This window comes from Leptosomus discolor, chromosome 12, assembly GCF_034619465.1.
Source record: "Leptosomus discolor isolate bLepDis1 chromosome 12, bLepDis1.hap2, whole genome shotgun sequence".
Lineage (NCBI taxonomy): Eukaryota > Metazoa > Chordata > Aves > Leptosomiformes > Leptosomidae > Leptosomus > Leptosomus discolor.
In genome coordinates this window covers 11462977-11723361 of record NC_141402.1, presented here as the reverse complement: position 1 = coordinate 11723361, position 260385 = coordinate 11462977, and the positions used below count along the sequence as shown (strand labels likewise).

Sequence of the window (260385 nt, the reverse complement as noted above, 5' to 3'; positions counted from 1 at the left end):
GTAAGTAAACGTAAAATGTTGGGGGGGAGACCAAGGAGATCTTTCCCTCAAGCTGGCAGAAAATCGAGCACTGACAAGCTAAGCTCTTGGCTCTGTTTGTTTTTTATGTCAGTAAATTCATTAAGTAGTTCACACTGATTTCAATTTATGACTTGCTTCTAAATGGGTTTTGTTACAAGAAATGCTCTGCGATTTCTCTCTTCTGCTTAGCCCGCTTAGCATCTCTGTTTGCAGTCTTTAGCACTAGTGCATGATGTGCCAGTGCTTAGTTTGTGGGGACTGTAATGTTTAGCCTCAAAGGCTATACTGGTAACGATGGATTACGTCGATAGCCCCAGTGCAGAGCCCCAGAGCAGCTCTGACAACCCCTTGACTTAAGGAGGTGCTGTGGATCCGATCAGCACCTTCGTGTATGAAGCCGTCGTTCTTTAGCTGTACACATTGGTGCTTTCGTCTCTATAATCCAGAATTTTTATGAACCCAAATGCTCTAACAACCCATCAGTTTAAAAACAAAGCCAAAAAATCGTCTCCCTGCTTTTTGGCTTGCAGTGTTTGTGTCTGTGGAAATACACAGGCTTCAAGGGAGTTTCTTCTAAGGAACTAAGAGGTGCTGGGAATTTGATGAGGGTGTCGTTGGTCACCAGCAGAGACTCAGGAAACAGCTCTGTGCTCCCACTGGTGTTCTTCTTGCCACTTACGGTTGTCACAAAGATAACTGCACTCCTCTGTTTGCATCCACCCTTCCCAGTAATTAATCTCAGTGGGGAATTTATCTGCCCCTGCTGTTTTCAGCAGAATAAATCCTACTGTAATCCACCATTGATTAAAGAACTATTGATCTTCACCTCTCTGATTTAGTGCTGGCATCTCTCAACTTCTCACATTGCAAGTATCCAGCAGGGTTTACTAATCAGGCTTCTTTCTTCCATACCATTAGTGGTAAGATAATTTGCTACGTGAATCCTTGTGTTCAATTAGCTTGAACTTTCTAGTTCATTCAAAAGCAATTTAAAGTCACTTTGGCAATGGTATCTAGAATAGCACAAGAATTAAATGCTGTTACACTGTTTTCTCCACTTTCAGTGGCCCTACAGGACCAGAATGTCTCAGGAAAAAATAGTCTGTAAGAAATGGAAGGGGTTGTGATTTCAAATGGCATCTATTTTTATATTAGCTAGTAGGTAGCTCTCAAAACTGGGTGTGGAGAAGAAAAGAATGTTTCATTTTCGCTTGTTTCCTCTCTAGAAAAGATATATGTAAATTATCATGTTTTTCATAATTTTTTTCTATTCCGTGATGATTCTGTATAAGGTTCGAGATTCCTGTTTGTCTGAGAGTGCAGCTTTGTTAGAAAAAAGTGTCTTTTCCATCCTTAGAGATAGAATGAATACCTGTGTGTCAAAAAGATCAAATTAACCCTTGCTGTATCATGAAAAATAAACACCAGATGAGAAGTACTAAAGATCTAAATCTCCTCTCTTTCAGTTTGAAACCGTTACTCCTCATCCTATCACTACATTCGTATCACTACTACATTCCCTAACAAAGAGATACTAGAGATCAGAGAATTCACAAGGCAGTGTCCCATCAGAGAGCCACCGTGAAAACTGTTTTCTTTTGAAATTTGCACCTCACCGCGTGTATGAAAAGATGGCACCGGGCAGAGATGCTGTAGCCAAGTGGGTTCTGCAGAGCATCTGGTTTTATGACTTTCCCTCAGCCAGGTGGGGGAGACTGAGCAAAGGGCAGAGGTGGGTGGGAGTGCTGGAGTGGCACTGCTGTAAGGACTGTGGCAGGTGACTTTCATTCCCTCATGTAAAAAGAACAGAAAGCACTGGTTTACAATGCAAAGACATGTTTTTCTGTGAAGCGACAAAACCCAAGTGTGTGTTTGTTCTTCCATAGAAGCAAGTACTCCTTGAATGAGGTGCTTGCAGGGCGAGGCCAAAGATACTGGCATTGAGGGTATGACTGGGGAGGAGTAGCTAGTGTTCCTGTTAAAGCAGCTTACATCTAGCGTAGCAGGCGGTGAAATAGAAGTGTGTTCATTTCAACAGAATATTGCATCATTCAGTTTTCTAAGATAATTTAAGGGGAAAAAAAAAAGCTGTGTGCTATAATCGAAAAATTTCTGTATGTTAGAGTAGGTAAGATCTCAGGTGCTAGGAACGTATAGGTAGGCTTTAGGTACCTGCTGGTAAGCAGGGCTTTCTTCCAACTGACCTTGGCTCTTGTGCTTCCCTGTGTGTTACACACAACTTCCACTGCATTCACGGAGATAAAGAAATAGCAGCTGATTTTGTTGCAGCTGGCCTTTAATATGAAGCTGGTATTTTTGTTGTCAGTTATCATCACATGCATCATTTTAATAGTTAGCAAAGGGTTTGTTGTATTTGTATACAACTAGGTGTCTTACTGAGGCAGAAAAGAGGACTTCTCTTATGACTTGCAGGATCACATGCAGCATACTCCTGGGATAACAGCATCATGTCTCATCTCAGGAAATGAGTCTTTTGTGGTAAGTGTACGTGTCTTGAAAACTGGAGCTGCTGTAGAGTCTTCGTAATCAGCAGTTTTAACAGAATTGAGGAGAATAAATTGTTTAGCTTGTCTCATTGTGAGATGCTGCTGCTTCAAGGAAAATTGCTTCAGTACCGTGTTTTATAGTTCCTTTTTATTATCATATGTAGGTGTCAAACTCTGGAATTAACTGTAGCTTCCATGTAGGAAAAGTTGGGAGTGAAAGAGAAGAGGTAAGGTCGACCGAAGGATGACATAGGAGAACAGCTTCTTTAACTACTTCTTAGTTGTAAAGAATTGCTGAGTGAGTTGTAACAATTTAGTGTTGCTTATGGGCTTGGGTGAAAACACAAAATACCTTTTCTGTTCCTACTGATTATTTTTAAGAGTGAGGGTGGTGCTCTGTGCATACTTCTCTGTGGAGGCTGCAAAGCTAATGGGTGTTCGTAGGAACTGTGATCACAGTCTCTCCTGAATTTGGGATGTGTCTTTCAAAGTTTACTGTTTTGATTAATACACAGTGCAGCTGTTTGACTTCACTTGAACAAATGGCAGCACAAAGCAGATGGAGTCTACCTCCACAGCTTGAAGAGGCTGTATGTAGCTCTTTCCTGAAATCCCATTCCCTCAGTGATCTCTTTTTTATGTACTAACTGCAAATTAACTAAGCCTGAATGGGTGTTTGTAGTCTTCCAGATTATCACTTTGATGCTCTGTGTTGGGGAAAAATACATCTTCTCTTTAGAAAAAAAACACCTTTAATATGAAAAATAACTGGAATAGAATTTGATTAACGTTGCTTATTTAAAAAGTTGCAAAAATAGATAATGTCACTTACCTTGTTAGCGTTTGAGATAAAAACCTGAAATATGCCTTTAAATGTATTCTGTTGGAACATTATAACAATATATAATAATGTATTTTGAAAAAAATGTGGATGAATGGAATCTAAGACTCAACATTGAAAACAATCAGTCATTTCATATTCCTACTTGTATCGGTTCCTTTTCTGGATATATTTTAATGTTTGTTTGGTTACAATTTAAATTTAAAAACTATTTTAGAAAAAATACTGTAGAAAAACCTGTACGGTGTTTTCATAGAAACAAAAAAAGTGTTTCTTACAAGCTCTTAAGAAATAAGCTCATACTCGGACATCCAACGCGTTAGACCTAATTCTCCGGTCAACAGCTGAGGACAAAGCAGAGGGGCACTTTCGAGTTGCCTTCACATGGCACGTATTTTGATTCATCCGTTGTGTGGAGTTTAAATAAGGTAAAATTCAGCAACTGTCTAGTGTGGGAAGGCAAAACATAAACTAAAAAGCTGCCTGTGCTCGGTGTATGAATTCTCGGGTGGCTGCCCTGGTGGGAGTGAAACGTAGTCACAGGGCATTCCCTTGCCCACCTGGTTTTTCAAAGAAGGGTAATGAAGCTCATGTGAAAACATTCCGTGTGCATAAGCAGCATATTGACTTTCTAGAGACTTCCTAACACTCCTCATTTCATTTACCAGAAGCCACTAATCACTTCAGACGTGGTGGTAGAAGAGCACAGACCCTCCAGTTCCTAGACTGCATGCCCTGTGATTTTCTTGCTGTCAGGCTTGCAGGACTGTTGCATTTTTCCACAAATCCAGGCACAGTGTCTTGGAGCAGGGCTAGCTGATGTTCCAGCTCTGGCATCTTTCGTGGTGAAGTCCCTGCTCTGTGAATGGCTGCGGCAGGGATTGCCTGAGGAAGCAGCTCACCTTCCTCAAAGGCCAGGGCACTGGGAAGAGAGCTCAGAAGGTGATGGTGTTTCACCGGTTTCCTCCCGTGTGTAAAGTTGTACGTTATGGTCACCTCTGCTGCTCATCCTGTTCAAAAGGTAAGATCGAGTTTTGTTTCCCTTTGTTTGTTGCATGCATTTGCAAGTGTTAAAGCAGCTCAGAAAACCTTACAGACATCACCAGTTTTCACTAAACATTACTTTCCTCTCCTTCCCTATAGTCTGCATTTCTGAATGCCCTAGGTAGGACTTTCGATGTGTTTTAGTGAGTTTTCATCCAGTACGCCAGTGGAGAGCATATACTCCGCTATATGCTGTCTTTGCTTGCAGTTGTGGAAGATGGGACTGTGACTAAAAATAGCCAGCAGGCAGTTACTGCCCCATGTAGGAAATTATTTAGGACTGTGTATAACCATTTTCACCCAATCTTTAATGTTTCTTCTCTGGTTTTCCAGGTGAACTCACATGAGGCAGAGAAGTTAAGTTGCTGTAGATTATTTGACTATTATTACAGTTTTTGCAACCATTTTCCATTTTCCTTTGCTCCTTTTGGGGGCTGAACAAAGCAAATGCTGTGAGCAGACACACTTGTGTGTCTGTGAGTAGATGAAGGCCCAGTAGCAGCAGTGTCAGCATTCTTGTGCTGTGGAAGTTAGTGAGAAGATGCCTGGGAGTGTTGTGTGACCACCTGGAGAGAGAGGAGGAGAGAGTAATTTAGGTCATTTGCAAAGCTGGCTCCCTAGTCCTTGTAGTTAGGGCAGTGATAGCGTGGCAGGGAGGCAAAGCTCAGCTCTGCTCATAGCTGCTGCCTCTGGGCTGGTTCCCCCCATGTGTGTAGGTGCTGTTTCAGTTGCTGTGACGACAGTTTTTGTGTAAAATAAGTGGTCGTGTTACTTTGCTCTGCTATTCCATGTCCTTCTGTGAAAAACCTCTGTGCCAATCAACTTTTTCATTTTGGTCTCATTAAAACAACTGATCGACCTGGCTAAGTGAAAGCTGAAGCGCCTTTGTTTTGCACTAGAGCTAGTGAGGAACCAGATGGAGGTGTTTGGAATAGTTCATGCAGACCAGTGCTGCTAGTGCAGGTAGACACATAGTTTGCTCATAAATGGCAAGGACCCCTCTTCTCAAATATATTGTCTTATGCGTTGTAACTGTCGATAAGATCAGTCAGTTGTTTTTTTTGAGTCCGGGTAGCTCGCTGGTCTCGTTAGCTGGAGTTAACATTAGAAAGTGTTTTATTCAATGGCGCCTTTAGAATCAGCACTGGATGGTTGTCTGCTGTTTCAGGCCTTTGCATGCTGCTTCTGCTTTTTAACTCAGAACTTTCTATTAAAATTAAATTGCTTTTTCTGTTAGCTTGGAATTGTTTTAGATGGATTCTCTGTGTCAAACAGTGGGCCTGGATTTTAAATTCTGTGTAATTCCTCCTTTCTTCATTCACAGCAACTCTGAAATTGTGGTTGACACAAGGAGGCAGTTGCACACAGGAGATTGGCTGAGCTCACGTCTTGAAAGCCTGGTTTAGAAACTTATTGGCTATTTTAAAGCACTGAAGGTTAAATTATACCTTTAGTATTTGCTTTAGGTTTGGGATTACTGCCTTTGATACAAGAGGGAATGGGCAGTAAGTTTACCAGACAATGCTGTATCCTTGGCATATATATTTGTAAAAACTAAGGTTACTGACCTGATGGCTTCTCTCAGTGCTTTTTTGCTAGAGAATTAAGTTATTGAGTGGATTTTGCAGATGCCAACATGAATATTGTAAATACTCATTGCCTTCCCAGGTACGCATATTGGTGTATAATTTGAATTTCAAGAGTATGGAGTATTAAACTCATTTATCATTTATATGAGAAGCCTTTTCCCTCCCCCCTCAGGAGCCCATGGTTGTTAGGGATAACAACTACATTGAAAAAAACAGGTAGGCTTCCCAGAGGAAAGAGTTAGAAGAGGACAGTGTTCCAGAGAGCACACAGCCTTAAACAGACCTGGCAAACAAAAGAGAAAATTTTCAGGGTCAGGCAACAAGTCTGGCACAGAGTCAAACGGGAGCTGAGGTTTCTGACTCTCTCCCATCACCTGCTGGCTGGGCCCCGCTGCTGGGTCAGCAGGAACCACGACAGGCCAGAGCAAAGTGGGGGCCCTTCCTCACTGACACTGCAAGCGGCTTCCCAAAGTCAGCTGCTGCAGAACAACCTATTGGCAACAAGTTGGGGCTGCGGGTGTGCCAAAGGGAACAGAGCGTGCTGCTGGTCTGAGCGGGGCTGGGAGAAGTGGTGAGTCCCTCCTCTCTCCCACAGGGAGAAGAGCTTTGCTTGCACATGTGGAGACAAGTAACTCTACCAAGCATAAATGGAAACGGTAGTTTGCACAGTATGCAATCAGGTGGAGGAGTTAACTACTGCAGGAAATCAGAAAGCCACAGACAGCAGCTGGATCTTTAAAAGGCCTGAATATTTTCCTAGTCATGAAATCGCCGATTGTACACTTTAGAGGAAGAATAATGGTGTTTCAGTTCTCCTGCCATTAGCTAAATTGTTACTCCTGTGAGGCACCTTCTCTACACTCCAACCCCCCAACGTGCCCCCCAGTATTTGAACATTTTTTCCATCACCTTGATACTTGTACTTCTGGATTTTCTGCATGTTACTTGGATAAGCTGGAGGAAAAAAAAGGAGAGAGAGAAGGCTCTGTAGTGGATCACATTTGCATGGCCAGCCTTGTGCTTTTTAATCTTGCTTGCGTACGCACTTCAGGGGATACGTTTCTCTCTCTTGACAGTGACCGGAGTTTGTGTGAGGTCCAGGTCAAGCTGCTCCTCCACTTTGCTTTCCAAGCTGTTTTCTTCGTAAGTGAAAGCATTTTCTTGCGCTGGCATTCAAGCACTGTTGGTGTTCAAGCACCACTGCTGCGTGAAGATTCCACAGGCCCCATTTTGCCATTGACTTGCATGTCTGGGAGCCCATTTGTTTTCTAGGATTTTTGTTGCTGTTTATGATTAAAACAGAGTTTAGCCGTGGAGCTGCAGCTGGCTTGCAGCTCTTTTACCGAATCTCAAATGAAAACATAATCCTGCTTCATCTCCTGCAGTTGTGTTGACTCAGTGAGAGTGGGAGGAATCAGAGGAAGTAATGATGCCTTTCACCCATCCTGCAGAAAATTTGAAACCATTGTTTGGAAAGGCAGAGTAGATGGTGGTTCTGAATGATGGAGAACACTTCTGAGAACAGAGCTATGCTGTGAAGTTGTATAGCTCAGCCAGTTTTTGTTGATAATGCTACTTTGTAATAACGCCCTTTTGCTTTTTAAGTTATTTCCACTGGCAGCATCAAATGGGGCTTTTCTGGAAGTCAACGGTTGCATCTGAAAGAATTGACTTCTAATTTCTAATTTCAGAGCAAACCCCCCAAAAATGAAAGCTTTGCTTAATGAGAAGCATTCTACAGTGCAGGTGTCAGGCACTTAAATTTGGGCAGTTTCTTCATGGAGATGGGGAGATGTCACCCAGACTGACTGCGGCCGCGAACAAAACAGGAGGATAATGGCGTGACTTGCTGCCCAGGGAAATGGTTTTGAATTTCTGACTGTATTGGAGTGGCCTGGAAATGCAGCGCTGAAAGTGAGCAGCAGCTGGTAAGCCCTCCGAGTTCTCTAATGGCATCTCTCTATCCAGCATTTTTCTTACACAGCTTTGCTTTCTGTCAGACAATAAAACTTGGGATGCTCAGCTGAAAGGCAGGATTTCTTAAGTAGCTCCTCGAATGTGCATCGCCCTGAGGAAGGATGTTTGGCTTGGTTTCAAAATTATCCATGTCCTGATAAATGCCTCATCCCTTTGCTATTACTATTGCAATAGCACAGTTCTGGTTGGAGGGGACCTACAGTGATCATCTGGCCCAACAGCCTGAGCACTACTGAAAACGTGCGTCACCAGTTACTTGTGGAAGTGAAGCCAAGGTTAATTATTTGCACAAAATTACAGATCCCTGCAGCGCTGTGTGGAATAGCCTTTGAAGTACCCCTGGTTCTGAGGCTGCATCGTGGGCTGTCCCCTGCATATGGGCTATCTCAGAATGTAAATTAGGTGCTAATCTGTCTGCAGGTCTGAGGGCTGGTAACACTTTGGAGAATAAATCCCTTTTATTTTCAGTATTTGGAACTGGCTGGTAGAATGTGCATTCGTAATAATGGCTGTTCTCCACTTAATTTGAACTACTTCAGCTCATTTCTGTCAATGTTAAATTAAACTTTAAGAATTAAGAAGCATAAGGAAAGAAATTAAATTATGATGAGATAGGTCTGCCAAGCTTTATACTGGGGCACATAGAATTTATGGCAAGGCAAACTTGGCTTACCTATCAAAAGAGGAGATTAGAAAAGAATTTGTGTCGAAAGAAGCTGAAATGCTTATTTCTATTTAATTTCTCATGGATTGTTCTGCACATTATCAGAATAATTACTTCCTGTGCTTATGTAAGTAACACGTTGTTTTTCTTCAAACTATTTGGCACCTCGAGTGTTTTGTCCATTAAAATGATTCCGTGTTTTGTTTCTGTTACTTTGGCATGTATAGCGAGTATTTCTGAAGACTGTTCTTATAAAAATAGGTGTTCAAGTATGGAATAAACCAGTAACAAACTAAGCTAGTGGACACACAAGAAGAACTGCTAAGTGGAAGATGATTTATTACCAAATCTGCAATTGTTTCAAGGACTGGCCTGCAGGTCTTACAACAGAATTTGAATATTGTGTGTTTGTTTTAACCAAGTCACTTGGCAGACCTGCGATTTCCCTGGTACGGTCGTATGGGCTACTAGTGGAAGAAGGACAAAGATCCATAGTTCTGGGTAAATGTAGAAACCGCATTCCCTTGGGCTCCTGTGAAGGGCCGTGCTCTGCAGTAATCCAGGACAGCTTCTGCAATTTAAATCTGAGGTACTGACATTCTTTATTCTCATATAAAAATCTTCCATGAGGGGGAGAAAAAAGAAGGAAAGAGTACACTGCGGGAGTATATCACTGAGTTGAGTTTTGCGTATATAGGAGTTAATACATGGGTTATGTGTGTGAGCGATACCAAATGCTCTGATTGTTGTAATCCCCTGTTAATAAAGGGATTGACTTGCAGTACAAAATGACTTACATAATTCTGCATGCTGTATTATCCTTTCCAAGGGTTTTGAAGCCTTATGTGTTTTCTAGCCCTCAGTACCTCCTCACTTCATTGCTGTACCTGCAGAACTTGTTTCTATGAAATGTTCATCATGGTCCTCAGCCATGAATAGTGGAGTACTTTGTTCCATACTGGTGGGCCTGGAGATGGCCTGGGTCAGGGCAACCTGAGGCTGGACCTCAGCCAGACCTCTAGCCAGACCCATCCAAGGGGTAACTTGGCATGTGGGGATCTGATAACATCACGGACAATTTTTGTGAGTGTATTGGTTTTGCATCTACTCTCTTGCGTCCACGTGTAAATACTAATGGCAGTGGCGGTGCCCACATGCTACCTGTGTCAAGGCAGTGTCTCCACCAGCCGGTGCTGAGGTCCCTGACGTCGGCGTGCTGGGGGAACTGCCGGCAGCTGCTCAGTGTTCTGCTTTGTCGTGTTTTGCCTCAGCACTAAGTCCGGTATTGAAGTTTGATTCATCTCTAGGTTTGCATGTGCATACGCAGACTCTTAAGCTCCTTATTTCTTTCATTTTTTGGCAACATCCAAGTTTTGTCCCTGTGGGTGTAATGCGTATCTGACCATTGTTTGATATTTGAGGCTGTTTAGAGTGTACAAAGGGAAATTCACGTTTATATTTGTGTTTGTGGAGAAGCTGCTGTGCCTCTGACTCCTGGCAGAGGGGTTTCAGCGTGCCAGCCCATGGGAAATGGTGATGCTGCGCAGAGAGGAGCGGATCTGGCTGCAGTAGAAAACTTGGGTTGGAGAGAAGGGCACAGAGAAAGAAGAGAAAAGAATTCTCTAATCTGGGTGATTAGATCTAGTTCCCCAGACAGTGAAGCAAGCCCCCTGAGCTCACAGGGCTGCTTCAGGCGGCAGCAGAACTGCTTGCACTACGGATCTTCTGTCCAAGAGGCAAGTGGGGTTTCAGCACCCTTGTGGGTATCCCCAGCCCCTTTCCACAGGAGCGGTCCCAAACAGGACCCTCATTTGCTGATGACTCTTTTCTTGGTGACCGTCTGTCTTACTGTGGGTCCAGTGGAACGCCTTCACAATATGAAAAGCTGAAAATCTCAGCTAAAAGCTTCCCTGGTTTCCCCTACCCCACCCTGAGATGTGCTCGATCTGAAGTGAACCAGCTGAGATACAAGAGGAAAGCAGTCCATCTGACTGGATGCCCCCTTCCCTGTCAGGTAGAACATGATTTTTCAGAAAATCTTGTATTGGATACTTATGCAGTTTATGCATCTTAGCTTTTGCTTAAAAATCAGCTAACTATCTTGGCTGAGTGCTTTTTAAAATAATGGCAAGTAGCAGAGATCAAATATCAGACTTGCTGCTTGTCCTGCTACCTGTAACCAACTGTTTATCTGTCTGTCTCTTTAACTGTAGTGTTTCCCATCAGCATTATCAGAGTAAAGTGAATCCTGCTGTGAACCTCTTTCTAATTGCTAAACTGGCACTTCAAGGCAGGAGAAAAGTGAACTTTTGTCCTTCAGAGGTAAGCCTGTGAACCATGGGTCTAGGCAGGTGGGGAGAACATGTCTGTGGGGACACACAACCTGCTTTAAAATAAGTGGATTTATTACACAATTCTTCTGCTAGTGTGGGGACATTTGCCTTTATCTAATACCACCATGTGTGTATATACATATATATCTCTATATGTTTTCGGGTTTTAGTGGGAAAATGGTTATCTTCTGTGCACTGTTTAGGATTTCTCAGTCATACAGAAGTACTTAAGATTAAGACCTTAATATTTAATAAGCTCTCTATTGTTAGAGAGCGAGTGAGCCTGCCAGTGTGAGATTGGGCTGGCAGCTCAGTGGATTAATGGAAACATAGAGCTGGATTTAAAAGCCCTGAATGATAATCTTTAAATATGCTTAGGCATTGTGGTTGTGCAGTTTCCCTGGGGAATCATCATATTCTCTGCTTCAAAAATTGCACTGAAGACATCACTGAAACTACAGCACAACCTTGCCTACTGGCAAATCTGCTTTCATTCCCGGGGCTTAAATTGCTTCTGTGTACATCTGTACATTCACAATGTCATTCCTTCTGGGTTTTCAATTATTATTATTTGTGGCCACAGGAGCAACTTCACACAGACCTGAAAAACAAGAGTTACGGAGCTGAGCAACTTTCCTACCTCAACAGAGATCTTGCTTAAGCTTTCAAATAAGCAAATGTTGCTGTTCGAAAATAGTGAAGTGAAAATTAGGTTGAGGCTTGTGATTTGTGCGCTCAATGAGGTAGCCGAGGAAATTTGTAGAAGACTGGCTCGCCTGGCTGCCTGACTCTCTCTTCCTTTTTAATTTTTTTTTTTTTCTTAAACTCCTGTCTGAAACCCTGTCGTGCTTCTGCTTCATGAATCCCACTTCCATAGTACTTAATTCTCTGGCAGAGATCTGAGTAGTCCCGCTGCAATGATAGTGTAGACACAAGGCGATGCATTCTGGGATGTGTTAAGACAAACTGAAAGGCTTGAGAATATTTTCATTGTATAAGATTGCTTTTTCTTATTTATATAGGAACTTACCAGTCTGAAAAGGTGTCTGGACTTAGAGCTGCTTTACTTGTGTACACATTTCTGGGGATTATCTCAATTTCAATTTAATTTGCCACTTCATGCTATAAAGCTCTTGGGGAATCTTTAATTTTCAGTGAGAGCTTGCTAAATTAAAATGAAAATGCAGTAAGCTTGCATCGTCAGCACCGAGAATGGCAGTGCTGTCCCAGGTTCTGCTTGTACTTCACCAGAGCTGCTGGTACAAATAAGGCACCAGGGCACTCTGTTGTTCGGGACTAGGTGTGAGGGTGTAGCTGAACGCCCTTCGTGGATCTCGGTTTTCAGCAATGCTTAAGCTACATATAAATTCACCCCCAGTGCTCTCTGGATTGATCTCCAGTGAGGCTGGAAGTGCTGAATATTGGAGGATATGAGAGAAATAAGCGTCTGTACCCCTTGTAACTGTTTTCATTACAAGAGTATTCGTGTCCTTCAGCAGCTCTGTGAACCTGTAGCCCCCGGGGGGGAGTAGGTGGGATTGCAGCCTGAGAGGACAGGAAAGGAGTTGGGACAGGATGAAAGCAGGATCAAGGAAAAAATAGGTAAACAAAACTGCACTGAACATGGCTGCGGTACCAGGAGGGCATCACAGCTTTTGTCACCCAGATCTGGATCACAGCGTGCTGCAGAGAAGGACTGCTCTAGTCCTGGCACTGAGAGAACCACCACGTACACAAGGCTTAAAAAGCCCAAATCTGCTAAATCATGGGGAGTAGGAAGAACAGTTTACAGAGAAACTTTACACACGCTGCAGCCCTTATTCGGTTCTGGGAGCATCTTTAAAAGAACACCGTGGCTGTTGTGAATGAGCTGACCATGTATTTCATGGGATACTGCTCTGGTTTTGTACCTTACAGAGGGGGAAAACCAGTCTGCTCAGGTGCCAGGTGTTGTCTGCCCAGGCCTCTTGTCTGTTTCCAACCTTCTCCCATATTTTTCATCTATGTTTTTTTCATACCTCTCATTTTTAGTTTCCCTTTTCTTCCTCACCTTTCCTGGTGCAGAAGTCTGGATAAACTAGAGTCCTGTGTCATCCATAGCAAAGATTGCTCGCATTTGAATAGTCTAGTTAAGAACATATATATGTACATAGATTTTTGAATGTACATTAACTCTTGATTCCATCGGGAACAAGAAAGTGTGATTTGGAGCAAGCTTTTAATGGTGTCGGTTTTTCATGTGATAATTCTTCTTTTAAAGCCCTGAGCACTTCCTTCAAAGGACCTTTTGATAATGAAGATGGTGTTATGTCAGGGTAACCAGCTGTGGTGCACAGTTAGGAGTAAGAAGGTGTTTAATAGGGAAGAACTTTAATGCACAAACTTCACAGAAAGGAGATTTAAAACTTCAGTTTTTATTAGCACCAAATATGAAGCAAGTTCCATGACAACAAGCTGTACTTCCAAGCTGGTGAGTTATTTTGTTTAGGGCAAGTGAGTTGGTAATTATGTCACACATCAATTCAGTCTATATACTCTTGTGTTTGCATTTGCAAATCCGCAATTCCTTCAGTTGTGCACAGGTCTGAGTTCACAATTTCCATTCTTCCCCCCAAAGTAGGAGTATTTTCAACCATGCAGTTTCGAGGCATCTCAGTTCTTGAGAGACCAAGTAGCGTAACTGAGCTTCTCACCAATCAAAGCACCTCTGGCTTCTAGGGAGAAAATATCCCTGTTTCTCTTTCTAACACGCTTGTGTGTCTAGTTCCTGCAGCTGAGCTCACAGCGTGAGGCATTCTCCCAAAGAACTTCCGCTGGAGCTCCGTGGAGCTTGCCTGTTCAACTGCTGCCAGCCTGACTTTCCAGTGGAATTAATCTAGGTCAAAGATGGTGGCAACTGGTGGGGAGGGAGGACGCTGTGTGGTGTGCTGAGGGGTATAAAGAAGCTTTTGGTGACTGACTGTCAGAAGCGATCTGGTACAGGCTCTCGAGGCAGCACCATGGTGGAGTGCTCTCTGCTTTTCCCGGCGTACGCATCTGAACTGAATTTGCAAACAGCTGTAACTCCCTTGGGGGAGGGTTCTATTCCTTGAGAAATGTAAGCCTGGAAATGAGAGAATTGTAGAATTGCCTTTTTTTTTTTTTTTTTTTTTTGGTAGAAGCTATCATCTTGGACAGTTAGGCTGCCACAGTACAAACTGTGAGGATGCATATAGTGCTCTGGTCACCTCAGTGGTGTGTGGATACATGTGAGCATTTTGAAAGAGCACTCCTGGCAACATTTCTAGGCTGAGACATTTTTTTAGCTCAATATTTTGGGTGCTTATTATCCAAGCTGAGATATAATATCGGAATCAGTTAATTGCATCTGTGGATGATACAATAACACTGAACAAGTTTCCAAGGTAAATTGGGTTAAAGGAAATAACAAGGAAAAAAAGTAATTGCTGCAGCATTAGTCTCTCTGGAGAAGGCTAAACAACTAGTGACGGTTCTGCTTGGTGACAGTGCTCACCTGGCCATTTCTCACCACTTGCAGGCTTGTATCGGGGAGCTGAGGACATGGGGAGCAATTGAGATCAGTCACATGAGGTCTGTAACGAGGCTGATGTGAATTACCTGGTTACAGGACTCACTGGTCTCTGCTCTGTGGTCTCCTAACTTGATGTCAAACCTGAACCTTGTAAAGCCCTGTAAGATGTCTCTCCTTGGGCACTTAAAAGTTATAAAAGACAAACAACTCTGCATTTGGCAGACTGGGGCCTTGATTAACCAGGTCTCCCTGTGTGTGGGACAGCAGGTTTACATGGTGCAGTAGCGGTGGAAGGGCTGGAGCAGCGATGGGCTTGATCGTTACAGCCAGGGTGTTGTGGAGGAGGGAGATGATGAGGTGCATCTGACGTTCACGAACATCACCAGTTTGTGAACTGGCTCACAAACCAGTTCCTGAAACCGCTTTATTTCTACAGTAATTTTTAGTGTCTTCAGGATCAATGCTTTATACCTGAAACTCTTGTTGCTGTCCATATGGAAAAATATAAGCAATACACATGAACAGTTGTTTTTATGCTGTACTTTGATTGACATCATAGGTTTATTATATAGTTATATATTCTATTTTGTTGGCTGTGATTGGAACCATTTTCTGTAATAGCAGTGCCATTACAGGGGATGTAAGGGGAGGTTTCTAGCGGATGAGGATCCGGCCTCTCAGGTTGTTCCTGTAACCATTAAGTACAGGGAAGGCTCTGTTAAGCAATTCTGTAGTAACAAAATGTTCTGCCTAAACAATTCCTGCATAAAAGATACCAGGGAGTTGTTGGAGAAACTAGTTTAACTGATCAGCCATGTCTTCACTAAAAACCCACACACTGCAGAATGACGTGCAGGCCCTCACAGGTGTAGGGAACGCTCTCTGGCTGCTGGAGGGAGGAGGAGCGTAACCCAAGCTGGTCTTCCAGGTCAGCACAACCCATGACTTGCAGTGAAGAGCGTAACACACAGTATTTCCGTGGGGAAACAGTTGTACTGGGGGGCGGGGGCACAAAGCAAGGCCTGGGATGAAATGACTTACATGGGCAACCGATGGGATTTCAGAAACAGCCTTTCACCTCGCGCTTGCTACGTGAGCTAATAACGATAGATTATTTGTTTGGTTGGGGGTTGACATACGGGAAGGTAAGGAACACCGGGCGCTCTGTTTTGCACTTTTGATGCGTTAAGACAAAACTGTGGATGATGTTTCAGAGGCTGCCCTGAAGTCTCTTTGAAAGTTATCGCCATGCAGACAAAGTCCTTTGTGTTGCACAGCCAGGAGCGTCAGCTAAGCCACATGTTCCTGGGTTGTGTTAAGTGCATTTGCAAAAAATAGCAGGATGTCAGCTGAAATACCAGGCTGATTGTTGATTAAAATAGAACTGTCTATGCCAATGTGTAGTTCAAAAAGCAGAAAGACAACTGAACTGGGACAGCTGCTGGGGGGAGGCACACTGGGCTTCGCTCTTTTGAAGCAATGGGATGTTGAAAATCAATAGTGAACTCTATTGCCCAGGTTTAAACCTTAGTGGAAAGACAAATGAGGCTGTGAAGGTAATACAGCTGCTCTGTGCCCCTGTATTTCTGGAGGAATCATTAAGTTAGCATTCCTGAAGTAGTGAAGCAATGGTGAATAAATGAAATTGAAAGTCCACATGTTAAAATGCATGAAGAGTTCTTTTAAATGCATACGGCATGATGAGACTGTGAAATTCACTGCTACAATTCAAGACTGAAGTGGAAAGTTTCAGATTAAAGATGTGGTTAATGGGACCATCTAGTGGTACACTTAACGGGATGAAGAACATTCCAGTACTCTAAACGTGCTTATTGGATTGAGGGAGGTGTGAGAACCTTCCACCAAAGGGTTGGGTTATCCTTTATGAGGTTTCTTGCAACAACCTCTCAAACCCCCGCTGTCAGGCCACGCCTCCCTTACACTTTCACTGTGTGCCTGTGGCGGTGGGCAGAGGCACCCGAGTTAGCAGCACTGCCCCTTGTGAAGCCGTTGGACCTGGATGGTACAAGAACTTGTGCTGGGAGAGGCCGTGTCAGCCATGACACGGCGGGCATTCCTAGTTGTTCCGTTTAACATAGGCTGGTGTTAATCATTTCTGAAGTTTTTCCAGATAATTTCTGAATCTAAGCAACTACCTCAGAAAAAGACAAGTCCTTTTGTTTCAAAATTATCTGTAACAGACAAGTTCTAACCAGAAAACAATTGGGTTTGGGTCCAAGTATTCTGTCACAGTGCAAACCCGATCTCCCAGTACCTTCTGAATTGTTACCAACTATCACATCAGTTCAGGTTGCCCTTAAGAGGAAAGAGAAGGGGGGCATAAATTTATCTGGAATGGGTAAGGCACTTACTTAATAAAAAGAATCTATAAGGAAGGGCAGGGCAGGGCAGGTCAAATCACAGATAGGTGATGAGAAATGACAAAAAAGAGGTACGCTGTGTATTTGGGTTTTTTCATTGCGTACGCTTGCACTGCAAGCACACACGTCTGGGTATGAGTACACTCCCTGTAGTGCTTGTAGTGTAGCTGATTATAAAGAATACAAAAGACATTCTGTTGTAATCTTTAAAGAATATTTAATAAGTTTTAAAAAATAAAATGTATATTTTAAATTTTGTTCTTTATATGAATGCACAAAAATGTATCATTGTCGTTGCAGTGACCAAACCCAAAGAACGGAGCAGAGCTGCCTGCTGTGGTACGTGGGGACCAGTGACAAGCCAGGGAAATTCACACGGCAATCCAAACAAAATTTCCCGTGGCCAGTCCCGACTTGTTCCCTGACTGTGAATTGTCTGACTTGGTAGCTATGAAGAGCATTCGTGCTTAGCAGGGATCCTTGCGGACAAAGTTAATGGTTTCAAAACCAAGGCCACAGTCAGCAGCTGGTTCCTCTTGCTTACCTGTGCGGCCACGGTGCCAGCACACCAGTGACACTAGGGAGGGGACTGCCCTCCCCTTTGGCTGTGCTGCCCCTGCGGCTGGTGGGAGACAGCCGGGAGCTGTCACCTGGGGAGAAGTGAGGGGGTGGGTGGATTCGCGCAGCAGCCATGCTGCTGATGCAAGGTGAAATATTTTTTTTACAGCTTCTGTGCAGTTTCTGCCTCCATACTATAACTCAAACAATGCTGCATTTGAATGGTAATTATTAAATGGAAGAATAAACCTTTGCGAGTTTTTATTATTTGAGGGGGGGGCAGCAAAGAAGTATTCACAGACCAGAAACTGGAGGGAGGTTCAGTGATTGAGCGCTGTAAGATGTGGAGCTAAATAATGGTTGTACAAGCAATAGATCTGTCTGCTACTGATGGTTACTGTACAGGAAAATAACCCATATCCTATTAAAGATAGATGTATACCTTACTGTAATAGTGAAGATGAAAAGCCAGCAGTATAGCGGATTGCATCTAAAAGCTAAATCCTGATGTTGCTGAATTCAGCAGGCCCGGCCATGCGCCCTGTGCCTTCACAGCTTGTTGGGAAGCAGAAAGAGCAATGAGTAGCAATCAGGAGTGCGCTCCTGCAGTGTCTCTGCTGCCTTCGGCTCTTGTCTTTAATTTAAACGTACCGAGTCCTCCTCCATGTTTAAAGGTAAGAAGTGAAAATAATACAAAAGACTTTACTAAAAGTGACAGACACTAATGGAAGCAAGTGGAATGGCTGCCGAGTTGCTCTGCATACACACGCTATAAGCAGCCTTTCAGTGGGTACTGTGGACTGCAGGGGAGTTACTTAGAATCAACTAGTTCAATGTGAAGGTTTATGCATAATGTGGAACTACATTGGTTTGGTTGGGGTTTGGTTTTGTTTTTTTTTAAAAAAAAAAAAAGTTGCTGTTCCATCCCACAAAAATACTCTGACCTCGTCAGCAGAGAAAGGCCACAATAACATGGCAAGTCTGAGGCTTGTTCGATGCAGTGTGTTCGGAGGTTTGACAGTGGATTGTGCTGGTCATGCTTTAAGCACCGTAACAGCTGTTTGGCCTGTGTGAAGAGTGACTCACATTGACCGTGAGAACAGTCCAGTTCCAATTATAAACAAGGTGCAGCAGCGGCTCCGTTGGCAGTGCAAGGGTGCTGGGTACCAAAGGATCACTAGCAGCAACGTGTGCTCCGGGGTTTTGGTTTTGTTTGTGGGGTTTCTTTCCTGTTGTTGTTGTTGTTTGTTTGTTTGTTTGTTTGTTCTTTTTTAACTCTCGTTCCAGCAGTTAGTGCCGTATGTTTCTGTTGCAGTGACGGGGATTTACAAAGCGAGTGCTGCTTACGCTCCTGTGGAGGTGTGGGTTTGAAAGCCAAGGCAGTTTATCCCATTGTAAAGACACCTAAACTGTGGGAAATGATTAGAGGGAACTACAACGTGTGACTTGTCTCCAGCCTGTGTCACATTTTGTTTCTTCTGTAGGTTGAGCTGAAGTCTAGCAGTCCTTGGCAAGGGCTCAGTGCTTGTTACTGGGAAACTCGCACGATGAGGGTTTGTGATCGCTCTTCTCCCCATAGCGCAATCAGGCAAACTGACGAGCATTGCCCTCCGTGGGAGCACTGCCCTCCGTGGGAGCGCTGCTGCACCACCGTTTGCGCTTATCAACTGAGCCATCATCAGCCTGCTCGCTCTGTGTTAATTTTTAATGGCAGGGATCACTACAAATAGACTTGTCTACCTTTTATCTGTCTTAAAAAAAAAAAAAAAAAACAACCCACCATGTTTTATTAATGTATTCATCACTCTGTTGTGCTGCTTGTCAGTGGAGGAACCTCTGAGCTGTCAGCAGGGAGCACCGGTGTGTACAAACTGTAAACCATGGCAAGAACTAATGGTACATCTAACCTGGGACTGTGTGCAGGTAAGAAAGGAACAGAGTGGGGAGAGGGAAAGAATGAACTTGCACCCTGTTTCCAAGAGCAGGACTGGGCTCAGGAAGCAGAGAGCAATGAGACTGTGGCGATGGTAACGCCATGAGTAAGTCTCTTGCCTGGGGTACAGGGCGCCCCGTGGGGGGGAGCTGCTCAGTCCAACCACTCTCTTGGGTCGAGGTCTGCCACCACGGTTAGCATGGCAGTAAAACCCTTCGGGGGGGGGGGGGGGGGGGGGGGGGGGGGGGTGAGGCTGCTGCGATGGGGAGCAAGTGGGAAGCCACCTAAGATGCACACAAGGACGGCATTGCTTCCAACTTCGCCTGCACAGCTAAAAGCCCCCTGTTTGTTAGAGAGGTTGATGTGTAAAGATGGGGGGTAAGGTTTTGGAAAAATAACTTGTTCTTTCACACACCAGACTGGCCTCAGCACTTCCTCACAACTCATGGAGTAGTTTGGGCCTGAGGGTGAGGAGACTGCCGGAAAAGCAGCAAAGAGGATGAAAAAAAAAAAACAAACCCCACCACAACCTAAGCGGTGTGAGTAGTGTTTGTCTGTGTGTGGGTCCAGCAAAGGGGTGCAGGTGGTGAGGAGACTGTTAAATAGGCTGGGGGGCAAGTCCAGCCTTACTGCTGGGAATTGCCGTTAACTCGGAGCCAGCAGAATGTCTCTCATGGCCGACCCCCGCTGCTGCAAGCAACTCAAGGTAGGGGGTGACTTTTTTTGCCTGAACTTGACGTGTGCGTCTGGTGTCGCGGCAGGAATGGCTGCACTGAGCGCTCTGGGGAAACGGGCATGGGGGTTGTGGCTCTGGTCTGTTGGCAGTGGCTGAGGGGTCCCCGACGGCTGGCTGCAGGGGGCAGGCCAGCTGCCGGGCTGTTTGCCTGGTCCTTGCTGTCTCCTTCTGCAGGGGGGCTTCAGCTTCTCCCCTTCACATGAATGACCTGGGGCTGGTGGGGAGCCCTTTGTCTGGGCAGCGGGAAGCACCTGACTTGTAACCTCGTCCTAGCAGGGAGGTGCAGAAGGGTGGTACCGAGAGTGCTTCCGTTGCCAAGGCAGGGTGAGGAAATCGGATGATGGGTGACTGTTTTCTGGCTAAGGAAAGCTACAGTTTTGATTTCTGCAAATTCCAGAAAGTGGGGGGTGTATTCTAGCCAACAGCCAGGCAGAGGGAGATGGGCCTGAAGAACAGAACTGAGAGGTGACTCCAGTTCCAACAAAGACTGATGTGTCTTGGCTGTTGTAAGCGTGCAGCTGGAAACCAAAATAAAGCTAAGCATGGAAACATCTGAACTCATAATAACTCTCAGAAAAATGAGCAATGTGCAAAAGATTTTTTTTCTTCAGCAAGGCAAACTCCATCATACCTGCAGATGATGATATCCCAAAGTAAATTAACGGAAAGGTGACACACAGGGAAGAAACAGCTGACAGCTTTGTACAGCTCTTCAAGTGTGGAAATGAGTGATATTTTTTTGGCAGACTAACTTGAAACAGCGATGATAAAAAACAAAACCATAGTCGAATGACAGAGAGAGCCCACTCACGAGTTGTTTACTGAAATGAAGATACAGCTGAAAGTAATTACTGGTTTCCCAGAGGTATAAGTGATAGTGCCTCCTACAAGAAATCATATGTGGTTATTTCAGTTGTTGGAATGTAAAATGGGATAGAAAGGTTCCCTCTTCCTAAGGTTAGATGCTGGGTATTCTCACCTCCTTTCAGAACAGTATGTGCATACGAATGTAACATATATTACAGATACAGTCAACCATCGATATGCCACTGGCAATTAGTGAGACAATGTCCAATATTGTTTTCCCTTAACAGCCAGATCTCACTGTACAGATTCTGATTAAAAGCCTGACTTTGCAGCACATGGGATTAAAAATACTCCTTTAAAATAATGTATTACTGAAGATGGTCCTCTCCTGGCTACAAAATCATCTTGAGACACCTCGAGGCAGGGCTGCTTGATCTTGACATCTTAGCTGTGTGCAAACTGTCGTAAGGTTACCGCTGCATTCAGTGCTAGCTACTCTGTGCCTTCTGTCCGTGCTGAAGAATGCTCCTGGTCTATGCCCTCTCCTCCAGACATGACACGTGGGAAGGCGACCTGGCAGGTTTCCGCGAGGCTGCCTCAGCGCCACCTTCTCCCACCGCCGGTTTGCAGAGCAGCCCCGCAGCAGCCGCCTCCTTCGCCTTGCCACAGGCCACGTGGAAGGAGCTGTTGCTCTTCAGAGGTTTTCACCATGTAAAGACAAGGCTGCTTCTTACCTGTGCCAGGTCAAGGACTGACTTTCTTTCCTTCCTCCTTCAGTGAAGTGGGGTGATTCACAAGAGCTTCAGAAAGATAGCATTATACACAGTTCATAGTACAAAGGGGGGAAAAAGTCAGATGAATGAGCATGAAGGAGATTCTCCTGTGTCCTTGGGAGGAGGAGCAGAAAGACTGGGAACGGTATCTATGCGCAGTAGGTGTCTGCCTTGACTACCTGACAATACATGGTCATGGCAAAGGTGAGTCCGAGAATCTAAGAGAAAGAGAGAAACAAACAATTGGTTTTCAGTAAATAAAAAATCCCCTATTTATTGCCACAAAACCAAAAAAAAGGGGGCATACAGCATGCTCACACTGGGTTTATTCACACACAGGACGACACATCACATACTGCTTTGCTTGCCGGTTCGTGTCCTTGTTCTGTTCCTAGTTTCTCTCTGCCTTTTGTCCTTACCTGTGTTGCTGCTGTACAGGCTGAACAGCGAGAGCACAGGAGAGGCGATTTCTCCACGAAAAGCAGCCACCAGATGCTGCGAGGAGGTGTATTGAAAAGAAATGTTTGGATGTCTTTTGCTCAAAAATACTTTCCAGCAGCAACCCTCAGCTGCGGGGCTGTGCGGGCAGCGCTGCTGCTGTGAACGAGTCGGGCTCGTCCCTGCCCCAACGGCGCCGCGGTTCGGGCCGCTGTGCGGCCCTGTTGGAGTGCGTGTGCGCAGGGCCCCGGGGGGGCACCGCTGGGGACTGGCCATGCATTAATCATCACCATCCGTGCCTCATCAACAATGGATGTGTCTTCCCGCTCAGTCTACTCAAGAGAAGCAGCGGGGAGGTGGTGGTTCTTCTCCCAGCCCAGCTGCTGGCCTGCTGTGCCTTGGGTAGCTCACTGCATCAGAAAAGCGGGTGGGGAAGAGTCTTATTTTCCTTCCCGCTGAAGGACTTCCATGAATGTACTAAGTGGTTGTTACTGTTCCTTGTAAAAATTGTCACTGAAATAATAACGCTTTGCCTTTTTTTTTTTGGTATGAATTCTATTTTAAGTACTTAATTTAACCACCTCAAATTTAGGCTCTATGTGAATAGTAGTTCCTGGTAATGAGTATTTTGAAAGAGTACCTGAATAACCCATGTACTGCTTCATAAATAAAGGGGGAGGGGGTGGGGGGAAGGTTATAAAGCTGTTACTGTCTTCACTTCCTGTTCTTCCACAGCAAAATAAACTTGTGAGGCTTTAGTGCGCTGTTCTAGAGTAAGCACCTCCCTGCCGGAGGTACCCCTGAACGCTGCCTTCGCTCCCCAGCGCGGGGGTGCCCCGGGGGCAGCTGCACCCCAAAACCTCGGTGGCCAGATTTGTTTTGTAAGTTCGAGCGTGCCCGACCAAAGGAGATTCTCCTGCCCCGTGTGCTGTATGTCCTTCAGGTGTGTCAGGGGCTTGGGACCCGATCAACACTGTCACAGCAACAACCAAGGGACCCAACTCGTTTTGGGTGGTGGTGGGTCAAAACTCTCATCGTCGATTAGATCCAATCACATAGTGCAGCTGGAAGACAGACTAAAAAATCTTTTCTGTTCTGAGGTGTTTTCTCTGTATTTCACAGCATTTACTAGGAATATTAATTAGCATTTTTAAATTGTCTGAAGCGTTTTCTCCCGTGCAAACTAGCAGTTTCGTTCTGTCAGAAGGCAGCCTTCTCTTCAACATCCTAAACATAATCAAGGTCTATGGGAAGGACTCTGACGGGGGCTGCTGAGTTTTTAATATATCCTTTTCTAAAGACTCCCTAAATGCTGAATAGATGCTCAAAAGCTGTTTTTTAAAACATGGCAATCTATTAACAACAGTCTGACATCGTCTCTCTGCCATGTGATCTTCTTCTTTTTGCCCAAGCATATCTGCTTACCCTACTGGACCCCAAAAGCTCCTGAATTTGGGCACACGAGGAGTTGGGCATTTGCCTTAACAAGCTGCAGAAAGACACAGGCCGTTCTGCCTAATCTGATGGCAGAGGGAATACGAGTGGACTTCTGATCCCGGGCTCGCCGGTGCTGCTGCTAGGGTACACCATGCAAAACTGAGAAAAAAAAATCACCCCATGGGTTAATCTGAGTTACAAGGTATTAATTGATCAGTGTAGCGATGCCATCCTTCCTGCATCCTGCCACCCCCCCCCCCGTGTTGAGTGTGAGAGCGGGTGGAGCTGGAGCCTAAAGCTCCATCTTCACTGCACTCAGGGATGGGCAGCGAAAAGGGGCTGACGTGTAGCTGAAACAGCCCAAGCTACAGCACAGCTCTCAGGTTTGTGCCATTGGGGCCACACAATGGCCACCACCAGGGCAAGCTGGCTTAAAGTCGCCAGTACGCAAGAGGCAGGGTGCTACAGTGACCAAAGCTACGCTGGAAATAGCTGCGGACCACAGATCTGGTAGGCTGTGCCCACCTCACCCATCTCCTTCCTCTGCAGTTTTAAGGTTTTAGTGACAGGGTTGAGGAACCGTAACTACATCCCAACCTGTAACTTACCCTGGGGCTGAGGATGGGGCTGAAGGCTTCAGCTCCCTTTAGGCTGTCTTGAAGTTAGATATTTAGCCTAAGCAGATGGTCCCCTCTGGAGAATTACTGGCCAAACACCCTAAAAGGCAGTTCACCCTACTCTGATCAGGCTGCTGCCTTTGGATGGCCGGGATCATCTCGCCACTGAGTCAGGTCTAAGCCTCCGAGACACCACTGGGTAAAAAGAGGCTGCTCTTTGCACTGCATCACCAAGGAGAAAATGGGCGCAGCATTCCTAGTGCTGTACCTCTTACATAGTATTTTAACTAAATTAAAACACAGAAGGCTTAAATCTTGCAGAGTTTTACCCTAACAGCATGTAAAATGTGGAATTATTAAAACAGGCTTGGGCAAAGTGTATCTGGATCTCTGGTTAATTATTTAGTTATGATTAACTGGGATTTGAAAATTGATATTAAACTGTACCTGCACCATAGCTGTGCACAATCCAAAGATTCCCACTGCTAGTAAGTTTTCCTGGAGCCATATTTTCACCGTTTCGTAGCAAGGCTGAAAAAAAAAAAAACAGAATACTTTATTAGCCATAAGGACACAGCTCTGCTCCCCTGGGAACACAGAGACAGGAACAAGCCAGAGCAGACCAAGCTGCCAGGGTAGCCTGGGTGCTCACTTCAGCACTGGAGCAACGACCGGTTAGTTCTGGGTTGACGCTTGAACACGGAGCACGAATGTCAGCAACACAAAAACATGCCCCTCCAAAACGCTGTGCGAGCGCTGCTCCATCCAAGTTGGGCCAGTAACTAAAACTAAACAAGCCGTGGCTTTGGGGCCTTTTTGCCCTCTAAAACCCACCTAGAAGCAGTCAGACCTTCAGAATGAGCCCTTCATTTTCTCCATGTTTCAGGAAAGCCAATATTTATTATAATACATATATATGTGTCTATCAAACCCAAAAGTTCCAGGGCAAGGTGCTCAGTAGCCACTCCTGCTCCACACAGGCCCCTTGTATACCCTTTTCCACCAGCTCCGGTTGCAGTGTGGGTGCTCCGCTCTTACTTTCTTCCTTAAATCCTGCAGTAGCTGTAACCTCATGTTCCTGACCCAGCTTTGGGGAGGGTGGGATTTGGTGAAGTGAAACCTTTCTTTCAATGATGTGTAAATAATAAATAATGGCCGTGAGACAATCTTGTGCAAGAATTGTGCCCTCTGGCTCGTAAATGTACATGGCCAAGAATCCTTCAGCCTTCAGGTGCGTGTAAAGGCAAAACTATTAATGCCCACCAGCAGACATGGTGTTAACTGCACTGATCTTCTTGGTACCCCAAACAAAACAGGAGAAGAACTTTTAAGCCCTTAAATTCAAAATTTGACTTGGAGCTACTTGACAGGTAGACAGGAGCCATGTTTGGTTGGAACTCAGCTGCTGCCAATCCACATATATGAAATCTCACCAGAAAGTAGCCAAGAGAGCTTTACTCATTGTCTTCACAAACCATTAGACCCAGCAAAACTTCCCTATAGTTCCACTTCGTCAGATAGCCTCGCTCCACACCTCTCCTGGGTAACTGTACTACCTGTAATTAGCAGAAAGAATCGCTGAGCTCAGAGAAGGATTTAGGCTCTGACAATCTTCTCTGGAAAGATCTTGCTGAGGAGAGCATAGGGAAATTATCCCACAGAGTTTTAGATTTGATTACAGGCAAGTGCAGAAACTCGCGGCCAAACCCCGCTGCTGGTGATGCAGGGGAGCAGCTCCCTTCCCCCTTCCCCTCCACCCGCTGTGCAGGGGCAGCCCCGGGCTCCTGGCAGGGCCGAGCACGCCAGGCTCACAGTCCTCTGGCCGCTCGCAGCCTGTGCCACCGTCAGCTGTGGCTGCTGCTCTAGGGCTTGGGCTACGTGCGTGGACGAGCCATTTGCCCTTCTCTACCTGACTGCAGTAGGTGGGGCAGTAAAGGGACAATCCTACCCCCAGCTAGATCGAGCTACTGCGTGCTCCGGTGCTGGAAGGCACCTGTCTGCAATGTGACACAGCAGCTTAGAGCCTGTGGAAAGGCAAGCCCTCAGCTCGTAAAAGTAATTAAACTGGCGGTTTCATTGGAGGTCAAAAGCCACAGCTCAACACAGGCCTTCTGAAACCACCTGACTACAGACCCATAAGGGTACAACGTCCCTAGGCAGCTGTACAGCCCCGTGCAGCAAACACCCAGCAGCCTGGCCTTCTCCTGGGCCACAAGGCAGCCGCTGAGCTGCTGCGGGGGAGCCACTCACCGCTTTCCACCAGGTCCCTGGGGAATGGAGTCCACAGTTCTCACTGAATTCTAAGCAGCAGGAGTCGGGCACCCGGGTTGTGTTGTACACTTCAAACCAGTCAGTGTAGTTGGAGACTCCACAGCATCTGAACTGGAAAAAGAAGAACAGAGATGATTCCGTGAGTATGATCTGTCACCGATTTCTGCTCGTTCTGACTGCTGCCTCCTGCAGCTGGACATTCAGTGCATTTCAATGACACCAGCAGAGGCCTGACATTTTAAAGAAATACAGTATTTCCCCAGCTTTACCCAAATAGAGCCTTTCCCCCACTCTTCGATTATGTTTAAATATGGTCTTGTATGTAGCTGATGCCGATACGAGGAGCAAAGGCACCTGTTTGCAGTGGCAGGACACTGCAGGAGCTGAAACAGGACAACCCCAGCTGAGTACTGAGGTTAAGAGTTGATGGGGCTGAGCAGGATTCGAACATCGTTTGCAGCTTGTTGTCAGGAAAAAATTATTGAAGATACAGATACAGCACCCAGGAGATGAAGCTGCTGGGATCTCTACGGCACACTGCTGCTGAAACCATGATTGAAGTTAACAAGGCAAATTTCTCTCTAAGCTGTTAATTACTGATCACCTCTGAAAGTCTTCGTCAGTCAGTAAAAGAGTTATTTCCTCCTCTCTTCGGTGCAGGCCCGTGATGTCGTCGCTGATGCCGCGCAACAGCGGCGCTCTGAGCGCCTGCAGCCGCCGCGCAGAGCACAGGGGCCACGGCGGGGCCGAACCGGGAGGTGGGCTGGGCTGCGGCAGCGGGTGAGGTGCAGGGAACAGGCCCAACTGCAGGGACCAGCACCGGGACCGGCCGCCCCTGTGGGCACGGCCATATTCCTGTGACACTACGCTACGGCTTGTTGCCATATGGATATGTTCGCCATCTGTCACCCCTGTGCTCACTCAGAAGTGTGAGTGTGTCGGGATTCAGACACTTCACCACTAATGAGTGAAACAAGACAACACCGGGCTGCAGAACTGCTCTCTGCTACTGGCAGTGCTTCACACTTCTCCAAGGCTACGCCAGCCACCTCCTTAGCCCCGAAATAACTTGCCAAGATCTTATTTTTTTAAATGTGATTTTATATAAGCCCATACAGTATTCTTTGCATCCCTATGGAGACCATTCCTCTTGTTTCTGGTAGACTCATAATCATGCAGATGTCTGCATCACCAGGACCAGGGACCTAATTCAGATCCTGGTGTTTACACTGGCCTGAGGGAAAGTTTTCCATACGTATACATATATATGTACGTATATGGGGGTGTGTGTGTATGTGTGTATATATATATACACATATATATAAATATATATATACATACACACACAAAGATCTATGGGCACAGAGGGTCGAGTGTTCAGGGCTTGCTGCACACACACCATCTGCCATCCAAGCCCAACAGAGGGCAGAGGCGTCCCGCGTTGCCTCGCACATCACACCATGCTTCAAGCACTCACAGAAAGGAATCACGATAGAGACATTTCAGTGCACCGGTTTTCTTCTGCCAAGCACAAGTCAGAAGTTTTTCCTGGACTAACAGCTATCCCCCCGAGGCTCTGCTCAGAATTCTGATTTGGTCCGTGGCAGAGATCAATCCGGAGCTTGTGACTGAGTTACAGCCTTCACTTGCTACAAACGGACTTGAAAGCAAAAAAAGTTTGTGACTTTCTTTTTTCCCCTCTATGTTCCTGCACAAGAGGACCTCCATGTGTAGCGGGTCCCAAAGAGCAGGTGAGAGCGGCAGGGAACACATGGCGTGCATTTGAGGAAAGCTGGTTTATCCAGAAATCTGAGGAGGAGGTCTTGCAGGCTGTCATCATTAGAGTCAGGAGGCAGCTCTTTGACAGACAGTGAGAAGTGACAGCTTGTAAATGGCAAGCCTTGAAAATGTGGCTCGTCTGCGATGCAGAGAGTGCAACAGCAAGGGCTGAGGCATCTGAGTGATGTTCTGGCCAAACGCAAGTGACACAAGTTTGCATAAATCGGGACTAGACCCCTTCTCCCTGTAACACTGCACGGCTGAAGGTGTCAAAGTCTGACAGACGAAGGAGATGAAGTGCTGGGTTTGTAGTTAAGGGCTCAGTAACGGGCTGAGGACAGCTGGTGCTGTGGAGCCTGGTAAACAGAAGGTGGCCATGCCACGACCTGGGGTTGGGACTCCAAAGACTAAAACGTCCTGGTGAGGCAGAAGGTGGAAATAGGAGGGGATGCAGCTGCAGAGCCAAGCATTGCCGGCCCACGCAGATCCTCTGGGTACTGTACAAGAGCAGAGGATTAAATATTGATACTTGCCTGCCACTGCTGGCAGACTGGACAGCCCTAGCCTTGGGAGAAAGGGCCAAGAAAAGATTGAAGGTAGAAAAGAACAAAGTAGCACAAGGGTCTGGTCTTGGCATAGAAGAGGTAATGTCTGGAACTGTAACTGGAAGAGATGTCATGGAAGACAAAGGAAGGATGAGCGATGTAATTAAGTAGCAGAGGACGAACACAGAAGAGTACTAACGCCACAGAGGAGCAAGCGAGCGAGTAGCATCCAACGGAGACCAAGTCCGGTGAACGGCACCTCTAGGGAGCAGAGGCACAGACCCACGGCAGCAGGTGAGAGAGGCAAGAATAAGGAAACAGGCAGCAGTGGGACTGAAGGGGTCACCAGTACAGATTCAGCAAAGGGGTCCTGCCAGAAGCCAAAAAGACGGAGTAGCTGAGAGCTCGGTAAATTCAGAGACTTCATTACAGAGGCCCAAGTAGAGAGGAGAGAGTGTGGGAGTGATTTTGGATCATGTGACAAGGGACTGGTTTATCCTTTGTGCGTGAAGCTGAACAGTAAGTAGCCAAATTGTTGAAGGAGTTGAGGGACTATTAGAAGAAAAGGGAATATTGAGGACAAAGAGCAAAATAAGAGGATTTTTTTTTTAGAATCCTCTTAGACTTCTCTTTTTAAGATTTACAAGGTTTCTGGGCAAGGATAGTGGGAGACAGTCCTACACTTGGAGGATGGAGAAAGCTCAGGTCACATGAAGGGTAATTTCTGCCACCAGCAGCTTGGTGTAGCCAGTTACACCAGACTGCACGTTCCTCCGCAAAGGCAGTCAAACTGCCTGACTGCCGTGAAGCAACCGCAGACTGGAGTCGTGCTACAACCACATTCATTTTTTGGTCACATTTACAGTCCTGTCTTGTTCCCTTCACTAGTTAAGTGACAAAATTAGACCAGGTGCCTAACCGGTTAGTTCTGCTCCTAGTTTCCACAGGGAACAAGACACTTACATTTTTCAGAAACAATTACAAACTAATAGTGCTTTATTTTGGGGTGCCCCAACTAACACACTTTCAAAGGGGGTAATCTGTTAAAAATGTCTTGAACAGCAGTAACTTTAAGACACCTTGACTGGGCCAGCCGATTCTAGGGCTTGCGGCGGTGAAGGAGGATGCATCACCAGATGCCACGGTGCCTGCCCATGGCAGTTACAGCGTAAGGTGACAACAGGTAGTAGGTTCTGGGGACACTCGTACGGTGCTTGGCAGACTTGCTCAAACAAGCAAAACCTTGTCAAGTGCCTCTGAGTGTCTCAGCTCCTGCTGCTGAGCGTTCCCGGGAACACTGACGACACGCTGCTGTTTGTTCCACATGTTTCACGTGGGAGGCTCTGTCTCCCGAGATGTCAAAACTCATTTTTTCCCTCCTTTGTTAAAGAGACACAAATTGCTCCCCTGTCGATTCCCCGCGGGGTTCTGAGGCAGCTCGTCGGTTCCCCCGAGCTGAGGACCCGCAGGGGTGGCGCAGCACACCGGAGCAGCCCAAGGCCGTGCTGCGGAGCGCCGCTCCCAGCCACGCAGCACCCGCCGGCCCTGAGGGCTCCCGCTGGATGTAGGGAATGCCACGCTGCCTGCGGCCGGCTCAGCTGTTGTGTTAACCAGTAACTGCTGCTCTAGCACAGGGCATCTGAGGCTGGTAATTAACCACAAAGCTTCTACCTTGGTCAGCAGAACGTCAAGGCGTTGGACTCTCGCATGAACCTTAGCGGCACTCCCGGCACCGAAGGCTGAGCAGGCTCCTCTGCTGCGCCACATTCCTGCAACGTCGGCCAGGCTCGGGTAGGGTTCACAAAACTAAAGACACCGCCAGTCCTTGTTGCAGACAGGTTTTAGCAATTCCTGGTTCTCCAGTTTTGTGAATGTGACAGAGAACTAGGGACAGGGCAGGGTGACTTTTATACACCTTTTTCCTCTATCGCTGTAAAAAGTGGTGAATAAGTTTTATTCTAAAATCCTGTTTAATCCGTGGTTTGGGTTCCTTCAGCAGTAATCCGAAAGTGTGGTCTGATCTAATGGAATCAATGACTGGGGTAGAGGGGATGGGTCAAATTTTGTTCTCAGTTACAGTGCTCTAAATAGACATGAAAGGCGTTACACAGCAGTAAAAGTGAGCTGCATCTGCTCACGGTGGTGAAGCTAATGCATTTCTGCATGCCTCTCGAATTACTGCCTGGTTAGTTAAAAGGAGAAGTCTTCAAATATTGATCAGAGAGACATTTGGGATGAAGCAACATTTTAAAAATTAATGCTGATATCCCATTTCCTAATGATCTCCACCTGTAACTTTACCCAGTCCTGGCTGGTAAGGAGTGTAAGGCAGTTCAGGGGAATGTACATCCTAAACTATTAGAATTTTAGTCATTTTCAAAATCACTTTGTGAGCTTTCGCAGTCTTCAGGTACAGCACACGAAAGTCACCTGCTTGTGTTCCTGATCCTTTTAAGGTCTGAAACGCTATGGAGAAAGGCTGTGAGTTTGGTTAGCTGAAGGTGTTAAAAAGAAATCAATAAAATATTCTAATTTGAAACAGCTCCCTGACCTAGAGGCTTAATACGACTGCAAAATGAGTCTAGTGCTTTTCCTCTCACCCGCGTTGCTCGCCCCAGCTCCTTTATTGGAAATCTGAACAGATCAGTCACGGACCAAAACCACAACTTCCTCTTTCACAACGGGCCTGACCGACCCTTTTGGTCCTTGTTCCCAGTGACTTAGGAACTGTATGGTGCTGTTAGAAAGAGGAAAACCATTTCTCAAGGCACAAAGGCTTCGGAGACGAACCCCCCGCAACAAAGGTGCTCAGTCCTTTCACACTTGAGGAGGAAATCCACTAACCACCACTCAGAAGTCCCTGAGTGCACACTGTATATCTGTACCCCCAGCCAAGCCTCCCCTCTGATTTGTCACCGGCCAGTCCCCCAGAGATCAGATGACATCTAAATGTGGTTCTGCTTCTGGAAAAGCTCTTTTCCCGTTCTTTAAGCAAAAGTTGCCACACACAGTCATACTTGGTGGACTCAGGGTGGGGACCGTCTCTGTCTAAGCTAACAGTAGGAGAAACGAAGAACTGTGCCAGAGCTTAGATCCCTCACATCTGAGCCTGCTACTTTAACCATGGTGCCATCCTTCTGCTCCAGCTCTGAAAAGTCCTTTTGCAAAGAAAGCAGTGAATGCAGAGAGGACAATGGAGAGGGACTCGTTATGATTTCTGTTGCTGCCATGTTTTTTACATGCCGCCTTTTTTTCCAAGGCTGCTGTTTTCCACCCACGTACAGGCAGGCCCACAGCTCACCCAACGACTGAGGTCTCCTGCCTCCAGTAGAAAAGTCAGTGCTGAGACACTGTCCTGCACAGCAACACGGCTGGCTCCGATGTGGGGGGTTTGAGAGCTCTCTCATAGGAGCCAGAATGGAAACCGCGAGCCTGGGCTGGGACTTCCCTTTCAGAAAGTCCCTGTATTGCCCTAATCCTCCTGTCGGTGATTAAGCTCAACTGATGAGGGATGTGAGGGATAATGATTATTACTGAACAGAAGATAATACTTGGCATTTGCATAGCAGTATTCAACTGCAAAGTGCTTTATGTAATTAGCCATGCTGGGATTGCCTTCGCTGCACCCCAGCAAGAGTCTAAATAGTTTTAGAAAAGACACGTGAAAACCAGCGATGCAGGGCGGTATCAATGGGTCTGTGGGAGCTCTTCGCCTTTCCCCACAGCACCCAGCACGGGGAGCGTTGAGACTGTCACACTGTGGTACTGTCAGGACAGCACATAGTAATTCCAGAGTTGCTGTGTTAGAAAAGAGAGTGACTGCACGTGGCTCATGAGATGGCACTTTGCTGTTTGGGGCTCCTAAGACCTACCTAACATGAGTTTCACCTGAAACTTATAAGACACTCTCTAAACTGTAATAGGTTTCAAGGCCAAAGGAACCATTCGGACAACCAAGCACCATCCGTAGCACTACACAGATCAGGGTCTATTGAGTCCTGCCCCAAACCCAAGCTTGTCACTGAACAACACCATTTCCTTTAGACAAAAACCTGGTTTTGACTTCCGAGAGAAAGACTCCACCATCCTGCTGTACAATGACGTCCTACCATCAGCTATCTGTATCTTGAGTTTTTAAGCTCCTGGATCCACTCAAGAGCCCTTTTCTTTCAAAACCTTTCCCCTTCCCGCTCTCTTTTTAAGGGCTGCAATCACATCACTACTTCATCTTTTCCTGTTTCTATAAAGCTTTTAAAGTTTCTCACCATAATGTAAATTTCCGCAATTCTCATTATTCTTTGACATCTTTTCTGGATCCAATCCAACTTGTGAATGTCTTGAAAAAAATGTGACTAGGTGAACTAGACCCGATATATATTGTTACACCTGTTTTACAGAAAGGGAAGGAGAAGCATGGGGTTTATATCCCATACGCCCTCCAAATAATGCTTTTCCCCTCACCTTTGCTATACGCTTTTAACAGTCCTTGGAGTGTCACCAAAACCAGATTAATTTTTACTGCAAACATCTTAATATTAATAATTTTTACTACATTTTCACAAAGCAGAGTTAAGCTAGTGTAAATGAGTAAAACTTCTAATGCTGTTTGATATAAGCAACAACGTTAAAAATTTTATCTGTTTCCCATAGCTTGCTCTTGGGCTAGCACCATAAAATGTATTTCTCTTTTCGGAAATTGGTGCCTTCTCATATTTGATCACAGCCCTGGGAGAGAAAAATATTAACGCTCTTGCAAGATGCTGAGGCCTTTTAGAGGTAACCGAAAGAGCCTTCCACACGCGGTTGTCAGGACGCAGGACTGGAAAGCTTGTTTGCTTCTTAGCTGGACCTGAGCTGTTTATGTCTTTCACCCACAGGACCATTGCCATCCACCTACTGCACTCCATATAGACAGCTCCCGCCGCCCCAGAGATGCACGAGGAGTTTGGCCAACCAGTTCTTTTGTCCTGTAAGTGACCCCAAATTTTCTCAGACCTTTTCTCAGCAGCCTGCCGCTCCTGTTATCCTGTATTGTACTGCAGAGTAGATGTGAATCTCGACACTACCAGACTGAAAGGTGTTCAGGATTTCAGCCCCAGCAGCAACAGAGGAAGCAAAGGGTAAACAAGCAGGTTTATCGTATCAAAAAGCAGTGGGTAGCCCAGCCCTCGTCTTAAACAGCTCATATAACCTCGGAAGCAGTGGGGAAGGTTATCATCTGTGGCTGATTTAAGACATCAGAGGCAAGACTAAAGCCCTGCCTGTCTGTACCACGCTAGCACCTCTCGAGGAGAACTTGAGAAAGCTCTGCAAGATTTTTTGAGTGAAGCCAAGGCAGTACAAGTGCTTCTTCCTAAAGCAGCAGCAAAGTTGGAGCACTTCCCCTCATTCAAGAAGCAGAGAAAATCAAATCAGAAAGATCACCCCAAGAGAACGGACTGAACTGAGTATGAAAAGAGAAGGACAGAGCTAATAAACCTGAACTGTCAGCGATGGTGTCTCCTCAGCAAGCCAGACAAGGACAGAAGGAGGAAGCCAGCTACAGTGTTCACCAGTCCTTACAAGACAAACACTGGCAGAGTGCTGTCACAGAATGAGCAGGATGCAACAGCAGTGGCAACATCGCAAAAAGCGTTCCCAGCCCATCTGTGATGGGAGGATGACTGAATTCTGCTGGGAAAAACACTTTGGCTGAGGAGGAGGTTGTGAACGCCATGGCCAGTTTAGCAATGAAAGGAGACAGGCCAGAAATGAAAAAAGGTCAAAGTGTTTTTTTGTTATTATGCTATTGCTCCTCATTCCAACAGAAGCTGTTCCTTTGACCTTAAAGGGAAGGTACTGTTGTTTCCTGTCTGACCATCTCCTCCACTCTTCACGCAGCACACAACTGTATGATATTTAGGCATCTACGTAATACAAATTTTTAAAAGACAAACTATCCTGGTCAAAGGAGAAATAAATAAAAATTACCATTTGTTACAAAAAGCAAAGACTTTTGTTGCTAATGTGCTGACTGCGTGGGAGGAAGAGACTGGCTTGGGATCTGGAGGTTTAATGAGGTTCACACCCAGACCATGGTGTTACAGAACACGAAGGGTAAAGACGAAGGAAAAAAAAAAATCTCAGACTTACATCTGTTTGAATGATGCTCCATGCATTGGTTAGGCCAATATTTCCATCTGTCCCGTACAAATGAAGCCCTTTCTTCAGGTCCCGCTGAGCATACTTGTCAATCTAAAACGAACAACAGAAGACACAAACGTCAAAATGTGCCGAGTCCCACGTTTCAGAATCAAAGTGCACGGAGCAGGGAGATGCTGGACAACAGCCCCGTGCTGAAATGAATAAGAAGTTAATCGACATCTCCTAAAGCCTTTCTCCAGCAGAGCTGGTATCTGTTACAGGTACCCGCATTTTGTCAGTACATGAGGAGTTCTGAGTTAATGTTCATGTTTTCCATCACAGACCTCCAGAACACCTTTGCCCTTAACCATATAGAGAGACTGGTTTCAGTTTAATCACCCATTCTTTGCAAATGAGGCTTATAGATGAAAACATTCATCTACCCACAGCCTCTCCTTTTAGCTCAGTGGTGACCAAGTACCCCTCAGCATCTTCCACGTGCTTCCCGGGAGATCAGCCACGGCATTAACATTGTCCTGATGCACCGAACTGTGTCCATGACATCAGCCAGGGCACCCCACCTCTTACAGCAGGATGGACATAACTCAGCACAGACAGGATTTGAGAATTTAGGTACTAAATGGAGCTGCTCTTAAATAAATGCCTTTTTGTTGATTCAATGCAAGCACAAAGTTATGTTTTAGAGGCTTTTGCCATTGAAGATGCTGCTTTCTTGTTGAGAGCCTCTGCTGGTAAAGCAGGCTATCATTGGTCACTGCCAGGTACTGTCCAAAATGATTGCAAGGGCAATGGTTTCTGCAGAATCAAGTAAACACGAAAAAGGAAGTAAATAATAAATGGAAATCCACAGTTTAACCGGATTTTTCTGTTGTAAATGAAAAGCACTGATAGTGCTGCTCAAACGCGCCCGTACATTCCCCCCTCCCCTTAGTGGTCTGTTTGACACCAGAGGTACAGCAAGAAGGGCGAGCAGACCTGTCCCATTTTCTTCTCCATCAATCTGCTATAAATCTGACTGCAAAACACAGTGCCACTCTGAGATCTTTCTGCTGTAACACTTGAAAAGAAAACCAAAATTAAATTCACAACCTGCTTCATGGGGACAGTCTGAGTTATACATACTCTCTGCCATACTGGGCAAGAGACAGACCTGGTGTATTCTCCAGTGACTGCCCCTCTGACACCAGCCACTCCAGCTGAGGGGGTCTAAAGGAAGTAACCAATGCTAATGTTGAGTTAACAGAGGGAACAAAGGTGAGCTGCTTCTACCATAGACTTGGATTTTCCTTTTGCTTTGTTCAGTCAGAACTGTTTTCTGGGGAAAAAAAAAAAAAAAGTGGATGCGAAGCATCTTCCACAGCGTAAAAGAGGAATTTTCAACCCACTACATCATAATCATTATGGGGTAAAAGTCACTCAACCATATGACTCCATAAAAAACTATGACCTCCAAAGCTCATTATGTCTAAGAGATCTCTGCTGTATGTGCAAAGGGTTGTGCTTGGTCTCTCCACTTGTTTTGTTTCCTTCCCAAAGGTTTACCAGCATCAAGCTGAGCCAATAACAGAATAGCTTTGGGACAGTACGAGAAAGATGTACAACTTAATCCCAGCACCTGAACTATCACGCAAGCACTTTCTCGTGGATGACTATCTTGAACAGTAGGTGCTGCGCTCCCACTGTAATTATCATGTAAGCTGATAATTTTGACTTTACGCAGGGATTATACATAGTCACTGGTACGTTAATTAGAAGAGAAAACCAAAGCTGAAAGCTATCATTAAATTTGGAATTAGTTGAGAAAATTACAGGCAATAAATGATAAACTTGTATGTGTGTGGGATCCCTAGCATTCATTTAAGAATTAGATTGAACTGGGTTTCAGCTCTTCACTTATCCTCAGCTCCCTGTGTCTCAACTGGACCTGCTGTGGTCTCATGCAGAGCCATCAATTAGGATGGAAGGGCACAGTCGTGTTGCTAGTCCAGGAGAGGCTTTGAAATTGAGGGTCCTACAGAGGTAGTGAGGTAAACTGATCGTTGAAAAACTAATTCTTACTCAGAAAGGGACAGAGGTGAAGAGGAACAACATAGCTGAGGGCAGAGGGGGACAGAAATCTAGCTAGTAGATCTGTTGCCTTAAGACCAAAGAGAAAGGTCTGGTTGGAATATTAATTTATCACACCTGAGAAAACCTGCCCTGTAAAGTGAGCGAGCTACGCATCAGCCTGCAGTTCGTATCACCACTAATCTGGAACTGGGGAGATAAGGTCAAATGAAACAGTGATTCTTATCTGAAGGGCAAATCCTGTGCTACCAAAAGGATGCAAAATGCAAAGGCTGCATTTCCTCATCAAATTTTGCTTTGCAAACCAATGCAGCGGCTCAGCATGATAATCCCTTTTCCCAGGGCTCACAGGCTGCCCCTGTTAATGCAGTCCTCATGTCCTGTTTGAGATTAATAATAACAACAACTACAACAATTTAATAATAATTTAATAAGTACTTCAACGTTTAGGAACAACATTTTCTAAGTCCACGTGTGCTTTAACTCAGTCTCAGGAGGTTGCCTCACAAAGCACTCCTCTTCCTTTTACCTGGGGAAGATGCCCTAGCAAGCAACTTGCTGAGGCAAAATGGAAGCAAGCCCTCTCTTCCTCATAAAACTAACCATTTTTCCCTGCACAAAGAGTGAAAGACCTTCATACTTGGAACACAACTGGCAACAGATTTCCGTCTTTCAGAAACCGAGCAAACAGCAGAGCACTCCTCAGGAGCACAGGCACTGTGACCACTTCTCTCACTGCTATTTCAAAAAGCCTCCACGCCAAGTCATGCACATTGTATGACCCGTTACTACTTGTTTTGAAAAGAAAGTGCCTGTTTGAATCTTGCTTGGAAGAAGATATGAGCTTTTTATAATCCCACACCACATGTGTGTCTCACTCCCTTCTCTCTCACCTCTTATGCAGGTCACAGCTTTGAAAGAGGCACATGCACGCTGTGAAACACTACCTCCAGATTTCTTTTTTATTTCATGTCCCCTGACATGGGAAGGTATCTGGAAATCTCACGCAGTTTTACAAATATACATACACACACACACACAGAGAGCTTTATATTTATTTGAGTGACTGTAAATGTAAGATTTTACATAGTTCTCCTTTACTGAAGTTTCTACCTGACCCTCTAACCGAGCGTGCTGTAAACACACCAGAGTGCTATTCTCTGAACAGCAGGTGATTTAAAACTCCTTTTTCACAGAGCTACTCCTTAAAGCATTCACGCTCTCCTGTTTGCTCACGGCTGGGTCAGAAAGCTCTTCATCATCACCTAGACATAACCCTGTAGAGCACAACTGTGCGCCTGGGGCCCTCGGGCACCAGGAGAAAGGGGAAGCAGGCATCGGCCTTTGCTCTCCTCTCACCTGTACCTGCAGCTGAGGTACCGGCACGAAGCTCCGCCCGCCTGTGTCTCCCCTGGTTCTAGCCATGTACGTAGAGCCTTTTTTATTCATGCCTTAACTTGCACGAATTAATCAGCCTTGACACAGAAGTAGCTGTGGACTGTGAAGAGCGCAGACACTAAACAGGACCACTTCCCTCATTCAGGCTGTGAGGTGTTCAGTGTCTACGTGCAGTCCTATTAAAAGCACATCGATCTCTGCTTGAACAACTTGTGTACAAGGTTACGAGATGGGTATTTTTTCCCCTAATTGAAGCACTGCTTGAAGCTCTAGCATACAATTCCTACTGGCTTTGACCAGAGAGGGGCAAGTAAAACTCAGCACCTATTTGTGACAAATGCTCTTCCAGGTCATTCTGTTTCCTGCTAACCTCAATTTTGTTTCTTCCTCAAAATATTTTTAGAATAGCAGGAACTTTTCGATATGCCTTTATTCTAATTGTATATTTGATTTAAATGAAAACTCACAAAACACCCCCAGCTGTCTCTTCTGCCTTCAACTCGAGTTTTTCAGAAAATGATCTTTCTGAAAATGAAATGCTGCACCACAGTGATTCACCGCGTCTCCTGACAAATGATCCCACCCAGCACTCGCCAATCTGTCAGCTTCTCTTGTTTGTCTCTGAGCTACCAGTCCTCAGCCAGGCAAAATGTCTATCACAGAGCAGGGACTCTAAGTACTACATTAAATATTCTGCCATTTGAATCTGCTGTGTTCTCCCATATGCAAGCCAGGCTCTTCACCAAGCACAACCCTAGTGAAGGGGCGCAATGAAGCCTAACAAAAACTCTCAGCAGGCAAACCGTTACTCTAAGTGAGATGCTTATTTTTAGTCATGTGGAATACCAGAGATTTCCTCAGAAGGAAGAGCTTCTGAAAGGTTAGGCAGTGAGAACCTTTTCTCAACCTGCAAGTGAAGCAGAGAAAAATTCTTTTCCTCCTTGGGATGCAGATGAGAGATGCAAGCTTCACGCTAGCGCCACATCCATGTCAATTCCTATGACTTCTGGCTTCAGACACACTGGAGGCTTGCTCATGTTTATCAGCACCATCAGATTTCAGTGGTGTTTCTACTAGCACATGTTAAACGTGTCCTGTTGCTTAGCATGGTAATCCACTACAATCCACGACTGCAAAAGAACCACTTCTTAGAGTGGGGCGTGCATGTTACTAGCACTCTATCTAAGGGAAGATCCCGTTCCCACAAACACTTCCTCATTGACTTCCATTAGGCCTTAAGTTGACTCTTAAATGTCTCATTGTCCTATTAAAAAGACTTTACAAAAATATACACTACTCTAAGGTAGGCAAGTCATGTGCACAGAGTTTCAGGCAATGAAAGAAACTCAGCATTTGAACTAAAGAAGAGAAAGCTATGAGAGAGGCAGCAGGACTGGAGAGAAATTGCCACAGGCGTCAGGAAAAGCGGGTGGAAGCAGCTGAAGCGGTGAGAGAGAACAGGCAGGGATCTATCTGAGCCTCATCTAAACTACAGCTGTGACAAAACATCCCTTAAAATATCTTACTTAAGCTTGTGTATAAATTCAGGTCAAATTAAAAAGTGGTTCCTTCTTAATCTGTATTCCCTCAAGACAGCTATTTACGCTGTAGCAATTTACATGCAAGGCTTGTTTTACTGTCAGCTTTGTCCCCTCCTTGCTTCAGAAATCCGGAGCCTCCGAGCAGAATTGCGGCTGGCTGGCTGACAAGCCCAGCTGCAGAAGCCAGCATCCTTCAAGAGGACCAAGAGCTGTCAGACGCCACCTTGCCTCCTTGAATAAGACAACCTAGGAATAATTGAGGCTGAGATAAAAACTGTGTAACAGCCGCAAGAACAAAACCCCTGCTTAGCACAGACACAGACACCCTGAAAGCACTACATAAACATTCTGCGTGGCAAAAACCCAGCGAGGCTCATAATTATTTCCATCTCTGTATTACAGATGGTGGATTGCAGTGGCCTTCTCAGTTCCTGGGGATGGTGTGACAGATCTCTCACTCTCTGTCTAAATGAAAGGCTTTGGAGTTTATGTACTTACTGTTAAAGCATGAAAGAGAAGACAAGTGCTGCTTCCAGAGAAGCCCAGTCCTGTAATTTTGCTGCTGATAAGGAGGAGGAAGTACTTTGGAGCAAAACTTTTCGGGCAAACAAGAAAGTTGTACCGGTGCAGAACACAGGCACTATCAATATTTACAGCTAATACGATGCAAGACTGTGATTAAACTGAAGCTACACCAATACTGAAGAGACAAAGTCCTTCCACTGTCCCTGAGAAGGAAGGTGGCTTTGCTGTAATCCTCTCTGGAAGAAAGGCCAAAAGAAGACTTTTGGGGAGATACTTAACAACTCCTTCTTGACTTGCTGACCGTGTGAGATGTCACTTAGATTCTGGCATAGCCTTCAGGCAAAGGCCAGAGGATGCCAGCAGTGTCCCCAGCTTTCTAACCAGCAGGTAAATGGAGACTTTTAATTTCAAGCCTCAGTGCTTCCCTACCACATCATGAACAAAAATTCCACCCAAGAAGCCCCCTAAACTGGACAAAGCCTCTCAGCAGTGTTTCAATATAGGTAAGTAAATACTCCTGACATTTCTGGTGATTGCTTCCCCTCCACCAGAACAGGAGAGGCAGTAAGGAAATGACAAAATATCCAATAGTTTCCCACCAGGCAAAACTTGTAATTTAATGCCTTGATAATCGTTCTCTACAAATAGCAGGCCGTGGGAAATCGAATGTAAACAGAAAGTGCCTAATCTATAAGGTTTTTTATTTGTGGGAGCCCTCTTGCCTGCTAAGAAGAGACGAGATTGATTGTACCAACAGGTAAGGCTTGTTTTAAATGAGATGGCCCCAAGCCTGTCTATAAGAGCTGAGTGCTCTCCTCACTACTGAAATCCTCCTTACACCATCTGCCTATGAAGAGAAATCATGCAAGGTTTTAGTAAGCAAGAGACATTGTGTGAGTTTTGCTGATGTTTGGCAGGTAAGGGACAATACACCAATTGCTTGTCAGTGTCATCAGTGTTACACAGCATCTCCAGGACACTTTGCTCAGCTCTTCCTCACTTCCTGCCCAAATGTGAAACAATTCCAGGACTTAACTTTTTTTTTATGTGTAATTGCTTCCTTAAACACAGCAAACCACTTGTTTAGCGAATTCTCTTTTCCTAGTTTGACTGCAAAATCCCACATGAGGAGTCAAACATTTTATGGATCTTCCAGTCTCCAGCAAGTTAGTTGAAATGCTTATTGGCTCTAGCAGTGTTTGATACAGAGAGAGATGCACTGGCTGTGTAACTTCAGAGGAAAAGCGGAGAACACAGAAGATTGTAGGAAACTGCCTGGGAGTGGGAAGAAGGATGAACATTCCTGAAACACGCTGACTTGGGTCAACTGAGGTGAGACCTTTCAGCTGTGCCACAGGCTTCCTACGCAGCCTTGAAAAAATCACTGTTCCTCTTCTGTTTCAGTTCTCTATTTGCAAAACAGGAATAACCTGTCTCCACTCATGCCATTAAATTAATAATGCCATTTGGAGTAGGTATGTGAATACCAAAACCAACCTGGGACATGAAGCCCTGTACAGAATCTGAGACAAGGAATGGAGTTACTAAACCGAGAGGGTCAGTAACCCTCCTGGCACTTAGAGGGTAAAACTGAGGTTCATCAGGAAGCAAAAGGAAGAACAAATACATCTTGCGTTGGCCTGGAGCAGGCAGCTGGTGAAGCGGTAAGAGAAAGAGCCTCCCGCTGCGCGCTCTGACAAAAACCAAGAAGTTGCAAGTTTTTATAACACAAAGCTAATAACAAAGTCAGAGAACTTGGGTTTTCCAAATCCGTTTTTCCTGGGTCCGTGGTTTGTGCATACAATTAATTGCAGTTTCAGTCACTGTCTTCTGCCCACAAGCACCTGCTCGTGCTCAAAGCTAGCATCAGGGCACCTGCCGTGGTACACAGCTGAGGCTACAAGAAAGGAGCCACTGAAATATTCCTGCACTATCCATACCATTAAAATGCCGATGCTTCCCACCAGCAGCTTTAGCACCGCTTTGCTTTAAACAAGAGATCACACGTGACAAGTCACTAGGCTCTGCAACTCACCGTTCTTCATGCAAGAGCAAACTCAAACGTTTTCAGCGAACGGCACCTGATTTTGTCCAAATGATTCCTTTAAAGTCCAAGGGAGAGACAGGCATTTCATCATTGTTCCACAGAAAGTGAACGTTTAGCTTCCTGTCACTGCTGGTACAAGGGGAAAGCACGCTTCTCTGTAGCCAGGGAGGCCGCTGCCATCTAAACTGGTCTTATGCACAGCAACAGCTGAATAACTTGTGCATCAAGTCCCCAGGCTTGTTTAAATAAAGTACCTCATAACTAGCTCAGAGAAGCAGGCTCAAAATGTTAAGGTGCAGCTATGCACATCCCTTCCTTGCATGCAGAATGAAGCCAGCAGTACAGCTGACTGCTCATTTACGATGATGCATACAACCAGCTCTCTGCTGTGTGGCACTCTGTGCACGGGCACTTCCCAACAGATAATCCTAGACCTCCTTAAAAAACCCAAATCTTGTTTCTTTTTACTGAACCTAGGAATAAAAACTTTCAACGTGAATTCTTGGCTTGCTGCTTCTTGTTTCAAAGGAGTTTGCAGGCTGCAGCAAACATGGGGAAAGGGCTGGATAAAACCAGGCAGGTAAATCAAATCAATTACATACACAAAAGGCTGACACTGCAAATTAATTACCGCAATATTAAGTCAATTATTCTTGGCATTATGTGTTTTGAGTGACAAAAGCCTCACCAGCACATTGAAGGAATTTCGGGTGACTGAACACTGAAGTGCATGGGCTTTGTGACATACCTAATTATTTATACAGCATTCAGGATACATCTTATGCTGATTCTGTAGAAGGGACCTTTTGTTTCCATATAAATAAACTCTTCAGATTATTAAGCTGGTTGGGAAAAAATTATACTAATGTCCACAACAGCAGTGACACCAGCAAAGCTGGGTGCTATCATGACCTAATGTTTCCATTTCGTTTCCAGAATGAAACGCCCCTTGTAGTAGGTTTTCTCCATATACCTGCTCTAAAGATGACTGACAGAAAAGAGCTTCTATCCCCTTTCTCCAGTTACGTATCCCACCACCGGCAACGCTCCTCTGCCTTCACACATCAGCCTCCTGTCCCCCAGATCTCACAACCTATCCTCAAAGCCCTCGTCCCTTTCCTGTGCCACACCGCTCCTACTCACTCGAATCAGATCTTCCCCCAGACACGGTCCTGTAAGAGTAATTCTTTTCCTGCATGTCCCAGTAAACAGTAATTTTGCTCAGATCTCTAGTGGCTCCAGGACCACACCTGCGGCAGGGTGTGAGGGCTCCTCTGAGCTATGCTGATGTACTGAAAGCCCACACCGAATCCAGGCCACAGGAAAGGGAAATGCCCATTCATTCTTTCAAAACCTATGCTCACATTCATTTGTCCTCAACAACCACCAGCATAACCTCAGATAAGTAAATTGGGAAGGATGCTAATTAACATGATACATGCTGTCGAGCCTTTATTTGCAGAGAGACATGAAAGGTGGGTTGCCTTTGTATTTCAAGTGCTAACAACCTGTTATCTCCATCTATACAGACCGAAAAAAAGAGCAAAAAAAAACCCCAACCACCTAGGGATGCACATGTCAATAGAGCTTGAGATCCAATTAGCTGCCACAAAGGCTTCAGGAGGAGCAGAGGCAAGGCAGAGCAGGGAGGCAGGCCACTTTCCTTGCAGGAACTAATGACCATTGTGTGATTATGTGTTGGGCGGAACAGTGACATTGGACACAGACTCCTTCACAGATGCTGTGAGCTGGGCAAGGGGAAGCCAGCAGTTTGCTCCCAGAGATGAAGGACTTGGCCATTTGCCCACTAAGCCATTTGCTGCAGCCATCCCACAGGATCCACCTTTATTTCAATTATTTACAATACTCATTTACTTAGTTGAAAGCTCTCTCCTTCACCTTTACAACAAGTGAGAGCACTATTAAAATATCAGGGGAGATGAGACAGCAAAGGCAAACCGTTCCCTACGCTCCCACTGTGGTGGGAGAAGGTGAATGATCCCACAAACCAGGTGTGGGCTATCTGCAAATCCGTTTATCCAAGTAACTTAAGTTCATTTGCTCTTAAATTCATGATTTCGGTAGGAAAATACAAACCAAAATACAGAATTTGTCCACTGCTGTAAGGTAAACACATCTCTGCAGAAGTCAAACCAATTACAGCCTAACTAGGTCAGGCCTCTGGTGGCACCTGAGCCTTGCTGGGGGCCCTGGGAAAGGCAGGCAAGCTCCCCATGGTTCAGCACAGGCACTGGCAGTGCCACCTCTTGGTGGCAGGGCTGCTCTGCTGAGCAGTTACTATCAACTCCACTGGCAACCAGTAACAAGTAGGGTAAGCTGTAAAGCAAGTGGGGGAGAGGGCTGGTTAAATCGTGTCCTCAGGGAAAGAAATTTTCCTGATTCCTTGGAACAAGGGGAACAAAAGTCTGCTGATAAGCCACCTTTCTCCGTGCTGCAACTAAAACATCCACTGAAAATCAAACCAAACCAGCCCACTGAAGGATTAAAATCTGTTACTCTGCCTGGAGAAACTTGTCTGGAAAGAGCGGTTCTGTGGAAAGAGATTGAAGCAGCTGTGTCTTCCTAGGTCCAGGGAATGTTAATCCTTAGAGGAAAGTGAGATTTGCACACAGCCTGCTTTGTTATTCTTAAGACATGCTTTCACTGAAGTTAACTCATTTTAAATAAATAATGCTGTGAGGAGAACTACCATTGTCCTTGGAGGGAAGGGACCAACAGGCAAAGTCGGACTCTCTACAGCAAGCTTTCTGCCTACCGCGGGATGATCTCTGCTCAGCCTGGAAGTGGGAGAAGTGCAGAATGCACCCTCAGAGAGTGAGGGCAGCACAAATCGAAGATCCAGGGAAGAAACAGACAGCTTTGGAGGAACATCTGGCTACTTCGCAGAAACTCAGCAAGACCATTGGAGGAGTCGCCTGGCTTTATTCTGAAGAAAACAGAATAGGATCTCAATATCCTCCTAGCTAAACACCAGAGAAGATAATTAATTATCTCCTTACCTATATTTTTTTCCTTAAAAATATGTGATGTTCTTCCAATCACAGGGACGCGTATACTTGCAAGAATCACAGGTTACGCTAAATGCCAGCTCCTCAGGTAGCAGCAATCTGCCTGGCTCCGCTAAAATCAATGGAGTTGCCCACATTTCCAGCAATCTGGCATCCTCACGTGGTGTCTCCAGTGGCTCAAAACCATGCTTCTATTAGGCTACAGGCAAGCTTGTAAACCATTCCCTCTCCAAAACATCAACTCTGGCACCGTGGGAGTTCTGACCTTCAGCAACTGGAATTACTGTTTTTAATCCTCAGGTAAGCTTTTCAGTGGAGATATTATAAACTGGTAAATAAAAAGTCTTGGAAAGCTAGCAGATAACAAAAGCAACAGAAGTGAATAACTGCTATTAAACGTCTGCCTTGTTTTAATGAAACAAACAACTGCAGCTCTTCACTGCCCTTCATCGAAAACAGGTATTGTCATGAATGGAATGACTGGGACTCAGTCACTACAGATGAATAAACTACACGGAGATTGCTTTCCTTAATAACAGAAAACAAGCAAATAAACAAACTGCCGGTCACACTTGTATGGCATAAAATGCAAGTTTCCAACACCCTTTCTACTTCCAATAATGTCAGAAAAAAGGCATGTTTCTCATTGGAAGTCACGCTGGTTGAATGGAGAAGGAAACATGCTTGTTTCCCCCATTGTTAAACAGAGATAAATGACAGTACCTTCAGTGAGCGAGGTGCTGGAAGACTGCAATATTTCCATACAGAACAGAATTACAAATCTGTTTTTTCACATAAAAAGTGGCATTTACCAAATGAACAGCAGACACGCTGCTAAATGGCAGCAAAGATGGATGAGAGGAAAAACAGGAAACGTTGAAGAAAGGTTGACCTCAAACTGCTGCTACCTGGGGAGCCCTCCTTTACCCCAGAGCATGATACACCCGCATCCCAGCTGCCAAAGCCAGCTGCAAATTGGCAAGAGACCTGGCTCCCCTCCCAGACCCCGCCAGGGTAAGCAGTGGAGGACAGCTGCAGCACCTCACCTCTGTGGCAGATGCAGGGTTCCAAACCCCCAGGTCACAGGCCAACTTCTTTTGTAATTGCATCATCATGTAAACGTGACACACAGCCTGTGCATCTGGCTATCAGCGGCCATCCATGGCAGTGGTGTCAGGAGAAACGAAGAAGTCTCGGTTCCTCAGCTACCTGCTGGTCCCAAGTGGAGGGAAAGGAAGGACACTCACAGGTGCCAACTGGAAAAGTCAACAAAGGCCAGCACAAAAAAAATGCACACACTGTTCACGTGAGCAGCAGGGGACTCAGAGATTACGATTTGAGCCCCCCTCACCTAACCCTACAAAACCCCACATACTAGTAGGCATCTGAAGATCACATACTACATGTTGCTGGACTAGAGGTAAGCACATTGCCCAATGAAAGGAGATGTCCACGTCGTGACAGAGAGAAGTCCCATTCCAAACCCAAAGGAGCCACCGTTTAGGACAAAAGGAAGGAAATTTGCAGATGTAGTCCCTCTCAGCCTGCCCCCCTTGCAAGAACTGAACAAGGTCACATCTAAAAGTGTCTGGAGTGTATGTCTACAACAATCCAGACTCAATCAAGTAACTGCTGGCCACACCACCACCTCCTTCAGATGACAATCACTTTTAGTCGGTTCTAAGCACAAGCTGCATCTTAATCAAGACCTTTAAAGTGCTTATCTCCAATGGTTAATTTCCCCTTGACTTAACTGACTGCCAGTCACCTACAGGTCACGGACACATTTGTAAAGGTTACTCTGGACAATCTCCAAACACCTCTGGTTTGCCTCTGAGATCAAAGTACAGTAACATTAGCTTGGCTCAAATGTATAGCTAGTGTCCAGAATTGCCTTTAAAAATGTGCAAATCGTCTGAAGTTTACTGTCAATCAAATACAGCTCAACCCCCCTAGTCAGTACAAGCCTACAGTACAGCCTGTATCCTGTTACCAACCTGCTATACTAACCCATCTCCTTTCTCTCCCTTCCACAAAGCCTTAAGTCTTAAAAGCTTTCTGTCAGGAACAAAACCACTGCTTTTTTGCGTGCCCCCGCCCTTTTTTTTTTTTTTTTTTTTTTGGTTGTCGTTTACAGCTACTCTGCTTTCCTGTGATTGACTTTACCAAATATACAAGCCTTCCAGCAGAGGCACTGTAGTTCCAAAAAGGCAGCGTTTGAGCTAAGGACCTGAAACAAGTTTCTGCTCTATGCAAGCACCCCTTCTAGAAAGGGCATCAAGGTCCTGGAAGTCATCCAGGCAGCCTGAGCAATTGCCAGTGCTGATCTAGTTTATTCAGAAACAGTCTCTGTCAGAAGGGTGAATTATCCCTTGGAGAGGAGCAGAAACCAAAGGGAAAGGTTAAATGTGCAACATATGACAAAGGTCTCAAGAACACCTCTGAACACCAGCTGCTTCTGGCTTGTTTTGTAGTTATTGCTCGTGCTTCTACCCTTCAAAATGAGCCCCTCTTTCCTAATTAAGAGATCAACTTTTTGCCAAAGAGAAGCATTGATCCCAAGTCTCTTCTTAAAGCTAGAAACTGACTCCTGCTCATCCCCCTTGGATTGTCTGGTGTCTAATAATACTGATTGAGCTAGCTCTGAGACCTTTTCCCCATGGGGCATTCAGCTGGGTCTCCATCTATCTAAACTTACTGCTTTTGACACCCCTGAAGAGCTCAAATTTGACTGAAATTTGCTATCAGGTTCAAGGTTTATGGGGCATAAGAGAAAGAAAAGCCAGTGCAGGCACCCTGAATGCATTTTAAAAAGTAAAATTAACAAATAAGGAACATTATTAAAAACAGGGGATTCATTCAGTGGGGTTTTTAGTGGGTTCTTGACCCAAAGTTATTTGGCATTTTTCTCATTGCTAGGGAAGGAATTATAAAAATCACTGCTAATGAAATTTTGTAGATAAGACACGAAACTTGCTGTGCATTAAGTAATCTGCTGATATCACTTGGCCTGCTTGGTTACAGAGCCTCGCAGCTTATCAAGCCAAATACCAGAACAGATGTTTAGGAACAATGAGCAGTTGCACTACAAGAGTGGAAACCCTAATCTGGAAAGCAGGACATCTGTGGAAGGACTGAGGAAATGGAGATGGACGTGCTCCGAGGGCAACACTTCCAAATTACAGTCATGGGTATATTCAACATAAGATGTATGAAGGTTGAGTTGTTTCATTATCTCTACACTGCAGAATTGATATCTGTGTTTTCAGAAAACTACTGAAAATTTGAAAAGATTTTAGAGAAGACCTACAAGAAAAAGCCAGCCACTGAGAAGCACGCTTTACTTTGTGTCCTGGATATATACTAATACTCTTGGATAAACTAAATAGAGTGACAAGGTTAAAAAGCAGCCTAACTGTAGTCTTCAGGTACCTACATGGAGAAGCAATTCTCAACAGCAGACAGCACTTTAATCTACCAGAAAAAGACATAATGAGAGTTAATGGTTAGAAGTTTAAGCTAGACAAATACAAGACAGAAACAAGGCACAATTTTAACTGTGAAGAAACAAAAATCCTTGGAACAAATTATTGAGGAATGAGGTGCAGCCAATGATGCTTTTAAATCAAGGCTGAAGAACTTTGTGGTTATAACTGAGATGTAATTAGTTTGATGACAAGAATACTGATTGAAATGCTATGGACCATAGGTGACCTTAACTGTTTCATCTGGTCTTAAAATTTATAAATCTTTCCAGGAGGCTACAAGGTTTTCCAAGGATAGGGACTTTGCTAATCATGCCACACTATGTCACCTATGCCCTGCACCTTGAACTTGGCTTCAAATCCACCCTGAAAGCAAAGCTGACATAAAACACTGGTCTGTTTAGCACATCCCATCTTGGAGACTCAGGCACTGCTCCTTTTAAACTAGCACTGGTGATTTTGGGGCACAAATTCTCCTAGATCACAGCCCAAGTTGTCTGAATGAGTTTCCTGTCTGCCAAATCACATCTTGCCCATGTCAACGCTCAGAAGTGCTGGTCCCGGTATTGCACAGGCTGCTGGTGACTGTGTTACAGAGCAGGGGTCCGCTGGGAAACGTGTCACCCAGGTTACTGGGGCCAGCTGCTCTGCAGTCCCTACCACATGCAGGCTCATTTTCCCTGGAGCACATTCACCTTAGAGGCTGCTGTCGCCTGGCTTCCCACAGAGTGGTGGGCAGCCTGCAGGCAGCCAGCACCCAGTGCTGCGGCTGCACGGAGAGGCCAAGCCTAAGGAGTCACAGAGGAGCAGCTCCGAGCTGCGCTGCCTCACCTCCCTTGGCACAGGCACACACGTTTTATTCCCTCGGACATAAAGTCAGGACTCCTAGATAAACAGCAAAAAGTGCCTTCAATATAATTTTCAGTAATCAATGCTACATGATTATTTTGTCAGTCCAAACAGTTGGGTCCTTTTGGTTCCTTTAATTTCGTTAGCAGTAACACCGCCTCTGTCCCTTACCTGTCCTCCCAGACACTGCCCTGAGATACACAGCACTGACTCGGCAGCCTGCGGCACCCCCAGGTCCATCTCCAGTCAAAACCCCATTAATACTCATCAAGTCAGAGCATCTGGCTGGAGTCCCAAGCCCAGCCTACAGAGGGGGGCCTGTGCTGAACACAGAGCGCAGCAGCACAGGACGCTTACAGCTGCAGACCCCCTGTGTTCACTGCAGGCACTCGTTATCGGTGCCTTAGTTTTGCACTATCTTTCTTCTCAAGAAGGACCCTCTGTGCAGCCCTGCTAGTCCTGCTTTTTTATTTGAAAAACTGCCATCATCTAAACTGCAACCATTTCAGAAAACATTGCACCACGGTTAGCTGCAGCGACACTACCTGCCATTCACAACCCAAAACACGGTCAAAGCTCACATTCACTCAGATGTGACTGTGACATGCTTTCATCTTCATTTCAAAACTCGATATAGACAGACGTGGATCAACAGCAACAGATCTCCTATGGGATTCAAAGATGTTTGGAGCTGGGATCACAATTTTTCTTACCTGATCTACAGGCCTAAAAACAACAGTGGAGGTCCCCAGGTGTTACTGTAACGAAAATAAAATGTATACACACAGAGGTGCGAAGTGCATGGTTTTGTGCCCTGTGAAGGTTTTTGGAGGTACTGAAGGCTGTGAGGAGTTCACAGCAATGTTTATAAATTATATACTGCCCTTTCCAAGGCAGTTTCAGAAAGAATGAAAATCTGTCTGAGACTTGTCCTGCTCTTCATTGATTATTCACCACTGATCACTTTTCTTTAATACGTTTTCCTCATTCTGTCAAGGGAATTCAAAACACCCTATTTGGCCAGGACAACAAACTGCACAACCTAGATATTAAAGAGTCAGAGAATGATTTTTGAAAAACCTGTAGGTAACAAAAAACCCCCAACCCCCCCAAATTAAACCAGCAGCATTAAAGAAATTGCAGGCTGGGATTAGCCTGCACAGGAGTCACTAATCCCAAGGAGCAACCTTGTACTTTTACCAATATTGCCAGCTTTTGGGATACCTTGAGAAGTCAGATATACTTGCATGGGGGTTTGTCTAATCGTCTAGCTACTGAATCTAGCAGCTATAGCTGACAATTTTGGCTTTTATGAAAAAAGAGGTTATCATAAAATATTGAGGCCTCATGTTTTATGGTAAAAGTTTGAAGATACTACAAAGGAAAAGGCAACCCCCTCTTCCCCTAGCTTGGTAAGAAGCAAGAGTTGTGCTGGTCATCATTCTGCCTCGCCACCGATGTTACCTTGCAGGAGTTCATACACTGAATGCCGGCAGCTCCGCAGCTCTGGGAAAGCCCTGGCACAGCTCCACAGGCTGATGGTACGACTACTGAACAGATGCCATAGCTATTTACACTATTTATCCGAGTTCAGAACCTAACAAAACAACCAGTACTGGATACACTGTGCCTTCACCTGTGCATCAAAAGGCACTTATAAATAATTACTAAAGACCATTTCCTTCTTATGATATACCTGTGATACTTTTTCCCCCAATCAGATCCTGCTTAAATCTCATTTTTCTACAAAGCACGACCACTTGTACCAGAGGCAGCGACTACATCCTCTCAGTTGTGTGCCTCTGTGACCAGCAGCAGCCAGCTCTCCAGTGGCCACGCAAGAACTGCTTGCCTACACAGCACAGTCTGACAACAACAGCTGGGGAAGTCTTTGCTTTGCCACCTTGCACCTTTCTTGGGTTTGAATGCTCAAAAATACAATAATAGAACAAATGATTAGGGTCTCTCTATCTGTGACAAAGCTTCTTTATCTGTGATGTCTTTTCCAAAACAGCAAAGGAAAGGACAATATCAGGTTTTTTCCCCACTACTAAACTTCTTGACATCATGTTGCTGAAATTTTTGCCATCACGTATGTGAAGACAAATAGAGCAGAAAGAGAAGCCAGTGGCTCCACTTACCTCTCTAAGTAACACAGAAAACATGTTGACTACGTAATTTCAGAAGACCCCATCCAATCTAGTATTGCTTTGGGACATAAATACATGAAATACTCTCCTGAGTGCTACTCAGGTCAGTGGTCAGCCCGTATCTCCAGATTTTCTAAGATTTGGAAGCCATCAAGAGAACTAACCATGGTGAACACAGCCAGTATCACTGGAAGCACTGCAGGGTATTATCAACAACAACAAAAAAAGCTACAACTCTCAAACTGTGTTGGTCAAAAGAGGAAGGCAGCAACAACCCTCACACAGGGAGACAGAATCTGGGACGTAAATACCACAGGAGCCAGAGGGTACTCAAAGGACAAAAGGCTTTGACAAACTGGCTATGTGACTACCACATGCAAAACGCTGCACTGAAGGAGAAATGTGACAGTGCTCTCTGCTGTCAACACAGCCCAGGCTCCTTAAGAGCCCACAAGCACCACCACAATTTGCACAGCTAAAATGACGCGGACTACAACAGCGCTACAGAAAGTCTTGAGACAGGGACTGGATTCCAGTTGTTCTGAAACTGCAAAGGTCACATCCCCGTGAAGAGATTTTACTGAGCAGCAATGATTTCTTTGCTAACCTCACGTTAGTGGTAACAACTGACCTTGCAGCAAACCCAAATCCGAGTCTGTAAGAGAAGCATTCAGTCAAGAATCACAACTGCTGTAAGCTGCAGGCTGAGCAACAAAGAACAGTATCCATCTTGCAAACGGCCACGTCTCATCACGTAGACAAACAACTTGTTGACAGACAGATAAATGTGCCACTGACAATCTAATCCTGGAAATAGAGTTGAAACCATGCAAATCAAAAGCAACAGATACTCAGGTTTTGCATAAAGCAGCTTTGCAGATGAAAAATGACACCCAGCATACACGGAGCAAATGAGTCCTGGCAGCCTTATCTAAGAGGACTGAAACATGTTTCAATTACTAAACCCACTGCACTCACCTCTTTCTACAACACAAACAGGACCACAGAAATGGTTCAACCAATCAGCCAGGGCTGAATTTCCTCCCACCAAGACAGCTTATGCAGACACACAGGGGAAAAAAAAAAAATCATTTAACAAATCAGAAAAAAATAGCGGGAAATTGGGAAAGCTGGGTATTCAGTGGATGACTGTTTCACCAAAACCATGTGAGGGCTTCAAAACCCCCACAATTTCTGAAACAGTCAAAGTGAATGTTAATAATGGAAAAGATGCACCAATAGTTGGATGACAAAAGGGTTCATTTGCAGGGTCAATTCAAAGACAATTAAGGAGGAGAAGAATTAAGAGAGAAGAAGAATTTGTATTATCTATTTATGCCACATCTAAATGATGCATATCACTCCTGTTTGTTTCTTAGCTGTACTAGAAAGCTTTTTATTTTAAATCTGTAAAACTGTAACTCTCATCACCAAATGGGAGACTGATAGCATTCAGAAACATGCTGACTACCACCCTGCTGCCATGGAGCTCAGAGAAAATCACCAAATTAAATAAAGTCTATAGACACAATTATTAAAGCATTACAAGTACTCTCTGCTGGCCCCCTCCCCCCCCCCCCCCCTTTCTGGGAGGGGAAGGTTGAAATGGTTTTGACTACGCTTATCAACTTGGATTTGGGGGAAAAGAAATACAGGAGAGAATCAATAGGATAACTACAGTTCTTCTGGTTATTTCAGAGAGATTTACAACCACTTCCAAACTGCATTAAATATTCTGAATTTAGGACAGGAAACTTCTCATTATCTTTCACAAATCTAATTAACTAAATGAATATGCTCCAAGCAACAGCAAATTCCCCACGTGCCCTTTTGAGTAAAGGGATTCCCTTCCTCATGAAACTGCCAACCAGCATCAGGCATCTTCTCCTAAGCAGGCAAAGTGGTTGCCAAAAGGGACAGTTTAAACCTGCAAAGAACACTGGGGGTTATAAAAATATAACCCCATTTAGAAACACAATGGCCAAGAGCCTCAGGGTATTATTTTTGTCCACAGCAGACAACGGGTCTGAGCAGTCTAGTAATGAGGGCACAGGATGAGGAAGTGGGATTAGAAACCAATGGAAAATACAGCTCAGAGCAAGCTGGTGCTCCCAACGGCTAGTTGCAGCAGAGCCGAGGGTTCTTTCTGCAGCAGCACGCCACCCACCCTGCTATACACCACTGAGAGAAAACTGCAAGCAAGAGACAAATTGCAATTTGCTTTAAAAAATAATAATTCCTACAGAACCACCTCTGTTTTGACCCAATACATAATTTAGAGAGGGGAAAACACCACCCTTGAAACTACTTTGGCCCTGTAGTTTTTAACTGTCAGAGACAATTTCTTTGAAATCTAATTCATCATTTGCAGGCTTCATTAAGTTTTCGCAAGTAATTTTAAACTTAAATCACCTTGGCAAATCCATCATTTATTGATAGAAACATTAGGACTCTAATGGAGTGTGACTTGTGATGAAACAAGATAGGAAGGGATGAAGATGGAAGAAGGCTCCCTTCTGCCACAAAAGACCACTTTGTCAGGTGAAAAAAAAAAAAAAAAAAGGATGGGAAAAAATTAGTTCTTCTTTCCCCATGACTGCCAATTTCGGAAGAGATTTTGAAGTTGTTAGAATTGTCGTCTTGGGAAAGAAGATACAAGCTAAGCTCAAGAACAAGTGTAAGTAATAAGTTTTCTTTTTTCTTCTTTTTTACAGAGATATTTTAGGGATGGAGTGCAGTAAAACTCCATCCTCTGTAAGAGAAGGGAATAAACAAAAGCATGCCAAAGCAAGTAAAATACAACCGAGAAGCTCAGATACTTGCTATCAATTTAATCCCTCACCATGCTGAATCCCGAGACTCTGGCTGAGGGCATGCTGGAACAGTAGAAAGATGATGATTATAGTTTGATTTACATTTGACGATTTAGCATATAGTTAGGCCAAACTTTACCAAGTAGATAGTTTTCAGACAAACGACATACAAGCACACTTCTCCGAGGCCCGTTATATATACAGAGGCCTGTAAGTACCTGATCCTACCAAGAAAAATCTCCTATGTGCTTCATAGCCATCTCCCTTCCACGCAACTTGCCAGGCAGTCGGGAACATATTTCTTGTTATATTCCAGAGAGCAGTTTTATTTACTGTGCTTTATTTATCATACCATCATTCCCATCACCCAGCAATTATGATTTCTGGTCACTCATTTTGAATAGATGCGATAAAAAAAATACATTTCACATATCAAGTGACTTCAATGCAACTCCCAAAGAAAACACAACTCCTAATGCAAGGAAAGCACTGCTGTCATGGAAAGGTGGGTGATGCACAAGCAGAAGCCCCTGCATCCTACCTAAGGCAGAGTGAGGCTGTGCCACAGCAAGAGTTAATGCTGCAAAGTCTGTAAGTACATGGCAAAGGAGCCTCCACTGCAATTAGATATAAGCATGCTGCAATCCACAAGCTGACTGACACTGCCCAGAAGAAAGGGTAAGAAGAAGCAGCATGAAAAGGAACCACAACTCCCCACAGCGCTGGCAGCATGAAAAATCAGGAACATTTGGTGCAACTTAAAAAGAGAGGATAAAGGGGTTGCTCTGTCTCGGAGACGCTCTCTGGCTTCAGTGAAGTTATTTCTATGTTCACTCCAGCAGAGTCCATGAACGACTGGCTGGTGGTTAAGCCAGATTCTACCTATTTCAGAACAACTACCCTCATCACCTTGAGCTGCGTGGGTATTTCTGCGACTATCTCATTTATTTTTTATATATACATAATGAATAAGAATATATGAGAATAAGACTATTAAATACGCCGAATGTAATGCATTTTAAATAAACCTGCTACTTCTTTTTTTAGATCTAAATTAAATGCAAAGTAAGCACCTCTTGAACGCTTGTGGCTAAATTTACCACTGGGAACTTAATCGGTGTGCTGATGAAACATTTACATGCACCTGTTTTGGCCATAAAGAGAGAAAATTTGCACATCCAATACATCCAGCTTTACATCCAACTTCTCTGCAATATGATTGCCCGCTTAATATGTACAAATAAAAGATTAAATGGGAAAAACTGGCAAGCTTTGAAGTCTAGATACTTCAGACAGTATACAGGGCACCATGTACAAGCCGAGATTTATAAAGTTCTGCCATTGACATTTCAGTTCTGTTCCAATAAATGCCATTATGAAGTTTTCAGACTAGTAATAAAAAAGCTATTAATGTGTTTTCTCCATGTTAATCAACTCAATATGGGGATTGGGATGTTAACACTACTTTACATTACTGCCTTCATCACTTCTCATTCTTACAATATATAAAATAAACAAAGGGGTTTTGGATCCCTTTTAGATTCATTTTTATCTCAAAGTGAAAGCTGTGCAAGATTTGTGGCTTCAGACTCATAGTTGGTGATAAGCTTCTCTTTCCTTCCTCTTCCCAAACTAAACATATAAAGAGACGTTAACAAAATTAATTGCAGTATTCAGCGTCCATGAATTTCTATGCTCATGTAATTCATTTCCTTGCAGATATCAAAGCAAAAGGAGGTTGGTTCTCTCGCTGACAAGGTTACAGGATTCATGAGCAAGCCTGGCCAGGTCTAATGGGGAGTTAAGTAATCTCCTTCATCACTCCTTTCACTGTGGGGCAGCTTTTAATCGCATTAAATTGCTCCTGCCGTTGGACTGCATTCCTTGGGACAGAGGGACAGCTGGAGAACAAGTGCTACTCGGAGAAGTCTGAACAGCCATTTCTGCCACAATTTGTGTAATGTTTAGTAATAAACATTGCCCCACCTGGGGGGCCAATCATTCATATTCACCTCTGGCAGAGAGTACAGCCCCTCACTCAATTCCTTCAGCAGCAGCTCCAATCTTCAATCCAGGCATGATGGGGGAAGGTGAGGCAGCCTGTGCTTCCCCAGAGAAAGGCAGTGGCACAAATCCTTTGCTTTCCCTACCTAATCCTGCTGCCCAGAGCTCATCCCTGAGAAGGACCATGAAGGAAGCCCCTGTGGGCGAGGTGAAGCTGCAGGGCACTATGGGATCAGTCGAGGTGTTTCTTCTCTTGTTGCAAATCAACAAATTCACTTTCAGGTGCCACACATACTTCTTACAAGAAATAGCTTTACATGCAGGAAAAGACCCACTGAGTCACCCTTCCCAAATCCTAAAGTGCTTCCTGTACGTTCCGAGACAGCCCAGACCTGGGAAGGGATATTGGTACATCCAGAAAGCAAGGAACATTCCCTGCCTTTTCCTGGATTTTTGAGTTAAAGGGTGGAAGGAGAATTTAATTTCCTGCTTTATAAAACACAATTCATCTTTCAACCCCCACTCACTTTTACAAAAATCTGCTGAGATAAAAGACCTGTTTAATTTATTCTTCCATTTCAGCTTGAAATGGAGGACCAGGTGAGCTGCTAGTTCCTGCTAAACCAAAGGAAGTGATCCAAATCTATATGCTTAGTAATATGAATGCACCTTTACTCTCCACGCACAGCCATGTTCCAAAGGGAGTAAGAGAGGCCCAGCACTGTGGTCACAGGACACAAAAAAAGAGAACGTTAAGATTCATTCTTACCCAAGGAATTCTTCCCTTGTAACGTGTGTCACTGCGGTAGGCACTGCACTGAGCTGCGTCCCACCACTGTACTGCTGTTCAGCGTCACTCTACCTCAGAGATGACCTGCAGACATGAGAGGGGATTCGGGGCATCCCACTTCACATCCCAGCAGGTCTAATTTTAATGAAGTGTCAAAATTCAAGCCTCTTTAAATCATCTCAAAGTGGGTCAACAAGGGAGAGACACACAAGTCACTCTCAGCTTAAAAATACATTTTTATTACGCAGGATGTAGTTAACTGCCTGTTAAATCTCATTTGCCTTTAGCATTAATTTTTCTCTTTACCAGATTCCACCACTAGCACTTAGAAGAGCACCTAGAAGTTGTGTAAGACCAACCTCTGTATCAAATTCTTGCCTACTTAACTCCACTTAACTCTGTTCAATCAGAACATAAGGTGTCTGTGTGCAACTTAAAATTCCCACTGGATAACTGTTTCAAGGACAGAAGGTGAAGTGTTCAGCAAGTCACAGCTGACATGGGGATATCTCAACGTCCTCTTCTCTTGGAAGGTTAGAGCAAGCAGGGTATTGCAAGCTTTCAGAGATCAGAAACTTGATCCTCTTAATTTACACTATTTAAATTGTGGATTCATGATGCTAAGATGAATGTTAAGCAAACAGTCTTTGAGTAGAAAGAGAATAGTTGTGTGACTGAAGAAACGTTTCAAGTAGCGCATTTTACGCCCTCATCAGCTTTGTTTCTCAGTCCCCAAATGTGCCATTTTTCACAAAAATCTATACAGAACAGGACTCCTTAACCCTTCTCCAATAAATCAATCTCCTCTAGAAAGGTTCACATGGAAAAATCTTGAGAAAGGATGATACTGGAACACTTGAATGTAATATGCTATTAAAAAAAAAAAGAGAGACTAATGAGATAAATCAACTTGAAACATAAAAGCTGCGGAATAGATAAGGACTTACTAAGTGACCCTTACAGGCTGTAACTCTGCATGGCATCCTACTGAGACCATAAACAAACACACAGTCTGCAAAACAGTGATTGAAAATACCATGGTCTCATTTGCATTGACATTGTTTCATAGGGGCACATGGAAAGGGTTCATTTGTCCCTCTCAACCTGGCTGTTAGCATCTACCAGCTAAACAGGACACAGCAGGGGTCACATACAGGCAAATTCACACCAGGACATGCCACGAGTCTCTCCGCAGCGTTGCCCCAGCCTCACAGGGAAGACTATAGCTCTTCCAGGCACAGAGCCAACAGGTTTACTCCAGACAGTCAGATACTCCAGCAGAACATTGCTCAATACATGTCTGGAATGGGTGGAGGAAGGCCTTTCGATCAGAAAAGTGCCTTTATATTTCCTAGATCAAGCAGGAGAGTAGTTTTGCATCTCAGAGCCTGCTCTAATCTCCTCAAAGAGCTACACAGTAATGTTGACAGTTCTGTGGTGTCTAAGGAGCATGCTAGGAGCTGCCCCTGGGTCAGAAGCAAGGAGCCCAAGGAGTCCAGAATCCAACTCCTGTGGAATCTGGACGGCCCCACCAAAGATTTGAAGCAAAAAGCCACATTCTCCATGTTACCATGCATAACATTGGCCAATCCTTACGGGATGAATACAAAAATATAACCACATCCAATCACAAAAATCTAATAAACAAGCATGTGGAAAAGGGACATACTAAATCCTCAAAAAGTCTAGCTCAATATGGAATGAGATCTCTCCCTGCTGCCCCCTTGGCAGTTTGATATCAAGTATATTCCAGGAATTCAAAGTAAGTATTCAGAAAAAGTAATTTCATATAAATGACATTGAAAACCTAATTGGAAAAGCACTCATTCCAATAAGTATCACTGAGGAAAAGCTTTAAATAGCGTATTTGCCTTTAACTCACATATTCTCTTTTCATTTAATCACTGCAATCCTATGGCATGCACCGGTGGGAGCATTTTGTCATTGGAAAGTTCTTGCCATTATATGCCTTCAACAAATAATTATAAAGCAAAAAAAAAATGAAGTCAAATGGTTGGTAGACACACAGATTTCAGATACACTCAACTTGCATAATTTTTGTGAAAACTGGTGACTAGCTGCAGCAGATATTAGTACCCAGAATGAGAAAAAAAGGCTGAAATGGCAGTGAGACAGATACACGTCATCTGCTCTAAAATACATAGTGCCCTGCCAGTCAGTACTTGGGCTGGTTTTTTTGCCAGTGCAGTGGCTGAAAGTACTGGAGAAGAAATGGCAATACCAAACAAGACAATGAGGACTGTCTCACTAGAGGAGGAAAAGAAGGTCTTGAACACTGGCAGAGAGCAAATACATCTCCCATCTTCAACACAGGCAACAGGGAAGATCCAGGAACTACAGGCCTGTCATTCTCACCTCAATCCCTGGGAAGGTGACGGAGCAACTAATCCAGGAAACCATCTCCAAACACATGAAGGACAAGAAGATGATTGGGAGTAGTCAGAATGGATTTTTGAAGGGGAAATCATGCTGAACTAACATGGTAGGTTTCCACAATACAGTAACTAGCTCTATGGATGAGGGGAGAGCAGTGGATGTTTTTTACCTTGCCTTTAGCATGGATTCTGACACCCATAGCTCTGCAGAGAAAGACTCTGGGGTCCTGGTGGACATTAAGCTGACCATGAGCCAGACATACACTCTGGCAGCAAAGAAGGCCAACAGTATCCTGGAATGTATTTGGAGAAGCACTGCTAGCATGTCACAGGGCGAGATCCTTCCTCTCTGCTCAGCACTGGTGAGCCCACATCTGTGTCCAGTTCTGGGCTCCCCAGTACAAGAAAGAAATGGACTTACTGGGGCGAGTCCTGCACAGGGCTATAAAGCTAATTTGACTCGAGCACCTTTTATACAAGGAGAGACCAAGAGAGATGGGACTGCTCAGCCTTGGAGAAAAGACGACAGAGGGGTTCTTACCAATGTGCACAAATAACTGACGGGAAGGAATGAAAAAGCGTGAGTCAGACTCTTCTCAGTAGTGCCCACTGAGCTTGCAAGAGGCAATGGGCACAAACTAAAAAAGTACATTCAATCTGAACATATGAAAACACTATTTTACTGTGACAGTGGTCAAACACTGCAACAGGTTGTCCAGAGAGATTGTGGAGTCTCCATCTGTGGAGATATTGAAAACTCAACTGGACACAGTCCTGGGCAGCCTGCTCCAGCTGCTCCTGATTGAAGAGGGGGTTGGGACTACCTGATCTCAAGAGGTCCCTTTTAACAAACAATTCTGCGATTCTGTACCATAGCAAGGGTGCTGGACAGTCACTGAGCACATGGACGGCAAAGCCCAGTTACCACAGCAGAGATTAGGAAAAAAATACCCACAGGAATCTACATTTCATTAATTTCATTTCTCTTGGAAACGTGTGATTCCTCTGCAGCCAAAGTTCAACCAGTTCCTCAGCAGGCAGCAGCATCCGATGCATTCTGCAGTGCAAGACTGCAAGCATCATTTGCATCATCATGTGGGGAAGCAGGAAGGAGATTTCAAAAATCCTCAAATTAAGGATAATAGCTTGGTTCCATGGAAGACAACACGCGGCTCCCCCTGACTTCACCGGGGCCAGGATTTTACCATACAGAAAGCGGTAACTTGTGTACTCCTTCTGTGCTGACACCTGATACTGTACCATGTAACTAAACCCCTAAATGGCTTCAAATGGATCCCACAAAACTGTGACACCCAGCAGCAGAGCCATTCCAGCATCCTAGTCGTGCTCAGCTAATCGTCTGTCGCCAGCGCTCTTACCTGAAAACTGACACTTACATGGACAGAGCTGAAAGACAGAAAACTTACGACAGGCAATCAGAAAAGCAATCCCCATTGCCGAGCGCACTTCTGCAGTAACAAGTCATTCTGAAAGAGCTGCCTCTGCCATTTGTACACAAACCAGCGTCTAAGACAGCACGAACCAGGTTTCCATTGAGAACACCCAGCTATGGGAAGCCCCACCTGGCCACTGAACAGCCGCCAGCAGCGGTGGTGGCAGTAAGGGCACATCGCTGACGTTTACTTAAATACCAGTCCAATCCCAACACGCTTCAAGGTACGTAACAAATTCTCCTCCTGCTTTCTTCAGAGTCCCCCAAAGAAAATAAATTTCTTTTTTTTCCCTCAAGTTACCTGACCTTGAAAAAAACATTGCTCCTCTTTGTCTGAAGATATTCAGCTGCTTTTCTGCCAACGACAATACATTCACTATTAATCGAGAAAACGGTGGACCCGAAAGAAAGCTGCAGGATGTTTTCTTGTGTGTGCATGTTGTATAGAGAGTAATGTTGATTCTCTCCACAGCTTTTCAATATCCCGTCAACAATTTTGATTAATTCAAATCTTATTGCAACTCCTTTGGTCCTGAATTTTCAAAAGAAAAACTAAATGTCTTGTGTGATAAATCTAACAAACATCTGGTTTTGAATCAATTTTTTTTCTCTTACATGCTTCATGACTGTCCACTTTCATTATTCCCTAGAGAAAGACTTTTTAGTTGTTTTCTTAAATACCTTCAAATGATCTTTTGAATCTTTTCCATTTTGCTTCATTTACATAATTTACCAATTTTTAATAAACAATTCAGTTTGCACTTCAATATGCCCTTCAAGGTGACCTCTAAAAAGGCCTCCTAAATGCTGAGGTTAGGGCTTTGTCACCAGGGGCAACATCAGCACCGCTGAAGATGATGACACGTATTGTTCTGCTTTCCTGGGGTTCAGAGTGGCAAGATACAGATGGCAAAAACGTCTGGCAGAGCAACAACATCCTTGGCTTATGGCAGTAAAGTGCACAATGGAGCAAGCAAGAAAATCAAAACATATATTGTTGTATAATAATTCAACATCACAGAAAAAAGACTCATTAAGAAATTGCATCAAAGACAATTAGTAGCAGGAGGGGGAGCATACGCAGATAGATGGGTTTCAGGAAGACAGAACTGAATCTATACGAGAATTCTCTGTTCTCAAGGATGTCTTGCCTGCAATTTAAAGGCATAGAAGAGGGTACACAAAACAACAACTGCAGTACAGCAAAATGAATTAAGCCTGTGCTATGGTTAAAACAGCCTTTGTACACGCCCCATTCACTGCTAGTGCCAGCACTCTGTAGCAAAACTGCGTTGTACCACCATCCTCCAAATCATCCCAGGCACCAAAAGCATCAGTCAGGAAACGTGTGCACTCAGAAATTGTGAAATGGAGTTCTCTCTCTGCCTCCTGTTAAGATATATCCCTTTACACAAAACCCACTTCCCTGTCTTCCAGCTCAGTCATTTCCTGTCATCAAGTCAATTCACTGATTTTGGTACTCATTTGTAAAAAGAATTAGGGAGTCCAAGATCTCAAATTATTAGAAGTAATTAGTCTGCATTAAAGATGATTACAGATATACCTGGGTGCTGTTCTACTGGCACGGACAGTACACCAGCAAGCAGTACTGATCACCATTGACTGGTGATCACCATTGATTATTATAGGTTTGGGAGTACATCTCAAAAGGTACCACAGCTGGTGCCTAGAGCACTTGCTGAACCTCCTTCCTACACCCGAACTTCACAGCAAGGATTCAACCCACAACTACCAGCCAGAGGGACAACCCCGTCTTGCAGCGCAGCGGTATTTCCGATGAGAAGTTATGCAATACAGTGGATGCCTTGCACCTGTCATGGAGTTTGGGTCATATAAAGCACCTGAACGTGATTTGTGGCCTTAAAGTCAACACACTCCACGCTAAGAGCACCCAGAACTAGCAATGGTTTAGAGCTGCTGATCAACAGATCTGTCTGTCCTCATTTCAGCTAGGACTCGTTCTGTGTGCACCACTGCCGAGTTAAATTAAAAGGAGGACTTGAAAGAACTCCAGCTGCAAATTATACCTAATAAAGCGGCCTACCCATCGCACCACTCTTCAACTGCAGCTGACAAATCCAAGACAAGGACTGTACGCTATTGGCCTGCTTACAGCCTGGTAACACAGAAAGTCCTCTTCCCTTCTCTTTCTGTATATGTAAAAAACGTTAAACGTTTAGTTTACTGTCATTTTCTAATGTTGTCTGAAATACATTCTGACACATCAAAAACGTTCAGAGAATGAATAAAAAATGTGCTGTCTGTTTCAATATACTACCTCAGTCATTCCTCTGCATTTGATGTTGTATTTAAATGTCTAAAGCTGCCTTAAATATTTATTCTACTGCTTTTCTAAAACATTCTTTACTCTTTCTGCTGTTCATCCCTTTTTCAAAAAAATTGTACAAAATGCATACCAGCAGGTAGAACAAATGCAAAACTGGGGGCCAGTCACCAGCTAAAACCAGTGTTGACCAGGTGTATGTACACCAGTGCTGTCCACTTGATTCTATCAGCACTGAATACCAGCACGCATTCAGTTCCTGATCCATCCAGATGTTGAAATGGCTTTTTATTTGACCACGGATGAGTCACGTAAAAGCTCGTCCCCTGGCACAGTAAGGTCCCATTACATTCATTCAGACATGACAGCACGAAGTACTTCCCAGGAGACACTGCACCTTCAGGATTCAGCCTTCAACACCACTTCTCCCAGTCGCCAAAAGTGGAGCTGAACTACTTACTCACCACTTGTAACATGCTTTAAGATGCCCAGACAAAAAGCGTGCAGTTGTACAATGCATTTAATAACTGCCATTACTGTATTCTAGATTTTTCCTTCAGAGAGGCTGGCTGGAGACCTGCACCACTCCTATTTTGTCTACTACAAAACCTGAAACACAGGCATGGGAAACAAATCATCACCAAGTGCTCCACAACAAAGATACACTCTGATGGGCTCCTGAGATTATGAGTTAACCTCTAATTAGAGATTACAAACCAGCAAGAAGGAAGCCCTGATACATCTCTTTGTTGTACACTGAGACATTGCCAAATGTTTATCAGGTGACCCTCAGATGTATTTAGCGATGTCAGGAAATAAAAGACAGATCTGGCTGGCTTTAAGCCAGGCATAATGGCAGCAGCAGCAGCTGTGTTCGATTCATCTCACAGATCTGGGAATTAATCTCCCAGTCAGCCAGGCTGGAGGTCAAAACTGGATTTCTCCTGAGAAAAAGCACTATTCCAAACTGTGCAGCAGGACAATATGAAAAATATTGTACTCATGGCAATATGAACAAAAATCCATACTGACTAGGATGAGACACTTACATTCATCTTCATTTCTGAACCCAGCCAAAATAGGAAGATACACGGCATAAAGAGCTGACAGGCTACTGCATTATCTAATCTTTACAAAGAGTATTTGTGTTAGCCATACAGCTTAATTTAGGAAAGTTTGATTTTCCTTTACCCACACCCATTCCCCTGCTAACACTTTATTCAAGGAATCAATTAGGCCTTGATCAACCATTGATCAAGAGTTCCCAGTGGGGAGCCCTAATGCATTTTATCTGCAGTTATCGTTCCTAAGTAACACCTATTTCTGAGCATGCACTTAATTCTTTCCATCAATACTGTGCTATCCTTCAACAGCCCATTAATAGCATTTTGGAGGTGCACTTTCAATGAAATCCTCCTTTGACAAATGAATTAGTGAAACTATCGGGATTTCCTTTGGTGTATTTTCTTTTTTCAGCCACACAGGCAAATTAATTCCATCCCCCTCAAGTCCTCCTGCCTTAGAAAAGGTTAAAGTGATGTGTTGGAGTTCAAGATACTAAATGGAAAGCTGTTCAGAACAAATAGAAAGAGATAACCAATAATGCTTTAAAGCAAACATTCATTATTTTTCACTAAATTCCCTATGGAGTGAAAGATGTGATGCATCTTCACAATCTCCAGCATTTTTCACTGTCATTAGCATTTCCCTAGCAATATTTCTTTCAAAGGAAAGACACAAAAGGTGCATATCAACTTTGACAAGACTTCAGTACATGATTAAGTCAGTCATATGGATTTAAGCATGCACTTAAGTTATCTGCCGAATAGGGACAGATTTAAACCTATGCCTGAATGCGTTGCTGAAAAGAAGCCCAAACGAATTGGTTATAATTAAATTCTTTTGATGAAATTTCTGCAACTCCCTCTTGTGTGGCACCAGTACTGAAATGCTAATAAACTAGTTAAAATTAAGCTTATTACCAAGTAAAATAAACCATAGGGACATTTCTGACTTTTCTTATTTTATATCACTGTTTATATAACATTATTTTGCATTAGAGGAATAAAATACTTGACGAGGCTAACGCATCAGCCTCACAGAGCAGTACCTGCAGTGCATCTCCCACCCAGGAGACAATCTATAGATTCCTCCACACCCACCTGCCACGCTACTCCTCTTTACTTGAGAAATAGCTTTTAGCTGTGTCAGCACTTCCGCAACCCCCAGCTCCAGAACACTGCCAGAGAGATCCTACATGGCAGAAACTGCTTCATGTCTGGAGAGCTCTTTGAACAAAACACACGGAACTCTAACTGAAAACCAAAGCATTAACAGACAGGCTGCTCAGGAACCACTGCACACACCCCCCAGGACTTGCATGCTCTGAAGCACGTCATGTTAACGCAGCACATCGCCCAGAAATACCACGGAGCGTTAAAAATGCCTTGTCCTCTTGAGAGACTCCTGCCTGCCGACCAGCGCAGACTCTGCCCACACAGCTATTGTTCTGAAAGCCTCCCAGCCTCGCGCTGCGGCGCGAACAGCTATGTTCACTGGGCCAAAGGAGGTAAGGGACCCAATGTTTCTATCACCACTCCAAAATTCCAACAGTAAGGAGTTTTAAAGCGTATGACAGCAGGACAGCGTAGGCAAAGCCGAACGCCAATGAAGAAGCATGGGTGGAAAAGGCAGGCCACGGACTGAAGAGTGGTGCAGAGTGACCACCCTGGCAGTTCTGCAGGACCTTCCAAAGTCTGTTGTTTACCACCTGTGAACTGCATACAGTTTGGATGATCTTGTCCCTTCACTTCAGCCTCCATTTCTACATTTTCAAAAAGATGAACATCCGTGTGTGGGCCTCAGACAGCGCCACACGCCAGGCTGCCTAGGAGCACGGGGATTGTGTTACCTGAGCAGACAGCCTGCTCTGCTGAAGCTCCATCAGAGACATTTCTGGGAGCAAGGGCTCTTGAGTGCAGCAGGTGGAAGAGATTCAGTTTTTCCACTTTGTCTTTAAAGTCAAATGTGAAAGAGGTTGTGAAAACTGAGCTGTACTCAAAGTGATACCCACTACATTCCAGTCTGCTGCCTCTAATCTGTATGGGACCAGGCAAAATATCAATCAGGAATCACAATAATTTGTAAAATGTTTTGAGAAACAAAGCAAGAAATGCATCAATCTACAGACCATATTTTTTATAAGCTAGCAGTAAAAGTTATAGAGGAACTCATTACAATTTACTGCGACACGGAAAACAAGAGCATTTTCACACATCGCATGAAAAACAAAAGTAGCCATTATTTTTCAATCCTCTACCATTCTGAAGGACATTTTCAACACAGCTAAGCAGGCATGGAATTTAGGCTGTAATTTTCACAGGGATCCCAAGTGAGTTAATGGCCCAGTCTTTATTGAAAATTCTGGTCTTAACGTTGAGTTGCCAATAGCAGTAACTGCTCCCATAATCAAGTATCAGTCAGTGATCCTTCAGTGCTTTCGTTCCTTAAACCGGCTTGTGTTACTCAGTTTGACAATTCAAAAATAAGAGGAAAAAAAACCCTGCATTATGGTGGTTTACTTATATTCTTCCATTTGTGGGCATTAAACAGCAGCACCATAGCTCTGCCCATAAATCAGAAAAAATGCAGACATCTGAACAAACAAACCTAGGGAAAAAATGATGTATAACAGCTGCAGAAAAGTAAATACGGATATTTTTTTTCTGTGCCTCCAGGAGAATCATCATAAAAATAAATACAGATGCTAAAACCAGAAGGATTATACAAGTTAGAACTGGTACAAGACTATGCATTTTATTAGCATAATTTATATTCTAACTGGGTCCAATCTGGTGTTGAGAAATAGAAGGAGTATCCAGCTTCTGACAGGATAGGGCCCTGCTGCCTTCTCTTTATCACAATAAAATTAAAGTTAACCCTGTCAGTACTCCACAATCTCATGTCTGTACATGTACAATTCTTCCCAGGATAAAATGGGGACTTATAGAGCCCCACACAGAAATGATCAACTTACACAACTGTCAAATGCTGCCCTGTATTAATGGAATCAAAATAAAACTTATAAAAGAGAATATTCAAGCTATAGACGGGTGGCCATTCACATAACCATTCACATGATTCCAGCGATGTCACTGGAGTTTGGACTGCTTCAAATGGGAGGCACAAATTTAGCCTGAAAAAATAGTGCTGTCACAGTGATAACAACCCACCTTAGTTCTCATGATCACACAAACTCCATTCAGTACCACATCTCTCGGGCTGATATTTCTGCCCTCAAAAAAATAAAAAGCTACACTTTGGGAACTTGCATGTGAACATGCGCAAACACCAGCAGGAGCTTCCAAGTCCCTTGGGTGCCCACTTTGAGCTGAAGACAGCCTACGAACCAGTCACTCTGCTGCTTTGAGAACAGCCAGGACAAAATAAGAGTGCTATATATTTCCCCTGACAACCATCCTGTAGGAATGCACTTCCTCATCCTATTCCCCCAGAGCCCACATTTTGCTTCTGCAGAAGTCAAGGGATTCGTATCTTGCACTGTAACCAGCCAGGACAGTTGGAGGAACAGTGAACAAGGTGTGAGCTCAGGCCCTGCCAAAGACACCCACAGTGCAGCTCCAAGAAGCGAGCCATTACCCCTTTTCCTTCGTATACTACGTACTCCTGAGCTTTCTCCAAGCCCTTCTCTCGTTATAACATCTTACCAAAGAGCCAGTTCGCAGAAAGAGTTGTAAAGTCCAGGGCAGCTGTCTCATGAGATCAAGACAAACATTTCTCCACCAAGAGAAGGGAAGACAACATTCTATTCTAGGGCATGGGATCAAGCTGGCTGTTTAAAAGCTCAGTGAGGCTGCTGTCAAATCACTAGAACTAGAAACAGAGGCAATTTTGGGGCTTCTCCCAAGCTGATGAATGAGAAGGGGTCAGTCTAGGCTGCCCTAAGTCCCAGAAGCCTGTCCTGTCCACCTCCACAGCTGCATGCTCTTCTGCAGCAAAAGAATAAAAGTGCTGTGCCAAAAACCTATCTGTGAAACGTCTGTGAAGAACTTTTGCCTTGATGCTTTCTAATAACTAACATGCTACTAAAGCAACAGCCCCAGCAATGGACACAGAGAGAATGCTTCACAGCTTGGGAGCCCGTGTGCCACGTCCACATGCACCTGGATGCACACCCACCCTGTGGCTGACACCGTGCTGCCAGCACCAGCTTGCTACTGCACCCGCGGCACAGCAGAAGGAACCAAGTGGTCATCGTTCACCGGACAAGTGCCCTGAAGTCAGCTGCAACACTCAGCCCTGCTGTCGGCACGGCTCAGACTCTCGTGTCCCTTGCAATCAACCAAAACACCGAGAGCCCTAAATTTAGGATCGGCCCCAGCTGCCCGCAGTCTTGGGCACTCTCACCTCCTGCTGTGCCACGTAAATAGGGCAAAATCACTGCCCTGCTTCATGGAGAGCGTTCATTAAACTTGGTAGCAGGTGACAAAGTGTCCACTCCAAAGTCCTTCCACTTGACAAAACAGGAGTGAACAAAAACTACAAGGGAATCCATTATTCAACTTCTTCTCAGGACAGAAACAGGAAACAATGATTGGTTCCCATTTTACCCTGGGAAGAACTTTACATGTACAGACACTCCTAATGAACAGAAGGCTGCCAAGTACTTGAAAAAACTGCTGATTTCACATATATACATACATAAACATATATAGATGAATGATACAGGAGCCCTCAAAGTCTTACTCTGCAGAGTCCTTTTCTGCTTTTGCACACAAAATTCATGTTACTTTCTTCTGATGTGCAAGCGTTAGTGCAGATTGTTCCTTCACGGATATTCCAAGGAACTGCATTAACTGTATTACTGTGGTGGACTCGTCTGGATTAGCTACTTCCCACACCAGTGTGCACGGCAATACTGCTCTTTGCATCAGGAAAGCCAGCAGCCAAATACCAAGCGTGCTGTATGAAAACTTTAGTTTTAGGCTGTTCCTGTTTTATTTATTCTGTAGGCAGGACTGTAAGTGCAACAGAGATAAACTATTGATTTCCTCAGTACAACATCATGGATTTAAAGTCATACAGAAACATTAAAAGCCTCAAATTTGATCATCCACAGTACACTGAATACAGAAATTTCTTAACTCAGTAAAACTGCACTTGAACTGGAGCCCATCTTCTAGACTCTGTTTTGATCTTACAGACAACTGTAGTCTACCTCCTGCACCAACCTACAGTATGTGACACAGAGGAAAGTCAAATTTCCTAATTTCTTTAAGAGCAAATAAAAACCACTGCAAACCAACAGGCTGAAGGAGGGAGAGAATCCTTCCCGACACTTTTTCACTATTTTTACCTCTGAAGAGTGAGGACCAACATTCTCTGTGACACACTTGTCAATGAAGCAGCGCTGACTGCTTTGCAAATAAAAAAGTTTCATTGCTTTTTATTTTCCTCCTTACCCACACATTTATTGAACTAGCAGCTTCAATAACAGCCAACAACAGGGAATTCTACAAGATGACATGGAGCATAAGAAACATTTAGCTTTTAAACCTTCTCCTTAATATTTTCAAGTGTTTCTTCTGTGTTCAGGACAGGTCTTCAGTACGTCATTATTTTAGAAATTGCTATAATGTCTTTTCTTAAGATCTCTTAAGCAGAGGATCTCTCCTTTCCCAAGCTGAATTAGGGTACTCTCCATAATCCCTCTTCATGACTGCTCTCCCACCTTTCTAGTGCTTCTAATCGTTTTTGTAACCAAAACTCAATATTAAATTCACAGCGAGGGGAGTCTGTCAATTTATACAATGACATGATAGTATTTTCTAACTGATTCTCTTTCTAAATATAGCCAAGTGTTGTATTTGGGATTTGGAGGCCCATTGCATATTAAGTAGATGCCTTTATTAAGCTGCCACGTATGACGAGTAGATCTTTCTCCCAAGAGGTTACAAGTAATTCAGAATCCAATAATGCACACAAGTAATTTTAAATTGCCCCTTCTACTTTAATTACCTTGCAAGTTAATTCCATGTTCCAGCTACAGCATGCTGTTCAGCAACCCAGCTCTCTTCAGTCCTTCAGAAGTGCACCTGACAATCACTCACAGTGTTCATTAACCAATTCAGAGCCTTTCTAGAAAGTAATATTGACATCTTATCCACTCCTGGTTATTGCTAAACATACTGAATATAACTAGGCCTACTGTTAATCTTCATTTTATTTTGATACTTCACGTAGTTATTTTTTATTTTTATTTATGTTTTGCTATTTCGTCTTTTCATTCCAGAGGCAGCTGTTTATTGGTCACATACCTGATGACTGTTAATTCATGGCAAAATTTTGCCACCTACCCTGCGATTTGCAAGCTTCCTTAGTCTTCAGTTGAAAAGAGACTTTGACAATTTTGATTGAATAGGCAGGTTACGCACAATTATGCCCTTGTTTTGGGTTTATTCACGTAAGATTAATTTTTTTCCCAAGAAAAATTGTTTTAAGGATAAAGATAATTCCAACAGGCAATCTTGCCCTCACAACAGAAATACAAAGTAAGCACAGGAACAAAGGCCAGACATAACTAAAATCTGAAACCACAAACAAAAGCTTTGTGTATTAAACTCTTACACACTCACCTTGGCTTTCCACTCGGATCTGAGTACACGTGCGCTGCAAGGAGCAACTTGGAAAGACAACAACTGGTGTGCCTTTGCCTGTGCTACAGACACCTCCCTTGTAACAACATTAACGTGGCTATTAAATTGTAACCGTGTGTTTTAAACGTTCCGATGGGTGTCTCTTCCTACATATTCCTAGGAAGGCTTGTTGGCTTCTTCGCTTTTTTTTTTTTTGGGGGGGGGGGTTCTGGTGTTTTGACTTTTTTTTTTTTAATGGCAGATACACTTGGCAATATCTGCGACCTTGAGTTGTACACACAAGCAAGCAAGAGCCCTGTCCTGCAAGGCTGTTTATGCATTCTGAGAGAGCTCCTTCTGAGAGGGGTGTCTCAAGGAAGACAGGAGCATGATGTGCATACCAAGCCAAGTGCTTCATGATTTATTTATAGGGAAAAGGGGCATAAAAATCTGCTGAAGAGGAAAGAAAAATGAAGAATCTGACTCACCTTGTCGGTGTAGACGAAGAACAGAATCACAACAGTGAGCTCCAACAGAAATATAATTAACAGCATGATAAAAAACTGTCAAGAGAAGAAGGGACAGGGGGAAAAAACAAAAAGCGAAACCCATCAATATCTATTTCAGCTTTCTGGATGCACAGTAAGTACATTCAGCAGATCATGCAGAACGGGGAGTGGGAGTCACACAGGCAGCATGACGCGAAGCTGCTGTGTGAGAGCAGAACAGAAGGCACGCAACATGCAGCAACTGAAAAAGCAGGTGAAGGACTAGTCAGGAAACACAACGATATCTGGGCATCCGTATGGCTCATTTATATCACTGATTTCAGTGGAACAGCATAAAACCCCCCAAAGACCTGCCCCCCCAGCAGGCCAGTGCCCAGTTTAACAGTGGCCCGACTCTTCCCGGGCCGGGTTTTCTTTATTTTTTTCCCCCTCAGATCTTTCCAACTAACAAGATACCAGTGAAACCCACAGCTTAGACTTCCCAATGCAAGAGAAGGTAGCCTGGTCCATAAACCATGAAGCCACAGCTCCTTTCAAGCAGAATTGTGGGAACAGCGAAAGGTACACCGAAGAGCTTGTATACCAACCAAGTCAGCTTTACGAGTGGTTTCAGGTAGCTACAAAAATCACCCATGGGTTTCCACTGAAAGGGACTGATTTGTACTGAAGACATCAAAGAAAAGTCAATTCATCTCTTTTTCTCCTGACAAGCCACGAACTGTCTAAAACCCAATAGTCAAAAGCTCAAAGGAGTGGATAAAAAACTTTTAACACAGGGATTTCAGGTAGATTCTCTAAAGCCCTCAGCTCTGATCGACTTCAGCAAGAGGAACTGTTGGCAATGCCCAGTACTTCTGCAAAACCACGTCTCCTGCTTTTTGTTAAGATGCTGGATAGGTCTGCAGCAGCGTCATCACAGCGGCTGCACGGACTTTACAACAAGCGCTATCACAGCATTAAATGAAACTGAGTTTTGCAAAGATGGGTAAAGGAAAGAGTGATTTTTGGAAACTTTTCAGGCTCAGGCAAGGTCCTACTGCCTGTAACACAAACACCATATACTCAGCAACCTGCAAGGCTGGAATTCTAACACTGAGCAACACTGACTTAATTGAAATCCTATCCCCAAGAGAAAAAAAACAGCTACCGTCCCTTTAGCTTCAACCACAAGGCTGCAAACCTATGAAAGTTTAATAGCTACAAAACCTTATCAAAGCTTCATCACTGCCTGGCAAGTCAAAACCAAACCTCTGAACCTACGGATTTCTGTGACTGAATGGAGGGCAATAGGTCAAGAAGGGGAAAATATCTTTCTCCACTAGTACAATTACACTGTCTGCAGAACTCATGACATCTTGCCCTGCGAGTCTTAAATTAAAGTTTATTTTCGAATCTTCATCACTAGTATCTTCACACCTGCCTGACGCTAATACTGGATCCTATTACTGCCCAGTTTTGAATCATAGAACTCATTCACACTCATGATCCAAGCTGATTTCCATATCATTACCATCCAACACTGACCTTCTGTATGGCTTTGCAAAACTGCCTTGGAGCAGCTTTTTTTTCACATTTACAATTTCAGCCTGCTGCACAGCATTAAACAAAACTGGACAAAGCGTATCACTCTCTGCAAAGATGCACAGACCCTTCACTGTATTTTGTTTGGCTGTGGGGTACTTTTTTGCTCATCCATTAAGTATAGCTTTTCAAAAACGTGCATGTGAACACCGCTGTCTCCCTGTCAAATTCACTGGCATAGCCTGAATTGCATTAGGCAATTTCTATAATAAAGGGAGGACTTGTACCCATCATAAACAGTGATCAGCATTTCCAAGCATAGGACCCCATTTTCATCAGCTTATGATTTTGCCAAATCTTAATTGTCTATGCTTATATATTCTGAGCTTGTTTCTGTCTAAAGGATAAAAGCTTTTGGAAGAACTTCAAAAATAGCACTTCAATTACTTCTAAGAATGAAGCAGGGCAAAGTATGTTATTCCGCCCAGGTTACATTTCTGGTGGCTTCATTTGAAATCCTCTCACACTCTGGTGTTTCAAGGATCCGAAACAAAGCCTGGCTCCATTTGAGGCACGTGCCTTTTGTCCTACCCAACTATGAGTGGATTTTTGTGGAGAAGTTATTAGCCTTCAAAAAACTGCATTTCACACCTCCAGTAAAGGTGAGAGGGCTCAGCAGCTAAAACCTTCAAAGTCTACAACCACAAAAAGCCTACTCACACCTTTCCTGCAGCTTATGTGTGACCAGACAACTAGCACACCGGCCCACAAAGCACCTTCACCGCTCCTGTGGCACCCACACACACCCACAATGCCCTTCTGCCGTCCCCTCAGAGTTGATGGCCTCCAGTCCCACTTCACAGGACATGACCTGGAGCAGTGGGTCCGACAAGGAACCGGAGTAAAATTCAGGGACCTGTTATTCCTGTCCTCTCAAGAAAGCTTTTCCTGCCTTCTCTGCACTCATGTGAAGCCAGTACAGATGAAGCCAGGGAATGATTTTGCAGAATAAACAGGAGCCTGAGGAAGGAAGGTTTTAACAGCAAATGGGAAATGGTTTGGTTTAGGATACGGTAATGGGTCTGCCTGAGATGCAGCCCTTATCGCGCTGCGCAGTGGTAGCTGGATAACACACCAGTGTTTTGACTGCTGCTGAGCAGGGCTCACACAGCACCAAGGCTGCTTCCCCAATATTTCCCCAGTAGGCTGGGGGTGGGTAAAAACTTGGGAGGGGCTAGAGCCAGGACAGCTGACCCGGACTGTCCAAAGGGATATTCCATCCCACATGACGTCTGCTCAGCAATATAAGCTGGGGAAGAAGGGGGGGACATTCATTTCGTGTTTGTCATCTGGAGCAAGCACTACGCGTACCGGATCCCTGCTTCCCAGGAAGTGGCTGGACATCATCTGCTGATGGGAAGTAGAGAATAAGATCCTTTGTTTTGCCTTTGCTTCCACGTGCGGCTTTTGCTTCATTAAACTGTCTTTACCTGACTCACGTGCCTGTTGTTATGTTTTCTCTCCCCTGTCCAGCTGAGGGGGTGAGAGTGATAAGAGTGGCTTTGGTGGGTACCTGGCATGTGGCCAGGGCCAAAGCACCAGAGATATGATCTGGCTACCAGTTTTAGAGAAACTGGACCTCCTGGCAGTAGCTGATTGGGGCAGGAGACAACAGAGAAAAAAACAAGGCCTGCGCAGCGGCAGGGGACGCATATGGATACCCAGGAGGGGCTGTGCCTTTGAGAGGATGACAGCTTGTGGAAGACCCTGTGCTGGAGTCGTGGGAAAAAAAGAGACAAAAGTGGCAGAGAAAGGAAAGCACCCCACACTGACGGCCATGACTGAGATGTGCGGGGAGCAGGCTGGAGAGTGGCAAGGGGGCACGAAGGGGTCTGGAGGGAAGCTGAGGTGTTTTCTCAACTGGGTAATTGTCATTATTTCTCAACATCAGAACCAGTAATTCAAAGTTTATCTTAACTGGAATAAATTAAGTGAAATTTCATGACTCGAGAGTGTTTTGCCCTGCAACACCAAGTCATACAACTCTGTTAAACCCCTCCCTTAGGGCTGGAGCAGGCAGCTGCTGTTGCCAGCTGTGCCGCTGTGTCCAGCAGCAGAAGGCTGCGGGTGGATCTTCTGGCGAGACCATGATGGTGATCCTGCCTTCTTCAGTTCGTTCTACAGAAATAAGTATGACGTTGCCATCATAAGAGATACCAAAATTGTGTAGTCAAGCACTCAGAATTTAGGACATCTCAGAATAAGAGTCCTCTCAGTGGTGGTTATGTACATGTGTCTTTCCCTACAACAGGCTCAGAGGTTCCTCCAAGCTATTACTGGTGGGAATCTGGTTTCATGTACTGCAGATTTTGGAAGTCATACAGTGAACCAAAATTCATGTACACTGTTCAGAAAGTCAAAACCTAGATAAGTAGGATTATGCTTTTTCCTCATAGAAAAATGGGTTTGTTTTTAAATAAAATCTCTAGTTTTCTCTTTCTTACTATTTGCATTCATTGACAAAAAGTACACTGTTATATCACAGATAACTAACACATATTAGTAATCCCACCGTGTGCAGACAGCAGAGACACCCGCTGTACCTTTCATCGCAAAGGTAAATTAGGTGAGGTAAACCTCAAGGTGGAGGGTTCAAATTCACCACCTAGTAAAAGGTACAAGCACTTACAGGTCAGCACATTTATCATCCCCCTCTAAAGGAGAACCCTATCTGAACCCAAACCAACATGTCAGAAAGTAAAAATGGAGGGTTCAGGCTGAGCTGGCTGCAAAGCACAGCCTGCACACTTCAGCATATTTTCTGATCCACTAAAGCGTGTGCATGGACGCATGCACAACCTGCTCCTCTATTCCCATAGCACTTTCCAACAAAAGTTCACTTTCAGTTCCATCCTCAGTATCATCCGAAAGGGAATGATGCCCAGTCTGGGGCCAGAACCAGCTTGGCATATCCCGTTCAAATTGAAAAGGAAGAAACATGAGCCCGCTGAAGGCTGCCAGCACCTAAACCTCCACCACACCTGCTGCAAACTCTCACAGCTCCTTTTCAAATGAGTTCTCTCACTGTGGTGATAAATACATAGAAGAATAAAAATGTGTTTTGCTTTGGTTCACTGGGGCTGCAGGCTGTTGGTATAATGAAGATTTATGCATGGAGAAACAACAATCCCGAAGCAAAGCATTCATGTAAAACTCCATAAAAAAAAGATTAATCGGACCTTGTACAGAGAGAGGCTTTACCATACTACTTGTCAATAGTGGGATGAAACCCAGTAGAGGTTCACTGGACAGGTACCTACTGCACAGCTTTCCATAAATTACACCTGAAATAACCCCACAGAAGTTTTGATGAGAAGGGAGGTAAGGTGACGCCTTTCCGTCTAGCTACCACTGCTGATTTCCAACCCTTACAAAAACGAAGGCCAGTTTCTCAGCAGTTACCTGCATATTCTACAAAGCCCTTGACTTTCCCACAGGTTCCCATTTAGGAAGTAGAGAAAAGGAAGTGTGCAATTGCTATCAAGCCTACTTCATAGCTACACATCACCCTCCTGATGTCAGAGAGAGAAAAATCTATTGGAGAAGAGGTCCCAGCTTCCAACTCCATCCCCATTGGAGCCGTACTAGGCTTTTGACCCACTAGTTCCAGTTCCCTTCATCCAGCCTCTTACTATCAGTAGGAGAATCAAGAACTGTTCCCTATGGACATCATTTAATGCATGTCTCCATCACAGCTCACAAAGGCACAGAGCAACAAGTTAATTATATTTTCTTCCCAAACCAACAAGATTCTCTGGTTTCTCAAATGTTACAGACACTTGCCTCTCTGCATGATGGCTGAGCATCACACACTAATACAAAGGATTGGGTCTTTCACTTCCCCACTGCCTCTCCTTCCCAAATATTCTCAGTACTTCTAAAATGTTGCTCAAAATACCCATCTCTCCACGTCAGGAGTAGCTGATCTTCTCATAGTCTCTCAAAGACAAAAGTGACCAAGTACAATGAAAACCAATCCGCGACCGTGTTGTTAGTCTCCTAACATTTTGCCATGAGACTCAATACGCTATAACTGATAGCAAAATCAAGAATGCTGTGTTGAGACTGATCCTTGGAGTAACGCTTTTAGTTTGATGGGAGTCCATCTCAGAAGGAAACAGTAAGATCTCAGTGTGCCAGACCCTAAACTTACCTAATGACAGCAGACAGAAGTTTCTTGCAAAGTATTATTCAAATCCTCTTCAATAAACAGCAAGAAAGTAGTAGGAAGACCCAAAAGCCAGCAGTCTCTTTGGAATAGTGACACATTCCAAAACAGTTTGTCAGGGTTTAATCCCAGCCAGGAACTAAGCACCACTCAGCCGCTCGCTCACTCCTCCTCCCCCCCCACCATCCACCATGGGATGGGGAGGAGAACTAAAAACAAGTAAAACTCATAGGTTGAGATGAGAACAGTTTAATAATTGAAATAAGAATAAAATACAATAGTAAGAAGAATAATTGTAATGCAAAGGAAGATAACAAAAAGAGAGTGAAATAAAACCCAAGCAAAGACAAGTGAGCACAATGCTCACCACCTACTGACAGCCAGTCCCCAAGCAGCAATCTGCCTCTTCTGGCCAACTCCCCCCAGTTTATACACTGGGCATGATGTCATATGGTCTGGGATATCCCTTTGGTCAGTTGGGGTCAGCTGTCCCGGCTGTGTCCCCTCCGAACTCCTTGTACCCCTCCAGCCTGCTTGCTGGCAGGGCATGAGAAGCTGAAAAATCTTTGACTTAGTATAAACACTACTTAGCAACACCTAAAACATCAGTGTGTTATCAGCATTATTCTCACAGCAGATCTAAAACACAGCACTGAAACAGCTACTAGAAAGAAAATCAACTGTATTCCAGTCAAAACCAGGACACAGTTTTAAAGTTCATGGCTTAGCAAACAATTTGCTTTGACCAAACAGCCTACAAATTAGCATAACCTACCTAAGAAACTGGGCAAATAACTTCAATAGTCAGCCTTTGCTGTGTTCTATCACATAGTGCCTACACTGTTAATCTGCCTGCAAGGGGGACAGTTAGCTTCTCTTCTCACAGAAACAATACAAAATACAGCCCATGAGCCGGTGGGATGCTCCTGGGAGAGTGCTCCAGCAAGTTGACTGCTCTTGGCCTCCAGCAGCTTCCAGGAAAAAGAGAAAAAGAACAGAAGATTTACAGGGATTCTTTCCTCTGCAACATCAACTGCAAGTTTGATACAGTCAAGCACTTTGCCTTTTAGTTAGGCTGGATCACCAAGTCCTCACTGATCAGCTTTAATTTCAGGATTACATTCCACTTCCTAATTAATAAGTACCTCAGGTAGAAGAAATTGCAGAGAATTCACTGGGCTAAAATTCTTGGTCTTCCAAGAGAGCTCTAACTTCACAGCCTGTCTGCCTGGTCCTAACACATACATATATAACTTTGGTCTTCAAGAATAGTCCAGCTCTCGCTGCTAGAGGACAGAGTTTCTCAGGATCACAGAAACGCACAGGTTGGCAATGACCTCTGGGGATCATCCAGTCCAGCCCCTTGCTTAAAAGCACACTAGATGAAGCTGTGCCCAGTCACCTTCTGAGCATCTCCAAGGATGGACAGCCATCCACAGCCTCATGGGACACCTTTTTCCAATACTTGACTATCTTCATGATAATAAAAATATTCCATCACTCTAACCGGAATTTGCCTTGTTGTAACTTGTGGCTGTTACCTCTTGTCCAATCCCTCTGAATTCTCCCAAAAGCTGTGTTTTTCTTTAGACTCTACCACAAGGTAGTTGGAGATAGGAATAAAATCTCCTCCTTGCTTTAATTTCTTAAGACAGAACAAATCCAGCTCTCTGTCCTTACACATCACGTGCCCCATAACTGTTGTGGTGGCCCTCCACTGGGCTCCTCCTGCTCTGGTATGTACATGTCTCTTCTACTGGGGAGCCCCAAATAGGGCTAAGCGCTCCAGATACAGCCTTATCTTATTCTGGAAGAAGGTGTCATTCATATTAAACTGCAGGCTCTCTACACATTTGAAAGATCTCTGCTAGTTCTGAAAAAAAAAGGAGAAGTCCTTTATTTTTGAGTTAAAAGGAAGATTACCAGACTCTGTTACTGTGCTTTAGGCCTAAACTATCTGCCAAAAGGCATTTGTTTTTGTTGATTTTTAAATTATAATTTGACATGAACAGAAATACTATCAAAAATCACATCACATCCTGCACATAACCTTCTCTGCAGGGACAGCATCTTATCTTCCACACTGAAGGTGTAAACAGTATCTCTCTTTTTTGAATAAATTAAGTTAAACCTTTACCTACAAATTCAAGGAGCTCCATTAAAGTCAAAAGAACTTAATGGATTTTATGGCAGTCACACTTTACAGAGTTGCCTGAAAACAAAGAACTTCCCTTGAATTTAATACGCTTTGTAATTTTCCTGTTCTCATAAATTATATTATTTATATTGAAATAATATCTACTAGACGGAGTGGAGATGCCTCATGACTACGGTTGGCATTGTCAAAACCTCGTTATCTCCCCTGCGGAAGTGTGGCACCCCCATGCCTAACCAAAGCAAAACGGATGCATGAACCAAAACCAAACAGATGCACAAAGTCCAGCACCAAAAAGGGGTAATGCTGTCAGAGGTCCTGAATGCTATCAACTATTGCCAAATTTACTACATATTCCACATCTTGGAAAAAATGAAGCCACCTATGGCACAAATGGCAAAATCAATGCAAGAATTCCCAGTGAGGTATTGGAAAACTGAATTCCAGGTACTGGAGAACCGCCCGTGCTTTACAGGGGTCCTGTGCCTGCTTTCAGGTACCAATGCCTGCCAGTGTCGGCTCTGGTTTTCGAAGCACAGCAATAGGAAGATAATCCCCAAGGATTTCAAAAGATTTCCCAGAATAGCTTTTTTATTACATACCGGTCTGCGGCTTCCACAGAATAAAAACTGATATGGTACAGATTTTATCAGCACTTGAAAAAGAAAAAAAAAAAACCAGCAAATTTCTTCCACTTATGAAAGCAAAAGTGTTTAATGTATCACTAGTTCTCACTAGAAGTTTGATTTAACAGAATTCCCCAAGGGGATTTTGATCCGATATATTAATAGGGAGTAGGAACATTATGAAAGGCTCGCTTAGTTTTTAAGAATTTTCTTTGATTTTCTTTTCCAAGGAACTGAGCAAGGAGAGGAGAACAGAAGAGAAAGTGCAATGGGAATTGTACTTGCATCTTAGAAATGACTTCTGCTGCAGCCTGGAAGACTTTTACAGAAAGAGACAGAGCAACGAATGAGAAACGACAGGATAGTGTCCAGACAGTAACAATAACTGAAATTACAGTCAATCAAATCCCAGTGTATTGATCTACCACACGAACTTCACAATAGAAGGAAAAGGGCAGCATGCTTCCACCCATTTCCATCATAGTGGATTCTGATTCTACATCTCGGTACCAAGGTTTTCACTGACACTTGGTTTGAATACTCCTTTTGTTAGTTCCATATCACTGCTCCTGTGTACCACCCTCTGTAGCACCATGAGCGCTTCCTTCTGCCCACAGTATTTAGACTCCTCGAATATTTGTAGCCTTTTGTCCCATCTGAGCCCTCTCTCTGCCATGCTGTGCTTATTTAGCTCTTTTAGTACTTCCTTAGATATAAATCTCTTTAGCCTCCTCATATTTCTCCACACCCCCCAGCATAAAAATGATAAGTTTGCTCATAAACTGTAAAAAGGCAGTAATATATATGAGCAAACTTATGAACAGAAACTCCATTATGAAAACTGCATGTATTTAAATTTGGTTCATCAGCTATTACTCTCTAAAAGCCTTAATAGTTAATTCATTGCGACTGTGACAAAGTCGTGCATGCTTTATGCCTGCTGGATATATAGTAGAGCTCTGTTTATGTTTCCACTATATTTTTTATGAATGTGCAAAAACTCCTGCTGATCAATAAGGCTCAAAGAAATCTGCAGTAATTATTTCTGGGAAGATATACAACATATGCAGTTTTAACACATTAACAGTGTTTCACTTTAGTCTCATTACTGCTTGCAGTTGGAATCATTCAGTCTTACTGTATTAGTAAGCAAGAGCTGAGAGTCTTGACATTCCCATACTATGTATCACAGGATTTTCACTGGCATTTTGTGGCCTTTCTAGTAATTTTCCATCTTCTCTAAAAACTGACTCAAAATTAATGAAGAGTCATCAAATATTAGCCAGGTATCACTCTCACATCACAACAGTAGGTGGGTATAGGCCTATTTAACTGATCACAGATTGTTATTCCTTAGCATAAATAAAGGTCTCACTGGTCTTTGACTCTCTCTAAGGTTGCTTCATCTCTTCTCCAAACATAATGCAAAGGTGTGACGTGTTCTGGTGTCAGCCTTCATCCTAGTCAAGACAGAAACTCATCCTACTTGTGAAGTAGGACGTGGCTGAAGTACGACTAAAACATTAGACCAGCTCTTACAAGTCCCCGTGCCCTCCGTTAATAACAAAGCAGTTGCCCGAGTCCACCGAACAGCTAATGGAAACAGGAAACACAGCTAAAAGGCCCTGGCTTGGGGTTAACCCAGTGTGCTCCATCTAGGCACAGACATGCAAAGTTAATTAGTGTCTAAACTTACACCTTTTACTCAGACTTTAACACTTTAAATGGAGCTTCTTCCCCGAATCTACCATCCCCAGGATATTTCTTGTCATCTGGAGCTCCAACACGAAATGCGATCAGACAGCTTGGTGCCCCGAGAGGAGGAGGGGAGCAGCAGCGAGTGGTCCCCACACCCGCTGCTTGGGGAGTGAGTCAGTTAGCAGGGCTGGCTTCACACTCATGTTCACATCAAACATCTGGCTGACCCCAAGTGCTGAGTAAACTGACAGGAGCTCCCTCAAGATCATAAGGGCAGATGACTTGTGATGAGTTGAAGGGGAAAAAAATTACTCTGAAATTCTGCAGTTCTCCTTTTACACGTATTTGCAAACCCCAAGCTAAGCTTGCAACGGGACCTCACCTGCTAATTACAATAGAAAATTTCTCTTATTTCTATGAGTCTCAAAACAGCATCTAGAAACTGCGCTGCATGTATAAGTGAAGGAAACAGTGAGGAGCAGATGATCAAGAAGAAAGGACAAGGTGGAGTATTAAATTCTACTGCTGGTTTTCTCCCCAGTTCACTGTTCCCAAATGTGCTACACAGGGGCTGCTGCATCAGATGTATATGGGTCAGTCTTGCAGTAGCTTGAAAACGAACAGCAAGTCAGTCTGGTTTACCTAATTCTGCCTTTTAGCTGGTAATATTCTCCTACTGGGGAACTGAAATGTCTACAGCATCAAATCAGCCCTGGCTACACCTTGTGGAGGCATCACCGATGTACACAAACTAGTCTTCACTTCTCACCTCCAGTTAGATTTTCCGAGGTTCAGGTAATACTTACAGAAAAAAGCCAATATTGGTCTTTAATTTAAGAAGTAGTGTTAAGGTGGCTAAAATAGCAAATGAGCGATTGGGAATATAAACACATACACTGCCTTGGTAGGCCTGTGGCTTTCTATACGAGGAGATGATTTTATTGTTAGGAAAAAAATTATCAAATGTTATGCTCAAAAGTAACATGAATATCTGGGCTGGCAAGGAGCACACAGGTTACCTGTCCTTTACTTTTTGAATGGGAGCAATTTTGCCTAACAGATCTTGCAGGTGACCCTCGGTCTGGAGCAAAAGTCCATCAAAATCATCAGAGGTCAGTCTTACAGATCAGACAATGAACATCCCTGCCCAGAGACTGCAAGCTCTGACAGAAAACAGGATTCCTTGAAAGTGTTTTCCTGACCATCATGTAGTTTTATGCTCTACTCTTCCACTGTGAGGTTCACTGGATTACTTAATTGCCCTGGTAACTGGAAGTGCAGTGAGGTACCTGTAACCCACCTCGCATCCTTACTGACAGCAGCAGGGCAAGATGGGGCTTGGTTTCTGGGTCCCCTTTTGAAATGGCTCAGAGACAGGTTTCTTTTCAAGAAACTCTGGCACGTGAGAGCTGGTTGAATGCTGAGACCAAAGGTGGGGTGAGAGAGGCTTTCTAAATGACAGGGGATCCTGAGCCTGCACAGGCTGTCAGAGAAGCTGATGTTGCTAATACACAGCTAACAACTACTAGTTAGTAGATTAATCAACCAGGAGTCAGGAACTTGGAGACACTATCGGCCACTGGGACAAACAGATTAAGCCTTCAACTGATAGAAATTAGCACAGCTCCACCGACTCCCACACATGGTGCTGTCACAATGTAAAGCAGCATCTTGGCAACACAAAAAGGAATGGGGACATCAGAAAAAGGTTCCTCACTGAGAGGGTGGTGGGTCACTGGAACCAGCTCCCCAGGGAAGCAGTCAGGGCACCAAGCCTGTCGGAGTTCAAGGAGCATCTGGACAACACTCTTAGTCGTATCATTTGGGTTTAGGTAGCTCTGTGAGGAGCAGGGAGTTGGACTTGATGATCCTTACAGGCCTCTTCCAACTTGATACATTCTGTGATCCCATGATTCAAAGCATATCAAGGACTAGTGGTATTGCGTCAGTCTATATTAGAAAAACAAACGCTACCCTACGAGGTAATCCCTTCCTATGCATTGAGTCTAGGCTCAGGTCTAAAACCGGGAGAGAAGGAAAACAGCTTTATTCTTTCTCTCCTCTGTTCCCAGGTCCTTTGATTAACTGCTACCAGAGCCGAAGAAAAGAAAGGAGGAAGGGGAGGACTCGGACAGGTCCCATCCATGCCTGAGTTTCAGTATCAGACAAGCGGAAGGACCTAAAAACTGAAAGGCAATGAGGAGCAGATTCTTAATAATAAAGGAGAGGCAACAAAACCAGGGGAGTTTGGTGCCCAGTACTTACAGCCCAAACAGGTAGCAAGTTAAGGCTTTCATGGGCCACACAGCACCACACAGAGAAGTGCTACACATGATGGGCAATGCTCTCGGGCCATGTGTATGGTATCTTCTTGGTCTTTGCACCAGTTGCTGCTGTGGCTGTAGCCCAAATTTCCCTGATTTTCTACATGGATTGCTAAAAGAACGCAAGCTCATGTGCTAAGCTGGAATGAGAACATACTGTTTGGTCTGTAGCATTAAATTACTGAGATGAAGTTATTCACAGGCTATTTCTTTCTCATTTAGTTGCTTTGAAATAAATTCCCTGTCACCAAAGGAGTTTCAGCTGTCAGCTCTCTGATTGGATCCAGTGACACTATCGAAGATAGTAGGGATTTTTATTCTCCTTTTCTTCCCACTGATTAACTTTTTCCTCATTTTCTTTATTCTATGATTCTATTGCTGTTTCAGTTACAGATGAGCTGTCTGAAGTTCAGAAAACTCTCAACGGCACAGTACAAAACATCATGGGCACTCATTTTGCCCTTGGACTATTCCATAAATAAGAACCTTTTGATGTCTGGATAGTCATTCAGATACGCATATAGTATCAGCTCTTTCCACAGCTGGTCCTGACCTAGTATCAAGGTTTAATTCTGATCATATTCATTCTAGCAACTGTGATAAACTGTTCACTTAGTAACATGAGATTTCTCACTTAAACTTAGCTGAACACATAGATCTGTTTATTAATTATTATTTTCTTTCCCCTTCTCATTAATTTCAGATTTTCTATGAAGGAAAAAAAACAACCAGGCTTATCCACAAATCAGGCATGAGGGGAAAGAGGGAGTATCTAAGTCATCTTCTTACTTACCTAATCCTTGATCCGATGGAACACACCAAACCTTGGTGCTTCGCAAAAAGGCAGCTGGCTTTGGGTAATCAGAGAGGAAGCAGCATTTTGTCTGCTTCAAGCCTCTTCCCCTTTCCAATACATTCCTGTATGGGCAACACATGGTGAAGAAGCCTCTACGTCAACTCAAGGCCTTCTTAGGCCTTAAGGTCTACACAAGCAAGACTCATCCTTTACCTCTTTTAACTCGACTATTGGCCATGTTGCACATCCCAAGCAGGAACAGAAGAACATGTACTTTGTACCAAATCATTGGAGGAAAAAAAAGCTTCACAAAATCAGAGGGTGAAATAAAGAACTGCCTATGGATCTTACGTCCTCCTAGGACATGACTTAAGTCACAAGTGTCTGGAAACATGGTATCTATACATGTGTGCCATAACAACCAAACAGACACAAAAATCCTTCCTTCACAAAGGGCCCGATCCTGGGTTTCGCCAGTGATTATGATTTCCTGAACCAAAAGTGAGTTCCTATTTGCAAAAAAATTTGCATTAGACCACGTTCACACGCCCTTTCTGGCAGCTTCTCTGAATGTCCTGTTTCCCATTTAACTGAAGGTAACATTGCAATCAGGCACTTTCAACACAATAAAAATTGAGAACTAACTTTGCTTTGGGATATTTATTTATCATTTGGACATAATACATATGATGAAAGAAATCACTACGGAAACATGGACTAAATACTTCTGAAAGGTCACTGTAGCACCCAGGACAGCTAGACATGTTCTGCTGTTATCAGAGAATGATAACAAAGGCACTGAGTTGAGATTTAGACAATTTGGGTTTGCTTCGTAGCTGTCCCACAGTCTCCCACTGCAACCTACGGAAGGCACTCGGCTTCACTTTGTTGCAGCTCCCCATCTGTCTAATGAGGATAATAACACTTTCCATTTGTCTTATCTATTTATTTAGATGGTAAGCTCTACTGGTCAGGGACCTCCTTTCTCCAGGAATTTTATACAGAACGAGCACCCTGATCTCATGAGCTGCCTGCAGGGGATACTGCAATACAGATAATAACTAACTTAATCCCAATCTAGATTTAATGTCTAGAGCTAAGATTTTTAACCTGGACTATCTGTGGAATAACGACCTTTTTCAGCGCAAGCATACAAATACAGATCTCTGCTAAACACGTACGAAAGGCAGAGAACTCGGGCAATTTAGCTTCTCAAACACAGATCGCAAGCAATTAACCTAAAACACAATGTTTACACAGACACTTAAGGATCAGATAGGTCAACATTTGAGCATGAAAGAGAAAAAAGTACTTAATCAGGCATTAAATTCTTTAGCACAGAGCAACAGCATGTGCACATGTACACACAGCACCCGCCTCGAGTCAGTGCTATGATCAAGTCATCACAACTGATCGTGCTGGCACAGTGCAGCAAGCTGGTGCCTCAGTCGCTGCAAGGACCTGCCCTCTGCCGAAAAGCACATCGACTGCAATGGAGTTAAGAGCACTCGAGCCAAAAGTTTTGCTAAAATTCACGAAGACAGTGGATTCAGCTAATAATGCTGAAGGACATTAGAACTATAACACATTTGCAAAGGGGAAGAGAGCAAAAATAGATTCTTAACTTTGTTTCAGGATAGCCTATAGAGATCTGGAGTACAGCTAGATGATCCTATAATGCAGGATCAAACACCTATGGAAAAAAAAAATAAAATCAATGGAAGTCCATAAACTAACTTTCTCAGGTCAGACTCTTAGTTTATTACCTCTGACACCTGTTCAGGACAGTGACCCAACCCACTAGAACAAAGCTGCCATTTCCTAATCACAGCTCAGCTTGTGGCAGAGGGACCTCTGTTATACAACCTCGAGCAACAAGGACAGCAGAAATGTCAAAGGAATCTTTCCGAAGCAAGAAAGCATTGTTTGCCTGCTTCGCTCATCAGTTTGCATCTACACACAGATGCAAGATTATATACACCAGGTTGTACACTTATTTCAAGAAATGCTAGTTGCTCTGATTTCCCTAGGGAAATCTAATGATGGAAAAGTTTCTCTTTCACATTGTAGCTGGAGCAAATAAGAATCACTGCAAATATCCGTTCTTTGTTCACCGACATCTTAGAATGACAGCTGCACAGCTCATCCCACCTGCATATTTTTGCAGAACGCATTGGATGGTTGAGGTTTCCTTTTATTTTTTTTTTTTTATATTCTATTTTAGATTTTCATACTATTCTACTCCTCTGAATGCAGAGAAATAGGCACGGGCCTGTTTCTTAAGAGATTACTGAGGCATTGTCCTGGCTATACGCTGCCAGCTCCTTAGTTGGTGGCCACCAGGTAAGTCCTTTCAAGTCAGTAAAACTGTGAAGCTCTCAGCTACCTAAACACTCTATTCAGAGAGTTAACGTGGATCATTCCTGACTACGCACACAGCTATGCAAAAATCTCATTTACAAATTAAACTTTACTTATGTTTTCGATCTCCTTTCTCCATCTGTCCTCTGCTGCTTAAAACACTTTGTCTGTCCTTTCTTTCAAAAGTCGTTGGCAAATGCCAGAGGTAAGCAATTATTATCATTTGCACCTAACATCACAGCAGCCTAATACCAAAGAGCTTACAGGTTTGCTCTGACAACCCAATACAAATGTCATCTGTGGAGAACACAAAGATACAGGATCAGAGTCTCATCTGCTCTGCAGCCCAGCGTAAATCTAAATAGGTTGAAATGTCTCTTTGATACTGCTCATTTCTCACTCACTCAAGTAGACCTCTTAGGAAACCTCATCCCTTATCCCATCATCAAACAGCAGCACTACTCATACGGCAAGATCGTACACAAACACTCTGCTGAGTCTAACACCACATAAAATGCTGCTCCTCCAACACAGGTGGGTTGAGCTAGCAGTTCTTCACGCCCTGCTCCCTCCCAGTACATTTTAGGATCTCAGTAGTGCTCCATGTCTCCTGCAGTATCTCTGATGTCTCCTGCAAACCACCCACCCCAATAACAGCAGCACACCCTCCCAACAACATCCTTCCCCAACGTGCAACTGCCACATTCTTTCCTCTTTCTTCTGCTTTTAGGAAACAAAACAGGAGGTGCTCATGTTGCATGGGAAATTTGTCTTTCCAGTCCTTGCCAGTCTAAAGGCTACCACCAACCTATCATTAGGACAGGGCGCACTACAGGAGGTAACAGCAAGCGGAGGTCCACGTTGTTATTGGTTAAACCAGGCACATCCATGCGGTCTGTACACTTATAATGCCTTAAGCGTCTTCAAGGGCATGATTTCAGAGCAGGAGACAAGGTAAATCCAGTACAGGAAAAGCATCTGGAGAACCAGATAACATTCATATTGCCTTTGTTACTGTCTATGGTGATACTTAACATCCCAGACTTTCTCTCACACTGCACCGAGCAGAGGAAAGCGGGAGGTTAGTGAAACCTGCTACTCACTCAGAGATACACAGCGATGCTCGTCTCAGTGGAGCAGTGTTTGATCTCATATATGTAGGTTATAACTCGAGTATCTGCCATCCCACCACAACAGCATCCCTGGGTACTCCTCCAGCTTGATTTATTTCACTTCCTTTTCTTTTTGTCCACTCCAAGCCTCGCTTCATCAGACTATTGCATACACATTACTGACACAGGCACGGGACACAACATCCCAGGCTTCACTTCTTGCAAAACGGATTTTAGCACTCCATCAATAGCTTTTCATTGCTTTTAAGCACATCACAAACCTGTTTCAACTACCTGCAGACCTTGTCTAACTCCTGTCCATCCCAGTTCCCTAAGTTTGTTTAGCACTTGCCTCTTTATTGGTCTAGCACTGGGGCTGGCCAAATACCAGGAGGAGAGAGCAAATTAAGAGAATCAAATACACTGTCCAGCAAATAGTGCAACAGAATATACTACCATATAATCAAATAGCCTCCATCAGCCCATCTTCAAACACCTGTGCAGCCAGACTCCAGTTTGTCTGTCTGTACTATCACAGCTCCTATTTCCAAGAAGAAGAAAAAATCCAGAAAGTCATCTAAACCACATGCTGCACAAGAATCACAGAATGGTTTGGGCTGGAAGGGACCTCAAAGATCATGTAGTTCCAACCCCCTGCCATGGCAGGGACACCTCCCACCAGACCAGGTTGCTGAAGGCTCCATCCAGTCTGGCCTTGAGCACTGCCAGGGATGGAGCAGCCACAGGTTCCTTAGGCAACCTGTGCCAGTGTCTCACCACCCTCAGGGTGAAGAACTTCTTCCTTGGATCTAGCCTAAACCTGCCCTCTCCCAGCTTCCCACCACTACCCCTCGTCCTGTCACTGCAGGCCCTCCCCAGCCTTCTTGTAGGCCCCTGCAAGTACTGGGAGGCCACTATAAGGTCTCCCCGGAGCCTTCTCTTTCCCAGGCTGAACAAGAAGATATGGTAATGACAACACATATGAGCAAGACAGCTTATTCCATAAGTTGCTGTCACATTTGTGGTAGTCTCTTCTGGAGACATAAATTACAGGAATTCAGTTCAAAAAGCAATCTTAGCTACTACCAGAAACAAAGTCAAGATGTTAAGTGGTGGCCTGGGAGATACAGAAAGGAGTGTAAGGACTCAGTTGTGCAGTGACTGTTAAACAGTGTGTGTCATGTAACACAATGCTGTCAGTGCTTAGTAGCTTTCCGTTTCCCTTTAGATGGTAAATCCTATCACATCCCACCTGCAACAAAACAGTCCTCTTAAAAAGCAGTAGAGAAGGGGCATTCTAAGGGACGTTTAACAAAAAGCAGGGAATTTTTGGGAAGAGATTATTTTCATTTTGGCAGAACACAGTTTTGGGAACACCTGTGAAATTCAAAAAGGGATGAAGAGATGTAGCAACCACAGAACAGCTTGCTTTGACATTCAGCAAGTTCTTTTATTCAAGCTTTTATTTTGCTACCTACATTACCTAGAAAAACAGGAGCTGGCAAAAACCAAATGCCCTGGCCCTGCACTTAAAAGCACTATTTCAAACACTAGTCAAACAGAACCAGCAACCTGTGGAAAGGAAGATTAAGAACAAACCTACATTATAAGGCTTTGCTCCCAGAAACAGATGCTCCTACCACCATCCACTTCCTTTCCAAACAGACAGATTCAACAGAAGAATTCACAAGAGCTCAAAAATCTCAAAAAAGAGGGTAAGTACCTATGCACATCGTGGAAAGTTACTCTAGACTAAACAAGAAGTGAATTCAACATAGACTAATGAAACTGTATTTCAACCCACTATAGTTGGGCTTATTCACAATTAAAGTAGCTGTAATCAGCTCTAACATAACTCAATTTTGAAGAAAATTGAGTAAAATTTTCAATTTTTCAGAGATCATGCTGAATAGCTATGGTACATGAAGGTAAGGACAGGCAGAGTGAAATGCTGGTACCAAATCAGACCAAGCTTCCCAATTCTCCCATGCAAAGAGCTCCTAAATGAATATGGTTTCCTTTGCATTACTTCACTTGATCCATCACGTACAGACCCTACCTCACGCACTGAAGGGCCTTACATTAGTCCTTACAGCACCACTGAAGGCATCAGACCCCGAGCACCGTGCAGCGTGTGTTAGGAGGAGTAGCACTCACAAACATTTGCATCTCCCTAAAAGGATGTCTAGCTAGGGGTTGTCTGAGTACATTCACCCCAGCTGCAGCAGTGACAGCTGATCAAGGGAGACTTTGCCCTTGCCAAAAGGAGTGATGAGGGCCAACAGCCACAGAGATCAAAGGCTGAAACACTTGCAGTACCAAGGACTGACTGCCAGATCCTGACCTGATCCTGACACATAAGACGACGACGCTTGTTGCTGTTCACACCTGAGCTAGGACTTTAATCAAAAAGAGCACAAAACGGGTGATTAATTTTGCACATGTAAGTTATACCATTAGACTCAGCACCCTGTGGACTCCTGCCACGTTGGCACTGAAGCTGTAATCTAGTAATCACATCCGGCTGGCCAGATACTTCCTCTACCAAGTGGGTATTTGTAAGACTGCCAAAACTGTCAAGGACTTTCAGCCTCAGATTTTGACTTCAGCCTTCGCAGTGTAAATTTCCACTCACAAAATTTCCACTCACAAAATTGCCTTAATAGCAATTTATGTTGTTCATTTTAGTTTCAAACCACCTACCTGTCACATAAATAGCCCTTACTAGCATATACTGACTAGTCCTGACTTTTAATGGTTAGAAATCAGCAGAAACAACTGATTAAGGCAAGGGTCTGGAAAGAGTCCTCTATCGAGGCTTGGAATCTCACAGTCACTTAGAGATTTTTACAGGCGAATTTTCTTGGGGGCTGTGTGCCTCGACTCATTCTGTGGTTCTCAGGGGAGCAAAATAAGTATGTGAAGCACAGCGAGGAACAGCCTTTTACAAAGGAATCACCAGCTCGCCAAACTAAACCCCAGCTTCACTTCACTCTGAGGTTTGCCAAACCTCACGGTGAAGTCCTGGATTTGATCAGCAAAATCACTTCAATTCCTGGTCTTCAGCTGAATAGGACCCAGAGTATACACTAACACCAACTACAGCAGGCACTTACTACTCGTAAAGTCCAGCTTTCAGTAGCATCAAATTACATTTTGATGAAATACACTGAGGATGTGGCCCAAACCTCTGTTAAATCACAGACAGCTGGCACCTTATTAGTCTTTGATTTCACAGCAGTCTCCTTGTGCTGGCACCTTTGCTTCCCGACATCTCAGCCTTTTGAGAGTTAATGATTGTCAGCACCAGCAGTGCCAAATGTGAAGGACTTAATTTCTAGTTTGAACCAAAATCAACCTCTTCACAATGTTTCCTGCCTACATTGATCTTTCTGCTCAGGACTTCAGATTATCAGTCCTGCCAGGGCAGACATTTGTAGTAGATAGCTACCAAAGCCGAGTAAAAAATGATTCACGGACACACTGCAAAACACGTCTTCGCAAATCTCTCCCTCTTCTCTGAAGAGTTCAAGGAAACTCAAACTACAGGAACTAATTGTTCCCTGCTCACAGATCTCACCTTCCAAGGACAGGTTAAAAGCATGGTCAGGAATGATCTAGCAGCAACTTGGAGCTACCAAAGACTGCTTCAAACCTGATTCACATCTCATCCATGTCAAGTGGACAACTTCTGTTGACACTGTAACATGCATTGGAACAGCACCAGCACTGTAAAGACAACAAGCACTGCAATGGCATAGCGGCTTGATACTCACACTCAGCAGGAGGCACTTGTTTTCTTTGATGGCACCTATGCAGCCCACGAAGCCAATGATCATGACAAATGTCCCTGTGACGATCAGCAGGTTGGCAGCTGACAGGGACGGGAAAGAAGAGGAGAGGGTGGCAAAGTTCCCTTGGGTGACAGCCAGCCAGATGCCTACTCCAAGGATTCCACAGCCTCCCAACTGGGAAAATAAAGAGAAATAAAGAAACTCAGTTATCTTATCCAAGCAACCCCAGATGTTAATCCATATCAATACGGCAGCGGCAGAACACATAAACCAGAAGTTACACCTGATATGAAATGATCTCTCCCTATGGCCCTTTCAGTAGAGAAAACAAGACAATGGAGAAAGAAAAAAAAATTATAAAGGAGGAACTCATCAGTAACATGCAACACTGAAAAAAAAGACCCAGATTTCCTAAATCCAATACACAACTTCAAATATCAGGTCTCTTCATCTCCAGTGGAAAAGCAGACATCGAGTAAAGGATTGAAAAAATCCATATCCTATTCAGGTACCTCAGAGAGCTGCCCAGAATGGGTGAAGCACTTCCAATTCCCTATTCCTCCCATCCCAATGCACCATCTCCCATCCCTGGCACACACCATAAACAAATCCTGCCAGAGCACCCCCTGGTAGGACACTTCACACCTCTTCTTGGTTAGTTCCAGTCAAGGGCCTAGCCTCCTTTGGAAGCCAGGGAGCATTTTAAAGTGTGAAGAGACCAAAGAAGGAGGGGGAATCCTCCTGTAATGTTAAAAAGACCCAAACAGCTGTTTACTCCTAAGGTGGCCACTGGTTTGGTAATTCACTCCTCAGAAGAGGACCTGGCTGGTTTAGGGAGCGTTTGAGAGGGGAACAGTAGCACAGGCTCCCCAGGCATGTGTGCAAGGAGAAGGGAGGTTGCCAGAGCAGGCAGCAGCCACCAGACAAACATAAAATTTACAATTATTATATACACAAGGAACTTTTAAAAAATGCAAACATTTATAAGCATGCTGCTTATAATAGCAAGAAAGCCTGCAGAATTGTAACAATCTGAGTAAAGCTGAGCAATTAAATAGAATTAAACCAAAGGGGATTTTGCATTATTATACAGTCACACAGCAGAGCATCACTAAGGTTTCTTTCTTTCCTGCTCTCCCTTCAAAATAACCAATTTTTATTGAGTTTTATAATTGCACTTTATTATCCAAATCAATTAAAGGCTAGGGAAGAAATTGTATTCATAGAGTAGTAAGCCAGACATAGGAGCATATCAATTAAATGTCCGCATGAAGTGGATGAACATAAGGCAGCTCATGAACCAGGGAAGGAAAAGAAGAGGTAATCCTGGGCCAGAGCTAATCCTCAGAAATGAAACACAGAAGAGAAACACAAAAGCCAAAGCAATTTCTTATACTAATTGCTCAGGTTGCCTCTGCACGCCACTGAATTCCCCCTCAACAAGGGACAATAAAGGCGGCTGTGTCCCAAGGCAGGACTCCTCCCCGCAGTTGCAAACCGGTCTATTTTGGTCAAAAATAAGGAGCCAAACTACACCTCACTGTGATGTACCTCAGCTGCCTCAAACCTGCATATCTGCACTGAGAGATGGCAGACTCCAAGCCACAGGGACTCCAATCACCTCATTCAGCAGCCTCTTCATACACAGGCATCCCGTATCACCATACTCACCCTTTCACAAAGTACCCTCTGGAAGAGTGAGAACCAGGGGAAAGGAGAGGGGAAGAATAGTTAAAGATGATAACTCGTAGCAAAGCATTTAGGGTAACTGAGGGGATATAAACAAAAGCTATCAACATGGCCCAAGGAAAAAAATGGGGAAAAAATTAGGAATAAATTCTCTAAAAATTGGAATAAAACTCTGAAGCTCTACTGGACTACAGAACAGCATCAAGGGAGAGGTGGCAGACACTCAAGTTAAAACAGAACTGGTCAGAGCGCTGAAATACAGTCAGGAATAGCACTAAACTGGTCGAGGAATGAGATGGAAAGCACAACCGTGCTTCTGCCTCTGCAACCTGGTGGAAGTTCTGCCTCAAAATCAGCCTCGGAGCCGCAGGCACAGTGAGGCCGCACAAATGGCCCAATTAAGCCTAACGAAGGCAGATGCCCAGCAGCAGTGGAGGCAGCACCTTGCAATACATTTAGCTATGATTTTCGGTACTTTGTTCTGAAGCAATTCAACAGCACCAACAAGAGGCAGCTGATTTCATCACCTTTCGCGCCCTCCGTGTCGCTACACCGCTTCGAGCCATACTGACACCTACAACTACCACCTGCATTACGGGAGGTGGGTCTTGCTGAGGACGCTGCTGTGTTTGGGAAAGGCCAGGCTTCTGTTGCCCACTGAATTCTTTATGATGTACAATGCATAATGCTGGAGACATCATTGCCCTTAGGACATTTGATTCCAGCATCTTCTCCCTGCAAAGTCATTCTCATCTGCAGTAACTGGGTATTCACCAGGGGCACAAAACATCACAAAACCAGGAGATGACTCATGCTGCCACTGTGGCTGTACCCGTTTAGATCAGGACTGAATCTTGCAGGTCAGTCGGTCAGCAGGAGTATCTCACTGCATTGCCCTTGATTCAGAGATACTCTAATATACATCAGGCTCTCCAGCAGCTCATTATCTTCCTATTTTTGAAGAGATAATGCACAGCTCTTCCTTAGGTTGATTAACCTGAAATGCACAAAGGGATCCTTCGAGCATTAAACCATCTGGCTCAAACTGGATTTCACGAAGCGCTGCTTAGGAAACGCCAGCACACACTACTGAGGGCTGCTCCACCTCAGTTCAGCCCTTTTCCTTTTCTCACACCAGAACATACCCTCACGGTCCTTGAATAAAGTCACTAAGCCATCACAGCAGGCCCTGGGAAACAGAGGCTGCCCTTAACTCTAGTCTAAACTGCTCTTTAAAGCCCCCTTTCCACCAAGGAGTGAAGCACAACTGTAAGTCTCCATCCAATGATCATAACAACACTCAAGCACCTGGTTAAGGAAATGCTTAAGGAAACGAAGGCCCACCAAGACAGCCACAAGAGCCTTTCCAACGATAGCAGAATATTTTCTGTTCCCAAACATTCAAAAAGCTCACTCCCACCTGCCCCTTTCTGAACTGAATAGCAGCATAATTCCCAGCCTACAATCCAGGGATCAGAGGGATCACTTTTATTTATTCTGGATCAGAGGAAAGAGAAAACAGTTGTAGTTGGTTCTGTGCTGCCCGTCTGTTTTGATTTCTTTGTCTCAGTATTTAAGGAGCTGTTAAGTTACAGATAATTTTACTTAGTTATTTATGATGCTCCCTTTCCTCCACTTTTTCTCTCCCTACCCCATCCCCACCCCCAGCCCTTGTTTGTGCCAAACAGTCAGAAGCAGAGTGATAAGATGATAAGTCTTGACAGCTTTCAGGGCTTGCCGAGATGTGAAATTAAACAAACTCAAAACCATTAACAGGGCTACTCCTGACAACTTGAGGGCTTCCATGCAAACAGCGAAGCTGTCACGGTTAAAAGAGAAAACAGTAAAACAAAAAGATCAGCAACAAGTCTACAGCTTGAACCTGATCTATTGGCAGCCAAGTACGAGTCTGTATTGACTGCATGTGGTAAGCGCAGGGCTGACTTTAAAAAAAAACCAACCAAATCCTCCTCAAAGATGTCAGGCTACTGACAAAAACTTTTTTTTTTTTTTTTCCCATTCCCTTGTGATATGTTTAACACATTATTTGCTTAATCGTTCATGATAATCCACTCTGCAAGCAAGGCAGCTCATAGCAAAATCTGAAACAAAACACAGCTTTCTCCAACATTTTTTCTCCCCAAGAAATGTTGCTTTTTTTTTTTGCAAAATCTTCTATCCTAAGGCCAAAACAGTAGCACCTCAGAAGGAACAATGCCATAGCCCTCAGATTAGGAGATTTGGGTTAAGTGTCTGTTGCAGGACAGAACTCAGCGTAAATGCTGGTTAGTGTGTCTGTGCCTCAGCTGCAAAACTGCGAGTACAGGGACACGAGTAGTGGGCTCTTTGCAAGCCCTGGACTTTGCAAGTGGTGGCGAACGGAGCGGTTTATTCTGCTCAAGACAACTTGCTCATAGGCATTTATACAGCAGAGTCGAGCAGTAAAGCGGGTGGCCTACTCTGAAAGCACAGATTCAGCGAGTCTCCTCTTCCCCAAGAGACACGCAGACACGTGTGCACTCGCCCTCTCGGCAGAAAAGCTGCCTACGGGCTTAGATCCTCCAAATTGTTCTATGGGCTAGAAAATAAATTAATCAGACTTCAGCGCAAACGTTTAGAATTGATCTTACAGGATGGTAAACAAAGTAATCCCAAACAGACCCAAATACATGCGTGTTGTTGGAGAAAATTCTTCTGAAGTTACAGCTATGCACTTAAAATACTGCAGGAGAAATTGCCTCATTGTTCATGATAATGGTGTTGTGTCTTTAATTGGCATTTTTATTTGTTTTATTACATGAAAAATGCATCTAATCAAGGCTTCTCATAGTGTATCTGGTTAGGATCTACCCACCAAACTTCCTCCTTTAAATAAAAAAAATCCTCCTGTATTAAAAAATACCCTGATAACAGAATCCAAGTGGAAGGTATGGCCAGTCATTTTGTAGTTAAAACTAACTCACTTGGAGGGTTTTTCTCCCCCAGTCTCCACATATTTAAACTGGAAGGGCTTTCTCAATCCCTTGCTATCCAATTACTCGCGTGAATATGCTTCCCTCTCTCACTACGGAGTAAGAGTGTACAATGGAAAAATCAACATCAGAGTATTAATAGCAGTGACGTGAGCATTACCCAGCAAATGTTCCTGTAATGCAAGGCGTACTTAAATCACTGTTCCTTTCAACTAGACACATAGAGGAGGTGGAAGTGGAACACATATGCACATCAACAGGATCAAATTAATTAAGAATCTTGCATGGAAAAAGCAGAAGCATGCGTACTAACACAGAGACCATGTCCATCTATACAAGCACATGCAAACAAACTGTTGGTGTAGCTGCTGCCTATCTTGAAGGAAGGAGCAGCCGCTTCTCAAAAACACCTTCAAACACACTGGCCACTTCTGAAAAACACCTTCCAAGCCAACAGTTCATGGCCATTAGACTCCTGAGGACCTTGTAGACACCCATCTGCACCACACCACCACCACTACCGGCTGCCAGCACCAGGATGACTTAGTTTGCAGGTGGTGTTCCACCACACAGATGGACACTTTAGCAGAACCCGTGTTGACATATACTAGTAGTATCACCTCAATGTGGCACGAGCTGCATTTCTTTCACTAGTCAGAGGTCTGAAGTGTAACAAATATGGGATGGTATACGGAAATTTAACAAATAAAGGATGGTATAAAATTTAATCCCTTTGCGCCTCTGATTTTCGAAAGTTAAACGGAGTAGTAAATGGGGAACTGAAGCACATGTCTACCCACAGTGCATTGAGGCTCTAAAGCTCCGCAGCGCAGAACTGAACGGTATGCATAAACCCCATCCAAAATGGCCATGATCTGAGCTGTGCCCTTTAAATTTAAAAAGAACTCAGAAAAAATACTTGAAAAAAGACCAGTTAGTAGGGACGACATTTCTGGAAGTGAAGAGATTGGAAGAGTAGCAGCCCATAAATGCCAACACAGGATGTGAAAGTAGAGGATGACTATTCGCTTCTCTTGAGATAAAGAAACCTAGAGGTTATTTGGTCTGCAGGTTGAGAGCAAATAAAAGCAAGTAATTTTTCACAAAACATTTAATTAAATTCTGGAATTCATTGCCACAGAGTTTTGTGGATGTCAAAATTTAAGCAGGTTAAAAAGGGACTACACAAATCAAAGGAGGGCAAGGTTTTCTAGCATTTATGAAAAATGGTATTTTGCATACAGCCTTGCAGAGGAAGACCTTAAACCATTAATTGGAGCAGCTGGTAAACATGGCCTCTGCTATCTCTCCTTCTTTCTCATGTTCTCTCTAAGCATCCCCGAGCAACCATGACCAAAAATAGGGTACTCAGCTAGCTGAAATTTTTTCAACATTATGGGCATTTCTGTGTTCTCCTTACTTCACCGTCTTCCCCTCCCTAGTTTTAATGTTCACTTACAGTTAGAATTTTTTTAAATTTTTTTTTACTTGCTTGCTTTTGCTTGGCATCAGCCTGTTTTCAGAGACAAAGTCATAGACAGAGACAACAATCAGAGAGTTAAGTCCCTGTCTCTCCTTACCTACATATCATACTACTGGTTTTCTATCAAAGAAAGCACAGTTTATTTCAACCCAAAATTTAAAAGTCTGTTCATTCATCAAATCAATCAAAATTAGAAACTAATTCAAAAATCTCTTTCCCTCGAATCCTTTCGACCTACAAAAGCTGTATTTCTTTTCCAGTGGGCATATGGATCCTATCCAGACTGTTCTCTCTGAGCCTTAGCAAATCTAAATTAAGACCTGCTAACCTCTACACCCCCAGTCCACTAGATTTTTTGCAGTTTGATATACCATAATTGCAGGGAAATCCTAGACCTCATGCCCACACGTAACAGACTGCTGTGTTGGTCTGTTAATAGCTAAACTAGAAACACCACAGTGCTTACGCTATAGTATGTCTAAAAAAAAGAAAAAAAAAGGAAAGGATGAAAATTACCTAACTGCATTTCTGAAGCAGAATAAGGGTACCTCCGCTTCAGGTCTTTGCACACATGCTGTCCTCCTCCTCTGTAGTGCTGCCTTCAGCTTTTGCAGCCATGGTGCGGGTTTTCAGTATTGCTTATGGAATTTGGGCAGCCGCCAGCAAATTCTCAGCTACCATCACTCCAGAGCACTTGAGCTGTCTCATCATTTGCATCAAAAAAATCAACGAGAACTGGGCTTATGGATCCTCTACATCATGTAAAAAGTCTCCTGGATCCCCCACTGTAAGGACTACGCAGCCTTTGAAAGCTTGGCTGAATGCAAGTGTCCCTTCCACTCCATACTGCATCCACACGTCTTTAGCACCTCGATTGTCAGGCTGGCTGAGGCAGCACAGTCCTCTGAATTAGTCCTTTCAGAGAAGCATAAGTAAGTGCAGAAAAGTCTCCAATCTATTGAGTCTTGGGATAGAACTCAAAAGTCTGTTGAGACTTGGGATTTCAACAGTAGGACATCACCATGAAGTTTGTGCAGAAGGACAAAGAAAAAAAAAAAACAAAACCCCAAGCGTGCAGTGTGCAAAGCCCCTCTGTAAAAGGGAAAACTCAGGAAACCCTTTCCTCATCTAATTCAGATGGGCCCTCAGTTGTGTTGCTCCTCAGACAGACACGTCTCATCTCAACTCCCAAGGAGTGCGAGCTCCACTCAGTAGACAGACATTATCCCACGCAAATACGCATCACAGAGAGATGCTGCCCCACTCCCAGACTCGACTCTTTTAGAACAACATCTACTCACTGCGGTACATTCTCCCAAGCCAAAATTTTATTTTGTTCTGGTGTCATTTAATTCCACTTCTGAACTCTTTCACGAATATCTCTATGACTTACAGGAAGATGCTTTAAAAGAGCACAACTGAGCAACCACAAAGTATTTCAAATGCCAATCTCTTCAGCTCTGCGTATGAGCAGTTAATAAAAGCTCTATGAAACTGGCTGTTTGGCCTTGCCATCCCATATCCTTTTCATTTGGCTTAAAACCCAGTTTCAAATACAAATATCTCATCTTGTGATACGGGCCGTTATATGCATGAGCCACAGGCAAACATCTCCAAGAGCTGCAGGCTGATCTTCCCCACCGGCGACCACCAGCATGACTGATCAGTCACCACCCTGACCAACAGCGGCCGAGAATCCAGCCTGAAAGTCATCCCAGACTTTTTCTTGCGGACTGATTAACATGCTGACTGCCTCTCCTTCACAAGGCCCTGTCCTGGCAGTGGTGCAACACAGTGTACAGCGCTCAACGTGACTTCAAAGTAGACGTGATGTACCATCTTCCACAGGCCTGAACTTCATATCCTGCATGACAGGCAAGCAACCGTGGCACGCACAAGGCAGCCGAGGGCTACAATCCTAACCCGTTGTCTGCCTGCAAGCACGACATCCTGGGATTCATGCCCTCACTGGCCTCTAACTGCACTGGATCTTGTCAGAGGTTCGAAGAAACACGCTTCAATAGCTCACGTTGTTGCTTTCCTTCCTTTTAGACACTTCACTCCTACAAACAGGCTTTGTTTTAGGATATTCCACCCAGTGCGTGAGCCTGGCAAATACCAAGAGCATTTTTATCAAGCCCAGAGAGTCTACAAACAGGACTTTGGAGCTCTATGTGGGCAAACAAACATCACAAGAAGGGCATTCATTTTCATAGTGTCAGTAATGGAAACATATAAAATGCTGCTTCTTCAGCTACCCTGGAGAGGATTAAGCCTCTAGAGCCTAAACCTTAAGAAATTCAGTATTCTTCTCCAGTTGAATTCCACCACTAAACTTCAGTCTCATACAACTAGAGCAAATCTGGGGACAATTGAAGATGTCAAAAGACAGAATATCATGCTGACACCCCACTAATGGAAAAGTGAATAAAAAGTCTTTCAGTTAATCCCTGCTGTTTTATAAGTAGCATTCTCCTATGCACTTGCTCCTCCAAATCACAGTTATCTATCAACTACAGTTACAAAAGAACAGAACTACAACATTTATGAGTTAATACACCCAATCTAGAAGTGATGTTTTCCTTTCATGGGCTCAAAATTCATTAAAACACTTAAATGTGTGCTCAATCACATCCTTATCCAGCACAGCATTTAATGCATGTGCTTAATTGCCACTGACTTTAATTAGTCACTTCTGTAGTGCACTTAATTGCCCCACACTGCAAAGTCATATCACTGAGGATGCAAAAACTTGCAGAAACAGAACAGTTGAGGATGACCTATTAAGGCAGCATTGCTGATAAAAGATTAAACATGATCACAGAATATTTAAAAAATGGTGATTAACAATGGCACAAGCACCTCATCTGCAAACCTGCCTAAACTCTAATTCAAATTAAAGATTATGAGTAAAGCACCGAGTTAATTCAACTCACTGAAACACTGAGCAAATGCATGAGTTAGAACAGGGAAAGGGATGAGCAACAACCACGAAAAGAATATGTCTCTTTTCACATTCTAGTTTTAACTGCTGCCAAATTGAGTGTTAAAGCTTTTTCATCTGCTTCTCAAATGTAATTTCTAACTCCACCTGGGATGACTGTAATGAAATCGATACAGTTGTAAAGAGGAATACATGCATGAGGTCTGGAATCAGAATCCATTACACGAAGTTAAATCTTTTAAAAAGAAGCAGAAATGGAAGAAAACTGGGTGTGCTCTAGAGTCCCTGTTTTGTCCCATCTGTAAAGTAATACACAACTTTTTAAATGACTTTGTAGCATAAACTGGCAAAAGATCAGATCTGGAGCTCTAGATGCAATTTTAGTCAACTGTTGTCACATGCACAGCACTAAATCCTGACTACAACAGCAGCAAATAAAATGGTAAAGTTTGGTCTTTCATACCACACAAAAACTGTGATTTCTGTAAAGGAGATTGCTGACAGAATTTTACCTACGCCATTTGGTGAAAGAAACTGAGGATAATGAGCTTCAAATAATGACTCCAGAGGCCACAGCTCATTTCCATGGTTTACCACAGATTTCTTGCATTGGATAAAATCCAGATTATTTGGTGTCTTCCGTGCTTTTCTCTCCCCTAGAGGCACTGGAGGGTTTAGAGTAAGAGGTAGTGAAATAATATGATAGGGGCCATATAAAAAAGCAAAGATAAATACAAAGGTTTCTTAAGGAGTACAAGGATGACAGAGATGGTCTTTCTATTTCATATTACTCTAAAAGTTTTTAAAGCGTGTGCTAACAGGCACAGTCTGCAGAAAAATAAAATGAAAAACATTTTTATATTGCATGTTTAATCCATCCATAGAGGTATGTAGATAGCACAAGGCTGGTTGCTATAGAAACATCCATACTGAATATAGATACCATAGTTGAAATGCAAAATTAGTTGTGGATCCAAAAAAGAAAATTGCTGATACTGTGAAAAAAAATGACGACAGCTAAAGCTGATATCCTCCCTCACAAAAGCTTTCAAAAAATAAGAGTCTTGACTGTATAAACCAGTATTTGATTAAGTAGCCTGAACACAGGATCTCCTGCACTGCACCCTGGCAGAAGCTGAACTGGGCTCTGGAAGCTGAGGCAGATCCCCAAACGAGTCTCCGCTTCCAGGCCCGGAGCGGGGGGCGGATGGCTTTCACTAATGCATTCTGCTCTTTACATCTCGAGCCCTATTTTAAGGGCATCCTTCCCCCCAGGTCCCGAACCACGCTGATGTGCTCCACTGTGGTTACAGTTACTTTTCCTGATGAAGACCTTTTCAGGGAGAAACTGGTTTTCTTTGTAAACATACGGTCTACACGATAGGACCAGTCTTCTCCAGTTCCTCCAGTAGCAATGCCGCTATGCCACGTTCCCCCCTCCCATTCACCTTTCTGAAGCTCACTCAGCAGCTGGTAACAGTGTCAACAAGGATACAGAGGGTCACCAACAAATACTGCTCTTAAACCTCCCAGCTGACAGCAGCGGGCTGGAGGTGCGGGGCAGCGGGAACACCAGCAATACCCTGCCCTCGGTCCCATCTCTCCGAGCAGGTGCTGGCAACACCCGAGGACAGAGCAATCTTCTGGATGGCAGCAAGTCCCTTCCCACTACTCTCCAAGTGGCTCCCCAAAGAGCACAGAACTCTCGGGCTGATTCCTGGCATGCCCAGCTGTCTCCTGGAGAAGCTCAAGCCCTGCTCGGGAATCGAGCCCATGCCCAACAGGGACAGGAAGGTTTGGGGAAGCAGTAGGACTTCTACACAGTATCTCAGCTCCTAGTAAGCTGTGGGACATGACTCCAGCACAACCCTCCTATCTGAACGAGTCACAGGCATGAGAACCTTCTAATTGCTGTTTATTAAGAGGCTTCTTCATATTCACGGTTCTAGTAACACTATTCTAGTAACACTAAAGACACATTCCAGCCCCAAGCATAACACTACAGCATCACTCAGTGGAAGTAACACAAGGTGTGAGGTTAGCGCTGGGAATAAAACGAACTAGAAAACAGCTGGAGTACAAGCTGGGGGTGCTGAGGCCTCACGAATAAAAGTTGTGCAATGCAAGATGGGTCTAGATCACTCCAACACAATTTCCCCCCCTCTCCTTGTATCTTCATTTTCCCTCCCCACCACATTTTGCAGTGAAAACTCATTACTCTCTAGGATGCAACTTAACCCCTTTGACTGCCAGAAGAGCTCACATGCAAAACGAACGCTCACCATCTTAATATTCCTTCCCGTGTTAAAACAAACCTACAATCACCAAAACCGACTGGGGTACCCAAGCTACAAAAGCAAACACAGCTCCGTGGAGGACAGCTGAGCACACCAGCAACGGCAACACTGACGACAAAACGTGAATTACATTAAGATGCAGTGAGACCTTCCTTTTCTGAGGTTTAGCTTTCCACGGAGCTGGGGGGAAAGACCAAACTTGTACACCACAACCGGCTTCTTCTTTTTTAAACAAATAGTCCCATCAATAAGCGGCTCACACGGTCATAAGAAGAGTTTCCACCACATTCAGTATCGAACCCCTGATCAATAACAGACCTGTGAGCAATAATCACACCTAATAGCAAGGAGCCTCACATCACAAAGCTCATCTTCTTTCACTGAACGCCACCAGAAAGCCGAGCAAAACGCATTCTGAATCTTTTATGGATTCTTTTTAATGGATTGTTAATAATATTTGTCCAGGCAAACAAAGTATTTACTGCCATAGCAATTGCCTAACGATACCACGTAAGTAGTCCCTTGTAACTAAACCAGCTTTCTGCCTGGAATAGCATCTCTCACTTCAATAGTTCAAATGCCTTGTCAAGAAAACTATTCTAATTGGGTGGGAGTACAAGAGAAAGCAAAGATTATTCCCTTGTTTTATGTTAGCAATTTTTAATGATTGTTTATTTATATTAGGCTTTGCTATGCAATAGCACATCTGAGGCTTTTCTGCACTCTTACTGGTTCTATTTATATACAATTGCCTGTATCCCAAGCCACTTCCAAGCATGGGCAGTATGCCATCAGTAATGAATGCCACCTCAACTAATCTTTTTTTTTCTGCAGTAGTTATCCCCGAAGGAAATACTACAGTCCTTTCTTATCACCAACCAAATATCTGATATGGAAGCATTTCAGATGCTTTTGAATAAACACATTTAGTTAAACAGATCTGTGATCAGCAGCTTCATTGCAATGTACAGCTGGAAGAGCCCACAGAACCCCTTGCTTTCACATTTTATTTTGCTTTTTCTGTTTCAGGGATCTCTGGAAATGAGTGCCAAGACTATGAAGTAAAAACGAGTATAAACAATCGCACTGGGACTGTCCAAACAACAAGCTTACACTAAGGGCTACCCACAAGTACCCCTCTGGTCATGTAAGTACTGTAGAAACTTCCAAACTGCAGAGTTGTGAACTAAACTCCATCTTCTTTCGTCAAATGCTACAGGATACAACACAGAAAGACTGCAAATATTTCTTTTAAGTTCAGGTCTATACGATCACCTTTTAGACATCTAGGGTGGGATCCAGGTCACCTGACTTTAGATGTCAATGCTATTAGTGGGGTTTAGAAATCAATGTGGCTTATCATAGTCCAAGCCTGCCTTTGGTCGGCTGAATAGCTCCCTAGACACCACTAACGGCATTGCTCTGAATTTCCCTGACCGCAGCAGTAGCCCAGATGTCTAGAGTCAGAGCAACCCGGATCCCAGCTCAAAACCATCTGCCCAGACTCTCCTTCCTTTGTCACTGGAAAGAAACATCCAAAGGCATCTCCAAAGGCCACTCCAGCCTGTCCTAGAATAGGCATCCAGGCCAAACCACCCTTCAAACCTACTCTACACAGTGACTGTAGGGTAGCCGGTGCTAACAGCATGGTCTTGAACAGAAAATGCCTCCCTCGCCCTGAAAAGATGATTCTCTCTCCAAATGTCAGGTCATGAAACTTCACAATCCTCCCTGAGGTAATCTGGAAATTAACTCATCTACTCTTATTAATTAAAATTACATATTGCTTTTTTTTCTTCTTTATGATAAAAACATGCTATCACATAGGTACTAAAACCCCAGGTGTGTGCAAATACACACAATGAGCACGAAGAATCAAATTATCCCAATTTAGTAAGTCCCTTCCAGTCAGTGCTCGTGGAAAGGATTCAGCACTCGCATGCTTGCACCGCCCATTACGTGTGTTGTTTAGTAGCTCTTAATAAACGAGTATGACTGACATGAATTTATAGCTTATTACTTTGCCCCCTCATGTTATAAATTCATGAAACAGCTGTAGTTCATTGCATTTTTATATTTGTCAGTTTTATTTACACACTCTCTCTTGCCATTAGAGGGGAAAAAGCTTTTGGGTTTCTGCAGATCCTCAATCATTCTGTGCTGGGGCCTGAAATGAGATGGAAACAAGGACTTCTGGCTCATCTAAAAATAAACCGTCATCACAAACACTTTCTCAGCGCAACCTTGCATCATAAAGCACTGCTACATAAATATGGTTTTATAAATTATATATCTTAAGTCTTTGCATGCTCACAGCAGTTTACCAATAAATGTTCCGCAATACCTGCTAAAAAAACCCAGACATAAAATCATTGCCAATGATGATAAATGATTACAGCTTAATAACAGTCAAGCTGACAAAGCTGAAATGTCCACAGGGTGTACTGCAATTCAAATGCCACGGGTGGAAAAATAAAAAGCTTTCAAACACAAATGTTACAGCCTTTGGCAAAGAGAGGAAATCTAGAGAACAGCTTCATGATACCAAGCCATATACTAATTCTAGGATGTCTTCCAAAACAAAATGATGGAATTTAAAGCCAATTTAATAGGCAAGATAATAAAGGAGCTTCAGGGCAGAGACTGTTGCAATGTGTCTGTGCTGGGTGGGACAGATCCGACTAGAGAATAGAACCAGAGAGAGACATGAGAGTGTGACAGAAAAGGAAGTCAAACATTGGGAAGCCTAACTTTATCTGGACAAGAACAAGAGGATATTTTGGATAGTGAACCATATTCTTGGGTTAACTACAAAATTAGCTTCTCTGGATAGGAAGGGAGAAAGCAGCAACAGGACTGACCTGCAGTATGAAATCTCTCAGTTAAGTTCAAGCTAAAGATCATATTTGTGAATCAAGGGAAAAGTCCTATTTAATAACTCATCATGAGGCCACTCACAGTCTGCAGCTGTACTGTAGAGAACCTGCTCATAATTAATGACCCATAGCCACTTAAAGCTAAATGACTGATTTCAAATAGCAGCTCAGTAACAAGAAAACATCTCAAGATGATTTCAGCAGTCTCCATTCCCATTCCATTGACCATTTAGCAGGGACAGAAGTATCTCATTGTTGGAGCCTGCCTTTAACAGCTCATCTACAGACAACGAAGTGCATTCCCAGGAGGCATTCACCTCGATATTTCTTCTGGCATTTCAGTCCCAGCATGGTCTCTCACTCTCCCATGGGGGAGTGAGCTTTGCCTATCAGCAATGCCTGGTGGTTAGTCTAGAACGATGAGATCTTACCTGGCATGTGACACACCTCAAGAACCATTCTAATGCAACAGACTTTTGCCAGGACAAAAACAACAACAAAAAGAGCATCCCATTTCCAGGTCACTTCCCCTCTTTCCCAAGGCAAGAGTGTGACTGGTCATTAAGAAGATGCTCTCTCACAAAAGAGAAAGACCTGTATCAAAAGTACACGGCTGAAATATTGCAAGGGAGGAAACCACAGCAGGATGAATGAGAGTCCTCAAACCAAAGTGGAAAAATAAAGCAGAGAAACATGAAGGAAAATCATTCGAGTAAATAGCCGCCTCTCCTTAACTAGTTCCATCCAGACTCACTGATCTGGATGAAAGTTCCCTCTCCATCCTTGACCTTCATCCTGCGATAAGCTATCTCAGCAATTTCTGTTATTCTATAGGAGCTCTACATTCATCCCTAATTTGAAGACTCTCTGTGTTCACTGAACCAAATCTCCTTTCTGCTCTATGACTGCGGTCTCCAATTCGCTTATGGAGGTAGAATGAAAGGATTGATGGGGGAAGGGCATACCAACAGGATTGCAGTAGGTAAGCTAAGGGTTGGCATGCCATTGCCAGAGGGTGGCAATCCTAGCGGGAACATTTACACTGCTCCTGGGAGCACAAGGGTCTCAGGAGTATATCTGAAATGCTTGTATACCAACACACACAGTATGAGAAAAAAAAAAGGATGAACTGGAAGTTCTGGTCAGATCACAGAGCTACAATATCATTGGCATTACTAAGACTTGGTGGAATGAGTCCCACAACTGGAGCGCAGGGATGGAGGGCTACAGGCTGTTGAGGAGGGATAGGCAGGGCAGGGGAGGTGGAGGTGTCACACTGTATGTAAGGGAGAGATTTGATTGCACAGCCCTTATGGTTAGCGGTGATGTGGTTGAGAGCCTCTGGTGAAGATAAGGAGGGCGGACAACAAAGGAGATGTTGTAGTGGGTCTCAACTACTGATCGCCCAGCCAGGAGGCAAGCACCCATGAGGTATATACAGGCAACTAGGAGAAATTTCTGGATTGGCAACCCTGGTCCTTATGGGAGATTTCAACTTCCCAGATGTCACCTGGGAACATCATACTGCTGTGACAAGCACGCCTTGGAAATTCTTGAAGTTCGTAGGAGGTAACTTCTTGTCACAGGTACTCAATCAGCCAACTAGGAAAGATACCCTCCTAGGCTTGCTGCTCCTGAACAGAAGGACTCGTGGGGGCTGTGATGGTAGGTGCCTGTCTGGGCCACAGCGCTCATGAAATGCTTGAGTTTCAAGTTTTCAATGTTATAAGAAATAAGGACAGCAGAGTTACTACCCTGGGCTTCAGGAGGGCAAACTTTAAGCTATTCAGGGAGCTATTTTGCTGGGCTGAGGAGTCCACGAGTGCTGGTCAGTCCCTAAGAAGCCCCTTTGGGAAGCACAGGAGCAGGCAACTCTGCTGTGTCATAAGTCAAGCAAGCGGGGCAGAAGACCAGCTTGGCTGAGCAGGGAGCTCCTCATGGAGCTCCAGAGGAAAAAGAAACTGTACAGTCCTTGGAGACAAGGTCGGTCTTCTCAGGAAGATACAGCACTGTGGCTCATACATGCGGGGAGAAGACCCAAAAGGCCAAGGCTCAATCAGAGCGAAACTGACCAGTGCTGTTTCAGGTAACAAGAAGGACTTTTTTACAGCAAGAGGAGGTCTAAAGAAAACACAGGACTGACACTTGTTGAAGACTGTCATCTGACTCATAGGGATGAAGAAAAAGCGGAGGCATTCAGTGCATTTTCTGCCTCAGCCTTTAATAACACTGAGAGACCTTGGGCTGCGCGGTCCCACGAGTTGGAGGACCACGAGTGCGGGAACAGCGACTTCCCATTTGTGGGCACTGAAATGGTGAGGGACCAGCTGGACCAGCTGAAGGGTTGCAAGACCACAGCGCCTGATGGGATTCACTCCAGAGTTCTGAAGGAGCTGGCAGATGTTATGGCAGGACCCCTCTCCGTCACCTGCCAAAGGTTTTGGTTGAGTCTGGGGAGGTCCCTGTTGACTGGAAGCCAGCCAACGTTCTTCCAGTTTACAAGATGGGCGTGAGGGAAGACCCAAGGAGCTACAGATCCGTTAAACTAACCTCGGTTCATGGAAAGGTTGTGGAGAAGGTTGTACTGGGTACTGTTGAAAGGCATTTAAAGAATAACACAATCATCAGGCACAGTCAACACGGGTTCAGAAAGGGAAAGTCCTGTTTAACTACTCTGACAGCCTCCTATGACAAGGTCACCCGCCCGGTGGATGCAGTTTTTCTGGATTTTAGTAAGGCTTTTGATACTGTCCCTCACCATCATCCTTCTGGACAAGTTGTCCAGCTGTGGGATGAGCAGGTTCACGGTGTGCTGGGTGAAGAGCCGGCTGAAGGGCAGAGCTCAAAGGGTTGTAGTGAACAGGGCTACATGTGGGTGGGGACTGGTCACCAGTGGTGCTCCTCAGGGTTCAGTGCTAGGGCCAGTGCTGGTCCATACATTTATCAACAATCTGGATGCAAGAGTTGAATGCACCCTTAGCCAGTTTGCTGATGATACCAGACTGGGAGGTGCTGTTGAATCTCTGGAGGGACCAGAGGCCTTGCAGAGGGATCCAGATAGATGGGAGCATTGGGCAATGATTAATGGGATGAAATTTAGCAAATCCAAACGCTGGATCCTGCACATGGGCCAGAGTAACGCTGGGCACAGGAACAAACTGGGAGAGGAGTGGCTGGAGAGCAGCCCTGCAGAAAGGGACCTGGGGGTGCTGGTCAGCAGCAGGCTCAGGAGGAACCAGCAGTGGGCCCCGGCAGCCAAGAGGGCAAACCACGTCCTGGGGGGCATCAAACACAGGACAAACAGCCGGTCAAGAGCGGGGATTCTCCCGCCATATTCAGCGTTGGTGCGGCCTTGCCTCGTGTGCTCTGTGCAGCTCTGGGCCTCATAACTTAAGAAGGATGTGAAGGTACTTGAATGGGTCCAGAGGAGGGCAACAAAGCTGATGAAAGGGCTGGAGGGAATGTCCTCTGAGGAGTGGCTGAGGAGCTTGGGCTTGTCTAGTTTGGACAAAAGGAGGCTGAGGGGTGACCTCATGGCTCTCCACAGCTTCCTTAGGAGGGGACATGGAGAGGGAGGTGCTGAGCTCTTCTCCCTGGTATCCAGTGACAGGACACATGGCAGTGGTTCAAAGCTGCAGCAGGGAAGGTTTAGGCCGGACATTAGGAAGCATTTCTTTACTGAGAGGGTGGTCAAACACTGGAACAGGATTCCTGCAGAGGTGTCTGATGCCTCAAGCCTGTCAGTGTTTAAGAGGCATTTGGACAATGCCCTTAACAACATGCTTTAACTTTTGGTCAGCCCTGAATCAGTCAGGCAGTTGGATCATTGTAGGTCCCTTCCAACTGAAATAGTCTATCTAAACTCAAAGAAAACATTTGCAGACACTTGGTAGAGGAAACCAACAGAAATGTATCCCCCTCCCCTTAAACAAGAAAGCTCCAAAGCTTCCAGACTAGTTAAAGGAACATGAGACTAGAAGGCTTTTCCCACTTACACTCTGCGGGCTTTTGCCATCCAAGCTACTGGACACTACACATCCAACAGTACGCTATGAAGAGATCTGGAATCCATCCTTCCACTTTACTTGCACAGCCTCCAAGACAAAGAGCCCTGCTAACAGCCTTCTTACCTATCTCTCCACATCACCACTGTTTGTGAAAATATGCTCTCTACACAGTTGCTGACATGCTGCTGCTCTCTCCTCAGTTTCAGGTATGTTAACTCTGAATGACCATACATGGGATGCATGGTCTCATTTTTCATCAAGTACCTCTCTTCCCATCACAAAACTCTTCCCTCGGATGCCACTTGCATCATCTATATCCTATGTCTGCACTGTTCTATGCTGGATCTCCACATATGACAGAGCAGGAAACAAAGTGAAAGTGTCAGCGCAGATGAATTTGCCCAAAGCAGCATGAAATTTAAGAGAATGTCTTCCTGTTGTTCTGGTACAAGATGGCAGGGAAGAAAGAGTGTTCAAGGCAGAAGGACATACAGTCACAGAGAAAGCAGAGGTTTCAAAGGAGAAAAGTCAGAGGAAAACTCTGGAGGAAGAGGCAGCTTTCTCAGACCTAGCCTCTGCCTTCCCTTCACTGCAGCAGCATAGGGAGAGCTGATGAAAATATGATGTCATTGTGCCCCTTTATTTTAAGGGAGAAAGTTGCTATTGGCAAGCTGCTGTCTGGGTAATTGCTTCCTTCTTGGTCTGATGAATCTGAGATTTGTTGTCAGCCTTCCAGGGGCACTGAAAAGCTCATCCATTTTCTCCATTTTATCTGGATGAAATGGCCATGGGATTTGCTCAGTTGGGCAGCATTAGTGTGAATGATTATGAGGAAGCGCTAAAGCACCACCAAGACATGCATGGCGCTACCAGGGCTGTGTATTAGTCCTCTCTAATAAAAACTAGTTCTTACAAAGAATAATTACCCTCTGTCATAATCTTTAATAGCTATGGCTGGTGCAAGCAGCTAGAGCTCTTTTCTGAAATACTTAAATAAATACTCCTGTCAGGACCTCCAAGAAACCACGGTCAAAGTACAACACCGTTTTCAGTGAGCTCAATGCTGCATCAAAGTCAGGTCTCTTCAGGTTTTCTATGTAAAATATCATCCTGCTCTCCCAAGCCCAAGGAAAGCAGAGTCAAGCTTACCCCGACAGCTTTGTAAGCACAATTATGCATGTGTGACATGCCTGCACAAACTCACACATTAGATGAGGCAGAGTAGAAGAGATTTTAGAGAGACAGCAGAAACGGCTTGCCCTGCAGTGAGACCCTCTTCTTCAGAAGTGACTTCCCAGCCACTGCTGCCACTGAAAGAAGTTCTCATTTGGTAGAGGTCCGATTCAGTCACACTTGCTTTCACTCAGTACAAAAGTCCAGCAGAGGCTTCCAGGCAATATAACATTTTTCAGACTGAAGAGGAAAACCCACGGCTCAGGCAGGAAGCCCACTGCTTTGTTTTTACTCTAAATAGATTCAAAGTCAGGTCCTTTCTCTTCAAACCAATACAATCCAGGGCAAAGTATGCAGTTGAGCCTGTAACGGCTGCAAGTAGCTACAACATCCCCAAACTCCAGGGATGCTGGTAGCACAACAGCACTTGGCACATGGCATACTGAACACACTACAGGGCTTTCCCCTAAAAGGGACTTTGACAAGCAGAACTTCCGGCTGCCCTCACTATTAAGTTGACAAAACAAGCATACCATTACCTTAAAGCCAGCTAGAAATGGGAAATTAACTCTGACAAAGGGGACGAGAGGCTCACAGTGAAACTTTCATGTCTCCTACCCAAGAGCGGCTCTCAGAAAGCCAGGCTTATTACAGACACAATCGACTCACAATAAAACATTGCTACAGGGCAAGAAAACCAACAACAGAGAAATAATTTCTCTCTGCAAAGCATCTGCTTGCTGACTTTATTGCTGTTGCCAACTCAAACTGCAGAATTAAATAGCGGCAATATTGGTACAAAAAGGAGAAATGGCGAGCCCTGCCAATGAGAAATGGTTCTCCTCTCTTTACATCACCCCCTATTGCTCTCTTTTGTAAAATGGACGCTCTGAGGCTCTAGCAGGAAAAGAGAGTCCAACATTTCTCCAGGTGCCTCTCAATGTATCAACACATACAACAGCTCTGCACAGAAGCTAAGGCAGAAACATTTGGATATGGGGTTAAACACGTGCCAAACCCTTTTGCAAACCCCAGGCATTATCCTTCACAAAGCAATGGCCACAGGGAAGCAGAAGGCTGTCCCAGCTCTGCAGCTGGAGTGCCGACCAAAGAGCGCTTCTTGCCTCTCCCCAGGCCCTAAGGTTATTATCCCCGAGCTGCTTTGAGGCCATTACAGCACTGTTCTGCTACATCCTGGGCAATATCCAGCCCCAACCATTAAATTGTACCTCCACCAATGCTTATTGCAATCTGTTCCTGATGGCACTGGCTATAGGAGAGCTCATGCCTGGGGGCCACAATGGCTTACCACCAAACAGGTTGATGCAAGGGCAGCCAAAGTCTTTCTGGCATAGACTGGGAGAAAAATACCAGTCAGGCAGCAGAGAGAGGGAGTCTGCAGCAATTCCAGCCTCATCTGGCCCATCTGAGACACTTCAACAGGTTCAGCTCTGAGGTGGTGATTTCCATGCCATGCTGGATAGGCACAGCAAGAGGGAAGAGCCACTTACACATCATGCCCTGCACCAAGACATGCCATCTACCTTCCTGAAGTCAGAAATTTTTAACAAGTGTGCTATTCACAGCTAAATTCCGCATACATGTCGCTCATGCCTTCCAGCCCCATGGTGTCTTCTCTGGATCAACTGCAGATGAGTCTTTGGGAAAGACTTTTTGCATCCACACACTCTATTCGCTGCTTAGATTTAGCAAAAAGCTGTCAATGTGGTGGCATTTATACATACAGACAGACCACAAGGCTTAGAGCTCGCTAGGTAGACTTTGATCAATTAAATACCTCTTCCCTGGGTCTGCAGCTGCTTTATAATGGGTATGTGACAGGATTTGAACATGCCCAGGAAAGTTTATCCCATCCTCATCTGCTACCAATGGTCTCTGCTGTCTGTGTTATAGCTGGGCAAACCTGCAGTCAGGCAGAGCAGATGAGAAAGAAAGAAATAAACCAGTTTAAGTCTGTCTGGGCTGCAGAACTCATCAGATAAAGCCACATGTGATGCAACAGGAGTTAAGGGAAAGGAAGAATTGCTACAGTAACAATAAAAAAAGAACAAGCTGCATGCCCTTATACATGCTTATTCACATGAACATGACACAAACTCCTAATGGGGTATTCACTGGCCAAAACCCTGATGTAATTTAAAGTATTTCAGTTGTTTAAAAGCATGAGTCACACAACGCAGCCAAACCCGTCTCCTACAAAACAGCACAGACCCACAGACTTCTTTCTAAGCAGCTATGCAAACAAGTATGGTACAGCTCCACCTTCCAGCTCCTGCATAGGGAACACAGTGGCTAGTAACACAGAAAAGCAAAATACAGACCCCTTAACTGTCTTCAGTTCAAAGAACTATTGGTAATCCCACACACCTCGCTAACTTCCTGCGCTCCCGCCAAAACAAGTCAGCAGAGCGTTTGCAGAGAGATCAGTGGTTTGGAAAATTTGGTCAACTCATACAATGGCACTCTGTAAATGAGAAGAGTCTGAAATGGGAAGAGAGTCTCTCCAGTGCTCTCCAGGGGGAGGAGCAGCAGCAGCAGCATGAAGTGTAATGAAGCTAAAATAATTGAATCACTTTTTTGTTTTTAAATTCCACTTTCTGAGTCTGTTCATGAAGAATATCAACCCAAAACAGAGGCCAAATTCACAATGCTGAGCGTAAAAGCGACAGTGAGGATGGCTCTTGATAAAGTTCTGTCTTTTGAAAGAATCCTGCTTGGATTAGCCCCAGCCGTTGTATAAAAGGAAAGAATACGACAGTTTTCTCTCTTTTCTCACATTATCCTCCCTCGCTGTTTTCAAAGCAGGTGTGAAAATCTGACACACATACAAATGGCATATCTGAGCGGCAAGTACCTTTTGGGGCTTTTCACCAATCGTGCCTCTAACCGAATTACTGAGTTACAAAGTGAGGAAGGCAGGAAAAGGCAACATTGCCACTTCCAGGTCTCTTTTGTATCATGCTGCAAAACCTTGTAGCACAGGCCTTGGCTTTGACTGGCATGGCACCAGTGACACACTTACAGAAATTCTGATTGTAAAATTTTATTACTGAGATTAAATACATGGTTTTTAAAGAGGGATGCTAAAAGTATACTTTTCTGTGTGCGTGTCATCCTTACCCAGTGCCATACTCTCTGCTCTCTTTATGGCCATGAGCCATTCCTGAACTTCCTCTGATTTCAAAGAGTTCTGGTTCAGGTTCCCAGTCATTTAACCTTAGCAATGCTTTATGGTCCTAACACCACTATGTAGTATTTTCAAAGCAACCTTTTAAAAAATAAAAGGGTGACACTGAAGACAAATTCCTTAATGCTGAAGAAATTCCCTAGTTCTAAAGAAACCTGCTTGAAGGCTTTTCTTTCTCCCCCCCTGCCATTGCAAACATTTTCAGCTGGCAGGGCTGGTTTCTCAGTTATAGAAACATCTCCAGATAACTGAACAGTCAGGGTCCTCTGAAGTTTTTCACAATCTGTACTCCCATCATCATTTACATTCCTGTCATTTTTGAGTACAGAACCTACTCACACACAAATATGCCGCGTTCAAGCACTTTATGACTATTTACAGGTTGCTATAAAAGTGGACGGGCCCAGAATGCTGCCATGCCTCCCCAGAGCAGGGCAGAGTCTGTTCAGCATTGGTTCACCTTTTTGTTAATAGAGAGAGAAAGAAGGAAACAATCATGTGGTTTTATTCCTAGCTTGTATTTTCGCTATTGTTGATTCTGCTTCTATTACTTATTTTATTTCCCTTCTAGAAAAAGTACAACTCAGAAAGGAAGGGCAGGAGGGCTCTTCATTTTGTTGCCACAACAATGGCATTTAAAAAAATAAAAAAAACAACTGACAAAACTGGCAGCTCACAGAATATTACATGAAAATAAAACAGCAACAGAATTCACCAAAATTAGAGCTGAGGTGCAGCTTTTCTCTGCACACTCAAGTTTTGCAACCTAGTATTTATAAAGACGGACACCAGTGTCACTGAGCTGTGAACTCCAAAGTATGCGGCTTTACACGAACAAAGCTGTAACAGTTGAGCAAGCCAAAGGTCCTCTCACAGTCTTGGAAAAGCTCTCTGCCGTTCAGCAAATGCCACGCTCTCAAAAAACTCCGATGAAATATTATGGAAATCAGCAAGCCTGAAATAACAGCGATATCCTTCAACACTTAACAACATACGAATATAGAAAAAAAAATCCAACTGAAGGGGGACAAGCAAGAGAAAACCTGTATGACATCAAAAACACAAACCTGAACTTCATGTGTGTGCAAACAAGCAAAAGAAAAAAGATATACATAACAGGTGAGATCTCCCACCGGGACGAATCACGCAGTTCCATGGACTTCACCAAATTTAGGTCTGGCACTGCTGTTTATCAGTTCCCCATCACTAAAAGTTTCTATTCCAGGGCGACGATTTTTCCCTTGTCCATTTACATGAGCAGCTCCCAGCTGTATAAATGAGCTTTCCCTGTCATCTCCTGGGCTGTTTCCCTACCCTCTGCAAATACAACTGTTGCCTCTTGGCTGTTCCGCATTCTGTCTGACTCTTTCATCCTACCTGCATCTTCCTGCTCAGCTCCCCCTCCTCTGTTAGGAAAGGAGGAAAAAAAAAAAAAAGAGAAGTTCGGAAAAAAAAAAATCCAAACCCTTGCATCACATTTAATTGCCTTACTCACGAAAAGTCACATTCACTCTTCCTCTTTCTTAAAACTCTGATTACACCCTGCATATGAATTGCCTTCTCAAAGGATTTTAACAATGGTCCTCCACAGAGGGATGTGTACTTGTCCTTATTCTTCTTAAAATCTCTTTGTCCCAGTATGTGACAGAGTCTTCACCAAGTAATCCTCTGTGTCATACATTTAGGGAACATTGTCTGTCAAAATTCCACAGGAAGCCAATCGAAGCTGACAGCATATCTTCTCCTAAAAAACTCCAGCATTTGTTATCAACCAAACCGGAAAGCCAAAAGGTTGCCAAGCAAATGCACAAGGTGAAATGCTGCTCTTCATGGTGATCAGATATGATGCAAGGGAATGCTATCCCTGAAACAGTCCTTTCTGGGAATTCAGAGCCATCAGCCCGCTGTAGCTGGCCAATGGCAGATTGTGATAAAGCACTTCTCTACAGACTCCCTTGCTCTGCCCAGAGGCCATTTGCAGACAACTGCATAACTCAACAGATCACAGCAGAGATGTTCTACCGACAGTCTGGCAGCGCTATATAACTTGCTGTTTTTGCATTTGATGGGCGAGTGTGCTCATGATGAAAATCCTCAGATCCTTCTTTTCTTGCTCTGCAAGTTTCTCTACTTCTAACTGTTTCATCTGTCTGAATTTATCTGGAAGAAAACCCTTACACAGGAAGGTCAGGAGAGCAAAGAGGTAAATCAATCTAAGCCTGAACGGTCAACACATCCACACCTTTCTGTGTGCTGTGCCCTTCTTGATCCGTGCTACAACTCCAGCTTATATAACTGAAAACCAGATGACCTTACTTCTATCAAAGCTCCTTTTCTGTGAATCATTCACCTGTCTAAATTAGAAGTTACTCTGCTCATACAGTAGAGAAATCACACGTGTTATAACACCACCTCCTGCTAAACTAATAACTCACTGACAAAGCGGGCATCTGCCATTTGGCTACGAGATACTTGATTGCTTGGGATAAGCCCAGGAGGTTAAAAAAATGCTGGCTACAGGTGCTTGTCTCTTCCAAAGCTTGTGTCTCAGGCCTTGGAACAATATCCACTAGCTGACATGATTACAGTGGATGCAAAGGTTAACCCCAGGCCTGCCTGAAGACCTCAGTATCGCAAGACCTGACATCTCCAGGAAAGGACAATTGTGGCTGCGTTATTCTAGTGAAAGTCTAAAGTAACTGCAGCGCATGATGGGACAAGGGAGCAACGAAGATGTGTCATCAAGGCTGTTGGCACAATACAATAATAACTAGACGAGTAAAGGGACAGAGAACGCTGCAGAATTAGAAGCAATTTCCCTTATCAGCTTTTTCTAGTAAGATTCCCTCAGGGACTTGCAGAAATTAAAAACTGTGATTGTGCTTTCTGAAAAACAGAGGTAAGCACACAGATAGCCTGGCTGACATTTGCAATATCCAACCTATTGCCTTTCGGAAGGGTTCAATCCTGGGTCCCTTTCTCAGGCAAGAAGCTAACAGCACAAGCTGTCTCAGTAAGGGTTTCAGAACGTAAACAAGAAACACAGATTTGCAAACAACAGTACCATAGCAGAGCAGGAAGTCCAAATGTATTTTGACACTAAATGGAAAGATAGCAGGGAAGGAAAGTCTCAGACCCACTGCTCCAATAATATTTCTACTACAGACCACAAAGGGCCCTCCAAGTCATTTTGTGAAAATGAAATACCACTGTTGTCTTGTGGGCTGTTTGTTTGGTTGGTTTTAAAAACCATAATGTTTATGAAATGTTTTTGAATTGTTATTGCTCGTTGTGGGATGACTGCATCTTCCTGCAGAGCAGTAGGAGATGTGTTTAATCAGGAGAGGCGCAGGGTACTCACACTGCTGTACAGTGAGACATCACGGCCATTACCCACCCAAGCTCCCTGTCCCTACGCTACAGACACTGGCGGTAACTCTGGCTGAGGGCCACGAAGCCTGACGTAGGGCTATGAATGTGTAAGGGTACCACAGTATAGAAAGACATCTCACTCTTGAGTCTTTCAACAGGTCAGCAACAGAAAGCAGGAATTTTAATGTCGTGACCCTGTTTTAAGTCTGCAGCTCTCATGGAGGCAACGCTGCAGTCACAGTCAGCACTGCACCAGAACCACTGCAATAGCAGGATACCTCTAACAGCATAAGAAAACTAAGGGAAGAAGCGTACCTTCCACAGAAATCACATTGTTAACCAGAAGGAATCCATGTTTAGCTCTGAAGTTTCAAAGACACTTGCTAAACAATCAGATGAAGCTTTGTGTGATGACATTTCCTCAGGAGACCAGACTCCTCACTGTAACAGCAGCCCCAGGTTTTCATTGGAGGACAATGGCAGAATATTACCAACGTGCCAGCACTACTCCAAATGTCCAGTGACTACAACCATCAGTCTATTTTTATGACCTTTGTAATCACCAACACTTAAAAAGCTTCCCAAGAACAAACGAACCAAAATAAGCCCCATATACCACATGCATGATTTGTATTATGGCAGCCATTTGGGTCAGGGAAAAGATAGAAAGGTAAAGTAGAAGCGCTAGAAATGAGCACTCCGCTCTCTTGGCTCTGCTCTGGTATCTCGTCTACAAGGCTGTTCTGCTCTCAAAAAGCTTTAGCTACAGGCTTGTTCAGCATGAAACAGGCTGTCTCCATCACACCCTTAGCTGGGTAAAGATCTGCACAATACAAACTTAAGGGAGTAAGTTCAACCTCTAAAATCCTTTTGTCAATGAAGATTGTGTAAGCCTAAGATAACATTATGCTGCAGTTTTTTGCCAGCTATCAGCTGGCTGGGAGCTGAATGGGAAGGAAGCTAGTTAAACTGACAGAGATGATGCCTAACATTGATTTTTTCAATTGATTTCACTAAATTGTTGTCCACACAAACCCCAGTGTGGACATTCCTGAATTGGTTTAAAATTGACTTATAATGATTCAGCTTATGTTGACTCTTTATTCACTCAGGTTGTGGCCACAGGAGGGAGCAAAAAAAAATAAAAAATAAAGGCATCCTTTGTCTCAGAACACAGCAACGTGTCCTGTGAAACACCCTAACAAGAACAAGAAGGTTGTCCAACATAGGTTCTTATCAACATCAAGGTTTACGGATTTGTCAAAGACAAGACGTAAATCCAAGGGGATGCTCATGTAATTGTCAAAGATTCATAGATTGTATTTTATAGAATATAACCCACTTCATCTGGAAGTTACTTCTCCTCAGCTGAGGCAGGAAAGCCAAACACATGCACTGTCAGCCCCAGCTGTTTGCTTTGGTTTGTCCATTTTATTCTGTATTTACTGGACAGTCAGTGTTTGTGCTGGCAGCTACCACACTCAGGCGGAGGACAGGCACTTCTTAGAATACCCTGCTCTGATGTTTCCAAGTGTGAAGCCACCAGGAGATGCTTACGCTGACTCAATGGGCTTTGAACGGCAGCCACCCTGTAACACATGGAAGTGCGGTTGTACCATAACACACCACCAAAGCCAACTTCCAGAGTAAGGCCAGTGGCCAGGAAAGACCTGTTGGCTCATGTCAGGCCTTGCAGCGACCTCAGTGCCAATGCCAGGCTCCAACAACAGTGCGGCATGGGAATGGCACCTTGACTGCCTGCTAGTGGAAGGTGGCTCAAGAGTCACAGCTCTACCGTTGAGTCCTACAGCAACACAAGCCATTTTCCTAACAGTTGTGGAGTGTCAGAAGAGGGCTGCACATCACTGTAAGCTTGCTTAAGCAGAACCCCACCTTCACCGACATCAGGGCATGTCTGGAGCTGCAACATCCGCACTCCTGGTGGGAAGACTTAGCAGCAGGTGGTTGTGGATCAATGCGAGTTTATTAACTGACAGACGGGCTCTATATGCCAACAATTATCCTGAAAGAAAGAAAAACAGGCACTTGCCTTTGGACGGTGGTAAAACCGTTATACCCAGCTCTTGACACAGGCCCAACCATTTGAGTTTGCTCATTTCTTGTCGACTTTGAAATGCCCTCTATACAGAGGTATTTGCCTTCGTAATTGCAGATGCAAAATTAAAATCTTCTTCCCGCTCCCTGGACAATAATTTTTTTCCTCTCTGCACAGTTTACAGGAGTTCACTCTCTGATATTTTTTTTAATAACTTGTGTTGTGTCTGGCACTTTGGGGAGTGCCTATGACAGAAAGCCCTTTATTACTTCTCTGTTTGAGTTCACTGCAGAGTGCTCACCAGGCCCTATCACCAAAAGGATGAATCTAGGCAGCAATTTAATCAAGCAGTGATTGAAAAATTAAAGGTGGTTATGATTAATTTGGATTTAGGACTTCTTTCGTTTGAATGGGTTTTAGCTAGAGAACATGGCAGTTGGGGTTTTTTTTCTTCCCCTCAGAGAGAGGAGGGTGAGAGGGGGAACACAAAGGAAAACTCTTTAGGCAAATCATTTCTTTCTTCTTAGTATTCAAATAAAAGCCAAGGGAAGAGGTTACACACAGTGCTATTATTATCCTTAGGTAAACACCCATCTGTAATTTCAGCAATCACAAGCACACCTCTGTGTATAAGCAAAGATGCAGCCATAGAAACTAGACTAGATCAGCACCAGAAGGCAAAAATTCTGCCCAAGACCTGAACAAATTTTTAGATTGAATCATCAGCCCAGCTTATGAAGAAATAGATATTTTTTTAATAACCACAAATAGACACCTATTAATAACCGGGAGCATACTGTAAACATACATGGAGTAGGGGTGTTTTACATTTAAACCAGAGGAACTAAGATCTTTGAAAGCTGGTAAGAAGCAATGAAGGAGTAACCTGCTAGACAGCCACACAAAATGAATCTAAAGATCCAGCACAGAAGCAGTGTCCATGTCTCTGTTGAGTTAAAGGAGAAGGGCTTTCTATAGACACAGATATATATATATACACACACACACACACACACACATATACCTCCCTTGTAGAAAATTGGGTATGCATCCACTGTTCCCTTGTACGTTCTGCAGCCATTTACAACGGGAAAGGAGGCGGAACATACCACCGTGGTTTGGACCAGATTTCAAACCAAGTCTGCATGGTAAAACGTCTGCACCAGTCAACTTAGCTGAGGTTATACAGACACCAGAACTTTTGTCACACCTTTTTGTTTTGCCCCCATTTATAAGTTACTATTATAAAGTAAATTCATACTAAAGATGGCTTGAAGTTATTCTGTTTAACTTACTGTAAACACCTTTGTGCATGCACTTACTTCAATTTAAACAGTTTATAGTCCTTTAGATCATCTGAGAAACAGGGACAAGCCAGAATAAGGATGACCAAGCAAAATTTACTTCTGCTTCATTATGAATACTTTAAAAAAAAAAATAATCTAAGCCAAACCGAAACAAGTTGCAGATGATACATACTGGCCTTCATTTCTTCCCCAGCCACGAGTAGCTCCTGCCTAGGCATCTTTGCAAAAACATCAGACACACCTCATCTTCCATAAAGTGTTGAAAACATTAAAAGAAAACACAAAAAAGCATAGGCAAACAAAGAAGATTATTTGTGGAATATTAACAAAAGCCTTGTCTGAATAAGGATTACCAGAGCTTGCACTTCAGCTAACAGGATTATTTTTCCCAAAAGACTTATTTTTCCCTTTTCCTTTTTTTCATGCTTGGTCAGAATAGGTGATTCACATTCTCCCCAGATGTCTCCTGTCCTAGCATGCAGAACAACACCTTGCTAAGAACTCACTTGAGCAGAAATCTAAAGCCCATATTCACAGCACTTAGATTAATAAAAAGAAAAGTTACGTACAAAACGGCTCTGGCGAGAAGTGTGTTTGTACGCAACTTCAGATGATTTTTGCTAACACTTACGTAATTCCCTGGTTCCCAAAGGATTCATATAATTTAAGTACAGGGTGTTTGAAAGAGGAAATGCTGGAAGGCGGATACCCGGTAATTCAATCCCACATGCCCCTGAGCATAAACATAATTGTATTATAAAGTAGCTCTGCCAAAAATGAAAATAATTAAAGCACAATACATATTTTACTGCTTACAGTTAAGAAGGCTGGTTTCATTTCTCACGCATACCCACACCAGTGAACACAAAACAGAACAATTCAATGAACACTGCTCGGAAATACAGTAACACGATGCTGCAGCGTCATGTTTGTACCAGAGACACCACGCAGTCAGAATCAAAGCTTTGACAATTCATTGGCAAGAAAGCTCTAATTTGATCAGTGTTCTTTAACCATTTTGTTAAAGAACACTAACCATTTGTTAAATGGTTAACCAACATTTTTAACAGTGGGGATGGCTGTGAATTGAATTTCTGCAGGAACCTAGACAAGGGCAAAAAGGGTTTGCTGGGGTTCCTCCTCTCTTCCGCCACTGAGCGTCCTATGAGGGGCTGAAGTAAAACAAAATCTGTTTGTGCTGCTTATGGTTGAGGTTAGAACAACGACTCCAAAATGCAAGACTCAAACATGCAACTTCACCACATAAAGAGACTGGGAAGACAGTTGCCATCTAAAGAATAAGAAGTATAAAGAACTATCTATGGTAGGGAAGCAGAGAAGTAGGAATTGCAGCAATGCTCAGGATTCCCATTAAGCCCTTTAGCCTACAGAAGTCTCTTAGGCCAATGTTTTTCAGAGTAGCCTCAGATTTTGTCCAGTATGAAATGCTTTTCAGTTTCCCAAACGTCAAGCACTTTAGTTGATACCCAGAGAGGCTCCAAATGATCAGCATTTCTGAAAATCTTGGGAAACGTCTGCCTCCTAATACAGAACACTTTTGAAAATGCTGTACTTCTCTGTGTCAGTCTCTCCATTTGCAAACTGAGCATGAAAATATTCCTCATCACGAAGGAAAGGCATACAGCTTCCTTGCTGTTTGCAAAGCTCTTCGGAAAGCGGAGAATAACCAACACTACAAAAAGAAAAATAATCACTATTACTATGCAGACACCTCACAGCAATATAGCCCACTTTCAACACCTCTAGGGACTGCCTCTTCCTAATAAAAGGTTCAAAACCATGAATGGCCAAAAGAGAAACCTAAAGAGAGCAATGGAAGACGCAGGTCTTCCCAAGAGAGAACCACAAACAACTACAAGGAAACCCAAGTTCCTACTACTGCCACAACCAAAGAAGCAGCTGCCTGACAAATATGTGGTGGCAACTTGCCAGCAAGTGTAGAAATTCCTTTTTGCTGCTGAATCACAAAGCCTTGGAGAACTTCTAGGGCACTTCATTTCCTGGCAGATCGCCCGAACCAGTTACCTACGGAGCATTACCTCCACAGCCTCTGACACGCAGTAACCCTGCAAGTCTGCTGTCATGCACAGCAACAGACCTCATGTTAAAGCACTGCAGAGCATTATCCCTTCATTTTCCTGCAGCCAACTTCTACCCTTAAAAGATTTTATTAACCACTGCTTCCTCTTTCTCCTTCCACCTTTGCTTCGCAGGCAGCGAGCCCAGGCAGCATAGACAGCCCGACAGGATGCTTCCAGTGTCACTCTTACTGCCCCATTACATGGCAGAGTTTAACGGGCACACACTGGGTCTGTCAACCCAGCAGAGCCTCCACCGCTCTTCAGTGCAGCTCTGCCGAGCAGCTTGTGGAGCTGATGTGCCCCCCCACCCCCCGCCTTCTCTTCCCTTTCTCTGGGCTTTGCTCAAAACAGGTCTTCTGCTCCCCGCCATCAAATAACCTTTCTGAGCCCCCAGGGGCTCAAAGGAGGGGCCACATTGGTGGTTCTCAGCCCCAGCAGCCTGCATTACTGCTTCAGTATGAAAAACTCCAGCTAGTCTGTGGCGTAAATTGTTACTATCACTCCCTTCCTCTCATAAAGCAGGCACTGCCGATACCAGACTGCTGTGCTTCATGCATAATTCATCAGGTTCCTTAATGTGCAAAGCTCTCCTCTGCAGCTCTTCTCTCTGCATTAAAGTTATCTGTGGGGAAAAAAAGTGTTCGTCCAGACCCTGCCTGAAATATTAAGACACACCTGAGTTGTAAAATGTCTGTTGGCTTCTTTAATTTACCATAAAAACAAAAGCCTCAGCAGAGTCTCCATGACCACAAGGTCCAGGATGGGACAGAACCACAGGTCACAGGGATACAAGACTGAGCTCTGCCATAGGAAATACAGCTGTAGCTGTGCTGCCTGGCACTTAATTCTGTTAAAAAACATATCCTTCATGAAAGCCTTCACCGTCAAGATACACAGAGCAAAGCAGAGCAATGCACTGCTGGCAGCAAGCTCTGTGTTTTTCGAAAAGCTCTAATGGAACAATATTGTCATGCAGAGTTGCTGCATGACAGTCCTGGGGATATAAAGACCCCCATGAACTTCTATTTTTAGCCTTTGGTGGAGTCTCAGATTGCTTTTGGACACTGGCTAACCATCTGTGCAGCCAACTGACAATTTCTAACCCCTTCCTTCTCCTCGCCTGTTCCACCCCAGCCAAAGAGCACACGATCTTTGTGCGTACCCTCACATTCACGCAGTCTTCCCATTGCCTCCACCAGCAAAAGCCTGGAGCTTCCTTCTGTCCTTCATCAAACACCTCTTCCCTTTCTTCAAATACCTTTCCTCCAAAAGCCCTAAATATTCTGTCTCTCTCCTCCCAGTTGCTGCAGAGAATCTGTGGTTGTGGGGTGAAGAGGAAGGGACAGCTTTTTAAGTCCTCTCTACTCCCTACCCCACACCTTTAAATTTCCACCACTCCAGGATCAGCGCATCATATATTGAACTACTTTGTATTCTACTGTTTTCCCTGAATATTACTGCACATGACTTACCAGCACTGCAGTTGGGGCTCCTTGCCGAAAACCATTCCTGGCTGGGTTCTACAGGCTCTGGTACGCAGCTGGACAGACTGGCTGCTAACACCAGTCTCTTTCAGCCACTAAAAACTAGTAGCATTGACACCACTCTGCCAACACGAGACTCACACCCACCCGCTGACACTGCCTTCTTACGCCACCCTGTTGCAGAGGCAGGGCCAGCAGTCACAGAACACTCCTGCTAGAGATCCGTGGATCAGAAACCACTAGCAATTGAGAAAGTAAAGGTGTAAACAGAGTAAAGGACCCCACAAAACATCCCAGGGCTTCCTTTCCTCCCTGATTCAACCAGTAATGACTAGAAGCAGGTGTGCTCTCAGCTGCACCAAACTACTACTTCTCCAGCCTCTTAACCTGCCCTGGTTCAACCTCCTCCACCCCTTTGTAATCGTAAAACAGGGTCATTTTGGCTCACACCTGAGTTTATTATTGATGGGTTTGCTGATGTCAGCTGAGGGCAAGAAGCAAGGCTCTTCCAAAGCTAAGGTAATTTCTCAGGTTTTGCCTACTGTTATACAATCCTTTTCACATTTTCCCTGCAGCAAATAACTATAAGAAATGTTCACACGACAACAGGGTGTGAAAAAACCCCACACGAAAATGAAAAAGTAACATGACATCTATTTCTACAGTCATGAAACTACTGACATGAAACATCATTAACTAATAAGAACAAAATAAATCAAACAGGACACAAGCACAAGGAAACATTTTCTAATAAACCTTCCTGCTCGCTGAAGTGGCAAAGAGATGGGTGGCTATTTCCCTTTGGAAGGGTACAGCAGGCTGTAAAAGAGTTCACTGGTTTCTGAGGTTTTGCTCTTGTCCTGATGCTTCTAATTCAGGCTATTGCTGCAGTTTACTTCTATGTCCAGAAGTGGGTTGATCACAAGAGCTTACTGCCTCTCACCTCCACACCAACCCAAGAAATTCCAGTGGGAGAGGGCAGACAAAAGCCTAACAGAGAGCTGAGATCTCTTCCCCTTAGAGGGTCAGAGGGGACCTCCAGCTGCTTAACAAGCTGTGATGGGACACAGCTGCCCCAAGGCAGAGAAGATCCACAGGGCTGTGCTACTTCTGAGAGGAGTTTTTACTTATTATCTTTGCTTAAACTATATTGGTACCAAGAAGGGAACCTCAAGTGAAAACCCCACTTGACAAGAGACTTCAGAAACACTGAGGTGGTGCGGTCACCCCAAGACAGACGATAGAGAGTGCCCACTGTGCCCGCTAACACAATATATCCCCTGCACACAGTTACAGGGTGCAATTCAGCAAAGCTCACTTTCAGTGAGACAATACAGGCATAGGAAGCTTGCTACACATTGGTACAGCATTCAGTCAGGCTAACATAGCCAGGTTTTTAGGAAAGTAAAGCTACCCAGAGGAAGTATTTTACTACCACAGCCATACTACTCCCTGTGCCTCAGTCTTGGAGAAACCTGAGCATTACCTAGGCAGACATGACCTTTCTGCCTGGCTACACCAGGGTCTATTCCTTTTCCAAACAACAAAATCTCATACCATATAAACCAGCACTAGACTTTTCCCTTTCCTGCTGCTTATTTGCCTCCAGAGCTGCTTCCTCTCCTTCTGCAGGGAATGGGAAGCCCAGACCCTCCTCTGGCCTCCAGCCCAGCAACCACACGTTAAGCACCAATGGTCCTACCCATCCCTCATGAATCTTCCTAGCTGGTTTTACTTCTCCCCTTCTTAGATTTTTCCTTGCACAGTTCCTCTCAGTCTGTAGCTCCAAAACCTGCACCTCCACCTTTCTCCTGGCACTCACCTCCTCCTTGGTAGTTTGCAGCCCCTAGTTCTCATCAGCTAACTCATTCCAGCTTGAGAGGTAGCAAGGCCCATCCTTGACCATTTCTGGTACACCACACTGTCCGTTCAATAAGCCCAGCAGAGAAAACAACACTGTGATTTGCTTCATCTTATTACAAACACAGGAAAGGGAACCTTCAGAGACCTGGATCATACTTACACAGTCACAACCCATCACCAACCTAAAGTCCACACGAAACAGCGCGGTACTGTTTTAAGCTGACAAGAAGGGTTTAGAGAGCAAGTCATAAGAGGAGCAGCCAAGGGAATTGGGGTTGTTCTGCCTGGAGAGGAGGAGGCTGAGGGGAGACCTTATCGCTCTCTGCAACTGCCTGAAAGGGGGTTGTAGCCAGGTGGGGGTTGGTCTCTTCTCCCAAATAACAAGTGACAGGACGAGAGGAAACTGCCTCAAATTACACCAGGGGAGGTTTAGATTGAACATTAGGAACATTGAAAGGATTGTCAAGCCCTGGAACAGGCTGCCCAGGGAAGTGGTGGGGTCTCCATCCCTGGAGGTGTTTAAAAGACATGTAGATGTGGCACTTAGGGGCAGGGTTTAGTGGTGAGCTTGGCAGTGCTGGGTTAACGGTTGGACTCGATGATCTTAAGGGTCTTTTCCAACCTAAATGATTCTGTGAAGGTCATATACCCTTGCATGAGGTGCAGCAATATCGGAGAGGCTGGCCCTACTGCAGAGCTGTGCTAGGCTTGGGAACGAGCACACAGAATCACAGAATGTCAGGGGTTGGAAGGGACCCCGAAAGATCATTCAGTCCAACCCCCCTGCCAGAGCAGGTCCACCCAGAGCAGGTCACACAGGAACACGTCCAGGCGGGTTTTGAATGTCTCCAGAGAAGGACACTCCACAGCCTCTCTGGGCAGCCTGTTCCAGGGCTCTGCCACCCTCACAGGGAAAAAGTTTTTCCTTATGTTCATGTGGAACCTCCATGCTCCAGCTTGCACCCGTTGCCCCTTGTCCTGTCATGGGCCATCACCGAGAAGAGCCCGGCTCCATCCTCCTGACACTTGCCCTTTAGGTATTTATAACCATTGATGAGGCCACCCCTCAGTCTCCTCTTCCCCAAGCTCAAGAGACCCACCTCCCTCAGCCTCTCATTCTAGGGGAGATGTTCCACCCCCTTCATCACCTTTGCGGCTCTGCGCTGGACTCTTTCCAGCAGCTCCCTGTCCTTGAACTGAGGGGCCCAGAACTGAGCAGGTAGGAGGAGCATGACCCTTTGGACCCACGGAGCTTTGCTCAGTTAGTGAGCATGCAGAAAAGCTGATTTCTTTTGCTGCCAGCTATCCTGCACCCGAAGGATGGGGATGCCACCTAGAAAGGTCTGCAGGAGAGAATATATACTGCTTTACAGGCAGACTGGGTCTGGGCTGACCATATGGTCCCCATACAGGAACTGCCTAGAGGGAGGAAGGTGACTTAAGCCGGAACGAGAAAGCTGCAATGCCACTGAGTGATTTTGTGCCCTGTGGAGGTAGAGTTCATTTTAGGCAATTATCTCATATGCTCCCTACCAACTGCTCTCCTCAATGACGATGGGCTGCAGTCCATGCTAATAAAGACAATGAAAGTGATCTGGACACTGGAGTGATTCCAGAAATAAATTCCCACCTCCTCAAAGGCTGGAACAATCTAGCAAAGAAGGGCATCATGCAGCACATATGGCATGCCAGGAGGGGAGAGCTGGAGCCAATCTATTTCATCACCTATGCAGGGAAAAGGAGATTTGAGCAAGAAAAAGGAACAAACAGCTTGTTAGAAAGATGCAAGACAACATTTCATGTTGTTTAGGATGACCTATTGGGCAGCGCAGGCATGACGCAAGCAGTGTCTTTGTGTCCCCCCTTTCCCCTAAAAAACCAGCCAATTTTGGACACTAAGAAAAGTTACCTGTTCCGCAAGTCTGACCAGTTGCTTCAAGTGTAGACTGAAATAGAGACACTCGGCAGATTCTTAGGAGGGGTTGTGTTTCTATTGCTAATGGATGCTAAGTTACATTCATTGCCTCCCTATTCAAATCAGAACCGATGAAGTCAGATAAGGTTCCAGATCTCTATAGCTCTTTTTGCCTCCATCAGACTTTAAGAAAGTTACACCAACATGAACCACATGAGCATGTGGCTCTGCCTGAGCATATATGTGCGTGTGAAAACGAAGGGAGAAGGTACATTTGAACTAGTAGATGTGTGACAGAAGATGTATTAACTTGCTTTGTGGCAAATTGGCTCATCTCCTTTTCCACCATGTCTGATCTCTGTAATGCCAAGAGAGCAGCGAGAGCACACAGATCACACCAGGCTTAGATGCAGGAGGAAATCAATATCCATCTCTGCCCTGGCCAGCCACGGGGAGCTGGGAGGGGCGATGCGGCAGTCAGTGGGTGAGTGTCTGCAGGGGTCCGGAATCGGTGCTCTCCTTGGACCGGAGCTCCCTTTCACCAGCTGTGATACAATCACAGGACAGCGTGCTTAGATTTGCTTTCCTGAGCCATTCCGTGCCCTTACATGGCCAGTCTTCAGAACTTAATTCTCACCATAATTCTCTTCTACTTGTATATACCTAGCTCTCATTCCTACAGCCCCACAACCACATGGGAAACACGGCTTTTGACCCGAGTTTTATCTAAATTTAACCTATTCTAAACAGGGGCCTTGAAGGTTTGTTTCATTGTTTCCCTTTGCATTTCCAGGATTCCATAAAGGTGCCTCAATGGAAAACCACATCAAGCTCTCTATTTCTAAACTGTAACATATAAAATTCAGTGCTTCTTAACGTGCCTTTTTCCCCATAGCCCCCAGTCTCAGTGCTGTATTTTCAAAAAACCCTGTCATGGAAAAGGAATACTTTTAGCTGGATTGTGCCTAGTTCTGTGAGGTTAGTACCAAGTGCTAAGGGAGAATAGCTTGTTCATTTTTTTGCCAAGTGTAAGTTACAGTAAATATGCCGGACGTGTGCAGGTTTCAGCTAAGATGCCTCTGTAAAACTGAAATTCATTTGTCTTTTAAATGGCTGGAAATGTTCATGAAGCATAGATCATCCCCGTTCCTCACTCACCCCACAAACTTCATATATAATATAAACATATGGATATTAAAATTACATGGAACTTTTAAAGTAAGTGGTATCTGCCTTTGAGACATCGGGCAGGTAAATTATAGCCTCAGAGACTAAGGAAAAGATTTGGGGACCATTAGATATATGGTGCTATGAACATCAAAAGCAGAATAAATTAAAGCTGAGGTAATTTCAAAAGTTGGATACTCTCCAGTTCCTCTGCAAGAAAGTCAAATGGAACAAGGGCACTGGAACAGAGTGTCCCAGTGGGAACTAAAAGCAGAAGAGGCTTGGACACAGAATCTGTATTTAGTTTATTATTTTGTCAGTACTTAAACTGTCGATCTAACTTGGCTTTCTGCCTCCTCAAATTAAAACAGCACAACTTTACAACCCTAGTGCTTTGCCCTGTCTCTAGGGATCTCTTGCAAATATTCACACTCTTCCGAGATCTAACAGAACACAGAAACACGGGGCCTGCAGCTTTTTGAGGTGACACAGATAACAGAAAAGGAAAACGCAATGCTTTGGTAATACTGATCCTGTGTTTTGTTAAACTCTCTCTTAACATTTCCAAACAACTGCGGAAACTAACTGAATGGATTTAACACGTAATGTGTTTGCAGCTAGAGGTACATCCCTACACAATCTCGGGCGCACCCGGGGCTGTGTGCAGGGTGCTGAGCTTCCACGCACCAAACAGGATGGCATTTAAACCCGAGCGCTGCCCAGCAGGCAGGCAGCCCTCCCGCAAGGCCCGCTGCAGGCGATGCCTGACTGGCCCCACTGCCAGTGGCACAGGCACTGCCGAGCAGTAACTGGTCCTCGAGCACTGAACACCATTTTGAATTTCTCAGTCCTCCCACGATCTGCTTGATACTCAGCCCTGCGCACCCCTGACAGCTTTGCTGATTTTTGTGGTTTGAGTTGCAGTCCATGTGCTCAGGGGAACTACTGAGCATAAGGTCAAAGTCATTCTGCTTTTCACAGCATAAGGACCTTTATCCCTTCCCACCTTGCCCTTTAGTACTTCCCACGTGGCAGAAGGCAGGGATGGACATAAGGCTTAACTTATATTTAATGTGCTAAAAGATCCAAAGCCTTCTCTTTACAGACAGCTCTGCAAAAAAAAAGACCAAAGGGCTTTTAAACAAAAAAAGGCAGCCTTTGCTAAAGTATAAAAAAGAATAGTTAACATTTAAATTAAAGAAGAAAAAATAAAAAAAAAAAAGATTATTGCAGAGAGAAGAGAAATGAAAATGGGTTATAACCACTGTCTCCTTGCAAGCAGCTCCTTTTCCCCAAGCTTTATTCCTGCCATCAGGCACTTTCTGCAGCAAACTGTGCCCACTTCTTAAGAAGTCCTTAAGGAACATTGTCCTTAAGAAGTTTTCTCTGTCCCCTGAGTGGCTGCTCTCAGCTCCACACAGTGACTCTCCCACCTCCCACACTCAATGTCTCTGCAAGTCCCTTATCTTGTTCCTTCTCAGCTGCTGTCCAGGGAAGGTGTGATCTCCCTCCTGTGCCCGAGGGCTTCCCCTGACTCAACCGGTCCATTTACAGGAACATGAGCAAAATAGCTGAGACTGCATGGGTCAAACACACAGCCTGTCACCAAGCATGATCACCGGGCTGTTATCCCGGGAAATTAATGGGAAGTCTTGACTGCTTCTTTCAAACAACTGTCAAAAGTCTGCTGTGCAGCAGGCAGCGTTCAGGGGTCCTTTTCTGCAAACAGAAATACAGTGAAAATTCAAAGAAATGCAACCTGTGGGATCTGAATATGTTGTCATCCGATGTCTTCATTTTTAATGATGTGGCATAGCCTATGACAACTTTATTCCCCAACGAGCACTGCTTGGGCTCCATCACCACGACCCTCTCCACCAGTTTAACGGCTCTGCAATTTACAGCAGTAATAGATTGTGCTGCTGGCAACCAACGTGGAAACCTGTAACTAACACCTGCAGAGCACATACGGATACAGGGAAACTGCAGCCACAGCACAAAAAGACCAAAGCACTTTTGAGCCCCCTTAGCTGGACTGCAGGCCTGTTGGGGACGCGCGTGTTTCAGGCTTGGGAAATCTCACATTTTCTGTGGCTCCATTATCTGGTTCCTAGAAAACAGGAGCCCAGTGCTGTGCCCTACTACCAGTTATCCTGCACCAGTGCTGCTGACAGGCTCAGCTGACTAGCTATGTCCAGCACAAGGTGGCCACCACACAGAACGTGATGGCTGCAGCCAGGTACAGCTTCTTGGGACTCCAAATGCAACCTCACATTGAAACCTTCCTCTTCCCACGGGGCCAAGGAGCAGAAGAGTCAATTGTCTTTGTTGTGTGTCTCAGCATCCAAGAAGCCTTACATGGGGCAATAAAAAAAGCCGAGAAGCCTCTTCTGTGAAAATGATGATGTTGCTGCAATGCGATTGGTTTTGCGAGCCACATGGCACCTCTGACGCCAGAAAGCATTTCAGCAGGGGCACGGGTCTGAACAGAAGTGATAAGAGAACAGGCGAGAATGCTTAAACCACAGCAGTATCTTAATTCTGCATTGCCAGGGGAGGAAAAGGAGGACTTTCAAGCACAGTGCTAGGCTCAGTGACACAAGGAAACCCTACTGTCTGACCAGGTGAGAAATCTGTTGACTTTAGTTATGATATTTTCTCAGTGGTAGATTGGCATGTAATACTCTGAGCAGGTTAGCATATATAATCCAAAATCACTTTTCTCCCCATCTGCAAATTCAGTGAAGCTTGTAAAGGATTCCATAGAAGTAATTTTAAATATTCATGCAGTGCTCATCAACCATGTGTCCCAGTAAACCTACAAGGACAACCTGGGCTTTCCAGGCAATTCCTCTTCAAAAACAGTGCTCTTGCACGCAAACGTTTGCCTGTGTGCTGCCATGACAGCATATGCTGCCGCTTGCAGCATTAACTGTTATTCAAAGCAATAGTGTTCATGCTATTAACACAAGAGCACACACCCTGTGAAATGCCTTATCCCCTCTCCTAGAGCCAAGTGGAACACAGAGCTCTGTTATCCCCTTCCCCGAAGTCTCTCGTCAAACAGCATCATTCTAACACTGTCTCCCGCTTTTGCTCATCGCAGCCAAAGAATGACCTGCAAACACATTCCCTGACTCCTAAAAAGACCTCTTTTGTCAGCTCTTCGTCTTCTGCTGAGAGCTGGAGATGTCAGCATTGTCCTGCATCTTCTCCTCTGTGCCTTGCTGTAGAGGGAAAAGCATCTCCCTTATGGACAGCATTACACAGCCTCAGCCTGACAATAACAGATACCAATGTACTGCATTGAGTAAATTACACCAACTTGGACTAGACCAGGGATATATCTTAAAATACGAAAAAAGGCAGCCACATCTTTAGGTTTATTTTTCAAAAAACATTTTCCCCACATCACAGTGGGAACACCCTGAATGCAAACACAAACGACTGCAACAGGGCACCAACTACAAACTGTAATTTGGACCTTCTGCTTTGCATAGGACCTGCTACTCAACAGTAGCTATGCAAAAACTATTTCAGCCCAAAGAGTTCACAGACATGCATGTTTGGGGTTCTTTAATTTTCATTTTATTTTGATGTGTCTTCACTATTTTGTTGTCATTTCTTTTCCATCAGGTCTGGTCACTCTCTGTGGCCCAATCTGAAGCCCACTGAAGTCTGTCTCATGATAATAGAAGACTCTGTTACTCAGTGATTTATGCAGGGGGGAGAAAACAGCCCATGCAATATAATACATGGAAACATTTTACCAAACTGTCTGTTTGTCCACACAATACAAAAAAAAAAAAAAATCTAGCAGCCTGTTTCATATACTTCACCCTCTTCAACTATGTAAGAATTAATTCTTCTCAATTTCTACTGTTAGTATCAGCTAATTCCAAAGTTATTTATAAAGATTACCTAATAAAACCACTAACTTACCAGAAAAATAAGCATTTAGAACAAGAAACATTTTAAATTGAGAGAGATCACTACCAGCAAGAAGACTTCAGACAGCTGACTACCTCTTTTTGTCTCAGCCTCTATTCTTCTACCCTCCTTGCCAAATGAGATTTAAAAGTGCATTTGGTATTAACTGCTCTTTGAGGTCTTATCTGCAGATGAAAATCTGCTCTTGAGACAGACATTACTCACTGTTGAGGAAAAGGATCCACGTGCTTTGTGAATCTTGGAAAGTATGTGCATACTTTCATAGTCTCACTTCCAACAGGTCAAGTTACAAACAGTAACAGCGCACAGTTTGCTCTGCATCTACAAAAATACTTTTCTTGTACAAGCACAGAAAATAATGCCCTTCCGCTCCTCACTAGCCTCATACTAGGAGAAGAACAGAGAAAAAGACTAATGATAGTATTTTTTAAAAATGAGCATTTACTCATTCAATCAGAATTAATAAGTAGGCTCCATATGAACAGGAGCATTAATGACAAGGGCTATTTTGTCTAAATATTCTGCTAATAGAAGTACACTTGATTTAATAAGCACTCCTTCAAAACTAGGGACCGCCAGGGTCAGCCAAGCACACTCCTGAGCAAACTATAAATGCTCTGGATAAATGACATTGAAGTTTACTCTTAAAGCAAGCAAAAGAAATAAGTCACCAGCACTGTCCAACTCGATTCAATCTTCCATCAAGTATAAAGAACTTCATTTCAGGCACAGGACGTTTTTGAGCACTTGAAGATGGTTTTCAATTATTGAAAAATATGCTACTTCAGAGTTTTCAGCCTGGTTATAATAGCAGTTGTTCCAATGACCAGAAACTTCAGTTCATTTATTTGCTAATAACCCCGTCCCTGTCAGTGTGACATACTGGGCCTGGTACTCATCTCTAATACATTACTGAACTTGATGTGGCAAAAAAACCAAAGGTAGTAATTAAAGTTTAGGAAAGGAAAAAACCCACATGCTTCACTTTTTTTATTCCTCCCCAAAACAGAATTTGAAAATCTGACTGCTTTGCTTTATGCCCTCATCGCTGATGACTCTGGGCCTGCACAGACCTGGCAGTCACGCTAATGAATCACCAGTCTATGCCTACACCAAACTGGAGCTGAGGTGGGGATGCAGAGACATAAACTATAGCTGTTCTGGAATATTTGCAGTAATACAGTATTGTGGCAGCAATGAACAGTTCTGTGAAATGTAACAGGCTGTCATCACTGACTTACCAAGGAAAGACTTTCAGAGACAAACTGCAATGATTCTTTTGCAAACTCCAGCAACTGCCAATCCAAGTCCCTAAGATTTGTGATAAGCTGTTTGTGCCTGCGGCTATATGAAAGGTTCCCAAACTATGGGCCACAAACAAGAATCAGGATGACCATCTTTTTCTCTTGAGAAGGCTGGGTATTGCCCAAACAACTAGCCATCTGCCTCTGCACATGGCCTGACATGGAGTCAAAACCTATTTGCAGCCACTACTGCTGTCTCTGCCACATGGTACCCCATAATCTCTGCTTTTGGGATCTCAGCAAGCCTAGTATGCAAAACCCCCAGGCTACACTTGTTAGTACAGTGGGATGGAATAAGAGGATATCAAAGATCATGAAAGGATATTGCAGCAGCAGCTCTTGACCACCAAAAGGCAGAATTAGGTATGAGGAGACATTTGGTTATGCTGACCGGTAACACAGCAGAATAGAGCTGGAGCTACTGCGTGCTGCCCAGGCAAAAACACGCCTTGTGATACAGAAAAATGAGCGTGAGGTGCACAGACACCACCTGAATAGCAAAAGTCCCAGAACTGACAGATAAACCAGCTGATTCTCCTGGTGTTCTGCAAGGAGTGTTTGTTCTTTCTCTAGCATCAGGAGGAGAAGCCCGCAGCTGTGTGAAGTAGGATGGTGGTGGCCTCTGGAAGCTGACTCACCCAGACTCTTACTCATCTACAATTAACCAGCTTAGCAGTAGCAAGCCATCACCTATAGTTCATAACAATAGGTTTACAAGACAATGGATCGTGAGTTTTCATCCAACAGTACTAAGCAGAGCTAACCCAATGCAGTACCTTGTTTAAGACTGCTGAGGTTTTACATTCTCTTAGTTTGCCAACAAGGACACTGCGTTGAGATCACTAGCAAAGACGGCACTCTTTGCAACACAAACCAAACACTCTGGCTCCAGAATCTGCAATTCCCTCCCCACAAACAACCAAAACCAAGAACGTGTATTCTGGGTATTTGAAAAAGTACTCTGTACCATAGCGTAAATTCCATAGCTACAGGAAAACAAACAAAAATACCATCCCTCCCACTCTTGCCTCTCAGGACTGCTGTGGAAAGTTCTCCAAGAGCATATACTTATCATACAACTGAATGTATAACGTCAGGTAATGACCTCTCCCGTTGTGAGTTATTTATATGTAAAGCTGCCACAGTAAAGCACCACGTTAGTTCTGCTCTACTTCAGCATTCACTAACTAATGCAGAGGTGACAGCATCAGAACAAATATCTGAAAAGTGCAGGACAGAGGGAAGCCAAGTTCATTTCATGACTCGCTGTTTTGAGGAGAATCCTTGCCTCCGCCAAAGTACAAGTGATCCAGGGCTGAATCCTGACACTGGGTACAAATTGTTTGAAATGAAATGGTTCTGCCACAAATATGTGCTCGGTCAGATGATTTCAGGCTTTGAAGGGGTGTTGGTACATGGGAACATAACCGTCAATCCATTTGGGGAAAAGGGGAGGTATTATAGGCTGAAACGGCAAGAACAATAATACAGACCCTGTGGGCTGAAAGGAGTTTTCAGGGAACACTTGCATACAACTTAGTTATATTCACGTCCTGCAGAAATACACCATTCAACTTGGAAACCTTCTCTCTAAGCAATGCCTGTTACCACTGATAAAGGGGGATATATTCACTGCCCTTTAAATAAAAAAGGCATTTTATTTTACCCTTCTTGATTGCTTTTCCTCTATTGCCATTACAATGAGAAAGCACAACAGCTTTCCTACTGTAAAGCCACTCACTATTGTCTGCATCTCGTCAAGGAAAGAGAGAACTGATACAAACATCCAGTAAATACACAGTAAACCTCATCTCGGGCTCCTGCAGAGCTACTAGGCACATACTGGTATGAGATAATCCTAAATGGGAGTGCTTAATAAAAGGTGATGTAATAGTAGCAGACTAAATACAGGAATTGCTTATAAAATCTGCATTTTTTTTTTCTCTCCTGTTAAAGAAATATTGCATTGTCTCAAAACACAGCTCTTCCAAACTGAAACTGCCACCACAGAATGCCCCTTTTTAAAAGGATTTTTCCCCAGCAAGCTTTTCTGATGGGTGCCCTTGAAATTTTGCAGAGGCAAACAACTGCAGCAGTAAAATGATCGTTTGGCAGCTTGCTGTTGTTTGCTGAACCTCTCTCTGAGCCAGCTCCTGTTTTGTTTTCTTCTCCCGCTCACACTGATCTCACACAGGGTGGTTATTGCAGTGACGGGGGCGTGAAACCGCAGTTCCAAGGGTTTCTTCCCCCAAGACAAAGAGAGGTCTTTGCTTGAGATGAACTTAAATACTCCAACTTAACTCCACTGCAGTTCAGGTGTGAAAGCAAGCGCACCTCCATATCAGAGGGTTAGAAAACTCCATCTTTGTTTCAGACTAGAGCAAAGTCTACAATCCAAATGCTCCAGGAATCTGAATCTGATGTTGTCTCCTCACCAATTTGCCCTGCACAAGCTCTGATACCGTAAAGCAAGAGGAGCAAATCACTTGTCTTCTTTAAATGAAACAACCACAAAAGCTTTTGCTTCATTTCCTTTACAGTAGCTAAGGTTAGGCCTTATAGAAAACTGGTCACTCTTACTGCTTATGGGTATTTATCAGGAACCATTTTTGCCCCTTCAAAGACGTTTATCTGCTTCTGCCGTTTATCTGCTCACTGAATTTACACTGAGCTTTCAAAAAAAGTAAAATCTCGTTGTCTCTCTGCAATTCAACTCCGTAAGTAATAACTAACCAAGCCAAAACACTGCTGAAAAATCTATCAAATATCATAATTTGTGTCTTTTCTACCTGCCTAGTTCCATCCTCCTACTGGGTAACAGAAAGTACTTCACTTCTCAGAAACCAGCCAGCCACATCTGCAGCGTCCAACCTCACCCTCATACCAAATATACTAATCCTTACCATTTACTTCCAGGTGCGTGGGTAGCAAAGAGAACAGGGAACCCCCACCAGTGCCTGCCTCCGGTTTTTACCAGTGGAGGTGGTCAGCTCTGCAGGACAGCCCACAGGGGAAGCTGTCAGGACCATTAGACCCATTTCTTGTGTCTCCACTGCTGAAGAGATAACGCAGATACGAAACCAGAAGTGGTGGCCCTGAGGTGTGTTCTGAATACATGCTAGCGATATAAAAGTTTTATTGGCACTTGTTAGGGATGACATACATCACTTTAGCCAAAACTTGTGCCCATAAACTTTTGCTAATAAAAACTTCTGTGCTATATCATCAAATATTTTCTCTTTCTCTATTATACAGAATATAGTAATATGGTGAACAGGTAGATACAGACACCGGGCCAGTATGAGATGCTTCTATCTGCAGTAAATCACAAGATATAAACCTGACCACACCTGACTGGCAGTAAGTTAGGAAGTTTTAAATATTATCATGGCCAACAGATCCATAAATATCACACAGGCGCTGCTGCTCGATGTGTAACTAGTCTGTTCTCACCAAGCGAGCCCATGGCTCACAGGCATTTTGAAACGGCACAAAACACCCTGGAGAAGGACGACTACTGCTGGTGGAAAAGCACTCTCCATTGCAACGTGCAGGCCAGGAGAGCTCCGTGAGCCCTCTGTGCAGAGCCCAATGCCTTCAGAGCTGAAGAACCTGGTTTACATCCTGCTGCCTCCACTTGGTGCTTTATGTGCACAGCTGGCTAATGACCATGTTGTATTATGTATAAAACCATTTACTGTGATAATCTCGCATTGTTAATATGCTGTAGAGTATTTTTGCTGTGTTTAAGGGGCAACTCTGGGAAACATTAATGCTGGATGGTATGAAAACAAGGGCAATTCCAGTCCAGACGGCAAGAAGAAATCCACAAAGTGGCCAAACATTTCCATCTGCTCAGTTAACAAAGAGACTTTCGTGCCTCAATTTATGCCTTCTGCTGCAAGCTGCCATCAAAGTGAGCAAGGAATCCTCCCTGCAGTCGTAGAAGCCACGTTGCTGAATGTTGCTAGCAATGCTTCCCCTGGGTGGCCTCCACACTCCCTGTCCCTCAGTCTGTGCATGAGGCTTTCAGGCTGTTTTGATCAGTCCCAGCCCCTTTGCAACTTCCCCCAGAGAAGATGTTGATTACAAGGAATCCTCTGCTACACCAAAAGAAACCAATGGTCTGAAGGGATGAACTAGGTTTTGAGAGTTTGGTGCTGATAATTGCACTCTCTTTCCAAACCACCAAATTATAACACGCTTCTTGAAAGTGTAAAACAGCACAGAAACCTTTGCTTCAGTTTGTCCTGCACAGTTAAATAATCTCTGGAGTCTTCTTATCCTTAAGAGGCCCTTGTCTGCTCAACAGAAAAGCAATGATGTTCAGAAAGTAATGTAAGTCTGTTACCTTCTCACTACAACTTGTAACTTCAACCAACTTTTTCCCCCTTTCTTTACTGGTTTTGTACTTTCACTGGTGCACCTCCAGAGTATTTGGCTTAATGAGCCTACTAGAGACTTCAAAATATTGCAAAGCACCATAAAGGCACTTAGAGAAAGCCCCTAGTGACCTTATTCCTTCCAAAAAATTATGGTTGGTACTTCAGATGTGCGGATCCATTAATGTCTCTGCCAGCACACAGATGCAGTACACAGTTCTGCTGCTCACAGTTCACATCAGAGTGGGAGTTCCAGGTCATTACGCTGTTAGTATCAAGCAGCATAGAATGAACCGCACTTGGTAAAATTTCCCAGCTATTTCCTCGCCTCCCCCTTTTCCATCTTCTTACTGAGCAGGACTGTTTTCCAGAATGAGCATAATAAGAGTGATGGAGGAGCTCTGGCTCCCTGGGGCGGCCAATCTGCCATCTCACTGATGCTACAAAGATGACTCAGCTCACCTCACGGTTTTCTACCTCATCAGAGAACGCCCACAGCGTCTCTAGTCTCCTCCCACGCTTTGCCTCTCTGCTGGTGCCGAGAGCTGCTGAAACTTGCACCAAACTATGGAAATGAAATGTTGCATTTGGTCACTGACACCGAGGCTTAGTTTATGCGAAATGCTCAAGTCCCTTAGTCCATTTTAACGAACAAATAGTGTTTCCTGAGACACTCAGGCGCCCCAGTACTCCCTAGCAGCCTTGTCACCCTTTGCTGCATGGCATCCTCGACACCGTTTGTTCGCAGCATCACCAAGACCCATGACTGACCGCAGGAATCATTGCAATGTGCTGCACATGAAGGCCATGCAACAAGTTCAGCTCATGCAGAGGGAAGCCACCTGTTAATGTTTCTGCAGAGTCTCCATTACACCTTCAGATCCCTGGATCTGCGCTGCCTTCCAGATAACTGTGCTCTGCTTAGATTAATTCATTCAATAATTCTTCTGCTGGCTTGGACTGCTGATACATCAGCCTTGTTCAGGAAAACTTTAAAGATGACTCTCCCCTGCTATAGTTCTGCACCAGTGTGAACGGGTTTATGGGTCGACTCCCAGATAATGCAGGGGAAGATACAGCATGCTGTAGCCTGAATCAGTGTTTTACAGGTTTGCCACAAAAACTGTTTTCTCAGGCAGCTGTGAACAGAGAAAGAATGCCTGGCATGTGTTAATCCTTATCAGGGGAAGACAGACTTAACTGTGTTTGTTTATAACAGTACTAAAGTTTGCTAATATATTTTAATAAGTAGGCAAAAAGCAGATGCTCTCAAAAAAAATCTAGTTTTCCTTTGATGGGAAGAGGAGGAGAGAATCTAAATTAAAATAGGCACGTTTTCCTGTACAGAAAATAACACAGTGTGAAGAGTTGTGATATTTTTCTACGAATAACACCCATAGAAGCAGGCTACGCTTTATGATGTTATTCTTGCTCTCAGGGTAGTAATCATTTTGTGTGATGGTGTGAGGAGTATTCCTGTGGAGTTTTCTCACTCACTGATCCTAACCTATGTAAAAATCACTATGAGGTTACAGTCTTCATCAGGACGCAAATAACATTAATAGGCAAAAGAAGTTAATACACGATAGGTAAAATCTGGACAGCGTATGGAACATCTGTTTGTGACACACGTTTTCCATCTCTCATGATACTTATACACACTGGTGCAATAATGGCATTCATGCTTACATATACTTTTAGGCTGTGACAATCCATCCCTAAATAAACGAATGTCAATGCTTCAGTTAAAAGTAAACTCTATTACAAGATCTGTCAGGAGAGTCTAAAGCCATTGTTCTTTGCAACATTTTATTTATGGAAGCGTTCTGGTGATGCACAGTGATTTTTTTGGCTCCATATTTTAGTATCTCACCTGTCTGGAAACAAAGATTGGTAGTACATTGATTAATGAATTGAAAGTTTCTCTAGTTACGCTGCTGCTTCACTAAGCACTTCTCTTTATTCCCTACTGATAACCCCCAAAGGTCCCCTCAAGGAATCACAAACAGCGTTCCTACACCGACATTGCCTTCACAGGACTCTTCCTTCTCTGTCTTCCACCAACGATTAAGACATGCCAATTGTAAAGTCTACATGCAAGCCAGAATCCAGGCTAGGTCCAACTTCTGCAGGACACCAGACTGAAGCAAAAGCTTGTCTAGAAACAACATTGGGGACTACCAAGTGCTAGAATAAGTAACTGACAAAGCACAAAACTGTTGATTCCAGTATTTGGAGCTTTATGTTAAATTGCAACCATAAAGACAATCACCATAAAATTTATTGGGGCAGTTACCAGCCATTTGGTTTTCTATGTACACGTTGTACGTTCAGAATGGTTTTGACAGAGATGTCTGTTTCTGCCTGAGGGACACCACAAGCACCAGGATTATGACACTCTGTAATGCCCAATGCCGATTATCGCACAAGTGAGACAGCTTTTTTACCATGCATGAAATGTTTTATACAGCCACGGCTGGAAAAGTTACTTTATATTCTGCTATAAATATAAGGAAAATATCACTTGGAGAATCTTCTAAGATAAAGCTGCATGAGCTGAAGCAGCCATTTTGGAAGAGCCATGCATAAACAGAGGCTGTGACTGACTTGGCTGGTACACGACCACTTGATCTTCCAAGCAGGCTATTGCAAGAGCGGATTAGAACTAAAGGAAGAACAGGCAGTGTATAAAATACATCAATGTTATGGCAGATGTTATTCTACGAGTCCCTTGAAGACACTATCATCTCATATGAGCAATCATATTATTTTATTGTACTTGACATGATACTGCTGCTGAAGAGTTTTCCGAAGTAAAGAATATTTGTAATTTAGGATGCTCCCTAAGTAGGACTTTGTGCAAACAACGAACTAGGTCAGGTCATCAGATTCAGACTGAACGACATGCTTAATGTACTGTTTGTCCTATTCTTTTCAGATTAAATAAATATTTAACTGAAGGATGACAGAGATTTTCTTTGCTTTGATCTTATTTGGAACATAGCGAATGCATACAGGGAAGACACGATGAAGGGATGACACAGCAAATTAGTATATCCCGAAACATTAAAATATGTGCCCTTAAAATTTGATTTTTACAAGGCAAATAGATTTTGCCCTCTCCCTCTGTACATTTTATTTACATAGGATAACTAGCATTTATTTTCAGCAAAACACTCTGTGCTAACATCAAGTTAGTTATAGTATAGCGCGTGTGTACATATGTATATGTATGTGTAGTATACCTTCACTCTGGAATAATTCAATCATGCTGAGATCCATTGCAGCAGGCATCCAAGCTAATAAGAAGCATGTTAGGTACCTATCAGCTATAACACATTGTTTCTGTAATGTAAAACCAGCCTTAGCCAACAGGCATATATTCAAGATAACTCTTGAATTAGAGTCCTGAGCAGCTGATAAGTGAATTATTTTATTTTATTTTTTAAAGTACACCATTTCACTGAATTCAGTATGGCTGTGGACAACTTTTTCAGTACAGAACTGAAATGACTGAGGTTCATCTAAGGTTTAACTTCACTATATTGAGAACCAAGAGTGTGAACCAGCAGTTAACAAGTTAAATTTACATCAGTTTCAGCAGGGACTGAAATAAAAGGTTTGAGATAGGAAGTTCTGGTATCTCATACTTAGAAGAATTCTGATATGGTCTCTTCTCCTTTGACCCCTACACTATTTAGGTACTGCAGGCAGCTCCCCTTCTCCATCAGTGACCCAGAAAACTAGAGAAACAGGTCACACATCTGGAAATGCTGGAGGAACTAACAGTTTAGAAAAGAGATGACTCACGGGGAACACGATCACAGTCTATAAATATCTTCAAGGCAGTAACATAAATGTATAAATGAAAGATGGGAATTACTCGGTCCCAGTTGGTAGGTAAGTTGGCAGTATAAGTTAAGGAAAAGAGTAACTGGTAAGTGAATAGTGTCTCCAGGGAAATTGGCTAGGAACCATTACTCTAAATATTCAAGAACAGGTAAAATCAGATACTAGTAGAGAAGACACCTCAAGCAGACCTGCAAGATCCCTGGAGCTAGACTAGATGTTTCTAAGGTGTCCTTTCTGGTGCTACCTTTGCTGTCCATGACATTAGGATAAGCCCTAGACACGGAAAAGATCACATTCACCAGACTAAATGTGGCTGCTTAAATGACAATTAGCTGTAAGCAGGTGTTTCATTGACTCAGCACCTGCCATCTACTTCCGAACAGCGATAGCTTCCATGACGTGCTAATGCAGAAGGTACTACACGACATCGACACAAATTCATAGTTGCTAATTATACTGTTACTAACATTCAACCTATCTGCTGCTAACCTTACTGATATAAATAGTATTCTTAATTCTGTCGGGCGTCAGCAGTGATGTTGAATGACACTGTGTACAGTAATCTCCCTGGATGACTCGTTAGGCTCACAGAGAAATATGACCTCCTTACACAGCTGCACCTGGCCTGCCTGAGGCATTAATGGCTCAGCTGTCTGTCATTCCTGTCAAACAAATAGCTAGTGAAGTGCAGTGATGTATTTTTATTAAATTAAAACAAGCCAGAAAACCCTCCAGCACACAAAAGCTTCAATGGCAGAGCCAGACAGTAGGAGGTTGCCTGTCGTACTTCAGGTCTCTCCCCAGTGCTCGTGCCATGGGACACCCTGCCAAAAACCATGTTTCCGTAGGAATTATGGCTCATTCGGTGACTCTGTAGTTACTCGGTATTTCTTCTCAACTTCCACATTCAGTATGTTGTACCACATCTTATTTCTGTACACCCAGAAACCCTGTACCAATTGCATCACACTTCCAGGCCTTCCTGTTACACTAACTAGTATCAGGAAGTTTCTCATTTTGCCTTGACATCCCTACAACATTTGGCATTATTACAACCATTTTGGCAGACATGAAACTAAAGCTAGCTGTGAGCAAAGACGAAGCAGCTAAAATTCTACATTTAAGGAACAAACTTGAGCTCCTCGGAGTGTGATTTTCCAAAGTACTGATCATTTTTATGGCACCCCCCACACACAGAGCACAGATCCAAGTGGTCACGCTTGCAGCTGGGAACACTCAGTATTGATGCAAATCTGGCCTCACCATACACCCTACCAAGTACCCGCACAATTAAGAAAGTGGAAACTGCAGCTCAGAGTATTTTGGCATCGCACAGGTTTATCCATTGCCTGTCAGCAACCCCTGGCCATATTCCCTGCACAGTTTCCAAACAAGGTAAGGGCTCTACAAAGACCAAACTTGTTCCCTGCATAACCTTGCAAGTTTCCCAAGTGTCCTGTATGAGGAAGGCACTCTGTGGAACAAAAGAGTATGGGAGCACCGAATTAAAGAACATATCATAGTGCAAGCACACAAAGAGGGGGAGTTAAGACTGCAAAGACAACCCACCAGAATTCCTGCGTCTACTACACAGGAGGGCTTCACCTATTAACTTCTTCAATTATTGTCATTTTTGAAAAAAAGGAAAATAAGCATATTTTCCTAAGCAATAATTGACAAAACATCCTCGCTAGCTTTACAAAAGCACTATCCTACAGTTTCCTCAAATCCTTTAGACACCCGCCAACGCTGGATGGCATGGTAAACACAGGAGGCTTCGCAATAACCATATAGTGCCTCCTGTTCCCTATTTAAAAATTCAGAGATGAGTACGAACTAGCTCAGCCAGCCAGAGCTTTACTCCAGACCTGCGACCGTTCTCTCTCACTATCACATAATGAAGAGATCAAACAATTCCTAGCACAGAATTTTTTTGCTCAATGTTTGTATTAAATCTGTCAAGCTACATCTCTGCTTTATCACCAATTCCAACCATGTGTTATCATTGCATAAATGATGCTTACAGTTTGGGGTAAGTCAATTTGAGCAATGCTTAGTTTTCCTATCTGCTAAACCTGTAAATATTTGATTTGCAAATGGATATGACTTTTCATCCCAACTATTTCATCCCCACTATTTCACCTATTTTTTACTAAGTTATACACATCTTCTGGAAGACAGCCTTAACAAGCATCACGCAAGTGCAGTTTTTCTTTCTGTCTATGGACTTAAGATGCGCGTTGCTTTGTATTTCTATCCTTACTACACTTTATTCCCTACGTTTGTCCTGGAAGAACCACAAAACAACCAGTTAAAGTGTCACCTGAGCCAGCTGCTAGGGAGCCCTGCTGTAGGCACAGAGGAAAGCAGACAGCTCTCCCAGCCTTGCTCCTCGTGAGGTTTTCTGTTTCTCCATGCTTCCCTTCGCTCTCAAGCTCAGCACAGGCCTTGGGGCAGTAATTTTACCCCAAGACCACCAAGAGCCTTGAGTTGGCCCTAACCTAAATAAATAGTAGCTATTCAAAATGACTGAAGTGAACACCCTCTCAGGAAGATTGTGCATACGGGAACAACAAGTACAACTACACCTGTATCATGAGAGACCGTCTGCAGAAAGAGTAACTAAGCAAAGAACTCGGTGGTTTTAATAGACAATTCTTAGACAACAACCTGTGAGAACAGCACACTTACAAAAAGGGCAACTTCAGCCCTAAAGAAGGTAAGACCCAGGGAAGCATTGGAAAAGATCATTATTATGACTGGTGTGTGCAGTTCTGATCTACAGGGACCAAGGTGGCTGTGGGCATCTTCAAGTGCGTGCAAAGGATGATCACAGAAGTGTCCCTGGAACTGACAAATTCATCCTGACAATGTGAGGACTAAGAAGCTTCTGATGTATTTAGGATATTGAAGAGTAAACCTAGAGGTGATGTGAACACAGAGAAACACTGTTTTCACAGAAAAAGAGATCAGATAGCGGAGCCTTTCTAATCCTGCTGATAATAGCAGAGCAAGATCCACTGACTGGAAGCTAAAGTGAGACAGATTTAACCTTGAAATAAGGCAAAATTTCTTAGGGAAAGTGTAATTAAGTATTAAAACTGGTTACCAGGACAGGCGATAGGCTTGATCGATCTGGAGACTTTAAAACATATATTTTAATGCTGCTGCTAGGAGAAATGTTACGGCCTAGACAGCTGGGAAAGAAGAGAAGGAAATTGGCCTAAAGGTTCCAGGAGAATCCTCCTGACCTCTATAAATCCTCTCCCAAAAGTGGGCCAAGTTTACTTCCGCTGTCCTCATCTTGTAGCTCTGTATTGCAGCATGGGTAAAGTCAAAGCTCACTTGTACAGCCTTGGGTGCTCTGTGGCCGCAATCAGGAAGGATTTTTCCACTGACACATGCTTGAGCCGGCACACTGTGGCTTTCCCTTGTCTGAGTACTTCTCCCTCCTCCGAGGCACTAGAGCAGCTGCAGGGAGAGCTGCGGGCACTGGATGGACAGCTACTGCTTTGCTAGACGTACAAGAAAATCCTTTTTCTTGAGGGCTGGCTGGTGAGTGTTACTTGGATGCTCGAGAGCAAGCAGATCACTTGACGTGTTGTTGAAAAGGAATTTTCTGAGGGCCTCAGGGGACTTTTTTTGCCTGTCTCCCTTGCATAGTGCATAGCCTGCCTGCGAGGATCACGTGGACATGTTTCAATTAATACACTTCTCATCTCTGCTGCACTCTGCCAGAAGCATAGTTTAATGTCCTGAGAAACGCAACTCCTCAGACTACCTGGTCTTTGGGCTTAATATAGGGAACCCTGATTGAGCATCTGAGTACAAACTTATTTACCATAATATTTATCGTCTCTTTTTCCTTTACTCTTGAGCACATAAATAAAAGTCAATTTACTATACAGACAGCATGAAAAACAGCGAACAGACTGGGCTGAGTAGAATCAGTGTTTTACAATTCAATTCATCCACCTCCTTTTGGGTATTTTGTTTGTTCTCTGCATTAACAAAGTGTGTCAGAAGAGCAAGAAGCACTTCCTCAGATCTGATGTACCAATCGCACAAGTCCAGAAGGTGTATCTGTTTCTGGGGGCTGACAGTCCCTTTTTTCTCCTAAGTCATACTCAGGGTCTACAGACCAAAACACTGTGACCTCTCAGGTCTACCTGTGCGGGTGTCCCCACTGCCTGGCTTTATGCATCCAAGTGCTGAAGTCTCGTAATGATGTACATCCACCAGGATTAACTCCGGTCTGCCTGTATAAAATCATCTCACATTAATTAGTGTGTGCACACACACACATATGTTTGCGCCTATGCCTAATATATGCACATGAGCTTTGGGCTCTTGGTTGCAGTGTCATAGTTCCCACCAAGCCAAATGATAACCTCAAAGCTATCACAGACAGGTTAAGTGCAGCAAAAACAAGGCCGTACAAATTAAGGGTTCAATGTTTATTTTTCATTCAGGGTCTCAGTGTCTCTTTCATACAGACTTTCCGGAGCTGCCAAGCTTTCCTGATGTGAGTTCTTATCAGGAGACTATCCTGTGTCATTATTTCTCATGTGACTGGCTGGCAGCATTTCCCCTAAGAAGCGCGGCAGCATCAGGAACGCCCCCACCTGCAGCGACCCCAGAGAGCTGCCTTTGCAAAGCTGGCACTTCCCACGTGGAAGAGCAGGCTGCGCTATCGCTGGCACAGAGCAGGGACCAAAAAAGAAAAGACAAACAGCTTTTTGGGGAATCCTGGCTCAAAAGATGCAAATCCTGGTCAATAAAAAATAAATCTGGGAGGAAAAAACACAAGGTGTGGATGATGGCAAAGATAAAGTAGAATGCTAAAGAGCTTAAGTATGCAGGGTCACCTCCAGCCACTAAAGACATTGTATTGTTTCATTTTTAAAGTACATCAGTAGATACAAGAGGCAGAACCCAGGAGATACAAGTAAGGCTTGATTCTGATTTCCGTATTTGGAGGCCTTCACTCAGCCTTTTCACCTGGGACGGCCTCTCTCCTGCAAGCACAGGACCTGGAATATTTTTCCTTTTTCAAGTCTTTGAGTACTTTCAATGGATTCTTGCTACCCGAGATGCTCAAAGGCTCTCTCCAGTCCCATTGCTCTATGCACACTTTAAAGCATCCCTTTTCATGCCTGCCCATGACCTGCTAAACTTCACCTCTTCATTCCCACTATTGATGTTCATGCCATTTATACCGCCCCTGCTGGCTCATAGGGGAGGCTCAGTCCAGCCCTTCCATGCACACCAGAAGAGCTTTGATGATGTAGTTCACTTACAATTAGAACAAGGACAGACTTACCGGGAGAGCATTTCAATGGACAACAGAATACTCTAGCCCCCAAATACTGCCAAACACATCATGTAACAACACAAACTGAAAAAAGGGCATCTTTAAAATCCCCATGCTATGAGACAGCAGTAGCAAGTTGTCAGTCAGGCAGTTTTGTTAGTCAAGTTGCAGAGCAGAAGCTGTGTTTTGCACAGCACCAACAGGTCAGTTCACCCACATCTCTCGTTTCAGAAAAGAGTTTTACCTCCATTCTACCAAAACATTAAGTTAGGGAGAAAACTTGTTCTAACCCACTTGTGTCTTCCCTTTCCAGAGGAAAGGAGCACGACCATAGATGATTATCAGCACTTCTCCAAAGATCGACCACATCCCCTGGGGTTCAGTTTTCTGAGACCCAATACCTGGTGTGCTGCAGGACAGCCATGAGAATTTGGCTCAGCTTTATTGTAAAAAAATGGTTATTGAGTTGTGAGACAATCTGTAAGCTAAAGCCAAGCAAGACAGACATGTAGACAGAAATGAAACTGTTGAGATAATACCAGTCAGTGACTCAAGAGAAAAACACTGACACGAGAAGCTATAAAGCCCTAAGGAAAAAAAATGGAGAATCACAGACAGCAATTCAACATGAATGGTCAAGGATCAGCTTGAGTGAAGGAGCAGGAGAGGCCAACCCACTTCCACTTGACTGATGACTAACTAACCCACCACCCATTAGGTCTCTGCATCCACAACGGAGAACAGACTAGTGTTCTGCTAGCCTGTGGCACTTCTGTCCTAGCTGACTACTACATGCATTAGTCAGTAAATTATCACTGTGTACTCTTAAATTGCATATATTCTGCTTGCACAGTCTCTCTGCATGCAGTCAGACGCTCAAGCAGAAGGGACCCACTAGAGGGAGGGTTACAGAGAGTCTCTCAGTCTGGAGAAGCAATTTCCCAGCACATTCAAATGATAAGCATCACAGCCAGACACTTCCATGTGGCTGCAAAGAACCAGAGAACAACACCCCTTATTTTGTCCAGGGCTTGACAAGACAGAGGCAGACAACGTGCCGATACAGACACATAGAGGCAAGCGCATTGGTGCATTCTACCTTTTTGAACAGCATGCCAACAGCAGTATACTCTTTCTCTGAATATCCAGTATGTATCTCAAAATGATATCCCAAAAGCACAGTAAAAGAAGCTCAAGGAGAGAAGATTGAGTGACAGTGTTGCTGCTGCTACTGCCATTGCCGCTGCTCCCTCTGAGTGCTGATAGGAAAAGAAAAAGTGCACGTGGATGACAGCTGCTTCAGAGCCAAGACCACCACATCAGCTCTCTGCTTCCCACAAAGCAGCAATACATGTACATTTCTGTGCCCCAGAACGGGCACCTAAGAGAGCACTTCCCAAAACCTCCGCTAGTACCTTGTCAATTCTTCGGTACCTCTTCAGGTCGTGACCTACAAAGCTCACCTGTACCTAGCAGGATCAGACCGCAAGCACAATCAGCAGTACTAACGCAACTACTTCAAGATGCAGGCAACCTGACTGCCCAGTTGTCTTCTTTACAGAGCCTGCACCTTTTCATTTCCCCTGTGTCACAAGAACTTAAGTTTTAAAAGAACATAAAGCTTGTGCACCTGTCTATAGTACCAGAATATGGACAAAGTACAAGTCCACATACTGTGTTTTTTTACCCGGGTTTTGAAAGGAAGGATGGATGGAAATAACACAACATAATAGGTAGCTATTAAGCAAGAGAGTTGATAAAGGGAACCGGAGCAAACACTGTGAGCACACCTAAATTAAAACTGATCGTGAAATCCTGTGACACTACTGGGACTTTTACACCAGCTGAAATGGGGTGCAGGTGAAACTGTATTGCAATTCTGAAGAAATCACAGCAAACAGCAATGTTACCTTTAGAGATGATTGCAAAAGGAGGAATAAAATGAAATGAAAATTATTTCTTCTATTTTTCTCCTGTGTTGAAAATCTGTACCAAAATTGCAAGTGCATCCTCCCTCATTTGGGTAGGCAAAGAGTGAAGGATCTTTAGCACTCACCCTCAGTGGACTTTGTGCTTTTGCACATCACATTCTGACAATGTGATGCTCACTGGGACTGAATATGTCAAAGCCATTAACAAAAGCAGAACAAAACACTGCATTGCTTAAAAATCTGTAAACAATTTTTGTATAGGAACAAAAATATCCCCGTTAACGGGATGTCCATACCTGAGGACAGAACTCAGCACTATGTATCCCTGAATCCCTAACATGCACTGCATCACTTATATGAGAAAACAGAAATTACTTGAGTTTCTCTCGGTCTCAAGTACCCATTCCTATATGTCCACACTTCTCTGTAACAGCTGAAAGGAAAAAAGATTTTAACTTCATAATATATTTATTACTGGATGTAAATAATCGTACTGTATGCATGAATTAGAACCAGCCTCCTTTTGGATAGGATTCACGTCCGTCTCCTCCCCTGTACTCTGGTGTTTACTGATATTTGCTCCTTTCTGCATCTTCTCTCTAGCCCTAGACAAATGAGACTCAAGACCCAGTTCACCTGTCCCTCAGTTTCAGACCTTAGCAATTACTGGTCTCACTCACCTCAGGTTCCTTCTTCTACTCACTCCACCTGTGCTGCTTCATCACTTTTCTTCCCTTTTCAAGACCAAAGCCCAGCTTCCTGGGGCCTCCACTCCTAATACTTATCTCCCTCTTCTAGCTCCAATGTAGTTATAACCCAAATGGAACAATAACCAGGGAAATATGGAAAAACCATCAGGTCAGGAGGAGCCGAAGCATGAGAAAGCAAGCAACTGGAAGGACTGAGCTGTCTCAAGTGCTTTCAGATTGGATAACCAGAAGAGACAAAAAGTGGGGACAGGGACAGCACATGGAAGCCCAGAGATTACATCAGGTCTATACTGTTGTTTCAATGTAATGGAAACATTTCTTCTTGAATTTTTGGTGCTGCTTCCACTTGATAGTGTGTCATATACAGTCATTAAAAGCTGAGTGGATTTTTATAGCTGCTATTAGAATTGAATTTTACCTTCCTCCAAAAAGATTCCCTGTTTAATAAATCAAATTTCAAAGGCAAAAATAATCACTCACTGCCATGTACATTCCCCTATTTTCACTATAAAATAAATTAAATAAAAAGAAAGTTTTCATCAGATAATCAATATCCATCAAATTCTGAAATTCAGCTTCAAGCCAAAGGCTAATAATAATATTTGGATTAGTGACACACAGCAACACGTCCCTGTTCTCCCTGAGTCCCAGGGCCTAAGCATTTGCATGAATTACTAATGCACTGAACTGCTGATCCAGATCAACAAAGCTTTCAAATGCACTGTCTTGTTGATAACCTCTATAAAACACAAGCATAGCTCAGAAATGCTGATCCACACTAATGCACTCACTTCCCAGTACTTCGCCATACAGTCCAATAAAAACATTAATGTACTAGAAGTGCTGATGCAGCCCCATTAGAGCAAGATTTCCTCACTGTAGACGCATCCTGGTTTTCTTCCCTGTGAGCTATGCTTTCCGTAAATGTTAGGCTGGAGCATCCTAAGGAGGAGAAAATATTAAGCAGTTCTGTCCTCATCAGTCAGACAAGGTTATGGTGATTCAGAGATGATGATGTACTTCTTGCCAAAGAGGCAGGGTGAGAGAAACAGGGAAAAAAGTATCCTGGCAGATGAAGGAGAGAAGGGACAGATGTTGTTGTAACTATGCTGTAGGACAGAAACAATTTTCTTCTGCTTTAATTTGGTTGCACGTGTCAGGTTGTAGGTCCTACAGGTCTAGAAATAAGCGATTCTTCAGGTGTGTCAGGAAGGATTTCGGTGGTTTGGGGAAGATGGTGAACTACTACCATGGACCTCGACTGGTGTGACACACATTGGCACACCCACCCCTCTCCTCTCACAAAAGTTGCATAGACTTGGGAACAGAATTTTCTTATCCTGTCATCTACAGCACTGTTTTAACCACCAGTGGGGAACCAGACCCAGCCACAAGATGCTAAACTACAAACACAGCTCTTACAAGATGGCCTTCATATAGCTTCACATTAGGAAAAGCACCCCAGAAGGACATTATGTCCTGTTGTGATGACATGATGTGAGGGAAGAATGGCTGGTTGTAACCTGATCAGCTTTTCTAAAGTCTAAAACTCCATCGGAAGAGTGACTTGAAATAGGCAATTCCACTGTTTCCACTTCCAAAGACACTGTTTATTCATCACCTTGAGAGGTGATGTCAAAGCCAAATGCAATTGTCAACGTCCTAGTTCTGTTTAATGGTATACTCGTGACCTCTGGATGTATACATTTGCAAATAAAAGATATTTTATTAATCAAATAAACATGAGGGTTAATCTAAACAAGTAAATTGCTTCTAGAAAGTATCATTAAGGTAAGTAAATCAGACACACTGAAGTAGTCATCTCTAAAGATTTCATATATTCTAACCAAGATCTGTACTACACAAAAGGCAAAGGATATCTGAAAGAAGCTCAAGAAGTTAAAGCAGCTCTTTGTGGTTTAAAATACACCAGCAGAAACTGGGTTGTACGAATTTCTATACAACGGCAAAAATGAATGTAAAATATTGTTTTAGACTAAACAGGTAGATACCCAAGAGGAGGCTCAACACAACAGCACAACGTAACCTACGGCCAGAATAAAGTCGTGTTTTGTACATTTACAAGATGTCAAAACTGCCAGGTGAAAATCCTTCAGGTCTGGAGATGAAAATCATTTGATTTACAAAACAGTTTGTAATTAAATTACCACAGTTTAGTCAACTTGGTTTCCAAAGAAGATGAGGCTGACACAGTGACCACACTACCTACCTGTCCGTCCGTGTATCTCTTTGTTCCTCCTTCCCAGCAATTTCTAAATCCATTCACTTTCTGGGCTTTCTGCCTGTCAAATTCAGACAGTGAGTGCAGATATTTCTAAGACAATAAAGCTCCTGTAAGTTTTGTAACTACCCACAGCTGTGAAGAGGAGAGAAAGTCATACCTGTGGTGACACTGAAGGAAAGGAAGGAACACCAGCCATTAGTCAAACTTTTTGGCAGCAGCTGATCAGTATGTGCATATAATGTGCACACCCGACAGCCAAAAAGCACGCATTTAGCTCTGAATTTTATCAGGTGAGGTCTCTTGAGACTGGCAGAGCCTTCTGCTGCCCTCCAGCCTGGCGCTCTCACATGCACAACCCACCCACTCGACAGGCGGGCAGGCACTCTATGGAGGTTTACTTGGCGTATATAAAATCACTCCAAAATTTCCTTTGCTAAATCACCAATGCTCAGAAATCACATAAATGCAGATGGTATAAAACATCAGTTCTTGGTTGTATGGAATAAATGACTGGGGTCCTGAATGTTTTAAGTTTTCAGACCCATTTTCACAAAGTCACCTGCATGGGTACTGGGTGTCCCTGGGGAGGCGCTGGCAGTGGGGGGGGGGGTGCGGAGAGGCCGCTGTGAGGAGAGGCCAGGGCTGCTCCGTGACAGACATGGCCAGCTCCAGCCAGCTCCACAACAGACCCACCGTAGGGCACCGCTGAGCCCCTCATAAACACACACATGGTTATTTACTGCGCCCTTTCTTTTTCTTTACAACACTAACAAGGCACTTCTAAAGGAATTCAGAAGAATCACCACAAAATTTGCAAGCCACCAAAGTCCCAAATTATACTGGGTTTTAAGCATGCAAGGCAAACACAGACCTCAGTTTGGCCTTCCACCTAAGGGTGCCAATTAAAGTCATCGGACTGGATTCACAAAAATCATGAAGACAGTTTTCAATTTTAGAGACCTCTAGAAGAAGTAAGAGTTCTTTTTCCTCCAGATTTGATGAGAGATAACTAGTGTAACACTTCACCAAGAATTACCACATTGCCACATCAGCACTAGAGAACACTGGATCAAAAATGATCTAACTACCAACATGTCCTAATATCCAACTTGGGCTTCTTAGACGTTAACAAAATTTACTAGATGACTCCCACTCTACTTCACCTTCTAATGCACAGGTTTTTGTTGCTACCACTATACACATTTGCACATCACTTTTCAGCACGTCTGTACCTGCTGTCCAAGGTCAAAACCCTCTCCTGAAAAGAGAAAAAACGAGTCCTGCACAGAGTTAATGCCTTACATTTAGGAAAAGCTACGAAAGGCACAGCTGAGAAAAGCATGTAGCAGAGTAAACAGTAAGGCCACCACAGCAGGCACAACTTACGGGTAAACTTCTATGAATCCTTTCCGCCTGTGGAACACAACTGAATTTGATTTTACTTAACAGTGATCCACTGAAACTTCAGTGATGCATTTCAAAATGTATTTATGGAACAAATGAAGTATCTTTTTAGCTGTTTATACAAATTCTTTTCCTATACAGCTTATCACTGAACAGATAAATTTGGGGGCAGATCTGTAATTACTATAAAGAAGTATATTATATTCAGCTGAATTAAATGGAGTTTCTACTGAAACCGATTTGTTGACATTACAATTTGTTTCACTGACTGCATAAAGACTGGCAGGATCACACCTATACTGTTATTTTATTTTTTTGATGCTCCACAAAATGTTAAAAACACAACTACATAATCAGAGATGGGCAGAAGAAAACTCTCATGTCACTCTTTACTCTTGGGTAGCAATGCTACAGGGATACACACAGGATTCTCTTAGGAAGACAGGAATGAAAATGGACTGTGCTCCTAGAGTACACTCATCATTAAAACTTTCTTCTTCTGAATGCTTATGGATCACAAGCACAGCTCCTCACTTACAGTCCAGTAGTTCCTTTCAAAGGAAAGCCTCAGAGTATTTTATAAGAAAAAATAAATTTTGTAGCTCACATATGAGAATCAGTACTGATACGATAAAAAACTCCAACCCTAAAAATCCTAAGCTAAAAATAGCATTGTCAGTTTCTAAGCCAGAAGAATTTCCAGAATCCAAGCAAATGGTAAAGCTGAAGAATTCAGACATGGAAGAGAACGTCTGAAAAATAAACATGAGGCAATGCCTAAAAAAGGAGGTAGAAGAAACACAGGTAAGGATGATGGAAACAAGAAATTATTTCCAAATAGTTGTAAGTGGCCTTTCTCTAACTTAGAGCTCCTTCATCTCCTCACACCTGTTGGTTTCACTGTGAATTGCATACCCTGGTCCGGAAGCTGCTTTTTAATTTCAGACTATCTGCTTACGCCTTCTGCAAGACCTCTGGTCTGTCAAGCAAGCAATAAATGTCCCCAGGAATAGAGAACCAATAAAGGCCAAAATGATAGTTTTCTGTAAAAGGCCAATGTGATATTTAGCCTTACACATTTAGAAAGGTATACAGAGGCATGAGTAACAACTTTAACTAAACAAAATTTGCTTTCTTAAACTACGTCTGCCCTATCAAGTTGACTTCTGACAATGTCAGCAGCAGCAAGCTCAGAGGAACTGATACTGAAAGGTTTGAAAAGGCTGGCCTGCACAGGACAGGACTGTTTCTAGCACCAAAGCAGAAAACATTCAAATCCCAGAGACTTTAACATACTAGGAGCATGCCTCTAGCTATGCCATTTTGGAAAATTTCAGTCTCAACATTTCAGACATTTCCCAGAAGGAGGTTAGAGAAAAATACACTGTTCTGCTCATGTTGAAAAACAAAAGAAAAAAATATTTTCTTCAACAAGCTCTAGATGTGCAGAGTGCAAGCGCAACTTGGCAAGGAAATAGCGTTCCAAGAATAACAACTCACAAGCCATTAGAAAAACTGGAGTCAAGTCCTCCTTAGCAAAGATATTCAAGTTTGTTACAGCTGACTTTGCTGAAGACTCCGTTCACCCAGGGCAGGCTGCAGCCAGAGCTGCAGGAGGCGAGCCAAGGTTCTTCTACAAATGCAGATTTCCCCTCTCAGCCTCAGCATCAAAAGCACATAAACACTTTCTTGTTTCTTCCCAGGCTCTGGCAGGGTGGAGAAAAACCCGTACAGTGTAAGGTGTAAATAATGGCACAAGAAGGTGGTCAGCGTGGAAAGCAGAGAAGCATCCACATTTACGAAGATGAGATGAGGAAACATTTTTACATGCTAAAAAAGGCCCTGGACCTCCAAAGCCTGGAACGCAATCTAAAATCTGAACCTCAACGTTTCAGAAATACCCTTCCTGTCAGTAAATAGCTATGTAACAGATTTGGAAACGTATGTCTTATTCCTGCTTCCATGCAAAACCCTGATCTACCATTATTGCAGTTACTCAATTAACTAAATTGGTAGAAAACTGGTGGGTGAACGTGAAGCATCTTCCTCACTGATACGTGATAGGATTGCCATTATTATAGGATAGAAGTACTAAATCTTTACCGTAAGTCATTTAACACAGAAATGCCAAACTAATGCTACACAGGTCCCTCCAATTCTGGTGTTTCCTAATTTTAAAGCACTTTGCAGTTTTATTAACATTCTTTTGGGAAATTTTTTTGGCACATAGACTTGGATATCGCTGGTATTTATGCACAGGTTTATGACGATAACGAAAGCATCCCGTTTGCCTTTATTCTGAGACAGGAAATATTCACACAAAAATTGTGTCATTCCAACTCAAAAGGGAGGAAATGAACCAACTAAAGGATTGAAGTGTAACCCAGTGGTCAAACCAAAACTATGGGACCCAGAAGATCCTACTGTTTTTCCTCAAGTATTTACAAAATGGGAAAACTGGCTGCCTCTGTGTTATCTCCCACTCAGCTGCTGATGTCTGGCACCCAATGCCTCAAGCGTGCCAGCCACATGTACTCAGGCATTTACAGTTTTTACACCTAGAGCTAATGTGAAAGACACAGCTGCTGAAAGCTTTAAGAGCAGGAGGTGTGAAACAATAACAATGTCATATTCAGAAACTGCCGTTTATGCATTAGTTTTTAAAAAATGATATAATCAATTCACTAACTTTCAGGGAAACCTGAAGTGCAAGTTCCCCCTAACATGCTTCCAATCTTGAGGCAGCTCTTAGCAGTTCTAAGTACTTTTACGATTCCACATGTGTATATGAACACTTGCAAGTACATGACCATTCAGCGCTTGAAGGTACCGACACAGCTACTGACTAATATTTTAATAATGGAGACATTGCTTATTTTGAAACACAGAGGCTGAGTGAAGTGTTGTTCCCATCTTAGGTGTTCAAACAAGCATGCTTTAACAAAGATCTTCAAAACAGAGTACGTCATATTCAAAGGAATATAAAAGATTAAAGTGGTTCTGTTACAAACATGTTTTTGAAAACACTTACCTCGTGTGCTCAAGTTATGCTCTTGCAGTGTCTGCATTGGTATATAAATACAGCTGAGTTGGTTTTCAAATGGAATCAACATCCAAAAGCTCACACCAAAACCTCTGGTCTTACAGCAGATTTACTATGGAAAGACACCTACGGTTGACTAACAGCCAGGTTTCTGAGAAGATACATTATTTCATATCAAAGGACAGGAGAGATTTCCCCTGTATTTTGGTGCCCCCCAATGAACAACATTAACCAGGACAAATTTGGGAACTGAGTCAGTTGTGGTTTGATCCAGAGAGCTTGAGATCACAACTGGAACCACGAAGAGACACCTGAGCGGTAGGGAGGCAGACAGTAAAGCAGTGCGTTCACTGCCAATCCAGTTAGGTAGTTGGTTGAAAACGCATGGACAAACCCTACCTCTCCTGCAAACAGTCCTCTACCCTGAAACGTGGGTATCTGCAAGCATGGAAAAAGCCATGTGACTCTCCCCCTATATATGCAGTGAGTTTAAAGAGAAGACAGACAACAGTCCTTTGCCATAAATAGCTGTCATCAGAAGGGACAAGGGTCTTCACTGTATTGTCAAGAAGACCTTAACCGCTGCCCTGCATATACAGCAATTTTGGTAAAAGCAAAACTACGTTCCAGATGTCAAATCAGATTGTACTTTGGTCACTTTTATACTATGATAGTAAACTTGTTCAGACAAGAGGGATCCTTAAAATTACTAATGAGGAAACCTAGAGCTGTAAGACAAGTCTAGACTAACCTCACTGGTCCTGTCGTCTTCCCTCCATCCCTTCAAACAACAGATTTATTAAGGCACGGCCCAGCAGTCTAGGTCAATTACTGGGAAAAGGCCAGGGCACAATATATCAATAGAATGACTTTCTACCTCATTAAAGGTGAAAATAAAAGGGATTTGAGCAACAGCAGCCTCTTGTGCACCTGCTGATGGGATCTGAGATTTGCTATTGATTTTCCAAGTGGAGGCACTTAGTTCTCCTTACTTCACTGAAAGGACATTTTGTCATTAAAATGAATGACACAAAAACCCCACCCTAACACACCTCAGCCACAGTTGAAGTTTTGGGGATAGGTAGTTACCTGGCATTAACACTCCTCCCTTATTGACTACTGCTTTTACAGGGCCTTCCTTAGCAGTTTTGCTTTTATTGATATGGAAAAATTAGGCAGAGCACAAGGCCCATGTGACTTCCAAGCTGGAAGGTACTTCAAAGTTCAAGTAAACCAAAGAAAGTTCTAAAACTGGTGTTCTAGTATCCTAATTCCTGACCTGCCCCAATTAAGTATTGGATAATGAACATGAAATATAACCCCATTAATTGAATTAAGTTAGAGCCCATATGCTGAAATGAACAAACACGTAGGTGGAAACATGCATGTTAGAAACACCCAGAGGTAGCCCTAAAGCAGACACAGGCAAGTAAATGAGAATTTGAGGAAGAAAAGGCAGAAAGATCTGGAAACTCCTGTTTCCCTGGCCAGAAGAACTGGGCCTTATACACCCTCCTCTCTGGCTCAGACATACAATTGCTCTAACAAAGTTCGCTCTGAAAAACAGAGATAGAATTTTTGTCTTTGTGATCTCGGTTTGCGTAATACCAAGCTCTTTTCTTTCAAAGCGGCTTCCTGCAATTCAGGACCTGCCGAAGAAAATGGCAGAAGTGCACAGCGTGGTACCGTCAGTCCTGACTGCCCATCAGCCCGCCCGCCAAACTGCTGGGCTGAACTGCTGCTCCAAGCTGTTCATCAGGAGTCCTTGAAAACCTCTACAGAGCAAAACCTCACTCTGCTGCAACATCCTGAAGCATTTTTCATCTGTATTTATTTTTAGTTTCCTGTTAATTAATTTAAAATAATAATTTTGCTCTGTTTCTATTCAATTAATTAGATTACAAAGTTTCTGGCACAAAACAGCATGCTCAAATGCGAGCTTAGTAACAGATAAAATAGCACTCTTTCAGGCACTGCTTTGTTGCAGACCTAATTAATGAAGACAAATCCAAACAACATCTAAACTTTGTTTTTTAAATGGCTAAGACAATTATGATCTTGAAAGAAAACATAATGTGAAAAGCAACCACTGAGCAGAAACATGCCTGGCTCAACAGGACCCGTCAGCTCTCTTGGGCAGAAACAGGAAGCTTCCTTGGAGCCCCTGGCACTCTCAGGAACACCACATGCATTTTTCTGGCTTGGCTTCCTTTGTCACTACCGAGCTAATTGTAAAAAGAGGTCAAACGATTTTTGTGGTATTTCAAATTCAGAGCAAAAGCTAGTACATGTCGTTAATCACGGAAATTGCTAATGCCTCATTCTGAAAAGTAAATTGCTGAAGTTATATATCTTCTTCTGTAGGTCTGGTTAAGGACACAGAAGACAAATGGGTTTTCAGCATTTAAAAAAACGAAAAAAAATGTATTTTTCATAATTCATGTGCGGCACTAGGAGGGTGGGTTGGATTCTTGGGTGCTCTTCAAAAGGTCGTGCACAGAAGGGCATGCACCTAATCTGCTACCCTATAAGCTATCCTAATTCTGAAGTTCAGTTTACAGCTAATGTAGCTCACACAATGCACAATTATCTGAATCCCTACGAATAAAAGCCCCAACCAAAATCCACAGAGGCATTAATTGTTGAAACACTCTTCAAAGCCAAGTGTAGAAGACTTGGCAAAATGCCTTTGCATTCGACCAAGATTTCCAAAGTGGATGAAGGGAACTAAGTGTCCAAGTGTTACTGATATTCTTCTAGGATCTGCACACTTTTCATTTTCTTGAGATTAGTCAACAAGGCTGGATATAAACCAACAGCATAGGAGAAAGCCACGTTTTTTAACGTGCAAGATAGCTAAGATACTAAGATAACTGAAGGGTGGAAATTTTCTCATTTATCCTTACACTAAACTGTGTTTCTTGATCATGGACATGCTTTACTCTTTCCCAGACATACATCACAGCAACAATAGCAAATTCGACTCCAACATATTTTGATTTACTATTCTAAAACGGCTGCTGGAGGCTCCTTGCCTTGAGTGACCCAGAGCATTGAAGGAAACCAGTCAGTCTTATCCAATTTTAAACAGCGTTTACACATTTTCAGATCTAATTTAGAATCACAGAACCCCTTCAACTTTCTCCCAGAGGATACCTGTACATAGCAACTTATTCAAGCAAAGATGTAACACAGACCCACCACTTTGTATACAGAGAATTCCACTTCATCTGCAACTAGAAAGGTAAAATGTAAACGTGCTTGCACAAACAGTTCGACAAAATGGGTAACCCAGTCTGCATCTGAAGAGCTAAATGGATTTGAAGAGTTTACTGCACTTTCAAATGGAAAGAAGCTGAGCAAGAAAGCTCTCCTTTCCCCTTGTGTCAGACTTCAGTAAACAGAGATATCTGTGAGACCAACATCCTCTCTCTCCAGAGGCTGGGTCTTGCAGCAGCCTTTCCTGCCGCGTAAGTGCAATGGGATAGTGCACCTTCTCCAAAACAGCCGAGGTTTCTGCAGAATTAGCCAAGAGCAGGTGCTGAGCGGTGTATGAGCTATTGCTACCCCCAACGCTAGTGAAGTCCACAGGCTAACGGTACAAGTAAATGTCTAGACATCATTTTCTTGGATAATTTAACCTTTATGTCAGCCTCCTCGCTTCCTTCTCTCTGTTCCTTTGCTCATCGGCTGCCTCCTCTCCCATACCTTGTAAGTACACCATCAAAATAACAAGGCATGGGCTCCATGACCATTCCCAATGCTTTGCTTTCAAGCCTGTTCCATCTCCGGACCATCTGTCTCTGCAGAAAGTGAACTCTATCGATAGCATCTGGCACAAAAGCACCAGCAACTGATGGGAATGTTAGTTGCTATCAAACACTTGTAAAGTGATGGAGAAAGAAACGAAGGCCAGCGTAAATATATGATCCTCATTGCTCCTGATGGGTCTTACAGCAAGCTGAAGGAAGCATGTCCCAAGTACAACGCAACTTCATAGGCTACGATATAATAAAATAAGTCTTAAAATGTGTCAGTTTGCAAGCCTCTTTGGGTACACTTGCACTACAAACCCATGTCTGTCCAGCATTTGCAGCCTGACGTGACGCTATCTGCAGATCTCCAGCCACTAACACCACAAAAATAAGTAATTACAGTAATAATGCAGAGGTTTTTGGAACAGCAGGGAGGGAATAAGCTGTGATAGATGTGCAGGAAGAGCACTAGAAAGTTCTGCAGCAAAAACTCAACCACCTGCTGACTGCATAACAGAGACACCTCTTAAGAGGCAAATATACAGTCAGAAAGCCTGTAAGTGCCTGTCCAGTTTCCTGCCTTCTACAGACCTGTAAATATCGCTTTCATTACTACCCTAACCACTACCTACACACACAGGCAGGAATCTTTTAATTCACAAACATGTGCAAGAGACAGTGCATAAAATCTAATAGGAACATATGTTCAGACCTTGAAATAGCCTGAGCAGTTCCTCTTCATGACAGCAGTGATAGTCACTTCCAACTAACAGCTTCCCTACTGCTAAGGACATCGGTCCCCATCACTGTCAGAGCCAAATCAAATCCAAGCAGATTACAGAGGAGCTGCTTAGCTTCTGCGGATGCACAGAGGCCCAGCTCAGTTTCCATCTCAGACTCTATAAGCAAGGAAAAAAACTATCAGTAATAAGAGAAAGGGAAGGACTGAAAGAAGACAACGAATGGAGCAGAGGAGGGAGGGAGAGATGGACGCCACATTCACAGGTTTTATATGGAGTTAATGCTGCCCTTAGCTGGCTTACGGCAGCAGCCACACCTGAGCCTTGCTTCCCTCCTCACAAGACAGTGCTTCAAGGTGTCCAGAAATATTTGTCAGGTACCAGAGATGAGATGGATTTTATGGAGCTTTGAAGGGAGGTTGAGAAGGCAGAAGGAAATGAGGTGCTAATGCTGATCATAACAAAAACCGCTGGAGCCAGCCGTAATGGGACAGCGGGAGCGTGTCTGAAGTGAAAATGAGGGCATTTAAGGATGTACCACACTACATCAGTGTCAGAGACTGCCTGATGCCTCTGAGCACCTCAGAAATAGAAACATGGCCCCGCTGCCCATGCACGGCTCTGTGGTTATGGCAGCTATCTGCACCCTCTCCAAAGTTATAAAGCAAAATCTTTCATATTAATGAGACAACTGTGCGGCAAGGTTGTGGGAAGTGCAGTCAAAAGACAGAGATGCATTTTGTAACAACAGCATTCTCCTACTTATCAACTTTGTTTCCCATTTTCGCTTAATATATTCTAATTGGAGGGAACGCAGCTAATGAAAAGGTTAGGAGCTTTTCCCAAGCCTCAAATGCCTCGGCCCTCTTCAGCAATACAGAACCAAGATGTACACCCTCCTCTCTCCCACCACTTGCTTGGGCAGTGATTATTCTTCACTAAGTAACTTTAATTTCTGTTTAGACTAGCCTGCCATTTTTATTATCCTGAACTGATTAAGGGGGCAAAACCTGACTTGTGTCCTGTCTGCCAGTCAATACAGGATCTGACCTGACAGATCTGCACCAGACCGAGCCCCTCCGCACTTCTGAAAAATTTTTTGAGCTATACCTTGTTGTGCTTCGAAGGGAACACAAGATCTCTCAATCTATGCAGTTTTGCTTTGCCCTCTCCAGCAAGCGTGTATAACTCCTTACAAGCCGATATACCATTGACAGGAGCCCAATCTTTCTTCACTCAGATGGTACAGTGTACCTAGATGGTACCCATAACTGCTTTTAAGGGACTAGGTGTTGTATCAAAATGAAACTATTTCGTCTCATTACCAGGTTTTTGTACTTGGTGGGGTAGAGTAGACAAACACACAAGGTAATTCTTGTGTGAGAAATATGTTTTCTCATGTGTGTATACACAGCATATCCCATTACCTGACCACACAGTCCTCATGGACACTGGTTCTCAGGCATGTGTCCGCTTGCAGAGCCCACACCCCAGTTTTTGCCCACCCACTTACCATGACACCTAACCACCTCACAATGGGACTAAACACCAAGTAGAAAGGACACAACTTGGTCAATGAGAAAGGATGAGCACAGCTGAAACGCTGTTCCTCACTAGGAACAGGAGGCTTTAACTTGCAGGGAGGTAACTAGCACCCTGGTACCCTAAGGAGGAGTTTCTACCAGCCCTTTCTCGTAAAACACAGCACACCACAGCACCGGAACTGGCACATCCAAAGCCCGTGAGATTCAGGGGAGAACTGAACTTCAGCACCCTGGGCAGGAGCTGTGGCCGTGAGCCCTTGGGTGAAGGGGCTGCAGAGGCACTACCAGCAGCGAGTGGTGGTGGACTTCTCTGATGGCTGTGCTCCCGGAACGCCTGCCAGCTGCAGTTTGAGATGTGCCTAGACTACAGGTTTTGGTAAGTGTAAGCTATGAAGTATAAAATATTGCTTTCATCTCTGTACTTCTAATATATGTTTCATCATTAAACCAACCTTTTATTCCCTTCGTGAACTGCCCTTAATTTAATAAACTGAGCTTTAAACATTTGTCCAGGTAGATACAGTAGCTTACTGATTAATGACACTTGTACAACTGGTGGCATGTGGGATCTAAATGAAGTCTGGAAATGATTATTTTGCTAATTCTAAGGTGAAGAATTAGTTAAATAGGTCTTTTTTTCAGGACTACACATTTCCATGCATTAAGATGACTTTAATGCAATTGTCAGGCTCAGCCTTTGTAGTCACTGAGAGTTACACTTGTTTACTGTGTCTGAATAAATTTGACACAAGAGTGCTCTCAGGCACTGCCGTAAGGTTTATGTATGCTTGGGTGGCACGCTCTGCATTTCTATATTTTGAAATATTTAGGCTCATCAATAAAGCTAAAGGGCAGTGAATTAAAAATCAATACAAAGGCAGACTTCTTAAGGCAACACAGAGGGAGTTCATGGAATACATAATTGCTAGAATTCATTAAAGACAGGTGCAGGCAATGAATTTTAAGAAGGATCCAATGTTATCATTATGCAACCTCACACAAAATGGGTAGTAAAAAAATCACACTTTTGAGTATGAACTGACAGATACAAAGGTCATGAAGTAACTCCTCTGCCTTTTCAACCTTAAGTAAATTACTGCACAGTTGATTAAATAAATTACTGAAAGGAGCTGCGGGTCACCTTGATACAGCTCCATCGCTGTTACAGGCGGTGTGCTGATACGCCACAGGAGGTAATGAGCTAATTCAATATGGCAGTCTGCATTAACAGAGTATTGTTTCCTGCTATGTTCCTAACATAGGGAAGCTTGCAAAGCATCCTTCACCCTTCCCAAAGCACAGAGAGGGAAACAGTAAGTTTTTGCTTCTCTTGTGAGAGCAGTGACCTTGGACAACCTTCAGAAAAAGTACCTACGTACAAGCACAAGCATACCTGTGCCATAATGGTGATGAAAGAATTTCCTCAGACTTATGCTTTCAGAAGACAGGAAAAAAACGGAACAAGAAGGAAATCCTCTGCCAACACAGGCAGTGACAACCACATTTCATTTCAAATTAAAGCCCTCTTTTAATCTCATCTGAAAACCGGTGTCAGCACAACACTCAAAGACAACTTTAAACAGAAAATACTGGACTGCAGCTAGTTAAGGGAAATCTCATCCTAATTACTTATGGCACTCTGAAAAGCTGTTAGGATTTTTTTATCCACCATCCCCTGCATGTGTGTCAGCCAGTGCCTTGTTTAAAGAAAAAACTCAAAAGCAGCATCTACAAAAGTAGTACAAAAATTTTTAGAGAAATCCCCAAACAGTTCCCACGATACATTCGCAGGACTGACTATACTAACACCTAAGCTAAGCCGCCTAGCAAGGCTAACATGAAGGAGATAACACCAGATACCTGACCAGGTGGTAGCTCTTGTCTCCAGCCTTTGCCCTAACCAAGCTGACTCTGGGCACTCAGTACTTTAAAACCCTGTCCAGTGCAGGGATGGAGGATGAGGACTGCCCTCACTATCCCAGCACCCTGTTCAGCAGGTTTTTTAGATTTCTTCTTTCTTGATTTGACAATTACAAAACAAAACGTTGTTGAATCTCAGTGACCTGTAAATCTCGGAAGGCAATGGGAAACTGTGCTTACAGAAGCTTTAGAACACAGTTTCATAGGGTCTCACTGGTATATTGTACAGTCATCAGCAGAAGGAAGACCTCAGTCACTGAATAAAACCTGTAGAAATACAAATTTTAGAAATACTAGAGCTTGCTAATGCAATATGCAACTCCACAAACCCACTATTTTCCACTGGAAAACTGATTTGCCGAAAAATACTAAATACTAATACTATCACATCTAAGAAAAATTTAGCTGAAGTATCTCCTTACAGAGTTTCTTGCCCTAAGGGCGTTCATAGGGGTTTTTTAGTGTGAACTAACCCAAAATTTTTCCTTGAACTTGGATTAAGAAAACACTAAACTGCATTTCCTTAACAGCATGTTGATATCGTAAACTGAAGTATGGGCCCACATTTTCTAACATAAACCGAACGGCCCAGAAGATTACATTTCCTATAATGCAATGCAGATCTTCCTCTGAGGGATCTGTATGACATATTATAGAAACTGCATAATTCTGAATAATCCCTCGAGATGTAGTCCAGAAAAGCAGGCCAACCCAAAAGGGAGAATGGAAAACACATCATGTGTCTTAACTGCAATCCCCATCTTGTATGAAGCTTAAATACTGAACAGGCTTAAAATGAAATACTGCAGAGCCAACCAATAATAGAAATTAAGCATCTTCAACCTGAAAAGTGTTAAAATATTTCATTTTGACTAGAGAAAAGTCAAATGGAGTGTTTCAGAATTCCCACTATGTTAAAATGTCCTACTTCACATTTTAGTACCAACCTGGAACACACTCAAATGCAGGCATTCCCACTGTGATGGAAACTTTAAATTTTGCCCAGCTCTAATCACAGTTAATTCCCTTCTTAAATTTCAAAGGCCACACTGAAGTCATGTGCAAGGAGTAATTTGCCCTTTTCCTATGGTTTTATTTTTTTTCCTTTAAAAAAGTCAATTTTCTGAAATGTGAATGCCTCCAGTGAAGCCTGGAGAGGCACTATTTAGATGCTAATCAAATGTATGTGGACACATCAAGGCACCTGGCTCAGACAGAAGTCAGCAGGTCATCTGTAGAAGATCAAACCACATTAACGAGTCATATCAATAGTGATCCTTGTAAACAAATACTAACAGTTACATGGAAAAATTATGATCAGATAGTTCCCCTGGACTGCAGAAGACAACAAAGACAAATCTCAGCAAAACTACGACACCCAAATCCTCCTCTTCTGAACTGTCCATGCCTGACCTCTCATTGAGACTTGCTTTTCTGTCTGCATTAGGTAGATCCTTCCCTTCTTGCCCCGTGCACGTACACAAATTTCCCTCAGGTACCAACTGACTTGGTATGTACAAGCCTGCAACAGCGACAGGCAGTCCCGTTCACGCAGCTAGGGAGCCAGCAGCAGCTGTAGGCAGCTACCACGTGTGCGACAAGCTGGGGTGATCCTCACAAAACATCCAAGTGCTGATTTCAGGGAGGAAAATAACACCACATATTTCTCATGGGCAAGCAGAGAGAGATGCCAGCTCCCCAGGCCAGCAACGTATCTTTTCCACTCCCCACACTGCTCATAGCACAAGATCTTTCAGCATTAAATAGAAGTTCACAAAAGCTAACCAGACTCCACCAGGTCCAGAGGCAGTCTATGATTACTCTTACATGGTGAGACCAGAGACCTTCTGCTAGTCTCTCTTTCATGATGATGCTCCTAAATTTTATATTAAACCCTCTTTCCTGATCCCTGTTAGTTCTCACAAGTGTTTAAAGGTATTAACCTTGACGCCACATTGACTAAAATACAAAGCTGTAATTTTCATATCACAGAGAAAAGCTCTAAAACTTCCAGCTGCCCAGTGTTTAGTCCCATGTTCTATAAAGCCGTCTATCCTTAGAAAGCCGTGGCTTACTTGAAAGTGCTACCCAGGCAGGCTTTGGAGGTGATGTGGCATTTTAAGCCCCCCTTGGTAGGTACAGAAAAGGGATATGAAAAGGATGAAGGGTAACTGTTGGCATCATAGCCCACTCCACAATACCATCACAGGGGCACTCCAGGCCCATTCAGTTCTGCATGGTTAAGTTACCTATATAAGTGTTCGTAAATTTGGCAAGTTGAACAGAATTTGCCATTTTTTTGTGTATTTGGGCTGAAAACAAAGCAGGATCACGCTAAAGAATCAAGCCTCGCATCTGTTACCTGTTACGTGTACGAGCCCCAGTCATCCTTATTCCTGCATCCTTATCCCTGCCCACGCTAGTGGCAGCGTGCTGAGTGTGTTGCACTACCTGATGTCAAACAGTCCTGTGTAACACTAACCTGGGTGGGCAAGTTCGGCTGGATCCTAGCTGTTAATCAGATTATGCCCTGAAATATTTATTGTGCTAAGGTTTGCACTTTTATACCTGCTTGCATCATCAGGGGACAGTGCCATTAATAGCCTGTCACACACTCAGCATCTTAGGGAAAATTTTTCTTCTGGCAGAAGGAAGTTTCCCCTTTGGGATTTTAACGGCTGTGTGGCAGGTTCCTCGTTGCACATTTCTGCTGACAGGCCGTGCTCAGGAAGCGCCACAAGAACGAGCACTGCTCCCCTACCTCCATGTACTCATATATTATAAGCTAGCCGTGCTGCACTGACCACACTTACCTTTTGCGGAAAAACATCCAACACAGAATGGTATCACGTGAACCATGAGAAGCTCATGAAGAAGGAGAAGGCTCATGAGAGGACTGGAAAAGCAACGAACTGAAATTGGAGGCAGTCAATTAGCAAGAGCCAAAGTGGCTCTTACTTTTTCTCTACCTTTTTGAAAAGCCTGGGGGAAAGGAATGAATCAGGCTGATAAAACCAGGAGCCACCCACCTTCGGGTTATCAGTTCAAACTAAATCCCGAGTCTAAAGCAGCAGAAAATCTCTGTTACCCCATGAAGGTTATTTGGTAGTTCATAAGAAACTTCCTAGAAATGAGTCATACTGCATGGAGCATTTATTTACTGCCAACTAAACGCCCATGCACAAGCAGCACTAATGCAAGGACAAAGCACACAGGACCACCACATCATCATGGTCCAGCTATACCAAAGCTATCTCACCAGCAGAACAAGCAAATAAACCAACCTCCTTCTGAAGGAGGTGGCATTATCATAGTAAACCTTAAGGGCTGCTAAAAGTTCCCTTTTTTTTTCTTTTTACAAGTCTGACTTACAGCAGCTCCTGTTTAGCTACTTTCTCACAGAAATACTTCTATTTTACAACACCCTTTCTCCTGCACAACTTTACTCTGATGTATTTGTAGCCCCCACTCCTCAATACGCGGTCATCGGACTTTCCTGGCAACTGGGTGGAAAAATGCATCTCCTGAAAACAACCATGCCTTTATTGCATAGCAGGCAGTACAGATAAACATCAGGACAGCCACAGAGGGAGGCTGTCAGCGATAAGCACTTCTGAGGCTGTAAGAGCAATGCTAATTACTGACAGGCACCTGAGGCAACACCTGAACACAACAGCTATCCCCCATATTGGGAGATCACGGAAAGGTCAGAGCCTCAGGGGTACAAATACACACACGCACCCATGGACAGGAACCCCCGCCAAACTGTACTCTCACCTGGTTCTCGAGTATGACATTTACTGAGCACAAGGAAGGAGGTTTGTGGTGCGACCGCTACAGCAGGGTGCTGTGCAACACAAGCTGGCAGCGGCCAGGAGACCCAGGCAGCTTGACTGGAGCCAGACACAGCCCTCAGCCCCATCCCACAGCATCCCAGTGGGGTGGGCAGAGCGGGCTGGGGTCTCCAGCAGGTGCCATGGGCTCTTCCCAGCGATGTGAGGTGATGAGAGAAGCTTGGGGTCAGCTCAGGGAGTCCAGTCAGGACCTGAAGCAGATGGGCTAAAGACAGAGCACCCCATCAGGCTACGCTGAAGCCAGGCCTGGGGGATTGCTGCCAACAGCGCCTGTACAGGAAAACCAGTTTCCCGATACGAAGCCAGTCGGTCAGCTGGGTCCTGGGCTGGACACTGGCCTCCCTGTGGGGCAGCCCCAGCCAAAATGGGGCCGGGTGGCTGGGCAGGGCCAGCAGGGCCTCCTCGTGCCCTCCGTGCCCACCTGAATGCCTTGTGCTCAGGTCTAGCAGCTTTGGTCTCAAAACGTACACACAGCACGTGACAGCAAGTTCCTTTAAATGCCCCCCTCCACGCTCTGCCCACAGACAGGGGTGTGCTGTGGTTTTGAGCCTTCTGCTCAGAGCAGGCAGCAAGTGCAGCCACGGGACCAGAACTGACGTTACTGATCAGCTGCTCAGTAATTCTTACTGCCTTCAGCCGCGTCGGAACAACCTTGTCTGCTTTTCTGAAAATGGTGATACGTTTGCAGGGCACCAGGCCTTGGCCGCTGCTTGCTGTGCCACCCTGCAAGGAACCCACACTGCACCTCAGCCTCCAGCCGGGCCGTGCCCAAGAGGGGCTCTGCAAGCCTTCCCTGGGCACCAGGCTGGCCAAGGTACATACTCGTGAGAACATCATTCTCACCTTGTCTTCCAAGCAGACCCATTTCAAACATCTTTTTCTCCCCCAAATACTTAGTAAGAAGAAATCTGTAATAATCGGTTGCTGGCAATGGAGGGTTTTTTGCATCCAGACTTTTAAGCGGGTTCCCAGCCAGGCTGCTCACCCCTGCTGGCAGAGCACACCTCCGCAAAAGCCGTTCACAGCCCTTTCTTTCCAACCTTTCCTCCCCTCCTTTTACCCATCAGGATTACACACAATATTTATGATCATAATTACTCTGTCTCTTAAGAGAGTAGCCATCTGTGAAAACCATAGAACACTGATTCTATATTTCACATTAATAGGTCTCATAAATAAACCTGACTTAATTTACAATAACTGCTTTCTCAGAAAGATGAAACTTTCAGTCCAGTTTATGATTCCTTGCTGGTTGTTTAAAACATTGGGCTGTTTTTTCATACTACTGCATATATTTTATAGCTACTGCTGCTTCGTACTGTAAAAAAAAAAAAAAGTGGAAAAAAGGTTTGATTTCCCCCCCAATTCAGTAGTAATGAGTTGAAAGAAATGTAAAGTAACAGCAGTGAATTTACACTTGCTTGGAAAATTATTCTTGCTCCCATTATGCTTTCACAGGCATATTAAAAAAAGTCTTAGAGGGTTCATTCTTACTCATGCTATAATGTGCTACACAAGAATAATTTCTAATATTGTCTATCTGGTATAAAACTAGCTATGGTGACATTAACAATATTTTGTGGTTAGAGAACTGGCCTGGGGACTCAGAAAATTAAAACTAGGGCTCAGTATTTGACTGTTATGGATTTCCTGTGCTTTGTTGGATACAGAATTTCATCCATCACTCTAATTAGTTATCTTCTACCTAATTCTGCTTTCATCCTTACTGAGCAGCCATGTAGCTTTTATATATATATATATATATATATATATATATATATATATATATATATGACTGCTAACTGCACTATCTCCTGAATCACACTATCTCCCCACCTCCACAGAAGACCTCACCTACAAAATGAAAATGCAGGGAAATGGGTTCATGTTTCTGCCAACTGCACGTTCCTGGCGCTGGCTCACCTGGGTCAAACAGCCCGGGCATGGCTGCTCGGCCTTCCTGAAAGCCAGCCTGGTACACGGCCCCTCGCTGGCAACCCGTTTGGCACAAGCGTGTTTCTACAGCAGTTCCCAGCTCTTAACGCCCTTGGAATCATAACTTCAACGCTACTTTCATAAATGTTAAGTAACCGGGATCATTTCAAACAGCAAGGATTTTCCAACGTTAGCTACAGTTGAGGAGACATGGAGAAAAAACAGTTTTCAAGATCTCTGTACGTCTAGCTGTACGCTGGGTGTGACTGCAGTGTGCATTTGCACGCAGACCTCCTGTGGTTTCCCACTAAGTAGGCATTTGCAGAAGGTTTTCTAAAGTGTAAGGGGTACATAGTGCAGAATCACCATGTGTGATCCAGATAGTAAGTTTGTTCTACACCAACACAATAATCTATTGATTACTATTTAGAACAGATTTATATGCACTCGATTCAGTGCATTGTATGCCAAGAACCTCTAAGAGAGCACATTCTGGCGATGTATTATTACATTTCAGTCTTTCATACTTCCTCCTATTTGAAATAACTCTCAGTGCAGCATTTTATCTCATTTACACTAGTTTGCTTATGCCTGTGAGATTATTTCAGATTTTTTTTTTTTTCAGAAGACAGTTAAATAGCCATCTCTGCTATTCAGGCACAGCTCTGGAGCACCACATGCAAACCTTTCATATGCCAACAGCACCTGAACATGGAAGGGCAGGGGTCTGAACGGATGTCTTATTCACATGCCCCATTATGTTCCTGCATCCAAACAAGAGCAATTTCAATTACGCACAGAAATACAGATTCAGACTCTCTCAGGTACAGATGACATCACTAGCAGAAAACAGCGGAACAGCAACACAATCAGTTATTAGAAAGTCACTCCAATGCAAAGGGATCCACAGACGATACAGGGCTGGCACAGCACCATCTGTGTAAAAATACAAATTCCCCGTTTCTAATAACTTATAAAACAAGTACTTGCAGCTTATCAACATCGACAATCTGTGTAGCGTTCTCCTCACAGTTCCAGCTCCTGCAACCCTGGATAACACCAGAGTCTCAGCAAACCACAAAAACTACTTGTGGTCATAGTTTCAAAGAATAGCTAGAAAATACGAGACTTTTAAGACATAAAAAAGTAAGACGGGAACGAAAGCATTCAGATCTCTGTTGAAAATCTCAAAATTTTCTAGGTGGAGACTAGAATGTTTGGCTCCCCAAACAAGTTGAGCCTTTGTTCATTGCCATACGTTAAAGAAACTGCAATGCAAGCTTGTGACCAGCCTTGTTGAAAGGTAAATTTCATCAAGCAGAGAAGTATAAAAGGACTTAAAGTACCACTTGCTGTATATTCGGGTCTCAACACACACTGTAAGTTTTAAGCTGCAACTGGAACTTAAGAGAAGTGCTACTAAAGTTCCTATAACTAGAAACATTAACATTTTTTCCTCGAGACAAGAATACAGTTTTTTCAAAATACAGCCTGTCTGTTTCCCGAACTCCAAATAAATTGCACTGTGCCAACCTAGTGAGACACACAAATTGTAACTGACCCACTAGGTTTTATTATCTTAGACCGAGAAAAGTGCAGAAAGCAAAGCGGCAGAGCAACTTTTTTAAAAATTGTTTTTTCCAGTATATCTTCATGATGGTGAGTAACGCAGTCATTCTAAAACTTAAATACAGAATAACTATCACACATAGGTTTTAATATAAGACCTTTCATTTAAACCATAAAAGCTCCACCTAAAATTTAAAGAAACAAAGACAAGAGCACAGTGACATGCAACCGTTAGTTTTCTCCCTTGATTCCTTCCCCGGGTCCATCTGCACTTTCCATAGAGATGCTGAAATAGCAAGGGCAACAGTTAGGTACTAATTATGTGCCTTACCAGAGGCAGTAAACACTGGAACACAGTGAGAAGATACAAAATGAGCTGGGAGATACAAAAATCAGCCGCTGACTATAGTCCCGTGCTGTAAAGACAGTATCATCTTCAAAACTATTTCTGCATGTTGAATTTAAGAGAGGTGAACAGTCCCCCTGACTTCCCTAGTGCTTCTTAAAGGTGCACTTGACTGCCAGGGCTCTGCTGAAATGCAAGACTGACGCTCAAATGGAGGCACAGTACCCCAAAGACCTGATCCTGATCTCACAGCAAACCCTGTAACACAAGCCATCTCTCTGAAGTCAGCGGGTACAAATCTCAGCCCCTGTGAATTAAGCAGTAATACTCCCATGCAGTTTAGACAGATCAAATGCCACTCAACTGAAGTAAAAAAAGCAAGGGAGAACAGACGTAGACTTGAAAAATACAAGCTGTTGGTGAATGAGGTAGCAGACAAACTGGAAATGAGCTTTCAAGGTTTCTCCCTAATTAGCCAAAGCAAATATGGGAAAGATAAATCAGTCAAGGTCAAAATTAAAAGAGAAAAGTCAATACTAGCCCTCCCTTACATGATTTAGTACTTTCTTCTGGTGAGCTGGAAGGTAAGCATTTCTGAATAAATTACCCTTTTTAAGTCTTGATTCATGCTTCAGTACTTTTTTTGAACATGTGCTTAAGTTCTGTTGACAGGGAAACTTATTTAATCACCTGCTAAAGTACTTTTCTAAATCGAGACCTAAATCAGCATCTATAAAAGCTTCATTCAAATCAATGGGAATCTTTTTATAGACTTTACTAAGAGCTCTATCAGTCACTAAGTGAAAGGAGACTGAACCAAGAAGTGGAAAAACCCAAGCTGCTTCTCCTCGAAGAGTAAGCTCCAAAACCTCTGTACTTAGTAATAACTTTCTTTCATCCTCTAATATTAAATGACAGCACTAATAATATGCAATATCAAGTTATTAAGCATCTAGTCCCGAGCCATCCAATTAGTCTGCTGCAATGTAATTAAAACAAAAACAACATTAACTCAAAAGTGAAATTCACTGCAGTTGAGATGAGCAAAGCCAAAGAATAGAAGTTCATTAGAACTAGATGAAATTCATATCCAGATTGGTCTAAATTCTGGGTAATTAGCTTGAAACAGCTTGGCATTTTCCAAGGAGGATATGGATAATTGGGTTCAACATCCCTGAAGATCTGCTATGTTTCTTGTGACAATAAACCACTTGTGCTTTGAAGCTGCTGCCCAGTTTTCTCAATCAGCGTCATCTGACAAGGGCTATTGACCTGATAATTTACTTGTCAAAACTTGTTAGTCAAGGCAGGACAAAAGCAACAAGGCATGTGGTAATCCAAGGGATTAATTTGTTGTAATGACTTTCAGGAATCCTAATCATTGTAGTGGAGATCAAACATACCTCTCAAACAGTTTGGTCTAGGCTAGGGATCATCTGGTAGAAGAAAATAAACAGGCCAAGAATTATTATACTATTTTGAGCGAGGTGGCTAGAGAAAGATAAAGTCAGGTGTAAAACACACACCCAGCGAAGCACTTGATCACTTCAGACCCAGGTGCAATGCAGCCCTCTACTTGAAACACTTATGTATGCTTAAGTTCAGTGTCAAGCAAGGGCCTCCTTGAATTTATTGTCTCCTGTCTCAAACCACCACCATGTCTGAGAAAGGTTATAGCTGAAGAAGGAACTGATCACTAAACTCTATGGGGATTTTTGAGCTTGCTACTGTGTCGTGAAATACGATGTGGCAAAACTGACACCATGTGCCCCCCATTTGTCTCAACTTCTCTTAATTGAGAAAACAGTTTGCAATCTATTCCAGAAGATGGGACATTTTCTCCTCCAAGGTTTAAGAAGAAAAAGCACCTTCCAATCATCCTCCACACTATCAGTCATGTAGCTGACCCAAAGCAATCGTAACAGAGCCCTGACAACTTCCCATTATAACCAAAATGATCTCTGGGCAACCCCACTACCTCCCACGGTTTCATCTGATTTATAGTTGACTGAGGTTGAGTCAGCTCACTGTATTTCTTAAAACAGTGTGTTGTAGATACCAGAGGAATAAAATCCAGCTCAGTTTAATACTGTTAATCTTATGCATACAGAAATCAGGAATCAAACTCCTGAAACTGTGAAGCTGGATTAAAATGCAGGATGCATTTCTTTTGTTAAATGTTGGGAGTCTGAATCTTCCAGAACATTTGAGTGACTGGAAAGTGTGACATTTGAGTGACACCTTTTCCTCTGGAAAATGGAAGTTACAAATGTGCTCACAGAAAACTGAAAACTAACATTCTGAAGTATTAACGTGAACATGAAAGTTGGGATTTTAGGCAAAATAGCCAATATTGTAAGTGCCACAAGAAAATTCCATGAGGACAATGCTGTCATTTCCCTACACTGGTCTTGTAAGAATAACAAGGGTAAAAAGTAAAGAATGTCTCTTTGTATTCAGCACCTCAAATTGTGATGCCACAAGCAATATAGTCCAAAAAGTACGGCCATGCACCTTCCACACAGCTATTTTCCAGAACAGAAATACAATTCCAAAACCCTGTATGAGTTAGAGAACACATTTGGTTTTATCAGCTATGCCATCTCCTCCAGCACTACCCTTGGCAGCAGAGAGGGGAAGGGACTCCAGAACTGGCAATCACCTGGGGTGTCAGTTCGCGGGGCTACAGGATAGTCAGTTTTTAGCATGCAGAATTCAATCCCACTCCATGTCACAAACTCCCTCAAGCAGGCTCTCTTCCACCTCTTTTCCACCTCTCTTTCAGCTCTGCATCTGAAAGTCTGACATTCGCAGAGGAAAAGCACCAGGGAAAACAAAAAATAGCAAACCAAATATGCAAAGCCTTTCACATCCTACTGATGAGCAGATATCACCAGCTATAGCAATAAAAATGTTCTCTTTCCTGCATGCACATGGGAGAAGGAAGCAAAATTTAATTCCAAATGTAAATTTCAGGGAAAAAAAAAATCTTGCAAAAGAGTAAGGGCAGTAGGGAAATCCTAGAAACAAAATAAAGAGAAAGCATATTTGGAATCAGAGATAATAGCTCAAGGATTTTTGCTTGGTTGGTTTTGTTATGCGTTTTCATTAGAGAGCCTTCATTTTTTCTGTTCACACAGTTCATTTTCCCCCTTCCATCAGCCACCAAGAAATCTGGCCCCTAAAGGTTATTTTTGAGTATTGATAAGGTCCATCATCAGTTTTTCCATCTCTCGATTCTGGTTATGGGTTTCTAGTCTCTGTCTTATGGGAGCGTTGACTATGCTGCATAGGATCACACATAAAATCAACACTGGATCCTTCTCCATGATAACGCAGGCTTATTGTCAGTTCCGACAAAAAACCACATGCTAATAAAGTTGCTGTACATGAGACAAAAAAATAACAGTAGTTCCATAAGCTAAAGATACTCTTAATCGGGCTTAATGGGTAATATAATTAAACAGGTTTGCAAGGAGATCTATTTTAAGTTGTGTGAAAAGAAAGGTCATTTTATGTAAAATGGAGGTGTAAGGGAAAGCCAGAGACTTCAGGATTTGCCTGACATTCTCCAAAGGAAGGGGAAAGCAAGTTGTTGAAATGGCTAAACGAGAACCCCCTGTTCCCGGGGCCACTGAGGAACCGAAAACACAGGACTCCTAGAAGGCCTCCCACCATGTGGCCTAAGGCACTTCACAGCTAATTTACAGAAGTGCAAGCTCAAAGCCAGGCTACTTTGGTGAAAGCCTTCAAGGTTGGGTACACAGCAGGTCAGACAGATGATCCACTGTTCATTCTTTTTACTTCGGTAGATATGAAGCCATCAACGATTACTTCAAATGTGCTCCAAGCAGGGTGACATCCATGAAAAACTGAAGACATCAAAAGTTAAGTGATTTGCCCATAATCATGGGTTCTCACAGCATAAAGAAGAGAATAGTCTTCTTCTGCTCATTCTGTCTCATTGGTACAAGCTGCAAGAGCTTTCTCCCCCTTTTAACCACATAAGTGATTCTGTAGAATGGATGGGAAAATAATATATTGACTATAAAAATCCTCCAAGCCCTTTTCTTGACTCTTCCAAGACAATTTTGCAGCAATGATTAGTGAAGACACTGTGAATATTGTGGCATTTCCCACTGCCTCATACCCAGCTTGTAACTACTTGTTTCTAACAGGGAATGATGAGAGCAAGAAAAGCCATTCTGTTCTCATTAGATTTTCAGATGTCTCAGACCGAGCTTTTCCATTGCATCACTCTTTTGGTAGGCATGTATTCACTGAATAGAGACAGAAATGAACATGTTTGAGAGTGGCCAGCCACTGGAAGAGGTCCACAGAGAGACTGAGGAGTCTCCATCCTTGAAGATACTCAAAACTTGACTGGACAAGCACATGAACCACCTGATCTAATGAGACCTGCTTTCAGCTGCCCTATATAATCACCAAAGATCCTTCTGAACCCAAATTATTCTGATTCTGCTGATTATCTTACATGGCTCTTCTACAGTCCAAGGCAGCTGAGAGCACTTCTTCCTCAAGCAATCAGGTTCTGAGTGGCAGTGCAGCTACTTCAGCAGGGGAATGCAGCTGTCATTTGTGTTGATGGAGGCCCTGAGGTTGCCTCCATTCTTAAGTGGAATTCTACTGAAGTCATTCAATGCCCCATATAGAATTCAGTTGGACCCAGCTCTGGTTTCCTGAATAGGAAAGACTACGAAATCTGCTGGTACTGAACATAAAAAAAACATTGATAACAATTGGATGGACAAATCAAAACCACAAAAATCTGAAGATCTCATAATACAGAACAAAGCCTAACATGTGAAATGAAAGAATTTATATGTAGTGCCTGAATTATGGAGTGCCTGAATTTCGACTCCAAACTTCTTACATAGACTTTTTGGCTGACAAAGCAAAAAACACAGGATTCTGAACCTTCTGCATGTGCAAAAATCTTTATGCTAAATATTATAAACTGGAAATGTGAATGCAGAAACCATAACAAACAGGTGGTAAATTCTCTTAGCTCCTTTCACATTCATTCTGAACAACACTAATCAAAGAATGTGGAGGAAGAGTTTACCTGAACCATCTTCTGGTTTTATCAAAAAGTATTTATATTTCTAGTAGAGTGACACTTCCTAGACATTTTTCAGTGCATGAAAACTCATCAGAACCCAGGACAAACACAAGTGCTAATGGGATGTTTTTAACACAGCAGCGAATACCTCTTTGGAGTTTGTGGAGACGGAGAAATGTTCTCAGACTGGGACAGCACTAAAATGCATGTAATAAGCTGGGAGTTATTTTAAGTTACCAGATCTATAGAAGGTAGGTCACAGCATTCCAGAGTCAGAAATGATCTGCAATTATTTTTGCCTCTTCATGGAAAGGCAAGACCCAGTGCCCTCAAGTCAAAGTCAGAAACAAAGACTCAATTCAGAACTAACTCTTATATGTAGATACCAAGGTACACATCTTGGATTTGTTTATTCTTCTCTAAGCCTTGACTACTGCTTTCATTTTGAACTTTACTGTTGAACTCACTTTGTGCAAGCTATTTAATTCACCCTAAGTGACTTCTCAGCCACTGCAGCATCGTTAAGTACACTTCACCTCCTAGTCATACAGCTTTGTGTTACCACGGTGGCACCATCAAGACTTTCACAGATGAAAAGGAGATTTTTTTCCCCCAGTAACTTGTCCTTTCTAAAACTCATTCGTTTACTGTTACAGAATTCCTCTTCCTCTTCTCTCCTTTTACCCTCCATGTTATCATACTTGTTTCCCTCCACTATATTCTGCCAGATTTTTAAACCATGCTGCTCACAATTACCACCATGCTTTCTTCTTACCCTCCCATAATTTTACATACACTATCTGAACCCTCAAAGGTATCAGAAGATTCAGAATCAGATTTGATAAATCTTACTTGAAAGGCAGGTAAAGGAGAAGCTGTCACCTCTTTGTTATAGGACATAATTTATCCAACTTCTGAAATTACTTGTTTCCTTCAAACACCAGTACAAAATCTTTTATCGGACATATTTGCTTAACTTCTACCATGATGAATTTAATTTTCATTCCTACCCCTATTCAGCTTTTCAAGTTTCTTTAAAACATTTCTTTACCTTCCTCACTATTCAGGGGATCTCACAACTTCTGACTTCCTTATCAGTTCTTCCAGATAGTTAATGGAACTTACAAATAATACTCTTCCAGACAGCAAATAACATAAATTACTTATTAAGAAAACAGGAAAACTGCATGGAAGACAACAGACCTAAGTTGTACCAAGCTTCTGCCTATCAGCACTTACCTACATTCCTCTCAACAAGTTCTAACCCAACTAATACCAACATAGTGAGTCGTCTGGTCCAAAATATTCTGCCAGCTGTTCCACTACAATACAAATACATTTACCGGGGGGGAGTTCCCCCCAGTGCCATCCAACACGCAATACAGAGTTAAAAAGACCTAAAAGGAAGACACTGTTTTTGCCATCATGACCTCACTGAAATCAACCAAGCTGTGGCAGTTTAACCAAGCCCAGAATATGGTCCTATTTATTTTTGTTAAAGGTTCACTTTTCCCTACAGTACATTAGTAGTCTAACCAACTGACAACTACACATTTTGCTTCAGCTGAAATTGCTGGTCACAAGCACCATTAACTACCTGAGTACAACCATCCTAAAGCAAGGCAAGGCATTCTGTTAACTCTATCCTTGAACCATACAGCCTCTTGGGAGTTTCAAGAAGCCCTAAAAATCCAGGGAACTTTAGAGACTGAATCACAGAAACCACAGTTTATCATGGCCAGTGGAAATTGTTATCTATCAGCTCATAACTCCATACTTTTAAAAGCCCAGAAGAAACTCGGCCCTGTGCTACAGAAATTAAATATGGGGGTGGGGGTGCAGAATTTAAAAAGATAAAACATCAGATCTAATTAAAAGAAAAAAGACAGCTGATGGCAAGAGGTGGAAGCAGGGCACAGCGTCAGATGAACCAAGGCAGTCTGGCTCACTACAGTCTATTTATAGCTGAGTAGTTTTTAATAACGTCTCAACCAGAGGCAGCAACAACCATAGCTTGTTTCAAATAAACTGGGGGGAAATGCCAAGAGAGAAACACACACCTTCACCCTGCTTCCAGCTGAGGCCATGACCCACCTTGAACAGTCTGGTGCTCTAAGACCAAGCTGAGCACGGCCCCAGCGATGCTGCCCCCCGACTTCACCGTAGTTCCCTAGATCAGGGGGCTGGCCAGGAATCAGGGTTTACACAGACCTGCAGAAGCGTTGGTGGGCACCCCGCAGGTATCCAGCCCAACGTCATTCTCCAGGAAGGATTACTGCCAACACCGGATCTGCTCAGCCAAGGTTTGATCTACCTTAGTCTTGAAAACGTCCAAGGATGACACACATAGTCTCCAGGTACCTTATTACAGAGCTGCAGTACCAAACAAATTAAACAGCTCTTCTTAAGTAGTTTGAAGCTTCCAAGCCGTAACTTCTGGACACAGTACCCTTGACACCACCTGCAATTACTGGGAAGGGTTTGCTCTGTCATTTTTGTTACTTCCTTCAAGTAGTGGTAGGTTGTTAGTAGATGGCCCCTTTGCTTCCCCCCACCAGAGTATACAAACCCATTTCTCTCAAACTCTGCCCATAATTCACCTGTTCAGCCCCTGGCCATCCGAGCGTGTCTTTGCAGGACCCGCTTCAGTTTCTTGCTGGTGAAGTGGGAGACCCAAAACTAGACCCAGCATACCAGACAAAGCTCACCTGTCTCAAATAGATAGGCATGAATTCCCCACAATCTGCTAGCCACAGTCTTGTAAATGCAGCCCAGCGTGTAGTTCACCTGACTCGCACACAGAGTGGGCTGTTGGTCAATCCTCAGGCACAAGGCCCTCCCAGCAGGATGGCTTCTCAGCCACTTGGTCCCCATCCTGTACAGATACACAGGGTTATGCTGCTGCCAGAGGAGAATTTTGCACTTCTTGTTAAGGGGTCTCCCTTGGACCATCTTCAGGCTTATCAAGACGCCCCTGGGCTGAAGCTCTTCCCTCTGGCATGCCATCAACAGAAGCACATAGTTTTCATCGCTCAGGCTTTGCAATCGGAACTGGTCACAGCTATAGCTTACCCTTTTTCTTTTCCTTAAAAAAAATGGTTCAACATGCCAAAGAAAATAACAGAGCAGCTCCAGCAGCATAACTGCCATTCCCAAATAGGTGGTGTTAAGTGCCTCAAGCACCCTTCTCAGGTGCAAATGTTTGAAGAGAAAGTTATTTTCCCAAGGGATGGTAATAGTGCTGCTGAGTAAAAGGCAGAGAAACATTCCCATACATCTAGCCAAAGATGCAGCATCCAATTCAAATAACACATGCTATAAAGCAGGAAAAGCCACACAGCAGCTGCTATCTAAAACACGGTTTGGAGTGCCTCTGAAGCATTAAAGAACCTCTCCCAAAAGATACTGTATTTCTGCTGAGAAGCACTAGCTTTCCTTTCCAAAAAAGCAGAGACCTGCCTATTGGATTCTGTACCACTGTCACTTTCCACAAGTACAGGGTATCCTCCACATTGCTGGACCGAGTAGCACCTCCTTCTGAAACCACCCCAACCATGTTCTGCGTAAATAATTTTAACGGAACCGCATGTTTTAGAAACTGAAAGACATTACTGCCTAACCCTTTGCATTTCAGGATACCCAGTCATATCCCAAGAACTTTTACTGCCTTACTGACTAGGTGAAGCAAAAGGTACTCCACTTGGGATTTTCTTCTGAGGTAATCAACAAAACAAAACAGTGCTGATTCCACTTTCGTTCACAGAGACATACTTTTCTCATGGTGGTCTGCAAAGACACAGAGTTTGCCTGCCATCCTGAATCAGGCCATTTAAGCCCAACAGGCACGCAACAGTTAACTGTTTAAAAGAACTAACTGATGATAAAATCACTGGATGACAGCAGAATTATTCAGTTAAACCGAGTGATTTCAAGACCCCAAAGGAATAGGGGTGATGCAAGTTCTTATTCAACGTCATCCCTCTTTAACAGATGCTTTATTTAAAATTGTAGCTATGGAAAGAGAGGGGGTTTTAGCTCTTTAATCCCAATGAATAGCTGAATTAGACTTGGAATAGAGATTCTTATGGCTAACGCAATCTGACCTGTGACTGTACCTGTAACATGACTGCACTGCCAAACATTATTTGCTGTCAGGCTAGAGCTAACACAAGGTAGACTTTGTTGCACACTTACTTTAACAAAAAACACCTGTAAAACACAAGAAAACATCTTTCAGATCCACTCATGGACCCCTCCCAGTATCCTTCTCCCTCTCTGCATTAGATGTCAGCAGATGCTTGTCTATGGATTACCTCCCCCCTTCTTGAATTCTTGGCAGATGAAGCATTACTCTGTTTTCAGCTTCCGCCACCAGGCTCAGTCAGCCCACCAACTACTGTGTGAGATGAATAGTGGTTCAGGTCACATTTCTGGCTCACAAGTCTCTACATTTAAGAAAGAAAAAAAAAAAAAAGTTATTTGCTTTGGTAACCCTGAGGTTCAGTAAAAGGCACAGGCAACGGGCTACCACTTTCCCTAAGCTCCTCTTTTTGCCCACTGCCCCTTGAATCCCATCCAGAAAAACACTGAAGGCAGATGAGATTTGTTGGGGACCCCTGAAAGAGTAACATTTTCAGAATGAAGAACAGTGAATATAGTCCAGCCACGGGTTTGTAGGGAGCAGACAAAGGATGTTTCCGCTGACTGACTTTTTCAAGGTCATCCATCTGCCTGTAGTTTGCTTCCCTTCACCTGAGGCTTGTAAAACCTGTGCAGACAGCTCCTGAGCAATGCACAACAAAATGCAAGTCGGCATTTCAGCCTTGAGAAAGGGCAATATGTCTCTGTGCTACAGAAACAGTGTGGTATAGCCCCTGTCTCCTCATGCCCCTCCAAGATTCTTTGAAAAAATTATGCAAAAGCAGCTACTCTCTGCAAGGGAATCAAGCAATTTATAGCTGATTTATCTTTGCCACACACCACTTATCTGGAGTGCATGTTTCCCCTTTCTTGAGAGACTGAACAGGATGAGGATATTGAATGGCTCTAAAAAAAAAACTCAGGCTAAAGCCATCAGCCCTCAGAGCCAGCCAAAATAGTCATCAGCATCTAAAGCAGCATGGAACTACTGGAGATCCCCAGCCAGGCTGCACACACACACACTTCCATTCAGCCCACTACCTTCCCCCAGAGCAAACCACAGAAACGCTGCTTCGGCTGCTAGCACAGAGCCTGAAATCCTCCTGCATTTGAGGGAGGGATAAATGGAAATGGAGGAACAACTTCAACTCCAGCATGTGAAGGCACTCCAAAGCTAAGCTCAAACACCAACTGGCTGGACAAGAGCTCTGTCAGTCCCACTATCCCGGCTGTTGCAAGAAAAGAGATTGGAAGGTGATTTGTTGTCGGGGGTTTTTTCCTATGAAAGAAGTTGCAGTTTACTTTGTCTCAGTTTCCAGTTGACAATGTGAGGCCCATCACAGCCAGCACAGCTCTTCCAATGCCCTGATGTGGCCAGCCCATAGTCTATGTAAGGGAATGATCTCCTCCCCAATCCAAAAGTAGCATTTGTCTCTCATCTACACCACCGTGGAGTTTGTACCAACCACAAAGGCCCCCCACTTTGCTTTGAACATTTCTTCTTCCCCTGACAGTGAGGTAAAGAGCAGGTGAAACCCAGCTTTTCCAACACAAAACCTAAGTTCAAGGCCAAGGTTGGAGTCACCCTGACTGCCCTGGGACCTCCCCCCACCCCCTCTGCCCGAGGGGCTTGCTCTCAGCTCAGCCCTGAGCCTTCAGTCCCTGCCTCAGCTGCTGCAGAGACATACCTGCCTCCAGCTCCAGCCCTGCCCATGCCTGGCAGTAGACTTGGTGGATCAGGACCTGCTCTGCGTACTGACTTCCCAGCTCGACCTCAGACCTGCCTCACTCACCACTACAGACCTGCCCGGTGTCTCTGGATGTGCTCTAACCCTGACTTGCGTTCTCAGCTTGACTTTGGACCAGCCTCATTACCACGGACGTGTCTAACGATCCGGACTCTCAGCTGACCCCAACTGCCAACCCCAGCCTGGCCCTGCTTGCCTCGCTGGGGTGAAGTGGAGATAGCCTGGCCAGCCAGACCTCTGACCTGCCCCTGTGTTACTGTCCTCAGGTGCCGTACCCTCATCTCTTAAGGGGCACAGCCAGCCTGCCCTGCACCCCAACATGCATGTCAGAGCCAACATATCCTGGATTCACCTATGACATGAACAAAACAAGCCCAAGCTGTGTGCTAAAAAGAACTGGATAAAACAGACATTCACATGGCAGAAGGTGAGAAAGAAAACCTCTAGTATGCTTCAGATGTGATCTTTGCACTAGAAGGAAACTCTCAAATGACTCTGTCCTGTGAAGTTTCTGTGCTGCATCTCTCCTGTAACGCTTCCTCCTCTCTGGCTTGCAGGAGTCGGTACGGAGGCAGTCAGCTACCTGAAGCCAAGACACAGTCTACTGCAAGAGAACAGAAGACTACTCATGCCTTGGAGACAATGGAGCTTCCTTAGAGAACTCCTGTTGTCTCTAAGACTTTGCTGAACCTCAGAAAACATTCCTTTTTGTGAAGAGCGGTAGCTTAGCAGCTGACAGAGGCTCCAACTGTGCAGGTCTCTGTTATAACAACTGCAGGAGCTGGGACTCATTAGCCAGCTGTACAAAAATAGAGAGCCTCCCCTCTTTCAGAAAATGCTCTTCCAGCACACAGCTACAAGCTGCACATTTTGCATAGCCAAGGAAACCGGGGAGCCGATCTTCAGAGACTCTAACCCAGCACAGGTCAACTTCACTTCGAAGGAACTCAGGTCAACTTAAAACCTGAATGCAGGAACTTGGGATTTCCGGGCTCAGGCTTTTCTGGGTCCACAGCAGAGCATACAGACATAAGGAAACACAGCCATATATACCGAAGGGAGTATCAATGTACTTTCATTTTCTCCCTAAAAATGTGTCCTCTTAGTTTGTTACTACTATGTATTTCTCCCTGGAGGAAATCATGACAGACCTTCAACTTATCAGCACTGCGAGAACCTGCTCTGGTTATTCAAGTAGTCAAATGGGGCTTTCCAAGTTCTGTTTGATTGACATGTTTAACACGCTTCCCTCCACCAGAGCCTATTACCTGACTTCATAAACTTCAGTGCCATCTGTCCTGCTGTCTGTGGAGTAAAGAGCACGCTTTGACTGCAGTTGCTTCCATGCCTGGCCTCATTTACTGGACAGACTTCCCTTCTTGGACCTGCTGCCTTCTGAGAAGAAAATCACCCTGGCAGATCATGCCGCCAAACGTGACCGCGAAAGGCGGGCTGCATTCAGAGTAGGCAGCATTCATCTCTGGATCACTCTAGGTATTTCACTCCTCTCCCAATGGTAACAGGCTCTTCATATGTTCACTGACACCGACTTATAAGTAGGCAAAATATACAGAAATTGAAACATAAGCTTCAAAAGAATGTCTGAAATCATCCTGGGAACTGCCTTCCACAAGCCCAGAGCACCCACGGTTCTGGCTACAGCTTCCACCAAACTGGGAATCTGGCAGCCCAAGGCAACATGCCCAAGCACTGAAGTTCCCCCACCTGTAAAGTAGGAAGGGGCTTTAGAAATACACACACTCCTGCACTCAGACAGGGAACAACTCAATCAAAACAACTCAACTCAAAACAACAGCAGGGAACAACTAAATCACTTTCAGGCAGAAAATAAGAAATTCACCACCCAGCAGTTTCTTACTTGGGTGTAATTACTGAGCATTACAATAACCTTACTGCGTTACTTATTATGCTAATCTTAATTGGCTTGCTGTTTCTTTGCACACCTTCCCATCTGTTTGTCATTTTTGTCGGTTATCTCTCCTCTGACACTTTTGACTGCAAACTCTTTTGAGTTAAGGACTGATTTTCTGTTAAAGGTGTAGAACATCTGGTCTGAGGTGGTCTTGGTCTCTGACTGGAGTTTTCAGAAACTGTCAAAACACTCACAAATTAGTTGGCATCAAACATATCTCAGGTTATTTTTGTTTTGCTGTTAAAATAACTTTCACTCTAAAACAAATGGTACTAAACTGAAAAGGAATCTCTATAACTATCAGCAAAAATATATCCATTAATAGCACACAGAGAGTCAAATCTGTAACATTACTTCCCTTGTCTTTAATTCTTTCTCTCCCCTTGCTTTTAAATATTTATTGAGTGATATGATCGAAAATCTGTCTTCTGTTTGATTCCTCTGAAGATCCAACACTTCCTAACAACCAAAGAACCTGTGAGTAGCAGATATATAGGCTGTTAATGATCATGGCAAAATAAACACCCTAAAAGAGAGGCTTCTTTAAAAAACACTGGCTTCTATTTTGGTCTTTCTCCTTTCATAAGTTTGTTGTCTGAATACAGCTCAAATCAGCAAGGTCATTTCCCTGAGCTAGCACTAATGACTACAGGGGACTAAGTGTCAGGCGAATGCTGAGACCTGGAAACCTCCTCTCAGAAAAAGGTTTCTAAATCTCTGTGTCAGGATGCAGTCAGAGTCCCTAAAGGACTAAGTATCTGTTAAATAATGAGCATGCATCTTAGCTCAATGGAACTTCTGTTTCTATAATGTCTGAAGTGGATTTATGTTCATGACCATATAGATGCAAGAGTATCAGGACAGTAAAGTCTATCCACATGAGGAAGCAGCACAATTGTATAGGAGATTTCTTTACTAGTTTGTATCTTAATGCAGCAAAGCACTAAGCCTCAGCCTAAACAAAACATAAAAGCTTCCTTTTCTTAACAAAAACAATCCTTTACTCACACCTTTTCCAAAAAATAAACCATAGGAAAGAAAATGTAATCAGCTGATCTACGCTGAGACTGTTCACAAGAAAAAAAAAACATTCCTGACCAGCTCCAGCAAACACTTCGTAAGAGGGAGTTCAGATGGGGCAAGAGGTATGGATCCTCTCCGTATTCTCTCCAAATGCTGATGAACAAGCTGCCAACCAGCTTCAGAGTTCAGAGTCTAGGGGTAGGTAAAATGAAACCAAAGAGCTCTCTCCACATCCACTCCACAGCATTTTGCCCTAGTTTGCACTTTCAGTTACAGTGTTGAGTTGGTTCAATCCACACCAGGATTCCCAGCCCTGTCTTTACCCATTCTGCCCCGGCAGAATTTTCCAAAGCAGGTTGCTAAATCAGTAGAGAAAAAAAGAAAAAAACAAACTTCTGTTACCAGAGACACGTTAAATGAGTGTTTGTTTTTAGTTTCGGGAAGGTTTGGATCCAAGTTCCCTGCCCACAGGAGACAACTGCCTCCCTGCTCACAGACATGCACAAGGGTCACACCAGGACTCAGACCCAGAAGCCATTTGGACAGCACAGCTGTATCACATCTGTGCAAGACTGAAACAAAACCCTTCATCAAGGGACTCTCAAATTCCTGGGTCTTGAAATCCAGGCTGAAATTCAGATTTTACATTTCAGCTCCACCTCAAAACAGCAATGCAGCAGCTAAGCCTCAGCATGCCTGAGCAGTATGTGGTAGGAGTGAAAAAAAGAGCACAGTATAGTCTCCTGCTCTGCCTACTGTCAGTATAACTGCTGGGCATGGATGCTCACTCTCCAGAAGCACAAGACTCCGTAAGGTGCAGAAAGACCAGGCTCTGTGACAGGAGCAAGAAGATAACGCATGGAGGAAGAAGCAAATTGTTCACCACAGATGCATATTCTATGCACTGCTCTGCTCTGATAAGACGCACCTCTTTGCCTTATCTTCTGATGTGGGCCCATGAGCACCAACAGGCCCACCACCAGAGCAATCAGTTTACAGAGCAGTGCCAGCAGAGAGCCTGCATTCATTCCATTATTGCTCAGTTTACAACTCAGTGATGGGCTTTTTCTCCCCTGACAGTTCAGAAATCTCATTTTGAGATTGGAAAAATCATGCTACGTTTCTCCTGTCTCTAACAGCAGCACAGGTAATAAAGTCTCTGAATTGAGCATTCAGGACTGTGCCTATGCGTTACAGCAGCAGATGCTCTAGGCAGGACAGACTGCAGGCCACTCTTCCATAGTTTTACAAGGTCTGCAGGGAGAAGCAGCATAAAGACTTGTATTTGTCAAAATAATCTTGAAAATACACTAGGGAACCACTCTGGAATAAGGATGGAGTTATTTTTACTTAGTTGCTTCCCTGATCAAAACCCCACTTTAAAATATATATTCTCTGGCTTTAAAGATCTTTGAAATACAGCATGTAACTCAGAGATACCAGCACTGAAGGGAGACTGTACCAATATCTAAATATCTGGGCAGAAAGTCAATACCCACAAATATCAACACAACCCTGCAATTAACAGGAAACAGTGGCAGGTGGGAAAACTGGCAGCAGCCAGTCTGGACCCAGCATGTGTCCCTCCACGGCTGCTTTTTCAGCCATGCTGCCCAGGCAGGGACACAACAGATTGCTGTCACCGCCATCCCACAGTGCAGACCCATGCCTCCAACCTCACTCTGATCCAGGCTGAAGACTAAGAGGCTGCCTCTGCCAGCACCACAGCAACTTCAAAGCTAAATTGTTATTACTAATGATCCCCATTGACTCTATTTACGGATAAGTAGACACTTTTTCTTTTTTTTTATTTGCTTATTTTTCTCTATGGGAATGCATTTAAGTGCTCTGCAAAGTTTGAGGCCAAACAGAGCGGCTGTACCCAGGCAGAGCATGGAGAAGTGTTTGTGCAGGGCTGTAACTACAACCCTGCTGACAGTCCTCAGTGCAGATTCACAACTCTTCTACCACGTCAGGTTCTTCTGAGCAGAGACTGTGAGTCATACCAAACTGTCAAAGGACCTAAGGAAAGTGCAGCAAGATGATGCAAGGAGAGGTGCCAGGCCACGTACTCCTTAGAGACCTTGGGATCAAAGCTGGCGCGTAGATCTCTAATATAAGCGGTTCAGCTGTAGCGAGGTTCCTTTGCCTACACCCAACAGCAAACATGAAACAAGCACTTGCCTTCTCATCACACTCAAATCTTGTACTAAAGCTGTCTTTCTGTCTTTGGAACATGCTCCCTGTTTGACACTTAGGCAAGTTATTTAACCTCACAGGGCTCAGTTCCCTGTGAGGGAAACCCTCTTTCTAATTTTTCTTGCCTTTTTACATTTTTCTGGGCAGAAATTCTCTTCCTAAGTGCTTGTGCTGTACCTTTCACAAAATTGCCCAATTTCAGCTGAGATACCTCAGTGATGCCACGATGCACAAAAAAACCCCAACTCTACACTGATCTGCTCCGTGCGTGGAGTTGGCTTCTAACAGACACAGGTACTGGGCTGCACGGGCAGAACCCTCCTGCGGAGTGCAAGGCCAGCAACCGAACCCCAAGACAAAATGCCCAGGAACACGTGAAACACTTTCTGCTACCCTGCCCTTCCTGAAAAGTGAAATTTGAAAGAACCAGAGACTTGAGCAAGATGTCAGTCCCAGGGTCCATCTCCTGAGCAGGTGCTGCTGGCAGACTGACTCTCCTCAGTATTTCAGCTGCTGGGTGCTACGCAGGGAAAGCTCCACAAGCCCGAGAGCAAACCAGGCTGAACAGAGCTGGGAACTCTCTCAAGAAGAACTAGAGGAACCCTCCCTCTCCTCTTCCCACCTCTCCTTCTTCATGTTGCCTAAAGGTGTGAAGACAAAATAAGTTTGCGCCTTGCATATTTTAAAGGAATTGCTTCTCTATTTCAAAAGATATTCCTGTCATCAGAGAGCACATACATATCACAGCGGGCAATAGCTCCTTCACATTTAAGTCTTCAATCTGATTGTATAAATATGTATACTAGGGAGCAGAAAACACTCTGACAGGTACACAGGAAGCCTGACAGGCTAACCACTCCTCTGCCTACATGCACTAAGCCATCGGGCAAATAACTATTCTCACTGGTGGGCTTTTTCCTTTCTAAATACATTCTATTTACTTGATCGTCTGTAATGACTCCTCTCTGGAATTGTTAAGCTCCATCATGTAGAACCATATTTAGATGGTATTACACTTACAGTCATATCAAGAAATATGATGGCATCACTCACCTAACACTGTCACTTGGCATAAAGTATTCTCTTTTGCTCAAATAACGGCTAAATTCCAATCCTTGTGCCTGCAGCAAATAATACCTTAATCTACAAGCTATCACATTCCTGGGGTCAGGCACAGAGCAAGGTGATATTCTTTACATTCTTTACAATTAGTGGTCTGAAATCTGGCATTTTATGGCCTGAAGTGCAAAGAGGGATTTGAAACCATCTATTTTCTTTTGCCTAAACAGAGACGTTTTTACACAGCCTTTCTCAGGAGGTGAGAGACCAATATTTTAGTCAGGAATGGCTGCACCAAGTCAGAACAAGCTTCCATCCAGAACAGTGGTGAATCTCTAACCATATCCCACAGCAGAGGAAAGAAACAGTGCAAGGACCGAGGCAGCATACAGGAAACCTTCCCCAGAGCCCTGCCTCAGGCTCCCGCTCTTGGGCACTTCTTGACTCTGAAGTGTCTTCCTATTTCATAGCCTTTAATAGGTTTTATTCCCAGTTTTTTTCATTTTTTAACTCATGCTGCTCACCGTATGTCCAGTGGCAACAACATCCACAGGCTTAGCCACGTATCCTTAGAGAAACCATTCTTTCTTCACCCTTTTCCATGCAACCCCTAATTTCACGCTTACAAACTCTGTCAAGTCCATTCTCAGCCACTGTTTCCTAGACTGAAGAGATCTGCTGTATTTAACTACCCCTCACATCTAGAAGCCATTCCCCATCTCTGATCCTCCTGTCTCCCTTCTCAGCATGTTTTACAGTTCTTCTGGGCTTTTTGAGATGAGAGGCCCCAGAACTTGAGGATACAAGTGCCTCATTTTTGAGACATCAGTGTTCTTCAAAGGAGGCTCACGGGTTACGCAGAACAGGAGCATCCAAAAATCACTTCTGTTTTTAAGTCTTGACCTTTAATTCATTTGTATTTCTAGAAAGACACTTCTTTTCACACTGCTAGCTTGACTGGCTTTTTAGATAGGCAAATTTCAAATCAGACCAACAAGTCACAGGGGCAGATGCTTGAGAAAAGGCAAAGTAAATTCTAGAGCGCACAGTGAAATAATATATTCCACATAGAAACCATCTTCCAAACCTTGTAAGTGTTTTAATTCTTAACATATTAAGATTTAAATTTTTATTATGTGTGGTAAACTCGGGCATTGAAGAGACACAAGTACCTAGGTATCCTCAATGCCAAAGTCTTTGGAAAAAGAAGAGGAACACAGGATCCCCAATATCACATTTAGAAATGTTTTTTCTACCTTCATTAAGATAACAAGCACAAGCAGCTTAATTTTCAAGTATCTTCCTTTATCATTGAAAAAGTGAACTTCCACCTTCGCTGGACACCATCTGTTCTTATTTTATGGGAAATGGAAAATCGGAGCACATGAGACTGCATTCATCATTCTGTCCTACACTTCCCACACCTTATTCAACCAAAATATGTTAAGTTCTTTGCATGCCAAAATGTCTTTTGACCTCAATAATCTGCATCACTCATCAATAAAACCCTTTTTGAGCGAGGTGGAAAGGCCAGTTGAACAGGACCAGTGATTCAGCTCCAGTCTCTGTACAGCCAAGTGGCTAGAGACAGCTTTCAAGGAAGATAAACTTCAGGCTTACTCTCACCACTATTTTCAGCAGCTCAATTACAAGTGCTGTTAATAGACAAGAAATTTCGAGTGCCTTTCAGGAATTTCAGCAACTTCAACGCAGTACTGAATTTCACAGACTATCTTGCCTCTTTCTAAAGTAGATTTCTGACTTTGATCATATTTCTTCTGACCTTTCATTATCTAGGAACGTCCTTTGTTCTGATGTCCTGGAAGCTGGCAACGGAGAGAGCCTAATCACTGCATCTTTGCTGGGAGGACTAAGGTATGTGAATACAAACATTATGAAAAATTCACAAGGAAGAGAAAGGCAGCAACAAAAATGAGAGTTATTTAAAATTAATAATAAGGAGAGGGACATATTGGGAGACTTGCAATTTAAAAAGCAATAGCTTGTTAAGCTTGCTTTAATACCAGCTTAGTTCATTACTCATTACAGAGTGACAGGGAAAATAAAGCTGGAGGAATTGCTAATGATGCCAGAAGTCTGTATTATGCATTTTGTAGTTCCTAATCTCTTAAAACTAAAGCAAAAAAAAAAAAAAAAAAAAAAAAGGCAGCTAATCATCTGTTCCTAGTCCCCTGATTTCCTATCAAATTGCCAGCAAACAAATCCACTTAAGGGGAATTTTTTAGTTCCTTTTCTGCAGTAGTTTAATTAGATTCCACCAATAAGTCTCTGAAAGCAACATAATTTCTTGTCTCAGAGCACTTATATGAGGCTGCTCTCTTCATGTAAAAACCGTCTTTGCCATCCTGCTTCCTTCTGCTGAAGTATTAGTCAGTGGTCCCCGCTGCCCTGGCACAACTTTCTTCTTGCTCAGTGCCTTCCAGCATTGTGTATCACCATCACCTTCTACAAGTCAACACTTTTGAACCTGCTATTCCAAAAACTTAAAAAAGGCTTTTTTTCCTCCATTTCTCTTAGGGATGCTCTCTGTGCAGTCACTAAGGTGCAGCAGATCTTGGGCAATCGAACCAGTGCATTCCCTGAGAGTTCTGGTTTCCTTCAGCTGTTTCCCACATCATCTGCAACAGTGTTTTACCCAGCCTGATTAATTTCCAGTACTGGAAATGGTGAGAGTGGAAAACTCTTCCTACAGGACATTACAGCACGACAGCTACTTCACGCAGCCAAAGACTCTGCAAGAGGCAGCAGCGTAGGACTGTGAAGTATATTCCCTCTTACTGATGTCAACCAAACATTTTCTCTCATATTCTTTTTTCTGAGGATCCAGTCAGTGACAACAATTCAAACACACAGAGGTTGCATACACACCCACTACAAGGCCAGCGCATGAAATACTATTTTTCCTCTGATAAAGGCAAAATATTAATGAGAATAGTCAATTTCCTATGAACAACAGAAACTTGCCAGTCTTTGGTTTTGTGCGGAGGATGTTCACTTGGAGATCTGTTTTTCCACTCTCACACCTAGAAAGACACATAGAGTGCTTTTGGAGGATCAAAAAAACTGCTTTACACTGACAGGTAATTTATCGCATGAGCCTCACTGAAAATAACAGGACTTAACTCTTGACAAGAAATTCCATATGCTTGCTCCATGCACTTCTTTGAAGCATCTCTGCTTACTTCATGGATGCAAACCAGTTTTCATTCATTACATGCATTAATGCACAGCTAAATATATTGCTCTCAGAGCAACTAGATCTTCTTTCTGCCCTATAATTTTCTGACAACTCCTTAGCTCAATTCTGACAACAAAGACATTAGGAATACAATTTTGTAAGCAACATTGTCACAGCAGACAAAAATGTCATCCCACTGAAATCATCAAAATGCATACCTTCACCAAGCCTGTAATAATCCTACTCAAAAAAATGCCTGATATTAAAATATAATCTACCTCATTTAAAACAAGACTTTAAGATCTTTAAGAGTTGGTAAAGATCCCTAAATGCCCACTCGTGCCCTTTTTCACTGGTTAGAACTGTACTGTCACAATGGGAGGCACTAAAACCTGTAAGTGATTTCCGAAGTGTTTTGTTTTTCTGAAGGAAAATGGAATCTAAAGGCTACGTGTAATCATGCATCCACTGAAGCATTTGAAAAAAAGATCCTTGAAATCAGTGGTGCAACACTAGGTCCCAAAATAACCTCCCTGAGGCTTCAGTGCAAGAAATAGAATCCTTCCTTCCCGCTGGCAGAGAAGATGCTCTCTCACCAGCCCCAACAGTTCCGGGTTCCATGGAAGCATGCAAGCACAAAACTAGTTTTATTGACTTGCAGGATCAGAACCTTAATGTACTTGTTCCAGCAGCTCTACAATATATGAAAAATCAATTAAATGAAGTAAAACAATTGTCTTTGAAGTATTCACTGTGCACTTGGGAAGGGCCGTGTAAAGGAAGCAGAACATAGTGGTTACATTGCCTTTACTTGCAGGGTTTCAGCAGGGGGAAAAGAAAAGCAAAACATCTCCTGCAAATTTGTGTGTGGTTTGTAAATCCTACTGAAAAAAGGTGGCGATAAGAAAACAGACAGCTGGGACAGGTAGCCACTTGTGAATGGCAGCCAAAACAAAAAAAAGAAGATAGAAAAGAGCAAAGTAACCTGTAAGTGCTTTTCCCTACCACTTCTTATTCAGTAGACAGGCAGACTTGGAGAAGGGCCTGCTGTAAAGCTAATTAAGTCAGCTTCTTTCCAATTGCTTTAACTGGCCTTTGATGAGGCTTAGCTTTTAGATCTTACTATTCCTAATAATCAGGATCATTACAGTAGTGCTTGAGGACCAACCAAGAACGACACCCCACTGCTTTAAGCACGATTCAAACAAACCCAAAAACATTCTATCAAAGCTTTGTGTATAACCAAGAAAGAAAAAAGGCAGGAGGATAATTTACAGCGATCTGCACCCTCTCTGCTGTTTTGCCACCTGAAAGCCAGGCAGGGCCAAAGGAAGAGGAAACGCATTTCTGGTGTAGCTGCCTTACACTATCAAAGAGCTGCTCAGAGACGCTCTGCAATGAATGGTGAGAGGCATAAAGTAAAATATAGTCATTGTGATCTTCCCCATTCCCTGAAACTGCACAGCCAGGCAAAGGATAAGACCCCGTCCTTTTAAACCACACAGTACAGGCCTTTAAAGAGCCAGTGTAATCTGACAGAGCAGTCCCATCTGCTTCCAGCTACTGCAACGCAACATGAAGTACATTCTTTGGTAATATCACATTGGAGAAGTACTTTCAAGGGACTTAAAAATATTTACATGCCAACCTCCCTAACCAACAGGAACAAATCAAAATCTAAGATAGAGCTGATAAAATTTTAGTGAAATTCTAGGTATGTCATGAGACCTTGTGTTGCTTAAATTATGCATTAATATGCATTAAAGAAGCCTCAGGGCATTATTTTTTCCAGCTGAATTACTGGCTCACAGCATGGCAACCACTTGTGAAGACCTCACAGGAAACTACGCTGCATCTCAGGAGGGGAAAAAAAATTTTTAAAAAAAAAAAAAAAAAGGAGTACAAAATTACAGTGTGTCACTGTAGAACAATGCCCCAGTCAGATCTAATCAGAGAACCGGAGAAAAACTGAATAGAGTACCGGAAAAGTTAGAGATTAGATTGATCCCGAAGTCAAGAAAAAAATCTAGGATACAAGAACAAAATCAATCCACACTGCACAGAACAAAGAAATAGTTTGCTAGAGTCCACAAGATCTTATCTGGAGTGGATAACATGCACTCATAGTAGTATTTATTTTCGTACAATAGAACAGGCTAGAAGGTGAAGGAAGGATGGAAAGTTGCCAGTAAACAAAAACACCCCCACCCAACCCAGACTGTAGAATGGAACACAATTAATTTTTATATAGCATGCTCATTGCAAAGTGTTGTAAATCACCCTGCTGCAAGACAGTCAATCACAACCTAAGGGAACAATATAGTTTTACAGCAGGGTAAGTAGAGAGGAAATGGCTTAGAGAGGAGAGAGAAAAAAGTATTGGGGAAAGAAAAGCCAACAATGTCAAACACGATAGGGGGAGATGGAGGAATAAGGAAATTAGTGTGAGAGCTAAAAAAGCAGCAGGCTTGAATGCATCTTCGTGTGGCAATCAAAAGTTCTTCTCCTCCACAACAATAACAAGCATTCAACCAGATGGAAATAATCCAACGGCATCAAAGTACCGATAGAAACAATTCTGTTGGAGGGGAACATTGCTTTCTAGCTCCCTTCCCCTTCTACACTAGCTGACCAGTATCTCAAACAGCTATTTTAGTGAGCACGCATAGATTTATTTCTAAAGGCCAGAAGGGATCATTACAACCACCTAGAACCCGACCTCGTGTGTAACGCCAGGAACAAGCAGTGCTGTGCTCGCCAAGGTTCACATCCCCAGACACCAGGCCAGCTGGCTAAGGGAGCAAGCGCCTCTTGAATTCATTCCAGCGCTTGCCGCAGAATCCCTACCCAAACCCATACCCTCACATACATCTATGCCCCAGAAGACTGATGCCAACTCCTCTGTAACAATTTCTTAAACAAAACATTGAGTCTCACATGCTGGGCGGTTACACATTCAAATCTACATCGCCTTCTTTGTTTAGCCCTTATACCTACCGACACTGAAACCCACAATCCCAACTTCTCATCCCAAATAGCAGCCTTCCCTAAGCTCTTACTTTTCTATCTACATGAATTATAGTCTGTAAACTCTCTTCATATCAAGGGACTTGCTCTCCTCATCTGTATTCACTGCTGCCTTCACCTGAAGAGGGCTGCCGCACGTCACCTATCGATTTCTGTAGGCAGTTTTCTGTCATCAGCACTAAGCAATCGCTTATTAGATGGACAGGGGAAAACTCCAGCATGTGGGCAGTGCTATTTATCATAGAAACTACGAGCCTCACAAGGAGAGGTGAAGCTGGAGAAGAGGAGGAGGAGGAATTCTGCCAGGATTGAAGAATGCCCGCAACCAGGCGAAGCCCAGGGTTCTGGAAGGGCAGGGCAAATCAATTCTTTGCAATGGCTGGATTCCCAGAGAAATCGTCTTGAAGCTTGATCTGTAACCTGAGAGTGAACTTAGCCTTCATGATTGGTGGGTAGCAACAAAGACAGAGAAGCTGCTGGATTAAGTATCTCTTACCCTTTTTGGATTAGGTCAGTGGTACCGTAGAGTGCACTAGAGCTCAGAAAATGACTCTTGCAGAAGAAACGCAGAGCAGTATTGATTTCCCAGCATTGCTGCCAACACTTAAGGTTTGTAATGAAGTTTAATGAATGTAATGAAGCAGAGAACACTGCCCTTCCTCTAGAGAGCTGAGCAGCCCCACACCTTCCAGGTCCATGCAAAACTGCAGTACAAGCAATTTTCTTTCTCCCATCCATGAAGTTTCCAACTGGCATAAAACACCAGGGTGTCTACAGGTGTTCACTGGTTAATTAAGTATTTGGAAGGCATCATACTCCTACATCACCACCTTGAAGAGTCATTTGAGAGTTTGTCACCTTTATAGAAGATCTCCTGTCTTGGAGGTTAGAGCAACTTCCCAGGAACAGCCGTCTGTAGAGAACTGTGTCACAGAAAACTTAGGGGCTACAGTCGTATTCCTGTTCTTCTAGCCTACAATACTTGTGATCCTATCTGCATCCAGATCAGTAGCAGTATTTAATAGCATGACTTTAACAAAATGAAGTGAAGGAAAGGAAACAGAAACACCACCACAAACAGTTAAATAAATTATGTTTGGGCTATCAGGGGAAACATCCTTAGTAAGATTTAGTGAGATGCTTCACATCCCCCTAGGCTGCCTCTCCTCTGCTTTCTTATACACTACCCTATCAAGAAGAATAAATTGGTTCTGATTACATGCTAAAAATAGAAGACATCAATAAAAGTCACTTCCAACTTCTTTAACCACTTCATACTGCAGAAAATGTGCTGTTATAGGAAGAAAGTTTGAGCACACAAGTCCATTTCCACCGCGTGCTCCTCTGCACTCCCGCAGATAACCACTGAAAACACAGGTGGTGTACCCCTCCTGCAATGAGCCTTGATCATTTCCCTCGCGTTGTGCCCAAGAGCCTTCACAACTAATTCAGAGCAGAGCATCACTGCTTTCAAGACCACTACAGCTGTGCATATTGCTAGGGATGTGGCTCCTCATGCTCTTTGTCCGGGTCCGAGGATTTTTTGCCTACTTCTACCACAACAGGGATTTTTTTCTTGCTAATTCCTCACCAGAAAAAAGGAACAGATTTCTATGAAGTCAAAAGTATTACTTAACTCTGTATCACTATAGGATAATACGGATCTTTCAAGAGTAAAAAGCGGTTGCTTACCTGAAAACAATTACGCACCTAAAGATACATGCAGACACGAAGATACCTACTTTATACTTTGGTTCCTTAACACCTCTAAACACCTGGCTTTCCCTCCTTTGGGCATCCAGCAGAAAACCAGCCTCAATCTTCTTTTTTTTTTTTTTTGTTGTTTTTAATCTCTTTTGCAGCAGCAATCTGACATCCTGGTGCCCAGCGGTGATATTAATCATTGAAACACTTCTGCTCCCCCAGCTTCTCTTAACCTGAGAATCTGTTATGTAAAAAGAAAGGAGCTCAGAGAGCAGTTGACAAAACACAGTTCTTATGGCTGCATGAATGCCAGACCGAAATACTGCTACAACCTTCTTCCCCTTGCTGTCCCTGCCCCTCAAAAAACAAAGGTAAAAAGAAAAAAAGAGGATAATAAGCACAAGGCTGCTGGGGAAAAGCATATTTGCCCAGCAGTAGCAGTGCAATTTGGGAAGACAATAATACAACTGGGATGTTTTTACCGAAGCTCCATAAGCGACAGGATCATGGAGTACATCACCTAGCTTCCAAGCCACATCTACTTGCCGTTAGGAGCTTCTTTGAAGCTTTCTGTCCAAGGCTAAGTGTGTTCAGAGGCAGATTTTTCACTGAGAATGTGTATTAACTAAGTGTCTTAGGGCTTTAAGGTAGTAAGACCAAGCAGTTTGAGCAGAACAGGCTGCCCAGGGAGGCTGTGGAGTCTCCTCTGGAGATACTCAAAACCTGCCTGGATGCAATCCTGTGCGACCTGCTGTGGGTGAACCTGCTTCAGCATGGGGTTGGACTAGATGACCTCCAGGGGTCCCTTCCAACCCCAACCAGTCTGTGATTCCATGTTTCAGTGAGTGAGAAGTCTCTGGAAGAACTGCAACCTTAAACACAGCAAATATTTTACTTCCAGAGGAAAAGTGCCATCAGTCTTGAACTCAAAGGCAGGCAGAGAAGAGAAGCCTCTATTACTATCTTCTGTTGGTCAGACCAGATTCTGATGTCTTTTCACAGAGATTAGTAAATGACACTAGAAAAAAAATCACAAAAAATCAACAGGGCCACCCACTGAACATAGCAGTATTCAATGCAGATAAGAAAAATAGTATTTATCCACAGGAATTCAGTCACTAAAAGCCTGACACTGCTCGATTCAGAACACAAAACCCAGCACCTTCGAACTAAGGTCTCAAGCCACAATAAAATTACCTTGGTTTAAATAGTTACTACTTGTCAATTCATCTGCTGTGACACTGCCTGTGTGCTTTCAGCAACGTTCAAGAAATAACGGATTTTTCATGCTGAGTGAAGCTAAGCAGAGTTACCTCAAACACATCATGGATTATAAGTGTATCCATAGACTACCATCAGCACTCAGCTGACACGATAATTTCATCATGCATCAAAGACCTAAATTTTAACCAGAGACAGATGAAAAAATGCCATGATATAAAGGCTGATGCATAGCATCAAACTAACATTGTTGCTGTTAATTCAAGATACCACCTAGGTACAAGACAAATTCCAGGTTTGGGGGGTGTTGTCTCTTAATAGGACCACCATACAGTGACATAAAAATGTGGGTATAAAAGGAATTAGGATTAGCAATGCTGGTGGTGGACTCTGCAATTTAAAGGACGCTTTTCAGTGAACAAAGGGATACAGTCACCAGGTCCAACTCGCTGCTCAAAGCAGGACCAGCTTAGATGCAAAATGGACAACTGGATGCAAAAGAAAGACTGGTAAAAGGAAAGAAGAAAAGGAACAAGAAATTAATGAAGGATGAGGGTGGGGGGAGAGTACACAATAGCGCTGGGGCGTTCTGAATTCACTATATAGACTTCACAGACCACAACTGCTGTTAAAGAGATGCAGAGTGTGGGCAGGGGAACAGATGGATGATGGTGACACAGCTCGATTAATGTTAGGGCAGGGGGGAACAAAAAAAAGGAAGAATAATTGAAAGAGGCAGAGAAAGGAGAACTTTGAATTGGCCTTTATTTTATCCCATAAGTAAACTCGGAATGCAGGAGTATCTCTGGTGATAATTCCCATCTGCCAGCTAATGCCCACCCCTGTCTAGACCTATAGCCAACGTCACATGAACTCTCTTCTAAATGGGTGATAAGGGAAGGGAATCTCAGAAAGTCAACACCAAGGAACTCCACATCACACATTTTCCACTGCCTTCTCCCAATTCTTTGCTCTTGCTTGCTCTGAAAGGGAATGTGCCTACATCTCTGGAATGAGCGAGTGTCCATCTGGCACCTCTACCAAAAAGCAAAGGCAAGGTATTGCAGCATCCGACACCCTGCCAGCTCTGTTACACTTTCTCTGTAGGAGAAGTAAAAGCAAATATTACAGTAAAAGCAAATATATCATTAATAGAAGCTTCCTAACAATTTGCTGAAGGAGGGAAAAGTGCAAGCTTACCTACAGCTGAAACGGTGGAGTCCTGCCTGCACCCATTCCATGGAACAAACACAAAAGGAATGAAAAATTCTGACGTCATTGAAAGACAGAAGGATACTGAAGTGATCAAGCCGTATCGCACACTGAAAATCATCAGGAAACAAGATCATTCTTGTACTAACAGACTGTCCCTTAAGAATCTCTGAAATGTTCTAAGGCTGGTCTTGTATTTCAGATAAAGCCTTCACTTCTAGTGACTTATTTGTTCCCCAGCTCCTGAATGGGACACTTTATAGTGTCTGTCTCGTAAGGAGACCTCTGCTTATGACATTTGATAGTTCCTGACATATCCCTCTCCCCGCCCCCCAAGCTACTCTAAACTAGATTGAATTTGCCGGCCTGAGTAGCAGCAATGGTTCTGCTATTAAGAGAGATTCAGTGAATGTTTCTGCTAACACTGCTTCCACGTAAAGCTCTGAGAGCAACGTTGAGAAAAGCGAGGGCAACTTTTCTCCGTATTCTGGTTATCAAGAAACAAAGCACCAGGCACTGTGGGTTGCTCAGTACACTTCACTTTAAACAGAGGGTTTGCCATCTGTTCTGCCCTCTAATTACAAAATAGAAACCAAATATAACTCACTACCGAATCATAAAAAGGAAGCTATGGGAGATTAAAATTCATGGGGAAAGCTCTTTATTTAATGCAGAAAGCATCTGCAAGGTTTTTCTTACGTCATTTTTCAGGCAGTAATCTAGGGAAAATGAAAGGAGAGTCCTTCTCCAGGATGCCACCAAACATGTTTCTGGTAAACCTGGATGAGTCCCTGGGGGGGGGGAGGGTAGGGGCTTCAGTTTAGGAAAAATATGTTGCAGGGAAACTTCCACACCAATTTATCTACGTATGCAGAAGCAGAGGTATTACTGTAATAAAATGGGATTACAGTCATGCTAGTCTAAGGACATAACTGGGTCAAGAATGTATGAAAAAATATTATTAGACCAATTGATACAGTTGGACAAAAAAATAAAACCCCCACAGATCAGATTTTGGCTATGCAATTTCTTCATGAGGGACTTACATGAAAAAAGGGTTTGTTCATTTTTTCTCCACCTATATCCAATTATAAGACTACAGTATTTCAGTGTGAGTGACAGTCTCACTGTAAATGGGAACACAGATTAAAGGAACCGCTGAAGACAACACCAGGGTTTCTTAGAAGCTGGAATCACTTTTGTGGAAGAGCAGCAAGAAATAAGCAGTCTGGGGCTTCCCCTTTACTCAGCCTGCTGCAGCTACAGGCAGCTCTGTCACCTGGGGTTGTCTGTACTGCAAAATTCTGGAGACCCTTTGTGACACCCCTGTGCACCCTGACACACAGTTTCATTACAGACTGAGATGTGATGAGGACTGGCAGCTGCCATAGAAGAGCGGCCCTCGCGTCTCCCGATGCGACCAGGCGCAAACAGTACCACAGCACCATGCCGCCACGGGCCTGGCAGTCCTTGCGCACCCTGGAACGTCTCAGCCGTGCAGCTTGGTCGGGAGCTCACTGTCTTACCAGATGAATGTGCCCAACGGCTATTTCCTGAACAGACACCTATCAGTGATACTTCGTAAAGGTGAAGAGGTGAAAGGAACCACTTTGAATTTTGCAGAATCAACTACAACCACTGCTGAAACACGTTTTAATACCCAGCATCTTTCACTGTAACTGAGCACGTCTAGTGAAACTGTACCTGTTGATAGCAGGGAAAGTCTGACAATACAAGCCCGCATGGACCAGCTCTCTGACACATAAGGAACTACAAATCACAACCCCTGTCACAAAACCAGGAGCGCTGACCAAGCCAAAAAGCATGTGTTAATCAGACCCACTGCGGACAATCTTCGCTGACCTGACTCTCAGGTGCATCCTGGATCAGACTCCAGAAACACAGAGTTTATGTCAAACCAGGTCTGATTAGCCTGAGGGTGAGGAATGTAGCAACTGATTATACCAACTGAAGGATGCTTTGGATGCTTTCAGGGTATTAGGAGCCTTAAACTAAAAAAAGAAAAAAAAAAATGGAGGGGAGGGGCAAAAGGGCACAAGCCCAGCAACAGAAGCAAAGAGGGCCCCTACAACAATATGGGAAGATCAAGTGCTAAAGCAGACGAGTCAGAATATCTGCCAGTAAAAGAGGGACTTCCTGAGCATGGCAGAGTGACAAAAATCAATGGGATGCCATTCGGGAAGGACAGATCAGGTCACAGCCACTGCGAAGGTTACTCTACTGAAAGATCCCTGTAACCTACCAAGATAATATTCCTGACTGACAGAGGGAACTGTATCTTCACAACTACAGAGCTACAAAGTCTCCGAGCTATAGGAGTTCGTGCCTTCTAGAAACATCACTATCTTAACCTCCAGAGCTGGCACAAATCGCCAACAAAACCCTGATCTTGGAGTCTGTGGAGCTTCTCATACTGGTTTCAACAGAACTGAAACACCATTCTGGGCTTTATATACTTGGTCTTACCATCCCCAGATAGGACAGCCATCAACAATCTGGAATAATTGCCCTTACCGGTTTTTCTGCACCTTCTCCTGAGGTGTCTGGCACAGGATTTAGATTAGACAATGCTTGTCTGATCAAATGCTTGTGTGATGAAAAATGAATGCCAAAAACATAAAAGGAAAAAGGCTGAAGATATAGCTGACACGGACTCAGAACAACCACAGTAACAATGATAAATACCAGTTGCAATAAAAGAATCCAAAGGAAATGTTTAAATCGACTCCTGCAGACAAAGAGAAGGGAGACATTCAGATGGGCAACTGCTTCTGCAAAGGCAAGAGTCAGTACCAAACCTTCTTTAGGATCTTTTCCCTAAAGAAGATAAGGAAAAGCTGACATCGACAGGGAAAATGCTGGGTACAAGACACCGAATCAAGGCAACTCAGATGAGTGAGCAGGCACCCGAGCAGACTGCAGGAGCAGCATGTGTTCTGCTCAAAGATCTGCTGAGAGGAAATCACTGTGCAGGCAGGAGCTGTGATAAGCACTGCTGATGAAAGGTCTGGAAATGATAAATAAGAACGGTGCTTTGTAAGACATACAAACCTAAGTTACACTTTCCAACTGTGAATGACACGTGCAAATTCCCAGCCAGGTCCTCAGTGCGCTTGTGTCCCCTCACTGCCTCAACAAGTATGTCTGCACAGGCACGAGATCTTCCTGCTACTCACAGCTCCTTCAGGCAGCGAGCGATAGCAAAAGGCCTAGCTCCAGCAGCCCAAGCTAGTGACGGGACTTCTCAGTAATCAACAGTTGCATCGCATGTGCAGCTACAACAGCATTCTGTACCCTGAGGGTGCCAGAGCACTGCACAGGCTGCCCAGGGGGGCTGTGGAGTCTCCTTCCCTGGAGATACTCAAAACCCGCCTGGATGCAGTCCTGTGTGACCTGCTCTGGGTGAACCTGCTTCAGCAGGGGGTTGGACTAGATGATCTCCAGAGGGCCCTTCCAACCCCAACCAGTCTGTGGTTCTGGTATCACAGCCCTTTCCATGGCACTTCCAAACCAGTCCTGACATTGCTAAAAGAAGCAGGAAGAATGCTCCACAGGAACTGGCATGTTTAACCCTTTGAAGACAAGACAGATGCCTTTCACAACCGAGTGACCCACAGCTTCTAAAAATTATACAAATCACTCAGGAGTGGGGATGGCAGCAGCCCCAGGCACATCACCAACCACTTTGACTTGCAGGGAAAAAAAAAAAGCGCCTCGCAGTCTATGAACATCAAATGCTGCCAAAAGATCAAAATTAAGCATTTGTTAGAGACCTGTACCAAGTACAACAGTGCTGCTGCCTCTGTCCCTCTGTCTCCAGCCTGCTATTTAACAGGCATGTGCTCCCCTGAAACACTTAATTTGAAGTGGGGGCAGCAACGGCAGAGGTTTCCAAATTTATGCTACATTTTTACATTGTTTCTGTAAAGCTGCTTTCGCATTTTATCAATTTGGTCTAATAACTCATGAGTAAACATTTTTAATAGCTGATTCAGCTCTGCTTGATACCAGAATTAAATTCTCCCAGTTGTACGATCCTTCTGTCAGGCTTACAGGTAGTGGATTAGAAGGAACTGTTAAAAACTTAGGATCAAAGGTAATCAAAAAAGACTGCCATGTATAAACAATATCTAGATCACTGCACAAACCCTCTGGAGTGTCAAGGGCAGCTATAAAGTTCAAGCCAATAATAAAACTTCCTGCTTAATTAATAACATTTTCCAAAGAAGCAGACAGCAAGCTTAGGGCTTCCTTGAAGAGCGCACCTACCAATTACAGAGACAACCAACCAGGGCAGAGTGGAAGACTTAAGAGACAGCTCATTAATAACATTTCCTTGGCGATAAAATCCCCTGGGGGATACACGGGTTCCCTGGTTCAATGGCCCCATGTGCTTCTTCTGAAGAATCAGGAAAGTACAGTCCACACAAATGAAGTAAGAAAGAAGAAAACCAGAAAATCCCTGTCAACACTATCTACACAATTGCAAAATTCATCTGCAGAACGAACCAGTGTGTACCTGCACGGGTGACTTCAGAGACAGAGTAAATTGCCAACAGAGGCAGAAGAGCAAAAACTGAGGCTAGAAAGTCCCAAGCAGGGACTTGCAGAGGGGTGTAGGGATGCCTGCCAGCCCAGCAGCACCCACAGAAGCAGTGACAATGTGCGACTGCTACATCAGAGGTCGTTTTGTAAAACTGCCTATCTATTCTTCTCAGATTACAGAAGTTAACCAAATTATTCAAGCACACGGAGCCCAAACTCCCTGCAGCTGTTTTTTACCCATTGCCTATTTTCTAGTTTTCCAAAACACAATCCCAATATGAGGTGCAGCAGTAGGCACAGAGGTAGGAGCTGAAAACTAAAAGCTTATCACGGCGTTACAAGAAAACTCTTGCTGTGCCATTCTCAGGGCTTTGCTCACTTGGAAGAAGGGACCTGGTCAGCCAACTTAGAAGCATAGCATCTAAGATGACTGAAACTACTTCAGCCACCTGCCTCCAACTTAGAAGCATAGCATCTAAGATGACTGAAACTACTTCAGCCACCTGCCTTTCACAGAAATCCTGGATTATATGACACCACACACAACATGGGTAACGCTTCCGCTCAGTCTTGGCATTTGCTAAGAGAATCACACAAGCCTGGAGTGCAAGAGGCGAGGAGCCGCTTTCTCAGCTCCGTGTCACAGATGCCTCATTCACGGGCAAAGATCCTCCCGTGCTCTGCAGGCAGGGCAGGGGCACGGATTGGAAGAAGCTGTAACTGACTGAGAAGTCTGAAGAGAGGCTTGGAATAAAACTTCAACGGACGTAGATGTTCAGCTGTAATGGAAATTCAACAGGACATGGATGATTAAAGTCCTATCAGTCCTTTTGAACACACCAGGCTCAAAACTGTCACTATGGCAAAATCTCAGTCATTCCCAATCATACAAATCATACAGTAATTAATGACCAAGTAGTGGAATCTTCCTGAAGAAGTTAAGAAACACACAGGCTCTTCAAACACCCCCTTCTTCCCTTCCTCCTGCCATAATATAACTCTACACTCCAAATGTCATTGAACCAAGCACAACTCTTTTGGACTCCCTTCACTTCCAGCTTTAACATTTGACAATGGTAGTTCTCTTCTGGCACACCTATTAACCAACCACCTCACAGCCTGGAACGCCTGCTACCAGATAATTGGGTTTGTAAGATGCTGGTTTCCAAAAGACTAAAACTTCCACTCTGCTGAATACTTTCACATTTTATATATAAAATATTTTTTTTAAATCCTGCCTTCAATTTTAAATAGAAAAGTAATTTAAGAAAAGCCTACGAGTAAAGCCAGTCTAAAATATTACTATATTTCATTTTTATTTAATCCCCCTTCAACTTTTTTAAAAGCAATGTCTGTATTAAACACCACAATTTCACAGTTTCACACCTAATGACATGCAGCCAAGTGATCTGACACAAGCTAAACGTCTCTCCAGCGAGGGAGATAAGCATCGGGTCCTGCAGCACCAGCAAACGCAGTGATGCTGGCTGTGCAGGGGCCTAGGCTGAGTTCACTGTGTTGATTTTAAAGCAACTATATAGGAACAAGGATTTTCTTTGATAATATTGCTCAAGTAGTTTTCTGGGAACAAAAGTATTTTTATTTCCATGTCTCAGGTATCGTTTTTAATTGGATAGCGGAGGGAAATTTCTTATTTCAAATCTTCTGAGTCTTCCCCAGTAATGTTAGAGATAGTATTATATTTTATAAAGAAAATGAGTTTCAAATGTAGTTCCACAGTAAGTAAATAGCCTGGTTTGTGAATTCCTTCCCTAACAGGTAACCTGACAACAAAGTCTCTTAAGACTTTCTATTCCATGATCTATGAATCTTAGTAAATTATTTTGTATTGTATCCCTCTTATATACACGGTGTCTCTTGCAACTCCCATCTCTTATCTTGTACTATCTATTTTAAGGAAATTGATATGATTTTGTCCTAATATCCCTAAGTATTCATACATTTTGATGTATATTTTTCCTCCTAGAACAAAATATGCCTGTCCAATACACCTACTGTTCTCCTGTAGTCTTTATAACTTCCAAACCTGATAGATCTTTAAGTCCCGCAGCTGTCACTTGTTATTCCAAATTCTAAGTGAAATAGGATCTTGTTAGCCAAAACTGAACACCCACTCACAAAAACTCAGTTAACTCACTCTCTCATACACATGCACATTCATGCACGCAGCGACGAAACCGTTCAGAAAACGCCAGTGATTCCACAGTCCACACAAAGCACGAGCGTGTGGGTGAACATCCAGCTATCATTTCCTATAGCTCTTCTTTTTTTTTTTTTAAGCATCTGCTTTTCCAGCTCAGGACAAAGTCAGTAGCAGCACTGAAATGTCCCAATAAGGTTTTTGTAAACCTTCTGGAAGGCTATGGAGATCTCAGAACACGCATCTAAGACTGCGACAACCCCGTAAAAGCTCCTTACTGTGCCTTTTATAAAGCCCAGTTTTACCTTACGAATCCTACTTCCTTGTATACTAGAAAACAGCCTCGTTCCACGATACTTCCATGTACCAGTACGCACCACTACCTTCCCACTAAAACCTCTCAGTGCAGACGCCAATGGTAACATTAGTGCCAAGAGGAGCCAGGCTGTTCTTGGTCCTGCACTCGCAACACCGCAGGGAGGCTCCGTTTCCTTTCCTCCTCGCCATCGCCTGTGAGGAGGCACCAGTATCAACTTGCACAAGGATGCGGCACCAGCCTGAGAGCCACAACACAGACACCACCTTCCACGGCAACGGCACGCGTTCCCACCGCGTTCCTTTGCTCCCCTGGAGGCTGGGGCTGAGCTGAGGGTCCCAGAGCCCCTTCAGCCACGCCGGCACCCCTGCTGCCCCATGACAACCCCTGCACTGGAAACGATAAGGCACCTGCGCCTGGGGCTCTGGACCTACAGGCTGAACAACCCAGCCCAGCACAGCAACAGGCTTTCAAGCACCATCTGAGCCCTCTGGCCCTGCCTGCCGTGTCTTCTCAGGCAGAAGCCACACAAACTTTGCAGCCGAGTCCATGGGTAGCTGAGGCTTAAAGGTTTGCATCTAATTAACATGCCACAGCTATTGGGAAAGCAACTGTGCCCCTGCAGCTTCCCCACTTCATGAGTTTGCTTAGAAAGAATGGACAAAGCATTTGGCAGTCGGGGTGAAAGCCTAATTTGGGCACAGAACAAAGCAGGGTGTAGCTGCAGAGACAAAACCAAAATCAAACTAAAACTACTCTGTGCAGCGCTGGATCTGTGAGCAACCTGCCATGTGGTCAGAAAAAGGGTTAAATTGGACTAGTGTTTGGGGAAAATGGACCTGTTTGGTAATTCAGTGGAAGGTTTGACACCTCTCTTGAGCAACTGAAACAGTACATAATAGCTAATGATATCTGTGATGAGAAAAAGATGGCTGTTTTACTGAGCATAATGGGGACTGAAGCCTATAACTTGCTGTGCAACCTAACAGCTCCTATTATACCAGCAGACAGCAAAGCATGTGCCAAGACTGTGTGAATCTTACAGAGTCCCCAGACCACAGACACCGTGTGGCCACAAAGCATTTTCACTTTTATAGACATGACAAAACAGGGGGAAAAAAACCCCAAACCTCAACATGTGGCTGGAATAAAAAAAATAAACAGAGCGTTGCGAGTTAGGACAAAAGGAGATGATGCACAAAGAGGATTAACTCACAAGCAGTAAGCAATGGGAAGGAATCCAAAACCAGGTGTTGACGGGATCAAATGTGACTAAATGTGATCTAAAGAATCAAGTTCTGGCTCAGATCTCACCAGCAGGATGGAGCATTGGTGCAGCTGCTCGGCCACGTGATGGAGGGCAAGTGCATATGCTACACCAAATGGCATACAGTACGACACCCCTTATTGCTTTCAACTCGCATTTTCTTTCTTCTCCTTAGCAACTTTTCATCCTACATAGATGCCAGGGAGTTGCAATGCCATCACTGAAATATGCCCGCCCTCACATGCACGTTTGTTCAACAAAAGCACGCCAGGGAGAACACAATGCCACGGTGTGCTTTTGGTGTCACAAACCATCCCATAATCCAAACGAGCCCTGGGTGAAAGGCAAATCCCGTGTAGGGACTGTGAAAAATGGCAATGTTCACAGAAGCTGTAAAAACCTCATAAAGCGAAAAGGAAAACCATGTTCTCTTGAAAAGGAATAGTGTGACATGAAAAAGTACAATAGTTTGAAGAAGAACGTGCCAGAGAACTCCAGATTTCTTAGTTGGCCAGTTCCGTTTGGAGTCCATGGAAAATAGCGCACAAGTGCCCAGCACAGGGGACAACACAGTACTGTACAGATATATACAGACATAGATACACGCCTCCAGCTAGTAGGGACAAGATTTAAAGTGAAGGGTCTTCTGCTGTTTTCATAATTTCTCATCAGAATTGCCAAGTTACTAAAACGGATTAAGTTGCAGAAGGGAGCGCTCCAACACATGCACAGGGAAATCCATACCGTTATTACAGAGGAGGTGACATGTAACTGTAAGCAGCTTGTGCTAAAAATACTAAGCTGGGAATTGAATGGGTTGGGTATTATTTTGGAGAGACAAATTTCAGCTGCAGTGACAAAGCATGAAGTACTTCCAAGCTCCAGCCTCAAAATAATAACTCACTGCAACTTTGGGGCAGAGCAAGTGGAAACTTAGAGGAAGGTACCAGCTAAGAAAGCAAAGGAAAACAAAACCTGTGCTTGAAGAAGGACTAATTAATTTTGAAAAGCTTATGGAGTGTTTGCTGAGAAATGAAGGCAGGGAGAAATTCAGTACTTAGAAAATGCCACAATTTTGTCTAAGGTTTTACTAGGGTAAGGAAACATCCCTTTAGTGTCAAAGTGGAAAAAAGCAGGATTGTCCAAGTCTGTGTTTTCCCAGGATTACAGTTTAACCACTACCACCAGTGGAGACATACACTCCTTAGGAACAGGACATTTTTCTCAGTGATTGTTAGCCAATTTTTCTCAGAGAATTATCTAACTAAAACCTATTTACAAATGAAAATTGGGAAGTGAGAAGGGATACATGTTGTAACTAACACACAAGAGCATATTCAAGAAGGCAAACTGATAAAGGGTATGGTAAAAATGTTTCAGGTCCTGGGTGAATTTACCCAAGGAATAAAGATGGAAGTTGTCACAAATTACACAAAGGATTTCAGCGATGCTTATTTCAAATAAATAGAACTCACTACACTGTTCCTTTGCCTCTGACTTGAACCTGAGACCTCCCGGTGGCACTGGAGCAGTAATTTCACCTGCCGGATGCTCCCCCTGAAAGGCCTGTTGTTTTGCTGCCGTGCTCTCAGGCCCTTGCAGGATGCAGCGGTGCTGACATGGAAAAGGGACACAGGAGCTTAGCCTGGAATGTAACAGACACCCCCCGCTTTGGCTGCCAGAAACACTGTGATCATACAAACCTCCAGTTTCAGCCTCCCGTAGTAAGGAGCACCAGGAAGGCAACAGCCTGACTACAAAGAGGAGTGGTAGGCTTGGGTGCTCCACGCTGTGACACCAAGCTCTAACACACCAACCAAGATGCCAACAGAGATCCCTTGTCACATCTGCCACTGGGGGAGGAGGGCAAGGGCACCAAAGCAGCACGAGATGACAGGACAAGAGGGAACGGCCTCAAGCTGCACCAGGGGAGATTTAGATTGGATATCAGGAAAAATTTCTGTACTGAAAGAGTGGTTAAACATTGGAACAGGCTGCCCAGGGCAGTGGTGGAGTCACCATCCCTGGAGGTGTTCAAAACACATACAGATGCGGTGCTTAGGGACACAGTTTAGTGGTGGGCCTGGTAGTGTTAGGGTAATGGTTGGACCTGATGATCTTGAAGGTCTTTTCCAACCAAAATGGTTCTAAGATACAGTGAGCAAGTTCTCCACAGTACAAACTGAATCCCACCACTGACGAAAGATACGGAAACCTGAAAACGAGCTTTTACTGGTCGTAATACATACGGCTACAACGAATGGAGCCATGCACACCCAAATTGTTCCTGGTTTTCTTTGCACTGAAAGAACAGACAAAAAGCTCTCAAGGTTGCCTCCTTTTTCATGCCAGGCTCTTATTGCTACACAGTTTGGGGCTTGTGAACATCAGAAAAGTACTACTACACTATAAAAAGTGAAAAAGTCTCGTGGTTGGAGGCGTGGAGTGACCCATGAATAAACAACAGAACAACGTCTGCTTTGTCGTTCCCAAAGATGCTTCAGGGTATCCTTTGGTAGTGGCAGCAAGTGTATATAGGAAGGATCAGACCATTTCTAGGTTCTTAATTCTAGTTTGCAAAGTCATTCTAAAACAACCAAGTATTCTGCATGGATACAACAAGTACAAAGCAGATGGTGGATGTGTTAAAAACTCTGGCCTTCAAGGATGGGAGATTGTAACAGATTGCAAGTGGCAGTGGAACTCGATTCACATCCAGAGTTCCAGTTGTTTTGTTGAAGAAAATGGTAGCAAATATGTCACCTCAGCTCCTTCCCATGCTGCCACAAACGGATTACTGAAAAGATTTATTCAGACATAAGTAAACAATTTGTGCTACAACCCTGGAAAAATGTCACTTACAAAAGAAGAGTACAAATGTTCAATTGACCAATATGAAGGCAGCCCATTTACAAACATTTACGAACTTGTCAGGAGCAATGTGGTGAATAGGATACAACTTAAGGTCAATTTGTAGAGGGACTCTAGAAAAAAGTAATGTGATAAAATGGCCACAAATAACTGCATCTAAAAGTGTAGTTTCCACCTGGGGGGAGGGGACGTCAAAAAACTGTTATTGAAAGACAACCAGGATGTTTTTTTGAATGCTTAAGTGGTTCACGACAAACTGAGCCCTGGTTTATGTTTTATAAAAGAGCTGTAAGTCCATCTCAGCCAGTACATACCTTTGTAATAGCCAGTAGTGAATACTGAGGGAATAAAGAACGTCAGCAATGTCACAGAAATGCTCTATAGTAAGGTAACCAAGAGAAAAATATAGATGCTCAACAGAACCAAACACGTTCATCTATGGTGCTTCCCAAGACCACCTGTGCCCTTGCTGCTACTACAGGCGACTCCCAGGTTGTCACAGCAACTGCGACAAGACCAGAAATTGCAGGTACCAGTACTGGGAGACCACAGCATGGGAGGGGAAAAACCCCTTAGAAGGTTTGAAGCCCGAAAGATTGTTTCCTATGGAGAAAGCCATCAGATGAGCCTTTCCAAGCATAGCAGCACAAAGAGGTACGTGGTCTTGGGGCTACAGAGAAGGGAATGAACACAATTGCTGAGAAACCAGCTCCTTCTCTGTGCTCTCCCTTCTACATGCTGTGTACACAGCAAGGGCAAAACAACGGGCAGTTAAAGAAGGAAGCCTACAGCCATGACGCAACAACAAATTCTCATTTCCTACAGCCAACATTGGCTTTTTTTCCCTTCACCCAGCTCCATTCTGCCTCTTCAGGTCCAGAGCTGTCCGACAGCAGCACAGAGACAGCATCACTGCTAAAAAAATATAATTGTCAGCATGTTATACCAGGGAAGCCCCTACTGGGGGAGCAACCAATACTAGGAAAAGCACTTTTTTGCCTACGCCAGTCCTCTGAACAAAACAAGCTTTCTTGGCACGAGCACAATTTTGCTGGTGTAACTTCAGTTTACGCAAAGACTTTGTAATCCCACCGTAGGCCTGATACATAGTCATTTGTTAAGTGAATGAGATTTTTGCTCCTAAGTGCTAAGCCTGTTTTAAATAAGAGACTTTAGTTGTTTAATTCCAAGTATTGCACCCGATGCTGGTTGTTTTATCATCAAAGTTGGTCACTGTGAGAAAGAAAAGCCACGTAGGGAACAAGAAAGTGAACTTCATATGGAAAAATAAAGTGCAAACTAACATCTGCACAAAGGGCAGGTGGCTGGTTGGGTTTCCCTTCCTCACAGCATAGTTTTCCTTGTTCTCCAAGTCTCAGGCTAAACCCTGCTAGGTGCAGGGGGAAGACAGCTGTCTATTTGAATGGAGTGGGAGCAGACACTTGGTAGTTTTACCAACAAAACACCTAGTAATGACTACAAGCAGAAGCGGAGAAAACTCACTGCCACTCTAAGCTATATCCAGAGGCCTCTACATCACCAAAGTCCACATCAATAGAGCCAAGAATGATGTACAGTAAAAAGAAGTTCCTCCCTGAACACCTCATGTAAAGAAACGTGTAAGCATGGAGGGTGGAGGGGGAGAAGCATTAAATAAGAGTCAGCAAGGATTAATCGCTCTGTGAACATGTGTAATAAAACCAGCACTAGTAAATCACTATCATCTCATGGTCATCAGACACAGTGTTTACGGGCATCACAGTGGATGACTTCTCAAAAAGGAGCTCACAAAATGCAGCCGGAGGGCAACGGGAAGCTTAGTAACCAGGACTTTCCTGTAAAGGATGGATTGGGGTGAAAACATGAAGATGGTTGTGAGAAGAGCAGGTAATCAAGCATGGCATCACGTGCAGAGCGGAAACAAGAGTAGGAAAGCAATAATATAATAAGCCAGCATGGATCAAGCTGATCTGGATTTAGAGCCACCTCTAAAGCATACAGCTCAGAGGGACTCCAAGAATAAGGTGACACAGAGCAACAGCTGCTGCTGCACTATTTTGAAAGTCCCTGAGAACTAACAAAGGTACTGTGGCCAAGGAAAGAACAAAAACGGCTATATGAGAAATATGGACAAGCAAGTGGGGGGGGGGGAACAAAAAATCTAACAAAACAAACACCTAAAAGTGCGGAAAATCTGTGTGTAAAAACTTATAAGACCAAGTCACTCTGGTCCTCTGTCCTTGTACATCACCACTCTGTTTCATCCAAACTACTATTTCAAATGTACGGCATCTTTAGAACAAGCCCCAGTTGCCTCATGTCAAATGTGCACGCAGAACATTCACACTTGAAACAGGTTGGAGGGTTTTTTTGGAGGGTGTGCGTTTTTCTGTTGAAGACAAATTTAAGATGCATTACAGTATGACAGTCTAATTACAGACTGCAATTTCAATTTCATTTTCTTCTGCTGCATCTTGTGATGGTTTAACATTTCCTGGAGAAACAATTACAGGACACTACTAAGAAATACAATTTACTGTCTCCAATCTGCATGAGTATGCAGAAGTCATTCCATCCAACTCCACATTTCATTTTTGACCTAGCAGTGCTCACTTTATACTATAAATACCAGAGGGAAGTGTCTTTATATATTTTATATAGATACTGTCTATTATTCATATAGTAACTTGTACGAATTTGCTACCTTAGCCAAAAGTTATGTTCTAAATAAATAAATTACATGGCAGTATTAATAGCCACCACATTTGAAACAGCAGTGTATGGAGACAAACTGAGACTGGGATTTCATTCTTCCAGATACTCTGTTGCAAACAATCCCCTGGCCAAAAGGTCCATATTGTAAAATAAAGGCCCAAAGGGGGTGAAAAGGATCAAATACTGGGGCAGAGTGAACTGCGAGGTGATAGCACGTGTTGTGGCAGTTACTCTGACTTTGGTCATAGCCCGCACGATGAGAAATCATTTGTAAGAAAGAGGCAGCGGCTAGCCTTCAAGAATCTTCAAGCCAAGATATGGAGGATGAGGAATAATGATGGAAATGATCTCACCTGCCTTTCGTCTTCTTTTGTGTAGTTCAAAGTACTGGCTGCAATAGATTTAGTATGTGTCCTTGTCCAGAAGAGGGAATAATGTTTGCAGCCATTTCTCTCATCGCTTTAAAAAGGCCAGTTTCTCCACAACCGCCACGTGCCGTACCCTGTGGGTTTACCCACTGATGGGTTTCCTTGTTTTTTTGTACTACAGGTAAGTCTGAATTAGGTAGAGTGCATATACTTGCCAGCTAGACTTGTAAGGCAAGATGCTTAATCCTTGCCAATACTCATGGCCAAAAAGCGTAACAATATGTTAGCAAACCCACCTGACGCGATGAATCCACTCTCTGTCATGAGTGACAGAAGCAGAAACTGGCCCATAGCAAGCAATTAGAAGATGGTATCTATTATATAGTCAACTTTAAGGCAATTTTTTTTCTTCTCTACTAAGAGCCTTCTGAGTCTGGTTTCCTAAGCAAAAGAAGATTACAAAACCGAACCGTGTTGGCCAAGTATCCCACAAATAACTCATGAGTCCATTTGTCACTGTCAGCCTGATTTGACAGCTACGCACCCTTGCAAAGTCATTAACTTCCTATAGGTTTTCAGAAGTTACACATTTAGGTAGCAAATGTAGCCCTCAGCAGTGCTTTCACTGGGAGATAAGACTCCAGCAGGATCCCCAACCCCTATTAGACATCAGAATCCACACAGGAAAGAGACTGTATGAATGGCACTGCTATGCGAAAAGCTCTAATTGGTGCCCATATGAATGAGACATCAGGTAATACAATCATCTCTCTCTCTCGAACTTGATACCAGCCCTCAATAGCTCTGCTTCTCACGGAAATGCCATTTTTTGAAGTCTGTAATTCCCATATCAAATGACTCTCCTTTCTTTAAAAGCGCTGCTCCTTGAAAACACATCCTCAGAGAGGCCTCACAAAGTCAGAGGCAGAGATAAGATGTCAATCAGACCGAGCAGTTTCCAGAGGAGGTAAGTAACAAAGGAGAATCAGATACTTGGAGGCAGTTAGAAAGAATGACATTCTGGGATAAACTTCCCATGTTTTAACTATCTAGAAGCAAAGACTGTATTGCTGTTCAATCAAATTTTTGTTTGTCACAGATTATCCACCTGTTACACCTATGAAAATACACAGCCTGTCTTATTTCTCATCAAACTGTCTCTCAGAGCACGCCCCAACTGGCCGACATGTGGCTGTCCTCCATGCAGCAGCTCCACCTGAGAAGCTCAGTCCCGCAGGCCGAGCGGCAGCCCTTGCCCATCAGAGGAGAACGTGCACAACTAATGATGATGAGATGGTGGGCCTGCTTTTAAAATGGCTTATCGCTCTATTGGTGATTTTTTTTCCACCAACTTAAGACTGCAGCCAAGTGCAACTACAAAATGATTGCTGTCCTCAGCCACTGACAATCTGCAGAGTTTCTGGCTGTTTTAGCCATCAATCTCATTCAGCCGACTGACGGGGAATGCAGATGAAGGACAAGAAACCCAATTCAACAAAATCAGCTCCCTCTCTCACAAAATCCCCCAGCTTTGGGAACGAGTTCAGCTAACAGCTCTCCTCAAGCTAATAAAGTCAGATTGGTTCCCAACGAGGTACAAAGAAACGGAGAGACCCCACTCTGGCCGAATTTGGTCAGGATCACTCCAAGACCATCCAATACCCCACGATGCAAAATCAGGTCAAGCTGTTCCTTTTTCTATCTGCCCTGTGCACTCAGTCTTCCAGGTACTACAAACATTTGCACAGTTCTTACAAGACATACCTCTGCCACCAAACTGGAAGTGCAACGAAGGCAAATTATGCCAGTAATGAGGGATTTCTCATTTTCATTACTTCTCCTCCTTCCTTCCCATTACAGCCAAGTAATAAAGACTGACTTGCTGGCAGCTCACCAGTGCACCAGGCCAGCAGCACTCAGCAATGCAGAGCTTCCCAAACTGCTCCACAAACCATCGACAGCAGCAAAGCCAGAGCAAGGGACTGTAGCCAGTCCCCGGGCTCAGATTAAACGGGCTCTTGGTGTTTTCCCCACAGAGCACTCACCAGTGCTACCCGCCGCTGCCCAGCTCTGTGTGTCCCCCCCACGTCAGACTGGCACGTGGTGTCCCAGAAGCCAAGACACATCTTCCTCAGGGCTGTATCACTGGGAATTTTGTACGGACCAACTGGCGACACAGAGGAAAGGGCCTTGCCCCACCTCTTTGGGCAGGAATGTAGAAAGCAGAGCTCCGCCTGCTCATCCCAGCCACAGCGTGCCCAGCAGGTTGCACCTCCCAAGTTTTCAAGCTACCAGAGAATATTCCCCTGGGTCTCTGGGAGCCCACCTGCTAGAATTAAAGTCTCCACATACCGTTGTGAAGCCTTTGACTTCTCCATAGTGCATACAACTTCAGTATGTTTTAACAGTGGAAAGGAGACACAGGCACAGAAATTATTAATTGTAAGTTTGACAAATAAACTTCTTTGTCTCCTTTCTTTTTGTTGCTGTCTCCTCTCTGTAAGTAGTCTTCTAACAACAGCATTCTGCAAAGTCCTTGCTTTACTGAATTTCTCTGCTGGTTAAAGCATTACCTGAAGAGTCAGATAAAGGTATTCAGTTCTTTGACAGGCAAATTGCTACCAATCCAGCCAGCTTGCTCTAGCACAGGGCCTTTTAAGGAAAGCCCGAGCCACTGGAAACACCAGTACAGTTCTGTCCATTTCCTTCTTTGAGCCTTGGAGGTTTGGGAGTTAGAAGGCAAAGAAAGTGGGAATGCTGGCATAAGCCATGGGGGACTAAGGAGATGACATTTTTCTTTCTATAGCATTCTCTCAGCCCTTAGGATATATCCTACCTTTTTTAACATAAAAAGAGAAGGCAAGCAGAGCCTTGGATCACAAGCACAGAAAGAAAACAGCTCATTTTACTGACTGTCATATAGAAACTCTGGATGTTTGGAGGACAGAACGTGGAAAACGAATGTTCTTTCTTGCGTGTTTCACAGTGAAATACAAGTATTTCATTATGAAATAAAAATACTCTACTCTGCAATCATCCAAGGCGATCTTTAGTCTCGAGGGTTCAGCAATTCAACAAAAGAAAATCGAAGTCTGTAAAAATGAATGAAGTCAGGCAAGTATTATGTATCAGGTGACAAAAGTTATTTCAGGAGCTTACAAACCAGCCAAGTGACACAGTGATGGCTCCTCCGCACCTAGCAACATCCCAGGAGGCGGCCCCTGAATGGCAATTCCCATTAGAGCAGCAGCACTGCTGTCTAATAACATTTTGCCCCTGTTTCAGTACCTTAATACCCCAGAGCAGCTGCAAATGCACCAAGAGCGATTTGTGCAGGACTCTTCACGGAGAAAAGAGCTATTCTAGGACTATCAGGCTTTTTCTCTACAGTAATAGCTGCTGCTCTGCTGTACCAATGGACAGATCCAGCATCAGCGCTGACAAGGCACCTCAGCCTCTGACACCTGTGAGGGAGCTGTGTGTTCCCTTCAACCCTCAGAAAGGGGAGGAGATATTTGCTCTGTTTTCACAGTTACATGACAGCTTTTAACAATTTTAGAGCATGAGTGCAGCACTTAACCCAATAAAGCTTGCCAGGAACATTTAAAATCAAGGTCTCTGAGATTTTGTTTCCTATAAATTCACCAGACTTACAAGAAAAGGGTCTTTTCCTCAGAAATGCAGCACCAATTCCACAGGAGTTGCACAGGGCTAAGAACTATTTTTCTGCCATGCTGTGGGACAGACAGCTGAAAGTACTGGGAAACAGGCTGTAGTGATGCACAAAATGGACTGCAGTTAATGAAAACATGATTTCTGAAGGAAATCAAAGCATTTGCTCAAAACAATAAAAAACAGGAACGACCTATAATAGGCATTTAATTCATTTAATGCAATGACTGCTCTCTGCACATGGAAATAACTGCAGCTTTTATTTGGAGGTCAAAGCATGAAAAAAAACAACTCCTTTTCCTACTTAGTGTTGCCTATCACTAACTAGCTATCTAGAGAAGGGTGAAGGGGAAAGGTGGAGACAGCAGAACTTCTGCATGTCTCAACTACTTGAGCATGTCTGCAAAGAGAAACCCTGTCTTCTTGCAGAGATGCTTCTCCTTTAATTTCACAAAGTAAAACATGACAGATAATTAACAACAACTTGAAAAACAAAACAGCAGTATCATCAACCTGTAATCACACCAAGATTTTTGATCACTAGAAATGGAAATTTTTTTCTGCTTTTCCTGAAGATAGGTCAGCTTAAGCCAGTACTTTTTAAATTCATCTCTTCTTAGTTACTTTCTCCATTGTGAGAAGGTGAAGAGCTGCATCTATTATAACTACACGCTGTGCAAACCTCATTTGGACATGATCATCGTCAATCACTCCTGCTGTGCAGGTAGCATGTGAAAAGGAAACAAAACAAATCGTGCTGCAGTATTCACCACCACCCACTCTCCTGCTCGTGTGCTTTAGTTCACGAAGAGCCCAGTCGGCACAGGGTCATTCTCTCTTTTGGGGACCCCTGTCTTTTTCCTCTCCCTCCAAGCATTTGAGAATAGCTTTGATGGTTTCAGGGGAAAGACAAAAACCTTTCCTCCTCTCTCAAAGGATTAAGGCTTTCCTACTGAAAAGCATGCCAAAGATACATTATTACGTGGCATCTTGCCTTTGTAAATACACGCACGTTACTTGCAGCAGTACCTCTTCTTATCATGTGCATATGCCTCAGTGGAAGATGAATATTGTAAAAGCAATCAGAGTGCAGTGAGTATCCTTTGTGGCAGTGCCATGCACAGTCCCAAAAAGAGCTATTACCGTCAGCATCCTATCGCATTTCTCTAGCACACACTTCAGCTAGCTGTCAGTGCTATAATCTCGACCAGGGACAGTCAGTAGAGGCCCAGGGCTTAACAGAGCAAGAAAGATAGTGTTTGGCTTTTTCAGAAAGGTCTGGAGTAAGCTGAATAAATGTTAGACAATATTTAGGAATGCAGAAGCAACCAGAGTCAGAGTTGAAAGCCAGACTGCAGTCTCACCAACACACTTTCTACCAGCTTACCTAGGGTGTAAAGAGAGCACCCTCCTCGCGGTCATAGCTCTGGTTAGTCCCATACCAATTCACGGGACTTGCACTAGTTTATCGCAGCCTGACTCCTCGGGATGACTCAGGTCAGCAGAAGTTGCCTACACTGTGTGTTTGCAGATGCACCAGCACTGCAGCATGCCTGGTTTCAAACAGCTGTACAGCAGCGCACACTAGAGAACAGCTCTCTGTGTCTCGCTCACAGCCCTCCATGTACCTCCAACAGTTCACGAGAGCACAGACAATCAGCATCATAGACATGCTAACAGCCAGCTGCAAACACGCACCCGCTCCTTAAGTGCCAGGACAGAAGTGGTGTCACTTTGCAATACCCCTTATTTCCCTCAGCATGTTTACAAACCACTCCAGAACGAGGCATTTAAAGGCACCTCCTGAGGACCTCGGAACAGACCCTTCCATGTATGAATCAGGACAGGAGACTCTGAACCAGAAATCACTTCCTCCCCTCCCCCTAGCAATCACACTACTCCTTTTTTTGCAGGACAAACAGCATTTGTAACCTGAACCTCCCACCGAGCTTCTTCAGCCTCTGCCTGCAGCCTGTGCTCCACTTCATGGCAGTGACATGCCCAACCGCCCTGCTGTTGACAGCCCCCTCCGTCACTAAGAAGATGACGCGGAGGTGCATGCCGGTCTGTCCCACCCCGGTGTCCTGCCGACACACGCCTGCCTCGTAGTGAGCTGACAAGCTCTTGCCACAGAGTAGCAGCCCCAGAAGCGAGGAGGGCTCTGGTCTCCCTCCACCCTTCAGTCATGTCCTCAGGAGGGAATGGCAATGCTAGGAGCCCTCGCTGACTGGGGCACGGAACGACCCCCGGGAGATTCCCAATACAGGCTTTAACGGTGCAATGTGCCCAGCATGCCACCTGTGACACAGCACTGGATGTCAGCTTGTGCTCAACCTTAACATCACAGATGGCCTCAGAGATTTCTCTAAGACTACACATGACTTTTGAGGCAAGCACAGGCGGCATGAAAGGTCAGGGCAACAAAAGGAGCGAATGGCTCTCACTGGAACAAAGTGATGAAGGCATTCATGCAACTCGTCTCTATAAACACACTCTTTTGCCTTGTATCATGGCTTTGAAACACAGCTGCAGGCCAGGAAACAAGAGGGCGAAGGAAACCCTCAGCAGGTTGCCCAGAGAGATTAACAAGGCCGCAGAAAGGGTAGCCTACGCACCACTTTGTTCAACTTCCACGTTTCAACTTCTAAGTTTAAAGGCAGCAACAAGTTCACCTTCCATCTCAGTAAGCAGACACAAATGCAACCGTCTCGCAGCTTCAGACAGGTACTCACCCAGAAGAGAAGGTTGAAGACAAACATTAGGTACTTGATACACTGCAGGCAGTTGTGAGCCATGCTGCACCTCTTCAGTTCTAGGAGAAAAATAAACGAGAGATCCAGGTAAAAGACAACGTACTTGTTTCCCTTGGGGGACGTGTACTTAGCCTTGGTGGCCTTAGGGCCTGGGTTGGTGTGGAATCCAAAAAAAGAGTTGCTGGCAGCCCCAAACTGGCCACCATACATGCTGCTGTAGCGACGGAAGGTGCCATTGGGGAAACTGTAATCCTTGCTGTCCAGGGAAGGGCTCCTGTGATAGGTCGACTCATCGGTGCTGGACCTGCGCATGGTGCCTTCGCTCGTCCCGCTGCAACCGCTGCTCTGACAGTCGTCGGGCGCCCACGGCGCAGGTGAAAGGTTGGCGATTCTCTTTCCTCCTCCTCCTCGCTTAGAATCCCCTACTGCTTTGCACCAGCTGTTCTTTTGTCCGCCATCCTGCCGAGGCGTTACACGTGCTGTACGGCAGCAAAGTTGGCGAACTGAAGTCTGCTCAGCCAGGAGTTAGGGAGCAGCGCGCTGTCGCACGGGAGAGACTTCGGCACCAGCGAACATCCCCTCCGCTGTGAGGAGCGGCCCGCCCGGCCCGCCCCGCTCCCAGAGAAGCAGAGGAGAGAGACACACGGTACCCAGAGCCACCAACGCTAGACAGGGGAGCCGCGACCCCGCCCGGACCCACACGCCGCGCAAAGCCCCGCTCCGCGCCCGGACCGCGCAGCGCAGCCGCACCGCGCCCGGGGCGCGGGCGGGAAACACCCGGTCAGCGCGCGGCTGCTCCGCGCCCCCCCCCCCCCCCCCCCCCGCCGCCCCGCCGCTCTGCCCCGCGGCGCGCGGCTCGCTCGAGGAGCCCCGCGCCCCTCACGCGGAGGCACCCGCCAGCCGCCGCGCTCCCCGCGCCCGCGCGCCCGCCACTCCTCCGCGCCTCCGCGCCAATCGCACTCCGCGCCCGGCCCCGCGCCTCCCGCCCCGGCAACAGACGGGGCCGCCGCGCCCTGCGCACCCCGCCCTCCCCGCCCCGCCCCGCCCCGGCCGCGGCCCCGCCGGACCCCCCGCGGTCCGGGCTGCGGCGGGAGGAGCCCCCGCCTTGGGCAGGGCAAGGGCCGGCGGCCGCCTGGCTCTGCCCGCCCGCGGCCCCCCCCCCCCCGGGGGCTCCGGTACCCTCAGCACGGAGACAGAGCCTAAGGCGCAGCGGGCGTTCGAAGGGCTGCCCGCCCGCAGGGGCAGCGCTGCCGCAAGGAGCGGTGATCAGTAACGACTGCCAAGGTGTCTTACGCCTAAGCGTGCGGGATGCTGTGCGGGGAGCGGGGCCAGCACAGGCCGCGCGTCCCTCGGCGGCAGGCTCGGTGGTTCCGCCGCAGCCCCATCCCCAGGGTTCTCCGAAGGCGCTCAGCCCCGCGGAATGCTCGCTCAGCAAGACGCGCGACCAGCTCCTCCGCTTCCACCTCCCCCCGGCCAGGTAACGGACTGGCATCGTGCTCCCTGCGTTGGGGAGCACTTCCCTAAAATCTGGCTACTCCCACTGGCAGTAAAGAGTTGAAAATCTGCCGCACGCAACTTTTTCAGAAAGGAAACATCTGACGGAACCTGTGCTAATTCCAGTAGTAACACTCGGGAAAGCAAGACTCCCTTACCATCTCTGCCCTAAATTCCCTGGGCGAGCAACTCACTTTGCCTCCCTGTGTGCCACCTCCTTAGCTGTCAAACGGAACGGCCTCCCTCTGCCTCCCCTCTCCCTGCCTTATGACTCTGTAAGCTCCTGGAGCTAAGTCAGAAGATGGCTGGCTAGTATTTTTTAAAGGCTCACCCCAGCAGAGAATTAATCAAGATGAAAAGAGGTTTCTTGCATGAAGCATCTTGCCAGTCTCAGCACAAATCAAGAGACGTAGGCACCAATTAATTAAAGAACAAATTAGTAAAAGTAAAATGAGCTGGTTTTGCACATAGCTTGCGCAGTTCACCCTTGCAAACCACCCTCTAATTCTGCTAATTTACAAACTGCAAAGCTAAAGTCTAATTATTTCCCTTCATTTCCTCCGCAAACTATAAATACACTGGGCATACCTGGTGCAAGCTTTGGAGAGAAACAACTTGAGCACAAAACACAAGGGTAGTAACTCCTGCGCCACCTGTTTCAACAGCTCTGGATGACTTACCACTTTTCCACTTTTTAATTTCACCACCTCTCAGAACAGAGGCACCTCACAGCCATGATGGAGCTCACTCTTCTGCTCTTCCTCCCTCCCTTTCCTGCACGGTATAAGCCCTGTCCCCAGAAAGTCCTCCTTTCCTAGGACATAAACATGTTCCCATGCAAGTGGATTTGTTCTCAGTCCGAGTTCCCAATGCACCGATTTTTTTTTCATAAGGCACCAAACAGTTCTGCCTCCAACCTTCCTCCTTCTCCATATGGCAACTAAATCAGTTTGGCGATGGAAACCCAAAGGTCATTCAAACATTTCCTGTGTCCCCTGCCAGCCTACAGAAATGCCTATGCACAAAGCTCCTGATCAAACGGTAAAAATCAAAACCGGGTACAGCTCTGTGCACAGATTATGTTGAAACAGTGTCAAGTCAGATAACTGTTACTTGACAAGGGTGCCCACAGTACTGCAAGCACATAACAGGCCAATTTGGCATATTTACTGTAAACTAGACATCTGAAGGCTCCAAGGCAGCTCGCTTACTGCTATCTGAGCAAGAAAAGGGGTTGAAATCACCTGACTTCACCTTTCCTTAAGGCAAGAAATCAATTCCCATAAGAATCCAGTCCTTAATATGGGTGGAATAATTTATAAAGCCAAGATCTGAAGCAGAAAGGAGCATTTCTAAATGCTGCTTTTAAATTTAAAACAAAACAAAACAAACAAACAAACAAACAAAAACCAACAAACAAACCATGGACATACAGTGGATATATTTCAGACAGATGCAAAAAAACACATGAGGAAGGCAGAGGTCCCACACAACCCTTACAGTAAAAGCTACTTTTACCCCAGCCTCCTTTCACCACCACCCCTTAGCACACCTCAAGGAAACAACAATTTTTCAAAGGCACTTTAGCATAAAATTTAGCTCTCAAGCCATCGCTGTTCTTCTTTCTCACGCCAATATCAACAGCTAATTAGAAACGGAGTTATTTGGTATACAGATATCGTACAGCTCTGGAATCACTCTTTTATTAAATCTTCCAGGCTAGGAAACCCAGTCAGAGTCACTAGCCTGAATGGGAAATCCCCGAGACAGCAACACTGCGCCAGCAGGCTCACTGTGGCTTGCATGATGCGCTTCTATGAAGGAGCGAGACCCTGCATGGGAACTGGGGGAAAGCAACAGAAAGAAAAGGGCTGATGTGCTCTACTTTCGCCCACCCCTGGTGGAAAGTGGGGGCAGGGGGCAGGGATGGGCTGGCACCCATGTCAACATTTCAGCCGTTACAATGAAGTAATACTTACATGAACCGACATGAATAAACCTCAAAGAGTGGTGTCGCTGGGCCATTATGTCCACAGGGATGACTCAAGCGGCAGGCGAATTATAGCCTTCAAAAACTTGCTGTTAACGACTGAGCCTAAAATCACAGCCTGAACATAGGACCTCTGTTCACCTCAGCTTTCCATCTACTTTTTCTCTCCCCAACTACATCTGTGTATTCCCATCCTGTGGCCAATTCATATCGATTCCGCTATACAAGAAAGCAAGCACTGTGCCGTCCAGCCTGCACTGAGGCCAGTGGCACACTACCGCCTGCACTGCTGCAGCTCTGTCCCTGCCGCTCTGAGGGGAGGACGGGTGACCCTCCACGGTCTCCAGCCAAAACCCTGGCCCTCAGAGAGGAGAGGCAGCACGCTAAGGATGCCAGATGAGCTCCAGGCAATAGAAACTAAAAGGTTTGGGCCTCACCAGCAGACCTGTTAACTGCGCCGTCCCTCACACCCTTCCTCAGACACCCTCACCCAAGGCTTCAGCTGTCACTCCGAGGCACATGCCTGCCTGTTCAGCCCGCCCTTCCCACCTGCCACCTCGCCCTGCCCTCGCAGGCACCGCGGGCCCCGCACCGCGCTCGGCCAAGGCTCCTCCAAAGCTCCCCCAAAGCTCCTCCAGCCCCGTCCGTCGGACCCGCGGCTGTTACCGGCCCTCCCGCCCCAGTCCCCGCCACCCGCCCCCGCGAGGCCGGCGGCCATTTCCCGCTGCCCGCCGCCCCGCGCCGCTCCTCGCGCCGAGGGCTCGCGGGCGCCCGGGCCAATCAGGATGAGGCAGGCGGCGCGCGGCGGGGCTGAGGGCGGGTGGCGCTGCGGGCGGGGGTCGGGCCCCGGGGCAGGGGCAGCGGCGCCGCTGAGCCCTCAGCGAGCTTTGTGCGGGTACTCGGGGCTCCAGGGATGGGGCATGTGTCAAAACGCTCTGTTCGGGATCCCCACAGAACCGGCCTGTCCCCACTGTTTGGGGGAGAGCTCTTTTCCGGCCTCTCCGGCCCCCTGCTCGCCTTCAGCTCCTCTTTCGGTGCACCCCGTTTTTCCAGACCCAGCTGCTTCTCTCCCTGTTCCACATGCAGGGCTTCCGCTCCTCATCCCTCACTCTGTGTGATGCCCCTGGACCCAAAGGATCCATCAATGGAAAGCAAAGGGTACTTAGACACCACTTTGGATCGGGCCTTCCTTTTGTCCATCCCAAACACTGCTTTCTCTTCCTGCTCCACGGTGTAACGCTCACCATCACAAACACCAGCCCCTTCAGGTCACACAAAACACCAGCCACTAACTCACCTCCTCATTAACTCGGCCGTCTCATTAGTCCTTTAACGGCTGCACTGGCTTTCCCTCCGCTAACACCTTCAAAACTGCATACCTGCTCCATCCTCCTAATGAAACAACCCATTTCGCATTAATATCAGTAGCCTGTTTGTGAGCATCTCATAAAAACTGTTAAGTGAACCTCAAAATAAAATAAATTTTTAAAAAACCTGCTAGAAGCTATTACTGAAATACACTATATAAATACAGGGTCTGTATGTGACAACTGTTCTGTTCTGCACCGGGGGGTGTGTAAAGGCACGCACATGAGAGGTGATAGTCTTTCCCAGTAGTTTCAGTGAACAAAACGTCTAAGATCAAATATCACTACAAGAGTGTGAGCTTTTTCTGGGTTATTAACCTTGCTCCACACCACAGCATTACAATCAGCTATGGGTGACCAATTGATAAATACGCTCCAAATGGTTAACTCTGTAATTTCACATACACCCAGAGATCACCACATAAAAGCATTAATCATTAATTTGCCACTGTCTGTCCCCTTCTTCAGCAACGTGCCTAGCAAGCAATCCCTTCTCTCCCCCCAGTGCGCTCTTTGCAGCTAGTTTGGTTACGTTTGACTCGGTGACGCAGGCCTTGTAAAAAACATACCTCTTCCAAAGCCTAACAGAAACTTTACCTCTTCTGATTGGAGGGTGAACCAAAGCTCAGGGCCAGGCTGGCGGTTTCGGCTAAGAGAAGAAAAAACTTGTGATGGAGTCCTTGATTCGTTTGCTTTCGTATATTCATTTTGCATGAATATAAATGACTAAAAGCGCAAGGCAAAAGTGAGTGAGAATATGATTTTTAACCTGACAGCCTCACGCTGCTCTAGGTCTGCAGTGTCTGCTCAGCCCTGGCCAGTACAACTGTTTAATATTTTCATCAATAACATGGACAGTGGGATCGAGGGCACCCTCAGCAAGTTCGCAGATGACACCAAGCTGAGTGGTGCAGTTGACACCCCCGAGGGACAGGATGCCATCCAGAGGGGCCTGGACAAGCTCGAGAAGTGGGCCCACGTGAACCTCATGAGGTTCAACAAGGCCAAGTGCAAGGTCCTGCACCCAGGTCAGGGCAGTGCCTGGTGTCAATACAGTCTGGGGGATGAAGGGATTGAGAGCAGCCCTGCCAAGAGGGACTTGGGGGTGCTGGTGGATGAAACCTGGACGTGGGTCGAGTGTGCACTCGCAGCCCAGAAAGCCAACTGCATCCTGGGCTGCATCAGGAGCAGCGTGGCCAGCAGGTCAAGGGAGGGGATTCTGCCCCTCTGCTCTGCCCTTGTGAGACCCCACCTGCAGTTCTGCGTCCAGCTGTGGAGTCCTCAGCACAGGAAAGACATGGACCTGCTGGAGCAGATCTGGAGGAGGGCCACAAAGATGATCAGGGTGCTGGAGCACCTCCCCTGCGAGGACAGGCTGAGAGAGCTGGGGTTGTTCAGCCTGGAGAAGAGAAGACTCTGGGGAGACCTTCTAGCAGCCTTCCAGTGCTGAAAGGGGGCTACAGGAAAGGTGGGGACAGACTTTTTAGTAGCACCTGCTGCAACAGGATAAGGGGTAATGGCTTTAGACTAAAAGACAGGAGATTCAGACTAGATAGAAGGAAGAAATTTTTTAAGATGAGGGTGGGGAGACACTGGCACAGGCTGCCCAGAGAGGTGGTAGCAGCCCCATCCTTGGAAACATTCGAGGTCAGGCTGGACGGGGCTCTGAGCAACCTGATGTAGATAAAGATGTCCCTGCTCATTCCAGGGGGGTTGGACTAAATGGCCTTTAAAGGTCCTTCCCAGCCCAAACCATTCCCTGATTCTATGAACACGACTAGGGGACCAGGTGTTGGGCCAGCGCTGCACAATTACCTCTCTGCATCTCCATCTGCAAGCTAAGCAACAGAGAAATCCAGTGACAGTGTCCCTGCACGTCAACCCCCTTTCTGACAGCCCACACAGAGCAAAGCAGCAACAACCAAAAGTTTCTTCCCTAAATCCTGCTCTCTTCTAAAAAGTCTCGTCGTGCAAAGCTCCTGTGCTGTCACGGGTTATCAAAGGCTTTAAGAGAGGCAGGAGTAGGTCAGACCCAGAGCCATAAAGCCAGTTCCTGAACCAAAAGCAAGACAAGTCAAAGCAGCCCCCTAAGAAAGAGGTAAATCAAACAACCACCAGTCCTAATGAGGGCAACAGCTCCTCTAGCTCAAGGAGCATTATCATGGAGCCATCAGCTGAGGATGTCTCAGGAAGCTTTTATTGTAGAAGGAAATATGATTTTTTTTTTTTTTTATCAAGTCAAGCAGAAGAGGGCATGTTTCACTGTAACCTCAAACTTATTGCATACATAAGAAGATCCCAAACACTCCCTTTACCTTCCAGGGTCCTTGCTCATCCATTAGAAATTTCAGTATCTGCAAAAGGCTGTATTTGCTGGGAAGTGGTTGAGCCCTGGATTGCATGGGAGAAGGAGAAAGTCAGATGTTCTACAGATTTCCTCAGCTGATACAAAGATCTTTTGATATTCACAGTTGTACCTGCAACTCCTTTAAAGATTTACTGATGCCTCCAACAAAACTTTGAAAAAAATATTCCAGTCACAAGCAATTCCACTTATATAGCAGACTTCAGGGCTGTTCTTTTTCCACTTTTTTTTTTTCCTTATAAATAAGGAAATTTGCATGGAAAGAAAAGGATCTTCAATACTTAATAGCTCATCTCCTTCTGCTCACATGCCACCTGAAGTCATGATCTTTGGTTTATGGCATAATTAGTTGCTATGGAAATAACATAATCATAGACACAGAGAAAATATTTTCAGTATGATTTGCAATGCTCTTTATTTAAGCCTGTGCACAAAGTTCCTTTTGCAGAAACCTCCCTGCTTTTTCTGTGCCCTCATCTGCATAACAGTTTTCATCACCTCTGCCCGTGCATTCAGACACATTGCTATCGCTACGTGCACTGCTTGCACTGAAGGCATGTCCTTCACCTGTATTTGAGCATCCACATGTTACAACAGGGATGAAAGTGTACATGCAGACAGAAAAGCTGGTACCAAGTCAGACTAAACAAACAAATCTCCTTAAAAAATGACTTGGGGTTGGGCCCCAAAACCCTGTGCACCACAGAGCTGCTTTGCCATTCGAGCTTTCTGGGCTTTTGTCATCCTGTTCTTTGCTAAAGATTTCTTTTGTCCAATGATAAAAATTTTAAGCAAGGAGATTCCCTGTTTCCCCAGGAAATTCTGCATATTTAAGTCCTGGACAGAAAGGATTGTTGCTGCAGATGAAAGACAAGCAGTGCCAGTCACTGAACTCCTGGAGCAGCAGAACCCCTGTTCCTCTGCCAATGCCCTCAGTAATAAAGAATGAAAGAACAGAAATAAAGAATCCATGTGACGCCCTGTACAAGATGAGTTGTGTCCCAAAGAAAATCTTTGTCAAGACTCAGCTTTGCCGTGTCAGCAGGTCTCAGCAGCACAAATGCAATTTATGTGCTAGTTTTCCTAAAATCAGGTTACTTTCTCTAACCTGAGAAATCAGCTGACGTTCAAAGAAATGCCACTTCAAACACACACGTGGTACTCGGGATCTTTCTGTCAAGTATAAAGCAATCAATCAGACATGAAAATCTTTAAACTACACAGTTCTGATGGTTTGTGAAAGCAGGTATTTTAAAGCAGAAGCAAACAAAACAAAACAATGACTTAGAAAAATTTGAAGACTCATTAATGTTCCCTAACTAGTGTCTGCCTCTTAACATCTTCATGGATTTTTTTCCTTGAAGATTCAAAATGGATTCTCTTCTTCTGTTGTATCTTTAAAAACAGGGCTAGGGTTTTGCAAGCTTATAAGCATGAAGCAAAGTTCATATAACTGTATTTGAGCTCCATTTCCAAAGCAATGAAGGCCCAGCAGTGTTCACTGACCTCACAGGGATCCGAGGACCCAGCGCCTTTGAGAATCAGGTCACGGAGAGCCCATTTCAGTGAGTACTCAACCATCGCCTTCTCTGCATCGAGATATTCATGTTCATGTACTTAAATAGTAAACACACAAATGTTTTTGTGAGCGGGACTGTACGTAAGGATGAGAAATAACACAGCGTTTAAAAGGCTGCGGCTTGAGCTGGACTCTGTATACGGCTGCTGTAGTGGAAGGAATTACTCCCTGAGCACACATCTTGGAGGCTACTGCTTCGCAGATCTACCTGCAGAGCTGGCGGGGAGGTGCCTTCAGCCAAATCAAGCAAAGCTCGTTCAGTGCCTAGTTTGAAACGGGGTAAGGACTCTCCTGCCGGCACCTTGGCCAACAAATGTGAGCAAGCACACCACGGCCCCAGGGCAGGCTGGAGAAGTGATCCCTGCCGCTGCGCTGCTGGCTCTGCGTCTTCCGCTGCACTGCTAAAAGACCTCAATTTGGTCCTTGCTCCCTCAGGCTCCTTCCAAAATCTTAGTGTAAAGGCAAATATACTACTTTTTCCAAAAAAGGACTGAAAATAAAACCCCTAAGGGAGCAATAGATGTTCTTTTCATCTTGAAAGATAACAACTTCTTGGAATAAGCAAACGGACATTATTTTTTATGACACGGAAGTTCTGTCACACCAACTCAATGCATTTCTTACAATGCAAGCTGTGCTGGAGAGAGCTTAAAATTGAAACTGAAGTACTAAAGAGCCTGCAGCAAATTAAAAGAGTATTTGAAAGGGAACAATAAACAAAAACACCAGGTGATGATTAAATATTGATATTAAAATTGAATAGACCTGTACAAAGAAAATGCAACTGGCCATGTATATTTTTATATATTATGTTATCATCTATTATTCCTTTTCTTGATGTTGTAAGGAATCGCAGGACTTGTATCACCCCACATAGTAAAAGTAAACAGCAGTGGATCTCTTATCCCTGACATCTCTGTAACCATTCAAGCAAAAAGAGAGGAGCTTCTGCTATCATTAAAAAAAAAAAAAATCTGAGTTCGAGCACAAGCTTTGGCTTTCTGCTTTGCCATTCTGAGCATTCCTAACAGTGAACAGTCAAAAATAACCTTAGGACTGCTACCAGCAGACACACTTTCAAATATATTTTTTGAACAGGTAGCCCATACAGGTAAACAATTTCAAACCACGGCCTAGGATTTACACGCCTAAAATATGTATTAGCAAGTATAATAATGATAATGCTTGAAATAAAAATGCTCTTTTGGAAGAAAAAGTATCACCTGCACTGGAAACCATGTATCTGTATCTACTTGTTCACATCACCACAATCTGGCGCTTTTAATATTTCACTGTCAAAATCCGTGAATGAGCTTGTCTCTCTAAGGAAGAGTACATCTACACAGCAAGAAGGGGCACCTGTACTTTAAGGCAGCACAGGCGTGATACCCTTTTTGCAAAACATACCCAAACTCAGTTACCAAAGGTCATACAGAGACCCTAATTCAGCAAATCTGAGGTGCCTAAAAAGAAGTGAGAAACTCATCCTATTTGTTGTGGCGCTTAATGCTGTTCAACTTCAATCTGTTTGGATGGAAATAAGGACATAACTTAGAGCTTTAATGATAAAGAATGACAGATGCCGACGTTTTGATGCTTCAATTGAAAAAGTACTCCCAAAGTATCTGTTTAGTCTTTTAAGTCATCACCTGTTTTGCACACCAGCTAGATTCCAGATTTAACCAAACCCAAACTTCTGCCTAAACTTCACCTGAGTGTTTGTGCTCAGTGTTTCCCATGGGTTTGCACTAGGCTTTCAGACAACCCTACTCCATAAGAAACACTTGGCACAGGACCTTTGCAAAACATAATCCTACTAAATCTAAGCCACAGCATACGTTAAACTGCTAAAAACGCAAGGCCAACCTCTTCTGCAGCCTGACCTCCAAGCCGTTTGTTTACTCTGTTGTATGTATTTTTATGAAGGCAGATTTATATACTAAAGAATGATTTCTACATCAGATCACCCAGAAGCCAAGGGAAAAGCGATTAGGAGCATTTTCACAAAAAAAGGATCTCTATTCCATGATGGCTTTCAGAAATGGCAGGGAACGCAGAAAGAAGAACCAGCCCTCCTGATATCTGTATTCTGCATTTCTGCCTTTAGACATGATTTCTTATTTGATGGGGAAAGAGGACCTCCTTAGAAACATCTTTATTCTACACATATTTCCAGGTATCTGAAGATCATATTAAGTTTCTGCATAGGTCTGCTATTGATAATGATGTTTCTCTCAAATAATGCATAATTATGAGCCTATAAAACTGTAATTGAGATGCGTCATAGCCTTTTGTAAGTGTCACCCAAACCTATGCTGTAGGGTAAACTGTACTTTTAATTTCTATTTGTTATGTTTACACTGTGCAAAGAGATTAATTACAGTAAAAGCTATTATTATTTCTTAGAAGACTACACAAATTCCTTGGTCAGTCTGTCTGGATAAAGCAAACAATCATTTTTGTTTGCTTCTATTTCGCTTGGAAATAGAAAAGCTAAACTGTTACACGACTCTACCAATTCCTATAGGGGCCAAACACTACAAAGTCAAAACCGTACCTCTGCTGCTTTCTACCTGCCAAGAATCAAGATGCTCAATCTATTTGCACGAGCAAAAAGTGAAAATACCCCAAAGGTGATTGTACTCACTGCCTGGCCCAAACCGCATGCTGTGTTTGAAGGGTGGTCCACAACACACTGAAATCATTTCAAGGTGCTTTTCCAATCTCAACCCCTCAACAGTCTGACTGCTCTTAGTCCAGGCAAATCTTGGAGCAAGCTTCCGCCCCCACTGATGCCTGGAATTGTTGTGAGCAGGACTGCTATACTTTGGTCACACTCAGACGAGAGCGCATTAAACTTTCTTACACAAGGCAGAGAGGCAGAAGGGTTGAATCCAGGACTCCCTTCGCCACTATGGAATGGGATTTCTCTATTGATCGGTTTAAGACAGGATGGGTCTGATAGGTATGACAGGACAGATGCGACAGGGCATTAAAGCTCCAGGACCTGGGAGGGGCTGCCATCCTCAGCGGAGCCTGCGAGGGCTCCCTGCTGGCCTGCCAGCTCTGTGGGCCAGGCAAGTGGTCCCAAAAGCATTCTGGACGCTGGTTCCTTCAGCCCAGTCTTAGGCCCTGTCCTATAGTGAAACATGCAGCACCTTTCTTGCCTCACAAAATAACCACAGGAAGAATTTAACGGAAATATACCCCTTTCAGACAAATTGTTAAAAATGCAACCCAAAAGAAACCAACAAACATCAGCTTATCAATAAGCACCTGCAACTAGAACACCACGAGCTCTAGCACTGAAACTGCCCTGGCTTGGCACAGCAACGGAACGAGTTCTCTCCTGCGCCCCTTGCAAAGCGGGCAGGACTCCCACCGCTGCAGCACGCTGCATCTGGCAGGCTGAGGGCAGCTCTTGGCCCCGCGATGGGCCAGCATAATCCTGGCCTGGCCTTAGCTGCCGCTCCAACAGCCAACTCTGCTAGAAAGGGAACGAAGCCAAAGTTGGCTTTGGCAAGACAGAGGTGCAAATCTGATTTTCCTTCATGGAGTAAGTTACAGATCCTGCAAACTCGTGCCTCATGCAGCTGGAATCTGACAGCTTCAGATGAGAGGAATTTATCATTATTATTTTAGTATGAGAGCAGCTCACTGATTGCAGCTTGACAACTCGAGTTAATTAGTTGATGAAGGGTCTGCTGCACACAGGCTGGCTCCACATCTGTGGACAATGACACAATCAGCAGAATGAAATCCACACTTAAAAGGTCTTTGGTCTTTTTAATCCTAAACGACGAATCACAAAATCCACATAACAAAACCTGCAGATCAGAGGAATTACACAAGAGGTTCCCCTTTCCCTGGCCCTCGGGACAGTCTGGTCTTTGCTGCTTACTGAAGCTCATAAACAGACAGACTTGACTTCAAAAGCATGCTCTTCTCTTCCTGGAGTCCCAGTGGTTCTCAATAATAAGATAACTGGTTTGAGCTCAACCTGGCAATGCTCCCTTACGGCTGCTTTCCCCAGCAGGGAAATACCAACTTGCAGGTTTTCCTCTGCTCCTGCCAAACAGCAGGTGGGATTTACTCACCTTGTCAAAGAGATTATGTCAGATCATCTGGCCCCACCTACCAGATCAATGCACAGCACCCACGTGCTATTTTGCATTCAAGTTTGCAAAATAGTTAAGGTTCTTACTCAACAGTCAGCTAAAATAGTATGTGAGGCCGTAATGCCCCAAGCTCCTGGGAAGTGGTGGAGCCACAAATGGCAGGGAAAGCTGGCTGGGAAGTGACCTATGTGGGGCTGGAGCCACTGAAAGCTACCAAGCAGTGAGGGACAGGGGAGGCACACTGGCTGTTGGGAACGGGAACAGGCCATTGCTGGCAGACCAGGAGCCTTGTATCAGTGGGAGCTACTGCAGAAATTCAGCCAGCCCTCTGCCAGACTCCACCTGTAATTATACAGCACAGCTGTAAATCTCTCTGTGGCCGTAGTGCTTAGCACAGAGAAAAGCATTTTTTTCCTCTGCCTTTCATATCCACATTTTGCACTTTTCAGGGCACAGCCTGCTTCCATCTCCCTTTTTACTTATCACTGAGGAAGACGAACTGCACCTCTAGATGCTCTCTTAAATCAAAAGCAAAAAAGGAAAATCCAAGTCACCGGGCGTGTCTGAAATGTGATCAGTCAGAGGTTGCTGGAGAGCAATCAAGAGAAAGGAGGTCATGTCCTTTAGATGAAGTCGATGAAATTTCAAGACAAGCAGCTCTGGTCACCAGAAGTGATGAGCGGAGTATGTAACTTAGCAGCCATCTCACCTGGGCCTCCTGAGTCCTGAAAGGGGCTTCAGAGACGGGCACGCAGCTCTGGGCACAGGAGCCAGTGCTTAGCGTGCGAGATGTGCACGACAAGCAGAAATGGCCGGGTTCAGAAGGCACTGCAAAGCTTTACTAGTTTAATTCTGGCCTGTTTTAATCTTGTGTTACTCATCCGCACAAGGACTCTGTTGACGGCGTCTGCATTCGTCTAACAGAAACATCTCAGTCCTGGGTCCCTGCTTGTTTACACTTCTTGAAGTACCATAAAAGCAGAGGAAGATTTTTTTTGGTGTGTTATAGCACTATTTTCTCCCAGTTTGAGAGCAGCTCAAAGGAACTGGCTTCAACAACTTTGCCATGATTTAAGTTTATTTTTTGACCATGCTGAGCTCTGACAGAAGAGAAGCTCCAGTGAGAGCCATGCTTTATTCTGCCTCCACTAGGATGCTATTGAAAAACTTGGGATGAATCAGGACAGCACACGCACTGCACACCGAGTTTAAAAGCAAAATATTCTGCTGCAATAATGTTTGAGCATTTAGGGAACCTCAAAGATGATTTTTTGTTATTACCCTCTAAACAAAAAAAACACTTTCCACATTGACATTAATTTCTATAACACAGCTTTAAAAACAAAACAACCCCCAAATTCAATAGACTGCACCCAGGATGGCAATGCCTCAAAATTAGATGCAGCATGTTGGCATTTTTCCCAGAAAAAAAAATATATACGTGTGTGTATACGCACAGACACTTTTTATTTTTCGCAAGATCAATGAAGCTCCGCTCTTGGGGTTGTTCCCACCTCACTCAGCCAGGGGCAGGGACAGGCTGGTCTTTGCAGTGCATGACACAAGGAGGAGTCTGTTTTCCCAGACAACTGTGTGCATCAGAAGCAGTGAGCAGCATGGCTCTTGAATCCGTGATGCTGAAGCCTTGCTCTTCCTATCCAAGACAGAGACCTTAACTTGAGGACTGCTCGTCTCATCTCAGAGCTTCCAGGAAAGAGTTATTAGGCTGTAATAAACACGCTCCTAACAGCAGGCTCACGAGACTAAAAAAATCCCCTCGGTCATCCCCAGCTAGCTGTGGACAAGTCCTGCACTAGCAGCAAAGTTAGCCAGGAAATTTCTGTGGGGTCTGGTGACGGAAGCTCCTAATCCTAAATCCTCCACCAAACCTACTGTGCTGATGTCTGCAGCTCTGTTTGAACCAGCAAGTGAGACAGGGCAGAAGAGATGCAGTTCCACATATACCCTTATGCACTCTTGAAGAAGCATCTGAATGCTGTCCAAAAGTTAATTACACGGCATGACAAGCTCTGACAATTAGCTAACTAGGCTGCTTGATGGCTAGGATTTTAAATAAGGATCTTTCAAGGGGGAAACTCTGGAGCAGGCAGCGGTACTGTCCTAACAGTCTGAGCCATCAGGAAAGCACAGCACCAACAAGACAGCCCTATGGGCTTCACAGCTGAGACTGCAAAGGGAAGATCCTGGGGGGAAAGGACCCATTTCACTGCACCTCACAGCCATCATCAGGATACCTCCCCTTCCAACAGGGCTGGAACAGAGGAGGACGTGGGGCTTCTCCAGACTACAGCTGCCGCCATGAAGCAGCAAGGGAAGCCAGGACCACAACCTGCTCTCACCGGGGCTGGCAGAGGTGCTCTCTGTCACACCACGTCAGGCGGAGGTCACAGGCAGGCTGCAAATACAGCCAGTCCCTGTACAGGGTGACACCAGGCCCAGCACCCTTGACACTGGCTAGACCCAAAACCGCACTGTCTCCAAAATCCCCCGCATATCCACTCCAAGCAGCCCTGAGGGTTGCTGCTCCCCCGCCTCCCCGCCGAAGGGGAGCTCTGCCAAAGGGCTTCTGCTGCCGCACACTGTCGGTGCGGATTTCTCTGATGGCCGCTCGCGGAAATCAGGGCTTCCCTCGCACAGCCCTCGCCTCTTTTGGGTAAGAAAACAACGCTCCCACTTTCTCAGTTTTCTCCCTTTGTATGCAAAGGGAAGGGATGAAGAGGCAAGGATTTCAGGATAGTAAATAACCAGAGTGACTTGACAGCAAGTAAATCAGCACTTTGTAGTGTTCAAGGCAACAGCTTTTGGCATTGCAGGAGAAGAAACAATTCATTACACAACAAATAAACTATGATCTTGTATTTACAAGGCAGCTTTCAATGCAGCCAATTACTGTACACATAGTGGTGACTAAAAGTCTTACATTTACCATTTACAGATCATCTATGAGATGACTGGGTTTTATCAGTATATCATGTTTTATGAAAAAGGATCAGGGAATGTATTAAATAGGGAAGATGGGTTTGAGTGGAAGCTGGGTGCCTGTTTCCCTTCTATACATGTGAAAATCTTCTGTCTCTTCACAAGTCTGTTGCAAACATATTTCAGTCACAAAAAATGTTGTTTCAAGTATCTGCTTCACAATTTGCTATTCTTCTCTGATATGATTACCTACGTTAGTTGGCGGTTTCTTTTCCCTGACTGTATTACTCCCTGGGCCTTTAGGTTTCAGGTTGGTTCCGGTACGTACACTTAGACACTTTCACAGAAAATCAGAATCTTAAGAACTTCACTGATACCCTGAAAAATGGATAATTTAATGGTTTTTATGTTTATTTTAAAACTTTTTATTCTTGGGTTGGACTTTGTCAGGGTTGAGCTGCAACCTGCCAGCTCATCTTTCTTCTTGAGAATCAAGGATCAGATCGCTGTCTAGCTAGGTGCATTGAAGCGCTCTTCACTTAAACTAGATCTGCTTTTAACACCATATGCTAATTAACCATCCAGTTTTCATACGAACCCCTCAGAGGCTCACGCTCCTCAGTGGTGATTCAGATGTATAAGCAAGATTCTCAGCTGCTGCAAAACAACTTAACTACAAGGAAATCCAAAGCACTGGATGGGTTTACACCAATTGAGAACCCAGCCAAGCATCTTAAAATTGCAGAGGCTTCCGCTCAGGCAAGCGCCACCGCCACAGTATTTCTCCCCCATGTACCTGCAGCCTTTCTCCTTCCCATTGCTGCTGTGGAAAATACCTGCAGCGGCATTTCTGAACTGCATCCTGGGGTTTGCTTACACTTCCCCCTGTCTTTGGGTAGTGGCTCTGTTCTCCTGATCCAGTTGAGCTCTGTGTGCCGGGGCTCGACTGCATAGTTGATGCTGCCGGGGCATCGGTGAGGTGTCCTTCCCTCAAGCTGTCACCAGCCTCACGGGAGAACCAGCTGCCAGCTGGGCCTCAGCACCTACAGAGGAGCCTCATGCGCGGTGATGTCAGGCTCCCTCTGGCTCCTCCATCTGGGAGCATGGATGGCTCCTTTCTCTCTCAAGGCAAGCAGCCAGAAAGGGCCAGAAGTCACTTCACACTGTCATTTGGTACCTGCCAATCCACATACCCCAGCCAGCTTCGTTTGAGAATCTGGCTTGTAGATTTATTTTCCCTCCCAGGCAAAACGGTAGCAGGACACTGCTGCCGAATACGTGTTTTGTTACAGCCTCCCACTGCTGCTGAACGCCATAGTTTATTCTGTATCAGGCTGTTCATCATAGCCCTGGTTTATGCCTTTCAGTGTTTTTGGATGATGCGTGGTCTGAATGAAGACTGCCCAGGACGGAGGCACAGTGCAATACTGCAGGGAAATTTCCCTAAAGCAGATGAGAGGAGCTGAGAAGGCAGAATGGCTCCCTGGGGTAGGGACCCACGCAGCCATGGCAATGAGAAAGCTATTGGGATTTATCAGCCTAGCTACTGTTTATTCCAAAATTCAAATGTTCTTTTCCTTCTCCCTGTGTGGGCCGATCCAGCGCCCGCTGAAGTCAGTGGGAGGCCTGCCTATAAGTCTGAAGAGCACGGAGGCAAACTTTTGAGAAACTTTGCCATTTAGAGAATAGTTTAAAGCAGTCTCGCTGTAGATGTGAAACAGCTAAATATCAGATGTCTGCAGCTGCTTTACTGACAGCTGCCCTTCTACGCTGAGCCTGTAGAGGTCGAACAATTTGATGTGCCTTATGATGTGCTGAATAAGAGGATTAGATCGGGCCAAGAGGATCAGATCTGGCTGTTTGCTAGAAGAAGGAAGGGAAAGATGAGAGTCAGTCTACTTTGCAGATGAAACAACAAGAAGGACTAAGACTTTGTCCCTAAAAAATAAGTAGGCTTTCAGACTGAAGCCACAAATGAAGTTTCTATTCCACCTCTGACACAGAACTCCAGTGCTGGGTAGGTCATTCAATCCCCATGCTTCAGTTTTGCTCTCCAGCCCTTTTTTTTACCATCTCTCAGCAGCTCGTGGAGGTTTCTAGCTATCAATGCAACACTACTGGGGAGGGATGTGGTCCATGATAGTAGTAATGACAATATAATGATAATGATAAGGAGGAGGTACCCAACACAAACCTGAAATCTGACTATGAGCCATGGAACATGAACACGGACTCAGCAATACATAACATATGCTAAGATGCTTTTTTTAATGGTGGGTACCAGAAAAGACCTTTTCTGAGCAAGAGCTCAACTTTACTTTTAATTATCATTATAACAACTATTAGTCTTCACTAAAGTGGTTTTTGCTTTTACTAGAAGAGCAATGACACATGGCTAGTCATTCCAATGGTTGTGCTCAATCGTTACACTGGCTGGATGAAAACTCACTTCAACCAGAACAAGTATTACAACCTGTGTATTGACTTGATTCCTCCGAGACAGGTCTGCAAATGGAAATGGAAGTCTGCCACATTTCTGGTAATCTTGGCATTGTCCTCAAGTAGTTCACTAACAGCTAGCACTCAGTATAAGTGAGGGAAGAGAACACAGAAATGGGGAAATACAGTACGGACAGGTGGCGATAGTGAAAAGGAGTGAGACACACTGTCATCACATAGGGAGTATTTTAGCTTTGCTTAAAGAAATCACATCTTACATAGCAAAAGGAGCTGCTAGCCACACAGTTGGAGCCAAGAAGTGTGTTGGATTTGGGCATGCAGCACTGAACAGCTTTGCATTTCCTAAACACACAGCTCTTCTATTGTGCAACCGCTGCATTCCCATCACGCTGGTGCAAGACAACAGCATTGGACTCACTTGCCCAAGGCCTGAGTAAATGCTCCCCTCTCCTGCGCTCCTTTCACAGCCAAGAGCCCACCCCAAGCCCTGCTCTCCCTTCCCTCTCCCAACAGCCCCTCTCTCAAATTATTCAGGCATGTTTGCAAGAAAGGAACAAGTTGTTTTTCTGCCGCAATGAGAAGCGCCCACAGAGGAAGAGTTCACTTTTTATAGCTTACAGATACCCAGTGCTGACAAGGTACAAGCAAACACCTTTGAAACCAACCACCGAAATGTTAATAATCAAGTTTAGGGGTTCTGTAAGTCATTTCAGATGAAGTCAATGAATTCTTTTATAACGTGTGCATGTGGAAGCACAATGCAACGTAGGTAGGTGCTGCAGTACAAACTAACATTCACTAACAAGCTAGCATTTTCAAAAGGCCAAAGGAAAGCTCTGCCACAGGGATACAAGGAAATATAAGGACATGTCAGGTGGATTTTGTTACCAGATGTTACAGCAAGTATATATGAAATATATATCAATAAATGTACCCTTCAGCTCCTCTTTTTTCACTCTTGCTTTGCTACTGACACTTATATTATAAATCAATATCTTTTTGGCTCCCAGAAAGATCTTGTTCCATCCACTTTATCAAGACATACTTAATAAATCATATTTGGCAGCATAAATCACATCTTACCACAAATGAGATTTAGAGGAACTAACCTCTGAATGTAGTTGCTTAGCATATGCAATAAAGCCACCCCTTATATTAAAATTTGCATCTGTAATAATTTAGCATGCATGACAGCAAACAAAGGAACCACAAACAGGTCCACTTAATGCATCTTTATGCAGCCTAAAAAATATCTATCCCTAATTTTCATTAACATTTTTCCAAACAGCTAAAAAAGCTGAAAGCATTAATAGCCTCACAGTGCTGGAGCCATACATCGTATTGCAAAGGCGAGAAATGCACTTCTGTTGGTTTCACACGCAGACCCCACGTTTTAGCAGTGTACTCTGGCTTTCAAAGCAAACCAACGAAGGCTAATTTCTGACTGTGGAATGAAGCAGAGCATGTAGAGCTCGGAGATCTGAGTCCTACTGCCACTTCTTCACTACAGGCTTTATGCAAAATGCAGTGAAGTTTCCCCATGTGTATATGGTTTAAAATCTGATCTAGATCTGTTTCCATCTCTTCAGACCTCAACCTGTAGAAGTGAAACAGAACAGGCCAAACCAGTCTCAAGGTTCAATCCTGTCCTCATTTACTAGATGCCCTGAGACTCTTTTAAAAGGCTGGTGAAAGTCTCTTCAAGAAAGATGCTGTCAGAGCCTGAATCAAAGCTGATGGATCACTTGATCCAAAGCCCCAGAACAGACAAAACATTATTAAATGCTCTTATGCTTTAACAGCTTTGCACATTCACTCAATGAACTGGGCTTTAACAACAGCTCTCTCCAAACGTACTGCTGTCGAGAGACGTGTTCTGTACTACACAACGTTACACACCCCAGTGCAAATAACAAAAGCCCTGATCAACAGAAATGCAACTGGATTTTTGGTCATGATTACAAAGAGTCGCTATTAGGTCTTTTTTTACTATGCCTCCACATGCCATTTTCTTGTTACTCAAGACACAGTGTCAGGCTAAAATGGTCACAGAGCCTTCTGCCAATGACAGTAGGGTAGAAGAGGTGTAATTAATACCTAAATATGGTAATTCATACCAAGCAATCAGGTTCCACTCTAGATTGCTAATTCATACATAACAAATCCTGGAAAAACCAAAGAGAATACATTGTTCCTTCACCTCCTTCCTCCTGGCCTTTTCTCCACCTCACACCCAAATACTCCCTCCTGACAGAAGCCAGAGCGTTCTGGCTCAATACTTCTGCTAACTTGGAAATGACTCAGAAACACATATTCTTGATGATATTCTATACATCAAAAAAAAAAAAAAAAAAAAAAAAAAAAAAAAAAAGAAAGAAAGAAAAGAAAGAAAAGCAAACCCCAAGTTTTGCCTTCACTACAGGCCTCTACCAACACAGAAGCCACCAGCACTGCAGGACAGGAGCCTCACACAGAAATGGCACAGGGGCTCCAAACCGTGGGAAGAGAATGAGCAGAAAAGCCACGTTCCCAAATGCCCTCTGCTGGCACCTGTCGGTATTACGAAGAATTTCACCCTGTTCCTAATCAGTCTGTCAGAGAACAATTCTGAAGGTTTAGCATTTCAAGATACCTCGGGTTTACATTTACCCTAATAAATTTACCCTCTTCCAGCTCTGCTTTCATGCCCAAGTTTGCTTGGTTTTAACCAAGCCAAGTGCTGCAGTTCTTGTGAACATCACGGGTAGATTGTCCTCTAGTTGGCAAGTATGTTTGAAAAATCTTTCAAATCCACTGACTTCTAGGGATCACCACCCTCATGATTTTGACCAGTTTCTTTTCAGGGAGCTGCTGTGAAGTTTTTCTTACCTTCCCACCGAGTACTGGGGCTGCAGGTGGGAGCCAGGAGCAGACTGCTTGGCCGAGGTTTTACCCACAGCGCCGTGCTGGCTCACCCCAGGCAGCACAGCCGTGGCAGGGACAGCTGTCACAGGGAGCTCCGCGGCTACTGCACAGCCACAGCCACCCAGCTGCAGCAGCCCAGGCTGTCCCTCCCTACATGCCCCAGGCCCCCGCACTGGACACAGTGCAGAGCAGCGGCTGGAACAGCACTAACAAAGTGCTAGGCAGTTTTTGAATTATTTTCCCCATTTTGCCCCAAATAACCTGGATCCAGTGAATTTCCACGCATTTCAGAATCACCACCTTATTTCCCACATCCCCCTTAAGAATCCACTAGGAATGTGAAAAAGGCATTAGGAACCGGTAGAGAAGAAAGCCAGGTTGCAGTTCCTTGATAACCTGGCTGTGAATTACTGTTCCTTTACTATTACCTTTCAGTTGCATGAGGATGTGTCTGATGATATTTTAAAGTCACATTTCAATTCCATGGTAACCACAAAGCCATTGTACCAGAAGAGACCAACAATTAATAATACAGATTTGGAATACATATCCTGCAGTGATCACTGACTTCTTGAAGGCAATGACTGTGTGGCTGCGTGGCGGAGCTCACTCACAGGAGTAGCTGTTGAAGACACAGGCCTGACAAAGCAATTTCCATGAAGCACTCCAAGTGATGAAAGCATCTCAAGTATGTTTGTTAACACATGCTGCTGGGGCAAGAGGAGGAACACTCCTGCCTCTCACAGTGTGCGCAAATGGGACTATGTAATAAACCACCGCCAGCTAAAAATGTCGAAACCTGCTTCGTGAAGAAATGGTCATTGCATTCACGAACTGAAGAGGACGGACATGGCACTGGTCTGGTTTAGGACAAAGAATAAGCAACTACACCCTGTGGTTCAGAGTCCTCTTGTTGGCAGTGTGCTCCTCTGTGCTCCCTTCACTTCAGGACGATACCTTGCTAGGGCTACACTTTCAGGCAGGAATAATTTTTAACCCGTCTCTGCCTATCAGCTTCACCTTACTTCCTCTGCTCTTTGCAGGCAGTGACAGAGCTCCAGCGCTCTCCTGCCCAGCCGCAGACTTCAATAATGACATTTCTGCCATCCACTACTTAGTCAGGAAAAGAAGCGTCTCTCTTGGTGTTGTACCTCTGAAGCCAAGTTTAATAGGACAGCATTTATTATGTCTAAGAAATCTTTGATGAACCTATAAAAAAGGCTTATCAATTAGAAAACCAAAGCTGTTAAATCACATCTGATTAACCAAAATATATATTCAGTAGAACAGATTGTTCTTACTACTCTGACTGCACGACTAAACAAGGCCTTGAATAACTCTGCCTCTGTAGGTGGGTGATGGGATAAAGCAGCTTGGGCTATTGGTTATGGACACAGCCCTCAGTGGAACGGGGCTGTTAACGTGCCATCTTTTTTTTTTCTTTATAGCTGTCTCTAGGCTGGCAAATTTAATTTCCACTGCAGCTCTGCTAAACTGGGTTGGGGTTTTAGTGCACACAGAAGTCAGCTGAAGTTAACCCAGAAAAGAGGGTTCTAACAGTAAAGGCGGGTCCCATGTGGGACACTGATACAGCCATAAAAACACTGCCCGTGTAATGTATCATGACATGAGCGACTCTCCTGAGGTCAGATCACCTCAGCCTGCCACTGCTTCAGGACCAGGAACCAAGTGCATCCTTGCAGGCTGTCGTTTCTATTCTTGCAGGGAATGCTGTTTAAAACAAAAAGCAGCTCAGGCCATCCAGGAAGAGCTGTTCCAGCCCCGTGTTTATTGTTGCTAGTGTGGAACAGACACAGTGACCACTGGGTTACCTGTTTGATTTTGCACTAGTTTGGTATCTGTATGGATGACAGATTTTCATTTTGTCATCCTTTGCCATATTTACATTTAAGTGGGTTTTGGATGGGATAAGGAAAAAATGCTGTTTGATCTAGAAACCTGCAGGGCACCTTGTTTCCAGAGGGGAAATCGACTTGACCTTCACATTCTGGTCAAATGGGACCCATAATCATCAGCACAACACTAGAAAGACATATGGGGTTTGGGATGCAAAATGTCAGGATGCAAGGGATGGCAGGAGAGGAAGAGCTGGCACTTCAACATAAGAACAGCAGCATGCCTTTGTTTTGACACTTACAAAATACATTCCAGTTCAGTAAATACACCAGTGGTAAAGCAGAATAATATCCTCTAAGAAAGCCAGCAAAACAGTATTTTCTACTCAGAGACGAAGTTGCTGTATTGTCAAGTCTTCCTCCCAGCGTGGTGATACCTGGAGCTTTCCAAGCTTTACACCTCTAAAAGCAACACAGGGGAGGCCCTGGACAAAAGATTGAACTGAGAACCAGAGCGCTGAAAAGTCATTTCAAAGGAAGAGTTCACACCAAACCCTTCAGAAAATGTTTGCTTAAAGCCTTCTCATCCAAAAGCTGTTTCTAAGGCAGCACCACAGTATTCTCTTGCTGATGCTCTTCACGGAATTTCAAATCAAATAGCCTCAATTTGCAAGAAAAAATATTTTACTCCCCAAATCCTGTAAATTCACTGTGGGAGTCCCAAAACTCCAGCTGGATTCTTTCCTTCTCTCTAACAGATTTCAAGGGACTTGCACAGAAATAGCAGATTCAAATTTAGGAAATAAACATGAAAATGAACCAAAAGTTATACTAAAATATAGCTCACTCCTCTAGTTTCATTTGTTCTGCAATGATAACAAAAGGCAGGGCGGGGGGGACTCCCATAAAGCCTGCCTCTAGGACTCAATGCTGTATCTTCTGGACATTTTTACATACTCTGAAAAACAGGCCCTGGTAAGCTGTCTCACACTGGGCTCCAAATAGTGAAAAGCATTAGTTAGGTATTTCCTGATACTGAGCTTTGCAGAATTATTAGTAGTGCCTGGAAAATAAAGACTCTAAAATAATTTGTAAGGGGATAATAGCTGTTCTGGATATTACAAGTTTTCACCAAGCCTTGGGTTAAAAATGAAGATGTAAAGAAAATACTGAAAAAAAGGAACATGGGAGAGTAATAGTAATCTCTTGAAAACAATGTTCAAAAAACCTAAAACAAAGTTTTGACAATAAACATATAATACCATCCTGTTATATTCTGTATAATTTACCACAGTAAACTATTTTCCAGCCAATTGGATAGAAAATGGCTTTGTGGAGAGGGACCTGGGGTTCTGGTGACCAACAAATTAAAAATAAATCAGTGATTGCCCTCAAGGGTGAAGATCAGCTGTGTACTGGGCTGTATTAAAGGAGAGGAAGGCAGAAGATCAATGGAAACAATTAGCTTGCTCCACTCAGCACTTGCAAGACACTGTCTACAGTAGCAGGGCCAGTTTAGGGCTCCCCAGTACAAACCAGAAATTGCCACACTGGAGCAAGACTAACGAAGGGGCACCAGGATGATTAAGCAGCTGAAGCACGCGATAAGTGAGAGGCTGAGAACTGGGCTCGAGCAGTCTTAACAGAGGGTTCAGGGACGGTATTGCTGGCTTCGCCTACACAAAGGGAAGGGAAATAGAAGATGAAGTCAGAGTCTCTCCAGAGCTGCACAGCAACAGGAGGGGAGGCAATGGCCACTATTTGTAATAAGGGAAATTCTCATTAGATACCGTGGGGAGGGGGAAAGGAGGAATCACTGTGGGGTTGCCCAATGTTGGAACAGGGACTCCAAGACATGAGGAATCTCTGTCTTTGGAGATGAAGACAAAACTCAAGATTTAAAAAGGCCCCAAGTGACCAACCCAATACAGCTTGAAAGCTGGCCCTGCTTGGCACAAGGGATCAGACCAAGTGACCTCTAGATGTCACTTCCACCACTAATTATTCTCCGACTCCACGACGATCTACAGGAAAGTTAGGGCTGTGTAACGCAGTGAAGGAACTCCAAGAGGCTGTATATTGAGAGCACAGCAGGAGACAGAACACTGCAAGAATCACAGAGTTTTGGAAGAAGAGTGTGAAAAGACAACAGGCTGCCTGAGAGACGGAGGATGGACCTACTGTGTCTCAGATTGCCTTCCGAACATTAAATGAGGAATATATTTTTACTGAGAGTAAGTCACCTGGCAGACAACAAGAGATACTTTGGCAGACCTAAGCAGTAGAAGAAAAGTATACAGAGACTTTTTATAAAAATTCATGGAAACATGGTTACAAATTATAAGTGGCTTGTCACAGAAGGGACATAGAGAGTTTAAGTATGGCCACAGAGGCACAGGCTATTTACACAGTTATGTTAAAAAATAAGATATATGGTGGAAAAGCTGAACACTCAGAATGTAGGATGAAGGGCCAGGCCCAAAGGACTATCCATCACATTACAAATGGATGTACTTTAGGTATATAAAGCACAAACTGACAAAATTAGAAGTATTGTGCACTGATAGTTCTGCAAAAGTATGACCTATAAATAGCAGAGAAGTTATACCACCATAGATCAGAGAGAGTTATGGAGATGAGCATACGAATATCACAGGATTTTTCAGTCATTTCCACTCCTGAAGCATCCACAGAAGACCAGACACAATGACCATAAGAAATGGAAGAGAGAGAACGATTCATCACAAACTCTCCTCTACCACTCGATGAGAATAAAGTTATTCAAAACACAAGAAAGGCCATTAGATGTGACTGTCTGGGGGCCTAAAATCACAATGACAGTTGCTTACAAAGCACTGAAATCTTCTGGGGAAATACCGCAGCGGCACGATACAAATGGCTGTTACCTGACCGCAAGTCCTCACAAAAGGACCATGGACAGGGCAGCTCTAAAATACCTCAGAAAGCACTTAAAGTCCCTGATGCTCATCTTTCAGGTAGCAACTACGTCTTCCCTGCTCTCACTCCCGGCCTGTGGTGAAGAAAATAAAAAAAACATTTGTGTTCAGATCCTGTGTACAGTCTTCACAGCTTTAAAACGCAGATTATTATTGTTACGGCCGTCTGACAGGTAATGGCACTGAAGCACAAATAAGGAAAGATTACTCAGCAGAGCAGCAAGAAAGATAGGAAAGCAGTCAGTCCCTCTGCATTTCAGCAGCATTTCTTATTCATTAGGTCAACACATATTTTATTGTTCGTCGCTTCGTCATTAATCTAGACCCACGAAGAACACAGACTGACGGCAGTTTGACAACAGCTTACCTTTTCGGCTTGCTAAAGTTGCATTTCTATTTCACGCAATGCATACTGATGGCATCTCCCATATGACTAGGCTCTTCCCTCTACTGCTGCACCGATATTGAAAAGCTCCACAGTAGATAAACAACCTCTTATTTTTAGGATTTTTCCTGGAACACAGGAACTGCTTCCACCACAGGATTTTCAACTCTCATTAATCCATAGACAGAACTTGAATATCCCTCTTGATTTGGCTTAGACTCCCATCAATGGAAGGAGAAGGAGGAGAAATTATAGAGCTACATTTCTGGTGACTAGCAGGAATTACTAGCAGGAAATGCTTTGATGGCAGCAGAGAATAACAGAAAATAGCCTAAGCAAACACTATCGCCGTAACAAGCAGGAGGCAGTTTTACATACCTGTAAGCTTATCTTTTAATTGCTTCACAAGCCGAGGCTTGCAGTCAGAAAAGTGATTGTAATAAGGACTGTCTTGTTCACAGTCTATGCAGCCATTGCATCCTCACTGATTAAACAATGCAAATCAAGGGAAACGTATGACTTCTGGAAACAGATGCTCAGCTACATATTAGTTTACAGAGTCTAGAGAATTCAAGCCTAAAAAGGCAAAAGGAAAGGAACGTGTCACTATTTCTGACTTCTGCCATTAAGTAAGGAAGCAAATTTGCCAGGCAAGGGTGAAATACTGTGCATCTGCTGCCTGTGACAAGGGTTTTCTGGTGTTAATCTTGGTGCACAGCTATTTCCATTTAAGAAGCCAGAGTCCTAGGATCTCCACAAAAGCGTGTTCCAAAGCATCATGCAGCTGGCTACATTTTAGAGCCCTATTGATCTAGAAATCCATGTAACAGAAGCAACGTGCCTTGCTCCAGTCTCGTCCTCGCAGCAGACATTTCTGACGGTACATGGCATGAAGGGAGTATTTGCAACCATATTCCCCCCGCCAGTGCTCCCAGGGGGGACAAGCTTTTCTGGGAAGGCACTTCAGCCAGACGACATGTTCCTGTTCCTTAGCAAGGACAAATCAAGTGTTTTCCAATTCATCAGAAATAGTTTCCTTTCTCTTAAGCAACTTGCTATCTGCTCTCCTGGGCAGCTACTTTGAATCTATTGCTGTTGAAAGGCATCTGACTGGTGGCCCAGACTTTGATTTTTCACAACGCTAGCATTGTACCAAGGCAGTTCCCCCACCCCAGCAGCACTAAGAGACACCAGCTAACAGGAAATTATTGATCCTACCCCCTAGCTCAGCTCTGCAGTGCCTTTTACTCAAAGTCCTGCTATCCTCTGTGTCTACAACCCATACAGTACAGGCAACCACGGTAGGAAGATACTACTCAATGATCTGTCTGTTAAATTGCCTCCAACTTGGTTTATCAAAATCCCTGTCGGTAGAGTAAGCTACATCCAGTTTGATACAGCCACTGGCATACCTGCTAAGCCTGCCACCCACGAAGCTTGATTATATTGGAGCATTTCATGAGAAGAACATCTGATTCACTACAACCAGCTAGAAGCCACTAAATTCATTTCACATCCCTGAAAACACATCAAATCCAACAGCTGATTTGCAGTGGCTTCAAAGCAGCTGAAGTAAAAGACTCTGTATTTCATTATAAGCTGCCTAAGCCCATGCATTTCCATCTCTGGCCGCACAGCCTTTACTTTGAACTGCACAAACAGATTAAGGTCATTGTCAAAACAATAGGTCAATGTCACCCTGGATGAGCTGAACAGTGACAGCCAAGAAGCAGGAGCCGCACGGGAGAGCAGACAGCAGCACGTTAATAAAGGAGAAAGCAAACTATTTTTCACAAAGGTGAAAATGCCCGATTTCCTTGTGCTGAGAACCCTGATGGTCTAGGTGTTTTAGGCAGACACTAACCAAACGGACGGCATTAAACCTGCCCAGCATCCGCTGCAGCAGCAGAGAGGAGCACGCTGCAGCGGCCGGCCGGCACAGCTCTGGGCGGCCGCCACTATCGCTGCATATTAAAACATTCCAAATGGAGCCAATGCCTTATAAAAGAAATCTGGCTGGGTTTCTGTATCTGGTTTTGCACCAAAACAGCAAACTATTGGCCAGAGCAGATTTGGAGAGACAAGGACAAGGAGAATTGCGACTGCCTAGGACCCCTGCTCTGTGCTTGGGTTACCGTCTCCTATGTGACATTTTTGAGTGAAAATCCTGGCCTTTGTGCGTCGAAGGGTTCTGTTGCGACAGACACATGGAAACCACAACTTGGCAACAAATGGCTACAGAAAAACACAACAGCAACGAACCAAACCCCGCTATTAAGCTGCCAAAGCATGAAGGAGTACAGAAGCGAGATTTGCTTTGACACCGCCACATTCAGTTAGCAATTTTATCCCCTTTATATACATGCCTGGCATGTGCATATAAATAAAGCATTTGTGAACATGATGCTTTCCTGAAGTTCAGCAACAGCAAGAGTTTAGAGTGCACAGAGAGATTTCCACCCAGGTTTAGGCATCGGCAAGATGCAGCCAGCAGCTGTGATGCTATAAACCTCTCTCCTTGTAGAACCCTGCTGCTGTCCATCACGCCCCACGCAGGGCATCATAACCACTTCACATTCCTCTGCAGCCAGTTTTATCCCTTCATTTGCTGCTCTATACCTACAGCAGAGGCTGAGGGAAGAGTGACTTCTTCATAACATCAACCCAGCTAAGTCATATCTTAAATAGAAACACTGGAGAAAAGATTGCTTTTGGGAGCTCACTTAATATGGCAAATAAACAAAAAAGCGTGTTTTCTTCTGCACTTATTGCTTAGTAAATCCCAACCCATCAGCATCATGGTAAATTCTTCTCATGGCCCTTGCACCAAATAATGAATCCAGTGATTTCACAGCTAGGTGCTCTGGCCAGAGGGTACAAATGCTTTAGGTGGATATACCCACACGTGTGTGCGTCACCGGTTGTATTTGCTACAGAAGACTGACAAGAAAGTAATTAGAGAGGTAAAACAGAGGCATGAGGTCTGCTCTGTCATAGGAAAATAATTTTAAAAAATGGCAGTATGCAATGCTCGCAAGTATGTGTGGGAATCCCTGCATGGTAAAGTGGGTTAAGAGATCCCTTGTAGCTGTATTACTGAGCGAAGCCCACAGACATCTTGGTTCCCAGATATAATGAAATCTTAATACCTGTGCAGGGCACAGTAATACACTTTCTTGCATACTAAGCAATACGTCAGGAGTCCGCATTGAGGGTTATTTAGACAAGATCCTGTGAACACAAGTGTTATTCGTGACCTGGATCTCAACCAATTATGTTCCCTGGCATTAGGAGTCACGCTCAGACGTGGCCAAAGCCATTAGCAACAGCTAGGAAGGTGGGAAAAATCAGAAGATAAGAATCAAAATAGGAAAGATATATCCTGGTTTTCAAGAGAGAAAGCAGCTAAATTTCACAAAGGAACATCACCCTGAAGCAATGATGTATGTATATATTTTGGGGGAGGCCAGGGGTTGGGAGGGGTGGGACTGGACTGGCAGGACTACCTGAAGTGTCTGGGAAACTCAGCAAGCCACGGAGAATGAGACCGCAAACAAGTCTCTGGTCTGCAGAGCTGGTGATGAGAGTGCTGGGGAAAAGGGAACAAAAGTGCTGCTGCTGGGAAGCCTGGTGGAGAGAGTTGAGAGGCAGCAGCAGCTTAGCCTGGAGGTCAAGAGCATGGAGGGGGACCACAGAAGTTGTGAACGGGCCTGTAAGGGACAGAAGGAGATTCTGACAGAAGATTTCAGCCCTTCCTGCAGAAAGACAAACAAAAAAATACTTGTACCAAAGAACCACATGCCCAAGCCTGATACTAAATTAGCACATGGCTCCGTTAATTCTGCCCAAGTATTTTGTGTCTGATGACAGACTGCATTGCTGCTCACTGAACCAGGGTTATCTCCCCCGTGCATTACCAGCCTGGCAATCAGAAGGGAACCTGACAAACAGGACTAAGAACAAGGACAAAGTAATCTTCTCTCTGAGGCCTGCTGCCAAGTGACAGAGCTGCCTGCCTGCCAGCAGCAGCACTTTCACCGGGGACTTGGTACAAGAGCTCCTCTTCTCCACAGGTAAGCATGTGTCACCTCGGGGCAGCCCATCTGCTAACTTCACCACGTGATGGACACAGAGGGGGATGCAGGAGGGGAACAGCAGGAGTTCAGAAAATAGCCTTTTGCCTTGTCCCTGCCATCAGCACTCCGTGATGCACTCCCATGTGCTGGCAACTTCAAGACACAAAGCGCCGGGCGGCCTGACAGCATCCTCTCCCTGCCCTGCTGCTCCAAGCACCCGTCCCACGTTGTACATAAGACATAGTGCTAAGTTCCCAAGGGAACTGGAGCTCCTTGGTGCTGCTGACGGAGATTTCCCAGTCCATGCACAGAGGGCAGACCAAGTTAGGTCAGACTCTGTATGGAAGCTGACAAAGCACAACCAACTACCAGGATTGGTCCCAGGATCCACAAAGAGGTGACAGCACGATGGCTTGGACACTATGCCCCATGCTTACTACTAACTGGTCATAAGATTTCATTGCTGTCCACCAACCCCCAAAAGTGGTTTATTCAAATACAGCTGTGCGATTTTCTAGTGGTGTTTTCCTTTGGTGCTGCTCCCTGAGTCCCAGGGAAACATCTGGAGTGAGTGCAGCAGGGTGAAAAAGCCAGACTGCTGCAAGCACGTAATAAACCATGGGTGAAATTTCACACAGCAGCTCATCGATACCTGCTCTGTGGGCTTTGGGATTTTCCATGCTGATGTTAGAACAACTCACTAGAGCTTGCCAGAGTCCTCACATCCATCCCACCACAGGCTAAGGCCCAAACTGCTCCTCAGTACTTAGTAAACTTGCTGCTTCCCAGACAGTTGACACCCGAGTACCAACTAAATTTCCTTCCAGACTAGGTTGTATATTAAAGGATATTGTGCTAAAGAGAGGGAAGTTCCCTTCTAACACTCATAACATTTTTAGTTCCTCTCCCACTCTTTTTTCCACAGCCTCTGGCTGCTTCTTCAGCTTGTAGAGTAAAGGGAGTCATGCACATGTTCCCCGAAATCAGATCGTCTAGGGCAGCACCCCACCTCAAAGCTGGTATCTCAAATACTTATTTAATCCTCTCCATGGTAGGTATGTTACAGAGACCTCATCAACACTGGGTTGGCATGCAAAACCAACTTGCTTTCTATATCCTCCCCTCTGCCAAACCCTTCTGCTAACTCTCTAAAAGGCAGTATTCTTCATAGCCACCCACAACATGTAGCCTAAGTTCAGAATTTTGCAAAAGATTGTTTTTAGCTTGGAAATTATACTGAATTTAAATTGTAGTTCTAAGTGGTTGCAGAAGGTTTTAGCAGCTGCTTTCCGCCCCTACCCTCATTCCCTGTTTCTCCCTCCCCATTTCCCCTCATCTCAGTCCACTGGGGTGTTTTGGACTCTTTGCTAAATATTCAGCTCAGATAGAGGAATCAAATCAAGTTTTAATCAAGCATTCAGATCACTGCAGGTAAGCCCATTCGACAGCTCCAGTAACCAAGCACTCTTGTGACAAAAGCCACCGATGCATGAAGCTCACATATGCTGTGCAAAAGCTGAAGTACTAATGCAACACAATCGCGGGGGACTCTCCACAGAAGACTGCAAACCGTGCTGTACCGATAAACTGAGTATGCACTCCAATGCAGTATGAGAGGCACTGAACTGGGGAGGAAGAGGGGGGTGGTACAGAAGATTTCCCAGAAGCCCAAGGTCAGCACCTCTTTTCCGTATGCATGAGCGAGTCTCACTGAACTGATTCTTGGAACCACAAGCTTCTTCTCGAGCTATGCAAGTAGCTCTTCTTGGTATTGCTGTCCTGCATCAGAGAACTCTCTCTTCCACTTATTCTCTGGATCTTCATCTAAGTGAGGTTGTCTCCTGTGCTCAGCCAAGGGGTATAAAAGCTAAAAGGTGACCAAGAAGAAGCAACCATGCAGAACAACTTGGGTGAATAAGCAATCTGCTGCTAGCCCAGACAGCACAAGAACACCAGAGCAAAGTTCACTTTTCTGGAAGTCTAAATCTTTCTGCTAAGCAGAAAAAAAAAAATGACAAAAATCTGAAAACAGGTGTCACTGGAAACACTGTCACCCAAAACTGAATTTTCAGTTTCAGGCAAAAGCCTAACTGCTTCTCTGTGCTCATGCAACACTATGATTTCAGAACTGCAGCAGGGTCATAACATTATTTATCTAGTCCAAACTTGACGTTGGGGATGCCTCCCCCATTTGGGGAGAGGTGGTGTACAACTAGATTTCTAAGGAGTTAATTTTCCAAAGTACTGAGCACTGACACAACTCACTCACTCTCTTTGACATCCACAAGAATTTTCCCACCAACTTCAGTGCAGAAAGAGTTTGGACAACAACAGGTGCACTTCAAAATCCCACCTTCAAAATACACCTCCTGGTGCTTGTGGGCATGTGGGTACGAGTATGCAGATGAATGAGATCTATGACAAAATGAGCAACACCAAGTAAAATCAAATTATTTAAAGATTTTTTTGATAAAAACTACTTTCCCCTTCTGTAAGATCTCCCACCGAATTTTGTTATGCTGATTTCTCTACACACCCACAACTTCCATGATAGTCAGCCTCTAACTGCAGCAGAAGATGAGCCCATTGAAGTTTCCTTCATAAATTAAAACTCTTCTGCTTGTCCACCCTGTATTCACAGCACCTCACCGTTCTTGGAGTTGCTCAGGCCACAGACTCTGTGTAGGTTATCCTAAGTGGGAAAGTTCTCCATCAAAAGCTACTGCAACACTTCATGTGAACTCCTGCGTTTTACAGCTCAGGTAGGAAGCACTGAACATTTAGCCCAAGGAGGTTAACAGGACAGACAATTGCCTAATGACTGACAAACTATTTATACCAACACTTGTCGTCTTACTACCATGGTTGAAATTGTCACGAAAGATTTTCTGCACTTAGGGGAAAATGGAAATGGTTCCAAATTTAATGTTACTTTTAGGCATCTTGAAGTAAATGTTCCATTTTATAGAAAGTTCTGATGCCAACATGTCTCTCCTGTTCTTCATTTATGATAAAATGGAAATTACAGTTGGACAGTTAATGAGACACTTGTGTATGCCACACAAAGGAATGATGCTGCAGTGCCAAACATTTTGGTGTCTGAGTCTGCTGAAGACAATAGCTTTATAACTCATACACGTTTAAAAAAATAAATCAATAAACCCTACACTGAAAGTGAGGCTGGACATTGCAATTCGCATCTGCAGCAGGCTGGCTGAGAGATAAGGCATCTCCCGGCCCAGCCTCTGCTAACAAACCCTGAGCACAGGAATTGTATCCTGCTTGTGTTGGAATGACACATTGCCTCCTCCCACTTTCTTTTCTGGACAAGATTAGTTTCCCTGGGATGAAGGGAAGAGAGAAGCATGTGGCAATGATGCATGCAGTCCTGGTCCTGTGATAAGCAGAGACTGCAAACCCATCACGCTGAATCCTGCCAAACATCTGCTCATGTGAACTAGATTATGGGACTTTCTGTTGGTTGAGTTGTTTATTTAAATGGTACCAGGGAACTGAACTTACATCTCCAAACCCTGCTTTGCTTCCTGCATTTCAAATTGTTTATGCTACTTTATTCGGCATTAAGATTCCATTTAGAAGGAAAAGAAAGCTTCCCGAACTGTCACTATTCACATGCAATCTAACGTAGGAAAAAAACCAACGAGAATCTCAAGAATTTGTAACATACAGCACTTGAAAAGGTGAACTTCTGTAAAGGTCAGATGCTACCAGTGACAGGTAAAACCTGTCCTACCTTGTGGATGAGCTCACCATTAAGAATGCTGTTACTTGCCCTAACCAGACACCCCTAGCATCTGACACTCAGTGAAAAGACATCAAGACATTGATCCTTTTCGAGTTCAATCTAGTCATTAATAGAACTTGGGCGAAGAATGGTTTATACAAGCACAAACAAATGCTACTCAACACAAGACCAACATGGTTGAAGCTCTAAGCAGCCTCCACAAATACTGCTCCGCTTTCAGCAAACGGTGATTAGTCACTTCTTGCTCGTCTGCCAAAAGAAGGCACTCTCTCACTTATGTCCTTTAGGGAAAACAACATTTTGAGATTGGACTCCTGGGTCCAAAATCCCAGCTACAGGCCATCTCAGGAAACAAAACTTTCTCATGAAAAAAACAACAAAGACTATTAACACTTAGGTAAGCATCAAACCACCTTAAACTACTTAAAAGGACAAAGTGGAAAGGACTGTGCTTCAAACGCAGTCAGAGCTTGGCCACAAAAATGAAATTACAACTTTTTAAAAATATTGAACAAATTAGAATTCAAATCTTTATTTAATAAATCCAAGTTACTGTGCAGACAGCCCTTTCACTTTAGGACATGAAAAAAATGAATAAACCAAAAAATTTCCATAGATATTACCCAGACTTCCCAATTTCAGAAAGGACCAGCAAAGGCCATACAAAAGACAAGGAAAAAACCATTGTAATGGCTTCACTGTAGAATTTAGAAACAGCTTGGCTATGAACAGCAATTAAACTGGGCTATAGGATTTAAATCTGGTGCCCTGAGACCAAGCTGATTCCTAAGTCAGCTCTGGCCTTGTGCAGAGAGTGCAGCAGAATCACAAGGTGACGCTGCTCACCTACCTTCTGTGCAGGCCAATCCAATCACCCTGTGGTTTACCAATCTGATCATACCACTGCTCTTAATTGTACTGCTGTGTACATGCCTGAGCTTTTTGTCCCATGAAACACTAGTGAGATCTCACCATTTATGGTCACTTTTGTCCTACTGTCCAGCTTAAACTGTTCCCTGCTTGGTGTTCTCCGAACTACCCAGCATCGCTATTCTACCCCCAGGTATGTTTAGCTCACACTCAACTTCTCAGATGTTTCACTGCTGCTGTTTTCTGTGCATGGATGTAAGGAACAGGTGTCTCAGCTGTCCTGTCCATAACACAGATGCTTCTTACACGTGTGGCTCCACGTTGAGAGGGAAGGACACAGTCTCCCAGCTCCTAACCTCGCGTCCATCTTAGAACTGGAGTCTGTCCTGGTTTTCAGCATTGTGTACTTCCAACCAGAGGGACTGTCTGCGTAGGTGTATGCCTCCCTTCGTACTTGCACGCTCCATCCTCATTTCCCTGCCTGCCGATGACCGTATCTATTGATAGCAATTTGTTGTTAGTTCTATCATTGTCTGCTTTACACCATTTTCTTTTCCTGTAGATTAGCTTTCTGCTGATGTTTCCACTCCCTTGTGCCACAGAGCATCCTTGCTTAGCCGTTTGCCATTTTAGCTCTAGCACACATGCCCCTGGGGTTTGTTTATTACAGCTCCAGGCTCCCTCCTCCCAAACCTGGCTACTTCCTATCCAGCTACACATATGCAAACTCAGGATTTCCACTGGTCCCCAGACCAGTCTTGTCAACGTGAGGCAAAAGTTCAGGCAGATATAAAATCTCATCTAATCTTGGTGCTCAGAGATTAGCAGGCATCAGCAGCTACGGCTAGTAAAGCCAAAAACGTGGTGGGGTAGGCTGGTACAGTTGCCCAGCACAATCTGCGAAGCAGCGGGCGCTGCTTTTAAAGCCGCCTGCCAAGGGAAGAATGTGAATGTCCAGCCTCTGCTGACAGCACGACTAAGTCGGCAGCATTTCAGCTGGAAAAAATCCCTATTCACTTCTCATCCCTGTCCTTCCTGCAAGCGTTTTCCACCCCGCCTACCAGATGGCCCCTTCGCACTGAACTTGTGCTCCCCTCCCCTGCTGAGACAAGGGGTCCCCCATTCGCTCCCATCACGAGCCGTGGAGAGGATGCTCTTGGTTCTTGGTTTGTGGTTGGTGGTTTGGTGTTTTGTTGTTTTTTTGTTTTTTTTTTTTACACTTAATCCTCATCACAGTAGAGTTGAAAAGTCCACCTTTCCAGCTTGTTTGTCAGCATAGCCTCTTCCCCCTCCCACAGAGCACACAGTTCTTTACACCACCTCCCACAGCAATGAAAAAGAACGGCTTTAGCACTTCTCAGCAATCACATTAATTTTGATGAATTGTCTGGCAGTGGCACCTGCTGCTAAGGATACAGATGTACAAGATAAACTAAAAGGCATTTCTCCATAAAGCAGATGATATCACTGCAGATATGTCACTGTACAAATATGTATTTTTCCTCTCATCTGACCAACGATTTTTGCCTTGGCACGGGAATCAATAAAAAAGCTTGGGGGACAAACTCCAAATAAACTTTGCAGAAATCCCCGCAATGAAACAGCGAATAGCAGGAAGAATTTCCTTATGTTTCACTGAGAGAAGCTATTCTTCATTTTGAGTGGAAATTTGCTGTATTTAAAACACCATTAAATACAGCTCCAGGAAAAAAGAAAACAAACAACCTGACATGTATTTCACAATAATAATTTGAGTATTATTACCACTGTGGCTACCAACCCTTTCAAATGGAAACATGTACACATTCGCATTATTAGTTCAATATCAGGAAGGCAAATTCTTCTGCAGGGAAATTCCATTTCAGCAAAGCAGACCAAAGGTTCGAAAGGAATTAGTGTGCACCAAGTACGACATCCTGCAGAAAAATCTCCCATTCCAGCTGGGACTTCAGAAATAACTACAGTAGAATAGCCACTAGAATATTCATTATAAGTTATATACAACACCCAATATACATTGCAAACCCTGAGGGCGTATTTGTCACTTACACAAGGACTATCAAGGGACTTAAAAGTGCTACATAAAAATGCTTTATTTTTTTATTATTTTTTTTTATTTTATTAAGCTTCAGGATGAATTTCCTTTAAGGTGGGCACATGGTGGCAACATTAAAGGTCAGTTACTCAGTTCCTCATCTGACTGCTCTGGCTGTTCAGAATACACAAAGCAACTGCAAAGCTGCTATCAAAACAAGCTGCAGATTTTCCTATATCAGGCACATTCTGTCCCGGACAGCATCATTCTGGTATAGATGGTCCAAAATGGATAGAGGGGCTGCTATGGGCAGGGATAAGCAAGGAGAGCCAGGCTGGCCACAGGACAGTCTGCCATCCGAGTGTCTTGAGTCAAGTAGTCTGTGACAAGATCCCATTACAGGTACTAATTCAGAAAGCAACGATTTAAATTAGCTCACAGGCTGCTCTGCAGTTCTTATCTGCAAGTTTTATCTCTTTGCAAGTACTGCAAAGGATAAAAATTCCTCTTGTGCAAGATCAGTTCTGGCTGTAGTTATACCACCTGATCACACCAAGGGCCTTCCTTGCCAAGATCTCTGCAGGAGGTGCACGGGGATTGGACTTCTACATGGCTCATACAAACATTGCACTTATGCTAAACAGGATTTAAAATTTATTTCTAGAAGATGAGAGAAATCAACGACCAAACGAGGGGCTTCTAAGCTATGCAGTA

The 260385-nt window shown here is 44.1% G+C and overlaps 1 protein-coding gene across 1 annotated transcript; it reads right to left on the bottom strand.

Annotated features, from left to right (window-relative positions):
• Positions 1–21845: 21845 nt before the first annotated feature.
• On the bottom strand, positions 21846–222821 carry TSPAN4 (tetraspanin 4). The gene is made up of 7 exons (XM_086472158.1): positions 222489–222821; positions 92541–92732; positions 71923–71997; positions 34916–35017; positions 26439–26570; positions 24636–24719; positions 21846–21914 (listed from the first exon to the last, which is right to left on the bottom strand). Exons 1-7 carry the CDS (start codon positions 222819–222821, stop codon positions 21846–21848), a joined length of 987 nt encoding a protein of 328 aa, XP_086328284.1.
• Between the last annotated feature and the right edge of the window lie 37564 nt (positions 222822–260385).

Bases quoted from the DNA above. Each gene is read 5' to 3' on its own strand.
- TSPAN4 (XM_086472158.1), bottom strand. From the start codon at position 222,821: ATGCGCAGGTCCAGCACCGATGAGTCGACCTATCACAGGAGCCCTTCC. The intron at 35,018-71,922 runs GTGAGTCAGATT...TGTTCGTTTTAG, and splicing joins TCTTCGTCTACACCGACAAG to ATTGACAAGTATGCTCAGCG. The intron at 21,915-24,635 runs GTACAGTTTAAT...TCTTTCTCTTAG, and splicing joins TGTGCACAGCTATGGTGCAG to ATTCTCGGACTCACCTTTGC.